We start from the raw sequence: 288,358 nt of genomic DNA, 5'->3' as shown, positions 1-288,358 counted from the left end.
CATAACTCAGTCATAGAAGTGGTAAAATTTGGATCCTTCACCAGTTTCCATATCTGTGGGCCATCAAAAATTCCTGTCTTTAATTTTTCAATACTAAGACATGGAAATTTTTGACAAATATACGTGAAACTTGACTTGTCCACTGTTTTACAAATTGTTTCATTAAACCCAGTTTGAAATGAAGAGGTGGTAGTATGATTTTTTTTTCCTGTCAATTAAGGGCTCATGAATGATTTTGGTTTCTCCTACAGTTATAACTTCTCTTGAAGGACATACAGTTTGCTGCCAGTGCTTTTGTTTTGTACGACTATCCCATAAGCATATGTGATAAGGACACTTAGTATATTCACTTTGCTGCCCAAGAAGAAAGTTTACCATTTTTAAATCGACAGAAACAGGCTACTGATGCTGAGAATAAGCAATTTTTTCTAAGACTAACTTTATATTTTCATACTGTTCTTTAAATTTGTTGAATGACCGATAGGAATCAATGCAAATATATTCCCATTGTGCAGTAATACACATTTTAAGCTCCTTTTAGAACTATCCAAAAAGATCTTCCAGTCTTCTTCTCAATATTCTGGCAAACCCATAATCTGGAGAAGACATGGAATATTGTTGCAATACACAAGATTGTTATCTTAACTATGGCTTGCTCTCTATTTCGATATGACATTATAGTAACATCTGGCTCAAGACAGTGCATTTCTTGAAGTCTGGATGCTAAAAGCTCAGCTCCTCTTTTCGATAAATTCAAGTCACAAATTAAATCGTTTAGTTCCTTTTGAAAAATTTGTTTGGAGTAGAGGAACTTTCTTCAAACTCACTTTCATCTGTGTTGTCACTTGTACAGGATGAAATTAAATTTTCCACATCATCACATTCAACTTCGCACAAACTGAATGATGTACAGGTAAATCTTTGCTATGTGGTATCAGTTGTTTTGCAGAATTCACACTTGGGTATTCCCATTTGCGTTTCTTAAATTGATTCATACCCTTCACATTTACAGCACAAAAATAGCAGTCACTCAAGTGATGTTTTGGCTCATACCACATCATAGGTATGCCAAAATGAAGTCATTTTCACCTTTAGTCCAATTGCGAAGTGATTCCATGCAGGTTTTGCAAACTTTGTAAGACACCCACATTTTTTCTTGCTGGCTTATGTGATGTCCAAAATGAGTCTGATACACTTGTTTTACGAATACAGTTATATTGTTTCTCTCTTTTGCAACACTATATTTGCCACAAATATAACAAAAAATATTAGGGTTCTTAGTACACCGTCTCCAAGAAGAACTAATTTTTATGGCGAAAACATTTTGTTTCATACATTCAGTGCTAACTCCCAACAAAAGCCGAGGACGTACTGATCAAAACAAGCCCAAACGGCGGGAAATTGGTTGTGGTGGGACAGAGAGATGGCCAAACAAAGGAACAGGAGGTGTGCTAACTGTGTCATTCGGTCCTCTTTGTATGCTGGGAGGAGGCATGGCTTTGGTCAAGGCAATATATTAACGTTATATAGTTAATGATCTAACGACCAAACAATGCAAGATGTATTGTTTTATCATTTGAAATATTGAACAGTGGGGTAGATGTATGAACTGGCGATATGGGGCGCCATTATGCTGGGCTGTGTATGAACGGTCAGTGCCACTGACCGTTCAGACAGCAGCCACTATCAATATCGACAGCTGCAGCAGTTGTTGCCCTATCACCACAGCAGGGACAGAACTGTCCTTACTGCAGTAGCTGCCGGCTTCGGGGGCTGCATGCGAGATCTTGTGATGCACGCGAGATCCTGCGCATGCCCATTGGAGCTGGCCAGGAAAGGAGATACAGCGCATCAGCACTAGGCTGTGCACTGTGCTGTGTGCTAGGCAGGTATCACATTTCATTGGTAGTTCTTCCTGCTTCACCTTAGTAATTTGTAGGGATGTGCAGGCTCGGATAGGTTCGAGTTTGCACGTTGAGTTCGGATTTTTCCCTCAAAAAAACGGAACTCAGAAAGAGGCAAAACGTCATCTTACATGGACGAACATCAGCATTCCTGGACTTTTGTCCAGGAATGATGATGTTCGTCCATGTAAGATGACGTTTTGCCTCTTTCTGAGTTCCGTTTTTTTGGAGGGAAAAATCCGAACTCAACGTGCAAACTCGAACCTATCCGTGCCTGCACATCCCTAGTAATTTGACGATGCAGGAAGATTTATAGCAGCATGGTCCGTGCCACTATAATACATCTACCCCAGTGTGTAAGCACTATTTCATTTGTTCTGGGTTTCAAGGGAAATCAGGATGACCATTGCATTGTTTTCACATCGTCTAGTGTGTACTCAGCTTTAGATAGTCATATAGAACTAGAGATTTGCCCAGGCCTCTGTAGTTTTGGTTCTAAATTACTGTTGTTTTATGGTTTTGACAAAACCACTCTCAAGTGTTTTGGTTTGCGTTTTTCTTTTGGATTTGGATCTGGATTTCTTTAAAAATTTATATAAAATATAGCTAACATCATGTAACTTGGACCTGTTTTTGTTCCTATATTATTATTGACTTCAATTACATTCATTTCCAGTAAATTTTGACCACCTCACAGCTCACAATATTTTTTTCACCAATAATAGCCAAAGGCTGCAGCGAGCTGGCTGGCTAAACTAAGCAACAGAGCAGCACCACAAACACATGGCAGTTTAAAAGACTATAAGACATCTATGAAAAACAATAGTAAGTGCAGATCATTTCCAGTTCCTTCTAGCAAACATAGCCAAGAGCCTGTTTGCAATGGATTGCAGGTGGTAGCTAGTGTCTGACAAACAAATATACACAGCGATCGAGATGCCTGCAGTTTTTTACATGCTTCCCACCCACTTCATCCACTTACAACTCTCTCCCCATAAAGTCCATACACTCTCCTGTGTGAAATGTCACCTCAAATCACGAGGAAGGGAACATGCTATGCAAAACACGCAAGATCTGTTTTTTAGATCTGAGATCCGAACTTGGCGTGAAGACCCGAATTCTACTCATAACTCTAAAGCAATCCAAGCCAGGACTGTTTGACTTGGAATCCCAAAGTTCGGATTTGTTTGGTTTTCAGCAAAACCGAACCGCTCTTCTCTGTATAGAACTACATGTTCCGACGAGCCCTAGCAGCCATGGCTTGTCGTTCTACAAATGTCAGCATGTCCAACAAGTGTATTGCTGTCAATTTCCTAATTAGGACCCCTGTACTGAAGTCAGGCATTAATTTTGCAGATGTGAACAATACATACAGATGTGTCCTGCTACATCACTGGTACAAACGCAGCAAATCGTGCTATACATGGCGCGAGGCATGCACCCGTGAATGGATATGTGCACTGTGTTCGCATCTGCTCCTCCATTGCATGGTGCGATCGCAGCAATACACACCATAGCGTACCGTAGCATATGCTGCTGCAGGTAATCTCATGGCACGATGCGTGCGCACGTTTGTAGCGTGATCGGCATAGATGTAGCTGGACACATCTGTACAAGTATTTGATCAAATCTGATCAAATGGATCATGGTGAAGATGGGTGTGGTAAAATAGGTCAACTGCTGTAGGCAGGTGGGACAGTCCCGATTTTGGGAGATTATCCCACAGTATGGTTATTAGTAGGTATTTTCATAAAAAAACTAGGAGTGAAGGACTATTTTTTTTAACACTTACAAAGTAAGTAAAATCTTTTCTTCCACTGGATTTAAAGGGGTGATAATAATATTAATAATAATATTAAAAACAAAATCAGGCGTGTTTTGTATTTAATAAAATTGCACCGTTGAATCCTGCAGTTGAAACAGCTGAATATTAGACGGCTTTGAAAAGTAACACGTATTTCAGAGATCCGAACCCTCCCGTACATAGGTGATACGAGTCAGATCTGAGTCGGCTTGGGTTTTCCCACCTTACTAAGCTCTTAAAACGAGGCAAAACATCATCATCCCGCTGTTGGAGTCTCACGGGTTTTGGATTGTATAAAAGGTCCCGAGATCGCCACCATTTTTCATTCTGTGGGGAGTGAAGAGAGATGGAGCTGTGATTGTGCTGTTGCTGACGCTGTGCATAGGGGCTGGCTATTGTTGTCATTGTCACTCAGGGGCTGGCTGCTTATGTCCATAAGGGGTGGGGCTGGATGCTTATGTCCATAGGGGGCGGGGCTGGCTGTTGTCCATATATAGGGGTTGGCTGGCTGTTGTAATGTCCACTCCATAGGGGCTGGCTGTTGTCCATAGGGGCTGGCTGTTGTCCATATATAGGGCCTGGCTGGCTGTTGTCCTCTCCATAGGGGCTGGCTGTTTTCCTTAGGGGCTGGCTGGCTGTGCTACTGTGATGTCCAGGGGGTGCTCTGTCCATCAGGGGTGCTCTTCACCCCTAGTGTGAAAAAAAACATAATTCTGTGTGTGTGTGCCTTAGCCATACTTATCAGCAACGTAGGTGCACAGGGGTGCTGCCTGTGTCATTTATCAAGGATCTGCTGCCTCGTTCAAGTGTGCTTCCCCCTAGTGTGAAAAAAATAAAGTATATTATTTCTGTGTGTGTGTGTGTGCATGTTAGCCACACTTATCAGCAATGTAGGTGCGCAGGGGTGCTGTACCTCCTGTGTCTCATTTATCAAGGGTCTGCTGCCTCATTCAGGTGTGGAAGGCTGTGCTGGGATCAAGTGTTTGATCCCAGCATCAGCAGAGTTGAAGGGGCAGGCAGAGGGGATGTGTCCTCTGCGGGACACATCCGTTGCCGGCGCTGGAACAGTGATGTCCCTAGCGTCGGTGCAGATGCCGCGGGCACCTGGTGAAGGGACTGCCTGGTCCCTTTCAGCGGTATTGTGGCACCGGGAGAAGCTTGGCTCCAGGCACAAGCTCAGTGGAACTTGGCATCCGGCAGCCAAGAAGCGGCAGGTAGCCGGTGCTGGGACAGAGTACCTGCTCCCAACGCCGGTAAGGCGTTGGACGCGGCGCTCCATGCGGCGGGTGTTTGGCTCTGGCCGCGAGCCAAACCTGGCTAGCGGGCCAGCAGCCAATAGGAGGCGGACGCGATGAGCCAATCATGGCTCGCCACGTCATAGCCCCGCCCACTTGCACCGTCTTGTATTAGATGGCGCCGAGCGGGAAAAGGAAGTTTGGCGGCGGAGAGGGAGGAGAGAAGACCTCCCAAAGAGCGGAAGATTGGCGCGTCGACAGGGGTGGCGGCCGCGGAAGAGGCCAGAAGACGCCGCTGTCAAGAGAGAAGACAGGCGGCGCTGACTGGAAGAAGAAAAGAAGAAGAAAAGAAGAGGCGGCGCCGCTGGCCAGGACGCGGCTGAGGATGAAGAGGACTGCAGGGGGAGTGAAGTAAAAGAGCATCACGAAGTTCCCCCCCCGCAGCCTCTTCCAACGTAGCAGGTAGGCCCTCCGTGAGGCCCACCATATACCCCCCTCCCTAGACCACCAGGGTTGTCAGGCACTAGGCCCATGGGGCATTGTCGGGCACTAGGCCCGCGCGCAAATAGGCAGGTACAAGGCCCAGGGCATTAGGCCCCATTAAAGGATTGGCCATTTATCAGGTGTGAGTGGCCTGGGTACTAGGCCCATGTCACTAAATAATAAAGTAGGCGGGCAGCTGCCCGAGCCACCCAAAATATAAGGTGGTCTGGGCATTAGGCCCAGACCGCTAAGTGAGCCCCACAGATAGGCAGGCAAATAGGCCTGAGCCCCAATAAAGAGTGGTCTGGGCATTAGGCCCAGGCCACTATCAGAGCCCACCGTTAGGCAGGCATCAAGGCCTGAGCTACAATATTGAAAAAGGGGACACTGGGCAGTAGGCCCAAGTCCCTTATGTACCCTGCAGTAGGCAGGCATAAGCCCTGAGCTGCTGGTAAGACCCTGGGCGTTGGGCCCTGGGCCCATTAGGTGTGCCACTCATATAGAAAGGTACCCCCGCATAGATGATTGGAGGTGTGAGCAGTGGTGGAGAGCTGTACAGCTCCCACCAATGAGGTAGTGTTTTCCCCAGTCACTGAGAAGAGGAGCTGGCCAGCTCTGGATAGGTAGGAAGCAGGCATTTAAAAGAGACAGCACAGTGTTTTGCTCTTGTATACTTATAGTCTGTGTTTGGTGTTCCGTGCAGGGTAAAAGTTCAGTTATTGTTATACATGTTGCACTACACACACTGTAGGTTGGGGGCTATGTCGTTTTAGTATGTGTAGTTGCGTGACATAGGTTTAGGCCCTGCACGGCTGTGTTGTGTATCTCCTTACAGGGACCTGTAGGCGAGTGAGCGGACGAAGAGCAGGAGTGGACACGGTATGTACTGTCTCTCCCTGTTTGTTTGTCACTACCTATCCTTCCTTCTTTCTGGGCGGACGGTGAACCTTGCAACCCGGTGCAAGGACGGATCTTCACCTGGTGCGTGAGTACCGATAGATGAAAATTCGGGATCTGAGCTCAAAAGTGCCAATGATGATCTTCACTTAAAACCTGAATTTATCCCTCGGTTCGGTAGGGCGCGTCGGTCGACGTGAGGAAGGACGGTACTCACCTCGTCTCCTTCCCCCTAGGTCATCGTGTCCGTGTTCTATTTGGAAGTTCCAGGACCGTCTGTTCAACACACGGCCTGAAGGTGAGAGGGTGCGATACAAGGTAAGGAACAGACGTACACCTGCATGGCAGCAGGCACTGCACCGCACTACCTCTTACACAGGGGTGCTCACCCCCAGTGTGAAAAAAACAAATAACATTTTTTGTGTGTGTGTGTGTGTGTGTGTGTTAGCCACACCCCCAGTGTGAAAAAAAAATGTGTGTGTGTGTTAGCCACACTTATCAGCAACATAGGTGCACAGGGGTTCTGTGCTGCCGGTGTCTCATTTATCAAGGGGCTGCTGCCTTGTGTGTGCGTGTTAGCCACACCCCCAGTGTGAAAAAAATAAACAACATTTTTTATGTGTGGTTGGTTGTGTGTGTTACCGCAACTTAGCTGCGCTATAATTGCTTGGTGACACTCCAGTAAGACCGCAGTGAGTATGGAGGACAGCCGCATGACAGGACATACCAGCCTTGTAGCTTCTGGCAGCAGTCATGATGACGCTACAAGGCTATCAACATCATCTATGAAGGCCGATGCACAAGGTTAAGTCAAGTAAAAAAATCATCTTTTACCCTGTTGAAGAAAAAACATCTAAAGCTAAGTTAGCTTTAGAGAAACAAAAAATTGTCAATATGCCATTCACTACACGAAGTGGCAAGGTAAGGATAAGGCCTTGGCCTTTATTTATGACTGGTTGTTCTAGTGATGATTGTGTGCTCCGAAACTGTGTGCGCCGAAAAATCACAAATCCCAGAGGAGAGTCCAATTGTGTCCCCGGTTGCCATGTGTGTGTGTCTGTCCTTTCTAATACTGTACTTGAAGAGGATCCTCCTTCCACCATTTGTGTGCCCTCTGCAAATGTGAGGATGAGCAGGACAAGTCAACATGCTGACATAGAAATCAAAGATGCTTCTGTGGAACTGCATGAGGAGGATGAGATGGATATTTATGTAGTTGGCAATAACAACAAGGCTGATGAGGATGTTGATGATGATGAAGATCTTGATGGTGAGGATGTTTGTGTAAAAACTGTAAATCAGGCAACAGTTGTTGCCCATGGTGGGAAAAATCTGGGCAAAGAACCAAAAAATCCACTTCTCATGTGTGGAATAATTTCCACCCAAATCCGGACACCCTTTGCCAAGCCAATTGTAACCATAACTAAGTAACAGTGAGTAGAGGTAAGTACCTTAACCATTTTGGAACCTCCTCCCTCTTACATCACTTGCAGCGTATTCATGAAATTGGAAAGGGTATTTCAAATTCTAAAACTTTGGGGACAAAAAAACTAACAACATTCAGTCTAGTGTCACCTAGCTGCTTCCTTCTATCTGGATCCAAGCACCTGCAATCTCCACCAGCAACACCTGCATCATCATCAACATCCTCATTCATGATCGAAAGTAGTCCTGCATCCAATATAATAAGGACTGACTCATCTCCTATCTGTTGTTCCTCAGAAGGATCCTTGAGTGTTCTGCCTTCAGCTGCTGCTGCTGTTGCTATGAGTGGATCTTCATCCCAGTATGGGACCAGGAAGAAGACTACTTTTAGTAGTTCAACCAAACAATTGACTGTCACACAAACCTTTGCATTTGCGAGCAAGTATGACAGCAAACACCCATTTGCACAGCAGATTACTGACACCATAACAGCTATGCTGGTATTAGATGTGCGTCCAGTATCCACCATTAATGCAGTGAATTTTACACAGTTAAAGGAGGTCCTGTGTCCCCACTACCATGTCCCTTCTAGATTCCACTTCTCTAAAATAGCAATTCCCATTCAGTACAAGGACATTAAAAAAGACCTTATTAATGTCCTCCAAAATACCATTGTGCCCAAAGTCCACTTAACCACAGATATGTGGACAAGTGGGATTATTTTAGGGATAGCCGCCAAAAGTGCAAACAGCAGCAGCATCTAACAAATGCCAGCTCATTCAGAGGCAGGCTACTCTGTGTGTCACCGGTTTCACTAAGAGGCATACCTTGAGAACCTCTTAGAAAAACACAGGGAAATCATTGCAAAATGGCTTACCCCACTTGGACTCTCCTCGGGATTTGTGATTTCTGACAATGCCAGCAATATTGTGTGAGCATTACATGTGGGTGAATTCGAACACATCTCATGTTTTGCTCACACAATTAATTTGGTGGTGCAACATTTTTTTAAAAATGACAGGGGGTGCAGATGCTCTCTGTGGCCCGAAAGATTTCTGGACATTTTCGACATTCAGCAACTGCATGTCGAAGATTGCAGAACTGCCAAATACTGTTGAATTTGCCCTGCCATCAGCAGGAGCAAGAGGTAGTAGCTAGGTGGAATTCTACCTTCTACCCTCTGTATTCTTCAGTGGATGGAGGAGCAGAAAAAGGCCATCCAAGGCTACACTGTGACCTATGACATAGGGAATGGAGTGGGAATGAACCTTAGTCAAGTGCAGTGGAGAATAATTTCCATGCTATGCAAGGTTCTCAAACCCTATGAACTTGCCACATGCGAAGTTAGTTCAGACACTGCCAGCTTGAGTCAGGTCATTCCTCTAATCAGACATTTGCAAAAGCAGCAGGAGAAACTGAAGGAGGAGCTGAAATGGAGTGATTCTGCTAAGTATGTTGGACTTGTAGATCAAGCCCTTCATTCGCTTTGCCAGGATCCAAGGGTCATCAATCTCTTGAAATCAGATCACTATATTTTGGCGACCATACTTGATCCTAGGTTTAAGTCATACCTTGTGTCTTTCTTTCCAATGGACATAAATCGGAAAAGATGCAAAGAGTTGGTGGTGAAAAAATTGTCAGCTCAAGCAGAACGTGACATGGCAGCATCTCCTCCTTCAGTTTCTACAGCTGCCAGGGAAAAAATAAATTTTCCTAAGAGACCCACTTCTGGTGGTGATGCAGATCAGTCAGCAAAATCGAATAACATCTGGTTGGGTCTAAAATAACTGCCTACAATGAGTAACATGTCTACCATGACTTTGGGCCTGATACAGACCCACTCACAAGCGCTATGCGCTCGCAAGCAGGTCGATGGCCGGGCGCAAGCCCCTGAGTGAGTGAGAAATTTACTTGCTCCGGGGGCTCGCTACAAACGGGCGGCTGTTGATGTTGATCGACAGCTCGCCCTGTTTTGTAGGCAGGGCTTTACAAACGGAGGCGTTCCTGAAGGAACACCTGCCGTTTGAGGGTGGCCCTACTAACATCACTCGTGATGTCAGTACTTGAGCTTCCTACTCTATTAGAGCCGGAAGCTCACTGGGGCTTGCGGCAGATGAGACCCTACCACAAGGGTCTCGTCGCAAGCCCGATGGTCGCGACCATCGCGACCATCATGCGGCCACTTGCAAAAGCTGTGGGTGGTCACTCACAGCTTAGCGAGTGGCCAGGAGGCTGGATTTAAAAAAAAAAAGCGGCCGTCCTGTTTGAGAGCGATCGCTCGCTTTTTACGAGCGGCTCTGAATCAGGGCCTTTGGCAAGCGGGTCGATGTTCCCCACTGCGCAAGCGCATGATGGAGGGAGCTCCGTCGTGCGCATGCGCGAGACCCGGGGAGCGACGGGCTTTCCATCGCTCCGGGTCTCGCACCAAAGGGGGCATGCTGTCGATGTTGATTGACAGCACGCCCCCTTTGGTGGGTGTGCCGGGGGCGTGCCTGCCAGATGGAGGCGTTCCCATGGGAACACCTAGCGTCTGAAGCCGGCCCCACTGACTTTAACAGCCACAACTTGCCAAGAGTACCAGCCCTCATAGCTCTGTATTCCGCTACTACTCAGTCCAGAGACTGCATCAACAATTAACTATCAAGTATCAACTATCAATTCTTCAGCCAGTGGCTGCACCAATTATCAAGTATCAACTCTTCTTACTTCAGCCAGTGTCTGCACCAATTATCAAGTATCAACTCTTTTTACTTCAGCCAGTGGCTGCGCCAATTATCAAGGATCAACTTTTCTTACTTCAACCAGTGGCTGCACCAATTATCAAGTATCAACTCTTCTTACTTCAGCCAGTGTCTGCACCAATTATCAAGTATCAACTCTTTTTACTTCAGCCAGTGGCTGCGCCAACTATCAATTCTTCAGCCAGTGGCTGCACCAATTATCAAGTATCAACTCTTTTTACTTCAGCCAGTGGCTGCGCCAACTATCAATTCTTCAGCCAGTGGCTGCACCAATTATCAAGTATCAACTCTTCTTACTTCAGCCAGTGTCTGCACCAATTATCAAGTATCAACTCTTTTTACTTCAGCCAGTGGCTGCGCCAACTATCAATTCTTCAGCCAGTGGCTGCACCAATTATCAAGTATCAACTATTCTTACTTCAGACAGTGGCTGCGCCAACTATCAACTATTAATTCTTACTTCAGCCAGTGGCTGTGCCAACTATCAATTATTCAGCCAGTGGCTGCACCAATTATCAAGTATCAGCTCTCCTTACTTCAGCCAGTGGCTGCACCAATTATCAACTGTGCCAACTATCAATTCTACAGCCAGTGGCTGCACCAATTATCAGATATCAACTCTTCTTACTTCAGACAGTGGCTGCGCTTTCTATCAACTATCAATTCTTACTTCAGCCAGTGGCTGTGCCAACAGTCAATTATTCAGCCAGTGGCTGCACCAATTATCAAGTATGAACTCTTCTTACTTCAGACAGTGGCAGCACCAATTATCAACTATCAATTCTTACTTCAGCCAGTGTCTGCACCAATTATCAAGTATCAACTCTTTTTACTTCAGCCAGTGGCTGTGCCAACTATCAATTCTACAGCCAGTGGCTACATCAATTACTTCAGACAGTGGCTGCACCAATTATCAACTATCAATTCTTACTTCAGCCAGTGTCTGCACCAATAATCAAGTATCAACTCTTCTTACTTCAGCCAGTGGCTACGTTACCTATCAACTATCAATTCTTCAATCCTCAAGGGTCACCCCAACCATCATCTTTGCACAGTCCTAGTGGCTGCACCAATTATCAAGTATCAACTCTTCTTACTTCAGCCAGTGGCTGCTCCAACTATCAACTATCAATTCTTACTTCAGCCAGTGGCTGCGCCAACTATCAATTATTCAGCCAGTGGCTGCACCAATTATCAAGTATCAACTCTTCTTACTTCAGCAGTGGCTGCACCAATTATCAACTATCAATTCTTACTTCAGCCAGTGGCTGCACCAATTATCAATTCTACAGCCAGTGGCTGCACCAATTATCAGATATCAACTCTTCTTACTTCAGACAGTGGCTGCGCTTTCTATCAACTATCAATTCTTACTTCAGCCAGTGGCTGTGCCAACTGTCAATTATTCAGCCTGTGGCTGCACCAATTATCAAGTATCAACTCTTTTTACTTCAGCCAGTGGCTGTGCCAACTATCAATTCTACAGCCAGTGGCTGCACCAATTATCAGATATCAACTCTTCTTACTTCAGACAGTGGCTGCGCTTTCTATCAACTATCAATTCTTACTTCAGCCAGTGGCTGTGCCAACTGTCAATTATTCAGCCTGTGGCTGCACCAATTATCAAGTATCAACTCTTCTTACTTCAGACAGTGGCTGCACCAATTATCAACTATCAATTCTTACTTCAGCCAGTGTCTGCACCAATTATCAAGTATCAATTCTTACTTCAGCCAGTGGCTGCACCAATTATCAAGTATCAGCTCTTCTTTCTTCAGCCAGTGTCTACACCACTTATCAAATATCAACTCTTTTTACTTCAGCCAGTGGCTGTGCCAACTATCAATTCTACAGCCAGTGGCTGCACCAATTATCAGATATCAACTCTTCTTACTTCAGACAGTGGCTGCGCTTTCTATCAACTATCAATTCTTACTTCACCCAGTGGCTGTGCCAACTGTCAATTATTCAGCCAGTGGCTGCACCAATTATCAAGTATCAACTCTTCTTACTTCAGACAGTGGCTGCACCAATTATCAACTATCAATTCTTACTTCAGCCAGTGTCTGCACCAATTATCAAGTATCAACTCTTTTTACTTCAGCCAGTGGCTGTGCCAACTATCAATTCTACAGCCAGTGGCTACATCAATTACTTCAGACAGTGGCTGCACCAATTATCAACTATCAATTCTTACTTCAGCCAGTGTCTGCACCAATAATCAAGTATCAACTCTTCTTACTTCAGCCAGTGGCTACGTTACCTATCAACTATCAATTCTTCAATCCTCAAGGGTCACCCCAACCATCATCTTTGCACAGTCCTAGTGGCTGCACCAATTATCAAGTATCAACTCTTCTTACTTCAGCCAGTGGCTGCTCCAACTATCAACTATCAATTCTTACTTCAGCCAGTGGCTGCGCCAACTATCAATTATTCAGCCAGTGGCTGCACCAATTATCAAGTATCAACTCTTCTTACTTCAGCAGTGGCTGCACCAATTATCAACTATCAATTCTTACTTCAGCCAGTGGCTGCACCAATTATCAAGTATCAGCTCTTCTTTCTTCAGCCAGTGTCTACACCACTTATCAAATATCAACTCTTTTTACTTCAGCCAGTGGCTGTGCCAACTATCAATTCTACAGCCAGTGGCTGCACCAATTATCAGATATCAACTCTTCTTACTTCAGACAGTGGCTGCGCTTTCTATCAACTATCAATTCTTACTTCAGCCAGTGGCTGTGCCAACTGTCAATTATTCAGCCTGTGGCTGCACCAATTATCAAGTATCAACTCTTCTTACTTCAGACAGTGGCTGCACCAATTATCAACTATCAATTCTTACTTCAGCCAGTGTCTGCACCAATTATCAAGTATCAATTCTTACTTCAGCCAGTGGCTGCACCAATTATCAAGTATCAGCTCTTCTTTCTTCAGCCAGTGTCTACACCACTTATCAAATATCAACTCTTTTTACTTCAGCCAGTGGCTGTGCCAACTATCAATTCTACAGCCAGTGGCTGCACCAATTATCAGATATCAACTCTTCTTACTTCAGACAGTGGCTGCGCTTTCTATCAACTATCAATTCTTACTTCACCCAGTGGCTGTGCCAACTGTCAATTATTCAGCCAGTGGCTGCACCAATTATCAAGTATCAACTCTTACTTCAGCCAGTGTCTGCACCAATTATCAAGTATCAACTCTTTTTACTTCAGCCAGTGGCTGTGCCAACTATCAATTCTACAGCCAGTGGCTACATCAATTACTTCAGACAGTGGCTGCACCAATTATCAACTATCAATTCTTACTTCAGCCAGTGTCTGCACCAATAATCAAGTATCAACTCTTCTTACTTCAGCCAGTGGCTACGTTACCTATCATCTATCAATTTTTCAATTCTCAAGGGTCACCCCAACCATCATCTTTGCACAGTCCTTAACTCTATTTATCACTCAGTTTTGAGCCAGCTAGCTGAATGCAACCTTTTGGCCCTTAACTAGGTGAAAAAATCAATATTGTGAGCTGTGAGGTGGTCAAAATTGACTGTAATTGAGTGGAAATAAATGTTATTGAGGTTAATTAATACTGTATGAATAAAAACAGGCCCAATTTATGTGATTTTAGCTGTTTTTATGATTTTTTAAGAAAAAATCCAGTTCCAAAACCATAACTGAAAAACAAAACACTGAGGTGAGATTTTGGCAAAACCAGTAAAGATCCAAAACCAGGGGAGATCCAGATCCAAAACCAAAACCAAAACACGGGGGTCGGCATACATCTCTAGTATCAATGTCATAGAAGCCTGACATACTTATTCTGCAATACTGCTCCTGTCGCATTTAGTGCTGTCATCCAAATGATGAGCGCACTCACTGTAAAGCCGTTAGCTGCTTTGAACATCCCCCATGATTTTACTGGCTAATAAGCTTGGTACATAACAGACAAGAAGGGGATAGGACTAAATACAATAAGGTGCTTAGATCCTTGTCATCAACACCTGAAAGAAGCTCAAAATATCATTTGAAAACTTGTATTAGAGGTAACTATTTGTTCAGAAAATACTAAGAAATACCAAATGTCTTAACAGCTTGGCTACTGTGAAAACTGGTCTACTTGAGTCTATTATTAATTTATTATACCTTAAATATATGGTGCTAATATTTTCTGAAATTACTGTTATTATTATTATTATTATTATTATTATTATTATTATTTATGTGTAAAGCACCAACTTTATTACTGTATATTAATATAGTCTTATACAGAAAATATGTAATATTGAAGTCTATTAGGGATAGTTTGTTTAAAGCTATCTCCTGCTTTAACCTACTGTATTGTTAAATACCCCTGATAGGCTGATACTAATATTAACCTTAGTCATGCGGAATACAAAAAAGAAGAGTTGAGGATGTGCTGGTGAATAAATTACAATTAGACTGTGAACAACAGAAGTAAGTAAATAAGGATTTATTGTACAGTAACATACAAATATATATATATATATATATATATATACAATAAAGAGAAAATAATACTAGATACCATTAAAAATCATACAGTTTAGTTAAACCCATATAAATCTGAGTGATACATATCCATATTGATATAAATTGCTTCTGCATTGCTACAAAAGTACACTGGGTGATCTTTAGCACTGTTTAGGAGACTATGGGGACCCTCAGTGGTATATTTAGTTTAATATCGCAGTGATACTATCAAATAATCTATTGGTATTTAACATTACTTACTTCTCCGGTGAGGTCCAACATTATCTCACTCCTCAGTGGCATCCTCCACACTGTTGCTGGGAGCCAACTGCTGGCAGTAAAAGGGCAGTTGTTGTCATGCGCATGAGCGATGGCCAATCTTGCATGCTCATTACACTTTCACCCGGCAGGGACTCAAACATGTCTGGAAGGCTAAATTTATAGTTGGCAAAAGTGGTACAGTGGCTAATAGCGACAGGGGCACTACTGCTGTGGGCATTGTTTAAGGGGCACTAATACTGTGGGCATTGTATAAGGTGCATTACTACTGTGGGCATTGTGTAAAAGTGGCACTGCTGTGTGTCAAACATGAATAAGAGACACTACTATGTGGTGTAATGTGAATCAAGAATGTGCCACTGTGTGGTGTAATTTGTATCAGGAATAATATTATGTGACCATGCCCCTTTCTTTTGAGACCACGTCCCTTTTTTTCAGCGCGCACCTACAATGCACGCTGTCCCTTTATTGTTATTGCACCGAGGGGGGGTGGTGAGTTCCACCAATTCTCTAGGACCACTTTAAGCACTGGTGTTACTGTACAATAAATAGATGTTTACTTATTTCAGTTGTTCATGGTCCAATTGTAATTTATTCACCAGTGCATCCTCAACCCCTTCTTATTTCTAATAGCTTTGTGGGGTTTACAAATGTTTCCTCTTTAGATGAGATTTACTGCAGGTGAATTAACATATACTATACTAGTAATACATAAATTAATCTGAATTGGTATACAGTACATAGTGCAGGGTCATTTTTTGCTTCTATTAGTCATGCAGAAACAGTCACTTCTGCATGATTTAAGGCAAATATATACTTGATAAATATTTTTAGTCTGTGGGTTGAAACCATTCTACCAATTATAATAATTCAAGATCACACATTAAAAAAGAAAAATATAGGACCATGCTTACTAGAGCTTACGATCTATGATTTTGCCATGGTTGAAAAATGTATGTAAAAATACTACTTATATCCTGACCATTCTAGCCTTTAAAGAGCAATCTGTAATATTGCCAATCAACATATGATAAGAAGATTTGACTGTCTGTTTTCCATTTGCAGCGGCCTCTCTTACACTATTTGCATGTAATGTTGCATTGTTAAACCAAGCTCAAAATCCTCTAAGGTTGAAAAATCCCATCTTTATGATATTGCTTTACTTTCTGACAGTTGGGTCTTAGTGGTGATTTGCCAATCTCCAAAGTCTACAATAAAGGCCTATAGCTGTATTATTATCTCGTGCTCAATATGATTAATTTTCTTCTCTGTTAAAAAAATAAAGTAGAGACGCTCCAGTGGTTCTGTTGCATGGAAGGTGAAAGAGGTTGATTTGAATTAAATGTTGTTTAAATAGCACTCGCTTGGCTTGGTCAAACTTTATTAAATAAAACATTCCACCTAAAATCTCATTTCATTATCTTGCAGCGTTAAATTAGCTTTGCTAAAATAACACATTGAGAAATGGCATAAAATGTCAGGATTGTAAGAACATTAAATGCCTGTGTCACTATATGCTGCAGATTTCTATAAAGCATTAGGATGAATGATATGGAGGAGTTATATAAAGCAAGGAAGAGGATATCATTGGAAATAGTCATATAGAGTAATAGGAGGAATTAGTTGTGTTCTTTTACTTTTAGTTTCTAGACACCCCTTGCTCGTTCCCCATGACATTGCAAATTTCTTTGCCAACCCTACAGTACCTCAGTATGCCCCTTCTGATTTAGATACTAACATCTAAGGTCATATCTAAGCAATGTCTGATGTATGGGCCAATAGCATCATTAAAGCAACGTCCTGAAATCCTATGTTTAATTGCTTGTTTGACTCACACAATGTCATTAAATAGCTTTCCTTGCTAATCTTTACAAGCCGTGGCCATTTGGCAGAAGCCACAAAGGTAGAGCTGTCTTAAGACAAAGCACAGCATATGCTTGGCCCCTGTAAGAGGAAAAAACTGCTGAGAAGATAACAGCTAGAGCAGTGATTCCCAACCTCGGTCCTCAAGGCACACTAACAGTCCTGGTTTTAATGATATCTATGATTGTGCACAAATGGTTTAATCAAAATAACTGAGGCACTAAGTAAGTCACTTGTGCTCAAGTATGGCTATCCCTAAAACCTGGACTGTTAGTGTGTCTTGAGGACCGTGGTTGGGAACCCCTGAGCTAGAGAATGTAACTAGTAAAGATGTACAGTATTTAAAAAGAAAAAACATTTTGTGGAATATTCACCTCATTCCACAGTAGGCATGAAATTTCTCTCATATTGCCAGCGGAAATCGGCCTTATGTGTTACTAGTCCTACCCCAACTACACCACACAGCAGAATGAGTTGGACGTCACCATATCAGCTCCATTCTTAGACATAAATTTGGCAAAGTGCATATTAAATACAGTGCAGAATGGCACGATGGCCTGTTCTGCAGAAAAGTTCAAATTGTGCTAAATGTCGCTGCAGCTTCAGTTATCTCAGTATCTAGAAAACAACTACAGATAGGGTATGGCTTTTCTAACAATGTAAAAAAAATCCCCAAAAATAGAATTAAACTGGGGAACAAAAAAAATAACAATAATTTGTTTTATTTGTGATAACGTAGCTGGTAGTCACGTTTGAGACACATAACACATTCAAATCTCCTCACTAATGCTGGGAGGATACTTGGCAGTGCACTGCTGAGCCTGCTGGGACATCCTCAGACCACAGCCACGCCTCCTCCCAGCATACACAGAGGAGCAACGGAGAGGATGAGTGACACAGTTAGCACACCTCCTGTTCCTTTGTTCTGTCCTCTCTCTGTGTCCCACCACAACCAATTTGCAGCAATTTGGGCTTGTTTTGTTCAGTATGTGCTCGGCTTTTGTTGGGAGTTAGCACTGAATGTGTGAAACAAAATATTTTTGCCATAAAAATGAGTTCTTCTCTGAGACTGTGTACAAACAACCCTAATGTTTTTTGTTATATTTGTGGCAAATATAGTGTTGCAAAAGAAAGAAAAAAATATAACTGTATTCATAAAACAAGCATATCAGGCTTATTTTGGATGTCACATAAACCAGCAAGACAAGATTTGGGTGCCTCACAAAGTTTGTAGAACCTGCATGGAATCACTCCACGATTGCACTAAAGGTGATCGAAAAGAACTTAATTTCAGTATACCTATGATGTGGTGTGAGCCAAAAGATCAATTGAGTGACTGCTATTTTTGTGCTCTAAATTTGAAGGGTATGAATTGATTTAAGAAACGAAAATGAGAATACCCAAGTATGAATTATGCAAAACAACTGATACCACATAGCAAAGATTTACCTGTACCATCATTCAGTTCTTTGTGCGAAGTTGAATTTGATTATGTGGAAATGTTAATTTCATCCAGTGCAAGTGACAACACAGATGAAAGTGAGTTTTAAGAAAGTTCCTCTACTCCAAACAAATTTTTTTCAAAAGGAACTAAACGATTTAATTTGTGACTTGAATTTATCAATAAAAGAAGCTGAGCTTTTAACATCCAGACTTAACAAAAAGCACTGTCTTGAGCCGGATGTTACTATAACGTCTTATCAAAGTAGAGAGCAAGCCATACTGCCATTCTTTAGCCAAGATAACAATCTTGTGTATTGCAACAATATTCCAGAACTTCTCCAGATGATGGGATTACCAGAATATAGAGCAGCAGACTGGCGGCTCTTTTTCTATAGTTCTAGAAGGAGCTTAAAATGTGTATTACTGCACAATAAAACTTAAAGAACAGTATGGAAATATCAAGTTAGTCTTAGAAAAAATTGCTTATGGCCTCCAAGAGAAGTTATAACTGTAGGAGAAGCCAACATCATTCATGAGCCCTTAATTGACAGGAAAAAAATCATACTGCCGCCTCTCCATATCAAACTGGGTTTAATTAAACAATTAGTAAAACCATTGGACAAGTCAGGCGCTTGTTTCACGTATACTTGTCGAACATTTCCATCTCTTAGTATTGAAAATTAAAGGCAGGAATTTTTGACAGCCCACAGATACAGAAACTGTTGAAGGATCCAAATTTTACCACATATATGACTGAAACCGAGTTATGTGTCTGTCATTCCAAATTTTTTAGGCAATAACAAGCCAGACAACTATCATGTATTAGTCCACAACATGCTAAAATTTGCGAGAAAGTAGGTGCCAACATGAGTATTAAAGTACATTTTTTGTACAGCCTTTTAGATCACTTCCCATCCAATCTAGGAAATTTAAGCGAAGAACAGGGTGAACGGTTCAGCCAAGATATTCAGGTAATAGAAGAAAGATGTCAAGGAAGGTGTTGGAGTCTGCAGAGGGACTGCCCGCAACAAGAATACAAAAAAAATCCTACAAAAAATGGTTCTCATAGCTTCCTAACAGTTATGTATGTAATTATCCTGTGTCTTTTTATAACATTTTACGAATCAAATTTAATCAGAATAAAATAAATATCTTTTTAACCAATTTTAACATTGTTTAATTGAATTTTTCATAAATATTAAAGACATATGCATTTCTCAAAAACTAGAGCCAATTGAAAAATATGCATGGCATATTCATGATCAGGAGCACAAAATTAATAACAGTCGACTCTTAAATTCCTGGCAACAGATTGACTGTTCCCCAGTGTAATCATAACAAATTAAAATAAGAACAGATACTTATCAAGATATTTGAAAGATACTTGATAATATATATTGCAGTACATAATATAACAAATGAAATGCATCAGCAACAAAAATAAAATGAAAAACAAATGTATCATTAAAATTGCAAAAGAAGATGAAGAAATAATCTTGTGAGATTTGCTTCTTATGTGACTTGAACTGTTAAAGTATTTCATAAATATTTTTGTATTTTGTTGCTAACCCTAGGCTGAGTTCCAAAAAGGTGAAACTACAATTTTTTTTATTCCATCTATAATCCAGATCCAGTATCAGCTGCTGATCCTCTTGTCTCATTCCATTAGGCTAGTACGTCTCATTATAGTGTCAGAGCTAAACTCAATACATGCTCTGTGTAATGGATATTTTATGGGATCCCTTTGGCTAATGGGGTTCAACTCTTTGATTTAACGAGGCATTATATACCTTAGCAGTAGAAAAATGTGATTAGCCATCTGAAAAGGTCTGAATTGACGAGACCTATGTAGCCTCTCCTTGCAAAAATATAAAAATGAATTTATGGATAAAGTGTTACATCATTACTCTGTCTCAGAAAACCAATATAAATACATATTAAACCTGTAATGGCAATGGTGAAGGACATAAAATAAGGTAGTTTACTGAAATGTAATATTCATGCCGAAAATATATGGAGCATATCTTCCAACTGTCCCAAATAGCAGACTTAAAAGGGGATGATGTTTAAGTGTCCATGTAATTTATTCAATAAAGACCCCTACACACCTTAACTTATTACTGTATTACTCAATTAAATCCATAGTGAAAGGGTTCTATGTAGGATCTTGGAAAAAAATATCCTAGACCTATAGATGATGGAAAATTACCTCCACAAGGCTCCGACACAAATGTTCACTCCCAGACACTGCCATTGGAATGATTTGGAATGCTCTGATTGGTGACAGCCTGTGAACAGCCGGGTCCTGTCTGTGAAAATGCCAGCAATCCCGCTTTTCAAACCCACTGCTTAGTAAATAACTTATGTGTCTTTTATGTGATAAATATTTTTGGTTGCTCTAAATGGAGTTAAGAGATAATGGGTCATCTGTAAAATACAGCAATGGATTTCAGCATAGAACAGTATTAGCTACAAAATTAACAGTATTAAAATTACATTGTATGTGTCCAATTTTGAAACTTTGATGCACTAAAGAAGCATTATACAGTATATATGTACAGAATATATACAAAACTACATTGTGTGTTTGCCTGATAAAATGTAATAAAATATATCTTAGATCCATTTTAATAAACGTAATTTGAAATGTCTCCATTTGAATTTCATGTATTGGTCATTTTAAAATAAATATGGATAGAACACAGTTTAAAAATGTTTCCTCCAAAACTGGCTCAATAACCAATGTATCTATTTTACCTGATATGCAATATTTTCTATTAATGTACAACAATACATTCTGGTGCTATTAAAGGAAAAGAGACCAAGTCAGGGGCAAGCACAAGATTCCCAGAGGTAGGTTAGAAAATACTTAATTTTGGATCAAATCAAAAAGCAAAAATACTTAGGAAAATAAGTAATAATTATTTAAAAACAATAATATAAATGTAATAATATATGTTAAATTAGAAAAGACTCACAAAGTATGTAAAAAAACACATTTTTATTAATCTATTCTGCATAACTCTATCTACAAAATGAATACTAATCTCCCCTCAAATCTAATTTAAATGAAAAAAAATAACAATTTGTTTTATAATTACTCACCCAGTACTCACATCACTGTCAGCAGCCAAGAAACTGCAGAGGATCACAAGTAACTTTCTTTCTGTACTTTTTTTTTCTCTAAAGTCACATAAAATCACCACAGCCAAATCAAGTAAGAACAATACACTAGAGCCAAAACCTAAATAAGAACAAAAATACCAGACATTTTATTGAAGCCAAAGTCCATTAAAATATCGACAGTTTTACACTAAAAGGATGCTTAGAATGCGGGCAAAGGGACTTATGCTGAGTTAGAATTCAACTGTATCCAAGATCGCAAGAGTAAAATTTGTACATTAAAGAAAACACAATTACTTGCATATGCAAAGATATGTGCTGGTCTGCACCGTAGTATATGCACCTGACTTACCTCAGGCAATATAAAATACAAATCCCCCCATTTTCACTGAATGTTGGCTATTTGACCAAGTATCATTAATGGGGTTATGCCCTTTCAGTAGCAAGTGGAGATTCAAGAGAAGTATGTCCAACTCTGAATTGTCCACAAGCATTGTTTCCTGGAGCATGCACAGAACATGTTACACAAACAGACATTAATTCAATTCTGAATTAGGCTCTATATTTGGTATGCACATAAAGCACACTGAGCTATATACATCATATAATGCTATGTGATGGCATATGAGGCAGACATAATTAAGTTGATCAGTATAACAATACTGTACTGTAAGTCCTGTATACATCTGACATAACCAATGAAGTAGCCCTGTAATGTTAGACTAGAGCCTGGTATTCTATCACATATCAAATAATCCCCATATAACTTTATATGACTCCATATAATAAAATGACATACTTTAACCCCATATAGTAATATGCTATCATATAGCCTCACATTTTTCCATATCTCTTCAGATGCTACCATATGATTCCACTTTACTGTGCCATGCCTCTAATATAGATTCACGCACCTTCCATATATTCCCATATGCTACCACAAAACCAATGTCCCAGGTCCACAGGAACTGCCTACTAAATACAGAAATATACCACTATAAAATCAAGCTTAAATTGACCTGTGTTTTTGTTTTACAGGACAAAAAGCTGCGTTATCTACTTAACTTTAATTGTCTGGGCTGCAGGAATAAGCCTAATGTTTGTAAAACATGCATGAAGAACTCAATGCCAAATGTTTTAAATACAATCTGAAAACTTAAATGAGAATTCTTATTTTTTATGAAATAAAGGAAGGATTAATGAGGATGAGGGTGACAGTAAGGGGCTGGGGGAATGATAGAGGATGAGGAAGAGCTGGTAGGTTGAGAAGACATAGGAAGAGTAGGATGTACTCTTTTTGTAAAAAACAAAAAGTACCATTGAAGCAAACATATAAGGAATCTATAGTGCACTTCACAGTTCTTTAACTACAGAATATCCAGCTTTAGAATAGTTGACTGAATGATAGAAAATAGTGCATCAATATTTGGCAACCCGGTCAGTAATGAAATGCCAGAATAGTGAAGTACTTGTGGCATTTATTCCGCTGAGCTCAAAATTACACTCATCCATGAAAACACTATTACTTCTAGTTGAGAAGCTTCCCATTCAATTGGTCAATCATCATGACCTGCTTTTGTGCAGACTAAAATAAAAGCATTAAAAATAGCTGAGGAACAGCCTACTGTGGCTCATATTCGTTATAATAAGCCTTTATAGTATGACTATTAGCATGTAATATGCATATTTTTTGCATAAATATTTCTTCAACTTATTTGTTCCAAAGGGCATGAACTTTGCCAACTCTCCCTCGTGACTTATAAACTAATTAGGGATATCAGTCATATCTATCAGTCATTCTATGCTAATTCCTTTGCAAATCTATTCTGGAAACTAGTAATTTTGAGTCTAGAAACAATACGATGGCTATCAAACCTCAAAAGCACATTACCATTATGGTACAGATTTCTATAAACTATACCTAAATAATGTCCTATCTATAAGATGTCTAAGTAATGCATACTACAATTCTGGCACTGAAATATCACTCACTTGAAGTATGTTGAAGTTATCTGAAACAAATCCAAGAAAATAGTCATTTATTAAATCTCTACTCCCCAATTGTAAATTCCCAATCTGTGTGAGATTAGAATGGGTGGGAGTGTGATATTCATCAGTGGATCAAAACCAACCACTGGGATGCCATCTTCCTCCAGAGAAGTCAAATCACCTTCAGGCCTATCACTATCTGACTTAATATTTGAGGTTTGCACTGTGAGATTGGAGATGCTCTTTAAATCATTCATGGAACAATAAAATCATATCACTTATTATGTTGTATTGTTATTTACTACTGTATGTTTCTGTGATCCACATATTTATCCATAAAGCTTCTACTGAGAAAATTGGTATAGCCTGGATTATCCTGCAAGATAAGAGTCATTATTACATTTATATCTCAAATTCTTATTTATAAGAGAGTTATTTCTGCTTGCTCCCAGGTAAGAAGGTACCAGTAATCTATTGTGCTTGCAGAATGTCAAATCTTGTTATTTGTTCTTAGCTTGGAAAACAGAATCCATTTGGTTGCAAGTAGGGGTGATCAGATCTATCTCTAACTAGGTTCTAAAATAACTGGTTTTCAGTGATTGCTTACAGAAGTGATAGGAAACCTACAGTATTGCCACTATTTACCCCTAGTTGTTGTGTTCTTATCATATGACCAGCCAGTCCTAGAAGCCTCTGCATATGCATTACCAGGCTTTGAAGAAATAAAAAAGTAACCCCCCCCCCCCCTCCAATAAAAGTAGAGAAAAAAATATACAGGTTGCCGATATTACAAAAAGAAAGACGCTAAAGCATGTTTTCCATGATGAATTGCTGCTATCGGAAAGAGGATTGCAAATAGTTTCTCTGCTGAGGTCTATTGCTGGCGGTAACCCTGAGATAGATAAGGAGAAACCCTAAAGGTGGATATACATTAAACGACGTGTGTACCCAGCAATGCGACAGATGACCCCCCTCCGATGGGCCGTACTCACTGGACAATCTGTTGCCCGCCTGCCTGCCCGATATGTTGGCCCCTGCTGCATGGGGTCATCAGCAGCATCGACTGATGATAGGACTGCATGTAGGGAAGATCAGACAATGTAACTGACGAATGCACAGGAGCACGCACTGCACGATATAGTGCATACACACTGCACGATTTTAACGATTTGATGTTCCGATGCATCGGAATCGGCCAATTCATTAACAAAATAGTGTAGTGTGTAGGGGCCTTAACTCTGGCAAAACAATAGTCTTTTCTCCTCTCTGAGAAGCATGATTTTATGGGCGTATTTATAATGGGTGCAGGGTATGCGATGCACATGGGCACCGCTCACTCTGCATCCATCCTTTTTGTTTCATACTTACCTCACCGATGTCCCACAGAGCAGCGCTACTGAAAACACCTGGAAAATGGCCACCATGGCCATTTTCCCTGCGTTTTATGCATGCGCAGTAGGAAATCACAGAGAAATTGGCTGCAGTGCCATTTTCCTGGTGAACTGTGCATGTGCAGTAGACTCCAGGCACACTCTAGTGCCCGGGGTCTACTGCTGCTGTCAGCTTGCTGATGGCAGCTGGGAGGAGAGGAGGGCGCCCCGGACGGGGAGTGAACACGGGCCCCCTCTTCTTTTAATACTCCCCCGCATGAGCTCCTCTTTTCCACAAATGCTGACCTCAGGAATACATGTTAGGAATTTTTTAAATCCCAGTAGCGCTTTTATGATGTGGTTTCATTTTAAAATGCTTACCTTTAAAATACATCTGCATACAGTGTGCAAAGATTGTGCAATAAACTACCCTTCCCATCTTCCAGTGCATACATTACATCATTAATAAGTAGTCCAATCCCCTGTGATTCCAGTGCCAATCCCCTGCAACCTGATTGGGCCAGCTAAGGTTGACTCCCACCTGCATAGTACTAACAGTCACAGAAAACATAAGATTCAATTTGAAATGTATGGTCACAGGCCAGACAGGTCTAATACTGTATAGCAGAGCAACCAAGCTAATTATATTTTTTATAGGCTGTCAGGTAGTGCTGTATTTTATAAATGAAAGCTTGCACATAAATTGTATTGCCAAACAGGTATTGTTATGTGTTGCAGAGGGCTGTATACTGTTAGGGGGCAGGAGTGCCATCAGGGAGGTACAGGGCTGACAGATGTAAGTGGCCCAGGATGATGTGGAAGTTGATGATACAGGTCTGGAAATGCTTCTCATTCATGGACAGCCCTGTGAATGAGAAGTAGGATATCAGACCTGGAGGAGATGTTTTAAGAGGAGGCACAGGGGGTACGGGGTACAACCACTGGACCTCCCTCAATCAGGGGGCCACTGTACCAGGTGAGTGTACTGCCTTTGAAGGGTTGGTTGAATGATTTACTTTTACTGGACCCCGCAATTCCTGATGGCAGCCCTGTTACCAAATGTGTGTGTTTGGACCTAATAGATTTAATGGAAGCAACAAGTTTAAAAGTGGACAGGTCCTAGAGGGCCCCCAATGATTAAGTATCCAACTCGATGCAGTGGATGCTTATCATCAAAGCAATTCAGCATTGCTCCAGTACGGGAACAGCTGCCCCAAAAATCAGCTGTCCCTATGATCAGTAACACTGCTGCTTCTGTAGGAGCGTTACTTACCTCTCCTGTTGCGCATGTGTAACCTGAGGTCACACATGTGCAGGGCTGCTGGTCACGCAGTGAGAAGGCGGCAGAGGGATCCACTCTGATCCCTTTAGAAGAACAGAAATATAGGAAAAGACACAACCTGCGGCACTAGTAAAGTTACATAAAGTAGTAAAACGTCCCTTATTGTTTGAATAAGTAGAATGTCGTCTTGTAGTAATATCGACTTATTTATCCCCTTCTGTGTAGAATTCTGAGTCAACGTCTACTCAGTCATGATACAAGAGGAAACATCAAAGAAAATTAAAAAAGCAATGTGTAGTAAGTTTGGAAACACCAAATTTCTAACATAAAGAGCAGGGGAATTCTGCTCCTTTGATAATATGTAGTATAAGTATCCCATTCACAGTGGGGGATATGTATGTATAAAGGTATCTTTATAGTTCAACAACATTACAAAAATCTTCTTTAGGAGATTAGCGTACCCAACTCATATCTACTGTATAAATATTAGATAAAACACGTAAAGGTTTCTTTTGTTCTTTCCAATACATAAAACCAGCAATTAGGAATATCCCAAACTCACAGCTAAATAGTTGTTGGTAATCTTATAAAGGTATCTTTTAAAGGTAACCTGGTTACGTACCGAAACTCACACTGAATTATAGAAGATTAATCACATAAAGGTATCTTTGTATTAGGGGTGAGCGGGTTCGGATTTCTGAAATCCGAACCCCCCCGAGCCCCCCCGATCCGAGTCCGATCCGAATCAGGCTCGACTTTTCCCGCCTGACTCGGATCTGAAATCGAGGCAAAACGTCATTATCCCGCCTTCCGAGTCTCGCGGGTTTTGGATCCTATATAAGGTACCCGCGTCGGCACCATTTTCTCACTCGGCTGTGGACAGTGAAGAGGGAGGGTGGGAGTTAGGGCTGTGTAGTGTAGTGTAGTGTAGTGTAGTGCTGCTGTTGTCCACTACTTCAAAGTCCATAGGGGCTGGCTGTGTTGTGCTGTGCTGCTGTTGTTAATAGGGGCTGTGTCCACTACTTCAAAGTCCATAGGGGCTGGCTGGACTGTGTTGTGCAGTCAGTTCTCCATAGGGGCTGTGTCCACTCCAAAGTCCTGTGCAGTGTCCCAGTCCTAAAGGGGTGCTGTAGTGTTGTCCAGGGGGTGCTCTGTCCATCAGGGGTGCTCCCCCCAAGTGTTAAAAAAATAATATAGTTTCTGTGTTTGTGAATTGTGTGCGCAGTAGCCGCACGTGCATCAACAAAGTAGTGCCAAGCGTGCGCCTGTGTCATAAGTAAAGGGCCGGCTGGCTTGACCGTTAAGGGTGCTGTAACCCCCAGAAGTACACTCCAGTCCAAACCAAAAAAAAAATTATTTTCTGTGTTTGTGAATTGTGTGCGCAGTAGCCGCACGTGCATCAACAAAGTAGTGCCAAGCGTGCGCCTGTGTCATAAGTAAAGGGCCGGCTGGCTTGACCGTTAAGGGTGCTGTAACCCCCGAAAGTACACTCCAGTCCAAACCAAAAAAAAAATTATTTTCTGTGTTTGTGAATTGTGTGCGCAGTAGCCGCATGTGGATCAACAAAGTAGTGCCAAGCGTGCGCCTGTGTCATAAGTAAAGGGCCGGCTGGCTTGACCGTTAAAGGGTGCTGTAACCCCCAAAGTACACTCCAGTCCAAACCAAAAAAAAAATTATTTTCTGTGTTTGTGAATTGTGTGCGCAGTAGCCGCACGTGCATCAACAAAGTAGTGCCAAGCGTGCGCCTGTGTCATAAGTAAAGGGCCGGCTGGCTTGACCGTTAAAGGGTGCTGTAACCCCCGAAAGTACACTCCAGTCCAAACCAAAAAAAAAATTATTTTCTGTGTTTGTGAATTGTGTGCGCAGTAGCCGCACGTGCATCAACAAAGTAGTGCCAAGCGTGCGCCTGTGTCATAAGTAAAGGGCCGGCTGGCTTGACCGTTAAAGGGTGCTGTAACCCCCGAAAGTACACTCCAGTCCAAACCAAAAAAAAAATTATTTTCTGTGTTTGTGAATTGTGTGCGCAGTAGCCGCACGTGCATCAACAAAGTAGTGCCAAGCGAGCGCCTGTGTCATAAGTAAAGGGCCGGCTGGCTTGACCGTTAAAGGGTGCTGTAACCCCCAAAGTACACTCCAGTCCAAACCAAAAAAAAAATTATTTTCTGTGTTTGTGAATTGTGAGCGCAGTAGCCGCACGTGCATCAACAAAGTAGTGCCAAGTGTGCGCCTGTGTCATAAGTAAAGGGCCGGCTGGCTTGACCGTTAAAGGGTGCTGTAACCCCCGAAAGTACAGTCCAGTCCAAACCAAAAAAAAAATTATTTTCTGTGTTTGTGAATTGTGTGCGCAGTAGCCGCACGTGCATCAACAAAGTAGTGCCAAGCGTGCGCCTGTGTCATAAGTAAAGGGCCGGCTGGCTTGACCGTTAAAGGGTGCTGTAACCCCCGAAAGTACACTCCAGTCCAAACCAAAAAAAAAATTATTTTCTGTGTTTGTGAATTGTGTGCGCAGTAGCCGCACGTGCATCAACAAAGTAGTGCCAAGCGTGCGCCTGTGTCATAAGTAAAGGGCCAGCTGGCTTGACCGTTAAAGGGTTCTGTAACCCCCAAAGTACACTCCAAACCAAAAAAATATATATTTTCTGTGTTTGTGACTTGTGTGCACTGTGGCTGCACGTGCATCAACAAAGGAGCAGCGCCAAGCGTGCGCCAGTGTCCCATAAGTAAAGAGCCAGCTGGCTCATTTCTTAAAGGGTGGTGTAACCCTCAAAGTGCACTACTCTCCAGCAAAAATAAAAAAATATTTTCTGTGTTTGTGTGCGCTTTAGCCGCACGTATATATATCAATATAACATAAATGGAGGACCAAACTTTCTCCGATAAAAATAAAATAGGGAAAGATCAAGAACCACTTCCTCCTAGTGCTGTTGCTGCTGCTGGGAGTTGTTCATCATCCCAGAGAGGAAGTAGGAACATCACTACTTTTACTAAACAATTGACCCTCCAACAGTCCCTAGCGATGAGGATGAAGTACGACAGCAGTCATCCTGAAGCAAAACGTATAACTGAGGCCTTGACTGCTATGATGGTGTTAGACGTGTGTCCGGTATCCGACATTAGTGCAGTGGGATTTAGACAATTGATGGAGGTAGTGTGTCCTCGGTTCCAAATCCCGTCTAGATTCCACCTGCATCCTCAAAGCAGCAGCGACAAGCGTGCGTCTGTCTGTTAAAGGGTGGTGACACCCTCAAAATGTGCTACACAAACAATAAAAATATTCTTCTTCTTTTTTCTGTCTATGTGAATTGTGTGGGCTGTAGCCGCACCTGCATCCTTAAAGCAGCAGCGACAAGCGTGCGTCTGTCTGTTAAAGGGTGGTGACACCCTCAAAGTGTTCTACACAAACAATTAAAATATTGTTCTTTTTTTTTCGGTCTTTGTGAAATGTGTGGGCTGTAGACGCACCTGCATCCTTAAAGCAGCAGCGACAAGCGTGCGTCTGTCTGTTAAAGGGTGGTGTAACTCTCAAAGTGCTCCAAAAAATAAAAAACTATTTTTTTAATGTGTTTGTGACTTGTGTGCGATGTAGCCGCACTTGCATCCTCAAAGCAGCAGCGATAAGCGTGCGTCTGTCTGTTAAAGGGTGGTGACACCCTCAAAGTGTACTACACAAACAATAAAAATATTCTTCTTCTTTTTTCTGTCTTTGTGAATTGTGTGGGCTGTAGCCGCACCTGCATCCTTAAAGCAGCAGCGACAAGCGTGTGTCTGTCTGTTAAAGGGTGGTGACACCCTCAAAGTGTGCTACACAAACAATTAAAATATTGTTCTTTTTTCTGTCTTTGTGAATTGTGTGGGCTGTAGCTGCACCTGCATCCTTAAAGCAGCAGCGACAAGCGTGCGTCTGTCTGTTAAAGGGTGGTGACACCCTCAAAGTGTGCTACACAAACAATTAAAATATTGTTCTTTTTTTTTCGGTCTTTGTGAAATGTGTGGGCTGTAGCCGCACCTGCATCCTTAAAGCAGCAGCGACAAGCGTGCGTCTGTCTGTTAAAGGGTGGTGACACCCTCAAAGTGTGCTACACAAACAATAAAAATATTCTTCTTCTTTTTTCTGTCTATGTGAATTGTGTGGGCTGTAGCCGCACCTGCATCCTTAAAGCAGCAGCGACAAGCGTGCGTCTGTCTGTTAAAGGGTGGTGACACCTCAAAGTGTTCTACACAAACAATAAAAATATTGTTCTTTTTTTTTCGGTCTTTGTGAAATGTGTGTGCTGTAGCCGCACCTGCATCCTTAAAGCAGCAGCGACAAGCGTGCGTCTGTCTGTTAAAGGGTGTTGTAACTATCAAAGTGCTTCAAAAAATAAAAAACTATTTTTTTAATGTGTTTGTGACTTGTGTGCGATGTAGCCGCACTTGCATCCTCAAAGCAGCAGCGACAAGCGTGCGTCTGTCTGTTAAAGGGTGGTGACACCCTCAAAGTGTGCTACACAAACAATTAAAATATTGTTCTTTTTTCTGTCTTTGTGAATTGTGTGGGCTGTAGCTGCACCTGCATCCTTAAAGCAGCAGCGACAAGCGTGCGTCTGTCTGTTAAAGGGTGGTGACACCCTCAAAGTGTGCTACACAAACAATTAAAATATTGTTCTTTTTTTTTCGGTCTTTGTGAAATGTGTGGGCTGTAGCCGCACCTGCATCCTTAAAGCAGCAGCGACAAGCGTGCGTCTGTCTGTTAAAGGGTGCTGACACCCTCAAAGTGTGCTACACAAACAATAAAAATATTCTTCTTCTTTTTTCTGTCTTTGTGAATTGTGTGGGCTGTAGCCGCACTTGCATCCTCAAAGCAGCAGCGACAAGCATGCGTCTGTCTGTTAAAGGGTGGTGTAACCCTCAAAGTGCGCTCCACAAACAATAAAAATATTCTATTTTTTTTTCTGTCTTTGTGAATTGTGTGGGCTGTAGCCGCACTTCAATCCTCAAAGCAGCAGCGACAAGCGTGCGTCTGTCTGTTAAAGGATTACATCGGTGACAGCATCCAAGTAGGCATGTCAGACAGTCCGTACCTGTACTGGCAGGAAAAAGAAGCAATTTGGAGGTCCCTGTACAAACTGGCTCTATTTTACCTGAGTTGCCCCCCTCCAGTGTGTACTCCGAAAGAGTGTTTAGTGCAGCCGGGAACCTTGTCATCGAGAGGCGTAGGAGGTTGCTTCCACAAAATGTGGAGAAGATGATGTTCATAAAATGAATTATCAACTCTTCCAGGGAGACCAGCCTCCAGAACGTACAGAGGGACCTGTGGTTCCAGCAGGGATGAATTAATACTCTGTGAGGATGAGGATGTACACACTGAAGAGGGTGAGGAATCGGTGGATGAGGAGGATGAGGATGACATCTTGCCTCCGTAGAGCCAGTTTGTGCAGGGACAGATAAATTGCCAGCTTGTTTTGTGGGGGCCCAAACGAACCAATCATTTCAGCCACAGTTGTGTGGCAGACCCTGGCGCTGAAATGATTGGTTTGTTAAAGTGTGCATGTCCTGTTTATACAACATAAGGGTGGGTGGGTCTTTTTTTTCTTTGCATTATGTACAGTTTGGGGCCTAGTTTTTCAATGCCATCCTGTCTGCCACTGCAGTTTCACGCCTAGATGGGTCACGTGTTTGTGCCGCCCACTCGTGTCGCTTAGCATAGTCATCAAGCTACCTCGGTGCAACCTTTTGGACATAAAAACACTATTGTGAGGTGTGAGGTATTCAGAATAGACTGGAAATGAGTGGAAATTAAGGTTATTGAGGTTAATAATAGCATAGGAGCAGAAAAACCTACAAATTCTGTGATTTTAGCTGTTTTTATGCTTTTTTTCAAAAAAATACAGATCCAAAACACAAAACCCAGAACCCAAAACACGGAAGGGTGGTTTTGGCAAAACCAATCCAGATCCAAAACACGAAGAAAGATCCAGATCCAAAACCAAAACACTAAAAAAGAAAAGTGGCCGGTGCACACCCCTACTTTGTATAGTAGATATGGGTGCGTACCCCAACTCACACTGTATAGGACAATGGCGCTCCCATAAAGATATCTTTTGGGTAGAATTCAGTCTTTCAACATGGGTTCTTCTAAATAGTATTGCTCCTTTATATTCACAGGTATTCCAGTCCCCAAAAAATATTTTAATAAGAACAATAAGGACTAGTTCACCCCAAAAAACAACAGCACAAAGCCACATTATGTATGCAAAGAAACACCAAAAACTAAATAAAAATATACAAAGAAATTGCAAAAACATGAAAAATAACTTTTCTGTACCAATCAGACCACCTTGTACATACTACATTCACCATTTTGCTACGAAAACCTGCTTCACATAACAGAGAAATTTTCCCATCATAGGATTGTGCATGCAGGGCCGTAAAAAATTCCCCTGAAAGTCTCATCTACTGTTAATTTTGGACCACTCCTTAATTACAGCTTTCCTTTTTCTCTTCTCAAGTACTACTGATTGCAGCCTAATTTAAGCATCCATACATTTTTATATGTACAGGAGGGGTGAGGGGAGGGGAGGGCTGGCGAGCAATGGCGGTAGCAGACACAAATTCTGCAGGGAGTCATTTTTAGAGAAGCCAGGATAGACAACATCCCCTTCTCTAGTAACAGGGGTCTTGAGATGTCTCATCAGCCCTACGTATGTCATCTGGAATGCAGCGAAACACAGACAATAGCTTTTACATTAGGTGTTTGAGTTGAATCTGACCAAACATGGCTGTTATGATCAAGGAAAACCAAGCCCACCAGGTTAGTATCTACAAATCAAGGTTGAAAAATGACATGAGTATTTTGCAAGTATACCTATTTGTGATTTTAGTTGAAACAAATACAGTATGAAACTATAAAAAAAAGTAAGCATCAGAGCAGCAGTACAAAAGCACAGCAGTTTAACAACATATAGGGCATCTATTAAACTTTTGCAACACAGCAGTGGCAGACAGGATGGCAGTTTCATAAACTATAAAATTAAAAATGTCAGACAGCAATGCCCCAAACAGCACATAGTGCAAAGAAAAGAGGTGCAAGATGGAATTGTCCTTGGGCCCTTCCACCCACCTTTATGTTGTATATAGGACATGCACAGTTTAACAAACCAATCACTTCAGTGACAAGGACTGCCAATTGTGGCTAAAGTGATTAGTTTGTTTGGACCCTCACAAAACAAGCTACCAATGGGAAGCTAACATTTTTGGCAATGATCTTTCCATGCATAAACTGGCTTTACAGAGGTAAGATATTGTTGCCATCATCTGATTCCTCACCCTCATAAGTGTGTACATCATTTTCACTAAATATTAATTCATCCTTGCTGGAATCCACCATAACAGCCTAAGGAGCTTCTTTAATTTTTGGATGTACTAGGCGGTATCTTATGGTTCACGTACGGTTGTGTAAGACCTCTAGAGCCAGGGAGAAAATCTTTCACCAATAACAGCCACCCGCTGTTCCCTTAGTGATTTATATACACACCGGTACTTAGGTGGCCGCCTGGATTTATGCCTCCAGCAGTGGAGGCTTACACAACCGGCGAGAGACCGCAGGACTGCTGACTAAGACATAAAGAGGATGGTGATGTGGCAATCCTTCCACAACTGGCTAACTGGAGTGAGGCTGCAGGTTATGGTACTAAAACAGCCGTAATGAACAGGGTACACCAGTAGCAACAGATGATGGGTCTCAGGAATGTCCAGGGACTGTGGTGCAGCTAGATAGTCAGGCAATGAGTGGCACAACAATACTAATTGCTGCAGGGCAGGAGTGACCTGGATTGATATGTAACAGGATTACAGACTGGACTGGACAAGACAAGAATAGACTATGACAAGACTGACAGAAAAACAGACAAGAACTAGATGGACACAACATAATAGATACAAAGTACTAGATGTGGCCTTGAGGCTGTGGTGTGGCTTAGACAGCCGGGATGTGGCTTTGAGAGCCGGGTGATACTTTGCTGAATCGCAGCCTTTGGGCTGAGATGTGGCTCTGATACTTGGCTGAAATCAGCCTGTGGGCTGAGGTGTGGCTGCAACAGCTGAGATGCAGCTTTGGAAGCCGGGTAGTACTTGGCTAGGAAGCAGCCTGCGGGCTGAGGTGTGACCAAGCCAGCTGGGATGCAGGAACCAGATGACTGGAAGGTGAACACAGATGCAGCCAGCACACAGGGTAAAAGCAACTGGATAGAGAGTACAGCAGATTGAACAGCTGAATACTGATACTCAGCTTGACAGTAGATGCAGTATAGAAATGCCACTGAAGATATGCTGACAGGTACAGGACACTGGAACTGTGGAACTTGGGAAGACCAGCAAAAGTTCAGACTTCAGAGACACATGCATACACTGGTTGTCAGACAGTATAACCAGCATGGAGTGAAGGGCTGGCTGAAATTTAACAGAAGCAGGGTCCAATCAGAACCATTTCCTGGAGAGTGCAATTCCTAATCAAAGGCATGAGTGCACTTGCTTTGCACACAGACAGCTAGGTAATTAGTGAACACATTATAAAAAATACGCAGGCAGACATGAATGACAGGCTAGGATCTAAACACCGACAAGACAGGATTTCAAGCTACCTAAAAAAAGCCAGAACAAGGACAGGACATAATGCAGTTTCCCAGTAACAACTATTACTGGAAACTGCCACCAAGATGATTTGCTAACCGCAAATCCTAACATGGTAAAAGTCTTCCTCATGGAATTTGTAGTTAATTTTGATGAACATCATCTTTTCCACATTTTGAGGAAGTAGTCTCCTACACCAATCGCTGATAAGGTTCCCGGCTGTGCTGAAAACTCTTTCTGAGTATATACTGGAGGGTGGGCAGCTCAAGTAAAGCAAAGCCAGTTTGTGCAAGGGTTTCCTTCCAAATTGCCTCTTTTTCCTGCCAGTAGTCAAACAGACAGTCAAAGAGGGATGAAACGCGTTGGATCATGATATATTTGTCCATGTACTTTAAATCTTCAATCCCTGTTTGAAGGGTACTTTATGTCACTTTTTACTTTTCAATAAACAGTGTTTTGTGTTAGATCTGAGTACACAGTCATCAGTATTTATTAGAGGCCCCTCACTTACACTTACACACAGCGATTTCAGACGCAGGAACGTGCAGGACCAGCAGACATCATGGTCAGGTAAGCAATTATTCCTCACCTAAGACACTGCATTCTAGTGTACCTGTCACTCTGATACTGCATTCCTTTCCTGAGGTGGTGAGAGCAGTGAAGGAGGAAGCCACTCATATATCATTCCTGGCTAAAGTCTGTTCATATCCATACAACACCCTGCCTACAGTTTTTGCATACCTGTAACATTTTACTGTAAGTAATTGTGTATCCATAACACCATGCCAACAGTTTTTGCCAACCTGGGTCAATCATCATCTTCTGTTGAACATTATCCATACTGTGGTTAATTCATCTGGATATATATATATATATATATATATATACACCACTTACTTACACAGCTAAACCAGCGAACTTCCTCATATTACTGAATTTTTCTGTCCTAGGGGACTCCAGTCCTGAACACCCAGTCTCAAGTTTTTGCCCACCCAATGTCAAGAATATATTCACATCCTTATCTGTGATTCCGTATACGGGCATTAACATTTAATCAGATCTTGGGCATTAATTGAACATACTTTATTACTGTTACTATTGATTATACGTATTTCAATACCACAGAGCGCTTTATCTAATTACTTTTATACTGTCATAGGAAGTGGGGATACTTCCAGAGAGAGCTGCTAGTGGGGAGACACATTTACCCCTTCTATGAGCGCCCACTGCCCTTGCTTGTCTCCAAACGGACAGTCTGACATGCCTATTTGGATGCTCTCATTAAAATGGAGTCACGGTAGAGGTCTCATTAATAGTAGGCAATTCTTTTAGACCCAGCCAGATGTCAAAACCTGACTTATCTGCATCACCAGTGGGTCTTTTGGGAAAGTTTTTTTTTTTCTGGCAGCTGCACTTACTGGAGAAACTGAAGGAGGAACCATCGCTGCATCACATGCCACTTACAATGACAATTTGCTTACCAACAGCTCTTTGCATGTCTTCAGATCTGTGTCCATTGGGAAGAAACACATGACGTTTGACTTAAACCTAGGATCGAGCACTGTCACTAAAATGTATTGCTCTTATTGGAACATCCTGACAACCATTGGGTCCTGGCGAAGTGAATAAAGGATTTGATCTACAAGTCCAACATGCTTAGCAGAATCACTTCATTTCAGCTCCTTCAGTTTCTCAAGCTGCTTTTACATCAATATAATGAGGGGAATTATCTGACTCAAGCTGACAGTGTCTGAACTCACTTCATAGGTGATTACTTTGAAGGGTTTCAGCACTCTGCACAACATGGAAAGTATTTTCCACTGAGCTTGAGTAAGGTACAGTCCCCCTCCTTTTCCTATGTCATACTTCATTGTGTAGCTTTGGATGGCTTTTTGCTGTTCCTCCATCTTCTCAAGCATATAAAGGGTGGAGTTCCATCTGGTAAACTACCTCTTGCTTCAGCTGGTGACAGGGCAAATTCAACATTTCTTGCAGGTGCTGCAATCTTCTACAGTACATGTACCTGCTTAATGGTGAAAATGTTCCAAAATTTTGCGGGCCATGGAGAGCATTTCCTGCATGGCCCTGTCATTTTTTTTTATTTTGCACCACCAAGTTAATAGTGTGAGCATAATATGGGACATGTTGGAATTCTTCAACCTGTAATGCTCTCACAACATTGGTGGTCACCTCTACCTATCACTCTCTACTTGTCACCCACTGCCTATCCCCTCTCCCTTTCACACATTGCCTGTCACCTCTCCCTTTCAACTACTGCTTCTCCATGTCACCTCTCACCCTCTCTCCTGTCACCCACTGCCTGTTATCCTGTTATCTCTCCCTGTCACTCACTGCTTATCCCTGTCTCCCTCTCCTTGACACCTTCTTGCCTCTGTTTGTCTACCTCTTGCCTCTCCCTGTCACCCTTTACCTCTCTCTGTCACCCACTGCACTTTGAACTTGGACTAGGGTGGAGTAGGGGGGCACAAAGCAAATTTTTGCACCTGGACCCACCACTCACAATTACCACCACTGACTTGTCCACATATATGTGATTAAGTGGACAGTGGGTACAACAGCATTTTGGAGGACACTAATTAAGTTTTTTTTAATGTCTCTGTACAGGCTGGAAATTGCTTTTCTAGTGAAGTGGAACCTAGATGGGATTTGGTAGTGGGAACAGAGGACCTCAATTAACTGTCTAAAATGGATATTGGATGCACATCTAATACCAGCATAGATGTAATTGCAGTCAGTGAACCACTGTGCAACTAGGTGACTGTTGTCATACTTGCTCCCCCTTACAAGGGATTGTTTAACAGTGAATTGTTTTATAGAACTACTACTAGTAGTAGTCTTCCTGGTCCCCTTCTGGAATGAAGATCCACTCCCAGCAGCAACAGCAGCAGGCATAGCGCTCAAGGATTCTTCTGAGGAATCCAGGATAGGGGAGGACTGAGTTAGCCTTATCAAATTGGATGTAGGACTACCTCTGATCATAATTGAGGATATTGTTGATGAAGTTGTTGGTGGTGAAGATTCCAGTTTCTTGAATCTAGCAGAGAGAAGGAAACTAGCTGATGCTTTACTGCTTGTTGTTACTTTTTTATCCAAAGTTTCTGAATTTTGCAAACACTTTTGATGGATGCACTGTAGATGATGTAACAGGGAGAAGGTTCCTAGATGGTTAAGGTCCCTATCTCTACTTACTCTTGTATGACAATGGGTACAGATGGCTTGACAATTGTTGTCCAGATTTACTGTAGGTTGAAATTATTCCACACATAAGAAGTGGATTTTTTGTCTTATGCCAAGGCATGACAATGGGCTTTTTCTTATCATGGGCAAAAACTGTTTCCACTGGTGCCTGATTTACACAAACAACATCCTTATCAACAACATGCTCATCATCAGCATCCTCATCATCAACATCCATATTACATCAGCTACACAAATATCCTCCTCATCCTGGTGCACTTCCACTGAAGCATCCTCAATTTCTATGTCAGCATGTTGACTTGTGCTGCTCATCCCCACATTTGCAGAGGATGCACAAGTGGTGGAAGGAGGCTCATCTTCGAGTACAGTATTGGAAAGGTCAGGCTCACACATGGCACCCAGCAACACACTTAGGACCCCATTCAGACCCGGTCGCAAGCGCTGCGCACTCGCAACCGGGTCGATGTATTGGTCATGCATATGCACAGTGGCCGCACTGCGCGTGCACAAGCCCCGAAGTGAGAGAGAAACTCTGTTGCTCCCAGAGCTCACTACAAAAGGGTGAGCTGTTGATCGACAGCTCGGCCTGTTTTGTAGGCAGGGCGGGGGTGGTGGTTTCACAAATGGAGGCGTTCGTTAAGGAACGCCTACCATTTTGTGGGTGGCCGCACTGACATCAGCAGTGATGTCAGTGGGGAGCTTCCTGCTTTATCAGAGCAAGAAGCTCCCTGGGGCTTGTGGTTGCCAACACCCAACCTTAGGGTCTCGTCGCAAGCCCCGATGGTCGCGATGGTCTTGACCATAGCGACCATCAACCTAGTCAGTCGCTAAGCTGTGGGTGGTAACCCACAGCTTAGCTAGCGACCAGGAGGCTGCACTAGAAAAAGCAAGCGGCCACCCTCATTCAGAGCAAGCAGTCACTTCTTGTGACTGCCTCTGAATGAGGGCCTTAGACTCTCCTCAGGGATTTGTGACATTTCTGAGTGCATAGTTGGTTTCTGTGCCTTAAGAATTTTCATTTTTTTAAACATCTATTGGGAGAAAGGCTTACGTCATCATAAGAGACAGAACCACTAGTCATAAATAGCCTTTGTCTGGTGAAAGGCACATTGCCAATTTTATGTCTTTTTGCAGCTAACTTTCCCTTTGGTGTTTTTTTCTTTACCACTGTAAAAGATTAGTTCTTTGATATTAGATGCCCTGGGGTAAATTTACTAAGAAACAAGTTTGGTTGTGTTTGGTTGTGTTTGCAAACTCATGCAAGTTTAGCCTTCTTTTCAAACTCGCAAATTTACTAAGACCAAACAGGTGCGAGTTTGGAAGTGAGTTTTCTCTTCTCACTGTTAAAACTTCTGTGAGTTTGCAAACTCAACTAAACTCATTATTGACCAAACTAGGAAGTACTTTACATGGAAAAGATGAAACTCGCAAATTTACTAAGAATCGAGTTTACAATCTCGGGTGAGTTTGTAGCAAACTCACTGTTAAATTGAAGTTTTAAACACTCACCTCCTGAGCTGCGAGTTTGGCAGAAACATACATAGATCAGTGTGACTTGTGTATGTTTCTGGCTGAATACCTAATTTTTTTATACACAATCAGCCTTCGCATATTTCATTGATATGTGCAGGCTTCGAGTAAGTAATCTCATCTAAACTCTCAACTAAACTCTCATCTAAACTCACATCTAAACTCTCATCTAAACTCACATCAAAACTCGCAATTTTGGGGAAAAAAACTCACTTTGCTTCATCATCGGAAAACTCACTTTCAGCTAAACTCACTTCTTAGTAAATTTGTGAGTTTTAAAAGGGAAAACTCTCCCGAGTTTTGGTGAAGCAAAGTGAGTTTAAACACAACCAAACTCAATTCTTAGTAAATTTACCCCCCTGACTTAAGCCCTGTATGCCCTTGGGCATCGGCTTTAGCAGATGATGTAGATGGACTAGTATCGTCATTACTGGTGGCACTGGCAGCAGCTCCCGCACTAGTATGTGGTTCCTGCTCTAGTCTCAACTGATCGTTTTCCATATCAACAAACATGTATAAAGTGGGGTACAGCACACTCGTCAATTTGTACCAATTTTAATTATTGCACTGTGGTATCAATGACCTACAGTGTCACAATAGTTTTTATGAATAAGAATAAGACACTGCGCTACCACTGACAGTGTCACAAGACTTTTTGAGTAAAACACTGCACTACCACTTACAGTGTCACTAGATTTTTTATGAATAAGAAAATAATTACACACTGCACTAGCACTTACAGTGTCACAAGAGTTTTTATGAGTAAAACACTGCATTATCACTTACAGTGTCACAAGATTTTCTATGAAAGAAAAGAATGGCGCACTGTGCTACCATTTACAGTGTCACAAGATTTTTTATGAGTAAAATGCTGCGCTACCACTTACAGTGTCACACAATTTTTTTATGAATAAGAAAAAAATAAAACACTGCGCTACCACTTACAGTGTCACAAGATGTTTTATGAATAAGACAATAATAACACACTGCACTACCACTTACAGTGTCACAAGATGTTTTATGAATAAGACATTAATAACACACTGCACTAGCACCTACAGTGTCACAAGATTTTTTATGAGTAAAACACTGTGCTACCACTTACAGTGTCACAAGATTTTCTATGAATAAGAAAAGAATATCACACTGCGCTACCACTTACAGTGTCACAAGATTTTTTATGAATAAGAATAATACACTGCAATACGGAATCAGTATGAATGATGGCTGGACGTCAGCCAGGCGGTTCAAATCCTGATGCCTTCAGCCCAATGGGTGAAAATCCCAACAGTGCATGTAAGTATACTATCCCTACCCCTCTCCCCCCTAACCCTAACCTTCCTTTAGGAGTGCCTAACCCTAACTTCCCCCCATTGTGTCTAACCCTAACCTCCCCCCATTAGTGCCTGAACCTAACCCCCCTCCCCACACACTAAACCTAACCCTCCAGGGGGGTGCTTAACCCTAACCTCCCCCCTAGTGCCAAAACTTAACCCTCCCTTCCCCTAGCCTAACCCTAACCTTCACTGGGGGGGTGGCTAACCCTAAATCCCCCGCGAGAACCCTAACCCCCCCATCCCCGGCTATGTGTATACTCAACCACGGCAGAGGCTGTTTGGTCCGGTGACCTCTCAACTATGTTAAATCCCTTGCCTTGATTACAGTGTCATCCCCATGCTAAGACTTATAGGGGTAAATTTATCAAAGGTCGATTTGCTGGTCAAATTGAAGAGTGATTTAGCTCTTCTCAAACCGACTCAAATCGAATTTTGAAAAACCAGTGATTTTGCTAGATTTACTATAGCTCGATTTGTTTTGCGATTTGCAAAACAAATTCAATTTGAGTTGGTTTTGAACAGTGATTTGCTGTTCGATTTGACATGTTCATGTACAAATCGAACGGCAAATCACACTTCAAACCGAACTGCAAATCCCTGACACCATAGAACTGATTCATGCTTTCACTTTCAGCATGAGCAGTTCGTTCTCACACAGATACATGCAGACATCAGTGAGATGCCTGCATGTATCTGACTGTAAAAAGTAAATAAAGAGTTAAAACTTTGAGGTGACAAAAAAAATGACGTGAGGTACCCCCCCAAAACAGAACCAGCACCGGACTGTTCAAACCCAGTTCTGGTTGACTAAGTACAGGGAAAAAAATTGTACAACCAGCACTGGGCTATGGGATCCAGGGCTGGTTCTGGAATTACAGGGAAAAATTTGCGTAGGGTCTCCCTGTAATTCACAAAACCAGCCCTGGACACTTTCTAATGGGGGACTGATGCCACAGCCAGGGGAGCCCTATAACTTGCCCCCCCAGTCACAGTATCAGCCCTGACCACTAGTCAGCCCGGGCGAGGGATCCCTGGGGAGTTGGAGACCCCTCCAATAAAGGGGTCTCCCTCTCCAGGGCACCCCTAGCCTAGGCTGAAAGCCCGGGGCTATCCCCGCCACCCCTGGGCGGTGGGTGGCGGGTTAGTGTAGTGTAAAAATAGAAGAATAAAAACATTGGACCTCATTCAGAGCCACTCACAAAATGTGAGCACTGTCTCTGAATGAGGGCGCCATATCTAAAAAATAATCCGGCCCCGCTAGGCTGTGGGTTACCACCCACAGCCTTAACGAGCGGCCAGGATGACGGTTGCGATGGTCAAGACCATCGCAACCATTGGGGCTTGCGATGAGACCCTTGAGGTAGGGTCTCATCTGCCGCAAGCCCCAGAGAGCTTTCGGCTCTCCTAGCCTGGGCTGAAAGCCCGGAGCTATCCTCACCCACCCCTTGGCGGTGGGTGGTGGGTTGATTGTGTTAGTGTAGAAATAGAGGAATAAAACATTGTCTTTACAGTAGAACTTCAGGTCCCAGCAAGCCTCCCCTGCATGCTGGTACTTAGAGAACCACAAGTACCAGCATGCATGCCTAGGCTAGGGGTGCGCTGGAGAGAGAGACCCCTCTATTGGAGGGGTGTCCAACTCCCCAGGGACCCCTGGCCTGGGCTGACTAGTGGTCAGGGCTGATGCTGCAGCTGTGGCATCAGTCCCCCGTTAGAAAGTGTCCAGGGCTGTTTCTGTGAATTACAGGGAGAACCTATGCAAATTTTTCCCTGTAATTCCAGAACTAGCACTGATTCCCATAGCCCAGTGCTGGTTGTACTAAGTACAGGGAGACCATACGCAATTATTTCCCTGTATTTAGTCAACCAGAACTGGGTTTGAACAGTCCGGGGCTGGTTCTATTTTGGGGGGTGACCTCACATAATTTTTTTTTACATTTAACTCTTTATTTGCTGTTTACAGCCAGATACATGCAGGCATCTCACTGATGTCTGCATGTATCTGTGTTAATCCGACCTGCTCATGCTCAAATCGAAAGCATGAAGCAAGTCTATTCATTTGGTGATTTGAAGTTCGATTTGAAGTCCGATTTTGAGGTCGATTTCAAATCGAAAGATAGGAAATAAGGATTTTGGGTCTAATTCAGACCCGCTCGCAAGCGCTATGCGCTCGCAAGAAGGTCGATGGTTGTGCATTGCGCATGCGCGGCGTGCGCAAGCCCCATAACGAGTGAGAAATTCACTCGCTTGCTACGGGGCTTGCGCACACCGCGCATGCACAATGCACAACCATCGACCCACTAGCGAGCGGGTCTGAATGAGACCCAAAATCCTTATTTACTATCATTCGATTTGAAATTTACCTCAAAATCGGACTTCAAATCGAACTTCAAATCACCAAATGAATACACTTGCTTCATGCTTTTGATTTGAGTATGAGCAAATTCACTCGCTCCGGGCTCGCTACAAATGGGGCTGCTGTCGATGTTGATCGACAGCTCACCCTGTTTTGTAGGCGGGGTGGTGGGGTGGCTGGACAAACAGAGGCGTTCCTGAAGGAACATCTGCCATTTGTGGGCGGCCCTACTGACATCACCAGTGATGTCAGTAGTGAGCTTCCGTCTCTATTAGAGCCGGAAGCTCACTGCAGCTTGCGGAAGACAAGACCCTACCACAAGGGTCTCATCGCGACCATCACCTGGCCGCTCGCAAAAGTTGTGGGTGGTCACCCACAGCTTAGCAAGCGGCCAGGAGCTGGCTTTTAAAAAAAAAACATCTGCCCTCATTCAGAGCGAGTGCGAGCGGCTCTGAATGAGGTCCATTTTGTGTTGGGCTATGTAATAGTACTGATGTTTTCAGATGTTCGGTTTGAGGTCGATTTGTCACAAATTTGTTTTGAAATTCGATTTTTCATTCGATTTGGCCTTTAGTAAATACCTAAAAGCAAAATCGAATACAAATCGAATGAAAATCGCACCTCAAGTCACTCAAAATGCCAAATCGACCTTTAGTAAATTTACCCCATAGTGTCACAATATGTGGATGATAAACTGCGGTCTGGCCGGCAGTGTCACCGAACAATAATAGTGTAGCTAGCACACACAAAAAAAAAATTAAAAAAATATATATTTTTTTAATTTTTGTGGAATGCTAATTTTATTTAACTCTCATTTTTTTTACACTGTGGAAGAGCACCCCTGGACGAGGCAGCTGCTCCTTGATGAACAACACAGCACCCCTTTATGGACAACAAAGCACCTCTGTGGAGTACAGACGGACCACCTGCAAAATCACAAATACGTGGATGATTAACTGCAGCCTGGCCGGCAGTGTCACCGAACAATAATTTATTTTACACTGGGGAAGAGCACCTCTGGGCGAGGCAGCAGCCTCTTGATGAACAACACAGCACCCCTTTATGGACAACAAAGCTCCCCTGCGGAGTGCGGATGGACCACATGGAGAGTCACAAATACAGTATGTGGATGATAAACTGTGGTCTGGCCGGCAGTGTCACCGAACAATAATAGTGTAGCTAGCACACATGAAAATGTTTAATTTTTTGTGGAATGATAATTATTAATTTTAACTTTTTTTTTTTTTACACTGGGGAAGAGCACCCCTGGATTGAGGGAGCACCCCTGGATGACACAGCTCCCCTTTATGAACTGTAGCCCCAGCCCTTTGATTGACAGGACAACAGTGACACAGCAGAACCCCCCACTTTATATACTGCAGCCTCAGCCCGACAACACTGCATCCTTGAACAACTACAACACTGCACCCTTGAACAACAGTGCACGTCTGTTCTGTACACTCTCCACAGCCAGAGTGAAAACGGTGCCAATCACCGGGACCTTTATAGAATCCGAAACCCGTGAGAATCCAACAGCGGGAGCATGACATTTTGCCTCGTTTTCGGATCCGAGTCAGGCAGGAAAACTCAAGCCAGATTTGGATTCGACTTGGAATTGCAATGTTCGGGTGGGTCTGGTTCTCGGAGAGCTCATATCTAGTTTTCAATGCCTTTTGAATAGATTTCATGTGGTAAACACAATTAATACTGTGGGCATCCTGCAATTTGCATGCAATGCATCCTGCCACTCTTCGCATGCATGCGAGCACTAATTACGCTAGTATGCATGAAGGAAAATGCAAAGGACAGAGCTGTCCTTTGCGAGTGAGGGACTTCCGGGTCTACGACTCAGAAGTGCCTCTGGCTTCTTTCTGCACATGCCATGGGGGCGCTGGGAGGAATCCAATTGGATCCCTCTCAGGGAGGCTTATTAAATAGAAGCCCATAGGCCTCTATTGGGCAATGTCATCTGAAGATGGCATTGCCCACTGCATCAAAGACTCACAATGTATCGCATTCCGGAGCATTATGCATATGAGAAACGTGGTCAGACCCCCGGAAATGGCATCTTCAGGGTCTTTATCGCATTTCTGACATTTGTGAATCCTGCCCTGTATGACACACAAGGCCAATGCAGGCAAAAGGGTGCAAGAAAATATCAAGGAAAAGTCGCTTATTTTCTGCACACATATAGAGCTGAAACAATCTGGAGATACATCCACCTCCAGGTTAGCAGCATATGTGCCTTGTTTATGACAAATCATCATTAGTGTGTACAGTATTTGCTCCTGTCCTGTAGGATGTCCTGTAATAGGTGCAAAATAAATGCTTCCTAGTAAGATTGTATGGCAGTTTCTGCTCGTCTGCATGAGCTGCATTTGCACAAACCTTTACTGTACTCAGGTAATGTTCTAAGTAGGGAAGCCAATCCCGCCTCATTATTTCAATTCTGGGATTTCCAGGATTGCCAGTATTGAGTTTAGTAATGAAAATATTATTATTAAAATAAAGCTTTCATGGCCAGCCCATGTTATTTTATTCCTGTTGTGGGGGGCTTTGTGGGCCTGTGCTTTTGACTCAAAAAATATATCCAGGCCATGGGGAAAGGGGAGCAGACCAGGGAGGGATGGTCACTGAGAGAAAATAAAATATAATAAAACAGCACATTTCACCCACATGGTGCACAGGAGCTCATTCAGACACGATCGCAAGATGCATACGCTCGCTTCCAGCGTATGCAAATTGTGCTAAGTGACGGCATGGCATGAGATCGCACGGCAAGGCATTAGCATACCCACTATGTCTTGGCGTGTGATCACTTTGTGTATGTAGACTCCACCAGCTTGTCTTAAGACACCCACTAGCGCACGTCATCTCCAGGAAGTGCTTGAAAACATTGGTACCTCGAGCACCATCAGATGCGACTGCAGCGCTTAAGGTTGCCTTTACCCTGCCACAAGCACAGCGATCACTTCAGAGGGAAATCCCACCAAGTGACGTGTACTATGATGCCTCTGAAATGGCATTGAGAACCTCCACTCCCCCATTTCCAGTGGTCAGCCCCTGTCACCACCCATAAACAGCCTCTCTTGTCAATCACTCTACTGGTCAGTCTATATGCAGCAAGCAAATGCATCCCGATCTCTCACAATGGTTTATGCATGCGCAGATAGCGACTATCAGCCAGCTACGAGCGTTCGCATCATAGCGAACGGGTCTGAATCAGCCCCTCAGATCAGTAATGAGAGGGACACTCAGCAGTACAGTATGAGTAGCAGAGAGCAATACCTCAGCTCTGCCCCTGGAGCTAACAGGCACAGGAACCCAGACAGGAAAAGGATCACATAGATTCTACATTAAAAAGAGAAGTCAGACAAGTGGCACCATTCCCCCATAAAATACACCCCATCCAGGAGTAGCAATCCAGCAAACATCCCATCTGTATCCCCATCACACAGTGGCTCTGCTGGTGTACTTACCTGCCGGGAGCTGCCATTGACAGGCCAGCCTAGGCTGCATCTCGCCTTGATCAAGGGGTTCACTTTGGCCGTAGGAGCTTCCACAAACTCCCTGCATTCTAGCACTGGTCCTCTTCACCTCCGCAGGCGGTGCGCGGGCAGACGTATCTGCGGAGTGAGCGGGCTGGATTGGGGCTGCACAGCATTACCTCTGATGTCATGCCTACTCAGCCACACATCCTGAGCCTGCCATCCACACTGCCTGCCCACCTGGCAGCATGCTCTGACAGCACTGCCCGGCTAAATTTATCATGCAGCAGCCGCTGCACAATTCAATCAGGGCTGCTGCCCCAATTCAATCCTGTCAATCCCAGGATTGGAAGTGCCAATCCCGGGATTCAAATCCAGGCATTTTTGGCCTCAAATCCCGGAATCCTGACGATCCTGGGATTTACCTCACTATTTATAAGGACCCTTCTCATCCCTGTGCCGCCCCTTCAGGTGCAGGCTGGTGTAAGTGGCAGAGTTGTGCAAGTCTCCATAGGCTCATATTTATGAAAAAAATCAAACTTCATCTGTAGGTATGGAACCTAAACCTTAAATAGGTCATTACAGTAAGGGATCATAAGGACTGTCTTTTGTGTCCTTTGTACATTTACATGTTTTATTAGTGTACATTGACTTCTCTTTATATTTAAATGTGCTTTCCCTAATGAAATATGCCTGGATGGTGCAAAGGGAATGCTATTAACTAGTAGAGATGAGCGATTCGTTTTTTCAGAAAACCAAACACACCTGAACTTAGGGTTTCCGAAACGATTCAAGTCCCTGTTCGGAATCACTTTGAGGTTCTGAGTAGAACAGAGTCCTGATTCTTGCAATACGGAGCTCAGATCTAAGAACCGCATCTTGCGTGTTTTGGATTGCATTTATGTTCCTCCCTCATGATTTCAGGTATTGTGAAGAGGTCAAATTGACTGGAAATTAATGTTATTGATTTCTCTGTCTGAGTATGTTGTCCTGTGTGAGCAGCTGTGTGTCAGCGACATGCTCACATCTGGCTAGCCAGCCCCCTTGTTACATCCCAGGAGCGCCCCACTAAAATCCACACTTCTTGCATACAAATTTGTTTTGCATCTCAGTGCGGTAACAATCGGGAACCATGTGCAGTACATAAAACATCGGCCAATTGCACTCATATCGGCATAGCGTGCATAGGGCCTTAAAGCTCATTTAGATTTCATACTGAAGCATGAAATTTCCTTCTTGCATTCTTTGGACATTTATAATAACTAGGGGTGTGCACCGGCCTCTTTTCGTGTTTTGTGTTTTGGTTTTGGATCTGGATCTTTCTTCGTGTTTTGGATCTGGATTGGTTTTGCCAAAACCACCCTTCCGTGTTTTGGGTTCTGGGTTTTGTGTTTTGGATCTGTATTTTTTTTAAAAAAAGCATAAAAACAGCTAAAATCACAGAATTTGTAGGTTTTTCTGCTCCTATGCTATTATTAACCTCAATAACCTTAATTTCCACTCATTTCCAGTCTATTCTGAACACCTCACACCTCACAATAGTGTTTTTATGTCCAAAACGTTGCACCGAGGTAGCTGGATGACTATGCTAAGCGACACGAGTGGGCGGCACAAACACGTGACCCATCTAGGCGTGAAACTGCAGTGGCAGACAGGATGGCAGTTTGAAAAACTAGGCCCCAAACTGTACATAATGCAAAGAAAAAAAAGAGGTGCAAGATGGAATTGTCCTTGGGCCCTCCCACCCACCCTTATGTTGTATAAACAGGACATGCACACTTTAACAAACCAATCATTTCAGCACCAGGGTCTGCCACACAACTGTGGCTGAAATGATTGGTTCGTTTGGGCCCCCACAAAACAAGCTGGCAATTAATGTGTCCCTGCACAAACTGGCTCTATGGAGGCAAGATGTCATCCTCATCCTCCTCATCCACCGATTCCTCACCCTCTTCAGTGTGTACATCCTCATCCTCACAAAGTATTAACTCGTCCCCACTTGAATCCACCACCACAGGTCCCTCTGTACCTTCTGGAGGCTGGTCTCCCTGGAAGAGCTGATAATTCATTTTGATGAACATCATCTTCTCCACATTCTGTGGAAGCAACCTCCTACGCCTTTCGCTGACAAGGTTCCCGGCTGCACTAAACACTCTTTCGGAGTACAGACTGGAGGGGGGGCAACTCAGGTAAAATAGAGCCAGTTTGTACAGGGGCCTCCAAATTGCCTCTTTTTCCTGCCAGTACAGGTATGGACTGTCTGCCATGCCTACTTGGATGCTGTCACCGATGTAATCCTCCACCATTCTGTCAATGGTGACAGTATCATATGCAGTGACAGTAGACATGTCAGAAATTGTTGCCAGGTCCTTCAGTCCGGACCAGATGTCCAAACTTGGTCCTGCCTGCCCTGCATCACCGCCAGCGGGTTGCTTAGGATACCTAAGTTTTTTCCTGGCAGCCCCAGTTGCAGGAGAAAAATGAAGAAGGAGCCGTTGACGTGTCACGTTCCGCTTCAGCTGACAGTGTGTTCACCAGCAGGTCTTTGCACCTCTGCAGGCTTGTGTCGGCCGGAAAGAGAGACACCACATAGGCTTTAAACCTAGGATCGAGCACGGTGGCCAAAACGTAGTGGTCTGATTTCAACAGATTGACCACCCTGGAATCCTGGCAAAGCGAATGAAGGGCTTCATCCACAAGTCCCACATGCCGAGCGGAATCGCTCCGTCTTAGCTCCTCCTTCACTTTCTCCAGCTGCTTCTGCAAAAGCCTGATGAGGGGAATGACCTGACTCAAGCTGGCAGTGTCTGAACTGACTTCACGTGTGGCAAGTTCGAAGGGCTGGAGAACCTTGCACAACATGGAAATCATTCTCCACTGCGCTTGAGTCAGGTGCATACCCCCTCCTTTGCCTATGTCATAGGTGGATGTATAGGCTTGTATGGCCTTTTGCTGCTCCTCCATCCTCTGAAGCATATAGAGGGTTGAGTTCCACCGCGTCACAACCTCTTGCTTCAGGTGATGGCGGGGCAGGTTCAAGAGTGTTTGCTGGCGCTCCAGTCTTCGGCACGCAGTCGCTGAATGGCGAAAGTGGCCAGAAATTTTTCGGGCAACCCAAAGCGTCTCCTGCACGCCCCTGTCGCTTTTCAGAAAATTCTGCACCACCAAGTTTATTGTGTGAGCAAAACATGGGACGTGCTGGAATTTGCCCAGATGTAATGCCCGCACAATATTGGTGGCGTTGTCAGATATCACAAATCCCCAGGAGAGTCTAAGTGGGGTAAGCCACTGGGCGATGATTTCCCTCAGTTTCTCTAAGAGGTTGTCGGCGGTGTGCCTCTTACTGAAACCGGTGATACACAGCGTAGCCTGCCTTGTAACGAGCTGGCATTTCTGAGATGCTGCTACTGGTGACGCTGCTGCTGTTGCTGCGTAAGGTGATACATCTACCCAGTGGGCTGTCACAGTCATATAGTCCTTAGTCTGCCCTGTTCCACTTGTCCACATGTCCGTGGTTAAGTGGACATTGTGTACAACGGCATTTTTCAGGACACTGAGGACACTTTTTCTGACGTTTCTGTACAGTCTCAGTATCGCCTGCCTAGTGAAGTGGAATCTAGACGGGATTTGGAACCGGGGACACACTACCTCCATCAATTGTCTAAATCCCACTGCACTAATGGCGGATACCGGACGCACGTCTAACACCAACATAGCAGTCAAGGCCTCAGTTATACGTTTTGCTTCAGGATGACTGCTGTCGTACTTCATCCTCCTCGCTAAGGACTGTTGGAGGGTCAATTGTTTAGTAAAAGTAGTGGTGTTCCTACTTCCTCTCTGGGATGATGAACGACTCCCAGCAGCAGCAACAGCAGCAGCGGCAGCAGTAGGCGTAGCAATGCAGGATCCTCCGGAGGAATCCCGGATAGGAGAGTCAGTCATGCCAGTGACATGGCCTGCAGGACTACTTCCGATCCTAACTAAGGAGGAAATTGACGAGGAGGGAGTTGACGGTGTGGTTTGCAGGCGCTTGGATACAACAGGACAACGGGATTTAGGTGTCCCTGGACTGCTTACGGTCTTAGCCAAAGTTTCTGAACTTGACAGTAACTTTTTATGAACGCGCTGCAGGTGCCGTATAAGGGAGGATGTTCCTAGGTGGTTGACGTCCCTACCCCTACTTATTTCACCTTTACATATGGTACATATGGCAAGACAGTTGTTGTCCGGATTTGGATAGAAATATTGCCAGACCAAAGAGGTGGAATGTTTGGTCTTCTGCCCAGGCATGACCGTGATGGGCTTTTTCATCCCACGGACAACAACTGTCTCCCCCGGAGCCTGATTTAAACAAACCACATCACCATCAGAATCCTCCTCGCCAACTTCCTCCTCAGCGCCAGCTACACCAGTATCCTCATCCTGTTGTACTTCAACAGTGACATCTTCAATTTGCATATCAGCAAGTGGACTGTGGGTGCTCCTTTCAGCACTTGCAGGGGGCGTGCAAATGGTGGAAAGAGCCACCTCTTCCCGTCCAGTGCTGGGAAGGTCAGGCATCGCAACCACCACCACACTTGGACTCTCCTTGGGGATTTGTGATATCTTCTTAGAAAGCACAGTTCTTCGCTGTGCTTTTGCCAGCTTAACTCTTTTGATTTTTTTAGTGGGAGGAGGGCTTCCATCGTCATGTGAAGCTGAACCACTAGTCATGAACATACTAGGGATCGACCTTAGCCGTTCCTTGCCACTCCGTGTCGTAAATGGCATATTGGCAAGTTTACGTTTCTCTTCAGCTGATTTAAATGTCTTTTTCAAGGTCATTTTCCTGAACTTTGCCATTTGGGATTGTATGTGCCCTCTACTATGACATTGGGCATCGGCCTTGGCAGACGACGTTGATGGCATGTTATCATCTATGTCATGACTAGTGGCAGCAGCTTCAGCACTAGGAGGAAGTGGTTCTTGATCTTTCTCTATTTTATTTTTATCGGAGAAAGTTTGGTCCTCCATTTATGTTATATCGATTTAATATATACGTGCGGCTAAACACAGAAAATAATTTTTTTTGGGGTTTGGACTGGAGTGTACTTTGTGGGTTACAGCACCCTTTAACGGTCAAGCCAGCCGGCCCTTTACTTATGACACAGGCGCACGCTTGGCACTACTTTGTTGATGCACGTGCGGCTACTGCGCACACAATTCACAAACACAGAAAATAATTTTTTTTTGGTTTGGACTGGAGTGTACTTTCGGGGGTTACAGCACCCTTTAACGGTCAAGCCAGCCGGCCCTTTACTTATGACACAGGCGCACGCTTGGCACTACTTTGTTGATGCACGTGCGGCTACTGCGCACACAATTCACAAACACAGAAAATAATTTTTTTTTTGGTTTGGACTGGAGTGTACTTTCGGGGGTTACAGCACCCTTAACGGTCAAGCCAGCCGGCCCTTTACTTATGACACAGGCGCACGCTTGGCACTACTTTGTTGATGCACGTGCGGCTACTGCGCACACAATTCACAAACACAGAAAATTATTTTTTTTTGGTTTGGACTGGAGTGTACTTTCGGGGGTTACAGCACCCTTAACGGTCAAGCCAGCCGGCCCTTTACTTATGACACAGGCGCACGCTTGGCACTACTTTGTTGATGCACATGCGGCTACTGCGCACACAATTCACAAACACAGAAAATAATTTTTTTTTGGTTTGGACTGGAGTGTACTTTCGGGGGTTACAGCACCCTTTAACGGTCAAGCCAGCCGGCCCTTTACTTATGACACAGGCGCACGCTTGGCACTACTTTGTTGATGCACGTGCGGCTACTGCGCACACAATTCACAAACACAGAAAATAATTTTTTTTTTGGTTTGGACTGGAGTGTACTTTCGGGGGTTACAGCACCCTTAACGGTCAAGCCAGCCGGCCCTTTACTTATGACACAGGTGCACGCTTGGCACTACTTTGTTGATGCACGTGCGGCTACTGCGCACACAATTCACAAACACAGAAAATAATTTTTTTTTTGGTTTGGACTGGAGTGTACTTTCGGGGGTTACAGCACCCTTAACGGTCAAGCCAGCCGGCCCTTTACTTATGACACAGGCGCACGCTTGGCACTACTTTGTTGATGCACGTGCGGCTACTGCGCACACAATTCACAAACACAGAAAATAATTTTTTTTTGGTTTGGACTGGAGTGTACTTTCGGGGGTTACAGCACCCTTAACGGTCAAGCCAGCCGGCCCTTTACTTATGACACAGGCGCACGCTTAGCACTACTTTGTTGATGCACGTGCGGCTACTGCGCACACAATTCACAAACACAGAAAATAATTTTTTTTTTGGTTTGGACTGGAGTGTACTTTCGGGGGTTACAGCACCCTTAACGGTCAAGCCAGCCGGCCCTTTACTTATGACACAGGCGCACGCTTGGCACTACTTTGTTGATGCACGTGCGGCTACTGCGCACACAATTCACAAACACAGAAAATAATTTTTTTTTGGTTTGGACTGGAGTGTACTTTCGGGGGTTACAGCACCCTTTAACGGTCAAGCCAGCCGGCCCTTTACTTATGACACAGGCGCACGCTTGGCACTACTTTGTTGATGCACGTGCGGCTACTGCGCACACAATTCACAAACACAGAAAATAATTTTTTTTTTGGTTTGGACTGGAGTGTACTTTGTGGGTTACAGCACCCTTAACGGTCAAGCCAGCCGGCCCTTTACTTATGACACAGGCGCACGCTTGGCACTACTGTGTTGATGCACGTGCGGCTACTGCGCACACAATTCACAAACACAGAAAATAATTTTTTTTTTGGTTTGGACTGGAGTGTACTTTCGGGGGTTACAGCACCCTTAACGGTCAAGCCAGCCGGCCCTTTACTTATGACACAGGCGCACGCTTGGCACTACTTTGTTGATGCACGTGCGGCTACTGCGCACACAATTCACAAACACAGAAAATAATTTTTTTTTTGGTTTGGACTGGAGTGTACTTTCGGGGGTTACAGCACCCTTAACGGTCAAGCCAGCCGGCCCTTTACTTATGACACAGGCGCACGCTTGGCACTACTTTGTTGATGCACGTGCGGCTACTGCGCACACAATTCACAAACACAGAAAATAATTTTTTTTTGGTTTGGACTGGAGTGTACTTTCGGGGGTTACAGCACCCTTTAACGGTCAAGCCAGCCGGCCCTTTACTTATGACACAGGCGCACGCTTGGCACTACTTTGTTGATGCACGTGCGGCTACTGCGCACACAATTCACAAACACAGAAAATATATTATATTTTTAGCACTTGGGGGGAGCACCCCTGATGGACAGAGCACCCCCTGGACAACACTACAGCACCTCTTTAGGACTGGGACACTGCACAGGACTTTGGAGTGGACACAGCCCCTATGGAGAACTGACTGCACAACACAGTCCAGCCAGCCCCTATGGACTTTGAAGTAGTGGACACAGCCCCTATTAACAACAGCAGCACAGCACAACACAGCCAGCCCCTATGGACTTTGAAGTAGTGGACAACAGCAGCACTACACTACACTACACTACACAGCCCTAACTCCCACCCTCCCTCTTCACTGTCCACAGCCGAGTGAGAAAATGGCGCCGACGTGGGTACCTTATATAGGATCCAAAACCCGCGAGACTCGGAAGGCGGGAAGATGACGTTTTGCCTCGATTTCAGAATCCGAGTCAGGCGGGAAAAGTCGAGCCTGACTCGGATCGGACTCGGATCGGGGGGGCTCGGGGGGGTTCGGATTTCAGAAATCCGAACCCGCTCACCCCTAATAATAACAGGCCGTACCATAGACTGAATGTCAAGCCTCAAACTGGAAACCTAATTCATATGTATTAGGTGAGGAGTTAAGCCATCAACTGCAGAATGTTATGGATGGGTTACCAGTTGTCACACATTATAATTAATTACCAGAGGAAATTCTCCAGAGAATAGCCTAAACCACTGTGATATTTCAGATTCTTATCTCTGTAACAGTATTTCTGAGATATAGTTCCCTAAGGTTAATTACTCTAAGACTGCTGAAGATAACTTACTTTATCCTAACTATGCCACACTGCCACCAGAGGTGGACATAACAATTTTATGACTTGAGACCTTAACTAAAATGGTTCCCGTGTTATTCCTTACACAATCCAATATAACAATTTATTTTCATTTGGATTTGCAATATAACATTCTATGTGAAAACCAATTTTGCACTTGTCTCAGTGGATAGGTTTCAAGTTCTCAAATATTCAACTCTCAATGAAAGGCTGATGCATGTACTAAATGCAGGCAAAACAGAAGACGCATTATACACAGTTTGCAGAACTGAGAGTATATAGAGATGCATCCAGCTCTGCAAGAGTAGCAAATGCACCAATTCTGCACCAGGAAAAAAATGTAGTATAAGTGCCAGGTTTACTATATACAAGAATAAAAGAGTAGCATGTGTGTCTGGCTTACACCAGGAGAAAAACATAGTATAAGTGCCAGGTTTACTGTATGCAAGAATAAAAGAGTAGCATGTGTGTCTGGCTTACACCAGGAGAAAAACATAGTATAAGTGCCAGGTTTACTGTATGCAAGAATAAAAGAGTAGCATGTGTGTCTGGCTTATACCAGGAGAAGTAACATGAGAGAGTTTCTTGTAAATGCTAAAGTTACAGTACACAATGTGTACTCAATATAGTACTGAAGAATCATAAACTGTATATAGAATTGTCTGTGTTGAGACAGTAATATTAATAAATGCTAAATTCACATTTACCATGCAAAATACAATTACATATTAGGGGTGAGCGGGTTCGGATTTCTGAAATCCGAACCCCCCCGAGCCCCCCCGATCCGAGTCCGATCCGAGTCAGGCTCGACTTTTCCCGCCTGACTCGGATTCTGAAATCGAGGCAAAACGTCATCTTCCCGCCTTCCGAGTCTCGCGGGTTTTGGATCCTATATAAGGTACCCACGTCGGCGCCATTTTCTCACTCGGCTGTGGACAGTGAAGAGGGAGGGTGGGAGTTAGGGCTGTGTAGTGTAGTGTAGTGTAGTGCTGCTGTTGTCCACTACTTCAAAGTCCATAGGGGCTGGCTGTGTTGTGCTGTGCTGCTGTTGTTAATAGGGGCTGTGCCCACTACTTCAAAGTCCATAGGGGCTGGCTGGACTGTGTTGTGCAGTCAGTTCTCCATAGGGGCTGTGTCCACTCCAAAGTCCTGTGCAGTGTCCCAGTCCTAAAGAGGTGCTGTAGTGTTGTCCAGGGGGTGCTCTGTCCATCAGGGGTGCTCCCCCCAAGTGCTAAAAAAATAATATATTTTCTGTGTTTGTGAATTGTGTGCGCAGTAGCCGCACGTGCATCAACAAAGTAGTGCCAAGCGTGCGCCTGTGTCATAAGTAAAGGGCCGGCTGGCTTGACCGTTAAGGGTGCTGTAACCCCCGAAAGTACACTCCAGTCCAAACCAAAAAAAAAATTATTTTCTATGTTTGTGAATTGTGAGCGCAGTAGCCGCACGTGCATCAACAAAGTAGTGCCAAGCGTGCGCCTGTGTCATAAGTAAAGGGCCAGCTGGCTTGACCGTTAAGGGTGCTGTAACCCCTGAAAGTACACTCCAGTCCAAACCAAAAAAAAAAATTATTTTCAGTGTTTGTGAATTGTGTGCGCAGTAGCCGCACGTGCATCAACAAAGTAGTGCCAAGCGTGCGCCTGTGTCATAAGTAAAGGGCCGGCTGGCTTGACCGTTAAGGGTGCTCTAACCCCCGAAAGTACACTCCAGTCCAAACCAAAAAAAAAATTATTTTCTGTGTTTGTGAATTGTGTGCGCAGTAGCCGCACGTGCATCAACAAAGTAGTGCCAAGCGTGCGCCTGTGTCATAAGTAAAGGGCCAGCTGGCTTGACCGTTAAAGGGTGCTGTAACACCCAAAGTACACTCCAGTCCAAACCAAAAAAAAATTTATTTTCTGTGTTTGTGAATTGTGTGCGCAGTAGCCGCACGTGCATCAACAAAGTAGTGCCAAGCGTGCGCCTGTGTCATAAGTAAAGGGCCGGCTGGCTTGACCGTTAAAGGGTGCTGTAACCTCCGAAAGTACACTCCAGTCCAAACCAAAAAAAAAATTATTTTCTGTGTTTGTGAATTGTGTGCGCAGTAGCCGCACGTGCATCAACAAAGTAGTGCCAAGCGTGCGCCTGTGTCATAAGTAAAGGGCCGGCTGGCTTGACCGTTAAAGGGTGCTGTAACCCCCAAAGTACACTCCAGTCCAAACCGAAAAAAAATTATTTTCTGTGTTTGTGAATTGTGTGCGCAGTAGCCGCACGTGCATCAACAAAGTAGTGCCAAGTGTGCGCCTGTGTCATAAGTAAAGGGCCGGCTGGCTTGACCGTTAAAGGGTGCTGTAACCCCCGAAAGTACACTCCAGTCCAAACCAAAAAAAAAATTATTTTCTGTGTTTGTGAATTGTGTGCGCAGTAGCCGCACGTGCATCAACAAAGTAGTGCCAAGCGTGCGCCTGTGTCATAAGTAAAGGGCCGGCTGGCTTGACCGTTAAAGGGTTCTGTAACCCCCAAAGTACACTCCAAACCAAAAAAATATATATTTTCTGTGTTTGTGACTTGTGTGCACTGTGGCTGCACGTGCATCAATAAAGGAGCAGCGCCAAGCGTGCGCCTGTGTCCCATAAGTAAAGAGCCAGCTGGCTCATTTCTTAAAGGGTGGTGTAACCCACAAAGTGCACTACTCTCCAGCAAAAATAAAAAAATATTTTCTGTGTTTGTGTGCGCTTTAGCCGCACGTATATATATCAATATAACATAAATGGAGGACCAAACTTTCTCTGATAAAAATAAAATAGGGAAAGATCAAGAACCACTTCCTACTAGTGCTGTTGCTGCTGCTGGGAGTTGTTCATCATCCCAGAGAGGAAGTAGGAACATCACTACTTTTACTAAACAATTGACCCTCCAACAGTCCCTAGCGATGAGGATGAAGTACGACAGCAGTCATCCTGAAGCAAAACGTATAACTGAGGCCTTGACTGCTATGTTGGTGTTAGACGTGCGTCCGGTATCCGACATTAGTGCAGTGGGATTTAGACAATTGATGGAGGTAGTGTGTCCTCGGTTCCAAATCCCGTCTAGATTCCACCTGCATCCTCAAAGCAGCAGCGACAAGCGTGCGTCTGTCTGTTAAAGGGTGGTGACACCCTCAAAGTGTGCTACACAAACAATTAAAATATTGTTCTTTTTTTTCTGTCTTTGTGAAATGTGTGGGCTGTAGCCGCACCTGCATCCTTAAAGCAGCAGCGACAAGCGTGCGTCTGTCTGTTAAAGGGTGGTGACACCCTCAAAGTGTGCTACACAAACAATTAAAATATTGTTCTTTTTTTTTCTGTCTTTGTGAATTGTGTGGGCTGTAGCCGCACTTGCATCCTCAAAGCAGCAGCGACAAGCGTGCGTCTGTCTGTTAAAGGGTGTTGTAACTCTCAAAGTGCTCCAAAAAATCAAAAAAAATTTTTTAATGTGTTTGTGACTTGTGTGCGATGTAGCCACACTTGCATCCTCAAAGCAGCAGCGACAAGCGTGCGTCTGTCTGTTAAAGGGTGGTGACACCCTCAAAGTGTGCTACACAAACAATAAAAATATTCTTCTTCTTTTTTCTGTCTTTGTGAATTGTGTGGGCTGTAGCCGCACCTGCATCCTTAAAGCAGCAGCGACAAGCGTGCGTCTGTCTGTTAAAGGGTGGTGACACCCTCAAAGTGTGCTACACAAACAATTAAAATATTGTTCTTTTTTCTGTCTTTGTGAATTGTGTGGGCTGTAGCCGCACCTGCATCCTTAAAGCAGCTGCGACAAGCGTGCGTCTGTCTGTTAAAGGGTGGTGACACCCTCAAAGTGTGCTACACAAACAATTAAAATATTGTTCTTTTTTTTTCGGTCTTTGTGAAATGTGTGGGCTGTATCCGCACCTGCATCCTTAAAGCAGCAGCGACAAGCGTGCGTCTGTCTGTTAAAGGGTGGTGACACCCTCAAAGTGTGCTACACAAACAATAAAAATATTCTTCTTCTTTTATCTGTCTATGTGAATTGTGTGGGCTGTAGCCGCACCTGCATCCTTAAAGCAGCAGCGACAAGCGTGCGTCTGTCTGTTAAAGGGTGGTGACACCCTCAAAGTGTTCTACACAAACAATTAAAATATTGTTCTTTTTTTCGGTCTTTGTGAAATGTGTGGGCTGTAGCCGCACCTGCATCCTTAAAGCAGCAGCGACAAGCGTGCGTCTGTCTGTTAAAGGGTGGTGTAACTCTCAAAGTGCTCCAAAAAATAAAAAACTATTTTTTTTATGTGTTTGTGACTTGTGTGCGATGTAGCCGCACTTGCATCCTCAAAGCAGCAACGACAAGCGTGCGTCTGTCTGTTAAAGGGTGGTGACACCCTCAAAGTGTGCTACACAAACAATAAAAATATTCTTCTTTTTTCTGTCTTTGTGAATTGTGTGGGCTATAGCCGCACCTGCATCCTTAAAGCAGCAGCGACAAGCGTGCGTCTGTCTGTTAAAGGGTGGTGACACCCTCAAAGTGTGCTACACAAACAATTAAAATATTGTTCTTTTTTTTTCGGTCTTTGTGAAATGTGTGGGCTGTAGCTGCACCTGCATCCTTAAAGCAGCAGTGACAAGCGTGCGTCTGTCTGTTAAAGGGTGGTGACACCCTCAAAGTGTGCTACACAAAGAATAAAAATATTCTTCTTCTTTTTTCTGTCTTTGTGAATTGTGTGGGCTGTAGCCGCACTTGCATCCTCAAAGCAGCAGCGACAAGCGTGCGTCTGTCTGTTAGAGGGTGGTGTAACCCTCAAAGTGTGCTCCACAAACAATAAAAATATTCTTTTTTTTTTTCTGTCTTTGTGAATTGTGTGGGCTGTAGCCGCACTTGAATCCTCAAAGCAGCAGCGACAAGCGTGCGTCTGTCTGTTAAAGGATTACATCGGTGAAAGCATCCAAGTAGGCATGTCAGACAGTCCGTACCTGTACTGGCAGGAAAAAGAAGCAATTTGGAGGTCCCTGTACAAACTGGCTCTATTTTACCTGAGTGTACTCCGAAAGAGTGTTTAGTGCAGCCGGGAACCTTGTTAGCGAAAGGCGTAGGAGGTTGCTTCCACAAAATGTGGAGAAGATGATGTTCATAAAATGAATGATCAACTCTTCCAGGGAGACCAGCCTCCAGAACGTACAGAGGGACCTGTGGTTCCAGCAGGGACGAATTAATACTCTGTGAGGATGAGGATGTACATAACACTGAAGAGGGTGAGGAATCTGTGGATGAGGAGGATGAGGACGACTTCTTGCCTCCGTAGAGCCAGTTTGTGCAGGGACAGATTAATTGCCAGCTTGTTTTGTGGGGGCCCAAACGAACCAATCATTTCAGCCACAGTTGTGTGGCAGTCCCTGGCGCTGAAATGATTGGTTTGTTAAAGTGTGCATGTCCTGTTTATACAACATAAGGGTGGGTGGGAGGGCCCAAGGACAATTCCATCTTGCACCTCTTTTTTTTCTTTGCATTATGTACAGTTTGGGGCCTAGTTTTTCAATGCCATCCTGTCTGCCACTGCAGTTTCACGCCTAGATGGGTCACGTGTTTGTGCCGCCCACTCGTGTCGCTTAGCATAGTCATCCAGCTACCTCGGTGCAACCTTTTGGACATAAAAACACTATTGTGAGGTGTGAGGTATTCAGAATAGACTGGAAATGAGTGGAAATTAAGGTTATTGAGGTTAATAATAGCATAGGAGCAGAAAAACCTACAAATTCTGTGATTTTAGCTGTTTTTATGCTTTTTTTCAAAAAAATACAGATCCAAAACACAAAACCCAGAACCCAAAACACGGAAGGGTGGTTTTGGCAAAACCAATCCAGATCCAAAACACGAAGAAAGATCCAGATCCAAAACCAAAGCACAAAACACGAAAAGTGGCCGGTGCACACCCCTATTACATATAGATACAGATACAAAGATAGGCATTAATTAAGGGGGTGATTCAGCTCCGGAAGCAGAGAGAGGCAATAGCAGCTGCTAACATAGTTACAGCTGCGATAACACTAATATGGTAATGCAGCAGGAGGCGCCATGCCTACTGCATGCATTACTTATCCAAGCTGCGTACTTGGATGCAGCATCAGATCATCTACGCTACCATCGTATGACTGAGTGACCACGGAGTCGTGCAAGCTGGCCACCGCAGATGAGTAAAAGAAATCCTGGCCTCTTCACACCCCCCCCCCCCCCCTCAACAGCAGCGACACTCATCTATTTTGAGAAACAGAGGCCAATGCCGCACCCAGAAATGACAGCAGACTGTCAATCACTGGCAGTCTGCTGCCGAGCTGCATGTGTGATCGCTGACCCGTTCTGCACATGCAGGTTCTGTGCATGTGCAGATTCCAGAACATCAGGAGTTTGCAATCAGCAGTGCACTGCTGAATCAGGCCCTAAGTTCAATTAAACCACCCATTGTGTTCTGGATAGATAGAAGTGTTCCTTCTTTCCTTTCTTTCATGTTAAAACCAGCATGTCAGAGTTTGCAGTATGTGTTTGATCCATATTATACATGAAGAGTTCCTGTTTGATTATACTTTCTACTCTCCAACATAGCGTATCTACTAACACATTGTTTTACTTTTAATGTTTCTTTGAATTGCCTTTCCTGATGCTGAACAAAGGTAAATATCAAATAAATAAAGCAACTAAGTTGCAGCAGCCTCAATGATAAAAGTATCAGTGGAAGGGAACAAAATGCCTTCAGGCAATCAGAAGTGACTGATAATCATATTCATCTGTACAATATGAACGATGGAGGCTGCCAGTGCTGGGGCCAAAGCAGGGGTTAAAGTGGGCCGGAACTGGGTGGAACTGCGTTCCGTCAGTGGCCAACCCACCTTACCCGGCCAGTCATCCCGCGCCACAGGAAGGCTCCATTTGCCGGGTGCCTGTTGAGATTTTGATACCAGCGGGCACCTGGCTCCTTCTCCACAGTGGTAGCTGGAGGCTGGAGTTCACTCCTGAGCTCCAGCTTCTGGCTCCTGCAGTAAGCACTATGGGAGAAACATGATGACATCTATCCCATAGTTCCGAGGAGCAGTTGGACTGGACAGCAGTGGACGGACGAGCAGGGTTTAAGGTAAGTATTGTGTTTGTATTTTTTTTTTTTTATGTAAGGGGCACTACTACTGGGGGCACTACTACAGGGGGCATTACTACTGGGGGCACTACTACAAGGGGCATTACTACTGGGGGCACTACTACAGTGGACATTACTACTGGGGGCACTACTACTGGGGACACTACTATAGGGGGCATTACCACTGGGGGCATTACTACTGGGGAACAACTACTGGGGGCATTGCATAGGGGCACTGCATAAGGGACACCACTACTGGGGGCACTGCATAAGGGGCACCAGTACAGTGGGCTCTGCATAAAGGTCACTACTGCTGTGGGCATTATGTATAAGTGGCATGACTGCTGTGGGCATTGTATAAGGGGCACTACTACTGTGGGCATTATGTGTATTGCCATTAAGTGTATTAGGGGCACTACTACTGTGGGCATTGTGATAAGTAGCATTAATGTTGGCATTGTGTAAAATGGGCACTACTGTGTGTCATAACATGAATAACGGACACTACTACAGTATGTGGTGTAATGTGAATCAGGGGCACTATGTGCGGTGTAATGTGAATAAGATTGTGCTACTGTGTGGCGTAATTTGAATTGGGGATACTATAGTGTGACCACCCCCTTTTGTTTGAGACCACGCCCGTATTTTTGAGGCGCGCGCCTACAACTGTCCCTTTATTGAAGAAGCACCGAGGATGGGGACGGGGGAGTTCCACCATGTATCTAGGACCACTTTAAGCACTGGACCAGAGAATGTTTCCAGTGCCTGCCCGTCAGAGGAGGATCTGCGCCCACAATTTGTGGCAGTTTGAATTTAGGGCCTGATTCAGATCCGTTCCTTAGGCTGCATTCGCACAGAGCCTGCCGATGCAATCTGCGCATGCGTACAAGATGCAGTGCACGTGTGTAATGTAGTCTCAGCGATCGGGACGCTTTCACACCCAGTACACAGACGACCCGCAAGCATGAGTGACAAGACGATGCATTTGTGGGTGGTAACAGGGGGTGGTCGATGGTAACGGGGGTTTGGTGGTGCAAGCGCAGGCGTGTCTGTGCTTCTGGATGCCATTTCAGGGGCGTGCATAATTAAGGCGCAGCGTAAGCATACACCTCACATGGCTGATTTAAACACAGCAACACTCGCAGTGCTTGCGGTAGGGTATGGTCAGCCACAAGTGATGCATCTGGGTTCGATGTTACTCAATGTTACCAATTGTTTAATACACTTCCTGGAGATGATGTATGTTACTAAGGGAAAGTGGGCGTCTTGTGTCAAGCTGGTGGGCGTCTAAATACATACTGTGATTGCACAGCTAGACATAGTGGGCATGCTAATGTCTTGCTAGCGATCACGGAATTTGCATAGTCAGGCTACTGGCGGCTGCGTTGCGAACGCATCCTAGCGAATGAGTCTGAATCAGACCCTTAGTTCCACCCATAAGCTAATCACAGCTTTTGGTGAACAAGCCAAATAGAGCTAGCTGCAGTGGGTCAATCATTGCTCTCCACAGCATAACACTAGTCTCTCACATTGAATTATGTTAGCCAACATCAGTGGGGCAGAAGCAGTTCGTCAGTGAAGAGGGAGTAGTGAGGAACTCCCAAGATAGAAGAAAAGAAGACCCACTGGAAAGAAGAGCCAATCAGCCAGGAAAAAGACAGAAGAAAGAAGCAAGAAGATGCCAGGTCAAGCAAGAAGACTTCTAGACACTTAAATCCCATGGCAAGGGGGTTCTTGTGCAAAAGAGTAAGCACTTGCTTCCTTGCTTTCTAAGTAAACCTAAGAGTCAAAAAGTATGCAGGAGTCAAAATACTGTAGTGCAGAGAGTCAAGACAGGTTTTGGTGTTTGGTGAACTGAGGAGTGAATTTAAACCACTAAGCCACCAGGGATATGGCCACAGTTAGGGCATTAGGCTCTGTCCTCTCTGTGACTGTTATGGCCATTCAGGCAAAAGACCGATGGCACCAGTGTAGAACCCTTGTTAGTGGGGCACCTAATTCAGGCATTAGGTACAGGGAGCAGTAGCTCCCTATTCTCTGGTAGTAGTGTCAGGTGCTGGGCCCATGGCATAGTTCAGTAGCTGGCATTAGGTAGTGATAAGGGCCCCTGGTATACATAGGGCAGGAGATGTCCAATAAAATTAGGTGTTGCAATTCCATGTAGCAGCTCACAGTGCCATGGATAAAATAAGCCCTGTGTATTCTGTAGCCCCCACTAAGACTGCATGAGTGTATGTATGGGTATTGCACGCTCAAGACCTCTTATTGAATATAACCCCTTTCGCACAGTGCACACCTATCATTCAGGTTCAGCCCTATCACCCATTAAAGGTAGGCTCTCAGTGCAATTCCTATTGATTGGAATTGTTTGTATTTCCTCTGCCATTCCATCTGCATTGTAGTGCATGCTATTATTACTGTAAATAGTTAGTAACTGTTCTATACAGGTTGAGGTGTTAAGTGCATTCACATTGTCTCATGGTGTTTGTGTATACACTGAATTAGTTATCTTGTAGAGGTCCTGTATGTTGAGGTTAATAAGATTTTGTGGGTGGCACACTGTAGGCTGAATACTAGTATAGTTTGTGTGGGTGAGCTGTCTCTTTGATTTAGGTGCTGGATTTGTAGTGGGTAGATTCAGGCGACCACAGAAGACTAAAGTGCTTCAAAACAAAACAGGATTTTATTCCAGCAGAAAGGTACAGCCAATGCAATAATTTCTTACACAATAGTATAAACAGCAAACTCGGGAACAGAGCAATGTAGCTTTTAAAGAACATTGCAACAAGGGAATTCAGGGTATGCAGCATCCGGTACACAGAGGGGTGGCGGGGTGGTAAAGTTGCTCATCCTCCTATATCTCCCCCTGACTCACCCACACAATCAGGTTTTTATACTGTACCTTATCTCCTCATATGTAATTGAAGAAAGGGTTTGGTTCTTCCTTGAGCCACAGATGGTTAACCCTTTCTTCAAATATGAGAAATTTCAACCCTGCCACAGATTGCAAAGGAAAGTACAAGCAAGGACAGACTCAGGGCATTACCCACAGGCTGAGTGACTGACAAATGTCACCTCGGCATAAGAGCACAAATAAGTGCAGTTGGGTGTCTGAGGTGTTTGTGCAAGTGATGAAATTCGCCCATTCTGGCAAATGAGTTCTCATGTCATCCCTGTCTTACCATCATGTGTATGTCAGGTCTTAACATCTATCTCTTTACAGAAAGTCATCCCACCAGTGTTCCATGGGGTAGAGTAATGGTGCATACAGATGGGACTATCGACAATGATAACGATATCATTGTTCGATCTCCCGGGTGTGCTGGACGATCGATATCCATCAGCCAGCACACCGCCAACTCACCAGCGATTATAGGGATCCTCGATCAACAATCGCGAGTCCCTACAGTAACCTTGTCGATATCGACCATACGTTCCCGTGCATCGCAGGTCATTGGGCACCGAAAAATGCATGATATGAACGATAATGATATGATCGATATCGTTGTCATTCATATCATCCATTTTAATCGTACCATGTGTACGCACCTTAAGGCAAGTGTACAACTGTACCTTCACCTCTTTACACATTAGAGTGTATTTTGCATCAGGGGTCACCAGAGGACACCCAAGATGGTGCAGTAAAAGTCTGATTTCAGAGTACACAGAGACAGACATGTGTGATAAGTAAAATTTTGAAGACATAAATGATAGCAACCTGGATCCCAGGCTATTATCAGGGCAGTATGCCAGTCACAAACTGGAAAATGATGATAAAGACCAAGAACAACAGGGTTAATAGCATTGGGTATAACAAAATAGGAAATACAAGCTTGGTTCAATAAGTAAGGTAACAAGACCTCTCATGTGTGTATATCCTCTATTTCATTCTAATTTCCCACCAGTCCAGAGCAGGTAGACTACTGCTTCCCCTCACAGCAGTTAGACTGCGCCTCTTATCAGTCATACTGTCCCAACATCAGTTTTAAGTTAGCAGGGCTGACGGAAACATTGTCAAACACTGAGTAGTGTGATCAGATTTCTGCATCTAAAGGGCACATCAGCAGCTGAATGTCACTGCAAACTGGTCGAGGTTACTGTGATATCATCATGTCACAGAAACAGGTTTGGGTTTGGTGCACTGCCAAACAGCAGGACAGACATTCAAGATAAGCAGTGATCCAGCCAGCCAAGTACATCCACCACAGATGACAATTTTTGCCACATTGAAGTTCTGATTCAGGAGGATAGACGCATTCCAGATAGTGATATTGCTGATGAACTGTACATATCAGTGGGTACTGTGTACAACATTGTTCATGAGCAACTGGGGTACAGGAAAAAATGTTCACACTGGATACCAAAGTAACTCACAAAAGTTCACAAAACCAAAAGGATGGGATTGTCTCTTGTGCACTTGGTGCAGTACCATGAGAAGGGAGTGCAATTCCTGCAGCGTAAATGGGTGCATCATGTGACACCGGAGAAGAATCCATTACATGAAAACATGTATCATCCCCACCTTCAAAGAAATTCAAAATAACTTAATCAGCAAAATAAAGTCTTGGGACCACAAGGGCATGCTTCTTGATTTCTTCACCAAGGGGGATACTGTGAATGCTTTCCTCTATTGTGACACATTGCACTGGTCGCAGAAGGGCAATTCCTCAAAAATGACCTGGGTTACTGCAAACAGTCTTTGTGCTGTTGCAAGATAATGCAAGGTCATACTCACCCAACCACATGCGTGAGTTGTTACGGCGCTACCATTGTGAAATACTGGACCATTATCCCTACAGCCTCACCTGACACTGAGTGATTTCCATCTCTGTGGACCATTGAAGAAGCACCTGGGTGGAAGGCAGTTTGCAACCAACGTTGAAGTTCAGCAAGCTGTCATGTCCTACTGTAGCTTCAGGCGCTTGACACTGATTTCTTCTATGACAGGATAGATTCCATGGTGTACTGTTGGAACAAATACTTAGACAAGTATGGGTACTATGTGGAAATATAATCTGTATCAAAGCCATACTATTGATTATACATATATGTACGAGTTGAATACATTTATGCAATGAGAGTTATTGTCACCTTATTTTTTGAATGACCCTCGTAGATACCTTGTGTAACTCCAACTTACAATACAGTATAAGAGTATAGTGCCCTCAAAAATATTGTGACATTAATGGCCATAATATACAGTAAATTAACTAGTACATATCCTGGATTGGAATATGAAGCTTAAAAACCAAGGACAAGGTCAGACAACCCCAGACAGAAATTAACTACTAAACGTCATTCTTTCACTGAAGCTTAGAAGCCAAAGTTTAGAATTGGACTGTTTATTGAATTAGGGCCTGTGATCCCGGATGCAGATGCAAAATGCTGGAGGCAGCAGAGGATACCCAAATGACCTCATTAAGAATCTTCTAGAATGCATCAGAGCAATTTTGCAGGAGGTCATTCTTCTTCCACAAACATGAAGACAAAGCTAAGGCAAATTGCTGATAGAGTAAGAGACAGAGGAATGCATGGCCAGGGCATAGTGTCACAGAGTAATACAAATGTGTCCTCATACACTGAGCATTTTTACGCCATATAGCGCGAGATGTTGGCGTGGCTAAGATGCTGCAAGATATGTAGCGTACCATGTTTTCTTTCAATTTTGCATCTTAGTTGCATCGCAGATACATTGAAAAGCAGCTCACAGGGTACCAGAGACACTAGGCTGTGACTTTATCCACACAGGAATTGGATTTACTCTCATAAAAAGTTGCAGATAAAGCACAACCGAACTTGGTGTTGGGAAAACCAGCGGCTGCTCACATCAGAGCCCCTTTTACACTGATTTGGACTAACACAAACACAGATGTAGAAATGTTGCAAACCCCAGTGGCCAATGTATGCAAGCAGTGCAGTTGTGTCACTTCTAGTTGTTGTATCTATGTGAATAAGATGCACATTTTGAGTGAAAAAAAAAGATCTGTGCAGTTGAGTCACATGGACCCTGGATTCTAATTGACATCCTAGTATTCACCAGGGACCTCCCGCAAGGAGGTTGCAAAGCATGCTGGGCTTTACACTGAATGTTAGTGCTACTTTTAATTTTCAGCTCTAACACATTGAGAAATGCTTCATCAATATAGCCCTTGTAGAGAGATAATGTGGAGAAGTTGAGCACAGCAACCATTCAGCTTCTAACTGTTATTTCATAGACTGTAATAGATAAATGGCAGTGAGCAGCTGATTATTTGCTTTGGGGAACTTCTCCACTCTATCTTTCTCAAAGGCTTGATACATCTCCCTTTATGTGTTTAAAGAGCAGCAAGGACTTTTTCCAGGCAGTGCAGACTTCATTAAATATCAATGATAAAAGGATACTCAGAATCTGGATGAGGGAAGAATGGGAGCGGATACAAATTCCTTTTTAAGAGAGGCAATGATTGCATGGTGGAAGAACAGCTCTTTTTATTCAAAGCTGTAATAGAAGCCATCAAGTCTGAGAGGTCACAAATAAATCTTCTGTAAAAGTTGGTAGTAGATTCAATTCTACTACTTTGGCTGGTTCATGGAAAAAAAAAACCTTTGCCGAAATGAAATTTCCTGATATGGTCAACATGGGAACTTCAAATTTACAAACACTGGGCCTGATTCATTACAGATCACAGCTGCGATTGTGGCTGCAATTACACACACAGTCTTACTGCGATGATGTGCCAATTCGTTGCGATCTCTATGCCATCACAGTACAACATAAGAACGCCCACCTTACCTTACACACCTCCGTAGTGTTTAGCAAGATTGCAAACCCATTGGTAACATCGCGTACAATCAGAGCCTCACGCACACTTGCACAAGCTCTGACCTTACTCAGGAATTGCTAACTTCATTGCACACACTGAGTACTCGAGCTGCGTATTGAATCGCAGTGCATAATTTATGCACGCCCCTGCAATGGCATTCAAATGCCCTGGCACGCTTGCGTTTCACTGTCCACCCCCCAGCCACCTCCCACAAATGGCACTTCCTGTCTATCACTCTGTAATGGGTCTACATAGTCTTTGCGATCGCAGGCCCAATCGCAGTGGCCAGTTTGTGCATGCACACTGCTATAAATACGCATGCGCAGAATGCAACAATTGCCCGATTGTGTGTGTAATCACAGTTGCGATCCTTGCTGAATCAGACCCACTGTACTAATGTTCGCTAAAGATTGTAATTGTGTTGACCCTATAAATGTAAACATGATGGTAAAGCTATCTGGCAGTGGTTAAGTTGAATGTTCATCTTCATATTCAACCACACTGCTCCAACATTACTCTCCATTGCAACTTTGATGGGATGTATGGTTACTCTGCAACCACATTGCAATTGCAATGTTAATTGGCCAAAATCACATCAGATCGCATATGTCTTCCATCAGTCGGCAGCTAGGACACACTATAGGGTAAATGTAATAGCCTACAGACTGCAGGCACCAGCCAGTTCTGTGCGAGACTACCCGATGTTTTAAAGTAGCAGTCATTTAAAAGACAAAATCAACCTGATGTTGCCTTCTAAGTGACAGCTACTTTAAAACATTGGGCAGTCTTGCACGGAACTGGCTGATGCCTGTAGTCCGCAGTTTATTACATTCACCCCCAAGACTCTTTTCCACTTACCTGTAATTGTAGCATAATTCTTGCCTTGGACTTTATGTATTAGCTACAATAACACTTGCATCAATTAGATTTTCTTTTGCCAACTATCTTAGTATTAGCATTCATTCTGATAACTTCTATACACACTCATAAAAGGCTGATTCTGAGTCAGATGAAGGGGTATCTATGTGTGCATCTTGTCACACGTCTGAGACTTTATGAAAATACTGTTACACAGCTGTTACGGATCCCAAGGCTGCTCCATGTAAACCCCCTAGAACCCAGGCTAACGAGGTCTTCTGCCACTAACAGCCACCCACTGTTCCCTTAGCACTAGAAGAGTTCACCTGGGAACCAGAAAATTGCATGAGATACTGGAAAAGAGTACAAAAGTCAGTGGAGCAGCCTGGGAGCCACTGGTGGTGCAACTTGGAGAATAGATGGAGTGACTTGAAAGTCGGTGGTGCGGCTTTGAGAGCCAAAGGTGCAGCTTTGAGCACTGATGGTGTGGCTTTGAGCACTGATGCTGTGGCTTGGGTCAATGGTGTGGCTTAGGCGCTCAGAGCCAGCAGTACAATTTGGAGAGTTGATGGAGTGGCTCGAGAGCCGTGGTGAGGCTTAGAGAGCCGATGGTACTGCTTTGAGTGCTTATGTTGTTGTTTCAAGCGCCAATGGTGCGGTTTTGAGCCAATGGTGTGACTCAGAGCCGGTAGTAGAATTTGGAGTTGATGGAGTGGCTTGAGAGCCGGTGATGCAACTTTTAGAGCCAATGGTGTGACTTTGTGAGTCGATGGTGCGGCTAAGAGCCAGTGGTTCAATTTGGAGAATTGATGGATTAGCTTGAGAGCCAGTGATGTGGCTTTGAGAGCCAGAAGCAACTTAGAGACTGACGGAGAGGCTAGAGAGCCGGTGAAGCAGCTAGGGAGCCAGGAGCATCTTGGAGGCTAATGGAGCAGCTAGAGAGCCGGTGGAGCAGCAAGGGAGCTGGTAGCACCTTGGAGGCTGATGGAGCAGCTAGAGAGCCGGTAGAGCGGCTAGGGAGCCAGTAGCAACTTGGAGGCTGATGGAGTGGCTAGAGAGCCAGATAAACAGTATTCACAAGAACCAGGATAAACAATAATGCTAACCATGCAGCAGAGCCAAGAGATTCACGAGGAATGCTATAGTCGGCGAAGCGGCAATAGGTCGGCATGCACAAATAGGAGCAGGAACCAATCATGCCATGTTGTGGGTAGCACATGCCATCCTGAGGCATCTGGATCACCTAGCAACCAATGGAACAACACCAGGAACAATACTTCCAGAAGGAGGAACATTGCTGGATAGGAACAATTCGTGACAATGACTTGTAACAGTACCCCCCCTTGATGTGGGGTTGAAGAACCCCAGAACCCGGTTTGTCAGGAAAATCTTTGAAGAAAAGTATCTTCAGTCTAGGAGCATGTAGATCAGTCTCCAGGACCCAGGCCCATTCCTCCAGGCCATAGCCCCTCCAGTGCACCAAAAACTGCAAACCACCCCTGGAAAACTTAGACTCAAGATCTTCTTGATGACAAATTTGCACTGACCATGGACAACACTCAAAGCAGGTCTGGATGGAAATTTAGGCTTGAATTTAGCAGAGCTGAAGACCGGTTTGAATAAAGAACAGTGAGAGGTGTTGTTGATGAGGAGAGACTTAGGTAATTGAAGCTTGAAAGCTACAGGATTCACCTGAACAATGATGCGAAAAGGGCCAATAAATCTCGGGCCTAATTTATGAGTAGGTTGGTGAAGTTTGATGTTTTTTGTAGAGAGCCAAACCAAATCGCCCTTCTTGAATACACACCTCCTATGCTTATCAGCTGACTTCTTGGAGCGGAGAGAGACTTTCCGATGGTTTTGATGAACCTGGCTTCAAATGCGACGGAGCCGAGAAACAGGAGGTGAATCAGACAAACTGGAGAGACAGGAATCAAAAGAATTCACACTGGGATGTAGAACAATGGCACAAAAGAAAGGAGAAACAGAAGATGCAGCATGACACAAATTGTTAAATTCAAATTCTGCAAGAGGCAGATGAGAAACCCAGTTGTTATGACATTTGGAAATATTATAGCGTAATTATTGCTCCAGAGACTGGTTGACGCACTCCATTTGTCCATTGGACTGGGGATGATATCCTGAAGAGAGGCTGAGGCGAATGCCTAAAGAGGAACAGAAGACTCTCCAGAACTGTGCAACAAATTGTGTTCCTCGATCCGACACAATATCCATAGGTAAACCATGTAAACAAAAGATATGCTGGAGGAACAAACCAGAGAGTTCCTTGGCAGAGGGTAATTTGGTCAAAGGAATAAAATGTGCCATTTTGCTATAATGGTCCACCACAGTCCAGATAACAGAGCATCGAGCAGAAACTGGGAGATCTATGACAAAGTCCATGGCTATGTGAGTCCAGGATCTCTTAAGTATAGAAAGAGGAAGCAAGAGACCTGAATGAGCTGTTCGAGGTGTCTTATTACGGGCACAGACCTCAAAAGCCAGGACAATCTCACGGACATCTTTGGACAGAGAAGGCCACCACACTGAGCGGGAGAGTAGCTCCCAAGTCTTACTAATGCCGGGATGACCAAAAGCTCATTGAGAGTGGAAATCCAATAAGACTGAGGTTTGTCTAGACGTGTTTCCAACTGACAGGCCCGAATGAGCTCAGCCAAATTCCGGGTGATAGCAAAGTGAATGTGAGAATTAGGAATAATAGGTTCATTGGAGACAGTGGTCTGCTGAACAAGTACAAAGCGTCTGAAGAGAGCATCAGCCTTAATGTTTTTTTGACCCAGTATGAAAAGAAATGATAAAATTGAGATGGGTATAAAACAACACCTAACGTGTCTGCCTGGAATTCAACCTTTTAGCAGATTGAATGTAAGATAAGTTCTTATGGTCAGTAAGAACAGTGACTTGATGCTTGGCCCCCTCCAGCCAGTGCCTCCAGTCCTCAAAGGCCCATTTAATAGCAAGTAACTCCCCATTACCCACATCATAATTGTGTTCTGCAGTGGTGAACTTCCGGGAGATTAAAGTACTTGAGTGCAACTTATTGTCTGCAGAATCCCTCTGGGACAAAATGGCTCCAGCTCCTATCTCAGAGGTGTCAACTTCAAGGATAAATGGGAGATCCGGATTAGGATGGCAGAGAACCGGAGCCTGTGTAAATACGGCCTTAAGATCCTCAAATGGTTGGACAGCCTTGGGTGTCCAATTGAAGTTGTTAGCTCCTTTTTTGGTCAGTTCCACAATGGGGGCCAAAATAGCAGAGAAGGACTTGATGAACCTTCGGTAGTAATTAGATAAACCGAGGAAGCACTGAATAGCTTTAAAGGTAGATGGTTGGATTCACTCCAGTATCAATTTGACCTTATTTGGGTCCATAGAAAACCCTGGGGAGGATATGATATAGCCTAGGAAAGCAATTTGAGTGTCGTCAAAATCCCACTTTTCCAGTTCATTGAAGAGATGGTTTTCCTGCAGCTTCTGAAGAACTAGATGCACATATTGATGAAGTTGACTCACAGACTGTGAGTAAATGAGGATGTCATGTAGGTATACAACCACAAAGATTCCCAAGAATTCATGAAGGACATCATTGATCAGGTCTTGAAAGACCGCAGGGGCATTAGCTAAGCCGAATGGCATGACTAAATACTCTTCCACTTGTCACCATTCCTAATTTGGGTCAGATTGTAGGCTCCCCGAAGGTCAATCTTAGAAAAGATTGTGGCTTGACACAATTGATCAAAAAGGACTGAAATGAGAGGTAATGGGTAGGAGTTTTTGAAGGTGATATTGTTGAGACCCCTGTTATCCATGCAAGGACGGAGGGGACCAATCTTCTTCTCAACAAAGAAAAATCCAGCCCCGAGCAGAGATTTAGAGGGGCGAATGAATCCTTTAGCCAATGCATCCTCGATATATCCCTCCATGGTTTTATTTTCAGGCACCGACAAAGAATATAACCAACCTTTAGGTGACTTGGCACCAGGAACTAAATTGATGGCACAGTCATATGGGCGATGAGGAGGAAGGGCATCAGCCATTTGTATTGAGAAGACATTGGAGTAGTCCTGGTGTTGGTTCGGTATGGCTGAAAGAGTTTCATCAATTGCTGGCTGAGCCATCTGAACAGGTAAAGCAAGACAACTAGATTGGCATGCATGACTTTATCAGTTTGTGAACCTCTGGCCTAATGTATGACAACATGAGAACTGTCGACCTAACATACAGATGTGCCCAGCTAGTTTGTTGTTCAAGGCATGCCATTCAGGGCTCTGAGTCGTGCCATGGAACGTTACATGATGGCTGGACTTATGGCATACTCTGGTATTCTTCAACTAAGGATAAGCTATGGCATGTAATACAGCGCTTAATCGCTGGGTGGCTAGTGCTCCACTGTTGTAATTGTACTGAATACCATACTGTTAAATTGGATGGATATCACATTCACGCACTGTACAGTATTTGCATGTTCGCACAACCAATATTTTTAATATCACATACATACAGTAAGCTCTTAGAATGGGACGCAAATCAGTACACATACTGTACATAACTGTACAGTAGTGAAGTTACCCGAGTTGTTGTCATGGTGTAACTGATACTGTAGATTAATGAGATGCACGCACAGCTTTCACTGAGATGGGATGAATTATTCTCTAATGGTGGGGTACTGTGTATATATGTACTAGTACTGTATAATATTTGGAAAGGAAGACAATTTTTTCTATTATTAAAAACAGCAGCAGGTGGGTGGAGTGCACAAGGATGAGCCCACTACAGTATGTGCGGTTATTCATATACTGTAGCTGGCTTGTGGGCTAGTGGTTAGGTGATCACTTTGTAACAATGCTGGTCCCGGGTTCGAGTCCAGGAAAAGAATAAATTTTTTTTGGCACTGTCGGCCCTGGACACTATAGTGAAACTACTGTAGTACTGTTGTTGTTTAAAAGGCTGTTTATAAGTAAGGCATTACAAACTGATTGTGCATTTAAAAAGTACAAACTTGCATCAATGTCTGTGCTGTGGTGGCTGTCAGCTCTGAGGGGTTACAATGGGATTTCTGGTGCATGCCCAGTGGAGGGGTTACAATGGGATATGTGGTGCATGCCCAGTGGAGCCAAACCATATGTCATGTAGCGCTATGCCATGGCACATGGGAGATCATTGCACTACGCATGCCCAGTTGTCTGTATTACTAATGTACAGTATGCGGTTGAATTTTCACACTTGTGCCACTCTCTGTGCTGTCCCAGCCTCGGACACTACTGTATAGTAATTTCATGGCTTCAGAAACTGCTAGTGAGCTCTGTTTGAGAGAGTTTCTGTATTACAAATTGACTATGCATTTAAAACGCAAACTTGCATCAGTGTATATGCTGTCCCAGACTTGGACACAATAGTGATTTCATGACTTCAGAAACTCTTAGTGAGTGGGCTCTGTTTGAGAGAGAAATAAGTCTCTGTATTACAAACTGACTGTGCATTTAAAGTGCAAAATTGTGTCAATTTCTGCACTGTCCCAGCCATGGACACTATAGTGATTTTTCCTGACCAGTAACTGGTAATGGGCTCTGTTTGAGAGAGAGGTCTCTGCATTACAAACTGACTGTGTGTTTAAACCACAAACTTGCATCAATATCAGCACAGTTGGTGCTGTGTTGGATCAGTTTTTTATTGTATTCACTTGTAGAGTCTTTCTTTAACACTTTATAGGTTGTACCATCAGAAAGTCTCATAGCTTCTTCTTCTTCTTCATATTTTCCTTATTGTGGATTACCACCCCACCTCCCTTGTTGGTAGGCTTGATGACTATGAACAAGGAACAGCCATGGGAACATCCTTCGCACTAAGCTACACCAACCTCTTCATAGCTTGATAGGAGGAGGAAAATATTTGGCACAGTAACCAAGAATCATAAGTTGGAATCATTACATCGATGACCTCTTCTTTATTTGGAATGGCCCAATCACAGAACTACAGTAGAAGAAAATTTTGGATACATGAACAATAACTCGCTTAACTTGGAATTTACCTCAACACACAGTTCAGAAATGGTAATCTTTCTAGACTTGTAGATATATGTCAAAAACAACAGCCTTCAAACAAGAACACACATTAAGAAAGTTAATGGAAACACAATGCTGGCATATAACAGCAATCATCACAAACAATGGCTCAACAATATTCCGGGAGGACAGTTCCATAGGGTTAGGAGGAACTGCACAGAGGATGACACCTTCCAAAAACAAAGTGAAGAGATGAAGCAAAAATTCCTCCAAAAGGGATACACAGAACCTTTTCTACAAAAACAAATTGACAAGACATCAAACATGAATAGAGACGAATTAATCCAGCACAAAACAAAAGAAGAAACAAAGACAAACCCTCAGACAACTTTTATCACCCAATACAATGGAAATTATAAAGAAATTGAAAAAATTTTAAACACACATTGGCATATATTACTACTTGACGAGTATTTAAAGAAACAGATTCCACCAAAACCAAAGATCGTTTACAAAAAAGCGAAAAACTTGAAACAACATTTAACGAAAAGTTTCATACCAATATCATCACAAAAAGTAAAAGAACAAACAAAAGGCTTCCACTACTGCTACAACTGCCCCAGTTGCAAAAATCAAGACACCAAAAAACCAGTACAAACGTTTAAATCCCAACAAACAGGGAAAAGCTACACAATAAAGGAACACATAACCTGTGACACAGAAGGAGCCATTTATCTATTATAGTGCCCATGCAGGACACAATATGTGGGCCAGACAAAAATGGAGATAAGAACACGAGTGGCCGAACATGTATACAACATCAAAAAAGGGCTAAGGACACACAGCCTGTCAGCCCACTTTTCAGAGAAACACAACAAAAATTCCCAAGGACTAAGCTTTATGGGCATCCAGAAATCAACCAGTCACTGGAGAAGATCTAGTATCCACACTAAAAAGAAAAGAGACTAAATGGATCTATGAACTACAAACTCTATAACCTCTAGGACTCAATATTGATATTGAACTCAAGCCATTTTTATAAATACCTATGTAAACACTCTTCCCAGTCCCATGTCCCTCCTTTCACTTTTATTTTAATTATTTCTTTTTATTTATATTTTTATATTTTTTATTTATATTTATTCTTATTTTATTTACTTATTCTGTTCAAGTTATTCTATTCATTACTTAATATTATTATTCTTTCTTACCATATATGTTTTACAATCTCCCTTTTTATTTTTTAATTGACTTTTGAAGCATATATATATATTTTTATTGAGGAACATGTGCTTACTGCTTCTTCCTGACAACTTCCAGAAATGAACTTCTGTATTTTCAATAAAGTTTTTACCCTATTTAAAGAGCAATAATAAACCCAACAGACATCCTTGTCAAAGCACCTATGTGGTGTGAAATGCGTTGGTAAAGAGCAGGACCAGATGCGAGGACACTAGCTGGAGCTAGCAGGATATGAGCACCATCCATCGGCGGGTGTCTGACGTCATCAAGAGGCGACGCACAAAATGCCTCCACAGACTGCCAGGAACTACTGCAATAGGAGACGGTGAACACAGCCCCAAGTAGGGTACGATTAGGGACCCCTACCAAGCGGAATGTTTCCTGAGCCCCGAGCTCTATTCCACACTTTTTCCTAAAAAGGCTACAAACATTAAAACGCACTAATACAGTGACGTTTGTTTATAACATATGCTTCAACTTCTTTCATTCTTTATTGATTTCACACATTCTATTTATTTCTATATTTTTATTTATTTTTAGTCTTATTTCTACTTTTATTTTTATTTTTTTATTTTAGTTTTATTTTCCTTCCATTTTTTTCTTTGTATTCTTTTTATTTGTATTTTTATTGTTTATTCGACCCTTCCTATCCCTTCAACAACTTATCCCTTACCCCTTACCCTCCCACAGTGCTCAAAAACATTCCACATACTTAATATTATATTGAATTGAGCTGCTCCGTAACACATGAGTGCAGCACTACTATCTTTCCTACATAGATAGTCATAATATCGACAAAGCCAATGTGGACAGTGACATGTTGAACATGACCTGCCGACATGGTAGTAATGTGATTTAAAGCATTTTAACCACGTCGGCTTTTAGAACTGTAAACATGATTGCCATCATGTTTAAAGTTCTGAAGCCAACACAGTTACAATGCTTTATATGACATAACTTGCCGTATTCGAGCAGCTGCTGTCCACATTGTCATTATTGATCTTATGAGTATTGACAATATACTACATTCCTTCCAGACTATGGAAGGTACAATATATCTTGTATTAACATGTAACTTTAAACGAGTATTGGCACCTTTCCTCATAGAATAAAAGCACTGGTCTTAACTGTATTTATACATTATAGTCCATACATTGTTCTCATCACAGCCTGTTCTATGAGGTTACTGCATTATTTGTTTGTTATCGATATTATGTTGTTTTCTAGATTGATTCTGAGTCAGACACAAAGTGGCTATAATTGCTAGAAGTTGCGGCAGACAGATTAACTACCTTATGCAAATACGAGTATCTTTACAGCTAATGCAAGCATCCATACGGCTATCAGCGGGAAGCCGTCTGCTGATTTTCTGCCCACAGCCGCAACCGTTATCAGTACTTTTGGTCAGGAACATGCTTCTGTCTGCACACCCATCATAATAGCACACAACTTTAGTTACACACCCTTGAAACTCCACATGATGGATCTCTTGTGTGCAACCACAACATTTATGCCCAGGGCTGCCATCAGGGGGGACGGCCGGGGCTCCAGTACCTGGCCCGGAGAGAGGGGGGGCCAGGGGCTGTGGCAGTGGTGCGGCCGGCATTCAGGTAGAAATAGCATTGGCAGCACTTCAAATAGGTTAGCAGCCACAAGCCAATCAGAGCTCGCGGAACGGCAGCCAATCAGGAGCGCCCACTCCTGATTGGCTGCTGGTCCGCAAGCTGTGGATTGACTTGCAGCCGGCACCCCTCTCTCTCCGGCAGGGCCGGTGCTTCAATTAGGCAGCTGCCTAAGGGCACCGGCACCTGTAGGGTGGCCTGCAGAGGCTATGTCAGTCTTGCCTCTCCTGGTGAAAATGTCCTTACCCCAGCGACTGCACTTGTCCACACTGTGATGGCACCCAGCACCTGTTTACACCCGACCCCAGAGAAAGCTAGAAAAATAAAACAGTCTTACTGTCTCACACAGTGAGCTGCGGTGGATTCGGGGTCTGCAGCAGCTGGGCCTGGCACCGGTGACATCACTATGTTACCGGCCGGCCCACTGCGGCTCCGCCTCCAATGCCCTCAAGACAAGCTCTGCAGATGCTGGGCCTTGCGCGCGCCCCTCCTCTCATCCAGTGCTCCCCTGCCCTGACCCCTGAACCATGGCACAGACCTGTTCCTTGAGGACATCACCCAGCGGTAAGTAGGCTGGAGAAAATACAAGTCAAGAAGGTGCCATCTGTAACTAGAAGTGTATATGTATATGTGTATATATATATATATATATATATAATTATATATACACATATATGTGTGTGTATAAATATATGTATGTATATCCATATGTGTATATAATATATATGTATAATATATTTATACATATATAATATATAAATATGTGTTCTATCTATTTATATCTCTATATGTGTGTGTATAAATATATATATATTATATATATATATGTATATATGTCTATCCAGATGTGTGTGTGTATATGTATGTATGTATGTATATCCACATGTGTATAAATATATGTATACATAGCCATATGTGTATATAATATATATGTATAATATATTTATACATATATAATATATAAATATGTGTTTTATCTATTTATATCTCTATGTGTGTGTGTATAAATATATATATATATATATATATATATATATATATATGTATATCCAGATGTGTGTGTATATATGAATGTATGTATGTATGTATGTATATCCACATGTGTATATAAATATATGTATGCATAGCCATATGTGTATATAATATATAATTATGTGTGTTCTATCTATTTATATATCTATATGGGTCTGATACAGAGGTGGACAGTAATGCATTACTGTGATTTTATGCTAATGCTGTAGGCAATGGCTGCCTACTTAGACGCCCACCAGCTGCGGCTCTAATCTGCCAATCGGACATTGGCCGCACCATTGCATATAAGAGCAACCATATTGTTGCCCAGAATGTCTGACGGTAATATGGCCACTGGTGTCAGTGGAACTGCGTTGACAAAGTCTCTGACTCGTCCACTGATGACAGTCTCTCCGCAAGTCACCACCCAGGAATGCCTACGAGAGTTGCATGCATTCACCTCTGAATCAGGACCTGTCTCCTGTCTGTCTGTCCATCTCCTGTGCGTCCATTTCAGGTCCGTCCATCTCCTATCCGTCCGTCCATCTATCTATCCTATGTCTCCTGACTACACTACAGCCTCCCTGCGTGTACCCGCAAATATCATGCAAAGTGTTGTTTACACATTATTTTGGAGGGGGTGTTTCATTAATTGACAGTGGTGGTTGTAATTCTAAGACACTTTCACCTGATGGGCTAAAAAGTGTGTATTGGGGGGGAGCAGGCAGAACTTTTACCTACGGTGCCGAGAAACCTTGCACCGGCCCTGTTCTCCGGATGTTATGTTATGGAGGAGGAAGGGTGATGCTTTATTTTATTTATGGTACGTCAGTGTTTTACATCATTACATGCAGTAATTCATCTGGTATGTTGGATTAGCCCTGATTAGATTACATGTTGCTATTAAGGAATGTATACGGCGGTGGTAAACTGAATGCTCTCTATCCCTGTAATTTGTGATAATCAGTGCAGCAGTTGAAGGTTTGAGAATAATATTCAGGTTGCAGCTTGTGATTGTCTCCCCTGCAAGCATGCAGCTACTGGCCTCTCCTTGCATAGTTCACGTGTGGAGTTTATTTTTAACAAATGGTGTCCTTTAGGAGAGATCTCTGGAGACCAAGGAGAGATCTCTGGAGACTGAGGGGAGACCTGAGGAAGGGGAGTCTCTCCCCGAAATGTTGAGTAAAGTACATAGTGAGTTGCTCCTGAGAAGGGCAACTGTGCAAGTAATAATGCTTTCCCTATATATTTTGTTGAGATTCTGATTTTCTGTGTGGATTTACAGCAGTTGACGTGTTATAATAATAACTACCCCCACAGCCCAAATCTTTACACTTGTTTATGCCCCACCCCCAAAGTAGCTCCAACCACATTATCCAGAGCTCCACCCACCTCTGACCCACATCCCAGGTGGGAGGGGGGTGGGCCCTGACTATTTTGTCAATACCGGGCCCCATAATTTCTGATGGCGGCCCTGTTTATGCCCATAAACACCCATTTTACATAAGGAGAGATCCGACCAGCAACCATCTGACTCAGTATCACCCAGAGATATGCAAAAATGTGTAAATTCGCTTCTGCACAGTCACACTTTACTAAAGCTATTTGCAGCAGTATACAGAGCAGCATCTGACTCAGAATCAGGTACTAAATGTTGATATATTTCTTTGATTACTACAAGGTGTGTGCTTTCCACTGGTGAGGTGATATTTTAATTTTAGCGCTGCATAATCTTCTTTTGCTACCTACTGTATCAGCATCAACAGGGCACTCACAATCAGCCAATAACAAGCATCTTCATAGTATTTCAAGTTCAACCTGCACTCAAGCAGCTGTTTTGTAGGGTATACGCTCAATATACCAACAGCGGGGATTCTGGCAGTCAGAATGCCTACACTGGAATGCCGAAATGTATTGGAATACTAGCACCGACATCCCGACCGCTGGAATACTGAAGGTAAGTAGCAAGGTTGGGGGGAGGGTTAGGAGTTAGGCACTAGGGGGAGGATTAGGGATTGGCACTAAGTGAGGAGAGCTAGGGTTAGGCACTGGGGAGGGAGGGTTAGGTTTAGGCACTGGGGGGAGGTTAGGTTTAGGTATCAGGGAGGGAGGGTTAGAGTAGGGTTAGGGGTTAGGTTAGGTATACTTACCTCGAGCCATCGAGATGGTAACCTACTGTAGTCGGGATGCCGGTGTCAGGATTCTGACCGCCAGGATCCCAAATGCTGGCATCCTGTACCCAACCCGTTTTGTAGGCATGCACAAAGAGATTTTTGGCATTTTACGCTGTGAAAACTGGCATAGGTCTCATCCTGCATCAGCCAGTATATAAACGTTTGCTGGACTCTTGTCATTTATGCTACATCAGAGTAGCAGGATGTGGTTAGATTGATCATTCCATAAATATGTCTGTTTTCATAAGAAAAACAGTACAGTTGCTTCCTTTGTACAGTATAATATGAGAGTATGGGGACTGGCAAGATTAATTCACTGTCTGACAGAAAATCTGTCAAGAATATTCTTGCACTGTAAGATCCAGTAATGGCCATCAAAAGAATCAGCATTGCTACACGTTGGGCAGCTGATTTGCTGAACCGTGTTGCATTTGGTACAAAAAGGTCTAGTAATGGCACAGCAGTGGGGTGATAAAATCAGAATTGTATTTTTAAACTGGAACATTACTGGAGTGTCCATAAATTTGTTTTGCCTGTCTTAGACAATAGATACAGTCAAGGATATATATTGAGAGGTGTAATAATGCTTAAAATTGCAACAATTTAAAAAGGTAATAAAACAAATCATGTTTCTAGAGAAAGGGCAGTAGATCAATGATCGCTCGATGGAATAAGCTCTTAGCTGAAGAGTTTTACAGAAAGTAGTTAAATACTGTATAACCAGAATTGGACAAACATGCTTATTGTAAGGATTTAAAGTGGAAGTAAGATTATTATTTAGCACAGTGGTTCCCAAACTGGTCGCAGTGGTGATGCCACAGGACACTTGCAGGGGTGCCACAGGTTGATGATCCAGGACCAAATCAAATTATTTATGGTTAAAGTGATTTATAAAATATGTAGATAAACAGAAGCACAACCCATAATTGAGCCTAAGGATGACAGGAAAGCACAAGTTACTTAATTTTTTTTTTCTGAATTTTTTTAAACAAACTTTTGGCCTAGCACTAGGGGTGCCATGAAAATAAAAATGCTGATACTATAGGGTGCCGTGATTCAAGAAAGTTTGGGAACCACTGACTTAGCAGATCACTTTATAGAGATGGAACTTATTTGCTGAATGACATTTACCAAAGACATTAAATATCATCTCTTTGCTAACCTTTTGGAATGCATGTAAAAGCATTTAAATGCAAACGGATAGAAACTATTGCTGCATGTCAACATTTTGACCATGTCTATATTTTCACGTTGACCTAATGCCAGAGGTGTTTTAAGAGAGAGCAGGGCCCATGTGCAGACTCAGTGTGGGCCCCCTCCTCTCTGGTAGTGCAGCAGATTCTGGCTTTGCGCCAGAATCTTCTGCACATGCACGGGACTCCAGGAAAATGGTGCCTGCGCCCTATTCCTGGGGACATCTCTACTGTGCATGCCCAAGTCACCGCAAAAAAAGTCCACCACCATTTTCCTTGTGATTTTTGCAACACTTTGGAGTATGCGGAGAGGTAAATATAACTATATATGGCTGCAGGGTGTGCATTGGGGACTCTCCTGGACCCAAGGGCCCATGTGCACCCATGATAGCTACGCCATTGCCAAATGCAGAGGTTCTCAAACATGGTCTTCAAGGCATCCCAACAGTTCAGGTTTTAGAGATATACATGGTTGAGCACAGGTGGTTAAATCAAATTGACTGAGGCACTAAAACCCCCATTTATCAACGAGTTTTATCATTCACAATGAGTGATAAAACCTGTTGCATATGATAAATGATGGTCAGGCCAAAGAGCTCCCAACTGTCATTTTTCAAAGAGATGACAGTTGGGAGCTGATTAGCTGGAGCAATGAGTTTTATCCCTCATATGTTCTCTCTCATGTTATTTTGCCTAATGTAATTTTGCCACATTAACGATGTATTTTTCATTTCACATTCTCCTGCCTTGCCCCAATATATTATTTTCTTTTTAAATCATTTTTTTACAGTCCCTTGCTTTTCTCTTCTCAGTATTACACATGCCCTTCCTGTTCCAACATCGTCCTTTCCCATATTCATATTTCTGATCACACAATCTTCAAATCCCCTGTTCACATTTCTTTTGCTCTCTCTCAAACACTTTCAATGAATGGAGAACAGAAGCCATCAAATGGAAGAATACCTGACAAGAGAACTGTATATAAGCCAGCAAGAGTCTTGTTATTAGAAGCCTGGAGCAAAAAGTCATTAAGTTTCAGCTGGTTTAGTTCCCCAGAGGAACATTTGCTGGTAACGTCCGAACACTCTCAGTAAGTGTCCCCGTATCTCCAGCTCTGGGGAAGACTGGCAAATGCTAAGCAATTACGCAGATGTACTTCCACAGGCAAAGCGATGTGCACTGGGAAGGGAAGTTAGGCAGCAGAAAGAGATGAATGGTTATGTGGGGAAAAAAAGATTTTGAGTAATTAATGAATGAAATATGTATAAAGCTAGAACAAAGTGAGAGTAGAATGAATTGTAGAAAAAGGCCGGAAGTAATTAGGCATGAAATTTTAAGGCAGTGTAGTGAGTGAGATATTAATGAGAAGGAATTATGAAAGTGAATGATTAATGTATAAAATATACATAATGGGTAATCAGAGATGTATGGCAGCAGGAATAAAGGGCTACTAACAACATGAATGAATAGAATATATAAGCTGTAAGAGGAATAAATAACCTGGAAACTGGTATAATGGCCCAAGCTCATGATAAAACACAAATTCATGCAAAGATATATTTTTTAAAAGACACTACAAACCTATGAAGGAGATGTAATTACCATCCCAGCGGTTCGGATGCCGGCACTCAAAATATCGGTGCCGGAATCCCAACAGCAGTTGGAATCCCGGTGCCAGAATCCAGTATTAGTTTAGGGGGATGGTTAGAATTTAGGTTTATAGTTAGACACTAGGGGGTAAATTTACTAAGATTCGTGTTGGTCCCAATTTGACCCGTTTTTCAACTAGGATAGGATCGATCAAAAACAAAAACGGACGTTTTTTTCACTTACAAAATTCGGGAATTTACCAAGCTCCCGGTTTTGACAGGATCGTTTTGATTGATGGTGTATTTGGTCGATCCTGTCGTTTTGAAGTTCCGATTCCTGATTTCTCTCCCAAACAAGCAGGCTGCACATATCAGTGAAATATATGCAGACTGTTTTTTTATTTTTTTATTTTAAGGGATAATTTTATTGGAAAAATTGACGTGAGGTCCCCCCCCAAAAGGATAACCAGCCCTGGACTTGCCATCCAGTCCTGGTTCTTTAAATTACATGGAACAAAATGAGTAGGGTTCCACCATAATTTGAGAACCAGCACCGGGCTGCAGGGCCAGTCCTGGTTTTAATTATAGGGGCAAAAAAATTGTGTAGGGGTCCCCCTATAATTACAACCAGCGCCGGACCCGTTCTAGCAGGGGGCTGATGCCACAGCTGGAGTCCTTTCACTGGGCCGCCCTGACCACAGCATCAGTCCTGACCGTCCGACTTTTGCAAAATGAATAATGGTAAATTCCCAATTTAGGCAGAAATAAGTGAAAAGTACTTCCGAATTGAGCCGATGGTGATATCATTTCTATTGTTCAAAACGTCCGAATTTGAGTCATTAAACCACCTGATTTCAACCTGAAAAATGAACAAATCACCCAACTTTAATGATAGTAAATTCCTGAATTGCACAAAAAGTGATATTATCACCCGAGAATGCAAATCGGGACCAACATGATTATTAGTAAATTTACCCCTATGGGAGGGTTAGGGTTAGGCTGCTGGGGGAGGATTAGACTGCATGGAGTTAGGGTTAGGCTGCGGGAAAGATGGGTTAGAGGAGGGTTAGGACACTTACTCAAATAGGTCGGGATTCTGACTGTCAGGATGCCGCTGTCGGAATTCTGACACCCAGTATTCCAAACGCCGTGATCCCTTACCCAATGCCTATGAAGATTTGTGGAACATGTGCCATTTTGGTATTCCAACCACTCATCTCAACTGTGGTTATTGTACATGTCATCAGTTTGCAGCTGCTGATAAAGTTACATAGAAAAGAAGGTAGCCAGGAGGAGTGCTCATCCAGACTGCTAGAAGGTGCTTCCTTATTTCCGTTCCTCCATGCTGAAAGCAGCATGTTAAATTTGCAACATGTGTTTGTTCCTGCTTAGTACAAAAATAAAGATATCCTGTTTGGTTACAGTTTCTGCTGATTCTATGTAGCATAACTACTAACAGGTTATGGTCCTAGGACTGCAGAAATAAAAGTTCTAAAAGTCAGAACCTCAGTGAAAGAAAATGCAGAGCCCAGAAGAAATGGCTTTTATTGGCAGATCCTATGATGGTAATACACTAGGTGTCAGCGGTGTGTGATGGGGGTTAGCCCACACAACAGATTACTTACCAAAGATTGGTTTACAAACAGATAGAAAGCAGATGCAGAATAACACAGGGATAATGCAATATGCAGCAGGTACATGATGTAATATATCCAGTTGCAGCCAGGAGCATATAGGGACATTGTATTGCGCCTTTGTGCACACACACACAGTGGTGGCAGCTGGATGTATATATTATATAGCAGAGGAAACTGGTATTTAGGGTTCTTTGTATAGTCTCTGTTATTGGTGACACTCAGGGGCACATCCTTCATCATAAGATGCTGGAGAGAAGAAAATGATCAGAGAACTGCACATGTGCATTAGCACACTTGATAGGTTGTAGGTTGCACCACCGATGGCCTGGGTCCTAGTGCCTGGGCTTAAGAGAGAGGCAGTGTGGCGGTTGTTCTCCAAAAGCTTCAACCAAATTCACAGTGATTAGTCTGACTAACCAGAGCTATCAGACATGGAAATTCAAAATAAAAATGCTGCTCATAAGAGAAGGTTTATGGAAATGGATACAAGAGACTAAGCCTGAGCCAATTTAATCGCAAGAGAGAAAGTGCAAATAAGCATGACACAGCATTGAGAATTCAGGACTGTGGGACTGATTCAGAGGTGGGCACAAATCCCATCACTGCTGCATCATTGTATGCATTGGAATTAAGAAGATATGCTAATGCCACAGCCACTGTTTTTTGTACAGTGACACTTACCACTGACATCTCAAATCGCGGTGGATTTGAGATGCCAGTGGTAAGTGTCACTGTACAAAAAACAGTGTACAAAGATGCAGCACTAGTCACGCATCTATGGTTGCTCAGAATTTCCATTGGAACTAAAATGCTGGGACCAGTACCATTTCCTGCAAGGACATAGTCACTGGCTCCGACACACCCCTTAACAAATCTTGACATGCCTGCATTTTAGTTGCTACCACCATTATCTTTCATGAATGCTTACTACCTGTCAATCATTCTGCATCTAAATCCATGTTATGACCACCATTTAAATTAGGGATGTGCAGGCTCGGTTCTACTCGGTTCCGTTCGTTTTTTTTTCCTGAATCTTATTGGGTTTCAGCTGTCACGAGTTTTGGATAGCCAATTAGATTCGGTTAAAAAAACCGAACGGAACCGAGTAAAACCGAGCCTGCACATCCCTAATTTAAATCCATTGTGACATATTTGCACTGCAACTCAGATGCATGCACAGTAGAAAAAACATCAGCATTGTGTCAACCTCTAAATCAGGCCTTGTATTAGCACTAGTCATAGTGGCAAGACACAAGCCATTCTGAAAAGATGCAATTTCCAGCTGCCTCTGCAACTGCTGAAGAGGTCAGGAACATGTCGCATGACCAGTGTCAGGTGGACCGACATATGACAGTTGGAGGCAATTGGCAGTTGGTCAGGGGAGAGCTGAGGTAACTATCCTGGAGAGAGCAGAGCTGAGAAGAGGCAGACTGAGGAGAGCTCTGTCTAGAGGTACCTGAGGAGGAGGATCTGTGTCCAGATGATGCTCTTGTCATGGTGTTTGGTAGTGCTGTCCCAGGGAAAAAGTGACAGCAGGACCAAAGATGGTACCAGCAGTAGTGACAGACTGTGGCAGGAACCATTGGGATAGACCAGTGATTCCCAACCTCGGTCCTCAAGGCACACTAACAGTCCTGGTTTTAGTTATATCCATGATTGTACATAGATGGTTAAATCAAAATAACTGAGGTGCTAATTAAGTCACTTGTATTGCTATCCCTAAAACCTGGACTGTTAGTGTGCCTTGAGGACCATGGTTGGGAACCCCTGGGATAGACTGTGCATCAATGCAGCACAGCATAGCACAGCTGTGAGCAGGGCCATCACTTCCCAATACCCCTTGTAGCCAGACCAGTAGTGGTTAGCCTAGCAATGGATCAGCAAGAGCTCTGTGGTAATGAAAACACACTCTAGGTAGCTCCACTACCCTGCTAGCAGTCTGCTTGCTCACTTACAACAGCCTTGACACCCATTAAGTAAGTAGCAGAGGAGAAGGTGCGACGCATAAAGTGTAGCCCTGGTACCAGCTCCGCTGTGTTGATACCGTTTGAACAGCATCAATATTAGAGAGATTTGATTGCACAGACCAGATTGCCCATACCTCCCATTTCAATATAAAATAATTTTGTCACACAGAAACAGTTTGCGGTTCCAACACACACAAAGGTACTATATTGTAAAAAGGGTATAATCAACCTTAATCTGTACAATGCAGCTATATACAGGATAAAGACAAAGATACAATTACCAATATTTTGCCATGCGGTCTGGATCCTAGACTAACAGCTGTCCATCAGGATTGCTGTGTGTTTCTTTAGGGTCAGGCAGGGAAAAAGGAAGCAAAGAAAAGGGCTTGGGATCCAGACTGCATAGGAATTTATAGGTGTACAATTACCTTTGAACATAAGCTGAATACTCAGAGGGGTTCCCTATTGGCCCTTTATTACTGAGTCACATTGGTTGTTGCTATTCATTGGTTAGTAGATGGTTGACGTCACTGGAGGTTGAACTGTGTTAGAAAATCCCTTTGTCCTAACATTTGGCATGCAACTCTACAGGGGATGTGTACAGTGATTTTTACAGTAAAAAATATAATTCTTGGCAGGTCTTCATAACTCGATAGTGATCCCTTCCATATTCATTCTGTTGGTTTCATATTCCTGTTGAGACAGAGGGAAATCGGTAGATACTACTCATGACCCATTTATCTTATTCCTAATCCCAGATATCATATAACTGCTATTTAACATGTAACATTCACTGTATACCTTTAAAACACATAGCATTGTGCGTATCTCAGTCAGTTTAGGGTTAAATGGGATATAAGTTTATTGTAAGGAAAGGCTGCTGTCCGTCGGGGTAAGGTTTCCGACAATAATACTTAAAAGCTGGCTATGTCACTGAAACGCAAAACAGTATTTAAACAGTATTGCTGTACTAACTTTGTTAAGTGTTTATGTAATGTAAAATGGCGCTTAACCGTTGTGAGCACAGAAGCATGGCTCGCCATTCACAATATGGCGAGTTGCGGGGGCATGGGATGCATGTGCATGTATAGCGAGCATGTGCAATTGCGCGTGCGCAAGTGCGTGCGCGAATGTGGCGGGAGCGTGTGTTCGCTTAACATGGTCGTGGATGATCAAATCGTCCAATGGATGTCGCGTTGCGATTCGTGCGCAATTATGCTATCGCATCCAATTTATATGGTTTCGACAGCTGTACATCACAATTAGCTAAGCCAGTGGTTCTCAAACTCAGTCCTCAGGACTCCACACAGTTCACATTTTCAAGGTCACCTTGCAGGTGCACAGGTGTATTCATTACTCAACAACAAATTTTATAAGAGTCACAGGTGGAGTTAATTATTTCACTTGTGATTCTGTGAGGAGACCTGGAAAACATGCACTGTTTGGGGTGCTGGGGACCGAGTTTGAGAACCTGTGGACTAAAGGCTCTTACACACTTAATGATATGCTCCATGAGCGATATCATTAAGTGTTATCCTTTGAACTACCAGGCTCAATGTCGGGGACAACATTGAGCATACACACTGAATGATATCATTAACGATGTCGTTCAGTGATGTCATCCTGTCACATCCCCGAACTTGCAGAATATGATGATATCAGGTGATGGAAGATATTGTTAACGATTCACGGGAGAGCACATCGCTAACGATATTGTGCATACACATGGCACGATATTGAACGCTATGAACGATAACGATATCATTATCGTCCATATCGTTCACTTCATCGTCTAGTGTGTTTGAGTATTAAGCAGCTGACAAAGACGGACCTCCGCGGTTTCATCAATAACGCAGTAAAGGAAGGAAATAAAGCTTGTTACTCCCTAATATTAACTATAGGACAACAGCCTCATTTACTACAGCCATCCTAAGTTTGAACCCTGCTGTACTATTATAGAAAGTGACAGTAATCCTTCATAGAAACAAAACCTCAGCTTCTTTACTATTACTGCAGTCAGTCAGCTACCCAGTGAGGAGTCACTGCAAATAATTAAATAATTATAAGAGGAACCTGTGCACCGACGTGGTTAACCCAGACTTTTGCCCTTGAAAGATTGCTAACGCGAATTGGGTTTTAGGGCCTGATTCATTACCGATCGCAATTGCGATTACACAAGCAATCGGCCGATCATAGTATTCTGTGCACGCGTATGCATTGCAGTGTGCAAGTACATCACTGTGATCAGGACTGAGACTGCACTGACTACGCAGACCCATTGCAGAGTGATTGACAGGAAGTACCATTTGGGAATGGTTATGGGAGGGTGTTATGGGGGGGTGGTCGGCGAAACACGCGTATGCCTGTGCATTTGAACGCCATTGCCGGGGTGTGCATAAATTAGGCACTGCAATGCCATACGTAGCTTGGGCTTTCACTGCGTGCAATGAGGTTAGCAATTTCTGAGTAAGGTCTGACCTTGTGCAAGTGTGCATGAGGCTCCGATTGTACTCTATGTTACCTATGGTTTCACAGTCTTGCTATACATTATGAATGTGTGTAAGGTAAAGTAGGCATCCTTATGTTAGGCAGTGTGTGGTATTATGATCGCAGACATTAGCATATCTTTGCAGTGAGACTGCATGCGTAATCACAATTGCAATCACAATAGCGATCCTTACTGAATAAATCCCTTATATTATTTTTTATTATTATTATTATCCTTTACAGGTATTTATATAGCGCCACAAAGGTTACACAGCACCTCAAAAAGTGCATAAACAAATGAGCAAACTCAGAAACAATGACATACAGTACAAAACAATGTAGGTCAAGGATATAGTTTATATACATTACTGCAATAGCAGTCATAACACACAAAAATAAGTAACAGGGTGTCAGCTACCAATTATTAGGTGCCCTTGTGGGGAGTTTGGAGTAGATGATCGTATGAGTGAGCGAAGGAGAAGCACATGAGGGAAGAGGGCCCTGCTCATTAGAGCATACATTCTAAAGGGGAGGGGCAGACAGACAGGGGTGACACAGATGGGGTAGAGGAAGAAGCATGGAGCAGCAGGTTAGGATTAGAGCTGGAAGGCTTTGATGAAGTAGTGAGTTTTGAGAGCCTGTTTGAAGATTTGTAGAGAGGTGGAGAGTCTGATAGGGAGAGGGAGAGAGTTCCAGAGGTAGGGAGCAGCATGGGCAAAATCTTGAAGGTGGGAGTTGGAGGAAGTAATCAGTTGGCACGAAAGAGATGGCCTGCATTTATTGAGCGAAGTGGGTGGGCAGGCGTGTGAAGTGAGATGAGTTCAGAGATGTAAATGGGAGAGGATTGAGTGAGGGCTTTGTAAGTGAGTGTAAGAACCTTGAATTGGGTTATGAAGGGGAAAGGGAGCCAGTGTAGTGCTTGCAGGAGAGGGGAGGCAGATGTAGAACGTCTGGAGAGACAAATGAGTCGAGCAGCAGCATTGAGGACAGATTGGAGTGGAGAGAGGTTGGAGTCAGGGAGGCCAGATAAAAGGAGCTTACAATAGTCCAATCTGGAGATGACCAGTAAGTGTATGAGGGCCTTAGTTGCCTCCAGGGTGAGAAAGGGTCTGATCCTGGAAATATGTTTAAGATGGAAGCTGCAGGACTGTGAGAGGTACTGAATGTGTGGTTTGAAGGAGAGGGAGGAGTAAAGGATAACTCCAAGACAGTGCACTTGGGTGCTAGAGGAGATAGTTGAGTAGGAGTAGTTACTGCAGTATAAGAGGAATTGGGATATCTTAGCTGTAGTTTACAATAGATAGTATAATAGTGGCAATTCTGTTGTTAATTTATGTTGAAAATACAAGTTATTGCCTTTTGTGATAAATGCATTCTGTGAAATAGAGAGTTTAAAGGTAAATTTTACTAAAATTAGAAAGTTGCATAGAATTGCAAGCCAGTTAAAGTAAACTGTGAATTAGATATACTAGTGAAATGTTAAGTTATATGTCATATTGGTGAGGTCCAGAAAGGAAGCCTACTTTGTGAAGCCTGTGAAGCTTTGTTCATGTAAAATAAAACCATTTGCTGTTACTGTATGTTTTGTGCGATTAATGTGTTGGTACAGGAGACATCTATAAGTTAACATATGATAATATCACCATAGTAATGGTCAGCACTAAGGGCCTGATTCAACACTGATCACAACAGCGTACAGGATCGGCTGAAGTGCGCATGTGTGAGTTAGCATTATGATTGCACTGCAATCAACTATGCAGATAAAAAGCCATCACAGACCGAGGGACGGGATGTCAGCATTTGGGGGTGGTGACAGGGGAGTGGTCAGAGAAACGCAGGCATGCCTGTCCATTTGAACACCTTTGCATGGGCGTACATAAATTAGTCACTGCGATGGCATACGCTGCTTGTGTACTGACTGCAATTTCTGAGTAAGGTCAGACCTGTTGTAATTGTGCATAAGGGGCCGATGTTACTCGATGTTCCTGATGTATATGCAGGAATGCAAGGTATTACCAATGTGAGATAACAGTAGTGGGCATCTCTATGCTGGATGTGCAACGGCTTTGCATTTACATTCATTAGCATATTTTTGCAGCAGACCTGTGTGCATCATTGCAGCTGCAATCGCAATAGCGATCTGTAGTAAATAATGCCCTAAGTTCACTATATACGCCAATAATAGAGTTCTACTGCGCTTAGGGCTCTATTTACTACAATCCGCATATTGAATGCAGATTGTAGTGTGATATTATCGACTGAATTCGCATTGCGAATTCAGGTAATATCACAGGGATTTACTACAAATCCCTTGCAGGGACAGAGCTTGCGATAAAGCTCTGTCCCTGCGAATCCCCTCCGCACACTAGTCACGGTATTTTTGCAAAAAATACTGTGACAAAGTGCCCGCGCATGCGGCGACCGGCTGCCGCTGCTACCCCCTGGCGCTAAGCCCCACCCCCGGCACTAAGCCCTGCCCCCCAGAATGTGGCCCCCCCAAACCCCCTCCCTTAATTACACTTACCTGCATGATCCGGGCCTCCGGTGATGTCTTCCATGCATCCGCATTGCACATTCAAAGTTAACAGGGGCCTGTTATGCAGTAAAAAGGGGAAGGTAGCAGGGGAAACCTTGCTTCTCTGAAGTAAGGGGGTCATTCAGACCCGCTCGTGAATGCAGGATGCTCGCAAGCGGGTCGATGTTCCCCCACTGCGCATGCGCACGATGGAGAGAGCTCCGTCGTGCGCATGCGCGAGACCCGGATAGCGACGGGCTCACCATCGCTCTGGGTCTCGCACCAAAGGGGGCGTGCTGTCGATGTTGATTGACAGCACGCCCCCTTTGGTGGGCGTGCCGGGGGCGTGCCTGCCAGATGGAGGCGTTCCCATGGGAATGCCTACAGTCTGAAGCCGGCCCCACTGACATCACTAGTGATGTCAGTGGAAGTGATTTTGGCTCTGATAGAGCCAAAATCACTCCAGGGCTTGCGGCAGCGAGACCCTACCGCAGGGTCTGCGTCGCAAGCCCGATGGTCACGATGGTCAAGACCATCGCGACCATCATCATGGACGCTCGCATATGCTGTGGGTGGTCACCCACAGCTATGCGAGCGGCCAGGAGGCCGCTCCATTTTCATGGAGGAGGGCACTGATTCAGAGCGAGCGCTCTGGTCAGAGCGTTCGGCTCTGAATCAGGCCCTAAGTACGGATCTGAAGGATATAAAATAAAATACTTAATAAACTACTCACCTATCACGTTCTGCTACCACAGACCTGTGAAAATCCTAAATACTACAGAATTTAGCTGGTTTGTTACATATGTTTCAGACCACAGTACCGTACAATCCAAAGCATAATGGTGTCACAGAGACGATGAATCAGACACTACAAAATAGGGAGGAGCATGCTTGATGGAGATATGCCAGCAATTTATTGGTAGAAGCAATCGTGACAGCCTGCTATCTTCAAAATCGATTATTAGGAAAAACAATTGAAAAAACAACATATGAACTGTGGAATGGAAAGAATCCTGACCTATAACATATAAAAATATTTGTAAGTAAAACATTTGTTCACATTCCAAAGGAGAAATGCCTAAAGTGGGATGCTCCTACAATGGAAGGAGTGCTTGTAGGCTACAGTGAGTCGCAAAAGGGTTACACAATTCTGCATACATACTGACCAGGTGACAATAAGCAGAAGTGTTGTATTGATGAAAATTCACTGTATCAATCATTTCATGAAACTACATGTAGTTACAAGTAGAACAGCTTGAGGAAGAAGTTCAAAAACCACCACCAGACGAAGAGGAAACTTAAATTAAAGTTACTATGGATGATTCAGTTATTGTTGAAGAGTGAGAATCACATTTGACTTCAACCATTAGAACTACTAGGTGGAACAATATACGCCTAGTACAAAGTGGTTATCTTAACTTGCTCAGACAGCACCACAACCTGAGCCAGAATCCTGGAAGAGATGCAAAAACTGCCTAACAATGAAAATAAAAATGGATTAAAGCTGCTGATGAAGAGATGGACTCTCTCAAACCGCCCCAAACATGGAATCTTACAGAGTTACCTCCATGAAAACATGCAATTGTACTGTATATGGTTTTTAAGACCTAATGTGACTCTGAAGGTAAAGTTCATAGGCTGCTATTCAAATGTTACGCGCACCCCCTGCTTGACGTCTATACGAATAGGCGCCCAATGGAGCAATTCAATTTTATTTCTGTTTAGGCGCTAATTAGTATTTACCGTGGCTAAAAGCACCAGATGTGGCAACTACACTACAAGTCCTGATATTTCAGTAGCTATGTGTCATCTTTGTAGACGTGTGAGTAAACCTTGTCAAAGATATTGGAATGCAATTAAGAGAGTGATGTACAACAGTACCTCAAAACATGCAGGACATGAACCTGATATTGTCAGCAGAAGGTAAACGTGAATTGCAAGGAGATGAAGATGCAGATTGGCCAGGTGGATACAGGATTGAAAGTGACAAGTGGCTTCTTGTTCAAACTTGGGTACAGCCAAATCTCATGGTCCTTTAAAAAGTTTCTTTATCATCAGAAGCCGAGTACAGCAGCCTATAACAGTCAAGTTGTTTGGCTACATCACCTATTACAGGAGAGTCAATAGTTAAACAGACAGTACTGTTTGAGGAAAATCAAGGATGTACAAAACAGTGAACAGATAAACTCTAGTACCAAACATGTTAATGCCTTAAAGTGAAGCATCATCATTACCTTGGTGATCTAGTGGAGCAAGATGTGATTCTGCTTACATATTGTGAGACTGAAAATATGTTGGCAGACGTTAGACAAAGCCAATCCCAAGGCCAAAGTTTGAGGACATTAGATCCAATATGGGACTGGTTTGAAAAGCAGTTATTGAGTGAAGGTGTTATGGGGCCCATCCATCAACGATGGATTGCCGCGATCCCGCAATGCTGCAACCCAGCATCGCGGGATCGCGGAAATCCAACATGTTGGATTTTCCCGATTTGACGATCATGATCAAAAAATGATCGCGATCGGCAAATCGCCGACATTTAACATGGAAAATGTCTGCGATCTGTTGCCGGTGGGAGGTCGGCATTTCCACCCGGAAACGCCAGCACTTCCCATCGCATCGCCGGATCGCAAAATCCGGTCTCTGATGTATGGCCACCTTAAGACATGGGTCATTTTGATATTGCAACCACTGTTCTCAGCTGTGGTAATTATACATGCAAATGTCATCAGTGTTCAGCTGCTGATACAGTTAAATAAAAAAGAATGTTGCTAGGGGGTGTGTTTATCCAGACTCTGATATAGAAGGACTTCCTTCTTTAGTTCCCTCCATGTTGAAAACAACATGTTTAAATTTGCAACATGTGTTTGTTCCCTGTTTATACATAAACAAAGAGTTCCTGTTTGTTTTTACTTTCTGCTGCTCTTAGATAGTCACACTTGCCTACTTTCCCGGAAGGTGCAAGAGGCTCCTGATTTTTCAGCCAGTTTCCCACGCTGCCGGAAGAGTGGCCGGATTTCCCACATCCCACCCACTTCCTTGAGAAGTGGGCAGAGTTAATAGCAATGGGAATTGCAGTCCGTACGGAGGAGATGATCCTTAAATTATGTGATTGTGAAAATTTAGCACTGTCCCCTCCCCAGTGGCATAACTAGAGCAGGGCAAGCAGTGCACGTGCCCTGGGTGCTGTGGAACCGGCGGCGTGGGGCGGCACCGCCGGCCATGGTCCCGACCCATCTTAGTTACCCATTGTAGTGCCGACCACAGTGAGTGCGGTCAGTGCTACACATTTACACAGGACCGGCACTAGGCTTCCCAGTGCCAGTCCTGTGTTGCACAGCCGAGCCCCTTCACTCACCCTGAGTGCTTGCCCAATAGCGCCAGGAGGAGGGTGGGAGGCGGGCAGGCTCAGGCTGTGCTAACACACACATCACCACCGCGCGGCGGCGATGTGTGTGTTAATCAGCAGCCAATGAAAGTCAGACAGACTCTCATTGGCTGCTGCTGCTGCACACACATCTCTGCCAGTGCTGGCAGAGATGTGTGTGTTAAACAGCAGCCAATGAGAGTCAGATAGACTCTCATTGGCTGCTGCAGTGCCCACTGCAAGAGCCGGCTCCCTTCTGGCTCCTGCAGTGGGTAATGGGAGAGACGTCATGACATCATGACGTCTCTCCCATAATGCAGAGCGCGCCAGCCTGGGAGGGCTGACGTGCAGATGTCGCGGGAGCTGGAGCAGGAGCGTGGATGCAGGTAAGTTTTATTTTTATTTTATTTTTTTGCTATGTATTTGGGGGGGGCACCTATACTGGGGGGCAGTAATCGGGGGGACTACTACTGTGGGCAGTACTTGGGGGACCTCTGCTGGGGGCACTAATTGGCGGGACTACTACTGGGGGCAGTAATTGGGGGCCCAACTGGGGGGAACCTCTACTGGGGACACTAATCAGGGGGACTACTACTGGGGCACTCCATCACGGACCACTACTGGGGAGACTACTACTGGGGGCACTATATAAAGAACACTGCATGGGGGACTACTACTGGGGGTACTATATAAAGGGCACTGCATAGGGGGGGAATACTACTGGGGGCACTATATAAAGGGCACTGCATGGGGGACTACTATTGGGGGCACTATATAAAGGGCACTGCATGGGGGGAATACTACTGGGGGCACTATATAAAGGGCACTGCATATAGGGGGACTACTACTGGGGGCACTATATAAGGGGTACTGCATAAGGGGGGTCTACTACTGGGGGCACTATATAATGGGCTTACTACTGGAGGCACAAGAGACACTGAACTGGAGGCACTAAATAGGGAGGATCACTACAAGGGGCACTTGATAGTGGGGACCACTACTTGGGGGCTGCATAAAGGGGATTACTACTGGGGGCACTGTATAAGGGGCACAACTGGGGGCCTGCATAAGGGGCACTGTATAAGGGGAAATAATGGGGAACTGCTGAAGGGAGACCACTACTGGGGGTACTGTACAAGGGGCACTACTGGGGGCCTGCATAAGAGCCACCACCACTGGGGACATTGGATACTAGGGGTACTGTACAAGGGGCACTACTGTGGGCTTGCATAGGAGGTACCACTACTGGGGGCACTGCATAGGGTGGACTGTATAAGGAGCACTACAGGGGTTAAGGTGCATATGGAAAGGAATGTTAAGAGTGACGAGAAAGGGGTATATGTGTCCTGTTGACACACCCCATTTTTAAGTGACCCTGCCCCTTGTGACCACGCCCATTTTTGCCATGCCCACCGAAGGCACGCGCATAAGGGGGGGCATCACTTTATAATTGCCCTGGGTTCCAAATACCCTAGTTACGCCGCTGCCCCTCCCTATGGACCCGTGAACTGCACCATTTTGTCGCGACAGGGCCTAGTGGCGTGAAAGCACTGCCCCCGAAGTAGCCACCGAGCTTCTCCCGGAAAGTATGTATATAGGGCCTGATTCAGAGCCGCTCGTAAGCGGCCGCTCACTCGTAGTCAGTCAATGTTTGGTGTAACAGTGCGCATGTGCGTACGTCTGATTGCGGTCATTTTTCAGTCGATCGTAGACACAGCGAACAGGAAGTGACATGTCAAATGTGATTGACAGAATTGTCAGTTTTGGAGTGGTGACGGGGGTGGAGATGGAAAAACGCAAGCGTGTCGAGGCGTTTTTTGGGCGTACATAAATGATCTTATGCGAGCGCCAAATGTGAATGGAACAAGTGATACGTCACTGTCTCATCCAATTTCCATTAAGACTGCTCGCTCAGCTTGTGGTCTGGTATAGTCTACCACAATGACGATGGTCTCTTCGTACTTCCCCGGGCTCATCGATGGTGTAGCGATTTATCAATTGAGTCCACAAAAACAATCATCTTTTAACTGCAAAACTGCTTGTAAGGTGTTTAGCAAATAGACCTTTTTTAGTAGCTAAAATTGAACGCAGGTGAACTACTCAGCTGCTAATTTCTGGGTCATACAATCAATTAGCTAACAAATATTTTTTCTTTTGGGGCTTTTAAAGTATTTGTAAGTGTTTCTTTTTTAGGGAAACAATATTGTACGCATGTTTATTTTTTTTCTTATTTTTTTGGAGGACAAGAAACCAATCGTCCTTTTGTTTTTTGCTAAGTGTTAATTCAAACTCATAAATTGTTTTTAACCCTTGTTTTGTTTAAAAAAATTAAATGTTTCTATTTCCGTTGTATTGTTTATAAGTTTGTTTGAGGGATTACCTTTTATCCCGTTTTGGAATAAATCAACAATAGAATTTTGCAGATTTTTATCATAATTTTATTAAATTTGTGTCCATTTTTTTTTTTTGTTTTATTTTTTTTTTGCCATAAACATATTTTTAATAAGGTAAAAAAATGTAAAAATGATTTGGGCCATACACACACAAAATAAGTGGCATTTGAACTTTAAAAAAAACAAAAAAAACAATTCACAAGAAAGGAGAGGGAGGTTGTTGTCATGAAGGAATAAGGGGCAAACACAGAGATGGATTGTGGGGTAATTAGCCAGTGCTGTCATCGCCTTTTAGGCCTTTTGGCCGGGGGTTGGAGGGAGCCGGAACGGGCCCGGGAGCTCCTTCGGCTGGCCTGGCCAGAGGCAGATGTTGTTGCCTCTGCACTAGGCTTAGGGCTAGGCACATTTTGAGGGATGGGTGTTGTTGTGCCAGAGGTGGAGGGTCCTGATGTTCCGGCAGGAAGGGAGGCCGGCTCCAACATGTGCTGGCGAATGAGCTGCTCCAGGGCATTTGCAATTCTTACGTTTGCCCCAGTATTTTCCGCCAGGGCATTTGCAATTCTCACGTTGGCCGCAGTATTTTCCTCCAGGGCGTCCGCAACCTGTACCAGATTGGCATCCATCCTCTGCAGAATCTCAGTGTGCTGATCCGTTTTAACATTGAGATCAGTGAGGAGGGCCACTGCCTGCGAGGGGGAATGCCCTGGACTGTCTGCCACAGGGTCCCCAGCCGGATCTACTGCTTCCTCCCCTGCAGAGCCAGAAGAAATTCTGCAGCCAAAGCTCACCTCTGGAGCAGACTCATCCATCTGTGTCTCTGTGAGAAAAAAGAGAAAAGATTAAAATTCAAATCGAGATATTTTACAAAACACATTTCTGAGTTGTTAACATTACAACATTTACCTGGGGCAACATGAGGAGCCGCAAAGTCTGGCATGTCGGTATCCATGTTCGACACGCCAAACACCTCCTCATCCTGCACACATCCCTGGGCCAGCTCCTCCAAATCCGTGAGCTCAAGTGACACAGGGGTGGGACCCCCACCTGTTCCCACTGCATGCCTAGCCCTATCAGCCATTTTTTGTTTAAGCCGATATTTGAAGTCGCTCCATCTGTTGGTTAAAAAGTTGGCATTATTCCTGCAGTATTTGGACCTGTAACCATTTTTTAGTCAAATGTAGTTTTTACATACCGGCGTTTGACCTCCCGGGTTGAACGTTCAAACTCACCCACCCCATTGACAGCACTGGCTATGTCGTCCCACAGTTTCCATCTCTGGGTTGCACCCATATTCCTTGGTGCCTGTGCCAGGTTGTCATTGCACATTTGCACCAAAACCTCCATCTCCTTCCTTGTGAATTGTGGCTGACTTTTTTTTTGGCCCTAGTTTGCCTACTAGGCCCAGCAGCCTCTTCCATGGCATCCTCCACACCTTTTTTTTAAATGGTTGAAAATTTTTTAAAATTAAATGTTTCAAAATGTAATGTTAAACATAAGCATTTTCACATAATTTTTAAAATAATTACATGGCGCCTCTTGGCTAGTACTTTGCTGCTCTGTACTCATTGTCTTTTCTCAATGTAGCAGACCGATTTTGGCCTTCAGTGACGTTTTTATACATGCGTCAGCATTATTCGGCCACATCATTCCTTGTGCGCTCCTATTGTCCGTCCTTAATTTGTGCGGGAAAATAAAGCCTATTTATGGCTTGGTGTGACTCCATTTGAGGTGGCATTTTTGGATTGTTGGAGGTTTTTCGGTGTAGTGGTTTGTTCGTGGTTTGTTGGTTTGTGAAGGAGTAGTTTGTATTTTTGAGAAGGAGCATTTTTTTATTACTTTGTTTGTTTACGTTAGTTTTTTTGCGTTTCTTTTTGCTATTTTTATTTATATTTTTGAGTAAGTATTTCAATAATTCCCCTGAATATTTCTTATTAAATTGTTTTCAACTTTTTTATTTATTTTTTTTTATTTTTTTTAACAGTTATTTTAACAGTGACCAAGTGACCTTTTCTAACTTTGGGATATTTCTCTGTTTTTGGTAAGTGTTTTTGGTTTTATTAATTAACAAATTAGATGTGTTGTTCTTAGCATATGTTTCGCTAAGTAATGTGTGTTTTTTCTGTGTAAAATCATGTCTTAACTCTAAATGTAGCATACTATTTTGCGAACTAATGTGTGTTTTTTCTGTGTAAAATCATGTCTTAACTCTAAATGTAGCGTACTATTTGGCGAACTAATGTGTGCTCCCTTCTCTAAATTTTCGACAACGATATTTGGCTTAATTCCTAGTTTATGAAATTAATCATAAAAATATTTTCTACTTTTGAAATTTAGGTTGATTTTCACATGACACGACCCAGGCCTGTAAGAATCTTTGGTTTTCTTTGAAAAGATAAGTATATTTTTCTTAACACATTTGTCTAAAACAATAACTACCCGACTTAACATTTCAGGTTGATGTTGGTTGTATTATATTGGCCATGGTTCCAGAACCCGACCAACATCAACTTCGTCCCAGGTATAGGCCTCGTAGGCGTACAAGGCCCCAGATATATAGAACACGTGTCACCCTTTTTACAAATGCCAGATGATGAGGTGTTAAGGCGTTACCGTCTTCCGCCACATATCATCATAGACGCTCTCTCATTAATAGAGAGTGATCTTGAACGGCAAATTGACAGTCCTACAGCAATACCACCACTTACGCAATTAATGTCGGTGTTACATTTTTGTGCCTCAGGATCCTTTCAAACCACCGTGGGAATAGAGGCAGGAATATCCCAATCCTCCTTTTCAAGGCTCCTGAGGGCAGTGATGGATGTACTTTTTAAACACCTCCATAATTTTATTAAAATGCCATTGAATATGGGTTCCCTTAATGTGGTGAAGTCTAATTTTTACCAAATTGCTGGCTTCCCACACATCATAGGGGTTGTGGATGGCACTCACATACCACTTCAGCCTCCAGCAAGTCTGGAGGCAATATTTAGGAACTGCAAGCACTTTCATTCGATGAATGTAATGGTGGTATGGCGATGCCTCCCTCCAGATCCTATCCCAGAATGCCAAATTCCCCAGCAGTGCACATGATTCCTTCATCATCCGGCAATCAGGGATTTGGCACAAATTAAACAACCTACAAGCTGGTGATGCATGGCTTCTGGGTAAGTTGACACCTTCTGTTGAAACCAATGCAAAGCTTGGTACCCAATGGTCCTGATGTTGCTTTTTATATTTTCACAGGAGACAGTGGCTACCCTTGCACGCCCTGGCTGCTCACTCCTTATTTGTTTCCCACACCAGGGCCACAAAGTCAGTATAATTCCACACTTACAGCCACCAGGCAGGTGGTGGAGCGCTGTATCGGCCTTTTAAAAGGCCGATTCAGATGCCTCCACCGCTCTGGTGGCGACCTCATGTATTTGCCGGCTAAGGTTTTGAAAATTGTGGTCCTGTGTGGGATATTTCACAACATCACCATAAGGAGTGGTGTCCCAATGCAGCCAGAGGATGCCTTGCCTGAGGACGGCCCCCCCGACATTGGTTGGAGGTCAGTATGTGGGGGGGGCCATACGCGATGAAGTTGTTGCAAGATTTTTTAGGTAATTATTTTCACAAATTAATTTAATTGACACAATGTAGACATGTAATATTTTAATGTACACTTTCAATTTTTTTTTTTTTTTTATTCCCTAAAATTACCATAAAAATCCATGCATACTACCTGATCAACACAAATGACTTTATGTGGACACATTGGATATAACTTCGGGAACAATGATTTCTTCTCCTCATTTGTGGATTCATGTTGGCATGCTACTTCTTAAAACATTTCCTGATTTTTTTGGGGGGTGGTTTTGGTGTTGTTTGGACTTTTGTGTGTGTTTTCAATGTGTGAATTTATTGTGTCAATTCACTTGGTGTTTATTATTTGTGTGCATTAATTTTTTTTTTAACGTTACCCAACCATTTCCATCGTAAATTACAACCAAGTGTAACCTGTTCAAAAAAATGCTAAGTTGCTTAATGCCTAATACTGTAATTTCTTAATTTGTAAACTTTAGTACCCTGCTTTGTTGCTAAAAACAAACACCAAAGGTATTATGGTGAATCAGTATGTTTTCAATTCTAGGCCTAAGCAGGTAGCTTTAATTTTTACATTACCCCCCAAAAAAATATTCGATTTTTTAGGTTAATTCTACAAACCTATTGGTATTGTTATGTGTTTAATGTGCAAGCTTACATACTTACTTGAGCTTTCTACAAACAAATTTACATTACTTAAAAACTCAGGGACAAATAGTAGACTTATGTAAGGTTCAACAATCTAAGATTTACAGACAAGGAATGAGACTTAAATAATTCAAAATAAACTTTATTTTTTGGAAAATTATTTTTGGTCATGTCAAAAAATTAGTGGCGCAGGATCGCCAAAAGATGGTCCAATGCCACCAGCATGGCAATTACATGGCCCCGTAGATCCAGTAATCCGGCAGCAATTGCCTCGTTATGCCTCTGGTCCTCTGTGGGTTTAAAAAATGTGCGGATTACTAAAATGACACCTTCATTTAGATTTTAAAAACCAACAAAAAATTCAGACTATACCAAAAAAAACCATCACTTACCAAAACATGTCCAAAACAAAAGGAATGCAAAAAGAAAAGATTTAAAACAAATAAGGGCCCAAAAAGAAGAAAAAAAATCCCCCAAAAAAAATAAAATAAGCAAAACTACGACATTTGATGGTAGCGTAAACAAGAAAGACACAAGTGTGAGTGTTTGGACATGTGTCATATGTGTAAGGGGAAAACATCCTTGACATTGTTTCACAAAGATATATTTAAAAAACATTTGAACTACTTTACTATTTTGAACTGCACAGGCAAAAGGACAACATCAACCAAAATAAAAAAAAAACATAAAAAAAACCCATAGTTTAAAATGTAAACATACCGGGCATACTGCTGACTGGGCCTGGAGCCCCGAATTCCTCCTCATCAGAGGTGGGCCAGTGGCTCAGGGAAGGAGGAGGGGTAATGTGGGATGAAGTGGAGGGTGAGGAAAAGAGAGGGGGCTTTGAGGGGAGGGGGAAGTTGGAGGGATATTAATGTGAGGAGAGGGAGGGGACTGACGGTCGGCAAGGTCTGGGGTGGAGGGGGAATTTGGGGAAGAGTGGGCAGAGGATGTTTGGGTGGGAGTCGGGGATAGGGGACGAGACACACGTCTGCGATGTGTGAGTCTCCGCTCTGCCCCTAAATGATGGAGAAAAACATTTTTAATTACAAATTTCCTTTTTTGGGGGGGATTTTATCCAAAAAATTAAAAATAAAAACAGGGCTACACTGTAAACAGGCACATGCAGGTATGTCCAAAATAAACAAACAGGCCTATACTGTAAACATGCACACGCAGGTATGTCCAAAATAAACAAACAGGCCTATACTGTAAACATGCACACGCAGGTATGTCCAAAATAAACAAACAGGCCTATACTGTAAACATGCACATGCAGGTATGTCCAAAATAAACAAACAGGCCTATACTGTAAACATGCACACGCAGGTATGAGAAAAAAAAAACCAATCTAAACATACACAGAAACACTTACTTTGCACTATCTGGAGGACTCAAAAGGGCCAGCAGGCGTGGGGATCTGCGCCTCAGATCTGACCACCTGCGTTCCAGCTGGCCGACATTTCTGTGATAGCCGAGGGAACGCAGGCGGCGGCGCACCTCCGCATAGGCCATCCGCTTGTGGAGGTTGGTGATGGGGGGCGGATGGTCAGTTATTCGCTGGTCCATCACCTCAGTGAGGACCAGTCGCTCACGCCGACGACAAGCGGAGGCTCTCATGAGGGCAATGATTTTTTTTACACAAAACAGTTTTAATAAAGGTCCTAGAAAAAATTTGATTGGCTAATGTACTTCGTAAATTAACAGGAACAATTTTATTGGTTATTGTATGAGTCATGTGACCTACACCCTCACAAATATAATGTGAGTTATGATAGGCTTGATGCAGTGACATGCGTAAGCTAATTTAAATCTAAAAATAAAAGTATTAAAATCTGCCTATAAAAAAAAACGCAAAACAATAGTAGCATTCAAACAAACTATTAATTTCGAAAAACCATCCTCTTGGTCAAACCGTACGTATTCTGCGGAAGAAATGACACACACTAACAAGAATAAAGTTTATTGACATTGAAAAAAAAAACAGGATTGCAAACATGTGAATAACAATTAAGGTAATTAATATAGTGATCGCCAGTAATCGATCCAAGTATGTTTGCAAAATGAAATAGCAGGCAATCGAAAACTGACAGGGCCACTTCCGGAATTGACTTGTGCGAACGCTCAATGCAACCAAAGAGGAGACGGACGCTCGCTATTTTGAACGCTCGCTAGCTAGAGGAAGGGTTGGGAGAATATGGGGCGGAAGGTTAACTACGAGCGAACATATGAGCAAGCGCTTAAATTAAAATTTTTCCGCTCGTACGGTGGACGAGCGAACGGCCACTTGCGTCCGGGTCTGAATCAGGCCCATAGTGTATCTGTTAACAAGATTGAAACATGGATTAAATAGTTATAATCCATACAATACACAGTAACCTAGGTACAGTAAGAATATTATAAACATAATAAAACAATTACAGACTCTTCTTATGTATTGTCTAACAGGCTGGTTTCTAGTATTTACATTTGCATTAAAGTATAAAGCATAGCAAAAGCAGCTCTGTTAACAGGAAAATGTAAATGGTTCTTGGAGAGATATTGGACAACTGGTCTGATGCCATCAGCAGCAAATACAGCTCGAGAAACAGCAGTGAAGTCAAGGGATTGCTGCAGTTCCTGAAAGCAACATCTGCAGAGACAAGACGATCAGTAAACAAACATTCCAGAAACACAATGCCTTTTGCCTGTCTGACTTGGGTGGTAGCAAAATGCAAAGACCGGTCATTTCTTATTTATTCATCAGACAATTTAGCTTAAAATAATAGCTGGAAGGAGTGTGATAGATTAAAAAAAGACTGCATAAGGCTGGAGCAGCAGAATACAGCACACGGCTCAGTGTGCTCAAATTATTTCTTACCATTTTTTTTTATTTGCTCTGATTTCAAGCTTAAAGGGCTCTTTATCAACCCCTTTTTCCTAAAAATCACGTGGACATGGCCTGCGATTGATTAAACATTATCTATAAAGTACTGAGTAATGCACTCAATAAATGTACAGCCATGGCCAAAAGTTTTGAGAATGACACAAGTATTGGATTTCAGAAAGTTTGCTGCTTCAGTGTTTTTAGACCTTTTTGTCAGATGTTACTAAGGTATACTGAAGTAAAATTACAAGCATTTCATAAGTGTCAAAAGCTTTTATTGACACATTAAGTTTAGGCAAACGAGTATTTGCAGTGTTGACCCTTTTTTTTCCAAGACATCTGCAATTCGCCCTGGCATGCTGTCAATCAACTTCTTGGCCACATATTGACTGAGGCCGCCCATTCTTGCCTAATCAATGCTTGGATTTTGTCAGAATTTGTGGGTTTTTGTTTGTCCACCCACCTCTTGAGGAATGACCACAAGTTCTCAATGGGGTTAAGGTCTGGGGAGTTTCCTGGCCATGGTCCCAAAATTTTGATGTTTTATTCCCAGAGCCACTTTTACCTTATTACAAGGTGCTCCATCACGCTGGAAAAGGAATTGTTCGTCATCAAACTGTTCTTGGATGGTTGGGAGAAGTTGCTCTTGGAGGATGTTTTGGTACCATTCTTTATTCATGGCTTTGTTCTTAGGCAAAATTGTGAGTGAGCACACTCCCTTGTCTGAAAAGCAACCTCACACATGAATGGTCTCATTATGCTATACTGTTGACAAGACACAGGACTGATGGTAGGTCTCAGCTTTCCTTCTCTGGACAAGCATTTTTCCAGATGCCTCAAATGATCTGATAGGGGATTCATCAGAGAAAATAACTTTACACCAGTCCTCAGCAGTCCAATCCCTATACCTTTTGCAGAATATCAGTCTGTCCCTGATGCTTTTCCTGGAGAGAAGTGGCTTCTTTGCTGTCCTTCTTGACACCAGGCCATCCTCCAAAAATCTTCACCTCACTGTGCATGAAGATGCTCTCACATCTGACTGCTGCCATGCCTGAGCAAGCTCTGCATTGGTGGAGCCCCGATCCTGCAGCTGAATCAACTTTAGGAGACATTCCTGGAGCTTGCTGGACGTTCTTGGATGCCCTAAAAGCCTTCTTCACAACTATTGAACCTGTCTCCTGAAGTTCTTGAAGATCCGATAAATGGTTGATTTAGATGCAATCTTACTAGTAGCAATATCCTTGCCTGTGAAACCCTTTTTGTGCAAAGCAATGATGACTGCACGTGTTTCCTTGCAGGTAACCATGGTTAACAGAGGAAGAACAATGATGTCAAGCTCCACCCTCCTTTTAAAACTTTCAGTCTGTTATTCTAACTCAATCAGCATGACAGAGTGATCTCCAGCCTTGTCCTTGTCAACACTCTCATCTGAGATAACGAGAGAATCACTGACATGATGTCAGCTGGACCTTTTGTGGCAGGGCTGAAATGCAGTGTAAATGTTGTTTTTGGGATTAAGTTTATTGTCATGGGACAGAGTGACTTTGCAATTAATTGCAATTCATCTGATCAATCTTCATGACATTCTGGAGTATATGCAAATTGCCATCATAAAAACTGAAGCAGCAGACTTTATGAAAACCAATACTTGTGTCAGTCTCAAAACTTTTGGCCATGGCTGTAGGTTAATAATAATAATAATATAAAGGGGCCTATTCATCATAACTAAATATTTTCTGAAGGTAATTAACTTTAGAACGCGCATGGAGTTCTACCTAATTACTGGAGGAATTCATTATTCCTCCTCTCCTTAAGTATCTATTCCGAAAAGCTGTCATTCTTGCAATGACAGCTTTTTGGGAAATATAAACTTTTCCCTGCCTATACCTACCTAATCGCAGCTGTAATCAGTGCTGTGCATGCACTGTTCTGTTCACAAAAGTAACGCATGCGCAGCACAGATTACAGCGGCGAAAATTCTGTGTCCACTCCCCCTCTCTCCCCCTTCACTTACCTGGCTGGCTGTAGCCTCCAACCCCAACCTCCCGCCCGACCCTGGTCTGCAGCAGACAGCACGGCCAGGCAGAGGAAGCTGAAGATAAACTTTGTTTTGTTTAAGGACCTGCCTAGCTGAAAGCAGGTAAGTATATTCTGCTGTACGCCACCTCAGAGTGGCATATAGTAACACCATCAAATTCTGAAAATACATATACCTTTTGAAATTGCTGAATAGGATAATTTCCATAACCCTAAACTAGTGTAGGGATCAGTATGAAATACCGCCGGAGGACCCTGACAGGTAAGTATTTTATAACTAACCTTACCCGGCAGAGCCCGGCAGCAGAAGCCCAACAGCGCTGGTAATCCCGATCGTGGTAAGGTAAGTATCTATTAATCTAACCTAGCCCCCCTAACCCTCCTTAGGGGTGCCTAACCCTAACCTCCCTCCTGTGCCTAACCCGAATCCTCCCTCTAAGTGCCTAACCCTAACCCACCCATCCCCACTGCCTAAACCTAAGTCCCCCGGGGGGGCCTAACCCTAAGTCCCCCCTGGGTGCCCTAAACCTAACCCTCCCCCCCACGGCTGTCCACTCGCGGCACCCGGCATCCGCTCGATCGGGATGCCGGGTACCGGTCTCCCGGCATCGGGAAAATGAGCAGCGTCTAGATATAGATGCCGGTCATTTATCCCATGGCGGGATAAAGCAGTCGGGAAGCCGGCTGCCGGGATTCCTGATTGTATACCTTTAAAAGACCATCTTTTTGTTTTCCATTTTTACTTATGTGGCAGAAAAGAAGTAATCCAGGGCTACAATTCTAGCATGGTCTGGTTGTTACGAATCTGTCTAGTTTGCACCTTTTGCCTGTAGACTTACCCCTGCCAACTGTCTCCATGGACTTGTATGTGCTCTGATCATGCTGGCTGCAGCACTTCTCCCTGCATTCCTTCCACAGTGATTATTTCACCTGGGTCCGTACCTGTTATTGAACACTGCTAGCCCTGATTGGAATCACAGGTGTAGTTCTGACTCAGTGCTGCAGAGATTAATACTCCCTCTGCATGTTGTGCCTTCCACCACTCAGAATGCTACTGCCAGACCACCTGTCCATATCCACCAATTACAGCCAGACCCAGGGTATATATATCCTCCCCTGATAGCATTCTGGGCCTGAACATCCCGTTACTTCCGTGGTGTATGGTTCGTGCTGTTTCTGTATCCAAGTGTATCCCTAAAGCCTGCTACAGCAACCCCTGGTGCAATCCAGAAAATCTGCTACAGCAACCCCTGGTGCAATCCAGAAAAGCTGCTACAGCAACCACTGGTGCAATCCAGAAAACTAGCTACAGCAAACCCCGGTGCATCTAGAAAACCTGCTACAGCAATACCTGTCAATCCTGACTTCCTGCTAGCATCAGCTAATAGTGAGTTCCTGTGCTCCTGACCTTAGTCCTGTGCTCTGCTAGCCCTACTCCTGGTTGGTCCCTGGCACCCTGCAAACCTGCATCGTGCTTCCTGCTGTGGATCAACTCCTGCTCCTTCTACCTACCCACTCCCTCCCTGAACCTAAATCCCAAACCTACCCATTCCTTCCTGAACCTGTAATTCCCAATTATCCAATCCAGCCTGCACCTGAGTTCCAACCTTTGTCACAGCATTTCCGGATCACCCTGTTTAACCCTCGTCTCAGCATTACCTGATTTCCCTTCAGCCATTGTCACGTTATTCCAGTCCAGAATCAAGTTCCTGTCATATCAGTTCTATCCACGTTGTTCCAGTCCAGAGTCAAGTTTCAAGTTTATCAGTTCAAGCCACATAGTTCCAGTCCAGAGTCAAGTTACTAGTTCATCAGTTCAACTCAGCGAGTCTTGCTGCCGGTCCCAGTCTGGTTCCTCCTAGTTCCTGTCATTTATCATCAAAGGCAGTTTTCACTGCTACACAAATCTTGCAAATAGAGCTATCTACATCATTTGTGGTTTCAGTCATGCCGGTCTCCGTTGAATCCCGATCACCACCTGAGACAGGTAACTCGCAGACACCATTTGTGACACTGGTAAAGTGGATCGGCTGGAACCGCGAATGCGGACCGGGCTGGGACTGGGAATGCTAACTGGATGGTAACCAGGAATGCTGACCAGACAGGAACCGGGAATACTGACCGGGCTGGGACAGACACCTACTAAAGCATTTGCATTTTTGCAAGTTTAAAATTGGATAACTGCCTGTGTACCTTTATTTAAATTAAAGTGTATTGGTTTTAAAACATTTAATAAAAGTTATGTGTGTAATATGTGTGTTTTTTTCCTGTGTGTATCATTAATATATACTCTTAAACTATACTACAGTAAGTTAACATATAATAATTGCACATGATATATATATATATATATATATATATATATATATATATGTATAAACTGGATTTATTAATGTTTTAAAAAAAAAAAAATCTACATTTTAATTCAAAACACTCTTCATCCTCTCCAGGACTCTTGTTTGAGCCCCAAATAATTGCTTAGGAGGTTCAACTCCCTCCTGGGCACATCTTGCCAATCAGGTCTCTGAAGTTCTGCATCTGAAATTGAAAATAAATAAAGAATATCAGCATATTTCTGATACTTTATGTTAAAATGCAAACAATATCATAAAATGGGATGCAGCCTGGAACCCGACGGTCTAAATGCCAACCGCCAGCTTCCAGACTGCTTTATCCTGACTAGGGATGAATGACAGGCATCTAAATCTAGACGCCTGTCAGTTCCCCGACGTCTGGTGACCGGCAACCGGCATCCCGATCGAGCAGATGCCTGGCGCCACAGCGGACAACTGCAGGGGAGGGGGTTAGGTTTAGGGCTCCTGGGGGGGACTTAGGGTTAGGCACCCCCCCGGGAGGTTAGGGTTAGGCTAGGGGGAGGGAGGGTTTTACGTTAGGCACCCCCGGGGGGGTCTTAGGGTTAGGCACCACCCCGAGGGACTTAGGCTTAGGCAGCGGGGAAGGGGGGGTTAGGTTTAGGAACTTAGAGGGGGGGTTAGGGTTAGGCACAGGGGAGGAGGTTAGGGTTAGGCAACCCTAAGGGAGGGTTAGGGTTAGGGGGGTTAGGTTAGGTTAGACAATGCTTACCTTTAGGATGATCGGGATTTCCTCCTTTGTCAGGCAGCCACTGTCGGGAATACATATCACACCCCATAAACTATAAACTTATGCACAAGATTATAAAAATAATACATAAAAAAAAATCACAGTGTAATGCTGGAGACACACCTGATAATATTTTGTCCAATCTTGCAGATTGGACAACATATTGTCAGTACTGGCCAGTGTGTACTGGCTATGTTGCTGATGATACAAGTTTACGAACGTTATCATCGACATTGCCCATTGGACCTACATGCAACGTGCATGCTTGAAACTTGTTACATTTGACAAATGGTGCAGAAGCACATACATGACACTTAGTAGCTGATTAGCTGGAGTACCATCCTCAAACACCACAAGTATCCACACTCTTTGTGAATGTTTGAAACTTGGTGATATATTAGGCCCTTACAAGTAAATTATGATTTTACTATAGACTAAGGGCCTTATTCAGAGATGTTCATCCGAGAATACGTTGTAACATACGTTATGAAATATGTTATAACATACTGTCAATTGTGCCACTTTCTATGGATAGTGAACTGAGTTCTTGGTAACCCTCAAGTCTCTTGCTGCAGTTGCATATGATCGATCAGAGAAGGAGACACAAGACACCAGTGTTTGTGACCAAAAGTATCTCTTTCTGGCTTTAATGTTACAATGGTTCATATATTTATACCTTTCAAGTTGCTAGACAAAACATCTGTTCAGAATATACGTTAAACTTTCAACCATTCACAAAAAGGTCTGGTTTTCACCAATGGCAGTAAAACTGTCATCCTGTGATGAGCTGGAAGGAAACTTAAGCTAAAGTATTTGGCTAACCCTTTTCTGTCCTTATATGTACACATGCTTCTATGTGCTCTTACGTGTCACATTCTGCAAGTCTAAAGACAAGACAGACTCTGTTTTGAACAAGATGGCTTTTATACTTTCACATTTCCCTCCTTTTTATTATTGTTATTATTATTATTATTATTATTATTATTATTATTATTATTTATTTATATGGTGCCACAAGTGTTCTGCAGCGCCTTGCAGGACATGGATAATAAACATAGCTATATATTAGTGACCTTTACACCCACATAAGCAGCCAAGTGTTAGTTTCCCTAGTGGTGAGTAAAGGATAAATGAAAATACAGTAGAAAGAAGCACAAGAGGGTAGATGGCCCTGCTCAAAAGAGCTTACATTCTAAAAGGGAGGGGGCAGACAAACAGAAGTGACACAGATGGGGTAGGCAGGGAGGTAGGAAGATGTAGCAGCAAGTTAGGATGAGAGCTGGAAAGCTTTAATGAATTAGTGGGTCTTAAGAGCTTGTTTGAATGATTGTAGAGAGGTGCAGAGTCTGATGGGGAGAGGTAGGGAGTTCCACAGGTGGGGAGCAGCACAGGTAAAATCTTGGAGGTAGGAGGAAGTAATGAATTGGCATGAAAGGCTGCGTGTATTATGTGAACAAAGAGGGTGGACAGAAGAGTGAAGGAGATGAGATCAGAGATATAAATGGGAGAGGAATCAGTGAGGGCTTTGTAAGTGAGTGTGAGAACCTTGAATTGGATTCTGAAGCGGAAGCGGAGCCAGTGGAGGGCTTGAAGTACAGGGGAGGCAGATGTAGAGTGTTTGGAGAGGAAAATTAGCTAAGCAGCAGCATTGAGGACAGACTGGAGAGTAGAGAGATGGGAATTGTGGAGGCCAGATAGGAGGAAGCTACAGCATTCCAATCTGGAGATGACCAGTGAATGTATGAGGGTTTTGGTTGCATCCTGGGTGAGAAAAGGTCTGATATTGGAAATATTCCTGAGATGGAAATGAAAGGACTGTGAGAGGTACTGAATTTGTGGTTTCAAGGAGTGGGAAGAGTCCAGGATGACACCAAGACAACGCACTTTGGAACTAGATGAGATAGTTATGCCATCTATTGATAAAGAAATAGTGGGAAATGAGGTTATGTGGGAGGGAGGGAAGACAATCAGCTCAGTCTTATTAAGTTTGAGAAATTGCTGGGACATCCAGGAAGAAATGGCAGAGAGACAGTTGGAGATATGAGTCAGTAGAGAGGGGAAAAGATCAGGTGAGGAAAGGTAGATCTGAGTATCATTAGCATAGAGATGATAATGGAGGTCAAAAGAGCTGATGAGTTTACCTAGAGAGGACGTATAGAAATAGAAAGGAGAGGTCCAAGAACAGAACCTTGGGGAACACTTACTGTAAGAGGCTGTGTGGGGGAGGAGGAGTCGTGAGAGGAAAGAAAGAAAGAATGTCAGAGAGGTAGGAGGATAGCCAGTGTCATGTAGACCAAGGGAGTGAATGATATGCAGCAGGAGAGGGTGTCAAAAGCAGCAGAGAGGTCAAGGAGAATGAGTAGGGAGTAGCGGTCCTTGGATTTGGCAGCAAGGAGGTCATTGCTGACTTTCGTGAGGGCAGTTTCAGTGGAGTGGAGAGAATGGAAGCCACACTGAAAAGGGTCAAGGAGGGAGTGGGAGGATAGAAATGTGGTGAGGCAGTTGTAAACAATGCGCTCAAGGAGATTGGAGGCAAAAAATTGAGGAGAGAGATGGGATGGTAGTTAGAGAGAATGTTAGGATCAAGAGTAGTTTTTTTAAGAATGGGGAGACAAGGGCATGCTTGAATGCAGAAGGGACAGTGCCAGAAGAGAGGGAGATATTAAGGAGGTGGGCAAGATGGTAGCAGGCAGAAGGAGAGAGGTAGAGGATGAGGTGAGAGGGGATGGGGTCGAGGGGGGAGGTGAAAGGGGAGGAGGACTGTATGAGGGCCATTGCTTCCTCTCCAGATACAGGGGAGAAGGATGTCAAAGTCGGTAAAGTGGATGGGGAGGGCTGATCCTGGAAAGGAGGAGGTGGAGAGCTGGGGGACTGGTTGGATATGATGTCCTGATGTATGGAATCAAGTTTAGATGTAAAATAGTTAGCAAAGTCAGTGGCAGAGAGCAAAGAGGGGAGATGAGGAGGGGGTGGGAAGAGGAGGGAGTCGAAGGTGGAAAAGAGATGCTGGGGATTTGAGGACAGGGAGGAGATGAGATTCTTGAAATATGCCTGTTTAGAGAGGGAAAAGGCAGCACTGTAGTATGACAGCAGAAATTTGAAATGGAGAAAATCAGCCTGAGAGTGTGATCTTCTCCACTGTCGCTTGGCGACTCGTGAACATTTTTGCAGGTATCTGGTGCATTTGGAATGCCAGGGTTGAGGTGTGGATTTGCATCAGTGAGTAATGATTGCCGGAGCAACAGAATCAAGAGCAGAAGTAAAGGCATTGTATAGGGAAGCAGCTTGTTCACGGCATGAGAAAGAGATGATAGGGGAGAGAAATGAGTCAAGTAGGGAAAAAAGTAAGGCAGTGTTGATAGCTTCAATGTTATGCTTAGTGATGGTGGCTTTCAGAGGTAGAGGAGGGGATGGGGAGAGGGAAAGGTTAAAGGAGAGGTGATAGTCAGAGAGGGGAAATGGGGATTTAGAGTAGACAGAAATATCACAATGGTGAGTGAATACCAGATCAAGCAAATGCCCACTCACATGGGAGGGTGAGGAGGTCCATTTTGAGAGGTCAAATTAAGAAGTGAGTGTGAGGAGTTTGGAGTTAGAGGATTCTGTGGGTATTTCAATTGGAATATTGAAGTCACCTAGAATAATAGAGGGAAAGTCTGTGGAGAGAAAGTGAGTGAGCCAGGAAGCAAAGTTGTCAAGGAACTTGGAGGGAGGGCCAGGGGGACTGTAAATGACAGCTACTCGGAGGTGTACTGGTTGGAAGAGGTGTATAGCATGAACTTCAAATGTGAAGAATGTAAGGGATAGTTCTTATGGTATGAGTTGGTATGAGTAATCATGGGATAGAAGGTCCAACACCACCCCATGGCAACCCCCAGGCAGGGTGTGTGGGAGAAGGTGAGGCCCCCATAGGATAGAGCTGCAGGAGAAGTGGCGTCAGAGGGTAAAATCCAGGTTTTAGTAATGGCAAGGAGATTCATGGAGTTGGAGATGACTAGATCATGGGTGGGGGCCAGTTTGTTACAGACTGACCTGGCATTCCAGAGGGCACAGGATAGAGTGACAGAGTTGATAGGAGAAATGTGAATGAGATTATCAGGGTTGCTATAGCATGGAGTTGAGATAACTTTGATATGAATAGAGTGTAGAGATCATGCGGGCTTGTGATCTAGGAGGGGAACCAGTAGGAGGTGGGCAGGGAGGAAGATTAAGGAGATGTGGATGGAGGTGGGGTGAAGTGATAGGGAGAGAAGTGATGGAGAAGAGATTAGCAGTGGTGTAGTCGGATCCTGGGGGGTATAAGAGAAGGAAAAAGGAGTAATGGGAGAAGAGGGGGAGGGAGGCAGAGAGAGAAGGGGAGATAGGAGGAGGTGGAGGAGACCAGGGGAAAAGGATAGCAGTGGAATCGGGGCAGAACAAAATATTAGGTAGAAACTGAGTGAAGAGAGGAGTTAAAGACAACATGGTCATGGTGAGGATGAGGTATATTGGGGAAGTAAACTTTGAAAGTATGAATGAAGAAAGAACATAAAAGAATGTGCAGATTTCCAGAAATGTAAGTAAAAGTACAGCTTGAAAAAAAATAAGTAAAGTAAAAGTGGAGATTTAATGAAAGCAGAAATTTTATATTAGAGTAGACAATGGTAGTAGCTAGATGTTGTAAGACTGGGAAAAAGAACTAAGGTAAAAACACATTATTTGAGAGGTAAACTGACATTAACAGTATTCACTAAGATTATCTGTTAAGCACAGAGGTTTTTTATTCAAATCTTACATACTATTGTCTGTCTAGCTTACCTAGCCATGGCCCACCCCCAACATATCCGGTCCCTACTACACACAACAATTTTATCCCTCCTAACGAGGTAGTTGCATGGGTCAGTGTCCATTCAAGACCACATAGGTGATGAGTCCCTCAATCCCTACAGTTCTGTGGCTTCTTTTTCATCCATATTCTTGTAAAACTTTTCTATAATTGCCACACATTGTTCGCACAAGTTTCTGCCAAGCAATGGTTCCATTGTCTTGCAGATTACACAGAAGTTCTGGGTGTGTTCATGTACCAGGACCAAATCTGTCTCTGATTTTTCTTTGGATGCTTTAAACCTAGAACAACAATCAAGTGTAAATATTTTCCTTATTAGCCATATACCTATCCTGACAATCAGGTAAATGATTACATGCAATGTCAATCCTTTTGCTATTGAAATGAGGATACCAAAAAGCCAAAAATCCATCCTCCTGTCCCCTTGACCCAATTTGCCGGGTTCAACCATGCACACCATCCATTACTATCAAGATCATACTCTGGATCATTATGCGTCTTCCTAAACTGCTCTTTCAATTCCTTGACTATCTCCAAGTGTGCATACTGTATATCGGGTCAGAGAAATTATCAGCTACATAATTACAGCAAGCAGGTCCCACTATCTGACACATGCCCCTTGTGAAGCTGTTAGATAGTCCAGAACCAGCTGATGCTGTCTGAGAATCCTGGTATGATACCTTGAGGTCTCAACCACTATCTTTAATACATCCAATACTTCATCTGTAACTTTATCAAATAGTCTGGCTAATGCTTCTATATTGTGAGCATTCTGTACACTACGTCCGGATATTGATAAAGCTAGGCCCATTTTCTTATACCATGGGATATATAGTAAATCATGGGCATGAGTTTTACTTTTTACAAGATCCTTCCTTACTTGATGATTGGCTAGGCTGTTTGTTATGTCTATGGTTTCTGCTATCCATGAGGCTGTGCTTAGTCTTGCTAAGGTACAACTGGCTAACCCTCCCCAAGGTAGAAATTTATATGCCTTAAGACCACCCTTCTGGCAGTCTAAGCTGCCCATCTTTGATTATTTATTCAGCTTACTGTACCATAACATCTTTGTGGTATTTTTTACAGGCCAACCCTCTATCATGGATAATGTACTTTGGTCTTCCGAAGTGCATCGTGTATAATTTTGGGTAATATCCCAAACACCAGAATGATTGTGATATTGTACCCATCTAGTATTGCTAGCATTATACATTATTAGTTGTTGATGTATCTGTACCCCACCATTATTGTGAATTAGTTGTATAGTGTAGAAGGTAACATTTACTTTAAAGTGAATAGTCCTAGTTGTAGGTTTGTATTTTTAGACCCTTCATTCTTAACATTAACACAGTCACTACAGTAAAATTTTTGGATAGCATGATCACAACTGTCGCATACTGCTTTCCAAAAGGGGAGTTGAGTCCACCCAGCCACAAACAGTTGTACTGCTGAGTTTTTAAATGACTCATTTGTCAATTTTATTGGCCTAGTACAGGTATCTACATTTCTGCTTAATTCATCCCAACTTACTGGGGTTGCCACATATGGCATGGTTTTCGCTGAGATTGTGCTATGTGTGCAAATCCAACAGATAGTGAGGTTAATACCTTGCATCATTAGATTGATGCATTTGCAAGAACTTGTTGTCCATTATTTAATTAAGATGTTCATGCAATTCCCTTTTAACTCAAGATTGATTAGTTCCATTTGTTTATCAATACCACAAAGTTCATTGCCAAAATAAGTACAATAACCAAAGCAAAGCATAGAATACATCCCCACAGGCCCCTGTCGGGCCTGGGGCCCTAAAGAATATATTAATTTTACTCCAACTCCCCTTGTGTGAAGATCTTGCAGTGTGATGCGTGTATCCATGTGTTTTTCTCTGCCACCTTCACCGCTGTAGTGGTCAGGAGAACATGGTAAGGACCCTTGTATCTGGGTTCAAGGATCTTCCTAAGAAGTCTTTTGATGACTACCCAGTCTCCAGGCTGTAGCTTATGAGAACTACAGTCTGCATTGGGATCTGAAATAGATGAAAACACCTGATGGTGGATTTGAGTTAGCTATTTCTGCAACTGTGTCATATAACCAGTCAGATCACCATGTAAATGTTGTAACTGCTGAGGGAAGTAACAACCCAGCTTGTTTGGACTACCAAATAGTATATCATATGGTGTCAGCTTAGTCTTTTTTTCAATGGGGTATTTCTTACAGAATGTTGAGCAATTGGAAGGCATTCTACCCAAGTTTTACTTGTTTCTGCCATTCATTTTTGTAACTTAAGTTTTAGGGTGCCATTTAATTTTTCCACCCACCCAGAACATTGGAGTTGGTATGGCACGTGGAGGACAGAGACTATCCCTAGGTCACTCATTATGAGTTGTGCAATTTCACCTGAAAAAGGAGTTCCTCTGTCATGTTCTATTGTGTCTGGTACCCCATATCTGCAAATGACTTCTTGGATTAGCTTTTTTGCTACTATTTTGGCATTTGCTGCCCTAGAGGCCCAAGCTTAGGCCAGTGACTATAGAGTTGGGTTGCCTCGAGGACAAACTGTTGACATATCCAGAGCAGGGAGGCAGAGTTGGATGAAATCTATTTGGATTCTCTGACAAGGAAAAAATGTCTGTGGGGTGCTTTGAAGTGGTACCTTGACAGCTTTGCCAGAGTTATGAAGTGCACTTACTACGCACCCGGATACAAAGGCTTGTGCAGCCTGGCCAAACCCTGGAGCATACCAATGTTTATTAACAGTGTTGATAATGGTGTCTCTAGACTGTCAAAGCTGGATAATTGGCTGAGACAAGATCAGTTTAAAATTGAAGCGTGCGTGACGCCATCTTGCGAATGGCAGTTAGACTCCATTTTAGAAACAAGAATCTGCAAGACGCCATTTTACGACCAGCGTCACTTTAAGCTACAACTCACGAGCTAAGAACAGATGGCAATGTTTTTTATAATCTAAATAGAATAGACAATGCATCAGAAACTGTGAGTGATTTACATACAAATTGGGAATCCCTGTTGGCAATTGTAATATAATCCAGGCATTGATCTACACAATTGGATTTGTCTGAATCCAAACAGGTTTTAGTTTCATACCCAGACAGGATGCTTTAGTTTCACAGCTGGAAGTCACATTTGCATTGCAGTATGAAACTGTGAGTGAGGAATGATATGTGTGTGTGTGTATGTATATATATATATATATATATATATATGTTAAGTCCATCATAGATGGAATCTCATGCATAAACACCGCACATTACGCACAATTGAGCTGCTAACATGACGCCCAGTAGCGAATGCACAATTATTAGCATCATGCGATTGCATCTTTCACCATTTTACATACACATATTATGCTTAAGACCCCGAATGAAAATACCATTTAGTAGCTAAATGCGCACGCATCTGTCCCCAGTTAACTAGCGTCTTCATATCAAACCCCGTACACTCACACATTACATATTCACTTACAAGGTTCCATTAGCTTTAAGATATAAGATTTAAGTTTATTCAGTTAATATAAACACTGTGAAATAAAGATATTTGATAACTAAGGTTTTAAACATGCTAAACAAGTCGTGTTTGGTTTTGTACAGATGCGTACTCTTTTTACAGTATTCCGATGTTATCGGTGGGGAGGTCGCATCATGCATTCTCGAGTTATGGATCGCAGAGGCTACAAGCAACAAAATCTATATATTTCATGAACAACTGTTAGGATGTTGCAGGGGGTGGGAAGGGAAAGACACCCAGCTGTTAGAGGCAGGGAGAGTCTATTTGAACCAGCCTGTTAAATGCTTTGTAACAGATGCTTCTCCCCTGGGAACCAATGACATCAGCAGCAAACTTCTCTATTGTCCTGTCTATTCTGGTTGGGTATAAATATGTGTGCTCCAACACTGGGTCTTTAGTCTTCTTGCTGAATTCTGACTGAGGGGTTTCTTGCTGATGCCTAACATCTGGTACCAGAAGCGCTGCATATGTATACTGTACTTGGGTCTGTATAATTCCTTTTACGCCTAAATTGTGTCTGGATCAATTGCGTGTAACTGTCTGAACTTTTACTTGAATAACACTTGTGCTTTGGAACCACAGATTCCAGGTCTAAGTCTTTATTTACTGTATGACTGCGTACGCAAATTAGCGTCATCCTTAGAGGTTTATAGGAAGGATTTTAGAAGGTACAGGCAGGGGTATATAGAGGTTCTTTTTAATATCATCAAGTCACATGCACCTTTTCATGCAGGATTTGTGCCATCACTGGGTAGAGGCTCCTAGGCAGGCAGGTGAGTCCTTTACAAGACCATTCTTCTTCTATACACACAGCTCCTTGTTTCTGCCAGGCTCAACTCAACTCAACTGGAGAGGCCTGTTTTTGGAACTGTAAGAGAATTCTTCAATTGTCAAATATTGTTCAAGTCGCAGTATTTGCATATAGCCTGCATGTATAACTTGGGTTACAGGAATAAATCAAAGGAGCAAGTCATTCTCAGTCCTGTGAATCTCCATTTAAAGAAATGCAAAGTAACGGTAAATAATACTAAGTTATGTTACTATTATAATGACGCTTATATGATAAGATGCTATGACCGTTACTTTGCTATGACCATTACTAGAAATGCCCTTAACTGTTTCAGTGTCTGGGGTATTTTTACATCTAGTTTAATCTGTTTTCTATCTTCCAGGATATGCTTATCCTGGTGGGTTATACAATGGCCTAGGAATTATACCTTGGGCTGGGCAACCTGTATTTTGTCTCTTGACACCATACATTGTATTTCATGTAGGAATTTCAATAATGACACTGTCTCGTCTATGCACATTGATTCACCATTGGTACATAACAACAAATCATCTACTTAATGGATGAGTACTGTTTCTGGGACTGCTGGTACCCATCCTGTTAATACCAGTGTCATAGCCTCTGAGAAGGCACTAGGTGAAGTGCTCCTCCTTGTAGTAATCTTGTCCACGTGTATTGTTGATTTTGGTGAGTGAAGGCTAACATTAATTGACTTTCTTCTTTCAGAGGGACTGAGAATTAAGTGTTAGCCAGATCTATGACTGTAAAGTGTATAGCAGAGGGAGGGATCTGATTTAGCAGCGTATGTAGATTTTGCACAATAGGACTGTCAATTACCATACACTTGTTAACCTCCCTAAGATCATGAATCATCCTGTAGTATACTGGTTCATTGTCCTTAGATCTTTTCCTAATCGGATATAGTGGAGTATTCCATGGGGATCTGCAGGGTTTTAACACTCCTGCTAGTATATACTGTTGCATCTGTATTTCTATTGCCTGTGTCTGGATTTTGTTAAGGGGATACTGTTTCATTTTCACAGGCATTGCTGTAGGTTTAATTTTTATTGTTACTGGATCTACTGATAGGAGCCCTACATCCATTTTTGTCTTTGCCCAGACCCCTGATGGTAGCCTTGCCTCTATTACAGACAATGAGGGGTGCTCCTTTTGTTCAGTGGGTAAACATGTCATTAGGGCTAGTACAGTGTCATATGCCATAGTTTGTAACAATCCCCATTTCTGTACACTATGGTAGCTTCCAGAGCTGCCAGTAGGTCAGCTCCTAATAAATTGACTGGTGAATCTTTTAGGATTAGAAATTGGGTTATTAGCATTGTTCCTGATTCTAATTGAATCTATACAGGCTTGGTTTTAGGGAGTTTGGTGACTTGGCCCCCCTCTCCCACTACATTAGTGGTTTCTGTCCCTATCAAGTGTTTATCCAATGAAGTGTCCCTTAGGATGCTTGCAGCGGCCCCGGAGTCTACTGAGCACTTTATTTCCTTGTTTCCTAATTGAATTGGGTCCACAATTTGAGGTCCTACTGAGGCTGTATTTATTAAGGAGCAAATTAGACTCTGGGGGCCTGTTTCCTATAGCTGGTTAAGATCCCCCAAAATGCCTTCGGTCTGGGTTTTTTTTTAATTTGAGACAGTTTCTCTTAATGTGTCCATGCTCCATGCAATTGAAACAAAGCCCTTTTTTCATGCATTCTTATGATCTTTTAGATTGTTGACCACTAGGTCTGCCCAGTGGTTTGGGTGGTCTATAGCCCTGTTCCTTGTTACTCTTCTGGTTTGAATTAGGGTAAGAAAATACATGAGCTTGGGCATGGCATCTTTCTTTCTATCATACTTTTCTTGCCTTTCCTTGGCATTATCTTCTATAAACCTATGTATTTTGACTAGGTAAGTCTGAGGCATGGAGGAATATTCAGGACTACAGACTTTTAGCTGTTGCATTAATTCAGGATTCATTCCTGCAAACAAGGGTAATTTCAGAATCTTTATGTGACCAGGGTCTTGTGTATTAAAACTCTGGTCTGTCTTAAGGAGTTGCTCATAATATTCCTTCACAGATTGACCCTTAGTCTGGTTCTCTTCCATAGTGGGCATGTTAACAGCCTCTCTCTGGGCCCAACGCTCTGCAACTAGTTACCAATTGGGTCCCACTTTCTGCTGTTGTCTTACCTACTATGTCTGGTGGATTAAAATCACCATTCCCATTTCCTGCTCTAGTCTGAGCTATTTCATTTGCTACATGTACTTCTGATGCTGTTTCAGTGAGATCATGCATATCTAACCATGTGGCATTATGAACGCTTCTAATCCTTTCCATTTACATGTGGAAACCCATAGGATTGTTTCTGGGTTCTGGTAAATCTTTTATGAACCCCATTACTTCCACAGGGGTTCAAGGCTTATAGGAGAAGGTGGTATGTAGTACATTACCAGCATTTTCTCTTGACTGTGAGACTGGAAATATTGGTCTGGTTTAATAAGTTGGTGGGGCTATAGCCCCTTTAGGTTCTTCAGAGAAAGAGTCTTTTCTATTACTTCTCAGAACCTTACAAGTGGTACATTGTTTATCTTGCCAATAGTGGCAGACTCCACAGTCACATCTCCAAGTAGGTTTAGCTGGATTTCTGATGTGATACAGTATTTGTTCTGGGGTCAATGGGTTTCTGGGTCTTAGGTTATCAATCAGTCCTATCCCACAGGTTGGACATTGATTAGACTACGGGCCTGATAATTTTTGCATATTGTGTCCCCTGGGATGTTACAAAATCCTCAAGCAAGACATGACCAATTTGGATATCTTTGTTGATATAATGCCTTCTAGGTTGTGTGGGCCTATTTGGAGTTGTTCTGTTGACCCCTGGTGGGTCAATTAATGACAAATGTTCCATATGCATTTCAAGTGTGTCATCTGAACTGTCTGTTCCTAATGTATCTACAGTACTTAATCTTCTATACCCTGTTTCCTTATTTGTGATCTATGTTTTCTTCTTAAATCAGATAGTTTTTAGAATCAAACCAGTGTTCCTCACCTAATCTTGCCTTTTTGAACACCTTCACAAAACTGTTGCCCTTTGTATTGCTATATAGTTTCTTTATTACCTGTAGGACAGTACCCTAAGGCACTGACTTATTGTCAGTATTTCCCATTGTTTGAACTGTCCCTTGTCTAACAAAGTTTGTGGTCAAAGTCCCTTATGATCTATGTTTGTGGACCCTACTGGTCCCTAACTATCCTGACTATATGTCTAATCTATGGACTTCCTTATTGTGAAGGGTCTACTGGCTGATTGGTACTGTTAACTGCATGATGTCTGCCTCTAAATTGACTGGTTACTGTTTTCCAGGGTTTACCTCTCTGTTCTTCTGATAACCAGAAGTTACAACATACAGTTCTAAAAAATTTCTGGTCCCTCTTGCCAATACTCAGTGGGTGTTGACTGCAGATCTAATGGACTTTCTTCAGGTTATTCTATATCATAAACAAACCACTCAGGTGGACTTAACAGACCTGCCAAATCTGTAGGATATACAGGTACTAATGTAACACTAACTACAAAATCTTGACAGGTGAAATACATTACATAGACTTACAAGACAAACAAGAATTATTCCCTGATCCTCAGGCACCTCATATGTGTCACCTGTAGGAACTGCAGGGAATCTGGCCCAAATCACTGCCTGGTTTTATACAACAGGACTTCTCACACCTGATAAGATGACATTCTGTATGTTCCCATCTCAGTGACCATGGGGTCCCAGTAATGTGTGGTATACACCACCTACAAGGCCAGGGTTGTCTTTGATCTCAGAGAGGCAAACAAGGATGTATACAATTCTTATGCAGACAGGTGTTCATACGGACAAGTCTTCAAACATTCAACAATCATTCACTGAACATATAACAACAAATGAGACAGATTGGTTAGTACATTTTAGAAAAATAAAGAAAAAGAACCTTGAGGGTGACCAACAGATATCAAAGACTAGCTACAGGACAGAATGCTACATGTGGTGAAGATAGAGAAGCCAGAACAGAGTAGAATACTACTCACCCGGGTTATTGTCCTGGTGTCTCTCCTCTCAGAACACGCCTTGATGTCCATCTAGTGGTCAGTTCTTATGGGTATCTGGTGAAAGCTCCAGGTTGTCATTTGTGCCATTTCCTAAGGATAGAGAACTGAAGTCTTGGTAACCCTCAAGCCTCTTGCTACAGCTGCATACGATCGATTGGAGAAGGAGACACAGGACACCAGTGTTTGTGACCACAAGTATCTCTTTCTGGCTTTAATGTTACAATGGTTCATATATTTATACCTTACAAGTTGCTAGGAAAAACATCTATTCAGGATATACATTAAACTTTCAACCATTCACAAAAAGATCTGCTTTTCATCAATGGCAGTAAAACTGTCATCCTGTGATGAGCTGGCAGGAAACTTAAGCTAAAGTTTTTGAATAACCCTTTTCTGTCCTTATATGTACATAAACTTCGATGTGCTCTTACATGTCACATTCTGCAAGTCTAAAGACAAGATGCTGTAGATTCTGTTTTGAACAAGATGGCTTTTATACTTTCACAATATGTTAAGCACATGTGCAGAATGGGTCCTGCAGTCTCCCTTGAAGACCAACCAACCTGCAGCATGATTGATAAGCCACATCATAGGGGCCTGCTTGGGCCACATTCATGGAAATGGAGGTGTAATGCCTCTATTTTTCAGGAGGCAAGAGGCCAAGGTCTGCGTCACTGGAGACAGATTCCTGGCACCTTGCATGACCAGGCTGCTGGAAAAATTAGCTACCGCAGCTTGGGCACATGTAAAATAATACCAAAAGAATATTGAGATTGTTCCAATGGTGATACCAGGCTTCAACCTCGGTTGCAGCAATTGGATCACGCAGATGCAGCAAGGCGGTGTCTGACACCTCCTTCTGCATTTGCATCTGAGATGGATGGATTTGCACAGCTACTTGTGTGTGGCTGTACAAATCCATCCTTCTCTGAATTAGGCCCTAAGATAGACCTGATAAGTGTCCATCTTCACCATACATTTTACAATTTAAGTGCTGCAAATACAAACATTACTTGTACATGTGAGGTAAATTATGACCATTTTATCATGCACCTTCAGCCACATTTTCACCCTCAGTATCATCCACCGCAGCCTGTGAAGTTCTACTTCCACGACCAAGGGCGATGAGCCTGAGGAAGAAGGTTGGCCAAGGGAGAGAGAGTGGGCAGGGGTAGGAGGTTGGGCAGTGGATACAGAGTGGGCAAGGGAGAGAGGGAGTGGGCAGGTGAGGAGGGAGAGATTTCAAGGGAGGGGGAGATGGGCACTGCTGATCTCCTCTGCCGCCTTTGCCCAAGTGCTTGCTGCTGTCCTAGGAAATAAAGAATAACAAAAAATAATTATAATTTCTGAAACATCATCGGACATATTAAAAATTTAAAAAAGGTGTTTTTACATATATATATATATATATATATATATATACACACACACACACACATCTATACATATATATACATATGTATTTTTTTTGTGTGTGTATATATATATATATATATATATATACAGACAGGTGCATAAATATTGGGAAATTGACCGAATTTTCATATTTTGGCCTCTGTTCACCACCACAATGGCTTTGAAATGAAACAAACAAGATGTGCTTTAACTGCAGACTTTCAGATTTAATTTGAGGGTAATTACATCCAAATCAGGTGAACGGTGTAGGAATTACAACGGTTTCTATATGTGCCTCCCACTATATATATATATATATATATATATATATATATATATATAAAAGTATACAAGGAAGATCGGCACTCAGAGTAATCACAAAAAGCAAGAAGTGTATTGTAAACGATCTACAGCCGTTTCTGGGCCGAAGCCCCGTCTTCAGGACCACAATACAAATAGAAACAAGTACAAAAGACAACAACATGAACCCCCCTTAAATGTACCTTCTCATCAGGCCGTGCTCGTCTCCAGCCAACAGTCCGGATCCACCCGCCGGAAGAACGCGACCCGCCCACTTCCGGAGACTGCAGCCGACATCGCCATGGAAACCGCAGTATGCGTTCAACAGGCTAGAGAGCTTGCATTCCACCGTCATGAGCCGGCCACGCCCCCCGGCGGCAGCACCCCAAAACAAAGCAGGAGCACGCACTAGCTGATGTAGGTACACCACAGACCCCAAAGATTTAATACCTGTAAACAACAAAACAAACAACAAATTAAAAACAGAGTATAGAGATACATCCCACTAAAAGGTCACAACAATCACAATGCCATTTGTATAACTCCCACACAATCCCACTGCTACAGTACACAGAAAAAATATGTGCTCAAAATCACTAAATAAAAAATCACTGTCACATAAGGCTATTCCAATTAATCTTTTCATTTAATCCATTTGGGGCAATGGTGTTCAATCTTATGCCTGTGCATTTCTATGAATGAGCAGCATCTAGGAGATCTGAGTGACAAATGATGTGTCTGCCTTAGGAGCATGGTTTTATAGCCAATTGTTGATTGCATACTGGTTGAATGCGGATGTACCGTACACATACCATATACGCATGGCACAGATGGATGTGGGACTTCGGCAAACATGGAGGAAGATAGTCTTTGAGACATACAAGAATTTCTAAAAGGATTTGTAAGTGACTTGCCAAATAAAGATCTGCCCTTTGACACACTTGCAGATGTTGATGGTGATCCTGTTGCTGTTGCCTCACCAATGTTCCTCCTCCTGCTCCTCCTCACACATCACCTCCACATGGGTCCGCATATTAGTAAGAGGGAAAACAAGGTCCTGATGATACTGGATCCGAACCTCTATATACCCCTGCCTGTACCTTCTAAAATCCTACCTATAAACCTCTAAGGATGACGCCAATTTGTGTACGCAGTCATACAGTAAATAAAAGACTCCAGACTTGGAACGTGTGGTTCCGAAGCACAAAGTATTATTCAAGTAAAAAGTACAGTCAGTTACACGCTATTGATCCAGACACAATTAGACGCAAAGGAATTATACAGACCCAAGTACAGTATACATATGCAGCGCATTCTGGTCAAGATGTTAGGCATCAGCAAGAAACCCCGTCGTCATTCAGCATTCAGCAAGAAGACTAAAAACCCAGTGCTTGAGCACACATATTTATATCCCCCCAGAATAGACGGGACAATACAGAAGTTTGTTGCTGATGCTATTGGTTCCCATGGGGGAAGCATCTGTTACAGAGCGTTTAACAGGCTGGTTCAAATAGACTCAACCCAGCCTCCAACAACTGGGAGTCTCTGCCCTCCCGCCCCATGCAACATCCAAACAGTTGTTCATATAATATACATTTTGTTGCTTGAAGTCTCTGCGGTCCATAAGTTGAGAATGCATGATGCGATCTCCACACCGATAATACCGGAATTCTGTTGAAAGAGTACGCATCAATACGAAACCAAACACGGCTTTCTTAGCATGTATAAAACCTTAGTTATCAAATATCTTTATTCCACAGCATTTATACTAACTGAGCCAACTTAAATCTTATACCTTAAATCTTATTAAACCTTTTATGTGGATATGTAATGTGTGAGTATACAGGGTTTGATATAAAGATGCTAGTTAACTGGGGACAGATGTGTGCGCATTTAGCTAATAAAACAGTGTTTTCATACAAGGTCTTATGCATTCGCTAATATGCAATTAGTTACCAGCGCAATTGTGTGTATTAATGTGTGTATGAGAAATGGTGCACTTAAATCTCACTTACTAAGTGAACACCTAGCAGTGTGGATTGCTGAGCATTATAGTTCCACATGCTCCCTATCTCAGCAGCCCCCACCTTTCCCAGGCTCAAAAGAAAAGCTCTTTATTCTCTCAGACTCTTGTGTGAATGCAAATGTGTTACCCCAAGTTGTGAAGCTGGGGCCATCCTGTCTGGGTGTGGGGCTAAAACCTGTTTAGGATTCAGACAAATCCAATTGTGTAGATCAATGCCTGGATTATATTACAATTGCCACAACTATACTTGTCTGCATACAGGGATTCCCAATTTGTATGTAAAAACACTCATTGTCTATTCTATTTACTTTTTCTCAGGAAGCTGTTCTTCCAGTTGCCCTTGGTAGATTATCAAAAACATTGCCATCTGTACTTAGCTTGTGAGTTGTAACTTAAAATGGCGCTGGTCGCAAAATGGCGTCTTGTAAATTCTTGTTTCTAAAATGGAGTCTAGCTGCCATTCGCAAGATGGTGTCGTGCACGCTTCAATTTTAAACTGATCTTGTCTCAGCCAATAATCCAGTTTCAACAGTCCTTATAGAGGAGGTGATATCCAGATTTCATAGTGGGACCAAGGTATGGCCTAAAGATCATGTAAGGATCTTGACAACAAAGTGAGTTCTATGAGCTCCAGTTATAATACCACAACATATCTGCGAAGACGGTAAGATTTCCAAAAACACTCAATAATAACATTTAAATGTTAGAAAGAACAACAAAGTAAATACATTTAAACAATAGTGTGTTAGCTGATAATATTTTTAGGACCTGTGTACAGTCTAATTGTCTAATATGCATATTGCTTTTGTTGTAAACAATAAATGTGTGTAAAATCTTTTCAAGTGCTAAACAAAAAAGAAGTCAAATCATTATTTTTTTAACTTTTTTTATTCTCATATATTGTATTTAGATGGAGTGACCTTCACAGCAGACTTAGGAGCAAACTAAAATCCCAGATCAAGCACAAAAAAGGGCCAGGTGGTTCCCTCTCTCGGATCTTGGAATTGACCCCACAAATTGTGGGGACCTTAGAACTGAGGTTTTTGGCAAATGTCCACTTACAATATCCAGTGGTGCGTGCCACTGATGCCCCACATGCTCATGTCTGGTACTGTATTTTTAAAATCTATCTATTTTTACCTTAAAAATTGTAACCATGTTTATTTCTTTTTTTAGGAGACAACCACCCTCAAAGGCTGCAGTCGTATGGGGTGGAGGCACAACCTCCACTATCAGTGTCACCCAGATCCATCACTGCCACCCTTGTTGAAGTCATCAATGGGCTTAGGGTGGCAGTGAAGAGACAGACTGCAGCCATTAAGTCAATGCATGACCAGCATGCTGGAGAGAACTTCACCAAGATCTGAAAGAGATAAAAGAAAGACTACCTGGCCCAAGTGCAAGCTCCGAAAAGGTGGACCTGTGCCATGCCCAGCCAGGAACCAGCTCTGGGTAGGGTATACGATGGTCCCCCCAGATCCGGGATAAGTCAGGTCCTGAGTCTACTGCGAAGCATCATTGCACAGAATAAACTTTTTGGGCAATTTCAATCCAGATCATCCCATGATCTATTAGAACTTTGGCCTACTATGAAATCTGGACATTATTGCCTCTTTGATGCACCGCCCTTTTACTAATACCTGGCACTGGTATCTTGACATCATACAGTATGTTGGGTCTGTTGAAGTTCTGGCAGTCACAATTGTAGGTGGTTATTGTGTTGGAGGAAGTGAAGTAGGACCTTTTGGTGCAGCAGCAGCACAATCACACATCTGCAAGTGTGTTACCCCTACAAATCCTTCAGGAAATTCTTGTGTGTCAAAATGCTCCAATATATATTTTTTCTTTTCTTTTTTAAAATTAATGATATTTTTGTATGGAAAAACAATGTAATAAAATACATAAAATAAAAAATTTGGCACACACACTCAGATATGTCTGTGATTGTTATTTTCAAAAAACATCATTCTACTTAGTTTGTCCTATTATATATGCATGACATTTAATAGTGACAAATTCTCTAGTGTTTTAATCAAGGTTTTGTCTGGCGTACTACATTATAAGAACCTACATTATAACCAAAAAATAGCCCTACATTCCAAGTAATCATACTTTGACAAAGAAAAAGAAAGTATCCGTCTAAAGTGAAAAAAAAACATTTTGTAACAAAATTCAAAATATAGTATTATTACTGACATGTGCTAAAAACTTGCACTGAAATACAGGACAGTTTTGTTGAAACAATTATGTAAAAGTCTACAAAATAGAAGTGTCCATGCGTCCATACCTGTGTAGCATAACTTGCTTGGCAGTAATCTGTGCACCTGTCTTCCACTATGCTTACAATCACTGTGATAGATAGCACCTGCTATTATTCCCATCTCAAGCTCTTTCCTCTGGTGCCCTTTCAGCTGTGCATGCGCATCGGTACTGTTGAGTAACATCGGACCCTCACACACATTTACAGCAGGCCTGACTTCACTCAGAAATTGCTAACATCGTAGCACTCAGTGAGTGCTCAGGTTGCGTAGGCAAAGGCAGTATCTAATTTATGCACACCCATGAAATGGCATTGAAACAGTCTGGCCCACCTGTGTTTCTCCGACCACTCCCATGTCACCACCCCCAAAGCTCACATCCCATCCCTCCATCTGCGATGAATTTCTTTCTGAGTGCATGATCGCAGGGTGCTGGCAAAGCTAACACATGCATGCACACTGTGAATCAAATTCATGCGCAGGTGTTGTAGCAAAAAAGACATGCAGAGGTACCGGTTTTCCCCTGCTTGTGGCTCCTGAAGCTTAACCAGTGGAGGTATGTCCTTCTTGGAGGGTCAGAAATCTGGGTGGCACGGGGTAGGCCAATGCGTTTCGAGATGCTTGCTGGTGTCTTCCTCAAGGCTGGTACCAGCAATCTACAACACCTGCAGCTCCTTTCTACAGTTGGCGGTAGGAACTTACATTTCACCTTGCACATATTACATTAAATATTGAATACCATGCACTGACTTTTAGTTCTGGAGAACTGAACCCACACTTGTGGGCTTTTGCTATTATGTATGTGTTAACCATTTGGTTATGTTTTTTATGTTATTTATGTGTTAACCATTTGGTTATGTTTTTACTCTCATTGTTTTTGATATCTCCTACTGTATCTCATTCATTTGACACAGCCACCTGTCTTGTTGTTTGCACCATCTTGCTACAGGTGTCTATACCGTATTTGTATGTACCTACATTAAATACCTTGTTTATATATTTCTCTTATTTTCCTCAGTTTCATATGGTTTACTGGGTAGCGCCACTATATGTATGACACCCTTTTGCTTTGTCTATCACCATTTATACTATCTGCACAGTGTGTTGCATTTGGTGGGCATGTCTTTTTTGTTTAAAAAAATGATATTTGTTTTGTGATAAAAACTTCATGCTGTGATACTGTGTCTGTGCTATATAACAGTCAAGAAATGGTCAGTAGGTCACTACGGGTCCGATTTCCACCAGCGTTGACACCGGCGCGTGCTCTCCCCTATGTATGTAGTGAAAGTGCTTCTCTAGTCAAAAGTGTGCCGCCAGGTGTCTATTCTCCACCCGTGCTGACAACGGCGTGTGCTCCCTCCCTCCCTCTGGAAAAAGGATGTACTACTGAGCATCTAGCATAAGCGGTGATAAGGAGGTGCATCACAAGTTTTTGGATGCCCGCTGTTTTGGGTTGTGCTGCACCCTAATATATAAATATGTACACAATAGTTGGCCTTCAGTTTAATAATATTTATACCTGAATTCAAAGTGGAATAAATAAAAAACTGTTGGTAAAGACTTTTATGTGTGGAGAGGCGTTAACTTTTAAGTAGCAATGGAACTGTGCAAAATAGCAACAAATTAACAGCTACTGACACGTTTTACAGTTCAATAGATACAAAGTAACTTGCACAGATATACAGACGAGTGTGGTTCTTAATATTAAAAAGCACAGCAGTGTGCTTTGAGCCGGAAAGTATCAACAAATGTTTAATTGTCCATAAATTGCACTGAGATATATACAGCAGGGTATTTATTTATAAAAGAGGATAACTGTGTGCTATTAGCAAATGCTTGATTAATTATGAACTGCACATGATTATAGATTTTTTAAACACATGCAATATATTAATGTGTATACAAGCAAATATATTAATATATATATATTTTTTTTATTTTTAAAAATACACTTTTAGTCAAATATTGTAATTTTTATAATAATAATTTGATACTAAAAGTTTACCTGTATGTGGACAGTACTTCTTGTTTTAATTTTTCTTTGTATAGAATTTTTTGGAGGATCAGCACCTCTTTCAAGATTAGCAGCAGTCCACATATAGTAGGAATTAATATTGAGAGGAAGAATCTTCCAGTCTATAAGCTCCCCATTTTTCTTTTGTATTTTTCCTCAGATGAAACCTTGAGCAATAGGCCTACTACTCCTGCTGCTGAGCGTGGATCTTCATCACAGAAGGGGAAACGTAGACTACTACTAGTAGTAGTTTTAAAAAAAACAATTGACTGTTAAATAATCCTTTGATAGAGGAAACAAGTATGACATCTGTCACCCAGTTGCACAGCGGATCACTGACGCCATAACAGCTATGCTAATAATAGATCTGCATCCTAAACTTGCCATTAATGCAGTGGATCTTAGACAGTTAATTGAGGCCCTGTGTCTCCGCTAACAATTCCCATTATTCCACTTCACTAGAAAAGCAATTATCCACCTGTACATGGACTTTAAAAAAACTTAATTAGTGGCCTCCAAAATGCTGTTGTACCCACTGTCCACTGTCCACTTAACCACAGATATGTGGACAAGCGAAACTGGGCAAACTAAAGATTATATGACTGTTACAGCCCACTGGGTTGGTGCATTGCCTTCAGCAGCATCTAACAAATGCCAGCTTATTCAGACGCAGGCTACACCAGATACACTAAGAAGCATACCGGTGTCAACCTCTTAGCAAAACTCAGGGAAGTCTATGAAAAATGGTTTACCCCTTTTGGAGTCTCCTCGGGATTTGTGATTTCTTACAATGCCACAAATACTGTGAGAGCATTACAGCTGGGTGATTTTAAACATGTCCCTCCCATGTTTTGCTCACACAATCAATTTGGCCTATATTGGTGAAAACTAGTGAAAATAACATTGTGAGTTGTGAGGTGGTCAAAATAGAATGAAAATTACTGGAAGTTAATATTATTGAGATTAATAATACTGTAGGAACAAAATCAAGCCCAAATTATGTTATTTTAGCTGATTTTACCAATTTTTTTAAAAATACAGATCCAAAACCAAAACACGCAAGGGAGGTTTGGGCAAAACCTGACGACGAATTAAAACAAAAACCAAAACATGGGGGTTGGCACACATCTCTAGTATATGTATATTCTTTTGGGTTGCATATAATGCTATGTCTATATATTGTACAGTATATTGTGTTTATTTCAATTATTGGCTACATTATATCAACTATTCACTAGGTCTTTGTGATTTTACTTAATATGTTTAATGTGTTTTATTAAGAACTGAATGTTTTTGCTAGTTAAAGAAAGTTTCTATAGCTATCCATAGTTGTGTTTTATTTTGCAGTTGGAATTATAATACTTATATTTCAGTGCTGCATACTTTTTTTTTTCTGCACAATCTTCCCTGGGAGTAAATAGCTCATCTTGCAGCTGCAGAAATCATTTTATTTCCAATTGTGTTTTTCCTTATATATTAGTTCAGTACTGAGCACCATAAGGGAAATATAGTTTTCCTGTTTTTATTTTGCTTCTGATATGTATTTATCCTCAGTCTTATGCTCCTGTTAACAAAACCAGGTTTGCATTAATAAACTCCAGCTGGTGCTTGTTCCTTTCTTCTGTATATATTACAGAACTTTCTTTTACACTTTTCTAGTACATCTTGTGTCTCAAATCTGGTTCCAGCCACCAGTATCTAGACCTGATTCAATACCAATCGCAACTGCAATTATGCACGCAATTGGATGATTGTTTCGTTCTGCGCATGCATATACATCGCACTGCGCATGTGTGAACTGGCCACTGCAATCGGGACTGCGATCACAGTGACTACGTAGACCCATGGCAGAGTGATTGACAGGAAGTGCCGTTTGTGGGAGGTGACAAGGGGGTCAGGCAAATGCAGGCGTGTCAGGGTGTTTGAATGCAGTTGCAGGGGTGTGCATAAATTAGTCACTGCGATGCCATATGCAGCCTGAGCACTCATAGTGTGCAATGAAGTTAGCAATTCCTGAGTAAGGTCAGAGTTTGTGCAAGTGTGTGTGATTGTACCAATGGTTTTGCAGTCTTGCTAAAGATTACGAATATGTGTAAGGTAAAGTGAGTGTCCTTATGTTATGCTGCGACGGCAGAGTGATCGCAATGGATTAGCATACTATTGCAGTGAGACTGTGTGCGTAATCGCTATTGCAATCGCAGTTGCCACCGGTAGTGAATCAGGCTCTCTGTCAGGGTTATTTTGTGCTAGTACATTTTTAGCCCTACCTTTAGTCAGGCTTCAAAGTCCAAAGGGTAAAAGTACTAATATAAAGCAGCACTGATTTTAAAAGATATATACAGAATTTTCCTTGTAACATCAGTGGTATTTTATATTTCGGAGTTCAATCAGCCGAGAAGCAGAGGCTTGCTGCCTCTTAGTATATTTACCCCAAGTCCATGTCTGACTCCAGCTTCTGTCTGGTTTCCAGTCAGCCCTATTTGTGCTGTGTATTTTTCTTTCCTGCCTTTGCTCCTGTACTTTATTATCAGAGCGCACTTGCTCCAGCCTATACTTGGTGCAATTGATACGCTTGGAAACAGGTGTATTTATGCATCTGCCCACTCAGCATAGCCCTCATTTCAACATGCCCTCTCTGAAATGTATCTACATGAGAACGCCCCTTTACAGCCCAGTTATGAACATTGAGTTGCAAGTGCTATATGCATACCTCCCAACCGTCTCCATTTTTACAGGACTGTCCCACTCTTCAAGCACTGTCCTGCAGGGGGGAAAGGTTGGGAGGTCACCCTCTCACCAGCTGCTTGCAGAGTAGAGCAGTGGTGAATGGATGTCAGATGAATGCAGATGGAATCCAAACACTGCAACGAGATGCTAGGGCAGCCCCCAGTGTGACAAACAGCATAAAGATTGGTCCCCAACATGACATGCAATGGGCACAAACCCTATTTCATTTTTGGGCCAAAGGCTCACAATGGCCAGCTATGTGATTGAAATGCTTGTGATAACGCATTACTCTTACTTGCGCACGTTTTGACCTGAAGCATGCAGAGTGAGAAAACACGCAAGATACACTACGTACACAAGTGTTTGTTGCATTAAACCTTCAGTCCTTCAGCTGCTGTACTGCATCTCTGATCTTATCCTGCTGTTATACCTGTCTCTAGTTGCTGTTAACCTCACAATCATTCAATTCTCTACTCCATATCCTGCTATCCTCACAAGGCCACATCTTATGCTCTGCAGAGCAGAACAAGTGTTTCAGAGCAATAACTGACCCTTATTGCTCTAGATATTATATTGAGGCATTCGAGCATGACTCAGCTGCCATAGCAATAACATAATGTTAAACTGTGGAGATAAGACTTTTTTTATCAATGCTTTTTATCAATGCTTATCATATAGGCCCCAAAAGGTTTGAGATCAAGTAAATAAATGTACTATTAAACTATTTACTATAATAGTATTATTTACTATTAAACTTGCTCATTGCCTTTATCACATGGCTCTATTTAAAAAGAATTGTCCATAAGTACTGTAGTGGTAATTACCATATGTCTTTGTGTGACAATAAATTTACAAGTTATGTAGTAATTCAAAAATAAATACTTACTGTCTGGTGTCTTCTGATGTGCTGGAGGATCCAGTCCCCACCAGACAATGTTGAGTGTGACAGCGGGTGTGGGGACAGCGGCAGCGGATTGCCACCGGGCAATGGTGACGGGCCTGAAATGGCAAGGTTTCAGGCCCTGCCAATCATGGCATTGCATTTCAAAGGAGGCACTGTTAGCGAACCAATTAGGGTTTGCCACTGCAGAAATCCATGATGGCCACGGCGAGCCACATAATCGCCCCGCCCCCTTGCCCTGGATTATACTAGCCAGAGCAAAGTGCCGTAGCTCAGTCCATCAGCAGGGAAGAAGCAGAGAAGAGGTTTTGAAGATGGAAGCAAGAAAAAGAAGATGCTGGAAATCCTGGTGGGCGGCGACCATTACCAAGAGCTATAAACAGGCCGCCACCCACCAGGTAAAGACAAAATAGTCAAAGCCCTGGTGCAGCAGTGTGCAACATGATACAGATGCAACAGGCCACTGCTCACCAGGTGAAGGTAGACGAAGGCTGCAGAAGCCCTGGGCTTGCAAATGATCCTGCACCCCAGGTCATGAGTACCAGAAGCCCTGAGGGTGTCAGTCCTCAGATGAAGCCCGTAGAGGCCCAGAGTCAGGACAGGCCCATTGTTGGACCAGGCCTGGTTCAGTGGAAGACTGCAGACTCTCAGAGAAATCTGCCTTTTGTATGGTGCTAGCAGAGCCAGTTTTTACCGGTGGGGCAGTCACCAGGTGCACCTCACACAGGGGTCATCACCAAGATGGTGCAGCACCCGGAACCCAAGTCCCCATTTGCCGGTGATGCCTGTTCCAGGCAGCATCGCAGATGTGACATAATATGTGATGCTGCAACACCACTACAAGTGTGGACTGGAAGAGCTGGCTGCCGAGGCACTGCACTGCAGATCATAAGGACAGAAGAGAGCACTGGAGGCAGAGCAGACCCAGAGGACTGGAGGAGCACAGCTCAAGATGAAAGGATGGCCTGAGGTAGCTGAACAATGGATAGAAAACATAGACATAGCAGGAGAGGGTAGTTGGGAGCACACAGAGACTGGGGTGGGGGGCAGGGAACAAAACAAAATCTGAAGATGGCATGTAGAGGCAGGATCTTTTTGGTAGGGGCCCCTACAAGTTAGTTTCTCTGGAGCCTCCACTATCCTTAATCTGGCACTGAGTGCTGGTGGTATTTGCGGGTCTTGTCAGCCCCAATTGTCACTGTGAGCCATAACCCCACACTTTCAGGTCTTTGCCGCCAGGGCTTTCACAGCAATGACATCTGCTGTGATACAATACAAGCAAGAAACCAGCTCCTCCCTTTTCTTCTCAGCTTCAATGGAAGACAGAAACAATGGCTCTGATTCAGAGCCGCTCATTAACAGCAGTACGCTCGTTGCGTTCCGATGTTGAGAAAGCGCGCATGCGTCGGTGTAACACTGCGCATGTGCGTATGGCATATTGCGAGCTTTTTTTGTCTCGTTCGTCAAATAGCGTACAGGAAGTGACATGTCAAATGTGATTGACAGAACAGGGCGTTTTTGGGCGTTGACGGGGGTGGAGATGGAAAAACGCAGGCGTGGCGATGCGTTTTTGGGGCGTACATACATTATCAGAATTTTACGTCAAATGTGTTCGTACCAACTCATACGTCACTGGATGATCCTCTTTCCGTTCAAAATGCTCGCACAGCTTAGAGTCTGGATTACTCGACCACATTGGCGATGGCCTTCTCCTCCGTCCCGGCACTCCACGATGTTGCATCGATTAATCACGGCTTGTCAGAAAAACAATTAGTGTTGTATTGAAAACCGGCTTGGAATGTGTTTTGAAATCAGTTTTTTGGGTTAGCACAAAACCGTACGCAGGTGGAAATCATAGCTGCTAATGTCAGGATTACACAATCAATTAGCGTACATTTGTGGGTGTTTTGTTTTGGGTTGATATTTGGTTTTTGGGCTATTGTAACAATAATGTCATCATGTTTGTGTGTTTTTTTCCATTTTGCTTTTGCCTGGAGAATTTGCATCCTTATGTAAATTTTAAAACGTTCCTTAAAGAGCCCTTTTTTTTTTCGGTTAAATTTTGGGGGAGTTCGCTTTTGCCTTGTGGGCCAGGATTAAATGTAAACCATTTCTACAATAATGTCACAATACAATGTCGAACATTTTTTAAAAATTTATTGGAAAATAAAAACATTTTACTGCACATTTTTGGCCCAAACATTTTTTGCAGTGTTCTTCCCAAAAACATTTTTAATTGTGCAAACATAAAAGGTATGGAAACTTAAAGCTAAAAATTAAAAACAATTCACAAGAAAGGAGAGGGAAGTTTTGGCCAGAAAGGAATATGGGGCAAGCACAGAAGGAGTGTGGGAAAAGTAGCCAGTGCTGTCAACGTTTTTTCCCCCATTTGGCAGGGGGAGGGAGGGCACCAGACCGGGTCCGGGATGTCATCGGGCTGGCCTGTCCAGAGGCAGATGTTGTGGCCTCTGGACTAGGCACAGGGCTAGGCACATTTGGAGGATTGGCTGATGTTGTGCCAGAGGTGGAGGATCCTGATGTTCCGGCAGGAAGGGAGGTCGGCTCCACCATGTGCTGGCAAACGAGCTGCTCCAGGGCATTGGCGATGCGGATGTTGGCCCTGGTATTTTCCGCCAGGGCCTGACCAATGGTCACGTTGGCCGCAGCATTTTGCTCCAGGGCCTCAGCCACCCGTACCAGACTGGCGTCCATCCTCTGCAGAATCTCCGTATGGAAATCCGATTTAAAATTGAGTTCTGTGAGGAGGGACACTGCCTGCGGGGGGGATTGCCCTGGACTGGCTTCTGCAGGGTCCTCAGCCGGATGTACTGGTTCCTCCCCTGCAGAGCCAGCAGAAATTCGGCGGCCAAGGCTCCCCTCTGGAGCAGACTCATCCGCCTGTGTCTCTGTTGGAAAAATGAGAAAAGAGTCACATTAGAATCTACATATTGGCACAATAACATTTCAGAGTTGGTTACATCACAATATTTACCTGGGACAACATGAGGAGCCGCAAAGTCTGGCATGTCCGTATCCATGTTGGACACGCCAAACACCTCCACAGCCTGCACACACCCCTGTGCCAGCTCTTCTAAATCATTCAACTCCAATGACACAGGGGTGGGTCCCCCACCTGTACCCCTTGCATGCCTAGCCCTGTCTGCCAGTTTTTGCTTCAGGCGATATTTGAAGTCGGCCCATCTGTGGGTGAAATTGGAACCATTATCCTTTTGTTTTAAATTGGTTTTGGTTTTAGGGGGGTCAAGTTTTTACTTACCGCCGTTTGACATCCCGGGCTAGATGGACATAATCACCCACCATATTGACAGCACTGGCTACCTCCTCCCACATTCTCCACTTCTGGCTTGCACTCATATTCCTGTCTGCCTGTGGCAGGATGTCCACACACTTCTGTACCAAAACCTCCATCTCCTTTCTTGTGAATTGTGGCTGCCTTTTCTTTTTGCCAGCTTTGGCCGGAATACTGGGCCCAGCAGCCTCTTCCATGTCATCCTCCTCACCTATTTGTTTAAATGTTGAGAATTTAAGCTTCACAACTTGCACTATATTATGTTTCAAATTAATCATTGTTTTGAAATGCCTGAAATACTTACCGGCAGACTGTTGGCCATTGTTTCCTGGGTCTGTAGCCATGTCTTATCTCCAAACAAGAAATACACCAGAACGTTTTTTTTGGCTCGTGACGTATTTATACATGCGTCCTTATTTTTCGGCACATCATTGATTGTGCATTCCTATGATCCCTCCTTAATTTGTGCGGGAAACTAAACACTATTTATGGCTTGGGGCGTCTCGAGTCGAGGTGGCGGTTGTTGGTTGTTGGAGGTTACGTTGGTCGGAGTGGATTGTTGGCGGGTTTTGGATTTGGCGTTGTTGGGAGTTGTTTTTGGTTTGTCTTTTTCTTTAATTTTTTTCCGTTCGCTTTTTTTCTGGTGGTTTTTTTTTTTGGCGTGTATTTATTTGGTAAGTTTTTGGCCGTCTAACTTTTGTTCAATTTGTGTCTCCTTCTTTTCGTGAATTTTGGCTCGTTAATGTTTCCAATTTTCGCCTTTGTTAGGTTTCTTTTGGCTCTGCCCCAATGACCTTTTGATCCGAAGACTTATGTATTCTCTATTGGTAAGTTTTTTTTTTCACTTGTTTATTAAATGTTCATGTTTGTATTTACGCAACTTTGTTTGACCTTACACTTTTAACCTTTGGTTTTGTTAGTCATAAATGTATGAAATAATTCGTGTTTTTATATCTGCGTATTTTTGGAATTGTATTTGCGAACTAATTAGCGCATTTTTTTCTGTTTCTATTGTGACTTGTATTTGCAAACTAATTAGCGCATTTTTATCTGTTTCTATTGTGACTTGTATTTGCGAGCTAATTAGCGCATTTTTATCTGTTTCTATTGTGACTTGTATTTGCAAACTAATTAGCGCATTTTTATCTGTTTCTATTGTGACTTGTATTTGCAAACTAATTAGCGCATTTTTATCTGTTTCTATTGTGACTTGTACTTGCGAACTAATTAGCGCATTTTTATCTGTTTCTATTGTGACTTGTATTTGCGAACTAATTAGCGCATTTTTATTTGTTTCTATTGTGACTTGTATTTGCGAACTAATTAGCGCATTTTTATCTGTTTCTATTGTGACTTGTATTTGCGAACTAATTAGCGCATTTTTAAATGCTTATTTAGACCCGTTACATTGGTTGTGTTTTCCCTTTAGCATTTGTTTAATACATTTGGGCCCAAATTGAGGTAGTCTGCGCACTGTCGTTTTGCTCTTTGCCCAAATGTGTGTTTCTCCCCTTTTATGTTTTGTCTTGCACCCAAATTAGATTCCTAAATGCCCACATTTAAATTGTTGCATTTTTAAATTGTGATTATTTATAGGTTTGGCCAATCATGACAATACCCCGGCATGTAAGCATCATTGGATTGTATCATCAAGCTAAGTAAAATTTCTTTTTTTTGGGGGGAAAAAGCCTTACATTCAAATCTTGCCATTTCAGGTTGATCTTGGTCGGATTGTTCTGGCCATGCTACCAGAAGCCGACCAACCTCAATCTTGTCCCAGGCATAGGCATCGTAGGCGTGCAAGGCCCCAGATATATCGAACACATGTCACCCTTTTTGGAATGCCCGATGATGAGGTGTTAAGACGCTACCGTCTTCCGCCCAAAATCATCATAGACACTCTCTCATTAATAGAGAGTGATCTTGAGCGGCAAATTGACAGTCCTACAGCAATACCACCACTTACGCATTTTATGGCAGTGTTACATTTCTGTGCCTCAGGATCGTTTCAAACAACGGTGGGAATAGTGGCGGGAATTTCCCAATCCTCCTTTTCCCGGATCCAGAGGGCAGTGATGGAGGCACTTTTCAAGCACCTCCATCATTTTATTAAAATGCCTTTGGATATGGGTGCCCTTAGTATGGCCAAGGCCAATTTTTACCAAATAGCTGGCTTCCCACACATCATGGTGGTTGTGGATGGTACTCACATACCACTTCAGCCTCCAGCACGGCTTGAGGCCATATTTCGCAACCGTAAACACTATCACTCCCTGAATGTAATGGTGGTATGTGATGCCTCCCTCCAGATCCTGTCACTGAATGCAAAATTACCCGGAAGTGCACATGACTCATTCATCATCCGGCAATCAGGGATATGGCACAAATTAAACAACCTACAAGCTGGTGATGCGTGGCTTCTGGGTAAGTGGAGACCTTTAGTACATAATGTTAAGCTTGATACACAGTGATCCTGATGTTGTCCCTTCTTTTTCACAGGAGACAGTGGCTACCCTTGCACGCCCTGGCTGCTCACTCCTTATTTGGCTCCCACACCAGGGCCACAAAGTAATTTTAATGCCGCACTTACAGCCACCAGGCAAGTGGTGGAGCGCTGTATCGGCCTTTTAAAAGGCCGATTCAGATGCCTCCACCGCTCTGGTGGCGAGCTCATGTATTTGCCGGATATGGTTTCAAAAATTGTGGTCCTGTGTGGGATATTTCACAACATCACCATAAGGAGTGGTGTCCCAATGCAGCCAGAGGATGCCTTACCTGAGGATGGCCCCCACGAGGTTGGTCAGAGGTCAGTATGTGGGGGGGCCATACGCGATGATGTGGTGGCCAGATATTTTAGGTAATTATTGGCAACACAACAGTGTTTAGACACAATGTGGTAAGGATTTTTGGAGAACATCTAATTATTTTCTTTTTTTTTCACCATCTTCTGTTTGATTTCATAATCTTTGGGACTCCAACGATGACTACTTCCTGCTACCCTAAAAAATCCTTCATGGGGACACATTGGAAATATATTCTGGAACCCATATTGCAACGCAACATTTGTGGAATCATGTTGGCATGGTCCTTCATCAACCAGTTCTTGATTTTTCTTAATTTTTTTCAAATGTTGTTTTATGGGTTGTATTTTTGTTTATCACTGTGTGTATTGTTTGTGAGTGAACACTTTGTTATTTTAGTTATGTTGTGAATAAATGTTTTGAGAGTGTAATTTTGGTCATTTTATTGCCCATTACAAGCAAGTGTAACCAGGTTCACCCACGTTAAAATTTAATAAGGGGTAATCCTGTAATGACATAAGTTGAGCTAAATTTAAAGATGTTTTCTGGGTCAAAACCAACACCAAAAGGAATCCTGTACAATCAGTTGGCTTTGTAATCTCGGCCTAAGCAGGTTGCCCCCCAAATTGGAACCTGGAAAATGTAGTAATATATAAATTGTCAATCACAAAAAAAGGCCAATCAGATTGTTACTGTTAGGTGTTTCTTGTGCCTGTTTTCCTACAAAATACAACACACAATCTTAGTGACAATAATTGCAAATACTTGCTGGAAGAGTCTACTTATGTCAGTGTAAACAATCTCAGATTTGGAGACAAGGAATGAGACAGAACGTTAAGATTAATTTTTTGGTGTAGAAAACTATTTTAAAATGTAAAAAAAAAATTAGGGACGCAGGATGACCGACATATGGTCAAGGACCACCAGCAGCCCGATGACGTAGGCACACATCCGTTCGACACATCCGGCTAAGTCCGCCATACACCTCTGTTCCTCTGTGGGTTAGAAAAGTGTGGGGCTTAATACATAAATAATGAAACCACATTAAAAAACAAGCCAAACAAAGCTAACCAAAAATGACAATATTGTGACCAAAAGCAGAATTACCCCAAAAATACCAAGGCCCCAAAAATGGACCCCCCAAAAATTACAAGAAAAAAAATCAGATTCTGACAGGTGTGATATGTGTATGGGGAAATCAGCAGTAAAAGGTAAAGACAAACAGAAATCTACACCAAATTCTCACAAACCACACAAAAAAAGGCACAGACACAGGATTACATACAACCAGTTTTAAAAAAAAACTAAAATAAAAAAAAAACATACCGTTCAAAATAACGCCCGCTCCAGAAGCCACTCCCTCGTCCTCCTCGGAGGTGCCTACATTCCCCAACGAGATTGGCGGGGTGATTTGGGATTCAGGGGAGGGGGTAGTTACGAGAGGGGTGGTTGGAGGAGAGGGGGAATTGGGATGGAGGGGAAGGAGCCCCAAAACATCCTCAACAGGGTCTGTGCAGGCTGGGGAGGAGGGGGAAATACGGGAATTTTGGGGTGTTGATGTTTGGCTTGGGGTTGGGGAGAGGGGCCGAGAGCGGCGTCTTTGACGCCGATGATGCCGTAGTCTTCACTCTGCCCCTAAAAGATGGGAAACAAATTGTGGTTATTTTCAACCCAGACCTAGTTAAACACTAATTTTTGACAACACAAATATGTAAACATGGCCATGCACATATGAGTACAATGAATAAATAGGCCATACATGAAAACATGGCCATGCACATATGAGTACAATGAATAAATAGGCCATACATGAAAACATGGCCATGCAGATATAAGTACAATGAATAAATAGGCCATACATGAAAACATGGCCATGCACATATGAGTACAATGAATAAATAGGCCATACATGAAAACATGGCCATGCACATATGAGTACAATGAATAAATAGGCCATACATGAAAACATGGCCATGCACATATGAGTACAATGAATAAATAGGCCATACATGAAAACATGGCCATGCACATATGAGTACAATGAATAAATAGGCCATACATGAAAACATGGCCATGCAGATATGAATACAAAGATAAACATGAAAACCACAGTCACAAAAACGTACTTTCCGCGATCTGCATGCGAAAGCATGCCAGCAACCGGGGCGTCCGCCGTTGCAGGTCGGACCACCTGCGCTCCAGCTGGCTGATCTGGCGGCGTGAGCCGCAGGAACACAGGCGGCCACGTACCTCCGCATATGCGGAACGCTTTTCTCTATTGGTGATGGGGGGAGGCTTGCTGGTGATCCGCCTGTCCATGACCTCGGTTAACACCAGCAGCTTGCGCCTGGTGAATGCCGAGGCTCTCATGATGGCAATGGTGTATTTTCTAAAAATCATTTTTAATAAAGACCCGAAAATAAATTTGATTGGCTAATGTATTTGGGTAATTAACAGGACCAATTCTATTGGTTAGTGTATGAGTCATGTGTTCGACAGGGCCACAAATCTCTTGAGAGTTATGATAGGCTTGATGCAGTGACATGCGTAAGCAAATTTAAATAAAGAAATGAACCCAGGAAAATATGCGTGTTTAAAAAAAAATAAAACAAATGTTTAATTGGCTCAAACATGTATTTTGACAAAGAAAAGCGAATGTTTAAGCCGTACGTATTCTGCGGGTAAACACAAACACGGACAAGAGTAAAGTTTATTGCATTGTCAAAAAAAAAAAAAAAAACAATTAAGCTAATTGATATATTGATTGGCATGATACGATTGAGGGAGGTAGGCAGAATAAAGGAGCAGGTAATCGGAATCTGACAGAGCCACTTCCGGTTTGTACTTGTGCGTGCGTTCCCTTCATGCCACATTGGGGATGTACGCTCGCTATTTGGCACGCTCGTTAGTTAGAGGAGGGGTCGGTAGAGTTTGGGGAGGATGTTTAGATGCGTTCGAAAATACGAGCGAGTGCTTGAATTTACATATGTGTGTACGTACGCCGAACATACGAACGGCCACTTGCGTCCGGGTCTGAATGAGGGCCAATATGTGAACTGAGCGTCCCATTTAACAACAAGACATGACCACTTTCGAACTGGAGAAAGGGGTTATGTCCTCCATACTGCTGTGTGTCACTGCATCACTTACGCCATCGATAGACGACGAGAACAATGCGGACCCCATTGCCAGCAGCAACTTTTCTGGCTTTAGCAAAAAAGTTCCAGGCATTGACAATTCCCCACTAGGTAAAAGTGTAATGCACATGGCCATCGCGCATACTCATGACACAAAAGTACATCACTGACAGCATTGGACTGCCAGCAACAGGAGGCTGCCAAGGAGGGGACATCTCTGCACCTCGCTGGAGTGGCAAGTAATGTTAAATACTGGCATATTCATTAATATCATGCAGGGGCATTTCAAGAGAGGAGGGGACCCATCTGCAGTCTCTGTCCGGGGCCCGCTCCTCTCTCTCTGATGGTCGACTGCGCACTGAGCACATTGCCACACCGCTAGACTCTGGGCACTAGAGTGTGCCCAGAGTCCACAGTGCAGGTCTCTGGGAAAATGGCGCTGTGGCCATTTTCCCGGTGTTTTCCCTACTGCGCATGAGCAAGACGCCAGGAAAATGTCAGCGGCGGCCATTTTCCAGGCGATTTTGATAGCACTGATACCAACGCCAACATGGGACTCCAGCAGCGGAGAGGTAAGTATTAAACATATGGGTGCAGGGTGGACACTAGGCCACAGGTTCATTTCTGTGGGCCCTATTAGGAATTAATGCCTTATTGTCTCTGTAACTGTAACCATTGTGCTGTACTTGCATGATTATGTTGGTTGTCAAAGATTGTGCATTGCGTTATAGATGTACTGATGAGGAGCATAGGAGTAGCATTGTGTTAAGGTATGCACTACACCCAGTTGGTATTAGGGGGGTTGGCTATAGATAAGGACTTGGATTTCAAACAAGTACTGTAGCCAAGCTGTGGCTGGGGGCTACACACACTTTGGATTAGTGGCAATTGTCTTTTGTTAATTTACAGATACCAAGATCAGGACTATTTGTCCATCAAAATGACAAGAGTACATATTGTGAGCATCATTTGTGTCTGTGTGTTATCCCCATCCCCCTTCCCTTCGAGCACTTCCATTCAGGTTGCACCCTGGTGCATGGAACTAAGGTGTAACCAAGTCTGAGGCAAGAAGTGCCTAAGATGACCATTCACTGAGCCCAGTGGTTGTCATCTCATCATAGTGCGTTTTCCTTTCTTTGGGAGGTCCAGAACAAGGTCTAAGTCTGTGTGGCCGACATGCATTCCAGGACAGCTGACTAGAAGGGCATTGGCGGCCTGGAGTAAGAGCGAGTGGCATGAAGTATTTACACCTGAACCACAGCAGGATACACTCCATAACCGTCCCTCACACACGCATGGAGACAGACTCTCTATACACGATGTTCCACTATATTGAGGGGGCAGGCAGCCTCATTTAATTGGCTCCCATTTGTACAAGAGAAATGTGCACCTTCAATGAAATCGCCCTGTATTTAAAACACACATTTCTCAACATGCAATGCACGGGACTCAAACTCTCAACATCATACACCACAGTCAGACACCTAGCACATGAAGCTATTTGCTCCTGCATAGGACACTTAGTAATTCTAACTATACAAAGCTATTTGTAATGGTCTGTTTAAACCATTGTTGTAAATCTGTGCATCCAAATGTGCAAGTACTGAGGCGCCCACTGTCAGTGTCTGTGCTTGCACTAAGCCACCTCCCAGTAACCCCTTTGTAATGCTCATCACTTTTCCAAGACATTTTTTATACTGTCCATTTCAATTGCAACAACAACTTTGTGCGTACACTCTGTAATTCATGCACCTTAGGAGTTTTAGATATTATTGCGCATGCACAATAGCAAAAACACTACATGAACACTGGTATCAGTGGCAGAACTAGAGAGTGGTAGGCCCAGGTACAAGAATATGGTTTGAGCCCCCTATGCAGTGCCCCAGTAGTTGTCCCCCTATTCAGTGCCCCCAGTAGTGCCCATATACAGTGCCCCCATTAGTGGTCCCCCTATGCAGTGCCCCCAGTAGTGCCCCTTATACAGTGCCCCAGAAGTGATCCCCCATACGCAGTGCCCCCAATAGTAGTCCTCCTATGCATTGCTCCCAGTAGTAGCCCCCCCTCTGCAGTGTCCCTAGTAGTAGTCCCCCCTATGCATTACCTCCATTAGTAGTCCCCCCTATGCATTGCCCCCAGTACTAATCTCCCCTATACAGTGCCCTAGTAGTGGCCAACCCCTCTATACAGTGCCCCCAGTAGCGGACCTCCCCATACAGTGCCCCTAGTAGTGGCCCCCCTATATAGTGTCCCAAGTAGTGACCACCCCCCTATACAGTGCCCCAAGTAGCGTCCCCCCTATGCAGTGCCAGTGTCAGTGCCCATGCCCTTTACACACTCACACAAAAAAAACACAACTTATCTGAATCTCAGCTCCTGCCACGACCGCCGCTGTCCACTCCTCTGGGCCCGCTTTGCATTATGGGAGAGACGTCATGATGTCTCTCCCATCACTCGCTGCGGTGGGCAGCCAGAAGGCGGAGCTCATGAGTGGGCTCCAGCCAGCTCCCTCCATGGACTCAGCAGCCAATGAGAGTCTGTCTGACTCTCATTGGCCGCTACAACAAACACGCAGCCGCCCCTGGCGGCGGTGTATTTGTCACTGTGTAGAGCGGACCGCTCTCACTGCGGTCTGCACTGCACTTAAATACTGTGTGGCCTGGGGGACACTGGCAGCGGGTGCAGCAGCGCTGTTGGATGCAAGCGGTTATGAGCCCCCGCACCACAGTGGGCCCCGGTGCAAGCCATCGTCTGCACCGCCACTAGTTCTGCCACTGATTGGCTTTGCCTGTGGTTCTGAATCAGGCCCTTGGTCTTCAAATCCCTTGCTGGGAGTGTTGTTAAGTAGCTAGTTTGCTTCAAACAACTATAAACATCGGAAATCTTTGGTGCTCCTGAATTGTTTAGGGCTAAGCAATGTTTTATGTTTTATGACCAATGTTAAAATCATCAGTAGCCAACTACCAATGTTCTCTTTCGATGTCTAATCCCTATTCGTGGGTTTCTGGGAAGGGGCTGGGGCCAATATGCGGCAATTCTTTTAATTGCATAATGTTGGTTCTGCCCCACATATATACATAGATACAGAACTCACCCCTTCCCTTCAAATTCTGCATTTTTCCCTGGCATAAATGCACAATTAACTTATACACTTCTCTCCAAATTGAACATTTGTGTGGTATACAGGTGCCCAGGATCTCTGACAAGTACAGCATGACGCCATCCTGACGACATTCTGTGATGGCATTATGTTTTCTTCTAATACTGCAGTAAGCAAAGTTTTCTGCAGTTTACTGAATTGGTGGCTTGTCGCTTCCCCCATAATTGTGTATGGGGAAGTAAACTTAGATTAACATTGGTAGAAAATAGAAGAAATCTTAGATTTCTCTTTGGTATCTGCTACATCCAGGGTGGGGAACCTTTTTTCTGCCGAGGGCCATTTTGATATATATATAACATTATTTGCGGGCCTGGTGCAGGCCATGCCCCCTCCGCGTTATGTCACATGGGGATGGGGCCACAATCACCAGTGATTACAGCAATGCCCGGAGCATTTTGAGGATGCTCTGGGGAGCTGTAAGGTCAGCGCTGTGACCGTCTGAAGCATCCTAAGGATGCTCTAGGTGGCACTGCTGCATAGATTCTGGCTGCAGGGTGCCATTCTAGGAACCCTGCTAGCCAGTTGAGGTTAGCAGAAAAAAGCTCTGAGGGCCAGACCAAACAATTCCGAGGGCCTTATATGGCCCCCGGGCCTGAGGTTCCCCATCCCTGTGCTACATGAATACCACAAAGCCTGAAAAAAGCCTTTTTTTATCACTGGTAAAGGACTTTTTACAGCTATTTAAATAGAACTCATGGTAAGTAGTGACTAAAATAGTGGTAAATGCTGTTATACTCCAGTGCAAGAAAATATACTTTTTGTTTGCTATTTTCCCTGATTTTACTGTAGTTATGTTAATAATTAAAATATAGGACCTGTCTGGGGAAATCAGGTTGGCTTCAATTTATTTGGAACTGAAATAATAATTTTCTCCAACCAACAGTTAGCATTCAGAGGTAGATGAGTCAGCTGGGACAGTCATTATTATTACTTATAACAATTTATCTTGAATGTGGAGAAATTAAAGATTCGATTAGTTGAAAGACATCTGCATTGTTGCTAGATTAACCTCTTCAGTGGCAAATGCAGGATTTCTAGAGGGGGGTTTCCAAATGCTTGATTTTAGAGGGAGTGTGGCCAGTCCATGAAGAGGGCATAACTAGCACTTATCCAGCTTTAATATGTTACATACAAAGTATATTGTGTTGCATAATTCCAGCATATACAGGACCAGTGATCACAGTAAGCCATTAGATACGGCAGTAGGCCATCCTGTCTGAGCAGAATTGTCTTTTTTTTCAGATGTGGGCACCATTCCTGAGCATTGGAGTAAGGGCCTGATTCAGAGCCGGACGCTCTGACAAAGCGCTTGCTCTGAATCAGGGCCATCCTTCTTGATTTTTACAGCGGCCTCCTGGCCGCTCGTATAGCTGTGGGTGACCACCCACAGCTATAGCGAGCGGCCAGGAAGATGGTCGCGATGGTCAAGACCATCGCGACCATCGGGCTTGCGACGAGACCCTTGTGGTAGGGTCTCGTTACCGCAAGCCCTAGAGTGCTTTTGGCTCAAACAGAGCCGAAAGCACTCCCACTGACATCACTTGTGATGTCAGTGGGGCCGGCCCCAGACGTTAGGCGTTCCCATGGGAACGCCTCCATCTGGGCAGCCACACCCCCGGCATGCCCACCACAGGGGGGGTGCTGTCACTCAGCATTGACAGCACGCCCCCTTTGGTACGAGACCCGGATCGACGGTTTGCCCTTCGCTATCCGGGTCTCGCGCATGCGCACGATGGAGCCGGCTCCGTCGTGTGCATGCGCACTGGGCCAACATCGACCCGCTTGCGAGCGCTCAGCGCTCACGAGCGGGTCTGAATCAGGCCCTAAGTCCGGGTGTCTGAGGGAGCAGCAGAATAACTTAGCACTGCCCTGGACATATATGTACATATCGGTCTCTTTATGTACTGCATAGTGTATTATACAGTATTAATTATTAACCCTATTGATGCTATATAGCAGTGCACCCCTAACAGTGCATGTTTTCCACATCTCCAAGTTGATGCACAGGTATATTTATTACTGGCTGACACATTTTAAAAGATCCACAGTTACTGCTAATGATTTCATTTGTGATACTGAAAAGAAAATGCAGCACTAGTAACATTCTATTATATTACTATTTCTATTGTGGTCATGGTGTGTGCTGGGGAGGGCGGTTTCCAGGCAGACAGAAACCCCCCTGCCTATTATCCTCCCATCCCCCTCGCCCCCCGGGAATAACATATAGCAGACAGCTGGAATGATCTAATAAATATTATCCTCCCATCCCCCCACCCGGAGGATATTTATTAGATCATTCCAGCTGTCTGCTATATGTTATTCCTGGGTGTTGGGGGGATGAGAGAATAATATTTATTAGATCATGCCAGCTGTCTGCTATATGATATTCCCGGGGGGTGGGGGGGATGGGAAGACTCCTCCCATCCCCCCCCAGAATAACATGCAGCAGACAGCTGACATAATCTAATAAATATTATCCTCCCCCCACCTAAAATACATGGAGTATGGTATTATTAATACATATTGTCCCACATAGCTGCTCCCCCCCCCCTTATCCATACAGCAGTCGAAGGGCATCATGAGAAATATTACTCCCAACCCCCGCCGCCCCGTCGCCCACAAGATCCCCAGAGCAGCCACTCCCCCAGCAGTACTGTGAGTCATGATCACTGGCTTAAACAATAAATAAATATCCCGACGCCCAGCCACCTATGTCTTGTGGCTGACACTCAGCTGAGCTCCGGAACAACTCCACAGTCAAGCGCGCCACAGTTGTGACAGTGCGGCATGAGGCGCTGAGTCATTCTCCGATCACTGTGTGCCCGGCCTGGGAACTGACTGGGAGGAGCCTGCGTGCTGCAGCTCCCCCTATAGCCAGCCCAGGCAGTGTCAGTCTTGGCAGAAAAAAAAAATAATCTTTTGTTCAGCGCTGCTCGCCGGGTCAAACAGGGGGGGTTTCTAGGTACTCAGAAACCCCCCCTGCGTGCGTGGGTGCTCTTAGAGGGTTTAACTTCTGTCATCTTTTCCTCTTTGTTCTCTCCTCTTGTGAAGGGTATGAGAGCCTTGCCCATCTCTGGCACGAGTCCTTAGTACAATAATCCTATATCTCCAGCCGTATGATACAAGATATATGTGCCATAGAGATCTATTCTACCCAGTGTCTTAGTTGCCACTCCGGCACTGTAGTCAGATTAGTGGGTCGTTGTATTATATTTTTGTTTGTTTCTGACGACAATGTGGAGAAGTATATTAGTATATTCTATATCACTGCTGATTTTCTTATCCATGCATAGTGGCATATTTACCAATGTTATATTGTGAATCCCCACAGATTATTAAAAGAAAGTATCCCCTTGATGTAATATAGAGGGTCCACATCATATATCTCAGATATCTATAACGGTTCCTCCATTTACAACAGCATTCCTTCTATCACTACAAAATTTACCTGGAGAGGGATCTGTATCATCCCTCCCAATAAGCATAAGAGAAAATGAGATCCAATTAATAAAAAATACACAGAATATTAAAACAGTAGTGTATGCGAAGGGATAACCCTTGTTGGTGATTAGAAAGGCAAAATTAAGAAAGAAATAGCAAATAGCCGTTTGTGAAAAAACACACACAATTTAAAATGCTGTTCACCATGAACGAGTCCTAATCAATATCTCAATGTATATGTGGTAGTTGGAGGCATCCTCTTTTCCACCTGGGAGAGTAGTATTTATTAATTAAACCCCTGTATCCTGATAGATGTAAAAATCAGTGCCTGTTTGCTTACGTGTCAGGAATCTGCTTTTCCCCATCTTATTGTGTATAGGATGAGAAATGAGAGTCCCTGGCAATGGCACAGTGAAAACAGTACGGCTGCTCCTACTATTAGTATCTGGACACTCTGAGTGATGCATGAGGCAGTGCAGAGAATCAGGTGACAGGCAACTAGTGAGAGAGCAGTGAGAAAGATAAGTAAAGGTTACCTGTAGCTGGTTCTACCATAGGAATCTATTTGAGGTGTGGGGGTTAAGAGTGCGCATTGAGGTATACCCGGCAAGCTGGCCGGCACGCGTTTCACCGCTGGAGTAGTGCAGATCATGTTATAGATTCCTACCCTATGTTGGCAGTATTTTGAATGATCAGAATTGCTTCCAAACTTGTCTATTGTCAAATTGTAAAAGTCTGGTATTTGAGTCTGATGGCTAAATAACTGCAAATCAACAATTTGGCCCTCCATGAGGGGCTCAATCAGTGTAGTTAGCAATTACAAGCATACAAAATATCCATCATGTCTGATGAAAATCCAGTTGATCATTACTGCAGAAGATTATTATTTCATTAAAAGGACCTTTGGCTCTACCCAAAGATCATTGACAAATGGCAAAATGGCAGCCTTACAGTGTAAATTAATTATTACTTCATGGGCATATACCAGTACAACTTAACACTTCAAAATGCCAGATGTGCAGTTATCCTCAGTCCGAAGGAGGAGCTGGACAAATTGGGTCCTGCAGAATGTGGAAAATTAGGAATTCTGCCATCAGAAATTATGGTGCCCAGTACAGATGAAACAGCCAGGCCCCCTTCACTCTGCTTCACTGGCCTCCGAACTGGTGGATGCAGAGGTGTAGCATGGAGCCTTGGTGCCCAAAGCAAGCAAATACTATGACCACCCCCACAGTACTAACATGTTCCTTATGCCCCTCAGACTTCTCCACATTCCATCAGACACACATACACTCATTTGCATAAACATAGACAAAGTGGTGCAATGGTTAGCATTACTGCCTCAGAGCACTGAGGTCTTGGGTTTGATTCCCACCATCTCCCTAACTGTGTGGAGTTTGTATATTATGTGGGGTTCCTCCGGGTGCTCCGGTTACCTCCCACAATCCAAACATATACTGGTAGGTTAACTGCCCCCACCCTCCAATAAAAATAACCTCATTGTGTATGTGTATGCATGTGGAAGGCAATATATTGTAAGCTCCACTGGGGCAGGGACTGATGTGAATGCTAAATACTCTCTGTAAAGTGCTGTGGAATATGTGTGTGCTATATAAATAACTGGTAATAAATACATTTTTTTTACACTGTTCAGTTGCTGGATAATTAGAATCAGGTGAGACAATGAGAATTTAAATCACCTCACATATTCCCAACCAGTCAGACTGAGATCATGTCAATGTCTACCTTTAAAGTATGTTTTCTCAATTCCACTGTTTGAGTACTGTACCCTAATTGATGATGGTTAAAGGATTAGCTTAATTAATCACAGTTAAATTGATCTAATATTTCCATGGACAGAGATCCGTAAGACCTGAGCTATTGAGAGTGTTTGAGGATTCATGTTCCTCAAAAAATTGTCAAACAATCTGTGCAGTGTGGCAGGGAGCATTATCCTAGTCCATAATGATGTTTAGGTAAGTGTTGTGTCAAATTAACATCCAGATGAATGACTAAACCCAAGGTTTCTGTCACACTTGAGGATTTGGCTGTACCCAGATAGGGTTGGTGCCAGGAACTGGTCTGGAGGCTACGTGGAAGCTAGGTGGCTTTATTAGGTTCCTTTGCATGGAGTAGAAGGAACTGGTACTGCATAGTGGTAACTGAATGCACAGGAAAGCTACTAGATGCTAATGGCACTGTAGGTAGACTAGAACTCAAGGATACTGTAGCTAATAGGTGGTCAGGCTTAGTAGAGGTGACCAGGCAGGGACCAGTATTCCAGGCCAGAATAGGTTTGGTAGAGTGGACACGGTTGGAACTGGAAATGCGGACCAGGCTGGAACCATGAATGCTGACAGGGGTAGGACTGGTAATGCTGACTGGTGCTGGAATTGGGATTGCAGACCGGGCTGGGACTGGTAATGCTGACTATTGCCTAAACCAGTAGTAGGGACTGGATTGGTAGCAACAGGGCTGATAGGACTGGAATCAGATAACTGGACAGCAGAAACCTGAGAACTGGACTGGAATCAGATGACTGAACCGGACTGGAATCGGATAACTGGACTGAAGTGGAAACGTGACTGAACCGGACTGGATAAATGGACCTGACTGAAACCGGATGACAGAACCAGACTGGAGCTGAATACCTGGACTGGCATATAACCAGATGACTGAACCAGACTGGAACTGGATAACTGGACCGTACTTGAACCAAACAATTGGCCTGGACTGTAACCAAATGACTGAACCAGATAATGCAGTCAGCTGGGCCTGGAATGCATTCTGATTGACTGACAGTGAACAGGTGACAGAGGCCAACATGGTGGATTGGCCTGGACTGTAACCAGATGACTGAACCAGATAATGCAGTCAGCTGAGCCTGGAATGCATTCTGATTGGCTAATAGTGAACAGGTGACAGAGGCCAACATGGTGGTGCCAATTCGATTAATGCACTCTGGGAGATCTATGGCCTGTGGCATCTGCCGATCTCAGGGACAGCAGGAAGAGACAGCAAAGGGGCAAGTAACAGGACCTGAGACTCCGGTGTATGACAATTTCCCAGCAGAGTATTGTCCATCATTACACTCTCTCAACTGACTTGTTTTCATACTACAATGCATCCTGATGCCATCTCTTCCCTTGGTAAATAACATACATATACCCTGCTATCCATATAATACAAGAGGAAATGTGACAAATTGGACCAGGTGACCTTATTCCATTGATCCAATGTCCATTTACACTGCTCGCAATTTGTAGGCACTTCCGATGGTGGACAGAGGTTAGTATGGGCTTTGCAGTCACATATACAGTAGGGTTTGGTGCACTGTGTGTCATCATCATCATCATCATCATCTGTCAATTTTCCATGATTTGTTCCACTGCACCCCTTTTTTAACCTCTCAAAGATATATGTTGTGGTTTTACCTCCTTAAACTACTGTTGGTAGGTAGTAGGTACTGACCTTAAACACCTCGCAAGCCTTGCTGTGACCCAGTCATCTGGCCAGAATGATTTGGCCCTTAACAAAGTGACTCCGGTCTTCACACCTGCCCATATTTTCTTCATTCCATGCATCGACTACGAGTGCCCAATATCAGCTTTCCTTCTAATATATCACTGGCCATGCTGTTGTTACTAGATAGTCAACCTCGTTCACTTATGGGAGTGGTCATAGTGTGTGTGTGTGTGTTTGTGATATAGATAGGTAGTGGCTTGCAAATGTATTCACTGAAAATGAGAGATAGAGGGAGACATGATGTGGACATATATAAATATATGCCCTTGATGAATTGGCATAATGCTTGCCATAGATGGAACACTTTCAGTACTTCAAAGTCTTATCAGAAATCTGACAGTGGTGTTGTGAATCCGATGAGGAGGACATAGAGATATTACAATCCTTATGGTGCGTACACACGGTATGACAAAAATGCACGATATGAACGATAATGATATCGATCATATGGTAATCGTTCATATGGTGCATTTTTTGGTGCCTTCCAACGACCTGCGATGCACAGGCACGTATGGACGATAATGATATCGTCCATCGCCCGTGCATGCAGGCCAACCTGGTCGATATCGCCCAGGTTAAATAGGGACCTGCGATCTCACTGGCCCATAGTTGGTGGGTTGGTGGTGTGCTGGATGATCGATATCGATCATCCAGCACACCCGGGAGATCGTTCAGCGATATCGTTATCACTGACGATCGTCCCGTGTGTATGCACCATTACTTTCAAGCAGATTGGGAAGGCTATTTCCATGTTATAATTCTGATAAGCTGATACCAAGTTGTTTTATTGTACGTATGTTACTTAGTTATTTGATAAATGTTGACATTAAACATACTATACCAGAGGTTCCCAAACTCGGTCCTCAAGGCACCCTAACAGACCAGGTTTCAAGGCTATGCATGCTTGAGCACAGGTGACTTAATTAGTACCTCAGTCAATTTGATTTAACCACCTGGACTCAACCATGGATATCTCTAAAACCTGAACTGTTGGGTGCCTTGTGGACCTTGTTTGGGAACCGCTGTACTACACTGAATGCCAATAAATACAGTACTTATTTTTTTTCTATCTTATTTTGGTAATTAGAGTATGGTGATGTGTCAGTGAGAATAACAAATGCATATAGGTTAGACACGGGTATATGGGTCCAGTGGCAAACGCAGGATTTGTAGAGGGGGGTTTCCAAAGGCTTAATTTTATAACCTAGCACTGCCCTGGACATACAGTATATATACATTTTGGTCTCTATAGCAGTGCATCTCTAACAGTGCATGTTTTCCAGATCTTCTAGTTGGTGCAAATGTTATTTATTACTGGCTGATACATGTTAAAAGATCCACAGGTGGTGCCAATTATTTCATTTGTGATACTGAGAAGAACACGCACTAGTAACAATCTATTCTATTACTATTTCTATTGTGGTCATGGTGTGGGCTGGGGAGGGGGGTTTCCAGGCAGATGGAAACCCCCCCTGCGTTTGCCTATGGGATCATTGCTGATAACGATTTTTATGTTTATTTACGTCATAGAACATATTAAAAGTACACTGTAAATACAATTTGTAACTATTATAAATGGAACATATGGGTATCTCTACCCTAATTAGCTGTACGTAGTGTAAACTTATAGGAAAAATAAAAGCTGCACAAGTACAAAACAACATTTAAAATGAGATCTTTTGCTCACTCTATCCCATCCAGCTGGCATACAGTATTTATAATTCTTCACTAATTGATAGTTAGTCTGTCACATTAACCTCTACACACTTTGAACACCCCACATAGAAAATATTTTTTACCAGCTGTAAGAAGCAAATCATATTCATGCAGTGTCTGTTTTTTGTCGTAATAAGCTTTGCATCTCTAAATACTTCTGAATTTATTCCAGACAGAGATAAAGAGGAGCATTCATTAGTACTGCCACTTGTGCCAGTGTTGGAATGTCATAGTGTTTGTGACAGCTAATTACTGGGATATCGGTGTGAAGAAGAGCACAATCAATCTTCCCCTCTCTCATGTGGGTGGTGGGAAAAACATCCACTGGTTCACTCTCCAAATTCCCCAACCCGCCATCTTCTCAATGTCATAACAAGCGTGCAGGAAGCAATGGCTCTTCAATATTCATTACGGGGTCGCATCACTGTGATGCTGATACTGCAGAACTTCCGCATGGCAATAGGAATGTAAGGGTTAGATGCAGTACAAGAATGCAATTTCAGATTTTTATTTTTGTGTAAGAAAGAGAGTAATGTCAACATTATCCATGATTTTCTTTAATTATATGGATTAAATATCATTCTGAGAACATTGTTTATATCATACCTGGTGACTTGCATGAACATTATTTTGGACTGAGCTAGTTCCTCAGGGTAAAATAATTGAATTAGCCAATTAGAACATACTGTATGACTTTAGTGAGAAACCAAACTGCCCACTTCATCCAATAATTCTAGTTTTCACTGAGATTGCAAATATTAGTACTACTACAAAATGTAACACAAGAGTATACAGATGCTGATATAATTTAGATTTCAGAGGTTTTCCATATCAAACTGTACCTTGTACAAATGTGTCCTCCTCATACACCTTTTTGTGCTATATGGCGTGAGCCGCTTGGTGTGACACCACGCCACAGATAGCTAGTTTCATACTTTTGCACTTTAGCATCTGTTTTGCACCGCAGCCGCATGCTGACAGACAGGGCCGTAACAGGGCTTTGCTGCACCCTGTGCCAGACAAGCTTCCATGAGAGCATGACGTTATGCGGAGGGGACGGGGTCGGGAGACTCGATAATTACAGCTCTGACTGGAGAATTCTCATGATTCTACAGGGGGCTGTAAGAGCTACAGGGTGCCTGTCTGGGGCGGCACCCTCCAGCTAGAATCGCTAGACGCTCCAGATAGGCACCATGCAGCTCTTACAGCCAAATGGTTAGCAATGGTGCTTCCCACAAGGCACTATGCTATGTGTGTTGGCACAGCCCGCACACCCCTAGTTACGGTACAACCGACAAACTTGTAGTGCACTGTGGGCTTAGGGCCTGACTCAGAGGTGCACGCTATTTGTGTGCGCTCGCTCTGAATCAGGGCGTCCCTATTATTTTTTTGACCGGCCTCCAGGCCGCTCACACAGCTGTGGGCGACCATCGGGCTTGCGAGGAGACCCTGTGGTAGGGTCTCAGGTCTCGCAAGCCCGAGTGGACTTCCTGCTCTAATAGAGCAGGTAGTCCGCCCACAAATGGCAGGCCTCTGTCTGGGAATGCCTCTGTTTGTGAAGCCACCCCGCCTACAAAACGGGGCGAGCTGTCGATCAACATCGTCAGCCGCCCCGTCTTGTAGCAAGCCCCGGAGCGAGTGATTTCGCTATGCGCTCGCGAGCGGGTCTGAATCAGGCACTTTTCTTGTAATTGTGGCAGTGTAAGTTTGCATGATGCTGCTGGTGTGGCAGGATGCATGGCATAGCACAGTCATATCAGTGCCTTTTACTCTCAGATTAGCACCTCTTTTACACAGCTATGGCATGCAAATCCACTTGTACCTTATCCTTCTATTGCAGTGCAAAAATGACACAAATTGAGTAGACTATTGAGAAAAAAAGATGCATTTGTGGCTTAGTTACGTTTTCATGGTGCGCCAGACCGGGCTATTTGCCATGATATGAGGATAAGTGTACAGTATTTAGGGCCTGATTTAGACCCGTTTGCTATCTGCGTGTGCTCGCTAGATGCGTATGAACATTTTTTAAAGTGATGCCATGGGAAGCGATCGCTCGCCAAGGCATAAGCACGCCCAACATGTCTTAGCGAGCGGCCACTTTGTGTGAGCGTACGCCCAATCATACAGGCAGAGCCGCCCACTAGCACACATCATCTCCAGGAAGTGTCATAAAACATTGGTACATCGAGCACCATCGGATGTGAACGCAGTGCTTGCGGTTGCTTTACCCTACCGCAAGCATTGTGAGGAAATCAGTGTAAAAAAAATGGCAAGTGACATGTGCTATGACGCTGCCTGTTAATTATGCACACCTCTGAAACAGCATTGAAACACTCAGGCACGCCTGCGTTCGCATCTCCAACTCTATTAGTGTCGTGCCCCTGTTACCACCCACAAACAGCCTCTCCTGTCACTCTTTCCCCTGGGCTGCCTTTGCTGGGCGAGCGAGAGGGTTGTGAACGCAGTGTGGAGTTTGCGCACGTGCAGTGTACACATGCTAATACGCAGAACATCGGGCCGCTTGCAATCGCACAGCGCGAACGTGCGGTTCTGAATCAGGCCCTTAGACACATCTGTATATTGTACGTAGAATTTATGACTGTTCTTTATTTTAAATGTGTTTTCCATCCAAACTATGGGCCTGACTCAGATCCGCACGCAATGCCGTTATTTACACAGTTTGAGCGATTGTTAGCCATTGCGCACGTGCAGTAATTGTTTTGCGATCACGCACACACAGAGGATTCACTTGCAAAGTGAGTGATAGGTAGTCGGCATTTAGGGGAGATAACGGTAGGTGCGGCGGCGTATCTATAATGGGTGCAGGGTGTGCGGTGCACACAGGCCCCCGGGTCCAGGTGGGGCCCGCACCACACACCCTGCATCCATATTATCTAAATCATACCTCTCCGAAGTCCCTTGTCGGGTGTCTCAGCGCTGCTCAAAATGCCGGAAAATGTCCACGGCGCCATTTCCCCGGCAATCTGCGTATACGCAGTAGACTCTAGTGCCCAGAGTCTACTGATGCTGTGGTGGCCAGCCAGCCGTGTCAGTCGGCTGCCGGCCACCAGTGTGAGATGGGGGGCCCCGTATGGGGACTGCACATGGGCTCCCTCCTCTCTTAAGACGCCCCTGGGTAGGTGGCTAGAGAAACGCAGATGTTTTGGTTGCCTTTAAGCATTGTTTTCTGGGTGTGCATAAATTATCCGCTGCGACCTTGGTAGCAGCAGGAGAGCCCTCTGCGTGTCTGGAGACCTATTATGTCTGCAACAGCTTAAGGGGTCTATTTACTAAGCAGTGTTAGGAGACAGAGTGAAAAGTGATAAGAAAGTGATAAGGTGCCAGCCAATCAGCTCCCAACTGTCATCTCACAGGCTGTGTTTGAAAAATGACAGTTGGGAGCTGATTGGCTGGCACCTTATCACTTTCTTATCACTTTTCACTCTGTCTCCTAACACTGCTTAGTAAATAGACCCACAAGACTTTCTTAGAATGATGGAGGTCGCCTGATCTGCATTTGATGTTTCCAGTTTTTTGCGTGAGCGGCAGATGTAAGATACTTTCAGTGGGCATCTCTAAGCATTGGATGGCATTAACATATTTTTGAAATTGCAATCCGTGAGAGATCGTAGCAGTGATGGTATTTGCATGTGGATCTGAAATTGGCCTTATATGGGGTCTATTCAATTAGGAGCAAGTTCGGTTCTGTGAGCCGTTTTCACAGCGATTTGCATTTGAAATTCAATTCCGAACTTGCATTGCATTTTAACAACAAATTCATATTTTGTGTGCACCTGAGCTGGTGAAAAGGTAGGCAACATAGAACAGAACCTTTGGATGGCTGATCATGCACTTTAAATAGTATAATTTGGCCAATAAAAACAAGTAAGTTAAGGTGAATTACTCTAAAAAACCTCAGTAATGGAATAAAGATGTTGGACATGCACAGTATATAGGGGTATTGTATTCATGGGAGAGGCTATTTAGAACTTGCAGAAGGGAGCTTAAAGTGTTTTTTTCCAACTTTTTAAAACTATGGGACTGATTCAGAGCCGCTCGTAAGCGGCCGCTCGTTCTCTCCGAGCGATGTTTGCCCAACTGCGCATGCGTACGGATCGTTATACGCATGCGCGAACCAGTCAGTGCGGTCGAAATTCATGTGCTCGCAAAATAGCGAATGCCTGATAATTTGAGTGACAGAATGAGGCGTATGTGGGTGGTAACAGGGGAAGGTGCTTAAAAACGGGGAGTGGAGATCCGAACGCAGGCGTGCTTAAAGGTCAAAATGGGCGTTTTATGGGTGTGCATAATTAAAACAGCAGCGTCATTGACCACGTCACTGGGTTATTTTATAGCCAGAACTGCTCGCAAGCATGTGGTAGCAAAAACCAACCACAAGAATAGCGAGCAGTTCATACGCTGGTCGATGTACTCGATTAATCTAATAAATAGCGGACATGACGTAGGATGCGAGCTGCCAGGGGGCGTATTTTTAAAAAAAACGAATGTAAGTTTTGTTCGCTCGTTCAGACATAGAGGCGTGAACAGACCGCAAAGAGCGAACGGTTCATTTGAATAGTCACCCCCTTTTCCTGAATGACCGTCCGCAAATTGCATCCGGCTCTGAATCAGGCCCTATATTTGCCATCCTGTGCCGGCCCCGCATCCTAAACCCGTGATGTCATGAGGTCACATCTAAGGACGCTCCGGGGCAACTTCACAGGCTGCAGCGTGGCTCTGCAGTAATGCTAGTGGCTGCAGGTGCCATTCCAGGCACCCTGCAAGCCACAAGCAGATGCCGTGGAGTAGCAATAGTGCCATCCACAGGGCACTGCACTCTGTGCAGCTGCACCACTCGCACACCCCTAGTTACGGCCTTTCTTGTATAAAAACACAGAAAAATCCCTTTACAGAAATTTTCTGTACCACAAAATATTTACTATAATTTGCTGAATAACATTTATTGCATAGAATTTTTCCATCATTAATAAAAAAAAAATACAGCACTTTCCCTAATAGCCTTCCACATGGTCCTGCTATCTTAGCGCCTGATTCAGCAAGGCACGCTATTCTGCTTATACGCACGCAAGTGCTTTGCTAATTTCAGCGGTGCTATTTAAATGTTTGCATTCGCCATGCAGATGCAGCCTGATATTAGGACGCCCACTTCCCCTTACTCACATCTGTACACTTGCCCAACATAGCAAAACAATTGGTAACATTGAGTAACATCAGACCCAGACGCAGAGTTAAGGAAGCCCAGAGCTCACTCAGGAATTGCTAACCTATGCGCACGCTATGAGTACTCAGGAGGCGTCTGGTATCTCAGTGGGTAATTTATGCACGCCCATGCAACGGCATTGAAATGCACAGGCATGCCTACGTTTGCTCAGCCACCTCCTATCAAAACCCACAAATGACACCTCTTGTCAATCACTCTGTCACTTGTCTGCGTAGCCTCTGCGTTCTCAGGACCTGATTCAGACCCGCTTGCGAGCGCATAGCGTTCGCAAGTGGGTCGATGTTTGGCCCCTGCGCATGCGCCGCCTCTGGCGTATGCATGCGCGAGCCCCAGTGAGCGACGGCAGCTCCTTCACTCCGGGACTCACTACAAGACGGGTGGCTGTCGATGTTGATTGGCAGCTCACCCCCTTTTTGTAGGCGGCGAGGGGGGGTGGCTGCACAAACGCAGGCGTTGCCTTAGGAATGCCTGCCATTTGTGTGCGGCACTACGGACATCACTCGTGATGGCAGTAGTGGACTTTCTGCTCTATTAGAGTAGGAAGTCCACTCGGGCTTGCAGGAGCCGAGACCCTCCTGCAGGGTCTCGCCCCAAGCCTGATGGTCGCGATAATCGCGACCATCACCAGGCCGCTCGCACAACCTGTTAGTGGTCACCCACAGCTGTGCGAGTGGCCTGGAGGCCAGAAAAAAAAAAAAGAACGTCCTGATTCAGAGTGAGCGCACGCAAACAGCGTGCGCCTCTGAATCGGGCCCTCAGTTCTGACCAAAGCATCTGGTTCACGCTTGCACACTGTGTTGCATACGCATGCAAAGTGAGAATTAATCAACCATTTGAGTGCGTATACTCAACTGCATCCCTTGCTGAATCAGGCCCTTAGTTGCCACTTCTTGATCTCCCTACATTTTTATGCACTTGTGCCAGGTCCCTTTTCTAGAAATGTCCGACAAGCTTGTCTCGAGTGCCGCGAATCATCATTTATAATAGAATTGCACATTTTGTGGGTACTCACATTGCTGTTATGTATGTGATTTTTGTGATGCGAGTTTGCTTTTGTAAATGCACATCTAATTGAATTGACCCTTATGTGTAGCAATGAAGTTAGAGGGGAGGCTATATACGAAAAATGTATACAGTATATATACTTATGCTTCACACTATTTTGCAACATCACATTTCCTCTTTAACAGAGTGAGTCTTTATAAGAGAGAGACTGTGGACCTCATTCCTCGCACGGTCGTACGGGAAAAGGGGCCGGATATTCAAATGATTCCCTCGCAAGTTGCGTCCCTAAGTTCGGATCGGTAGCTGGCCGACCAAGGAGAGGAAGCGGTCGGAATTATAAAAAATACGCCCCCTTCTCGTACGCATTGCACGTCATCTCCGGGCATATAAGGATTAATCGAGACCATCGGGAACCATCGGAACTGGTCGTAGAGCTTAAGGTTGACCATACCCTCTCTTAAGCTCTATGATCATGTCAGTGTAAAAACCTCCCATGTCACATGTGCCATGAAGCTACTTTGTTAATTATGCACTCCCATAAACCGTATGCACTCTCATAAAACGCCGTTCGCATAATTAGGCACGCCAGCGTTCGGATCTCCACTCCCCCGTTTTCAAGCACCTTCCCCTGTTACCACCCACAAATGCCTCATTCTGTCACTCAAACTACCGACCTGGCTGTGTTCAAGGAGAGAGAAATTTCTGATCGTAGCAGCTAGTTTGCGCACACGCATTGCGAACTTTACGCATGCGCAGTATAGCGAACATCGGTGGCGTACGGCCATGCGGCCGCAACGACCGACTCTGAATGAGGTCCTGTGTGCTTGCTATGTAAATGCGCCTTCATACTGTAGTAACTAGGGGTGTGCACCGGCCACTTTTCGTGTTTTGTGTTTTGGTTTTGGATCTGGATCTTTCTTCGTGTTTTGGATCTGGATTGGTTTTGCCAAAACCACCCTTCCGTGTTTTGGGTTCTGGGTTTTGTGTTTTGGATCTGTATTTTTTTTTTAAAAAGCATAAAAACAGCTAAAATCACAGAATTTGTTGGTTTCTCTGCTCCTATGCTATTATTAACCTCAATAACCTTAATTTCCACTCATTTCCAGTCTATTCTGAACACCTCACACCTCACAATAGTGTTTTCATGTCCAAAAGGTTGCACCGAGGTAGCTGGATGACTATGCTAAGCGACACGAGTGGGCGGCACAAAAACGTGACCCATCTAGGAGTGACACTGCAGTGGCAGACAGGATGGCAGTTAGAAAAACTAGGCCCCAAACTGTACATAATGCAAAGAAAAAAAAGAAGTGCAAGATGGAATTGTCCTTGGGCCCTCCCACCCACCCTTATGTTGTATAAACAGGACATGCACACTTTAACAAATCAATCATTTCAGCGCCAGGGTCTGCCACACAACTGTGGCTGAAATGATTGGTTCGTTTGGGCCCCCACAAAACAAGCTGGCAATTAATGTGTCCCTGCACAAACTGGCTCTACGGAGGCAAGATGTCATCCTCATCCTCCTCATCCACCGATTCCTCACCCTCTTCAGTGTGTACATCCTCATCCTCACAAAGTATTAACTCGTCCCCACTTGAATCCACCACCACAGGTCCCTCTGTACCTTCTGGAGGCTGGTCTCCCTGGAAGAGCTGATAATTCATTTTGATGAACATCATCTTCTCCACATTCTGTGGAAGCAACCTCCTACGCCTTTCGCTGACAAGGTTCCCGGCTGCACTAAACACTCTTTCGGAGTACACACTGGAGGGGGGGCAACTCAGGTAAAATAGAGCCAGCTTGTACAGGGGCCTCCAAATTGCCTCTTTTTCCTGCCAGTACAGGTATGGACTGTCTGACATGCCTACTTGGATGCTGTCACCGATGTAATCCTCCACCATTCTGTCAATGGTGACAGTATCATATGCAGTGACAGTAGACATGTCAGAAATTGTTGCCAGGTCCTTCAGTCCGGACCAGATGTCCAAACTTGGTCCTGCCTGCCCTGCATCACCGCCAGCGGGTTGCTTAGGATACCTAAGTTTTTTCCTGGCAGCCCCAGTTGCGGGAGAAAATGAAGAAGGAGCCGTTGACGTGTCACGTTCCGCTTCAGCTGACAGTGTGTTCACCAGCAGGTCTTTGCACCTCTGCAGGCTTGTGTCGGCCGGAAAGAGAGACACCACATAGGCTTTAAACCTAGGATCAAGCACGGTGGCCAAAATGTAGTGGTCTGATTTCAACAGATTGACCACCATGGAATCCTGGCAAAGCGAATGAAGGGCTTCATCCACAAGTCCCACATGCCGAGCGGAATCGCTCCGTCTTAGCTCCTCCTTCACTTTCTCCAGCTGCTTCTGCAAAAGCCTGATGAGGGGAATGACCTGACTCAAGCTGGCTGTGTCTGAACTGACTTCACGTGTGGCAAGTTCGAAGGGCTGGAGAACCTTGCACAACACGGAAATCATTCTCCACTGCGCTTGAGTCAGGTGCATACCCCCTCCTTTGCCTATGTCATAGGTGGATGTATAGGCTTGTATGGCCTTTTGCTGCTCCTCCATCCTCTGAAGCATATAGAGGGTTGAGTTCCACCGCGTCACAACCTCTTGCTTCAGGTGATGGCGGGGCAGGTTCAAGAGTGTTTGCTGGCGCTCCAGTCTTCGGCACGCAGTCGCTGAATGGCGAAAGTGGCCAGAAATTTTTCGGGCCACCCAAAGCGTCTCCTGCACGCCCCTGTCGCTTTTCAGAAAATTCTGCACCACCAAGTTTATTGTGTGAGCAAAACATGGGACGTGCTGGAATTTGCCCAGATGTAATGCCCGCACAATATTGGTGGCGTTGTCAGATATCACAAATCCCCAGGAGAGTCTAAGTGGGGTAAGCCACTGGGCGATGATTTCCCTCAGTTTCTCTAAGAGGTTGTCGGCGGTGTGCCTCTTACTGAAACCGGTGATACACAGCGTAGCCTGCCTTGTAACGAGCTGGCGTTTCTGAGATGCTGCTACTGGTGACGCTGCTGCTGTTGCTGCGTAAGGTGATACATCTACCCAGTGGGCTGTCACAGTCATATAGTCCTTAGTCTGCCCTGTTCCACTTGTCCACATGTCCGTGGTTAAGTGGACATTGTGTACAACGGCATTTTTCAGGACACTGAGGACACTTTTTCTGACGTTTCTGTACAGTCTCGGTATCGCCTGCCTAGTAAAGTGGAATCTAGATGGGATTTGGAACCGGGGACACACTACCTCCATCAATTGTCTAAATCCCACTGCACTAATGGCGGATACCGGACGCACGTCTAACACCAACATAGCAGTCAAGGCCTCAGTTATACGTTTTGCTTCAGGATGACTGCTGTCGTACTTCATCCTCCTCGCTAAGGACTGTTGGAGGGTCAATTGTTTAGTAAAAGTAGTGGTGTTCCTACTTCCTCTCTGGGATGATGAACGACTCCCAGCAGCAGCAACAGCAGCAGCGGCAGCAGTAGGCGTAGCAATGCAGGATCCTCCAGAGGAATCCCGGATAGGAGAGTCAGTCATGCCAGTGACATGGCCTGCAGGACTACTTCCGATCCTGACTAAGGAGGAAATTGACGAGGAGGGAGTTGATGGTGTGGTTTGCAGGCGCTTGGATACAACAGGACAACGGGATTTAGGTGTCCCTGGACTGCTTACGGTCTTAGCCAAAGTTTCTGAACTTGACAGTAACTTTTTATGAACGCGCTGCAGGTGCCGTATAAGGGAGGATGTTCCTAGGTGGTTGACGTCCCTACCCCTACTTATTTCACCTTTACATATGGTACATATGGCAAGACAGTTGTTGTCCGGATTTGGATAGAAATATTGCCAGACCAAAGAGGTGGAATGTTTGGTCTTCTGCCCAGGCATGACCGTGATGGGCTTTTTCATCCCACGGACAACAACTGTCTCCCCCGGAGCCTGATTTAAACAAACCACATCACCATCAGAATCCTCCTCGCCAACTTCCTCCTCAGCGCCAGCTACACCAGTATCCTCATCCTGTTGTACTTCAACAGTGACATCTTCAATTTGCATATCAGCAAGTGGACTGTGGGTGCTCCTTTCAGCACTTGCAGGGGGCGTGCAAATGGTGGAAAGAGCCACCTCTTCCCGTCCAGTGCTGGGAAGGTCAGGCATCGCAACCACCACCACACTTGGACTCTCCTTGGGGATTTGTGATATCTTCTTAGAAAGCACAGTTCTTCGCTGTGCTTTTGCCAGCTTAACTCTTTTGATTTTTTTAGTGGGAGGAGGGCTTCCATCGTCATGTGAAGCTGAACCACTAGTCATGAACATACTAGGGATCGACCTTAGCCGTTCCTTGCCACTCCGTATCGTAAATGGCATATTGGCAAGTTTACGTTTCTCTTCAGCTGATTTAAATGTCTTTTTCAAGGTCATTTTCCTGAACTTTGCCATTTGGGATTGTATGTGCCCTCTACTATGACATTGGGCATCGGCCTTGGCAGACGACGTTGATGGCATGTTATTGTCTATGTCATGACTAGTGGCAGCAGCTTCAGCACTAGGAGGAAGTGGTTCTTGATCTTTCTCTATTTTATTTTTATCGGAGAAAGTTTGGTCCTCCATTTATGTTATATCGATTTGATATATACGTGCGGCTAAACACAGAAAATAATTTTTTTTTTGGTTTGGACTGGAGTGTACTTTGTGGATTACAGCACCCTTTAACGGTCAAGCCAGCCGGCCCTTTACTTATGACACAGGCGCACTCTTGGCACTACTTTGTTGATGCACGTGCGGCTACTGCGCACACAATTCACAAACACAGAAAATAATTTTTTTTTGGTTTGGACTGGAGTGTACTTTCGGGGGTTAAAGCACCCTTAACGGTCAAGCCAGCCGGCCCTTTACTTATGACACAGGCGCACGCTTGGCACTACTTTGTTGATGCACGTGCGGCTACTGCGCACACAATTCACAAACACAGAAAATAATTTTTTTTTGGTTTGGACTGGAGTGTACTTTCGGGGGTTACAGCACCCTTTAACGGTCAAGCCAGCCGGCCCTTTACTTATGACACAGGCGCACGCTTGGCACTACTTTGTTGATGCACGTGCGGCTACTGCGCACACAATTCACAAACACAGAAAATAATTTTTTTTTGGTTTGGACTGGAGTGTACTTTCGGGGGTTACAGCACCCTTTAACGGTCAAGCCAGCCGGCCCTTTACTTATGACACAGGCGCACGCTTGGCACTACTTTGTTGATGCACGTGCGGCTACTGCGCACACAATTCACAAACACAGAAAATAATTTTTTTTTGGTTTGGACTGGAGTGTACTTTCGGGGGTTACAGCACCCTTTAACGGTCAAGCCAGCCGGCCCTTTACTTATGACACAGGCGCACGCTTGGCACTACTTTGTTGATGCACGTGCGGCTACTGCGCACACAATTCACAAACACAGAAAATAATTTTTTTTTGGTTTGGACTGGAGTGTACTTTCGGGGGTTACAGCACCCTTTAACGGTCAAGCCAGCCGGCCCTTTACTTATGACACAGGCGCACGCTTGGCACTACTTTGTTGATGCACGTGCGGCTACTGCGCACACAATTCACAAACACAGAAAATAATTTTTTTTTTGGTTTGGACTGGAGTGTACTTTGGGGGTTACAGCACCCTTTAACGGTCAAGCCAGCCGGCCCTTTACTTATGACACAGGCGCACGCTTGGCACTACTTTGTTGATGCACGTGCGGCTACTGCGCACACAATTCACAAACACTGAAAATAATTTTTTTTTTGGTTTGGACTGGAGTGTACTTTCGGGGGTTACAGCACCCTTAACGGTCAAGCCAGCCGGCCCTTTACTTATGACACAGGTGCACGCTTGGCACTACTTTGTTGATGCACGTGCGGCTACTGCGCACACAATTCACAAACACAGAAAATAATTTTTTTTTTGGTTTGGACTGGAGTGTACTTTCGGGGGTTACAGCACCCTTAACGGTCAAGCCAGCCGGCCCTTTACTTATGACACAGGCGCACGCTTGGCACTACTTTGTTGATGCACGTGCGGCTACTGCGCACACAATTCACAAACACAGAAAATAATTTTTTTTTGGTTTGGACTGGAGTGTACTTTCGGGGGTTACAGCACCCTTTAACGGTCAAGCCAGCCGGCCCTTTACTTATGACACAGGCGCACGCTTGGCACTACTTTGTTGATGCACGTGCGGCTACTGCGCACACAATTCACAAACACAGAAAATATATTATTTTTTTAGCACTTGGGGGGAGCACCCCTGATGGACAGAGCACCCCCTGGACAACACTACAGCACTCCTTTAGGACTGGGACACTGCACAGGACTTTGGAGTGGACACAGCCCCTATGGAGAACTGACTGCACAACACAGTCCAGCCAGCCCCTATGGACTTTGAAGTAGTGGACACAGCCCCTATTAACAACAGCAGCACAGCACAACACAGCCAGCCCCTATGGACTTTGAAGTAGTGGACAACAGCAGCACTACACTACACTACACTACACAGCCCTAACTCCCACCCTCCCTTTTCACTGTCCACAGCCGAGTGAGAAAATGGCGCCGACGCGGGTACCTTATATAGGATCCAAAACCCGCGAGACTCGGAAGGCGGGATGATGACGTTTTGCCTCGATTTCAGATCCGAGTCAGGCGGGAAAAGTCGAGCCTGACTCGGATCGGACTCGGATCGGGGGGGCTCGGCGGGGTTCGGATTTCAGAAATCCGAACCCGCTCTCCCCTAGTAGTAACCAGACAAAATTCAAACTCACTTGCTGTATGTCCCAGCTTTAAAGTTTCTATTAATGACGGTTTCAGTTTGCTATGCAGGACAGGCAGGAGCTAAGTAGAATCCTTGTTGAGATTCTATGCAGGCATTAGCCATGATACTCCAGGGTGCTGTAACTATTTTAAATAGAGTGGATTTAAACCACACTAAAAATAGCTCACATTGCTCAATTCAGTAATCAGTCCTTACAGTTTCTGGAAAATCTCAGCTGGGCAGCTCCATAATAATCTCAGCACAATAGTATCTAATGTAAGGCTAGAAGTGACATCCAGCTCCTAATGGGTTGGACGTCTCTCTTCTAATCAGGCGCTTGCTAGCACTTCATCAGATTCCTCCTTCCTCTGGTACCTAGAAGTGGTTATGTGCATTGACAGCAGAGGTAACTACAAGTGATAGGGCCATACTGAATTTAACAAATGTTGTGTGTTCTAGTTAAGGGAATTCCCCAACATTAATGTGAGCAAGGGCAGCATAATATTTTAAATATTATCTGTAAATCCGCACATACTGTAGCATATGGGAGTTGAGGTTCATTTTATCTGTATTTCCCACACATATACTGTAGTTCTAATCTCTTCAGCATAATACTGTAATAGTACAACAGTAGTGCCTTAGCACTCTTGTATGATTGTATAATTCATTACTCACTATTAGTGGCATCCTACAGTAGATATAAAAAAAGGTTAAATAGAGCTGGCAATAGGGACAGTACCACTAAGACCATCTATAGATGATGTAAGTATTTCTTACATCAGTAAGTTAAGCTTATGCTGCTATGCTCCACCCCTTTCCAAGAGACCCCACCCCCTTTTTTGGGAACGTGCAAGCCAGGACCCGCTTCCAAAAGCTTCAAAGTTGGGCGGTATGCTCAAATACCCACAGTAGCGAAAGAGATAGCTCCTATACAGTTGATGAACTAATCATTACAACCTACAATTAAGTAAAAATAATTAGAGGTTTCGGTAGTATTTTTAGTAACAATTATGCTATCCCTATTATGTCCTACATCACCCATATAGATTGTTAGCCTGTGCGTGCAGTAACCTTTCCTCTTTGTCTATTCTACATAATTATGTTAATTCCACTCTGTAATCAGTGGCAGACTGGAGTATGAAGGGCCCACAGGGGAAAGCAATAGGGGTGTGGTCAATCACTGGAAGGAGTGTGGTCAACTATAATGGGAAAAAAGTATTGGTATAATTTTATTGGAGGAGTCAGGAAGGTAGTGGTAAGCATGGAGGAGTCAGAGAAGTAGTGGTGAGCCATCCAGTAACCCTTGCAATACTGGTCAGTTCTGGATAAATGAGACCACTACACATGTATTAACATTATGCCACACTGTAGTGCCCCACACATTATGCCGCAATGTAGTGCACCTACATTATACCACACTGTAGTGCACCCACATTAAACCACACTGTAGTGCCCACATATTATTCCACACTGCAGTGCCCCCACATTATGCCACACTATAGTGCCCACACATTATACCACACTGTAGTATCCACACATTATGCCACACTGTAGTGCCCCCACATTATGCCATACTGTAGAGCCACACACATTATACCAGACTGTAGTTCCCACATATTATACCACACTATAGTGCCCACACATTATGCTACCTACAGCGCCCACATATTATGCTACACTGTAATGCCTACACATTATGCCACCTGCAGCACCCACACATTAAGCCACAATGTAGTTCCCATACATTATGCCACACGGTCATGCCCACACATTATACTACACTCTAGTGCCCACATATTATATAATTATAGTGCCCACACATTGTGCTACCTGTAGTGCCCCCACAATATGCTACACTGTAGTGCCCACACATGCCACCTGCAGTCCCCACATATTATGCCACCTGTAGTGCCCACACATTAAGCCACCTGCAGTGCCCACACATTATGCTACACTAGCGCCAACACATTATGCCACCTGTAGTGCCTTCACATTATGCCACACTGTTTTGCCCACACATTATGCCACTTGTAGTACCCAGGCCTGCCATTAGAAATTGTGGGGCCCGGGACTGACAAAATAGGCAGGGCCACTGGGCCCTCCACCCCCCTTCCCCTGCTACCGCATGAGTCATGACTTACCTTATAGCCTTGAAGAATGAGCCTTCCTTCTGCCATTCTCCTCCAGGTTTGTCTGGCGCTGCTCATCACACGCCGCGGCTCCTCTGACATCTTCCCTCCAGCGGCGTGTCATGATGTCATGCGCACCGACTCCAAAGGAAAATAAAATTTGTATTGAACACGGGCATACGCAGGATTTTCAGGTGGGGGGGTGTTATATACACACACATATGCACACATATATAATATATACAGGGTATAGCATATATATATATATATATATAATATATATATATATATGTGTACATACATACATACATATATACATATAGCAAGTGAACGGAGGCTCTCCAAAATAATGCAACAAAGCTAGGCAAATAGTTTCAACGTTTCGACATTTTATTATCTCGTCTTCAGGATGTATCCTGAAGACGAGATAATAAAATGTCGAAACGTTGAAACTATTTGCCTAGCTTTGTTGCATTATTTTGGAGTGCCTCCGTTCACTTGCTGCATTTGGATCTCTTGCTGGGATACCTTGGAGGGCACCCGTGAAGTTTATCTGAATGGTGTTTGGAGTGCTGCCCGTCTGGTGATATATATATTAGGGGTGTGCACCGGCCACTTTTCGTGTTTTGTGTTTTGGTTTTGGATCTGGATCTTTCTTCGTGTTTTGGATCTGGATTGGTTTTGCCAAAACCACCCTTCCGTGTTTTGGGTTCTGGGTTTTGTGTATGGATCTGTATTTTTTTTTAAAAAAGCATAAAAACAGCTAAAATCACAGAATTTGTGGGGTTTTCTGCTCCTATGCTATTATTAACCTCAATAACCTTAATTTCCACTCATTTCCAGTCTATTCTGAACACCTCACACCTCACAATAGTGTTTTTATGTCCAAAAGGTTGCACCGAGGTAGCTGGATGACTATGCTAAGAGATACGAGTGGGCGGCACAAACACGTGGTCCATCTAGGAGTGGCACTGCAGTGGCAGACAGGATGGCAGTTTGAAAAACTAGGCCCCAAACTATACATAATGCAAAGAAAAAAAAGAGGTGCAAGATGGAATTGTCCTTGGGCCCTCCTACCCAACCTTATGTTGTATAAACAGGACATGCACACTTTAACAAACCAAACATTTCAGCGCCAGGGTCTGCCACACGACTGTGGCTGAAATGATTGGTTCGTTTGGGCCCCCACAAAACAAGCTGGCAATTAATCTGTCCCTGCACAAACTGGCTCTACGGAGGCAAGATGTCGTCCTCATCCTCCTCATCCACCGATTCCTCACCCTCTTCAGTGTTGTGTACATCCTCATCCTCACAGAGTATTAATTCGTCCCCGCTTTAAACCACAACCACAGGTCCCTCTGTACGTTCTGGAGGCTGGTCTCCCTGGAAGAGTTGATAATTCATTTTATGAACATCATCTTCTCCACATTTTGTGGAAGCAACCTCCTACGCCTTTCGCTGACAAGGTTCCCGGCTGCACTAAACACTCTTTCGGAGTACACACTGGAGGGGGGGCAACTCAGGTAAAATAGAGCCAGTTTGTACAGGGACCTCCAAATTGCTTCTTTTTCCTGCCAGTACAGGTACGGACTGTCTGACATGCCTACTTGGATGCTGTCACCGATGTAATCCTTTAACAGACAGACGCACGCTTGTCGCTGCTGCTTTGAGGATGCAAGTGCGGCTACAGCCCACACAATTCACAAAGACAGAAAAAAGAAGAATATTTTTATTGTTTGTGTAGCACACTTTGAGGGTGTCACCACCCTTTAACAGACAGACGCACGCTTGTCGCTGCTGCTTTGAGGATGCAAGTGCGGCTACAGCCCACACAATTCACAAAGACAGAAAAAAGAAGAAGAATATTTTTATTGTTTGTGTAGCACACTTTGAGGGTGTCACCACCCTTTAACAGACAGACGCACGCTTGTCGCTGCTGCTTTGAGGATGCAAGTGCGGCTACATCGCACACAAGTCACAAACACATTAAAAAAATAGTTTTTTATTTTTTGGAGCACTTTGAGAGTTACACCACCCTTTAACAGACAGACGCACGCTTGTCGCTGCTGCTTTGAGGATGCAAGTGCGGCTACAGCCCACACAATTCACAAAGACAGAAAAAAAAGAACAATATTTTTATTGTTTGTGTAGCACACTTTGAGGGTGTCACCACCCTTTAACAGACAGACGCACGCTTGTCGCTGCTGCTTTGAGGACAGTATCATATGCAGTGACAGTAGACTTGTCAGAAATTGTTGGCACGTCCTTCAGTCCGGACCAGATGTCCAAACCAGCCCTTGACTTATGACACAGGTGCATGCTTGGCGCTGCTACTATGTTGATGCACGTGCGGCTACATCGCACACAAGTCACAAACACATTAAAAAAATAGTTTTTTAATTTTTTGGAGCACTTTGAGGGTTACACCACCCTTTAACAGACAGACGCACGCTTGTCGCTGCTGCTTTGAGGATGCAAGTGCGGCTACAGCCCACACAATTCACAAAGACAGAAAAAAGAAGAAGAATATTTTTATTGTTTGTGTAGCACACTTTGAGGGTGTCACCACCCTTTAACAGACAGACGCACGCTTGTCGCTGCTGCTTTGAGGATGCAAGTGCGGCTACAGCCCACACAATTTACAAAGACAGAAAAAAGAAGAATATTTTTATTGTTTGTGTAGCACACTTTGAGGGTGTCACCACCCTTTAACAGACAGACGCACGCTTGTCGCTGCTGCTTTGAGGATGCAAGTGCGGCTACAGCCCACACAATTCACAAAGACAGAAAAAAAAAGAACAATATTTTTATTGTTTGTGTAGCACACTTTGAGGGTGTCACCACCCTTTAACAGACAGACGCATGCTTGTCGCTGCTGCTTTAAGGATGCAGGTGCGGCTACAGCCCACACATTTCACAAAGACAGAAAAAAAAAGAAGAATATTTTTATTGTTTGTGGAGCGCACTTTGAGGGTTACACCACCCTTTAACAGACAGACGCACGCTTGTCGCTGCTGCTTTGAGGATGCAAGTGCGGCTACAGCCCACACAATTCACAAAGACAGAAAAAAGAAGAAGAATATTTTTATTGTTTGTGGAGCGCACTTTGAGGGTTACACCATCCTTTAACAGACAGATGCACGCTTGTCGCTGCTGCTTTGAGGATGCAGGTGGAATCTAGACAGGATTTGGAACCGGGGACACACTACCTCCATCAATTGTCTAAATCCCACTGCACTAATGACGGATACCGGACGCACGTCTAACACCAACATAGCAGTCAAGGCCTCAGTTATACGTTTTGCTTCAGGATGACTGCTGTCGTACTTCATCCTCATCGCTAGGGACTGTTGGAGGGTCAATTGTTTAGTAAAAGTAGTGATGTTCCTACTTCCACTCTGGGATGATGAACAACTCCCAGCAGCAGCAATAGCACTAGGAGGAAGTGGTTCTTGATCTTTCCCTATTTTATTTTTATCGGAGAAAGTTTGGTCCTCCATTTATGTTATATTGATATATATACGTGCGGCTAAAGCGCACACAAACACAGAAAATATTTTTTTATTTTTGCTGGAGAGTAGTGCACTTTGTGGGTTACACCACCCTTTAAGAAATGAGCCAGCCGGCTCTTTACTTATGGGACACAGGCGCACGCTTGGCACTGCTCCTTTGTTGATGCACGTGCAGCCACAGTGCACACAAGTCACAAACACAGAAAATATATTTTTTTTGGTTTGGAGTGTACTTTGGGGGTTACAGCACCCTTTAACGGTCAAGCCAGCCGGCCATTTACTTATGACACAGGCGCACGCTTGGCACTACTTTGTTGATGCACGTGCGGCTACTGCGCACACAATTCACAAACACAGAAAATAATTTTTTTTTCGGTTTGGACTGGAGTGTACTTTGGGGGTTACAGCACCCTTTAACGGTCAAGCCAGCCGGCCCTTTACTTATGACACAGGCGCACGCTTGGCACTACTTTGTTGATGCACGTGCGGCTACTGCGCACACAATTCACAAACACAGAAAATAATTTTTTTTTTGGTTTGGACTGGAGTGTACTTTGGGGGTTCCAGCACCCTTTAATGGTCTAGCCAGCCGGCCCTTTACTTATGACACAGGCGCACGCTTGGCACTATTTTGTTGATGCACGTGCGGCTACTGCGCACACAATTCACAAACACAGAAAATATATATTTTTTTGGTTTGGACTGGAGTGTACTTTGGGGGTTACAGCACCCTTTAACGGTCAAGCCAGCCGGCCCTTTACTTATGACACAGGCGCACGCTTGGCACTACTTTGTTGATGCACGTGCGGCTACTGCGCACACAATTCACAAACACAGAAAATATATTTTTTTTTGGTTTGGACTGGAGTGTACTTTGGGGGTTACAGCACCCTTTAATGGTCAAGCCAGCCGGCCCATTACTTATGACACAGGCGCACGCTTGGCACTACTTTGTTGATGCACGTGCGGCTACTGCGCACCCGATTCACAAACACAGAAAATATATTTATTTTTGGTTTGGACTGGAGTGTACTTTGGGGGTTACAGCACCCTTTAACGGTCAAGCCAGCCGGCCCTTTACTTATGACACAGGCGCACGCTTGGCACTACTTTGTTGATGTACGTGCGGCTACTGCGCACACAATTCACAAACACAGAAAATATATTTTTTTTTGGTTTGGACTGGAGTGTACTTTGGGGGTTACAGCACCCTTTAACGGTCAAGCCAGCTGGCCCTTTACTTATGACACAGGCGCACGCTTGGCACTACTTTGTTGATGCACGTGCGGCTACTGCGCACACAATTCACAAACACTGAAAATAATTTTTTTTTTGGTTTGGACTGGAGTGTAGTTTGGGGGTTACAGCACCCTTTAACGGTCAAGCCAGCCGGCCCTTTACTTATGACACAGGCGCACACTTGGCACTCCTTTGTTGATGCACGTGCGGCTACTGCGCACACAATTCACAAACACAGAAAATAATTTTTTTTTTGGTTTGGACTGGAGTGTACTTTCGGGGGTTACAGCACCCTTTAACGGTCAAGCCAGCCGGCCCTTTACTTATGACACAGGCGCACGCTTGGCACTACTTTGTTGATGCTCGTGCGGCTACTGCGCACACAATTCACATAGACAGAAAAAAAAAGAAGAATATTTTTATTGTTTGTGGAGCGCACTTTGAGGGTTACACCACCCTTTAACAGACAGACGCACGCTTGTCGCTGCTGCTTTGAGGATGCAAGTGCGGCTACAGCCCACACAATTCACAAAGACAGAAAAAAGAAGAAGAATATTTTTATTGTTTGTGGAGCGCACTTTGAGGGTTACACCATCCTTTAACAGACAGATGCACGCTTGTCGCTGCTGCTTTGAGGATGCAGGTGGAATCTAGACGGGATTTGGAACCGGGGACACACTACCTCCATCAATTGTCTAAATCCCACTGCACTAATGACGGATACCGGACGCACGTCTAACACCAACATAGCAGTCAAGGCCTCAGTTATACGTTTTGCTTCAGGATGACTGCTGTCGTACTTCATCCTCATCGCTAGGGACTGTTGGAGGGTCAATTGTTTAGTAAAAGTAGTGATGTTCCTACTTCCACTCTGGGATGATGAACAACTCCCAGCAGCAGCAATAGCACTAGGAGGAAGTGGTTCTTGATCTTTCCCTATTTTATTTTTATCGGAGAAAGTTTGGTCCTCCATTTATGTTATATTGATATATATACGTGCGGCTAAAGCGCACACAAACACAGAAAATATTTTTTTATTTTTGCTGGAGAGTAGTGCACTTTGTGGGTTACACCACCCTTTAAGAAATGAGCCAGCCGGCTCTTTACTTATGGGACACAGGCGCACGCTTGGCACTGCTCCTTTGTTGAAGCACGTGCAGCCACAGTGCACACAAGTCACAAACACAGAAAATATATATTTTTTGGTTTGGAGTGTACTTTGGGGGTTACAGCACCCTTTAACGGTCAAGCCAGCTGGCCATTTACTTATGACACAGGCGCACGCTTGGCACTACTTTGTTGATGCACGTGCGGCTACTGCGCACACAATTCACAAACACAGAAAATAATTTTTTTTTCGGTTTGGACTGGAGTGTACTTTGGGGGTTACAGCACCCTTTAACGGTCAAGCCAGCCGGCCCTTTACTTATGACACAGGCGCACGCTTGGCACTACTTTGTTGATGCACGTGCGGCTACTGCGCACACAATTCACAAACACAGAAAATAATTTTTTTTTTGGTTTGGACTGGAGTGTACTTTGGGGGTTCCAGCACCCTTTAATGGTCTAGCCAGCCGGCCCTTTACTTATGACACAGGCGCACGCTTGGCACTATTTTGTTGATGCACGTGCGGCTACTGCGCACACAATTCACAAACACAGAAAATATATATTTTTTTGGTTTGGACTGGAGTGTACTTTGGGGGTTACAGCACCCTTTAACGGTCAAGCCAGCCGGCCCTTTACTTATGACACAGGCGCACGCTTGGCACTACTTTGTTGATGCACATGCGGCTACTGCGCACACAATTCACAAACACAGAAAATAATTTTTTTTTTGGTTTGGACTGGAGTGTACTTTGGGGGTTACAGCACCCTTTAATGGTCAAGCCAGCCGGCCCATTACTTATGACACAGGCGCACGCTTGGCACTACTTTGTTGATGCACGTGCGGCTACTGCGCACCCGATTCACAAACACAGAAAATATATTTTTTTTTGGTTTGGACTGGAGTGTACTTTGGGGGTTACAGCACCCTTTAACAGTCAAGCCAGCCGGCCCTTTACTTATGACACAGGCGCACGCTTGGCACTACTTTGTTGATGTACGTGCGGCTACTGCGCACACAATTCACAAACACAGAAAATATATATTTTTTTGGTTTGGACTGGAGTGTACTTTGGGGGTTACAGCACCCTTTAACGGTCAAGCCAGCCGGCCCTTTACTTATGACACAGGCGCACGCTTGGCACTACTTTGTTGATGCACGTGCGGCTACTGCGCACACAATTCACAAACACTGAAAATAATTTTTTTTTTGGTTTGGACTGGAGTGTAGATTGGGGGTTACAGCACCCTTTAACGGTCAAGCCAGCCGGCCCTTTACTTATGACACAGGCGCACACTTGGCACTCCTTTGTTGATGCACGTGCGGCTACTGCGCACACAATTCACAAACACAGAAAATAATTTTTTTTTTGGTTTGGACTGGAGTGTACTTTGGGGGTTAGAGCACCCTTTAACTGTCAAGCCAGCCGGCCCTTTACTTATGACACAGGTGCACGCTTGGCACTACTTTGTTGATGCACGTGCGGCTACTGCGCACACAATTCACAAACACAGAAAATATATATTTTTTGGTTTGGAGTGTACTTTGGGGGTTACAGCACCCTTTAACGGTCAAGCCAGCTGGCCCTTTACTTATGACACAGGCGCACGCTTGGCAATACTTTGTTGATGCACGTGCGGCTACTGCGCACACAATTCACAAACACAGAAAATAATTTTTTTTTTGGTTTGGACTGGAGTGTACTTTGGGGGTTACAGCACCCTTTAACTGTCAAGCCAGCCGGCCCTTTACTTATGACACAGGCGCACGCTTGGCACTACTTTGTTGATGCAAGTGCGGCTACTGCGCACACAATTCACAAACACAGAAAATAATTTTTTTTTTGGTTTGGACTGGAGTGTACTTTCGGGGGTTACAGCACCCTTTAACGGTCAAGCCAGCTGGCCCTTTACTTATGACACAGGCACACGCTTGGCACTACTTTGTTGATGCACGTGCGGCTACTGCGCACACAATTCACAAACACAGAAAATATATATTTTTTTGGTTTGGACTGGAGTGTACTTTGGGGGTTACAGCACCCTTTAATGGTCAAGCCAGCCGGCCCTTTACTTATGACACAGGCGCACGCTTGGCACTACTTTGTTGATGCACGTGCGGCTACTGCGCACACAATTCACAAACACAGAAAATATATTTTTTTTTGGTTTGGACTGGAGTGTACTTTGGGGGTTACAGCACCCTTTAATGGTCAAGCCAGCCGGCCCTTTACTTATGACACAGGCGCACGCTTGGCACTACTTTGTTGATGCACGTGCGGCTACTGCGCACACAATTCACAAACACAGAAAATATATATTTTTTTGGTTTGGACTGGAGTGTACTTTGGGGGTTACAGCACCCTTTAATGGTCAAGCCAGCCGGCCCATTACTTATGACACAGGCGCACGCTTGGCACTACTTTGTTGATGCACGTGCGGCTACTGCGCACCCGATTCACAAACACAGAAAATATATATTTTTTTGGTTTGGACTGGAGTGTACTTTGGGGGTTACAGCACCCTTTAACGGTCAAGCCAGCCGGCCCTTTACTTATGACACAGGCGCACGCTTGGCACTACTTTGTTGATGTATGTGCGGCTACTGCGCACACAATTCACAAACACAGAAAATATATTTTTTTTTGGTTTGGACTGGAGTGTACTTTGGGGGTTACAGCACCCTTTAACGGTCAAGCCAGCCGGCCCTTTACTTATGACACAGGCGCACGCTTGGCACTACTTTGTTGATGCACGTGCGGCTACTGCGCACACAATTCACAAACACTGAAAATATTTTTTTTTTTGGTTTGGACTGGAGTGTAGTTTGGGGGTTACAGCACCCTTTAACGGTCAAGCCAGCCGGCCCTTTACTTATGACACAGGCGCACACTTGGCACTCCTTTGTTGATGCACGTGCGGCTACTGCGCACACAATTCACAAACACAGAAAATAATTTTTTTTTTGGTTTGGACTGGAGTGTACTTTGGGGGTTACAGCACCCTTTAATGGTCAAGCCAGCCGGCCCTTTACTTATGACACAGGTGCACGCTTGGCACTACTTTGTTGATGCACGTGCGGCTACTGCGCACACAATTCACAAACACAGAAAATATATATTTTTTGGTTTGGAGTGTACTTTGGGGGTTACAGCACCCTTTAACGGTCAAGCCAGCTGGCCCTTTACTTATGACACAGGCGCACGCTTGGCACTACTTTGTTGATGCACGTGCGGCTACTGCGCACACAATTCACAAACACAGAAAATAAATTTTTTTTTGGTTTGGACTGGAGTGTACTTTGGGGGTTAGAGCACCCTTTAACTGTCAAGCCAGCCGGCCCTTTACTTATGACACAGGCGCACGCTTGGCACTACTTTGTTGATGCAAGTGCGGCTACTGCGCACACAATTCACAAACACAGAAAATAATTTTTTTTTTGGTTTGGACTGGAGTGTACTTTCGGGGGTTACAGCACCCTTTAACGGTCAAGCCAGCCGGCCCTTTACTTATGACACAGGCGCACGCTTGGCACTACTTTGTTGATGCACGTGCGGCTACTGTGCACGCAATTCACAAACACAGAAAATATAAAAAAATTTTAGCACTTGTGGGGAGCACCCCTGATGGATAGAGCACCCCTGGACAACACTACAGCACCCCTTTAGGACTGGGACACTGCACAGGACTTTGGAGTGGACACAGCCCCTCTGGAGAACTGACTGCACAACACAGTCCAGCCAGCCGCTATGGACTTTGAAGTAGTGGACACAGCCCCTATTAACAACAGCAGCACAGCACAACACAGCCAGCCCCTATGGACTTTGAAGTAGTGGACAACAGCAGCACTACACTACACAACACTACACAGCCCAGCCAGCCCTAACTCCCACCCTCCCTCTTCACTGTCCACAGCTGAGTGAGAAAATGGCACCGACGCGGGTACCTTATATAGGATCCAAAACCCGCGAGACTCGGAAGGCGGGATGATGACGTTTTGCCTCGATTTCAGATCCGAGTCAGGCGGGAAAAGTCGAGCCTGACTCGGATCGGACTCGGATCGGGGGGGCTCGGGGGACTTCGGATTCCAGAAATCCGAACCCGCTCACCCCTAATATATATATATATATATATAGTTCATTCCTATAGTGTGGTGTAGCAACCACACACAAAAAGGAAAAGGCGTCACTCCTGGAATTTGTGAAAAATATTATATTGAAGTCATCAAATATACAAATAGTCTGGTCGACATTTCAAGGTCTTACGACCTTTTCACAGTCCTGATGAAATGGTCGTGACCTTGACACGTCGACCAGACTATTTGTATATTTGATGACTTCAATATAATATTTTTCACAAAGTCCAGGAGTGCCGCCTTTTCCTTTTTCTGTTTGGTTGCTACACCACACCATAGGAATGAACTTTATATACGCTGCAGGAAGGCACCTGGTGGTATTCTCTTCTTCCTGAGTGCCGAGCGACAAGTTGCATATATATTTATATACACACATATTATACAGTTTATAGCAAACATGTATATATTATATATAACACACATATACACATTAACACATACATGTACATATATACACACTAACACATGCATACACATATACACTCTTACACATATATACTAGGGGTGAGCGGGTTCGGATTTCTGAAATCCGAACCCCCCCGAGCCCCCCCGATCCGAGTCCGATCCGAGTCAGGCTCGACTTTTCCCACCTGACTCGGATCTGAAATCGAGGCAAAACGTTATCATCCTGCCTTCCGAGTCTCGCGGGTTTTGGATCCTATATAAGGTACCCGCGTCGGCACCATTTTCTCACTCGGCTGTGGACAGTGAAGAGGGAGGGTGGGAGTTAGGGGTGTGTAGTGTAGTGTAGTGTAGTGCTGCTGTTGTCCACTACTTCAAAGTCCATAGGGGCTGGCTGTGTTGTGCTGTGCTGCTGTTGTTAATAGGGGTTGTGTCCACTACTTCAAAGTCCATAGGGGCTGGCTGGACTGTGTTGTGCAGTCAGTTCTCCATAGGGGCTGTGTCCACTCCAAAGTCCTGTGCAGTGTCCCAGTCCTAAAGGGGTGCTGTAGTGTTGTCCAGGGGGTGCTCTGTCCATCAGGGGTGCTCCCCCCAAGTGCTAAAAAAATAATATATTTTCTGTGTTTGTGAATTGTGTGCGCAGTAGCCGCACGTGCATCAACAAAGTAGTGCCAAGCGTGCGCCTGTGTCATAAGTAAAGGGCCGGCTGGCTTGACCGTTAAAGGGTGCTGTAACCCCCGAAAGTACACTCCAGTCCAAACCAAAAAAAAAATTATTTTCTGTGTTTGTGAATTGTGTGCGCAGTAGCCGCACTTGCATCAACAAAGTAGTGCCAAGCGTGCGCCTGTGTCATAAGTAAAGGGCCGGCTGGCTTGACCGTTAAAGGGTGCTGTAACCCCCAAAGTACACTCCAGTCCAAACCAAAAAAAAAATAATTTTCTGTGTTTGTGAATTGTGTGCGCAGTAGCCGCACGTGCATCAACAAAGTAGTGCCAAGCGTGCGCCTGTGTCATAAGTAAAGGGCCGGCTGGCTTGACCATTAAAGGGTGCTGTAACCCCCGAAAGTACACTCCAGTCCAAACCAAAAAAAAAATTATTTTCTGTGTTTAAGAATTGTGTGCGCAGTAGCCGCACGTGCAACAAACTAAGTAGTGCCAAGCGTGCGCCTGTGTCATAAGTAAAGGGCCGGCTGGCTTGACCGTTAAAGGGTGCTGTAACCCCCGAAAGTACACTCCAGTCCAAACCAAAAAAAAAATAATTTTCTGTGTTTGTGAATTGTGTGCGCAGTAGCAGCACGTGCATCAACAAAGTAGTGCCAAGCTTGCGCCTGTGTCATAAGTAAAGGGCCGGCTGGCTTTACCGTTTAAGGGTGCTGTAACCCCTGAAAGTACACTCCAGTCCAAACCAAATAAAAAATTATTTTCTGTGTTTGTGAATTGTGTGCGCAGTAGCCGCACGTGCATCAACAAAGTAGTGCCAAGCGTGCGCCTGTGTCATAAGTAAAGGGCCGGCTGGCTTGACCGTTAAAGGGTGCTGTAACCCCCGAAAGTACACTCCAGTCCATACCAAAAAAAAAATTATTTTCTGTGTTTGTGAATTGTGTGCGCAGTAGCCGCACGTGCATCACCAAAGTAGTGCCAAGCGTGCGCCTGTGTCATAAGTAAAGGGCCGGCTGGCTTGACCGTTAAAGGGTGCTGTAACCCCCGAAAGTACACTCCAGTCCAAACCAAAAAAAAATTATTTTCTGTGTTTGTGAATTGTGTGCGCAGTAGCCGCACGTGCATCAACAAAGTAGTGCCAAGCGTGCGCCTGTGTCATAAGTAAAGGGCCGGCTGGCTTGACCGTTAAAGGGTGCTGTAACCCCTGAAAGTACACTCCAGTCCAAACCAAAAAAAAAATTATTTTCTGTGTTTGTGAATTGTGTGCGCAGTAGCCGCACGTGCATCAACAAAGTATTGCCAAGCGTGCGCCTGTGTCATAAGTAAAGGGCCGGCTGGCTTGACTGTTAAAGGGTGCTGTAACCCCCGAAAGTACACTCCAGTCCAAACGAAAAAAAAAATTATTTTCTGTGTTTGTGAATTGTGTGCGCAGTAGCCGCACGTGCATCAACAAAGTAGTGCCAAGCGTGCGCCTGTGTCATAAGTAAAGGGCCGGCTGGCTTGACCGTTAAAGGGTGCTGTATCCCCAGAAAGTACACTCCAGTCCAAACCAAAAAAAAAATTATTTTCTGTGTTTGTGAATTGTGTGCGCAGTAGCCGCTCGTGCATCAACAAAGTAGTGCCAAGCGTGCGCCTGTGTCATAAGTAAAGGGCCGGCTGGCTTGACCGTTAAAGGGTGCTGTAACCCCCGAAAGTACACTCCAGTCCAAACGAAAAAAATATATATATTCTGTGTTTGTGAATTGTGTGCGCAGTAGCCGCACGTGCATCAACAAAGTATTGCCAAGCGTGCGCCTGTGTCATAAGTAAAGGGCCAGCTGGCTTGACAGTTAAAGGGTGCTGTAACCCCTGAAAGTACACTCCAGTCCAAACCAAAAAAAAAATTATTTTCTGTGTTTGTGAATTGTGTGCGCAGTAGCCGCACGTGCATCAACAAAGTAGTGCCAAGCGTGCGCCTGTGTCATAAGTAAAGGGCCGGCTGGCTTGACCGTTAAAGGGTGCTGTAACCCCCGAAAGTACACTCCAGTCCAAACCAAAAAAAAAATTATTTTCTGTGTTTGTGAATTGTGTGCGCAGTAGCCGCACGTGCATCAACAAAGTAGTGCCAAGCGTGCGCCTGTGTCATAAGTAAAGGGCCGGCTGGCTTGACCGTTAAAGGGTGCTGTAACCCCTGAAAGTACACTCCAGTCCAAACCAAAAAAAAAAATATTTTCTGTGTTTGTGAATTGTGTGCGCAGTAGCCGCACGTGCATCAACAAAGTAGTGCCAAGCGTGCGCCTGTGTCATAAGTAAAGGGCCGGCTGGCTTGACCGTTAAAGGGTGCTGTAACCCCTGAAAGTACACTCCAGTCCAAACCAAAAAAAAAATAATTTTCTGTGTTTGTGAATTGTGTGCGCAGTAGCCGCACGTGCATCAACAAAGGAGCAGCGCCAAGCGTGCGCCTGTGTCCCATAAGTAAAGAGCCGGCTGGCTCATTTCTTAAAGGCTGGTGTAACCCACAAAGTGCACTACACTCCAGCAAAAATAAAAAAATATTTTCTGTGTTTAGCCGCACATATATATCAAAGCGATATAACATAAATGGAGGACCAAACTTTCTCCGATAAAAATAAAATAGAGAAAGATCAAGAACCACTTCCTCCTAGTGCTGAAGCTGCTGCCACTAGTCATGACATAGACGATAACATGCCATCAACGTCGTCTGCCAAGGCCGATGCCCAATGTCATAGTAGAGGGCACATACAATCCCAAATGACAAAGTTCAGGAAAATGACCTTGATAAAAACATTTAAATCATCTGAAGAGAAACGTAAACTTGCCAATATGCCATTTACGACACGGAGTGGCAAGGAACGGCTAAGGTCGATCCCTAGTATGTTCATGACTAGTGGTTCAGCTTCACATGACGATGGAAGCCCTCCTCCCACTAAAAAAATCAAAAGAGTTAAGCTGGCAAAAGCACAGCGAAGAACTGTGCTTTCTAAGAAGATATCACAAATCCCCAAGGAGAGTCCAAGTGTGGTGGTGGTTGCGATGCCTGACCTTCCCAGCACTGGACGGGAAGAGGTGGCTCTTTCCACCATTTGCACGCCCCCTGCAAGTGCTGAAAGGAGCACCCACAGTCCACTTGCTGATATGCAAATTGAAGATGTCACTGTTGAAGTACAACAGGATGAGGATACTGGTGTAGCTGGCGCTGAGGAGGAAGTTGGCGAGGAGGATTCTGATGGTGATGTGGTTTGTTTAAATCAGGCTCCGGGGGAGACAGTTGTTGTCCGTGGGATGAAAAAGCCCATCACGGTCATGCCTGGGCAGAAGACCAAACATTCCACCTCTTTGGTCTGGCAATATTTCTATCCAAATCCGGACAACAACTGTCTTGCCATATGTACCATATGTAAAGGTGAAATAAGTAGGGGTAGGGACGTCAACCACCTAGGAACATCCTCCCTTATACGGCACCTGCAGCGCGTTCATAAAAAGTTACTGTCAAGTTCAGAAACTTTGGCTAAGACCGTAAGCAGTCCAGGGACACCTAAATCCCGTTGTCCTGTTGTATCCAAGCGCCTGCAAACCACACCGTCAACTCCCTCCTCATCAATTTCCTCCTTAGTCAGGATCGGAAGTAGTCCTGCAGGCCATGTCACTGGCATGACGGACTCTCCTATCCAGGATTCCTCCGGAGGATCCTGCATTGCTACGCCTACTGCTGCCGCTGCTGCTGTTGCTGCTGCTGGGAGTCGTTCATCATCCCAGAGAGGAAGTAGGAACACCACTACTTTTACTAAACAAATGACGCTCCAACAGTCCTTAGCGAGGAGGATGAAGTACGACAGCAGTCATCCTGAAGCAAAACGTATAACTGAGGCCTTGACTGCTATGTTGGTGTTAGACGTGCGTCCGGTATCCGCCATTAGTGCAGTGGGATTTAGACAATTGATGGAGGTAGTGTGTCCCCAGTTCCAAATCCCGTCTAGATTCCACTTCACTAGGCAGGCGATACCGAGACTGTACAGAAACGTCAGAAAAAGTGTCCTCAGTGTCCTGAAAAATGCCGTTGTACACAATGTCCACTTAACCATGGACATGTGGACAAGTGGAACAGGGCAGACTAAGGACTATATGACTGTGACAGCCCACTGGGTAGATGTATCACCTTACGCAGCAACAGCAGCAGCGTCACCAGTAGCAGCATCTCAGAAACGCCAGCTCGTTACAAGGCAGGCTACGCTGTGTATCACCGGTTTCAGTAAGAGGCACACCGCCGACAACCTCTTAGAGAAACTGAGGGAAATCATCGCCCAGTGGCTTACCCCACTTAGACTCTCCTGGGGATTTGTGATATCTGACAACGCCACCAATATTGTGCGGGCATTAGATCTGGGCAAATTCCAGCACGTCCCATGTTTTGCTCACACAATAAACTTGGTGGTGCAGAATTTTCTGAAAAGCGACAGGGGCGTGCAGGAGACGCTTTGGGGGCCCGAAAAATTTCTGGCCACTTTCGCCATTCAGCGACTGCGTGCCGAAGACTGGAGCACCAGCAAACACTCTTGAACCTGCTCCGCCATCACCTGAAGCAAGAGGTTGTGACACTGTAGAACTCAACCCTCTATATGCTTCAGAGGATGGAGGAGCAGCAAAAGGCCATACATGCCTATACATCCACCTATGACATAGGCAAAGGAGGGGGTATGCACCTGACTCAAGCGCAGTGGAGAATGATTTCCGTGTTGTGCAAGGTTCTCCAGCCCTTCGAACTTGCCACACGTGAAGTCAGTTCAGACACTGCCAGCTTGAGTCAGGTCATTCCCGTCATCATCTTTTGCAGAAGCAGCTGAAGAAAGTGAAGGAGGAGCTAAGACGGAGCGATTCCGCTCAGCATGTGGGACTTGTGGATGAAGCCCTTCATTCGCTTTGCCAGGATTCCAGGGTGGTCAATCTGTTGAAATCAGACCACTACATTTTGCCCACCGTGCTCGATCCTAGGTTTAAAGCCTATGTGGTGTCTCTCTTTCCGGCCGACACAAGCCTGCAGAGGTGCAAAGACCTGCTGGTGAACACACTGTCAGCTGAAGTGGAACGTGACACATCAACGGCTCCATCTTCATTTTCTCCCGCAACTGGGGCTGCCAGGAAAAAACTTAGGTATCCTAAGCAACCCGCTGGCGGTGATGCAGGGCAGGCAGGACCAAGTTTGGACATCTGGTCCGGACTGAAGGACCTGGCAACAATTTCTGACATGTCTACTGTCACTGCATATGATACTGTCACCATTGACAGAATGGTGGAGGATTACATCGGTGACAGCATCCAAGTAGGCATGTCAGACAGTCCATACCTGTACTGGCAGGAAAAAGAGGCAATTTGGAGGCCCCTGTACAAACTGGCTCAATTTTACCTGAGTTGCCCCCCCTCCAGTGTGTACTCCGAAAGAGTGTTTAGTGCAGCCGGGAACCTTGTCAGCGAAAGGTGTAGGAGGTTGCTTCCACAGAATGTGGAGAAGATGATGTTCATCAAAATGAATTATCAGCTCTTCCAGGGAGACCAGCCTCCAGAAGGTACAGAGGGACCTGTGGTGGTGGATTCAAGTGGGGACGAGTTAATACTTTGTGAGGATGAGGATGTACACACTGAAGAGGGTGAGGAATCGGTGGATGAGGAGGATGAGGATGACATCTTGCCTCCGTAGAGCCAGTTTGTGCAGGGACACATTAATTGCCAGCTTGTTTTGTGGGGGCCCAAACGAACCAATCATTTCAGCCACAGTTGTGTGGCAGACCCTGGCGCTGAAATGATTGGTTTGTTATAGTGTGCATGTCCTGTTTATACAACATAAGGTTGGGTGGGAGGGCCCAAGGACAATTCCATCTTGCACCTCTTTTTTTTCTTTGCATTATGTATAGTTTGGGGCCTAGTTTTTCAAACTGCCATCCTGTCTGCCACTGCAGTGCCACTCCTAGATGGACCACGTGTTTGTGCCGCCCACTCGTATCTCTTAGCATAGTCATCCAGCTACCTCGGTGCAACCTTTTGGACATAAAAACACTATTGTGAGGTGTGAGGTGTTCAGAATAGACTGGAAATGAGTGGAAATTAAGGTTATTGAGGTTAATAATAGCATAGGAGCAGAAAAACCTACAAATTCTGTGATTTTAGCTGTTTTTATGCTTTTTTTCAAAAAAATACAGATCCAAAACACAAAACCCAGAACCCAAAACACGGAAGGGTGGTTTTGGCAAAACCAATCCAGATCCAAAACACGAAGAAGATCCAGATCCAAAACCAAAACACAAAACACGAAAAGTGGCCGGTGCACACCCCTAATATATACACACACAGTATGTACACTCTAACACATACATACACATATATACACACTAACACATGCATACACATATGCACTCTTACACACATACACTAACATACATACACAAAGCATATACACTATAACACATACATATATAATACACATATATACACACTAACATATATATATATATATATATATATATATACACACTAACATACATACACATATATACACTGTAACACAAACATACACATATATACATACTAACATACATATATATATATACACACTAACATATATACACTGTAACACATACAGACACATACATACACATGCTAAAACACAGTACATACTTATTATTACTTACATTTTGATGCAACAGGAGGTTGCTAATGATAGCAGGCACCTCACATCATTAGCCCCGCCCCCTCCACAATGCCGCGATTCGCGGGTGTATGGGGGGCGGAGCTTGTCACCTTGGCTCCGCCCCCATTGCAGTCACAGGCTGTAGAGGGGAATCTGGCCGGCCAATGGGAAGGGGAAGGGGAAGTGTGAGCTGTACACCGGGGGTAGGATCGGGCATGGGCCCCCTTCCATACTGCAAGGGTCCGGGCCCGGGACTCTAGTCCCGGCAGTCCCCCCCTGATGGCGGCCCTGGTAGTACCCACACATTATGCTACACTAGTGCCCACACATTATGCCACCTGTAGTGCCCACACACTATGCTACACTGTAGTGCCCACATAATGTACTTAGCAGAAGCCACAGCAGCCCCAGGCAGCCACAGAGCAGTAGTCACAGTAGTTCACACTTCACAGCAGCAGTCACAGCCTCAGAGGAGCATGTGATGAGCTCCTCCAATCAGAGCTCAGCACATGCTCCTCTGACCCCTCTGCAGTGACTACTGGGATTTCTTACCCAGTAGTGCACTGAAGTGTTGAGTCTGACTGCACGGTGCCCCAGCCCCCAGTCCTCTGCATGTAGCTGCCAGCTGGGTCAGTCACATTCTTGATGACTGTCCAGAAACCAGCTGCACACACTTCCAGCAACACGAATAGTGCTGTAAACCACGCCTTCCAGCAATAGAAGGTGTGGCTACAAGCCAGTGGGGCCCACCGGGATTTCCCCAATTCCCCAGGGGCCCAGCCTGAACCTGTCTGTAATTATGTATTTATCTGAAATTGTCATCTTGTTTATTTTATTTACTTGTGTAACTTATTGTCAGTTGTATTCCCCTTGTTGGGCACTACAGAACCCTTGTGGTGCCTTATAAATAAATTATAATAGTTATACTGTACATTAAATGGGATATAATTGGGAATATCAGAAAAGTAAGAGGATTTTAGGATTACTGTCAGATGGTGTCAGAAAGCTGCAGCCAAGGTTAATAAAATCATGTAAGGCATAACGAAAAGTATAGATTTACAAGAAGCAAGCATAGTTTTCCTATGGGGGCTATTTGGTTGCAACCGATAGCCGCAAAGTAGTATTGCAGCTGTTGGCATGTAGGTCACCATTATCACCAAATATCCCTTGTCCACGATAGAGGTGCACAGAACCATTAGCAATGTTGAGATCCTAAATTCTATTGTGATGTGCATATGGAGACATACATTGTTAAGAAATTAACACAGTCCTATAAGTTACTCTCTAAGGGGCCTATTCATCAAAACATAATTATCAAACATAGTTTAGGAGGCATTCATCATGCCTCCTGTTCTAAACTATCACCTCCAAAAAACTGCTGTTTCTACTAAGCAGTTTTTCAGAAGTGTGACATTTTTCACTGCCTGTCTTCAAGCTGCGCATGTGCAGCTTAAAGACAGGCTGCAGACTTCACTGACCCCTCCCTCCCCGCAGGTGTACGACCCCCCCTCTTCATCTCGTGTGTCCGACCCCACAAGCTGGAGTCCGCCCCCCCTGTGGGTGTTCGACGCCCCCTCCCCTTCCTCCCCACGCGTGTCCGCCCCCCCCGCAGGTGTTTGGCCCCCCCTCCTTATCCTTAGCCCGGCTCATCTGTCTTCTTTCGGTGAGCCGGGCCACATGTCTGAAGCTCAGCTCTGGGGTTCTGCAGATACAGCAGGGAGGGATCTGAATAGATTCCTCTTCTGTGGCTGCCATGTTAATCTTCACAGGCTGCCGTGTAAACAGCAGCCTGTGAAGGTTATTGGGGGCTGAACGCCACCTGAAAGTGGCGTTCAGTACCACCATCAAGTTCCAAAAAAAATGCTTTTTCAGAACTTGATGAATAGCCCCGACACTTACTTTTCACAAAAGTATGTGAAAATATTAATTTTCACATTTTTTGTGAAAAATAAGTGATGATGAATAGGCCCCTAAGAATTATAATGATTTTGGGTTACAGAGAGGTGGTGTCAAATATTCTGGACGGGTTTAAAAATAGACTTCAATGTCTTACTGACATTGAGTTGTATGAATAGTTATAACCACAAAACTATAATTACAAAACTATATAGTTGGCATGATCATTCCAGGGAACTAATATGATTGCCAAATAGAGAAAGAAATTATATTTTCTTTATCCATTGAAGTAAAATTACAGCTATTTTTCTTGAGGTTTTGTTGGATATTCGGAGTTACAATTTAGAAATGTTTTGATGTAATGTTTGATTGGCATCTTTTTTCAACTTAATTATGTAACTAAAATAACGATAAATGAATTGTAGCTAAACTGTAGTCGGTATGTATGGCCAGGGCAGCAGTCAGGGATGTGTGATTGGTGCTGCCACCCAGGCCACAGGCTGAGGGGGAGGCACCGATGCTGCCAGGGGGCAGTGGCACCTGTCTCGTGGTTGAAGAGGCCTGCAGAGGAGAGGCGCTCGGCGGGTCACTCGAACGTGCCCACTGCCCAGCTGCCAGCTCCTGGTTTCCACCTCTGTGAAATCATGATGTCACATGTTCAGAGGAGCTGGGAGAAGGGGCCTGCTACAGGATACCTCTGTGTATAGTCCGCATTTGGTATGCTTTACCGCTGGCCACATGGCCGGCGGTTCAAATCTCGGCAACACCAGCCCATCAGAGGAGGAAATCCTGATCGTCCTAAAGGTAAGTATAAACTAATCTAATTCTGCCCCCTAACCCTAACCCTCCTTTAGGGTGCCTTACCCAAACCACCCCCACGATGTGCCTAACCCTAATCCCCCCTCTAAGTGCCTAAACCAAACCCCCCATTACCCGCCGCCTAAACCTAAGTCCCCCGGGGGGGGTGTCTAACCCTAACCTCCCACCGGGGCTGCCTAACCCTAACCCTCCCTCCCCCTAGCCTAACCCTAACCTCCCAAGCGTATGCCTAACCCTAAGTCCCCCTCAGGAGCCCATAACTTAACCCACACCCCCGCGTGGCTGTCCATGGCTGGCGCCCGGCATCTCTTCAATCGGGATGCCGGGCGCCAGTCTCCCGGCATAGGCAAAATGACAGGCATCGAGGCCTGTCATTTAACCCTCTCAGGGATTCAGTAGTCGGGAAGCCAGCTGTCGGCATTGTGTCAGCCGGCTTCCTGAACGTATACCATATAGTCCATATACAGCAAGAAGTCTAGTGTTCCCAAAAGGAGCTGGGAATATTCTGTGCACGACAAAATTTTACCAGTCTGAACATGATGGTACTGTCCTTGTTTATAAGCAATGTGGGAAATATTTTACACAGTGGTGTGATGTCAATCCTGTATTGCAAAGTAATCTATCTTAGGTTGTATGGGTGATTAAAAAGTGCTGGCTACCCTATAAGTTATATTACATTTTAATATATTTTATGGGTTTTTTTCTGTCTGTAATAAGTTCTAAAATTGAGAAAATGTGTTTTCCTGGATTCATATTGATTTCATGAACAACCACTGCTATTGGATGACACAGACGTCAACAAGTAATATAAATAAGGCAATGATGTTCAGATTTTCATAGTTCTTTTCTTTTACACTCTTTCAGTTTATTATATTCATAGAATTTAAGCACAAACCTGAAAATACAACTGAAACTATTTGACAAACTGAGGCATTTGACAAACGCCATGCAATGCCCACAGAATAGAATATGTTTGCACTAATGGAGATTTATATAAACACTTCCACTAAAGCTAAAAGTATATTTTAAGTGAACAGTGGGCCTGATTCAGAGCCGGACGCTATTTGCGCTCGCTCGTTCAGAAAAAGGGGCCGGCTATTTAAATTGAGCGCTCGCTCTTTGCGGTCTGTTGACGCCTCTATGTCTGAGCGAGCGAACGAAATATGCGCTCGCTATTTTGTAAAGATGCCCCCTGGCCGCTCGCATCCTACGTCATCTCCGCTATTTATTAGATTAATCGAGTACATCGAAAGGCGTGTGAACTGCTTGCAGTGCTTGGGGTTGGATTTTCCTACCGCAATCATGCGAACAGTTCAGGCTAAGAAACAACCAAGTGACGTGGCCGATGACGCTGCTTTGTTAATTATGCACACCCTTAAAATGCCCATTTTGACCGTTTGGCACACCTGCGTTCGGATCTCCAGTCCCCGTTTTCAAGCACCTTCCCCTGTTACCACCCACAAACGCCTCATTCTGTCACTCAAATTAGCAGGCATTCGCTATTTTGCGAGCACACAATTTCCGACCGCAATGACTGGTTCGCGCATGCGTATTACAACCCATACGCATGCGCAGTTGTGCGAACATCGCTCGGAGCGAACGAGCGGCTCTGAATCAGGCTCAGTGCTCATTGCAGAAAAGAGCAAACCAAAATCTGATCAAATAAAATCTCATACACATTAATAAAAGAATGAATGTAGCAAATCCAATAGCTACAGTACAGTATCATGCATAATGTTCATTAACAATGCAGAGACTATACAGCAGAAATGTTTAAATATTATTTTGTTTTGTTGTTTTGTATTAAGGCCTGTCAAATTGTCTTGTGGTATCAATTTGCCTGATATGTAAAATATTGCTTACAAATAATTCTTCCATATTGTTTATTTTTTCCCTATATTAAATTTTAACTTCATTAATTTATGTAAAAGGAAAATATGTTTTAGCTAATATTGTTTCTAATAAATGGAAGATATTTTTCTTTATACTGTGTGTACTAATAACATTTTCAGCAGTGCTATATGTGTATGTGTTCTGAATACATACTATCAAGCTCCCTTGGACCAATAAATGTCTGCACCTAGCCTTTGATACACTATGAGGTAAATTTACTAAGATTCGTGTTGCTATTCATGTTGATATTGGCCCTCATTCAGACCCGGACGCAAGTGACCGTTCGAACGTTCGGCGAACGTAAAAAAATATTTAAATTCAGGCACACGCTCGTATTTTCGTTCGCATCAAAACATCCTCCCCAAACTCAGGCGACCCCTCCTCTAACTAACGAGCGTGCCAAATAGCGAGCGTACATCCCCGAAGTGGTTTGAAGGGAACGCACGCACTAGTACTACCCGGAAGTTGGACTGTCAGATTTCGATTAACTGCTCGTTTATTCTGCCTACCTCCCTCAATCGTAACATGCCAATCAATATATCAATTAGCTTAATTGTTTTTTTTTTGTTTTTTTTTACACAATGTAATAAACTTTATTTATGTCCGTGTTTGTGTTTACCCGCAGAATACGTACGGCTTAAACATTCGCTTTTAATTGTCAAAATACATGTTAGCCCCTATTAAATATTTGTTCTATTTGTTTTTCTACCCGCATATTTCCTGGAGTTCAATTCTTTATGTAAATTTGCTTACGCATGTCACTGCATCAAGCCTATCATAAGTCTCAACAGATTTCTGGCCCTGTCGAACACATGACTCATACACTAACCAATAGAATTGCTCCTGTTAATTTCCTAAATACATTAGCCAATCATAAAATTTGGGTGCACTTTATCAAAAATGATTTTTAGGAAAAACTCCATTGCCATCATGAGAGCATCCGCATTCACCAGGCGCGAGCTGCTGGTGCTTACGGAGGTGATGGATAGGCGGATCACCAGCCGCCTCCACCCATCACCAACCGCGAGAAGCGATCCGCATATGCGGAGGTTCGGGCCCGCCTGCGCTCCTTCGGCTCACGCCGCCATATCGGGCAGCTGGAGCGCAGGTGGTCGGACCTGCAATGGCGGACGCCCCGCTTGCTGGCATGCTTTCACATGCAGATCGCTGAAAGTAAGTTTAATGGATTGTGGTTTTCATGTTTGTCTTTGTGGCCCTAACTGCATGGCCCTGTTTTCCCTGTATTTCATATTTATTCATTCTCCTCATATCTGCATGGCCCTGTTTTCCCTGTATTTCATATTTATTCATTCTCCTCATATCTGCATGGCCCTGTTTTCCCTGTATTTCATATTTATTCATTCTCCTCATATCTGCATGGCCATGTTTTCCCTGTATTTCATATTTATTAATTCTCATATCTGCATGGCCATGTTTTCCCTGTATTTCATATTTATTCATTCTCCTCATATCTGCATGGCCCTGTTTTCCCTGTATTTCATATTTATTCATTCTCCTCATATCTGCATGGCCATGTTTTCCCTGTATTTCATATTTATTAATTCTCCTCATATCTGCATGGCCATGTTTTCCCTGTATTTCATATTTATTCATTCTCCTCATATCTGCATGGCCATGTTTTCCCTGTAATTCATATTTATTCATTCTCCTCATATCTGCATGGCCATGTTTTCCCTGTATTTCATATTTATTCATTCTCCTCATATCTGCATGGCCATGTTTTCCCTGTATTTCATATTTATTCATTCTCCTCATATCTGTTTTTTTGTGTTTTTTTGGGGTGCATTTGAAATTGTTTTTGGGCACGGATTTGTGTTGAAACTAACCACAATTTGTTTCCCATCTTTTAGGGGCCCAGCGAAGACTACGCCGTCAGCGTCCGGCCAGACGACGATCACGGCCACTCTCCCCAACCCCCAGCCAACACTCCAACTCCAGTCCTTCCCCTATTCCCCACTCCTCCCCAGCCTTCCTACACCCTCAGCCTGATTTTTCTGGCCTCCTTCCCCTCCGTCCCAATTCCCCCCCTCCTCCAACCACCCCTCTTAGAATGACCCCCTCCCCGGAGTCGGTCATTACCCCGCCCCGATCTTTGGGGAATGGACCCACCTCCAAGGAGGACGATGGAGGGCCTTCGTAGCTGGCGTTGGGTCTTCCGGTATGTTTTTCTTTGCGGTGTTTTATCGTCACAAACTGTTTGTATGTAATCATGGGTGTTTCCTTTTTTGGGGTTTTTTTGCAAAACTTTTGGGGTTTTTGGCGAATGCCTTTACCTGTTACTGCTGTTTTCAACATACACATAGCACACCTGTCGGAATTTGTACATAGGCCTTGTATTTTTGCCCTAAACCATTTTAGTTTGATGAGTTTTAATGCTGTTTTTTTATAATGTTTTTTGTGGAGTTTGGTTTTGCTTTTTTTTTTAATGTGGTTTCACTATTGTTGTATTAATCCCCACACTTTTCTCACCCACAGAGGAACAGAGGCGTTGGGCAGAATTATCCGCCTGTGTGGCCCAGATGCACACCAATATCATCGGGGTGCTGGTGGTCCTTGACCGTATGTCGGTCCTCCTTAGGGAGTAGTTTTTTATTTTTGACCCATTATGTTAATAAATTGTTATTTTTGAAGTTACGTTCTGGCTCATTCGTTTTTTCGAAAGCACATATTGTTTACCCTGACATAAGTAGACTGTTCCTGCAAGGATTTCACATTTTTTACACTAAGAGTGTGTGTTGGATTTTTATGTCAAACAGCCACAAGAAACACCTAACAGTAACAATCTGATTTCCCTTTTTTGGTGTAGTCACAATTAGATATTTCTACATTTTACAGGTTCCTAGTTGGCGTGCAAGCTGCTTAGGCCAATCTTACGAAGCAAAATGATTGTACAGGCTTCCTTTTGGTGTTGGTTTGAACCCTGAAAAAAACAACATTTTATCTCAACTGGCGTCAGTACTGGATTACCCCTTAGTCAAAAGTAACGTGTGTGAACCTGGTTACACTTCCTGGTAACGTTACAAAAAATGTACAACATTTCACTCTCAAAACATTTATTATCAACATAAGTGAAAAATCAAAGTGGTCACTCACAAACAAAACACACAGTGATAATCTCAAATACAACACATACCAAAAAAACCACATCACAAAACAAAAAATCAAGAACTGGTTGACGAAGGACCATGCCAACATGATTCCACAAATATGGTGTTGCAATAAGGGTTCCAGAATATATCCCCAAAATGTCCACATACAGGTTTTGTAAGGGTAGCAGGAAGTAGTCATCGTTGGAGTGCCAAAGATTATGTGAAAAAACAGAAGATGTAGAAAATAATTATCCAAAAATTAGATGTTCTCAAACAAAACCAAACACATTAGGTATCAACACTGTTTTTTTAAAAATAATTACCTAAAAAATCTGGCCACCACATCATCGCGTATGGCCCCCCCACATACTGACCTCCGACCAACCTCGGGGGGGCCATCCTCAGGTAAGGCATCCTCTGGCTGCATTGGGACACCACTCCTTATGGCGATGTTGTGAAATATCCCACACAGGACCACAATTTTCGAAACCATATCCGGCAAATACATGAGTTCGCCACCAGTGCGGTGGAGGCATCTGAATCGGCCTTTTAAAAGGCCGATACAGCGCTCCACCACTTGCCTGGTGGCTGTAAGTGTGGAATTATACTCACTTTGTGGCCCTGGTGTGGGAGCCAAATAAGGAGTGAGCAGCCAGGGCGTGCAAGGGTAGCCACTGTCTCCTGTGAAAAAGAATAGTCAACATCAGGCTCACTGTGTATGAAGCTTAACATTGTTATGTACTAAAGGTCTCCACTTACCCAGAAGCCACGCATCACCAGCTTGTAGGTTGGTTAATTTGTGCCATATCCCTGATTGCCGGATGACGAATGAGTCATGTGCACTTCCGGGTAATTTTGCATTCAGGGACAGGATCTGGAGAGAGGCATCACATACCACCATTACATTGAGGGAGTGATAGTGTTTCCGGTTTCTAAATATTGCCTCCAGCCGTGCTGGAGGCTGAAGTGGTATGTGAGTACCATCCACAACCCCTATGATGTGTGGGAAGCCAGCTATTTGGTAAAAATTGGCCTTGGCCACACTAAGGGCACCCATATCCAAAGGCATTTGAATAAAATGATGGAGGTGCTTGAAAAGTGCCTCCATCACTGCCCTCAGGATCCGGGAAAAGGAGGATTGTGAGATGCCCGCCACTATTCCCACCATTGTTTGGAACGATCCTGAGGCACAGAAATGTAACACCGCCATAAATTGCGTAAGTGGTGGAATTGCTGTAGGACTGTCAATTTGCCGCTCAAGATCACTCTCTATTAATGAGAGAGTGTCTATGATGATTTTTGGAGGAAGACGGTATCATCTTAAAACCTCATCATCTGGCTCTCCAAAAAGGGTGACACGTGTTTGAAATATCTGGGGCCTTGCACGCCTACGATGCCTACGCCTGGGACGAGATTGAGGTTGGTCGGCTTCCGGGAGCAGGGCCAGAACAATCCGACCCATATCAACCTGAAATGACAACATTGGAATGTCAGGCTTTTTACCCCACCCATTAAAAATACATGTAACTTAGCTTGAAAATACCATCCATTGATGCTTACATGCCGGGGTATTGTCATGATATGTTGTAACTGCAAATAATCACATGAAAAATATACATCATTTTATGCTGGCCATGTAATTATCACAAATTTAAGCAAGAAAAAACATAAAAGGGGACACACACACATTTGGGCAAAGAGCAAAACGACGTTGCGCACACTACGTCCAATTGAGGCCAAATGTAAGCAACCAATGCTCCCTAAAAAAAAAAACAATTTTAAGGGATGAATAAACATTTCACAAAGCGCAAATTAGTTCGCAAATACAAGTCACAATAGTAAGTAGTAAAAATGCGCTAATTAGTTCGCAAATACAAGTCACAATAGTAAGTAGTAAAAATGCGCTAATTAGTTCACAAATACAAGTCACAATAGTAAGTAGTAAAAATGCGCTAATTAGTTCGCAAATACAAGTCACAATAGTAAGTAGTAAAAATGCGCTAATTAGTTCGCAAATACAAGTCACAATAGTAAGTAGTAAAAATGCGCTAATTAGTTCGCAAATACAAGTCACAATAGTAAGTAGTAAAAATGCGCTAATTAGTTCGCAAATACAAGTTACAACAACGCCGCATAAATAAATAAAACAAAACACAGAGTTCGAATTTGCAAAAACAAACGTTACATGTGGAAGGCCAACCAAAGTTGCGTACAGACAAACAAGAACATTTCCAAAACAGTTTAACAAATGAACTTACCAAGAGATAATATATAAGAATCCGGAACAAAATGTCTTTGGGGCAGAGCCAAAATAAAACCTAAGAGAGATGAAATGACGGGAAAAACTTATTAGAAAAATCGACACTAGAATGAGAGACAAATTGACCCAAAGTTAGACTTCCCCAAACTTACCAAAACTGGAAACGACCAAAAAATTTAAAATGGAAAAAAAATGAACGGAAAACAAAAAAAGAATAAATCCAAACAAAAAACTTCAACAAACGCAATCTCCTACACCAGCCAACAATCAACTCCAACCAACGTAACCTCCAACATTCAATAAACGCCACCTCGATTCGAGACGCCCCAAGCCATAAATAGTGTTTCGTTTCCCGCACAAATTAAGGAAGGATCATAGGAACGCACAATCAATGATGCGGCCGCAAAATAAGGACGCATGTATAAATACGTCACGAGACAAAAACACAATTCTGGTGTATTTCTAGTTTGAATCTCACACATGGCTACAGACCAGGGAAACAATGGACAACAGTCAGGCGGTAAGTATTTCATGCATTTTGACTCAATGATTAATTTGAAACATAATATTGTGCAAGTTGTGAAGTTGACAATTCTCCAAAATAACACACATAGGTGAGGAGGATGACATGGAAGAGGCTGCTGGGCCCAGTATTCCGGGCAAAGCTGCCAAAAAGAAAAGGCAGCCACAATTCACAAGAAAGGAGATGGAGGTTTTGAATCAGAAATGTGTGGACATCCTGCCACAGGCAGACAGGAATATGAGTGCTAGCCAGAAGTGGAGAATGTGGGAAGAGGTAGCCGTGGATGTCAATAGGGTGGGTGATTATGTCCGTCTAGCCCGGGATGTCAAACGGCGGTAAGTAAACACTTGACCACACTAAAACCAAAAACCAAATCCCCCAAAAAATAATGGTTCCAATATCATCCCACAGATGGGCCGACTTCAAATATCGCCTGAAGCAAAAACTGGCGGACAGGGCTAGGCATGCAAGGGGGACAGGTGAGGGTCCCACCCCTGTGTCATTGGAGTTGACTGATTTAGAAGAGCTGGCACAGGGGTGTGTGCAGCCTGTGGAGGTGTTTGGCGTGTCCAACATGGATACGGACATGCCAGACTTTGCGGCTCCTCATGTTGTCCCAGGTAAATGTTGTGATGTCACCAACTGTGAAATGTTATTGTGCCAATATGTAGATTCTAATGTGAGTCTTTTCTCATTTTTCCAACAGAGACACAGGCGGATGAGTCTGCTCCAGAGGGGAGCCTTGGCCGCAGAATTTCTGCTGGCTCTGCAGGGGAGGAACCAGTACATCCGGCTGAGGACCCTGCAGAAGCCAGTCCTGGGCAATCCCCCTCGCAGGCAGTGTCCCTCCTCACAGAACTCAATTTTAAATCGGATTTCCATACGGAGATTCTGCAGAGGATGGACGCCAGTCTGGTACGGGTGGCTGAGGCCCTGGAGCAAAATGCTGCGGCCAACGTGACCATTGGTCAGGCCCTGGCGGAAAATACCAGGGCCAACATCCGCATCGCCACTGCCCTGGAGCAGCTCGTTCGCCAGCACATGGTGGAGCCGACCTCCCTTCCTGCCGGAACATCAGGATCCTCCACCTCTGGCACAACATCAGCCAATCCTCCAAATGTGCCTAGCCCTGTGCCTAGTCCAGAGGCCACAACATCTGCCTCTGGACAGGCCAGCCCGATGACATCCCGGACCCGGTCTGGTGCCCTCCTTCCCCCTGCCAAATGGCCGAAAAAACGGTGACACCATTGGCTACTTTTCCCACACTCCTTCTGTGCTTGCCTCTTATTCCTTTCTGGCCAAAACTTCCCTCTCCTTTCTTGTGAATTGTTTTTAATTTTTGCATTTACGTTTACCCAAAAATTATTGTTTGCACAATTAATAAATATTGTGGAACACTGCCAAAAATGTTTGAGTTCAATATGTGTATTTTTTTTTGGGTGGATACCAATAAATTTACCACAAATGTACGACTTTGTATTCTGACATTATTGTAAAAATGGGTTACATTTAATCCGGGCACACAAGCCAACAACGTTCAAAATAAAAAATTACACATTGAAAAAAAAGGGCTCGTTAAGGAACGTTTAAAACATTACCTAAGGAGGAAAAATCACCTTGCAAACACAAAATGAGGGACCAAACCTAAACATGATGACATTATTGTTACAATAGTCCAAAAACGAACACATTGCGGCCAAAATACACCCCCACAAATGTACGCTAATTGATTGTGTAATCCAGACATTAGCAGCTATGATTTCCACCTGCGTTCGGTTTTGTGCTGTCCAAAAAAACTGCTTCCCAAACACATACCAAGCCGTTTTTCAATCCAACACTAATTGAGTTTCTGACAAGCCGTGATTAATCGATGCAACATCGTGAAGTGCCGGGACGGAGGAGAAGGCCATCGCCACTGTGGTCGAGTTATCCAGCCCCTAAGCTGTGCGAGCATTTTGAAGGGAAAGAGGATCATCCAGTGACGTATGAGTTGGTACGAACACATTTGACGTTCGCATTTGTTAATGTATGTACGCCCAAAAAACGCCTCGCCACGCCTGCGTTTTTCCATCTCCACCCCCGTCAACGCCCAAAAACGGCCTGTTCTGTCAATCACATTTGACATGTCACTTCCTGTACGCTATTTGACGAACGAGCCAAAAAAAACTCGCAATCTGCCGTACGCACATGCGCAGTGTAACACCGACGCATGCGCGGTTACTCAACATCGGAACGCAACGAGCGTACTGCTGTTAACGAACGGGTCTGAATCAGGGCCATTGTTTTTTACCAACACGGAAATTTACTATTGTTAAACTCAGGTGTTTTTTTCATTTAGGGGGGATGAATTCGCCCGTGTTATTCTCACAAAATTGGTTGTCTTTTTAACACTAGAAATGAATACACCATCGACTCAAATCGGAAATACTTTTCATTCACTTCAGCATAACACAGGAACTTACCATTATTCGTTTTGTTCTATTCGGACGTTTTTGCAAGCAAATCGGGGAGTAAATAGAAGTTTCAAATAGACCACCTCCTGAGCTGCGAGTGTCCCTGAAACATACACAGATCAGCTTGATTTGTGTATGTTTCTGCTTGGTAACCTTCTCTAAGTCTAAAGTGTTAATTTCTTTTAAAAAAAATGGTGTAGGGTCCCCCCCAAAAAAGCATAACCAGCCCCGGGCTGCTCAGCCAGTCCTGGTTCCTAAAAATACGGGGACAAAAATTAATAGGGTCTCCCTGTATTTTAGGAACCAGCACCTGGCTGCTAAGTCAATCCTGGTTTTAAAAATAGGGAGAAAAAATTGTGTAGGGGTCCCTCTATATTTAAACACAGCGCCAGGCTCAAATCTGGCTGGGGTATAATGCCACAGCCAGGGGACCCTATCGGTGGGTCACCCCAGCCAAAGCATTATCACCTCAAGCCGGTCAGCCCAAGCTGGGGATCTCAGGGGAGGTGGAGACCCCCCAAGAAGGGGTCCCCACTCTTCTGAACACCCCATGTTTAGTCTGAAGCCCGAGGCTCTTCCCCGCACCCTGGGCTTTGGGTATAGGGGTAATAGTGTGGGGAAATAGTTTGTAACTATTGTATTTTACAGTGGAACTACAGGTGCCAGCATGCCTGCCCTTTGGCACTTGTGGAACTACATGTGCCAGCAGTTGGCCGGCACCTGTACCCCCACTGTAAAATAAATAGTTAAATAACCACAACACTCACACACCATGTATAGTAAAACTTTATTACATACCTACTGTACCTACCCCACTCACACATACTTACCTGTTGCAAGCTGTTCCATTAGTGCACGCAGGGGGGGTACCCAGGAACCCCCCCTGACCAACTATTGTTTTTTTTTTCAGAGACAGAGACAGCCTTGTCTCTGTTTCTGCACAATCAATGGGCCACACTCGGAACTGCCCAGCCGCTGCCTATTCAGCTGTCAGCGCTTCTGCGTCAGGTGGCTTTCATACCACCAGATGCGGAAGCGCTGACAGCTGCACTGACAGTGGCCGGGCAGCGTGCAGCAATCACCAGGGCCGTCATCAGAGACTAGACTGGCAGCCTGGATAGAGAGGGGGACCCGCTTGCCCGGCATTGCCGACCCCCGCACCCACTATTTTTTTTATTTGGAAGGAGAGAGAGACCTGGCGGCCGGCGCGCATGATGTTACGCCACGCCATAGAGCAGAGGACTCGGACCCGCGGCTTTTGACTGAGGAGCTACACAAGCATCAGGTAAGTGTGGGGTTGGCTGTCTGGGGCTGGCAGGCTGGCTATCGGGTTTGGGCTGGCTGTCTGGATAGAGGCTGGCAGTGAGGGGCAGGAGCTGGCTGGCTGGGGTGACTATCTGGTGCAGGGGCAGGGGCTGGCTGGGACTGGTTGCTTGGGGCTGGGGCTGATATATATGTATGTGGAAACCCCCCCCTAAAAATCCTGCATTTGCCCCTGTGTTCTGTCCCCTTGTCTCATAGATTCCAATGGGAGTACCTGGAAGAAAGATCCAAAACTCACCTCCATCCTCGCACTGCTCTCCATAGCATCCCCGTACTTGGCAAAATTAAAAAACGACTGACCCTATCCATGCCAGACATGTGTAAGTACAGCATATGTTGTCACATATACTTACACTATGCAAAATGACAGATGATAATCCTGGGGTATCGGAAGAGGGGGGACACTTTATTGAGGGGTCCCCATCTCCCCTGAGATCCCCAACTTGGGCTGACTGGCTTGGGTTGTGAATTATTTGGCTGGGAAGACCCAGTGATAGGGTCCCCTGGCTGTGGCATTACACCCCGGTCGGTTTGGGTTGGTGTTGGTTTTAAATATAGGGTGACCCCTATGCATTTTTTTAACCCCCTATAAAAAAAACCAGGACAGGCCCTGCAGCCAGGTACTGGTTCCTAAACTATGGGGGAAGCCTGCATGTTTTTTTCCCCGTAATTTAAGGAACCAGGACTGGCTGAGCAGCCCGGGGCTGGTTATGCTTTTTGGGCGGGGACCCGACATCATTTTATTTAAAAATGTAACTCTTAACATGACAGTAAACACACAAGCAGCCAGCACATATTTCACTCATATGTGCAGGCTGCATGTTTATGAGGGAAAGTCGGGCACGCAACTCGGGGCTTCAACACGGACAGGATTGATCAAATACACCATCGAACAACATGATCCTGTCAAAACTGGGTGCTTGGTAAATTTCTAATTTGATTAGTGAAAAAAATGGACATTTTTAAAACGGGTCAAATCGGGAACCACATGAATCTTAGTAAATATACCCCTATGTCTCCTACAATATACATAGACCACTTATATCCTATGTTTTGTGCTATATACTGTATCATGTACACCACCATAATGGAAAGTGGGGATGAATGGCCCTGGGAACTGAAACGGCACTACCACTAGGCTCCTGGCTTAAGGGGTCACTGCAGTGCCCTCTTACCACTGACATTCAGGAACAGCAGCTGCTGCACTTGATATTTGATTAAGGACTGGGAGTGTTACATAGGTTATGATGTCATATTCTGGCTTCACATTCCTCAGAGCACATGCCATCACCCTACTACCACACAAGGTAAGACATCATGGTGATGACACTGTCCCTGATGGAAAGTGGCAGGCACCCAGGGTATAAGTACGGGACCTGCTAGGCAGATGCTATTTATTTCAGTGCCCAGACTGGCCTTGATTGTCTCTGCCCTGCTCCACAGCAATCACCTTATTTTTGTGTCTGGAGAAGAAAAGGGTAAGAGGGCTCCTCCTCATTGATGGACATCTCCAAATGGGCAGATGGTGGCTTTGCAGCATCAGCGATGTTATCAGAGAGCAATTTGGAGGCTGAAATGCATGCAATGTGTGGTGGCTTGCAAATGCCTAAATCTTGTGCCATTTAGGCAAAGTTTTATGGGAAACATTCGGTTTTACTGTGCGGTTTGCATATGTGGAGCCTGGTGAGGTTTACGTTGCCGAACCTGACAAGCAAGGTTCAGTTGTATTAAATGAAAAGAAAGTAAAGGAAACAAAATGTTCCCATTCCTTCCATTCTCTAAGAGTCCAGTGCTCTAGGGGGGAACCTGAAAAAATAGTAGTGTAGATTAGTAGTGTTGAACTATATGTGTAAAGGTAGGGGTGGTATGGCAGAGTGTATGTATTCTCTGAGACAACAAACAGCCCAGTACTTTACCAGTGGGTGGTTTTATTATTAGCAATGTGAATGTACAGCTATGCTCACATGCTCACAGTTATGCATGCACAGATTTGTTGCATAGAGCAGAGTCGAGCATATGGGTCACCAGCTGGTGACCTATGTGACTATTGGTGCAGTATGCAAGTGGTATCAGCTTCTTCAGTTTGTCTAGATAGGCAGTAATGGCAGAGTATCTGAGGAACTTTGTAGAAGACATCTGTCTCCCACTGTGGGGCTTTAACACAGTGACAAGATGGCGCTGCACATGTACAGAACTACAGATGACATCCATCTTGGTAAGGATTTGAAGTTTCCCCGGAGGAACCAACAAGGAGTATACACAGTAGTGCTCTCCAACTTCAAAAATCCCCTCCAGTGGCAAACGCAGAATTTCTAGAGGGGGGTTTCCAAATGCTTGATTTTAGAGTGTGGCCAGTCCATGAAGAGGGCAGAATTAGTACTTATACAGCTTTAATACAATGTGTATTGTGTCATAGTTCCAGCATATACAGGATCATAGTAAGTCATTTGATGCGGCAGTAAGCCATCCTGCCTGAGCTGAATGTTTTTATTTTACATGTGAGCACCATTCCAGAGCATTGGGTCAAGTCCGGGAGCCTGGAGGAGCAGCAGAAGAACCTAGCACTGCCCTGGACATATATGTACATATTGGGCTCTAAAACAGTGCATCCCTAACAGTGTATGTTTTCCAGATCTCCTAGTTGGTGCACAGGTTATTTATAACTGGCTGATACATGTTAAAAGATCCACAGGTGGTGCTAATTATTTCATTTGTGATACTGAAAAGAACATGTAGCATTAGTAAAATTCTATTATATTACTATTTCTACTGTGGTCATGGTATGTGCTGGGGAGGAGGGGTTTCCAGGCGGATTGAAACCCCCCTGCGTTTGCCTATGCCCTCACTACAAACTTCTCCATGTTACACAAACATTTACTTAAAGCTTTCTAGTAGCAATCTGTAAAACAAACGTTAACATATAAGACACGCAAGAAAATATCAACTTTTGAAGTGAGTTTAGTCTTTTCTTGGATTTACAGGGACATCAGAAAGAGTTCGCTTACTGACTGCATGGACCATGTCAACAGTCTTTTTTTTCATGGACTCACGACTGTTGTCACTTTCACGGTTGTTAATGCCTTCAATATTTGTGACATGTATAGGACTTGTACTTGAATTTTCAGAGCATCTTATTTTTTGTGTGTAATGCAATATTTTCAGCATTCAACTGACTTGGCACACATTCTTGGAACTGCATTAGCTTTGCTCTGACTGTGGTTAACTTGGCTATATTTGCTTCCAATGCTACGACTAGAATAATAAAACTCAGGTGTTATGTTTTGTAGCATCACTGTAGCGATTCTGTAGCGATTCCTTTATTATCTACTTGCACTCCTACAGACAATTAGTTGCTGAGAAACAGACATAATTTTGTCAATATAGTCACTCATACTGCTACATTCTCATAACTTAGTATTATACAATACATTTCTCAAATTAATTCTTCTCATTGTTTACATGTCATTTGCTGACACTTCCCCATGATTGATAGTTACTCAACACTCAAACCAATCGTACCCATGGCTATCTCTACATGACCTAGGTTTGAACCGTCACCAAAATCTACTGTTCCTTTCAACAACCTTTCATGCTTTAGTTGCATCTCCATTGCAAACTCCCATGTTGTGTTATTCTCTGAACCATTAAGTTTGGTAAATCCAGTATGGGTGTAGCTACTGGAAACACTCTGTGCTATATTCACTCTGTGTTTACAGGTGTCCAAGATGGCATCTGTGCTGCTGGGGGTTTTAATAGCTTGGGGCCTGTGTAACTGTAACTTGCATTGCATGCCTTGGCCAATAAACTATTGTAATATATGTATGTGTACAGGTGTGGTATGGCAGAGGTTCCTCTGATGAAACCGCCGTGTCATAGGGTGGGGAAATGCTTCAGATGACTTTTGAAACGCAGGTGGAACGCAAAACCGGAAGCCGGAAATCCGAAACCGGAAGTAATGGAGCGCGTATTAGCCAGCGTGCCCTAGCTGTATGACAAACAGTGAGTGGTAAGGAGTGCCGTGATTCAGCAGTAGAGGCCCCTCTGCCTGAGGACACAAGCACCTCTGGACCGCTTGGTGCACACAGCAGACACATTGCACATCAGGTGTCCAGCAATTCTCCTGTTTGGCCAGTATTGCGAAGTTTCCGCCAACTGGTTTTGGGGTAGAGGTCAGAACCATTGCACTGAACTCAATTTTATCTACAAAAGTGGACGGATGGTAATGTAGTAATTTACCAAGCATAAATACCTATATGAATTGCAGTAATAGTACCATTGACCTGCATGCCACAAGCTATTTCATCTATATGCTAACTGACTGTGACTGAGTAATATTACTAACCTGCATACTAACCGGCTGTGAATGGACACCACCACTAACATTCTTCATTACATGCCTGCTAGCTGTGACTAAATATCTATACCTCACGCTTTGCTGCTTACATTCCTGCTAAACCGGTGCCAAATCAATATATATAAAAGTGCATTTCATTCACATGATTGTGAAACAATTTTTTTATTTTTTAATGCATTTTTTGTGTTTTTTTTTATATACTCTGAGCCGGATCCGTGCTTAACGGCTTTAAGCCTGATTAGTTATTCCATCTGTGTTTAATTTAGATTAAATAAAAGGTTTTAATTGTATCTATATACAATAAATTATATATATTTCTCAAAACAACAGCTGTCTATAAGCACTCCCATTGTTTCCACTTGTGAAGTATAAGACTATATGGGTGCAGGGTGTGCAGTGTGGGCCCCCCTAGACCCAGAGGCCCATGTGCCCCACACACCCTGCACCCATTATAGATATGCCCCTGTCTTCAGTGGGTCTGGATAGGCAGTAATGGCAGGGTCATGTCAACCACAAGTGTGCGTGCAGCTCCGATGTTACTCGATGTTACCGATGATTTCGCATACTTGCACATTAGTATGGATTTGAGAAGAGGATAAGGGGGCGGCATTATGTAGTGCTGGGCGTCTGCATCTTGTGCTGCAACGGCAGTGCGAATGCATTCATTAGCATATTTTCGCAGTGGCTGGTTGCGTGTGAACGCAGCATTGCGATTCAAACTGAATCAGGCCCTAAATGTGTTTATTCACCCATATGCAGTGTTGAAAGCATTTCTGCATCTAGACCACCCCTAGCAGTATGCCTTGTTTCATAGCTGCCATCATTATCCATGTGTATTTGCACCAGCAGGGTCAAATTAAGGATTGTGTGTGCCCCAGGGCAGCCAATTTGCAGGGGGCCCATAAAAATAAATTGCTAATATGATATACTGGCAATGTTATTAAAAAGTATAATGTGTAAATACCAGGGATGTACAGTCAGGGAAGGGAGCGGAGGCAGAGCCTCCCCTGTCATAATGATTACAATAATACAAAGAAGATATTTATAACAGATTCTGGCCCAGATTCAGAGCCGGACGCTCTGACAGAGCGCCGCTCTGAATCAGGGCCGTCCCTGCTACTTTTTGGAGCGGCCTCCTGGCCGCTCGCATTGCTGTGGGTGACCACCCACAGCTATAGCGAGTGGCCAAAATGATGGTCACGATGGTCAAGACCATCGCGACCATCGGGCTTGCTACGAGACCCTGCAGTAGAGTCTCGCTGCCGCAAGCCCTGGAGTGCTTTTGGCTCTATCAGAGCCAAAAGTACTCCCACTGATATCACTAGTGATGTCAGTGGGGCCGGTCCTAGATGGTAGGCATTCCCATGGGAACGCCTCCGTCTGGGCAGCCACGACCCCGGCACGCCCACCAAAGGGGGTGTGCTGTCAATCACCATCGACAGCACGCCCCCTTTGGTGCGAGATCCATAACGACGGCTTGGCCGTCATTATTCGGGTCTCGAGCATGCGCACGACGGAGCCACCTCTGTCGTGCGCATGCGCACTTGGGCACCATCGACCCACTTGGGAGCGCTCAGCGCTCGCGAGCGGGTCAGAATCAGGCCCTCTGTGTCATATATATCTGCTTTGCATTATTGTATAGTAAAAATCAGTCGGCGGGGAGTGACAGCGCTGCCTCCTACTGACAATTGAAAAGCAAGGGAAGTGGGGGCGGGGCCATTCCATGGGCTCTATTTTCAATGGACTTTTACAGTGTAAATGCCAACTGAAAATAGAGGGGAAAGCGGCACCTATGCAAATTCCTCATTGACAGGGTCCTGCTTTCAGCCAACATGAAAGCACGCCCCTGTCAATCAGGAAGATGTGATGTGATGAGATCATTTCAGAAATTAATAAAATATGCATCCAGAGTGTGGAAGCTACTGTAAATCTTGAGGTGAGTACCAGCACCTTTGTTTCTGAATACTAGGTGTATATATGCATATGCACAACTCTACATATCCGGCAATTCCAACAACAACACACTCTCAGTGAACGACTATATAAGAATGCCCCCTTACTGCCTACTGAGTTGTAAAGTGGAGATGCACCTCAAATGAATATGAACACTGCATCGCCTCTACTTGAGTACACTTAGGACCTCATTCACGCTGCTGTGTGCTGGGCTGCAAAGGGAGACTGCTTGCTGCTGCAGTTTCCTCTCTCTGCCTGTGAGGGAAAGCAATCAATCCTGATCTCGCCCCCCCCTGGATTTGCGTTGGGCTGAGGGGCTCACCCTTACCACGATTAGGACACACCCCCATAACCCGGACCCTTGCTGGCTGTTTAAGGTCCTGTTTACAGCAGCTGTCTGCACCATGGCTGAGCGGCCAGCACCAGCACACCATCTCCTTCCTCTCATATCCTCCCTCCAACACTAAGCTCACAATAATGTAACCCCCCTTTTTACCACAAAAGGGTCACCAGGTTACTACCACCTTTGTTACTCCTAATGTACCCACCCTTACCCTTTATTGGTGGTGTACGTCCCCATTGTCAGTGCCTCCACCCAGGTTAATTATTTTGAATGTCAAAAGGGCTCACCTGGGAAAACCCAGTGATAGAATATATAGTGTGGTGTATAGATACTGTGTAATCACATACAATACTGTATCATTTCACTTCACATTTACCACCAATGTCTTCTCCTTCCACAGATTCCGCAGTAATGGATCTCCCACCGTAATCACTCCAGGTAAGTAAACACACAGTAGTTAAAAAACATTAAAGTTACTTTTATAAGGAATATAAGTAAAGGATCTTCACTTGTACTTTGCATATAAACTGCTGTTAATATACAGAGGATAAACACAACTCCATGTATTACATCAATACATTGCTTAATATACAAAACCCTTAAACCTAAACAATGTTATAACATGGCCTGATTCAGACCCACTCGCGAGCGGCTGTCCGCTCGCAAGTGGGTCGATGTTCTGCACTGAGCATGCACACGATGGAGGGAGCTCTGTCGTGCGCATGCGCCAGACGCGACGAGCGAAGGAAAGTCCTTCGCTCATTGTGTCTGATCAAAGGGGGCGTGCTGTCGATGTTGAATGACAGCACGCCCCCTTTGGTGGGGGGCGTGCCTCCCTGATGGGGGCGTTCCCACGGGTATGCCTCCCGTCAGAAGCCGGCCCACTGACATCACTAGTGATGTCAGTGGGAGTGATTCTGGCTCTGATAAAGCCAAAATCACTCCGGAGCTTGCGGTTGAAAACCTCAACCGCAGGCTCCGGCTCGCAGTTTTGATGGTCGCGATGGTCAAGACCATCGCGGCCATCAAACTGCACGCTCGTATAGCCTGTGGGTGGTGACCCACAGCTATACGAGCGTCCAGGAGGACGCTCCATTTTCATGGAGGGCGGCCCTCATTCAGAGCGTGCGCTCTGCTCAGAGCGTACGGCTCTGAATGAGGGCCTATATTTATAAATAGTTCCAATCCAGAGTTTATAGTCCCGGTTCAGTTTCTGAACTGTAGATATTGTCTTTGTTAATTATCCTTATGGGGCTTTTCCTCTAGCAAGCCTTCACTTTTCCTTGGTCGTATTATAGACTTTCTCATGCCATAGATTAGTATAACTGGACTCCCCTCCACAATATATCTAGGTCCATATAATGTGCTTATGCTGGTACCTTGGTAAGTATATAAGCCTTGCAATATCAACAAATATAGTCCTGTGGGGTTATTCCATCACAGTCACAATGAACATAACTATTCATGCTCCAAAATAATTATATTTATACAGCAGTCCTGCCAATGCAAAAACCCGAGTTTGGTGCTGTGTGCTGTGGATTATAAGTGTAACTGGCACTATTTTAGATAGTACAGTAGATGCATACACCAACTCTCCCTGACTTATATCTGCCTCAGGCTGCAAATTCTTCCTGTATCTCCTGAGGGAATAGCTTTTTTTCCTAAGTCCCAGTCTCTTATAGATATTGAGTTATCTATCCCTTTTGGTCCCTCCTCTTTGCTGCCTCAGCTTGCTAGTAAGTCGGTTATATGATTAGGCAGAAATTAAGCCTTTGAGTAATGTTTGAAGGGCAGCTGGTGATTATTGTGAGTGTGGTGCTTGTATTTGTACTCACACCCCTGCGGTATAAAGATACAGCCTCCGGGCTGTCCTTTGTGTGGCACCCCACCAACACCCTGTGTTCCTACCCACACTGATGTGCCTCTATAAAAATGTCAAATATTAATGTGACTCCTGCCATTGTCTAATATAGGGAATGATTTAACTGGTTTCATTAAGGTTCAGGGACTATTTGCACTGCCCCCTCAGTGGTGGTGGACGTTAGGGGACCAGTGAGTACTGTAGCAGGCTCAAGGATTTGAACTAGAGAAAAATGGCAATTGGTGTGTGCAGTTGGTGAGGTAGCTGGACAGGAAAAGGGGCTGCGCTGCCTTGATGCTTACCTGAGGGCTGCGGCTATACTCCGGGACAAGCAGCGGAGGTCTCTGAGGTGAGGAACATCCAATGGGACCAAGTTGTGTCATCCGGGGAGGCTCCTGAGTGCAATCAGACTAAGAGGGGTGTGTCGGATGACCCCTAAGGGAGTGCCTCAAGCAGAGCTGCAGAAATATAGAGAGACTGAGCTTGTAAAGGAGCCAGAGGTTGAAAGCTGATACTGGAGGGGTAAGAAAGCTGCTGCAACCTCAACAAATAGACACTCAGTGACATTAGCGCTTATTAACTGGAGGCCTACAGTTGTCCACCGTTACATATGTACAGCAGTCCCTTCAGAGATCAGCGTGGGGTTTATAGACTACATTCATAATAGTAAAATTAACCCCCTGATACCGCATATTGGAGGTTAGGTACAACAGTTACCAGCAGTGTTAGGGCGACACTTCAGTGCCAGCACTTGTAATACTATGAACTAAGGTTGCTAAGCAGAGAAGGAACTGACTGTAATACCAACACCATCACAGCAGGATCATTTACAGAGGATTACAGTATTGCATTAAATACAGACAAGTACTGTAGCTGGAGCAGTTTAAGAACTGTTCTTCATATCCCGGGCAACGAAGGGTGCATCCTATTAACTATTTCAGCGCTGAACTAGCATTGTATGAGACATGTAAAGTGCAGTAGTGTGAGGAAAACATTTTCCTAAAAAGGTGTATAGAAAACTTTGCAATTGTATTCTTGATGTAACCTTGTCCGTTTATCATACTCACGTGAGGTTTTTGTATATATTTTAGAGATGTTAGGGGAATTGCAAAATTAGTCATTTGTTAATTGCCACTAGAGCATACTTACCCATTTATAGTTTGCAGGTTCGAAGTCCAGAGTTCGCTAGTGATCTGCAGGTTCCTGAAAAATAAAATAAACATAAGAAAGGATTCACTATTGCCATCTTTATTGTTATACTATGTTGTCTGATTACATTGTGAATAAACTCATAGTATAGGGTATACTATGAGTTTATTCACAATGTAATCAGACAACATAGTTTAACAATAAAGATGGAAATAGTGAATCCTTTCTTATGTTTATTTTATTTTTCAGGAACCTGCAGATCACTAGCGAACTCTGGACTTCGAACCTGCAAACTATAAATGGGTAAGTATGCTCTAGTGGCAATTAACAAATGACTAATTTTGCAATTCCCCTAACATCTCTAAAATATATACAAAAACCTCACGTGAGTATGATAAACGGACAAGGTTACATCAAGAATACAATTGCAAAGTTTTCTATACACCTTTTTAGGAAAATGTTTTTCTCACACTACTGCACTTTACATGTCTCATACAATGCTAGTTCAGCGCTGAAATAGTTAATAGGATGCACCCTTCGTTGCCCGGGATATGAAGAACAGTTCTTAAACTGCTCCAGCTACAGTACTTGTCTGTATTTAATGCAATACTGTAATCCTCTGTAAATGATCCTGCTGTGATGGTGTTGGTATTACAGTCAGTTCCTTCTCTGCTTAGCAACCTTAGTTCATAGTATTACAAGTGCTGGCACTGAAGTGTCGCCCTAACACTGCTGGTAACTGTTGTACCTAACCTCCAATATGCGGTATCAGGGGGTTAATTTTACTATTATGAATGTAGTCTATAAACCCCACGCTGATCTCTGAAGGGACTGCTGTATATATGTAACGGTGGACAACTGTAGGCCTCCAGTTAATAAGCGCTAATGTCACTGAGTGTCTATTTGTTGAGGTTGCAGCAGCTTTCTTACCCCTCCAGTATCATCTCTTAACCTCCGACTCCTTTACAAGCTCAGTCTCTCTATATTTCTGCAGCTCTGCTTGAGGCACTCCCTTAGGGGTCATCCGACACACCCCTCTTAGGCTGATTGCTCTCAGGAGCCTCCCCAGATGACACAACTTGGTCCAATCGGATGTTCCTCACCTCAGAGACCTCCGCTGCTTGTCCTGGAGTATAGCCGCAGCCCTCAGGTAAGCATCAAGGCAGCGCAGCCCCTTCTCCTGTCCAGCTACCTCACCAACTGCACACACCAACTGCCATTTTTCTCTAGTTCAAATCCTTGAGCTTGCTACAGTACTCACTGGTTCCCTAACGTCCACCACCACTGAGGGGGCAGTGCAAATAGTCCCTGAACCTTAATGAAACCAGTTAAATCATGCCCTATATTAGACAATGGCAGTAGTCACATTAATATTTGACATTTTCATAGAGGCACATCAGTGTGGGTAGGAACACAGGGTGTTGGTGGGGTGCCACATTTGTAGTGGGAGCTGCTGCTTGCTTCAGTCTCTGCAGTCAGCCTGAATTCAGGCTGATTTGCCTGCCCAGGACCCGCCTCTCAGACTTCCTTCACAGGGGGACTCCCGACAGCCACCTCCTGGCCAACTGTAGCCGGCGCCTGCTCCATGACGCCGGCAGTCCCACTGCGACCATTGGCCTGCTGTCTGAGCCAGCCGCCTCCTCTCACCAGGGATCACCCAGATCGGTGTGGGTCCACCTCTTGCGACGCCACCTCTCTGGCATCATCGGCAAGACAGGGTGGGTGCCACTGTCCCACCTTCTTCCCCAGCTCCGGCTGGGCTCCCTCTCCGGCTCTGCCCCCCTGCGCCCAGCAGCTCATAGCTGCTCACTGGCTGCCCGGGTCACAGGAGGGCAGGCACTGGAGGGAGGGATCAGGAGACTGCCCCTCAACTGCTGCTAACAGCTGTTATATGTCCTCCCTCTCACCGGATCCTATTTTCCTGACAGGAACCAATTCACTCCCATCTATATTACTCCGCCTCCTTCTGCAACTATCACCAATGTCTGTGAAATGTATATCTGCAGCATGAAGCACCAAAGTCCACTGACATCATAGATATCTAACATGCACAGGGTACATACATTTCCACATATTTACATCACATCACATCTATCCCTACAGTATATTTAACATTTACCTCATAAATGGCATTTTGCTGTAAATAGATGAATGAAAATATATACCTGTTTCAATTTTTTATATATGAATTATCTCCGTAACCCTAACCAGGGTTACAATAAATTAAAAAATTATAATATAAAAGAAGCTAACTAATTACAGAACTGTCACACACTAACAAATAAATACATAATAAATAATAAAGAAAGTATTTAAATTAAAATAATAAAAGAAACAGTCAATATTATAAGAAGGATAACAATTAAAGCATTCTCAAGACAACAAAAAAGAACAAGACCACTTACATTAATTGCTATTTGAAAATTATTCCTTAAGTAGCTCTTGCTGTAACTCTCCACTCCTATGCTATGTCTCCTCTGGCCTCTATCCAGAACTGGCCTCTATACAGAACGGGCACAGGATAAGGGAGAGGTGTGGCCAAATCTTGGGGGGAGCCACACCCACTCAGAAAAAAAAATAAACAAAAACTACTATGTGTGCCAAGGAAGGGGGCATTCATCCACCTGCACAGCTCTTAGACAAGCCCGGGCCTGAGTAATTAATATCCACCTCGCACTCCTGCCTCTATATAGACCAGGGGTGGGGAACCTTTTTTCTGCCGAGGGCCATTTTGATATATATAACATTACTCGCAGGCCTGATGCAGTCCATGCCCCCTCCGTGTGAAGTCACAAGGGGGACGGGCCACAATCGCCTTTGCATACAGCAATGCCCGGATCATCCTGAGGATGCTCCGGGGAGCTGTAAGGGCAGCAGTGTGACCATCTGAAGCATCCTAAGGATGCTCCAGGTGACACTGTTGCATAGATTCTGGCTGCAGGGTGCCATTCTAGGCACCCTGCTAGCCAGATGAGGTTAGCAGAAAAAAGCTCAGAGGGCCAGACCAAATGATTCCGGGGGCCTTATACAGCCCCCGGGCCTGAGGTTCCCCATCCCTGATCTAGACCAATGAGAAAGCGTTAATCTATTTAAATATGAGAAAATTTCAATCTATTTAACGGTGATCTGAAGTGGCGATCCCGTGTGTTTTAGGAAACATCACACTAAAGTAACATGTTTCAGTAACAGAAGTATTTTGTGGCCTGGTTTGAAAAACTGCAGTTTAGGCCGTTTGAAAAACAACAGCGGTCACCACAGATCCAGCAGACACCCTGTCCCTTGGCTCCACTTGCCGCGGACTCCTTTACTCTGCAGTCGGGATCACTGTCACGGTTTACCTTTCACATGTTCCACCTGGAGATTTATACGCCTGGCAGCGTTCAGCACGGATCCAACAGATACCTATGCTTCCAGCTCCACTTGCTGCATACACGTTTCTTCTGTGAACCGGGGACGCTGCGGAGGTGACAGCCTGCTGGGTCTCCCTCTCACGATCAACTCTGAGCCACTTTCCGACTTTAAGGTATCTTACCCTAACAAGCCATCTATCGGAGAGACCAAGTGAGCTCTTGTCCCTCATCTAACATTACCTATATAATCAATATAAGAAACTCCTTTTGCTCATTAAGGATTTGGAAGTTTGCCAATATTGCATACGGTCTCTATTATATTCACCACAATTAGTGCCTTGGATTATATCCGGATACAGTAACAAGTGGTTACATTCTCCACAGTCCATGCTACATTATATCCACCATTGTTCACTGTGTTTTATCAGGTTCTTTAATATGAATGTAATATCCAATGTCTTTTTAATTTGTTAGGATTTGACCCTTGGCATATATAGCTGCTTATCTCTGGTTGCAATTTTGGTTTTGTTTATTATGTTTTATACTCACTTTAATTAGTGCAGATTGATTATTTTCCAATTTGACTCCTACAGTTCATCATGTATTATTTATTTATTACTTATTTAGTATTCCAATATTAAAAACTATTCTTTTATATATATCCTGTCAGTTGAACTGCGCTTTTTTATTTTTCCTCTTTCCTGACCAAGGTCATTTTGTGAGGTTCAGCACCTCTCTAGAAGCAGCAGTCCTGTGGGATCTTTATTTAGCATTATTCATCATTATTCACTTATCTTTATTTCAATACCCACATTTTTTTGGCGCCCTCCATCTATCTCTCTTTTTTCCCTTATCCAATTTACATGCTTTAAACCCCCTTCCAATTTATGAAATGGATGATAGATCGGCAATAGTAAAAAGTTGATCATGCTTTCATGTGCAATTATCCATTTTCCTTTTCAAGCATCTTGCAGTTGCCATACGGTTATTCTAGGGTTGGGTACGGTACCCCGTCTATCGGGATGCCGACGGTCAGAATACCCACAGCAACATACCAACAGTCAGAATCCCAATGCTCAAAGGTAAGTTGCCTAACCATCACCAATGACCCTCCCCTTAACCCACCTTTCCTGCAGCATAACTCTCCCCCTGCAGCCTAACCCTGACCTTCCACCCCTGCAGCCTAACCCTAACCCTCCCACCACAGCCTAGCCATATGCTTCCCCAAAGTGTCTAATCCTAACCGCTAACCCTCCCCCAACCCACCTTTCCCGCAGCCTAACCCTACCCCCTGCAGCTTAACCTTCCACCACCACAGCCTAATCCTAACCTTCCCTCCGCAGCCTAGCCTAAGCCTCCCCCTAGTGTCTAACCCTAACACTCCCCCCTAACCCACCTTTCCCGCAGCCTAACCCTCCCCCCTAACCCACCTTTCCCACAGCCTAACCCTCCCCCCCTGCAGCTTAACCTTCCACCCCCACAGCCTAACCCTAACCCTCCCCTCTCAGCCTAGCCCAAAGCCTCCCCCTAGTGTCATACCCTAACCCCAAACCCTAAACCTAACCCTCCTTCTAACCCTAATACTTACTATCGAGATGCCAGCAGTCAGCATCTTGCCAATGGTATTCTGAGTGCCGGCATCACGACCGCCGGGAAGACAACTACATCCCGTTATCCTTCTGCCATGTTGAACCTGGTTTTCCCAATAATTCAGGACACTGCTCATCTTATAGAAACATTCCTCTCATGTTAGATCTGCCTAACTTATACAGTATAATAAACACTCTGCTCTTCACGTTTCATAGGATGCAGAAGAATACGGACAGTCTGATGTGTTCTGACTGATTCCAGGCAGAGAGTCAGAAAGGTTATTCAATAATTAATATCCTTTTTTACTTTATAAAGTGCCAGCATATGCAGCACTGTACATTAAAGGGATCATAATACAAGCAAATTACGTACATGACATGAAACAGAAGATATTGATGTGTCTGCCCAAATGAGTTTACAGACTAAAAGGTGTGGGGAACAATTGATACTTTAGGTAAGGTAGTGGAATAACAATTCTAGCTGTTGGTGGGGAAAGTGTGTATGGCTGCTGCAACATAAGTCACCCATAGTTTTATTATTTTACACAACACTCTTAAGCTATAACTTAACTAAATAAATAAGACACAGACAACTGTATAGAATTGGTAAAAGAGGTCACAGCCAAATTTATTATATGAAATTAGAATTAATTAATTAGTCCTGGTGGCGAAAAAGCAGTGCTACCTCGGTCCACAGCTCATAATTAATTGAATGCTTTACCAAAATGGGGTGGAGTTTTCCCCACCCCCTGCGCGAGCTAACCTGGGTAGAACCACCCCCCCTTAACTAGCATAGTGCTGGCCCCTCCCTAGGATGAAGACCTGGTTCTCCCTTAAGGTAGCAACCGACTCGCTTTTCTCAAAGGGGGAATGCTAGCCAAGCTCTGCCGCGCTAACTTGAGCCGCCGAGGAGCACTGCTTTCCGCCAACAACGTGGACAAAATGAATGGACACGTAACGCCACCAAACAAAAAACACAGCCCCTACTAACTATTCCAATGAGGCTAGAATGTCAGATACGAAAAAACCTAAACCTTCCTCAGTGAGGTGCACTCCATCTGGCCTATATAAATGTACCTCCTCATATCGAAGACGAGGGTGCTTGATAGCACGCCCGCCCAAGCCAACCACAAACCGAGAGACTGCAGCATTCAGCTTCCTTCTTACTCTGTCTAGGGCCGCCCCACCTTGTGTACCCCGCCAGAACCTCCTTGGAATCATCTCAGACCAGCAAAGTTTAACTAGTGGCCAACGTTCCGCTACTAATTTCAAATCATGCTTAACGGCAATGGTCAATTCCACTCCTTTACACGTGCCAAGGTCATTACCACCCAAGTGCACGACCAGACAGTCAGGGGTCCCCCACTTACTCTCTGACTGCCATAGCAGGTCCAAAAGGACCTTAAAATGGGCTAAACTGGCCCCATTATGCCTGCTAGCCCGGTAAACAAAAGAATGCCCAACAATCCACACCCGGCAATCTTTCTCCAAAAAACCTGTGACATGGAAGATTTTGAACGACCGCTCTCATGCCCCTGCCACACAAATTCAGACATACTGACATGCAGCTCCTTACCCTTCTCGGAATTTGCAAGAAAAACCTGCCATTCATTCCAAGCTGCGGAGTAAGACCTAAACGTACCTGGAGCGAGTGCCCTCAAAGCGAGTCCCTCCATGCCGGATTTATGATCTGCCAGACAAAATCAGGACAAGGCAAACCATGAATCCTGGCAGCCGGTGCCAATGCCCTAAACCTACCCCACTGGAACCATGACAAGGCATCCGCTATCTCATTCTCCACACCAGGAACGTACCTGGCCTTAAAATCAATGTTTCTCAACAGACAGACAAAAATTAAATGCCTAAGCAGCCTGAGCACTTGGGGGCAGGCCGACCTCTGATTGTTAATGGCTTGGACCACCCCCAAGTTATCGCACCAAAATATTATTCTCCGATTGCTAAACTTTGAAGCCCAGAGCTCCACCGCCACCACAATCGGAAATAGCTCCAACAGGAGTAAATTGCGTTTCAAAACCTCCAAATGCCATGACTCAGGCCAAGCTGCCGCGCACCACTCCCGGCCAAAAAATGCTCCAAAACCTAATGCCCCTGACGCATCTGTGAACAATTGAAGCTCGCGATTGGCTACAGACGAAGCGAGCCAAATGCAAACCCCATTGAACTCTCGTAAAAATCTTAACCATACCTTAATGTCTTCCTTCATATCCGCCGAAAGGCGGACCATGTGGCAAGCCTTTTTGACGCCTGCAGAGGCACGCTCCAGCCTGCTGCAAAAAACCCTACCCATGGGAATGACGCGACAAGCAAAATTTAGCAAGCCTAGCAGCGACTGCAGCTGCTTCAGAGTTATTTTCTTAACTGATGTAAAATGCAGTAACAACTCGCTGATCTTCCGCACCTTTTCACAGGGGAGCCTGCATAAACTCAAATCAGTGTCGATTTCGATACCCAGGTAAGATAAACTAGTAACGGGGCCCTCGTTTTTTTTGCGTGCAATGGGAACGCCCAACGAACTGAAAAGCGCCTTCGCCGAAAAAAGCAGGTCACTACAGACTGCGCTATCGGCCGGCCCTACTAACAGGAAATCGTCAAGATAATGAGTAACGCCCGAATGGCCAGTGCCTGCTTGCAGACACCACTGCAAAAAGGTGCTAAAACACTCAAAAAAGGAACAAGAAATAGAACAGCCCATAGGTAGACACTTATCTATGTAAATGGAATCGCCTATCCGAAAACCCATGTACTTAAATGATTCGGGATGCAAAGGGAGCAACCTGAAGGCCGATTCAACATCGATCTTTGCTAACAAAGCCCCTTTACCAAAATCCCGAACGATACCAAGTGCATCCTCAAATGACTGGTATGTGACACTGCAATCGCCCGGATCTAAAGCGTCATTAACTGACCCTCCTTCCGGGTAAGACAAGTGTTGTATTAACCTGAACTTTCCCTGTTCCTTTTTTGGTACCACGCCCAGCAGGGAAATGCAAAGATTTTCCACAGGCGGTGAGGCAAAAGGGCCACACATGCACCCCAAACTCAGCTCCACCTCTATCTTTTCCGCCACAACCTCTGGAAAATCCCTAGCTGACTTAAGATTTCTTCTAGCTACAACTAAAACTGGACGAACTAGTGGTAACCTAAAACCTTCTTTAAAACCTTGTAGTAGGAAGGCCGCGTTCTCCTTAAGAGGATAACGCCTCAACCAACGCTCTAATATCTCCAACTTAATTAGAGACACCGCTTTATTTAACACCTGTACGCTGATCCCCTTTTCCTGCTGCGGAACCACCGGGGCGATTGCAATCCTTTGCAGTGTGACTTCCCCCACAAAGCATGCACACATGCCGGTAGCGGCAACTGGCCCCTCTGCTACACTGGGCGTTATTGAAAGCGTAGCACTTCCCCTTGCCTCCAGTATTATAACCGGGGCGGGCTGGAAAGGAATGTTTACGTCCCAGCGCAGGCTCGACAGCTTATCGGGCCTGCTGCGTCACCTCCAGCCATACCTCTACGTCCTTGAACCCAAAACTTAAAATCTTTTGGCCATCCTGTTTTTTCCTAAACAGTTAGTCATACTGCCTCTAAACATTATGCCTAGCTGCGACCTGCATATCCTGCACTAAATGCAGGTACTTCAGCACATTCAGACATTCAGCTGGGCGTGTCTCGATATAACATGCAGCAAACACATATATACCAGTCAGCCAATTCTGATAGCTCCTCCTGGCCTCCTCAGCTGCCACTCCCCCCTTTTTTGCTGCGTCTAACGCCTTCTTAGCGTCATGAGTAATGGCGAACATGTCAACATAACGACCCTTACGAATTCGCTCTCTGATTTTTGACCTAACTCCCCTTAATATTGCCGTGTTTGAGCAATGGACCGCATCCCCCGAAGCGTCTGGAGCCGAACTGGCCGCTATACTACCCGTTTTTTGGGACTCTTGCCCTTACCCTTCAACTGCTGCACAAAGTATTTCATGAACTTGCGCGGCCTCTCACCAGAACTGGAGGAGTCTGAAGACTCATCAGAGTGTGATAACTGCGCAATTGAAGGAACTGCAATATTCGTCTCACCTGTTCCAGACGTCGACGGGACCTCGGGCAGATGCTTAGAGGAGGAGGCTTGACTTTCGTTGTGCGGCGCTCTCACCGCGCTTACATCAGTGACGACATCCCTTGACGACGACCCGGATGCTAGTGGCTGACTTAATGTAACCTGCGGGCTCGAGACATTTGCGTTAGCAACGGGAGCCGAAGGAGGACATACAGCAACAGGCGCGGGGGTTGTGCTCCGTGGCGGGGAAGATAATGGGGGCTGCGCAGGAGGAGGAATTGCTGGGGAAGGTGGTAGGGGCGGGGCTAGAGTAGGGGAAGGTGGACACACCACTGGGGTGGATGGTGGGGGCGGGGCTTGTGGAAGGGGGGGTTGACGCACCAGCTGCTGGCTTGCATGCTGCCCAGGATTAAATTGAAACTGCTGGTGCATGGGTGCAAAATTGCCTGGGGCGGAGATGAACTGCTGGGGAAAAAACCCCGGCGCTTGCCCGTATGAGGTGGCATAAAATTGCCGGCTCAGACCCATGAACGGGTTTGGGATTGACTGCTGGTATACACCTTGGCTAAAATAAGGTGAAAACCCAAAGGGAGGGGTGGGGGCGGGGCCAGGCCCATAATTCAAGAACTGCTGCCCCGCATTTGCGCAGGCCGCAGCGGGTGGGAGGGGCGACATTGGAGCCAGCAATCTGGGCCAAGAGCCCCCATAAGGGGTGGATCTATCCTGCTGTGCCAACGGCCTAGGAAAGTGGATGAAAGGGGGCCGGTGCAACAAATCTGCGGGCCCGCTACCTTGGGACCTATGATAGCCCTGCACCCTAGGCGCTGTGGCAAACCCCAAACCTCCAGTCCCTGAGACAGAGAGGGGGGAATCTGAGGAGGTAAAAATCTCCTCAGCATCCAAAATGGCCACCGGAGGCGAGGGGGCGTGGCTGCCGGCCGGGGAGGCCTGGCGCACAGCCCCTAAAGCCACCTGGGTCAAATTAAAGCTGGGGGTCCCTGGTGTACCCGCCTGGCCTGGCGGGTTTATAATATAAAACTCGCCTGCCACTGCAGCCGCAACGGCAGGCGGGAGACAGGGCCCCGCGCGGTCCAAAATGGCCGCCGGGGATAGCCGCGCCTGTGGAGCTGCCGGGGGAGCTGGGCGGGCGATGCCAATGCCCAGCGGAACGATCTGGCGGGGGTGCTGGGAGCGCTCTCCGTACTCCTCGCCAACCAAGCCCGGAGGCCGGATGGCGAAGGGGCGGGTGGGAGAGAAGCCCAGGAGCTCCCCACTGACGCAGCTGCGGTGATGGGGGGGGGGGGAGGGGGCCCACGCGCACTGAGGTCAGGCGCGCACCCCGGGCAAGGGGAGAGGCTGCGGCGACCGATAATGGTCTGGCCGCTTCAGCAAGGCGGCGGGGAGGGGGGGCATTACGGCGGGGACGGGGCATTCTCAGTTAATAATGGGGGGGTAGGATAGAGAAGACAGTAATGAGGAAGAAGGGGGGGGTGGGAAGAGAAGAAAAAAGAGGGTGAAAAGAATAGGAGGAAAGAGACAAAAGCTGTGTGAAAGGGAAAAAAAATATAGATAGTGAAAGCTGAAAATGAATAAAATGCTATACTGGTACTTATCACTCAGATAACAAAGGTACTTGTCACTCTGATCTCAAAAATGGCAAGAGGCAGTTGACTCCTCCTCCAGCCTTAAAATACAGATGTTAAACCCCGCCTCGACGGGGCAGCTAATAGGCTAATCAAATAATGATTGGCAACTGACCTCAACCAATACAAACTATCAACAAAACCAGCTCTAACTAGTACTGTACCAAATAACAAACAGTGTGCTTATATCTTCTCAAGCTTATTCAAGCATTCGAATATTCTATGATCAGCTACCAATACTAAAGTCTCTAATACTAAAGCAGTCATATTGGCAGTTCCAGATGGTGAGGGGAAACACTGGGATGTTGAGAAAACATGTGTATGTCAGATTTTGTTCTGGTCAAATATTTGTTCTATAAGGGCTCTGTCTGGCTGAGAATATCTGGAGACTTCCACCATTCTAAAATACTGTACCTCAGATTTGGATATTCTGAATGTCAACCTTCAGAAAGTCTCCATGGATGTTATGTCAACATGTGAAATGTCAACATTCACAATGTCCACAGTGACATAATGTCAACTTTGTCAGAATGTTGACAGTCAGCATGTTGACATAGCATTTTCATCTGATTTTAGCCTAACCCTTACAGCAGTCTAACATAAACCAAAATCTAACCCTAACCCTAAAAAGAAAGGTCAACATTATTTCTGTCGACATACACAATGTTGACATTTTCCATTATTTTTTTAATTTATATTTCATGGAGATTGTCCCGGTCTGCCAGCTGTGAATCCCATACTCTCTTCCCCTAATCTTCACTTCTTATTGTACAGTAAATTCATCAAATGATTACTGAGAATTGCACAGTACAGTAAGTCCAAAGTTTCTTCCTGTAACTGTTGCAATGTAATCAAGGGCACAACTACAACTTTGTGGGCCCAATAGCAACATTTTGAGAGGGCCCCCACCCCAATGCTTCTATTGAGACACTTTTATCCACAGCAGTTGTTCATTTTTTGTCCCATAAAAGTGCCCTAGTTCAAATTATGCCCAATTGTAGTTTACCCAGTTCACATTATACCCCATTGTAGTGCACCCAGTTCACATTAAGCCACGTTGTAGTGCGCCGAGTTCACATTAAGCCACATTGCAGTTCCATCAGTTCACATTATGCCACACAGTGTCCCCATTTACATTATGACACACAGTGCCCCCAGTTCACATTATGTCACAGTGTCCCCAGTTCACATTGGTGGGGTCCTGCTTACTGCACTCAACAGTGGCGTAACTATAACTTTTGCTCCCCCCTGCCAAAAATGTTTCTGACGCCCCCCATGGCATTTTGGTAAAATCATTACAGGGCCATTTATATGCAATTTGGCTCCCAGTGCAAAAGTTAAAAATGTGCCCCCACCCCCCCTAAACAGTTTACAGTATTTTTTCCTCCTTGTAGTAATGCTCATTACACATTATGGCGCACACTGTAATGCCCTGTACACATTATTCCACACACCATAATGCCCATTAAACATTATGCCACACACTGTAATGCCTATTACTGAAGTGCCACTTACATATTTGCCCCCTGACACCATTTTATGCCCCAAAGTAAGGCTTCTAACTACTTTTAAATTACCTGCTCATTGTCAGGGGTCTTATACAGTGCCCCCAGTAGTGCCCCTTATACAGTTCCTCAAGCAGTGAGTGCCCCAGGTAGTGGTCCCCCTATGCAGTGCCCCTTACATAATGCCCCCAGTAGTAGCCCCCTTTATATAGTGCCCCCAGTCCTAACCCTCCAGCAGTGCCCCCAGTAGTAGTCCTCCCCAGCAGAGCCTCCAGTAGTAGTCCTCCTCCAGCAATGCCCCCAGTAGTAATCCCCCACCTATGCACTGCCCCCAGCAGTAATCCCCACCTATGCAGTGCCCTCAGTTGTAGTCCCACCAGTGCAGTGCCCCCAGTAGCAGTCCCCCCCAGCAATGCCTCCAATAGTAGTCCCCCCCAGAAATGCCTCCAGTAGTAGTCCTACACCAGCAATGCTCCCAGTAGTAGCCCCCCCAGCAATGCCCCCAGTAGTAATCCCCCCAGCAGTGCCCCCAGTAGCAGTCCCTCCCCAGCAGTGCCCCCAGTAGTAGTCCCCTTCAGCAGTGCCCTCAGTAGCCCCCCCCAGGATTGCATCCAGGAGTGCACCCAATAGTAGTGCCCCCAGTAGTAGTCCCCCCAGCAATGCCCCCCAGTAGTAGTCCCCCCCAGTAGTCCAGCAGTGCCCCCAGTTGTAGTCCCCCCCAACAATGCCCACCAGTAGTAGTCCCCCCAGCAGTGTCCCCGCAGTAGTAGTCCCCCTCAGCAGTGCCCCCATTAGTAGTCCCCCCCAGCAGTCCCACTCTGCAGTGCCCCCAGTAGTAGTACCCCAGCAGTGCCCCTAGTAGTAATTCCCCTCTATGCAGTGTCCCCCAGTTGTGGTCCCACCAGTGTGCAGTGCTCCTAGTAGTACCCCCAGCAGTGCCCTTAGTAGTAGTCCCCCCCAGCAGTGCCCTTAGTAGTAGTCCCCCCAGCAGTGCCCATAGTAGTAGTCCTCCCCCCAGCACTGCCCTTAGTAATAGTAGTCCCCCCAGGGCCCTTAGTAGTAGTCCCCCCCAGCAGTGCCCTTAGTAGTTAGTAGTAGTCCTCCCCCCAGCAGTGCCCTTAGTAGTAGTAGTTCCCCCCCGCCCAGTGCCCTTAGTAGTAGTAGTCCCCCACGCCCAGTGCCCTTAGTAGTAGTCCATCCTCCCCCCCAGCAGTGCCCTTAGTGGTAGTCCCCCAGCAGTGCCCCCCCCTGGCAAGACACACACACAAAAAGAAAAGAAAGCTCTGCTTACCTTGATCCCCGGTCCGGCAGCGTCCTCCCAGGCCGGCCCACTCTGCATGATGGGAGAGACGTCATGACGTCTATCCCATCACTCACTGCAGAAACCGGAAGCCCGGCTCCCGCAGTGGGCGCAGCAGCCAATGAGAGTCTGACAGACTCTCATCAGCTGCCAAAACAGACATACAGCTGCCGGCGCCGGCGGCTGTGTGTTTGTTGCTAGCAGTGTAGTGCTGACGTCACACACTACCGCCCTGCCTGGGTGACTAACAGATGCTACAGGTCAGTAGGACCTCTAGCATATGTCTCTTCCTAGGCGGCGGCCATTTTGGGAGGGCTGTTTCTGCAGATTTCATGCGGACGGCTAGTGCGCATGGAATCTGCAGCCACCTCGCCCCACAAGCCTCCGCGCCCCCAAGCCACCGCGGGGGCTGCAGGGGCGGTAGTTACGTCACTGCTCCTCAATGACTAGCCAACCTAGTAGATTTTATTACCTCTCTATACTTTGAAAAAGTCCTTGATGAGAGTGACAAAATGTGTCAGTGAGTGCCTGGATATAAGACGGATGCTATCACAGTCTGGGCAGAACTTTAATTACACTGACTGCAAACCAGTCTGTATGGCTGCTAAAATCCGGAGCTGAAACCAAAAGACATCACAGGAGGATGGAGTGAGTAACACCAGACACACAAAGTGGGTACATCTGGTAATAACTGTGGTAGAGTCACTGTATATAATAAATTGCTGCTTGAAACATATATAAAGACCTTACTTGCATTGTTTGTATTAACCAACTGAACAGTTTAACATATCCTGGACTCCAACATAACTTTTTTAATATTTCCCTTACATTCTAATTGATTTTATACTGTGCATCTTTTATATTCAGTACATGTATCTATTTTGATTGAGAACACTTTCTAATATACATTGTATTTTTATATATTAAATAATGTTACTTGTTAAAAACAAGTCAGTCTGTTTAGTGCACATAAACTAAAGGTAGATACACACCAAACAATATACAGTATCTCCAGATCGACTAATATATCTGTAGTCTGTGCAGAACATATGTTCTGCATACAGACTGCCCGACTCGTCGTGACTGACGTCACAACTGGACAGGGATTTACATATGCCCGCCCAGTTAAGCTGTCAATCACCGCCGGCCCATGCAGCAAGTGTACGGGCAGTCTTCTGATATCTGCAGATATATTGGACATCGGCTGTGCATCACAGCCGACGAGATATGTCTGTGAATTACGCCGTTTACAGACATATCGCTGGTACACACTGGTCGATGCACACACGATATATCGGCCGTTCAATTGAATGGTTGATATGTCGGCCATTGTGTACCCAGCATAAGCCATTATAATATTTTTGTATACATTGATTTTGCACTTCCATATATATATTTTTTATATTGAACTGTCTGTTTCTGGGAAATAAGCAATAGTCCCTTGGCGAGCTGATACAATGATATACTACCTAGCACCTTAGGACAATTTCTGGTTATGCCGCTCCATACTAGACTTTCCTTTAATTACTTTTTCAAACTAGGATAACCCTGCACAGATATGTTTACACCGATAAGTTAGTACATGGCACAGCCACTCTGTTATACTCAGCGAACTCCTTTAGAAATAAAAATCTGCACTTTTTGGCGGTCTCTTTTTGTAGTTCTGTGCATTTTCTTAAGAGTTTAAAGACTGTCACTAACCTTGTGCAGCCTGCAGCTCATTGTATGGAGGGGAGGAGCTGCCGGGCAGTGAGGAAATGTACAATGGTAACTTTAAAAACTTGTGTTTCACAGTGAGTACATATGATCTAGATCAGTGCCGCCGGGACTCCGTGCAGTTTATTTGGCTCACAATCATGATCATGTTATACCAGGCCACGGGGGATGACATCACTGTGTTATATTTCCACCAGCCAATAACAGTTACCAACCTGATCTCTTTATCACTGTTGATAACTCAACAATCCACCCCGCCCCACAAGCTCGCTGTCTTGGTGTCATCCTTGACTCTGAACTGTCCTTTGTTCCCCACATTCAATCTGTCTCAAAATCATGTTACATACATCTAAAAACATACACAAAATTCGACCATATCTCACACAAGACACTGATAAAACTGTAATCCATGCACTCATTTCCCGCATTGACTATTGCAATAGTGTCAGAGTTCAGCCGGGGATCGGCCGTCCCTTACCGTCCTGCCGGCTTCCTCTGACTTCCCGGGCAGTCAAGCGGCTAGCGCGGTGATGTGGGAGGAGCTGAGCATTCGCCCTGTTGCTGTGGTGTTGGGCAGCCCGGTGAGCGGGGATCGCAGTTTCCGTCATGGGCGCCGACATGACACCATTCCCTATGACAGCACTTTCCTTCCCTGGGTGGCCTGGCTGGTCAGCTGATGCTGTGGACCGATCAGCAGGCTTCCAGGGGTATATATCCGGCTCCTGTGCTCCAGATAGTTGCCTGAACAACCATTGTCGCTGCTAGTGTAACTAGTGGAGTCTCGTTCCAGGTTCCTGTGCTTCCAGTGTATTTCTTCCAGAGCTACAGAGCGTTCTCACCGCAGAGCTTTACCATCACAGCCTGTGTGCAAGTTATATCATCCATCTCTCCGCAGTGTTTTACCATCATAGCCTGTGTGCAAGTTATACCAACCATTCTACTGCAGAGCTTTTACCATCACGGCATGTGTGCAAGGTTACCCTCCATCTCACCTCAGTGCTTACCGTCACTGCCGGTATGCCGTACCACTTGCTACCTCGTTACAGGGTCTCCCTGCCTCGGCACGGTACACATTTCATTTGCACCCTAGTGCATGATCTCCTACCAGCAATCCGGTACAGTGTGTGTGCAGACATATTCCGTGGGGGATCCAGCTACTACCACCAGCCTTCTAGTGTATCCCAGCACTCCTCTTCCTAGCACCTCAAGTGCCTTATCTCCAGCCAGGAGTTCTACCTAACTCCCCACATGCCCTCCTCAGGCATTACCCTCAGGCCACGAGTATTTTGATTCTCTTTTCCCTGCGGGGCTTGGTCACCTAGTCAAAGGACCGCGACCTGCTTACAGGGAGCCGCACAAGCCCATATACCGCTTGGAGGGGTCACTGGCGAACACCTCCTTGTGAGATAGACTCCGCACCATTGACTAGGTCTAGCCAACGGCCAAGACTTGTGGATGCAGAGATCATACATCCAGGCCCCTCACCTTTGTCTCTTCCCGCAGCCTCAGGCCTCGGCTTTCAAAGACCCGCCTCCCAGTGTGACAGTTTGTTCAGGCCAATGTAAGCCGCAGGTTTCCAAGGTACTGGGACTCTTCAAGAGTTAACGAGCCGTATGGATAATCAGTAGGCGGCACAGCAACATGTGGCCCAGTACCTGCAGGAATTGTCCGGTCAGCTAATGGCCATACAAAATTCACTGGCATCTATGTCCACTGTCTCACCACCTGTCGCTCCTGCTGGTTCTCCAGTGTTACCTCAAGGGGCTACGCCACAGAAGTCTCGTCTCCACTTGGTCACCCCCAAAACATTGTTGTGGTTTCATAAACCAATGTGAACTCCAGTTTGAGTGTCTCCCCCAGAATTTTCCTACCTCCCGGTCCAAAGTCGCCTATGTAATCTCTTTACTAACCGGGGCTCCCCCCTTTGGGAACAGGCTGATCCATTAGTATCCAGATACGAAGACTTCGTGACAGCCTTCAAATGGATTTTTTGATGAGCCCGGCAGATCGGTTTCTGCCTCTTCCGATTTACTCCGTATCCGCCAAGGTACTCGCTCGGTGGGACAATATGTGGTGCAGTTTCAGACCCTCGCATCAGAACTAAAATGGAACGAGGAAGCACTCAAAGCAGCCTTCCTCCATGGGTTATCCAAATTGATGAAAGACTAGTTGGCATCTAGGGATCTACCTACGTCTTTTTCTGAGACTATTTCCCTCTGCATAAAAATTGATTTACGCCACAGGAAGCGGTGGGGTAATAGAGGTCGTGGAGACCGCCCTCGGGAACGTCCATCCCTAGGAAGTCAGTCCTATTCTTCCACCTCTAGCGGTGAGGAACCTATGCAGATCAACAGGTCCAGACTAACTACGGCTGAACCTAATTGGCGCTTCCAAAACAAATTGTGTCTGTATTGTGCTGCTCCTGAGCATATGTTAAAGAGTTGGCCTCTGCTGGCGGGAAATGCGAGACCCTAGTTGATGTCGGGAGCATTCAATTAGGGGTTATTTTTGAGCACTCCCAGTTAACTGACAGTTTATTGCCTGTATCTCTTTCCTACCAGCTCAGGACAAGGAATGTTAAAGCCCTTGTAGATTCTGGTGCTGCAGGGAATTTTATGTCTAAATCTTTAATTCAAACCCTAGGTATTCCGGAGGTACCTTTACCCAACAAATTACTGCTCTCCAGTGTAGATGGTAAAAACCATGCTAGGTGAATCCATTTCCTTGAAATCCCAGCCCATGACCCTCAGGGTGGGTTGCCTGCACCAAAAGGCCATCAAATTTTTTGTACCCCCTAACTCATCTTACGAGCTAGTCCTGGGTTTACCCTGGTTAAGGAAGCATAGCACTACTTTCGATTGGTCCAATATGCAAATCGTATCATAGGGGACAAACTGTTTCCATAGGTGCTTAACTCAAGTACTTCCTGTACGTACCCACTCTGTGAACCCCAGTACAGGTGCAAGCTCTTCCTTGACAAATCAAAAGATCCTTCTGTCTCTGGTCTACCACAAGTGTATCAAGATTTTTGCAACGTGTTCTGCGAGCAGGCAGCAGAACAACTTCCTCCTCATCGATCTTGTGATTGTGGAATAGAACTTCTCCCGGGAAAGATTCCTCCTCAGGGTCGGACCTATCCTTTGTCAGTTCCAGAAACAGCAGCCAAGGCGACATACATAAAGGAAAACCTAGCCAAGGGATTTATACGGCCTTCCACCTTTCTTTTTTGTAAGTAAGAAAGATGGAGGGCTCCGGCCTTGTATTGATTACTGTGGTCTAAACCAAATTACTGTAAAAAATCGGTATCCCTTGCCTTTGATTCCTGAGCTTTTAGATAAGGTTCGAGGAGCACATTTTTCTCTAAACTAGTCCTTTGTGGGGCATATAATCTGATACTTATTAAAGCTGGGGACGAGTGGAAGACCTCCTTCAATACCAGAGATGGCCACTTTGAATATCTGGTAATGCCATTTGGACTCTGTAATGCACCTGCTATATTCCAAGGCTACGTAAATGAAATTTTTCGAGACATTCTCTACAGCTTTGAGATGACATTCTAATTTTTTCTAAGGATCTCCAAACCCACCGTCAACATGTTTGAGAAGTTTTATCTCATCTTTGGGAACACCACCTTTATGGAAAATTATCCAAGTGCCTCTTTGAGCAAACCTCAGTTACTTTTCTAGGACATATAATTTCTGGGGAGACCATTCGGATGGATCCAGAGAAACTGAAAGCAATTTCTGATTGGCCTTTACTGACATCTTTAAAAGCTACTCAACGTTTGTTAGGATTCTCAAACTACTATAGGCGGTTCATACCGAATTTTTTCACGCTGGTGTCTCCCATTACTGGCCTCACACGGAAGGGCACCAACCCAGCCCATTGGCCGGACTCAGCCTTACAGGCCTTCCAAAAACTGAAAGAAGCATTCTCTACTGCTCTTATCCTTTGTCAACCTCAATTGGATGAACCATTTTCTGTAGAGGTGGATGCCTCCTAAGTGGGAGTAGGTGCAGTATTATCTCAAATTTCCAGTGACAGAAAGAATCATCCCTGTGGGTACTTCTCTCGTAAATTCTCCTCTGCAGAGAAAAATTATGGAATTGGAGATCAAGAACTCCTAGCGATGCGTCTGGCTTTAATGGAATGGCATGAAAGAAAAAAAGTACTCTCTTTTTGCTGGGGCACAGTATCTACCTCTGTAGTATAAAACTTAACTTTTAATGAGAGTATAAATATAAAAAAGGACTAACAAGACTAGACAACAAATAACAGAAATTAAACTAAATATCTCATCGATATATATGAGAAGGTATCAATGACCATCATACCTCATCGATATATATGAGAAAGTATCTATGACCATCATATCTCAGAAAATGGTACACAAGGCGTGGCAGCCTATAGATAACAGTAATCAGGCTATGCCTAATGGCCAATGGTATATGCTGTAAAAGCAAAAAAGTATCCAATTGATATACAGGAGATGGTGTCAATGACCCTCATATCTCAGCTAAGATAGCAGAGGAGTATATAATTAATACACTAGTTGAACATATAAAAAGACAATACATAACAAATGAACAGATAAACTCTGAAGTGAAAACTGGAACATAGATCCGCCGTATCAATACATAATGACCAAAATGAAAGGTGCCATGTGAGTACAATAATTTTCAAGGCACTGTGTAAATATCCAAAATGATTCATTAGGTATAAGTGTGCATATGTATCTCACCATATGTTAGCATCAACACATATAAACATAGAAGATTATAACTGGTATCAAGGTTATGGAATATACTTAAAATTAAACAGTCTGGTATCTCTCACTAAGGATGAAAGAAATGGCAGATAGCTAGGTCTCATATGTATAAACACCACATAAGCATTGTGGACAGGTTTCACCTATAAGCAGTACCTATGCCTTAGTCATATTATTAACAGTAATAGTCCATAGCTATATGAATGGTAAAACCAGTGTTCATGACAGAATAATATATGAGTTGTAATGACACAGTCAAGGTACCACTCACTTAAGGTAAGGGGATAGGTGGCTTCTGTATCCCATGTACACCAGTATTGAATGGGATATGAGCGGACCCACCACATATACCATGAGGGTATGAAGATAGAAAGATGGCAAACATATACTGTCACCCGTGTATGTCCACCTAAAGCCAGGTATATAAATGCTGGTTTACTGGTGGACCACTGGGGAAGTGAGATAATATCCAGAAATGAATAGTAAGTTAAGGTAAAATAACCATCCCTGTCAAAATGGAAAATTAAATCAGCTGATAGAAATAGCCAGTGGTACAAATAGAGTAAAGTAAAAGAACGGAACAGTGCCGGTCTCTGCAATGAGCGCACCTCACCCCACTGATATCATAAGACAGTGCAGTGGGAACAGTAAATGAGGTGGTGCAGTCTGGATGTCCGTTGAATAGGACAGGGAAGATACCTGTGTGTAGAGGTATTCCGGTTTGTTCCTCTGGTTATTGTGGTACTTTCTTCTAAAAAAGTTAACTGAGGGTTAGATGATGAAGGTAGATTATCTTCCTTCATCATCTAACCCTTCCCTCGGTTCCAGAGGACTCAGCTTCCGAGGAACTATATGATGTTTTGTGTTGTCTCCCTTGGTCTCTCCTAACGTTATTCCACTTGAATACTGATCCTGTGGAAAAATCCCGTTTGTCTCTCAATAATTTTCCTTTATTCCTTTCAATGATAATTTGTTCATAGGATAGTAGGTCCCCTTTGTTTTTCTCAAAGCACTTTTGAAAGTTTTTATCTTTTTCCCACTCCTCTAATTTACTTCCTAGTTGTTCTATTTCTCTTTCGACCTCTTCCAGGATTAATAGATCATGTTTATTAAGTATATTCAGTAATTCACCTGAACACTTAAGGAGCGCAGTTTCCCACTCATCTTTTACATTTTTGGTAGCCAAGTCAAAAGTGGGAAACACTTTTGGTCTCAGACCTCTTGGTACTATCTTGTGTTTAACATAATTTTCAATAGTAGTTGCGACCCACTTGACTCATTTGTTTTTGTAACAAAAGATTTAGTTTCCTAAAGTCATCTTCCCAATTGGTGTTATGTGTACGTTCAGAAACCACACCCGGAAAGATGTCGTCTAATTCTTCAGCTGTCCTACGTTTAGATATCAATTCATTTTTAAGGCTAAAAGCCATACTTTAGTAAATAAGGTTTCGTATTGATCCATGCGTCAGGGCAAAGAAATCTGGACTAAGCTAGATAAATAAACTGTATATCTAGGGAAAGGGGTATGGGGAGACCCTAAGCACTGGTACTAAGCACTGGTACCAAAGCACTGTATATATAGAGAGATGAGGCAGAAAACTCCACTACAATTAAAGAAATCAATAAGAGGTATATGTCCCAATGTATTAATGGCCTGTCATCCATTTATCCACTTGCTCTTATTCTTTATATGAGATACTTCATTTAGATAATCTTTAATCTAGTATTCTGGATATACTTATTTAGTTTCCTCTAAGTCCTATCCATGGAGATCAGTTACCATGGAGACGCGGCTATTAGGTGTGTACAGAAAAGAGGCCAGCCCTCCGTGACATCACAGAGTTCACTGACGAAGCCGTAGGTGAAATGCACGTCTGCTGCCTGTTTGCTGGGAGCCCTTGGAGTGCACGTGGGGACTCCCGCTCTCTGGACTCTCCGCCGCCGCATACACACAGGTATCTTCCCTCTCCTATTCAACGGACATCCGGACTGCACCACCTCATTTACTGTTCCCACTGCACTGTCTTATGATATCAGTGGGGTGAGGTGCGCTCATTGCAGAGACCGGCACTGTTCCGTTCTTTTACTTTACTCTATTTGTAGCACTGGCTATTTCTATCAGATGATTTAATTTTCCATTTTGACAGGGATGGTTATTTTACCTTAACTTACTATTCATTTCTGGATATTCTCTCACTTCCCCAGTGGTCCACCAGTAAACCAGCATTTATATACCTGGCTTTAGGTGGACATACACAGGTGACAGTATATGTTTGCCATCTTTCTATCTTCATACCCTCATGGTATATGTGGTGGGTCCACTCATATCCCATTCAGTACTGGTGTACATGGGATACAGAAGTCACCTATCCCCTTACCTTAAGTGAGTGGTACCTTGACTGTGTCATTACAACTCATTCTGTCATGAACACTGGTTTTACCATTCATATAGCTATGGACTATTACTGTTAATAATATGACTAAGGCATAGGTACTGCTTATAGGTGAAACCTGTAAACAATGCTTATGTGGTGTTTATACATATGAGACCTAGCTATCTGCCTTTTCTTTCACCCTTAGTGAGAGATACCAGACTGTTTAATTTTGAGTATATTCCATAACCTTGATACCAGTTATAATCTTCTATGTTTATATGTGTTGATGCTAACTTATGGTGACCTACAGTCAGGTGCATAAATATTGGGACATTGACAGAATTTTCATTTTTGGACTCTATTCACCACCACAATGGCTTTGAAATGAAACAAACAAGATGTGCTTTAACTGCAGACTTTCAGATTAAATTTGAGGGTAATTACATCCAAATCAGGTGAACGGTGTAGGAATTACAACGGTTTCTATATGTGCCCCCCACTTTTTAAGGGGCCAAAAGTAATGGGACAAACTAAACAATCCTAAATCTAACTTTCACTGTTTAATACTTTATTGCAAATCCTTTGCAGGCAATTACAGCCTGAAGTCTGGAACGCATAGACATCGCCAGACGCTGAGTTTCATCCCTGGTGATGCTCTGCCAGGCCTCTACTGCAAATGTCTTCTGTTCCTGCTTGTTCTTGGGGCATTATCCCTTCAGTTTTGTATTCATCAAGTGAAATGCATGCTCAATCGGATTCAGACCAGGGGTATGACTTGGCCATTGCATAACATTCCACTTTTTAGCCTTAAAAAACTCTTTGGTTGCTTTTGCAGTATGCTTCGGGTCATTGTCCATCTGCACTGTGAAGCACCGTCCAATGAGTTCTGAAGCATTTGACTGAATATGAGCATATAATATTGCCATAAACACTTCAGAATGCATTCTGCTGCTTTTGTCAGCAGTCACATCATCAATAAATACAAGGGAACCAGTTCCATTGGCAGCCATTCATGCCTACGCCATGACGCTACCACCACCATGCTTCACTGATGAGGTGGTATGTTTTGGATCATGAGCAGTTCCTTTCCTTCTCCATACTCTTCTCTTCCCATCACTCTGGTACAAGTTGATCTTTGTCTCATCTGTCCATAGGATGTTGTTCCAGAACTGTAATGGCTTATTTAGATGTTGTTTGGCAAACTCTAATCTGGTCTTCCTGTTTTTGTGGCTCACCAATGGTTTACATCTTGTCGTGAGCCCTCTATATTCACTCTTGTGAAGTCTCCTCTTGATTGTTGACTTTGACACATATACACCTACCTCCTGGAGAGTGTTCTTGATTTTGCCAACTGTTGTGAAGGGGTTTTTCTTCACCAGGGAAATAATTCTTCTGTCATCCACCACAGTTGTTTTCCGTGGTCTTCCGGGTCTTTTGGTGTTGCTGAGCTCTCCGGTGCATTCTTTCTTTTTAAGAATGTTCCAAACAGTTGATTTGGCCACACCTAATGTTTTTGCTATCTCTCTGATGGGTTTGTTTTGATTTTTCAGCCTAATGATGGCTTGCTCCACTGATAGTGACAGCTCTTTGGATCTCATATTGAGAGTCGACAGCAACTGATTCCAAATGCAAATGTCACACCTAGAATCAACTCCAGACCTTTTACCTGCTTAATTGATAATGAAATAGTGAGGGAATAGCCCACACCTGTCCATGAAATAGCTTTTGAGTGGATAGTCCCATTACTTTTGGCCCCTTAAAAAGTGGGAGACACATATAGAAACCATTGTAATTCCTACACCGTTCACCTGATTTGGATGTAATTACCCTCAAATTAAATCTGAAAGTCTGCAGTTAAAGCACATCTTGTTTGTTTCATTTCAAAGCTATTGTGGTGGTGAATAGAGGCCAAAATATGAAAATTCTGTCAATGTCCCAATATTTATGCACCTGACTGTACATATGCACACTTATACCTAGTGAATCATTTCGGATATTTACACAGTGCCTTGAAAATTATTGTACTCACATGGCACCTTTCATTTTGGTCATTATGTATTGATATGGTTGATCTATGTTCCAGTTTTCACTTCAGAGCTTATCTGTTCATTTGTTATGTATTGTCTTTTTATATGTTCAACTATTGTATTAATTATATACTCCTCTGCTATCTTAGCTGAGATATGAGGGTCATTGACACCATCTCCTGTATATCAATTGGATACTTTTTTGGTTTTACAGCATATACCATTGGTCACTGATTACTGTTATCTATAGGCTGCCACGTCTTGTGTACCATTTTCTGAGATATGATGGTCATTGATACTTTCTCATATATATCAATGAGATATGATGGTCATTGATACCTTCTCATATATATCGATGAGATATTTAGCTTAATTTCTGTTATTTGTTGTCTAGTCTTGTTAGTCCTTTTTTATGTTTATACACTCATTAAAAGTTAAGTTGTATACTACAGAGGCAGATACTGTGCCCCAGCAAAAAGAGAGTACTTCTCTTTTTTCTTTCATACTACACTTTACTCTCATGGGTGCACCTCCTTTTGCCCTTAATACATTTGGGACATATCCCTCTTATTGATTTCTTTAATTGTAGTGGAGATTTCTGCCTCATTTCTCTATATATACAGTGCTTTGGTACCAGTGTGTCGAAGCTGGATAATTGGCTGAGACAAGATCAGCTTAAAATTAGATCGTAACGACGCCATCTTGTGACTGGCCGCAAGACGCCATCTTGAAAATGAGGTCGCAAGCTGCCATTTTGCGAATGGCCGTCCAGCGCCATTTTAGCTAAACTCACACTTAAGTACATATGGCGATGTTACCATTAGCATCATGTGATTGCATCTTACACCATTTCTCATACACACATAAATACACACAATTGCGCTGCTAACTAGTCGCACATTAGCGAATGCATTAGATCCTGTATGAAAATGCTGTTTATAAGCCTCATACGCACGCATCTGCCCAAAGTTAACTAGCGCCTTTCTATCAAACCCCACATACTTACACATTACATATTTACATACAAGGTTCCATAAGCTTTAAAGTATAAGATTCAAGTTTGTTCATTTATTATAACTGCTATGAAATAAAGATTATTTAGTAGCTCAGGTTTAATACATGATAAGTATGCTGTGCTTGGTATTATACTGATCTGCACCCTCTCCACAGCTTCCCATTATCGTCGGTGGGAAGATTGCAACATGCACTCTCAACTTATGGGCCGCAGAGACTTCAAGCACTGAAATGTACATTATATGACCAACTGTTAGGATTTGCATGAGGCGGGAAACAGAGGCAACCAGCTGTCGGAGGCTGGACTGTGTCTATTTGAATCAACCTGTTAAATGCTCTGTAACAGATGCATCCCCCTTGGAAACCAATGGCATCAGCAACAAGCCTCTCTATTGTGTTGTCTATTTCTGGGGGGGTATAAATATGTGTGCTCTGACCCTGAGTTTCTAGTCTTCTTGCTGAATGCTGATTGACGGAGGTTTCTTGCTGATGCCGGGATCTGGTCCAGAGCGCATGCGTATGTATAACTGTACTTGGGTCTGTATAATTTCTTTGTGCTAAATTGTACTTAGATCATAGCGTGTAACTGATTGTACTTTTACTTGAATAATACTTTGTGCTTTGGAACCACAGGTTCAGGGTCTGGAGTCTTTATTTAATGTACGACTGCGTACGCAAAATAGCGTCATCCTTAGAGGTTTATAGGAAGGATATTAGAAGGTATAGGCAGGAGTGTATAGAGGTTCAAAGTCAGAATCGTTAGTTGGGGGCTCGTAGTGTGAGGTCACTTACCTGCTCACATGATAAAATACGGTTATCGATAGCTCACCAAAGGGTGGATATTGGCCACACGCAGTTTTCCCTGCAGCCACTCGGTGCTGAGAGATCACTATCCGTTATCGTGTGAATCAAGGTATGCTGACTAGAATCCAGGGACAAGAGAGGAAAAAGTTTGTTTTCCTTTGTTGATAGTATTTTACGTTAAAAGTATTGCGCATGCGGCTGAGTCGCACAGTAAAGACGCACTTTTGCGTACACAGCTAAGGGTAAGTCATACGGTTGTGTAGTAGTCGCATTATTCTGTATGCGACTAGTCGCACAATAGTGTATACGTATTTCCGATTGTGCTGCCACGTTTTAAACTAAGCCGTTGAGGTTTACATTTTTCAATTGTTGCCAATAACTGGGTTAACGTGTATTTTTCTGCGCGTGAAAAAAGTGTGTAACTGTGAGTGTTCGTTTAGGACGTAACTCGGGACCTAAATGATAAGGATATCGTTGGATCCTTAAGTGCTAGGTGCAGGAAGGTGGCCTAGTGACTCGGTAGCAGCATACCATTTACTTTTACACAGAGCAGGTGTATGGTTTGTTATTTTTGTTAGGGTTCGGCCCCCAGCATGATTATAGCGTTCAGTAATCAATGTGTGTGATCTGTTAGGCTTATTTGAACACTATAATTGAACCGCATAATCTTGGCTAGATTGTGATTGTGAGCTGGTGGGAGGGTGGACGAAATCAACTGGAACACAAAGGGTACTTTGCTGCCCCCTAGCAGTTGAAACGTAGTCAAAAAGGGATTTTATTGTATGGGAGCATCTTCCTTCAATAGGTGAGTGAAGGCATCTAGAGGTCCTTCATAGGGTTTGGTGGATACACCCTTTTTCAAAGGCGTCCGCAGGTAAGTGAAAGTATCTTGACTGTCTTTCACCAGTTTAAATCTTTATTGAAAAACATAGGAGTTGTTTCAAGATGGGAGCCACGCAAACAATAGAGATGTTAGACAATGATGTGCTGCTAATGGAAGCGCCGCTTGGATCGGCCCATCGTATTATGCATACCAAGTACGGTACTTATGCAATAAGGTATTGTGATGTATGGTTTAAGATAATGATGAAGAGTGCTAGACCGTTTCCCAGAATTGGTAGCTTTGATAAAGATGTATTGAATAATGTCCGGGACCACATCAGTCTGATGCGGTCTCGAGGTAAGAAAGTAAAATATTATGAATGTTATTATGAATGTTTAAAATTATGGCAGCATGAAGGGGATGTGTGGCTTAAAAATGTGCAAGCGACACAAACTAGCGTCGCGAATGCATTGCCAGAAAATACACCCGCAGCGCTGGATTGCATGCGTGCGAGCCGCAAAATAGCGCGCATGTGCGGCAAGGTAGCATTGCGGAAGGTATTGCCAGCAGTTCACGCGCACCACCGCCCCCTTATGTGGACGGGGGTGCAAGTACAGTTATCAAAAAAACACATAAAAATGTAACAAGCAATTTGTACCCTCTCTTAAGCAACCATAAAGAAAATGTTCATGATGGGGATGATGAGCCTATTGTCATGTCTGCCATTTCCCATGCTGTGCAAATGATAGATGCTGCGCCACGACAATCACGAGTGGTGCCGCCATCTCCATCGGTAACAGCAAGGAAAGTGCTAACACCGTCTGCACCCGCAGAGGAAGTTGTTAATACCATACGTAGCAGCAACAGATTAAATGCCCAGCCAGGTAACAAGGTCAAAGGTAGCAGCGCTGCCGGTATGCATCCTATTCGGATGATAACTGTTCCGAATTGAAATGCAGATGCGAACGGTGTAGTGCCCATGAGGGAAGTGGTAATCCATTGTCCTTGGACAAGAGCAGAACTAAGGGCCTGATTCAGAGCCGCTCGTAAGCGGCCGCTCGTTCGTTCTGACCGATGTTCGCACAACTGCGCATGCGTACGGATTTTAATACGCATGCGCGAACCAGTCAGTGCGGCCGAAAATCGTGTGCTCACTAAATAGCGAATGCCTGCTATTTTGAGTGACAGAATGAGGCGTTTGTGGGTGGTAATAGGGGAAGGTGCTTGAAAATGGGGAGTGGAGATCCGAACGCAGGCGTGCCAAAAGGTCAAAACGGGCGTTTTAAGGGTGTGCATAATTAACAAAGCAGCGTCATTGCCCACGTCACTTGGTTGTTTTATAGTTAGAACTGCTCGCATGATTGTGGTAGGAAAAACCAACCACAAGAATAGCGAGCAGTTCATACGCCGTCCGATGTACTCGATTAATCTAATAAATAGCGGACATGACGTATGATGCGAGTGGCCAGGGGACGTTTTTTTCAAAATTACGTTCGCATGTTTCGTTCGCTCGTTCAGACATAGAGGCGTGAACAGACCGCAAAGAGCGAACGGTTCATTTAAATAGCCAGCCCCTTTTTCTGGACGAGCGAGCGCAAATAGCGTCCGGCTCTGAATCAGGCCCTAAATTCCATCATAAATGATTTCCCCGATCCCAAAAAGGAACTAATCAAATGTCAAAGATTTTTGAGGAATTTGGGTAGTTCTCATGAGCCAACTAATAAAGACTGGCGGGTGATGTTAAGGGCTTGTCTACCACGCAATATCGACGTGACAAAATTTATCATGGATTGTGTATTGGATTGTGACGTTCCCTTAACAGACCAAGTAAACCAAGGTAACATTTCCCGCATTGTAACTCAATTGGGTATATATTTTTCAGTAGTAGTTAACTGGAACAAAATTTTCACCATAAAGCAAAAGGAGAGTGAATCTGCAGAAGATTATTGTGACCAGGCTCTGCAGGCTATCACCCAGTACACTGGGTTAGAGGATATTAAAGATAGCACTCACCACAGGGGAATGATAGTCACCATACTCATGGACGGTCTTAAAGAGAACCTAAAGACCCGGGTTCAGACCTCACAGCCTGGCTGGAGGGGAGTCACAATAGATACCCTCATAGAATCTGCCATAGAACATGATAAAAACATCTCAAAGAAGAGAGAGACCTAGAGCGAAATAATGGCTGTCAGTATCCAAGCTCTGGAAGGAATGACAGTAGCATCACAGCCAGCAGACACACTTGCACCCACACACACACTTACACCTGAACAGTTATATGCCCTCGCTAATCCCATGCAACAGCAAACACAGCTCTATCGCAGATACCCTACACAACCACAGGTCCCATACTACCCACAAACTTCATGCCCCCCACAATACCCATATACTCCATATCCATACCCATATCCACCACCTTTCCCCCCTGCTCAAATCTCACAACAACCCATGTCTACATCTGATCCACAAGCATGTTTTAATTGTAAACAAACAGGACATTTAAATAGAAACTGTCCGGTAAAAATGGTAGGACCCCCAAACCAGAGAGAACCTGGATATCCCCATAAAGGATATGCACAGAGACCAGCAAATGTCCAACAGGCACCAGCTCCAATTGTGGCCATTAATGCTCTATTGGAGAATGGTAGCCAACGCTAGGGGTCAGGTCACACCTGTAGTCTACAGATAGTCAGGTCAATGGGAAGTACTAGAGAAGAACCGGTCATGATGGTTGATGTAGCTGGTACTAAATATCCTTCTCTTGTAGACACAGGGGCGACCAGGTCAGTGATAAAATCTCCCGTTAATTTACAGGTGACCAACGAGACAGTGCCAACAATGGGTGTAACAGGTAAAGTGCAACATTATCCTCTAACAAAGTCCACAAAGGTTACTATCGGGCCGTTGCATACCAGGCATTCTTTTCTTCTGGTTGCAGCGGCTCCTACTAACCTGCTGGGTAGAGATCTGTTATGTAAGATGGGATGTGTCTTATACTGCACCCCTGATGGTGTATTTCTAGATATCCCAGAGAGAGTTGCGAACGAGGTGCGGGATATGTTGGACACTCCCCAAAGGATAATGTGTCACTCTACCAGTTTAAATGAAAATCCATCTCAGGTAGATCAAATGTTATCCCAAATTCCAGATTCCCTTTGGACTAAGGATGGACAGGACACTGAATTAATGGCAAACGTAAGTCCCGTAATGGTAAATTTAAAAGGTGGCAGGCAAGCTCCAAAAATTCCCCAGTACCCACTAAAACAGGAGGTAGAATTAGGGATTTTTCCAATAATTGAGCGATTATTGCAACAGGGAATTTTAGTTCGTACTGCTAGTGTAGCCAACAGTTCCATCTTTCCGGTGAAGAAGAGTGGTGGGAGGGGTTATAGGCTGGTACAAGACCTTAGAGGTGTTAATAAGGTAGTACAGAGCCAATTCCCCGTAGTGCCAAATCCAGTTGTCATTCTTATGCAGATCCCACCAAATGCAACCCATTTCACTGTCATTGACCTCTGTTCTGCTCTCTTCTCTGTGCCTCTCCACCCTGACTGTCAGTATTTATTCGCATTCACAGAGGTGTACAATATACATGGACACGGTTTCCCCAAGGTTTCATAGACAGCCCCAGTATCTTCTCCCAGGCCTTGCACGACTGTTTACAATCTTTTCAACCTGCCAATGGATCTGTTCTAATTCAATATGTGGACGATTTATTGCTATGTTCTGATTCGTTTATGTCATGTTTGAATGATACTAAACTTATGTTGCTTCATCTCTCGCATACAGGACACAAGGTTGCTAAGGATAAACTACAGCTGTGCCAATCCACAGTAAAATATTTGGGACACTGCCTAACTCAGGGGTTATGACATCTCACAAATGACAGAAGGGGGCGTGCTGTCAATGGTGATTGACAGCACGCCCCCTATGGTGGGCGTGCCGGGGGCGTGACTGCCCAGACGGAGGCGTTCCTATGGGAACACCTACCATTTGGGGACGGCCCCACTGACATCACTAGTGATGTCAGTGGGAGTGCTTTTGGCTCTGATAGAGCCAAAAGCACTCCAAGGCTTGCAGCAGCGAGACCCTACCGCAGGGTCTCGTCGCAAGCCCGATGGTCACGATGGTCTTGACCATCGCAACCATCATTTTGGCCACTCACTATAGCTGTGGGTGGTCACCCACAGCTATGCGAGTGGCCAGGAGGCCACTCCAAAATGAAGGAGGGACGGCCCTGATTCAGAGCGAGCGCTCTGTCAGAGCGTCTGGCTCTGAATCAGGGCCTTAGTCTCTTCCTCAAAGCCCGATCATGTCTTACACACAGAGGAATCAGAGCAGGCTTTCCTTAATCTTACGGATAGTCTGACAAAAGCACCTGCATTGGGAATACCTGATTATGAAAAACCTTTTGATTTGTATTGTACGGAAGCTGATGGTTGTGCTGCAGGTGTCCTCACACAAAAACATGGTGATGCCAGTAGGACCGTAGCATACTGCAGTGCCCAATTGGACACTGTGGCAAGAGAAGTGTAGCAGCTACTGCTCTATTGGTGAGTAAAAGTGAGGACATTGTATTGGGCCATGATATGATTGTCTACACCAGGGGTCTTCAAACTTGGCCCTCCAGATGCTGTGGAACTACAGATCCCAGCATGCACTGCACATAGTTTTAGCATGCTGTTATATCAAAAAGGTGGCAGTGCATGCTGGGATGTGTAGTTCCACAGCAGCTGGAGGGCCAAGTTTGAAGACCCCTGGTCTACACTCTCCATGCTGTATATGCTCTGCTGAACTATGCCCAAACCAGACAAGCTTCTTCAGCTAGGTTTACCAAATGGGAACTAGCTCTAATTGCACCTGCAAACATCACTGTTAAACATTGCAGCATGCTGAATCCAGCTACGTATTTACCATATGTACAACATGATGTACAAAAGGTGGAAGGAGACGAGTTGCTGGCGGGAGGTGAGTTCAGCGGACATAATGATGCACATGATTGTATGGAATATCTAAATCAGACCTTTACTGCTAGACCTGACATACGTGACACACCTTTAGAGAATGTAGATGTGACTTTTTACAGGGATGGAAGTTGTCATAGGCAAACAGACACAGCTGAGTTATGTACAGGTTATGCTGTTGTAAATGACACAGACATCATAGAAGCTAAACCTTTTGGTCCTCCTCACTCAGCCCAGGTGGCAGAGTTAGTAACACTAACAAGAGCGTGTGAACTGGCAGCAGGCAAGTCTGCTAACATTTACACTGACTCTAGGTATGCGTTCGGGGTGGTGCACGATTTCGGGGCTCTATGGCGTCTGAGAAATTTTATGACAGCAGCAGGCAAACCAATTGCACAGTCCAGACACATAAAACAATTATTAAAAGCAATTCAACTGCCCAAAACAGTGGCATTAATTAAGTGTAAAGCCCATACATGTGAGAATGATCTGGTGTCACAGGGCAACAACAGAGCCGATGAAGCTGCAATATGGGCAGCAGGGTTAAAAATGTTTTCTCCAACTGAACAAATTATGTCTTTTCAAACAGTTGACATGCTGAAATTAATTGAGATGCAAAATTTGTGTTCAATACAGGAAAAGTCCATCTGGAAGTCCAAGGGATGTGGGCAAGAGTCCTCCGGGCTCTGGAGGGATGGACAAGGTAAGCCAGTAGCCCCCAAAGCATACTACCCCAGCCTGGCTGAGGCAGCCCACGGTCTGACTCATTTGGGAAAGCAAGGTATGTTTAAATTGGTGAGGGCATACTGGTGTGCACCAGGTTTTTCTTCCCAAGCAGAAAAGAGAGCAATTTCCTGTCTGACCTGCTTGAGGAAGAACATAGGGAAAGTGATCCCTACCGAACCATCCCACATTCCACCAACTAATCGACCTTTCCAGGTAATACAAATTGATTTCATCCAATTACCACCCTGCAGGAATCTTAAGTATGTATTAGTGTGCACTGACATATTTTCCAACTGGGTTGAGGCCTACTCAGCGGCCACTAATACTGCTGCATTTACTGCCAAGAAAATAGTTCAGGAATTTGTATGCAGGTACGGTATCCCTAAAATCATCGAGTGTGACAGGGGTACTCATTTCACAGGTGATGTTTTTCAAAATATGTGTAAGCTGATGGGTATTAATAGCCGACTTCACACCCCCTACCGACCGCAAGCCAGTGCTAAGGTAGAGAGGATGAACGGGACTATTAAAAATAAGTTAAGTAAAATCATGGCAGAGACTGGACTAGGATGGCCAGAAGCGTTACCATTGGTTCTGCATTGTATAAGGACCACTCCTAGACCCCCTCTAAATCTGTCCCCCTTTGAAATACTGTTCGGTAGACAGCCTCATTTGATTATAAGTCCACAGGAAGACTTGAAGGGTAACAACTAGGTAACTGTAAGGTATCTTATAACAATGAGTAAGCAGTTAAAACAACAGCAGCAGAAACTGAAATTATTGTCCAATTATATGCCTGAAACTAACTGTCATGATGTTGAACCAGGAGAATATGTTATGATCAGAAATTTCTTGCTTTCAGGTTGCTTGACTGATCGGTGGGAAGGTCCGTACCAGGTGCTGCTGACAAGTACTACATCTTTGAAGGTGGCTGAGAGAGATACCTGGGTCCATTCTACTCACTGCAAAAAGGTCAATCAACCGGTGGAGAAACAAGTCAGAGACAAGGCTGATAACGTGGACCTGTCTATCGCGAGCTTGTTCCGGGAGGATTGAAAAGGTCGTAGTGAAATACCTGAACTAAAAGAAATTTGCAGGTCTTTGTTGTGACAATGGACTGGCCTGCTGTGTTCATTTTCATATTTTTTTCCAGAGTTTTCACCATTCTGATTGGTTCAGGGATATCCGGTTTCTGTGACGGGGGACCAATTGAGGAGATGGGAGCTGATGGCAGTGCTGATGGAGTGGAGTCAGGAGGAGTGCAATGCCAATCAGGGGAGTGTCTGACCATTCTTAGTACTGTTATTGTTAAGAGAGCGGTAATTCCGGATACTCGGGGACGGTGTGGAGGTTTATCATCTGAAGATTCCTGTATTTGTGAGCTTTGTGGGTCCCTAGTTGATGAGAACTGTATTCAACGGTGCCAGCCTAAATATAACCCGTACTGGGGTGGGTATCCTTTAGAGGATTATCATAGCATGGTAGGCAAAGTATTACATCAAACTGATTGCTGGGTGTGTTCACATGTGCCACAGGGACAGCATAACGTAGGGTTGGTACCATTTCCGCTGAATATCATGGAAATTTTAGAATTGCATAAAGGGAAAACATTGGCTGGAAAATTCCTCTCATCCAAACCACCTCATTTCAAACTCTATCAATTCCAGGTAGATAGATCACTTTTGTGTTTAAACATAACCAACCCCAATAAACCCGGGAGTTGGGAAGTGACTGGGAATATTCAGACCTTCTCACAGAGAGCTGATAATAAGTCCATAAACCATGATCTGTTACGCTCAATTAAATTTAGTGGGAGACATTTTAGGTACAGGTATACATTGAGTTCCACCAAAGAAACTATTTGTAAGGTACCAGATGGTTATTGTGCTAAAATAATACAACCAGAGACTTGCATGTACCAGATGAAAGACCCTGAGATAGGATTGTTCGCAAGGGAAATGTGTTTAATGATAATGATGCATACTATTCCTTATGTTCTACCCAATAATGTGTATTTTATATGTGGAAGAAAGGCGTATAAGTGGCTCTCCCCGAGTTCCGAAGGTTTGTGTTACCTAGGAAGAGTAGTCCCAGAAGTTATGACCCTCACACATGTTGAAATGCTTGGTATCCATAAAAATATACCATCACCATATCTTCACACGCAGTATGAACACAGAGGCAAACGAAATATGATACCTGGTGACGTGCATAAAGCCACTCAGTTAATTAGTGAGACAACTGGCTTCCAAGTTTTAGTCGCACTGGATCCCACCAGAATCGCTCGGTGTACATAAAATTTTAGATATATTCAGGAACTCGCTAAATTGATAGATAATATCATCGAGATGTATGATGACACATTCAGGTATACAGGGAGAGAATTGCAAGGGAACAAGAAAGAACTGGTGCAACACAGACTAGTTTTAAATTATTTAACTGCTATTACTGGAGGGTATTGCGTAACTTTGGCCACCCAATTTGGAGTAAAGTGTTGCACCTATGTCACCAACGATACCAGCAACCCCAAAGAGTTGATAGACTGGAAGATGGACGAAATTCTGCAGCTAAAATGGGAGTTTTGTAAGAACCATAATGCTTCAGTGGCTGAAGTAGGGGAGAAAATAGAAGGATGGGTCTCATGGTTGAACCCAGTGAAATGGTTCTCAGGCCTAGGGAAATGGGTCCAGGAAGTGATCGCCAGCATATGCAAATTCTTGATCCTTATCCTGATTGTCATCATAATAATTGGCCTATGTGTACGGTGTGTTCCCATTGTGTTGAAGTGTGGAAAATGTAAAAATAGAGTAAAACGAAAGAATGAAATTATGATGGTGGTCAGTAATGGCAATATGAATACTGAGGTAAATATAGAACTGCACTACAACCCTGAACTAGGAAACACCATCATCTAATGTATTATATTTAGATGTGCATAGCATGAATTATTGAAATGTTACTTTTGAAACACCTCAGATAATGTAAAGTCTCAATTTCCCTTCAAGACTGCCCTTATAGGATTGATGCATCCCCACATCACCTCCATGATCTTCCAAGATCCGCGGTGTGCGTATAATAGTAGTCTTATGTCCCCAATCAGAGACACATTATTGAAGGATTAAGAACCACCTTGTGCCATCCCAAAATAACATTAAATAATATATAAATGTAAGCCTAAATTAATTTTTAAAATCAGATTGTGATATGTTGTTCGCTATCAAAGGGTGGACAGTCGAAGCTGGATAATTGGCTGAGACAAGATCAGCTTAAAATTAGATCGTAATGACGCCATCTTGCGATTGGCCGCAAGACGCCATCTTGAAAATCAGGTCGCAAGACGCCATTTTGCGAATGGCCGCCCAGCGCCATTTTAGCTAAACTCACACTTAAGTACATATGGCGATGTTACCATTAGCATCATGCGATTGCATCTTACACCATTTCTCATACACACATAAATACGCACAATTGCGCTGTTAACTAGTTGCACATTAGCTAATGCATAAGATCCTGTATGAAAATGCTGTTTATAAGCCTCATACGCACGCATCTGCCCAAAGTTAACTAGCGCCTTTCTATCAAACCCCACATACTTACACATTACATATTTACATACAAGGTTCCATAAACTTTAAAGTATAAGATTCAAGTTTGTTCATTTATTATAATTGCTGTGAAATAAAGGTCATTTAGTAGCTCAGGTTTAATACATGATAAGTATGCCGTGCTTGGTATTATACTGATCTGCACCCTCTCCACAGCTTCCCAGTATCATCGGTGGGAAGATTGCAACATGCACTCGCAACTTATGGGCCGCAGAGACTTCAAGCACCGAAATGTACATTATATGACCAACTGTTAGGATTTGCATGAGACGGGAAACAGAGGCAACCAGCTGTCGGAGGCTAGATTGTGTCTATTTGAATCAACCTATTAAATGCTCTGTAACAGATGCATCCCCCTTGGGAACCAATGGCATCAGCAACAAGCCTCTCTATTGTGTTGTCTATTTCTGGGGGGGTATAAATATGTGTGTTCTGACCCTGGGTTTCTAGTCTTCTTGCTGAATGCTGATTGACGGAGGTTTCTTGCTGATGGTCCAGAGCGCATGTGTATGTATAACTGTACTGGGTCTGTATAATTTCTTTGCGCTAAATTGTACTTAGATCATACCGTGTAACTGATTGTACTTTTACTTGAATAATACTTTGTACTTTGGAACCACAGGTTCAAGGTCTGGAGTCTTTATTTAATGTACGACTGCGTACGCAAAATAGCGTCATCCTTAGAGGTTTATAGGAAGGATATTGGAAGGTATAGGCAGGAGTGTATAGAGGTTCAAAGTCAGAATCGTTAAGTGCTTAGGGTCTCCCCATACCCTTTTCCCTAGATATACAGTTTAATGGAATGGCGTCATCTATTGGAGGGGGCCAAGTTTCCAGTTACCATTATTACCGACCATAAGAACTTGATTTATCTTCAGATGGCTCACAGCTTAAACGCCAGACAGGCCCGCTGGTCTTTGTTTTTCTCAAGGTTTAATATTAAGCTTCACTTTCGCCCAGGTAATTTGAACAAGAAAGCGGATGCTCTCTCCCGATCTTTTCTATTTGATTCTCAAGAAAAGGATCATCTGCAATCTTGCCCAATCTTGGATCCTACGGTCTTCGCTTCGACTCAAATTTTGACTCCTCCTCCACGGAAAATTTTTGTGACTCCTGAATTACGAAAGAAGTTGGTAACCTGAGCTCATAGCTCTCTATTTGCCAGGCATTCTGGTATTTTCAAAACATACAAGTTTCTTCAGATTTCTTATTGGTGGCCCTCGATGAGAGGAGATGTCCGAGAGTTTATTTTATCCTGTGTGAAATGCTCGCAGCATAAAGCCCATTACCCATTCCAACTGCTCCATGGACCCATATATCTATGGATTTTATCTCTGAACTCCCACACTCCAAAGGACATAACACCATATGGGTAGTAGTAGATCGTTTTTCAAAAATGGCACATTTTATAGCAGCGCTCGTCAAACCAAATTAAAATTTTCCTCAGCTTACCACCCACAAACTATTGGGCAAACTGAAAGAGTCAATCAGTAGCTGGAGACCTTTATAAGACTCTTTGTGTCCACCTCGCAGGACGATTGGCTGGACCTACTACCTTGGGCCGAGTTTTCGCATAATTTTAAGTATCACACCTCCTCCAATTCCACGCATTTTTTTACTGTTTTTGGTAAACACCCCCGGGTTCCAGATTTCCAAAACTTGCCTTCAGTGGAGGTTCCTGCAGTTACTAATTTGGTAGAATCTTTTTCAACCATTTGGAAGAGGATCCATTCCTTGTTTAGACAATCATCTAGGAACTATAAAAGATTCACTGACAGACGATGGGTCACTGTTCCACTGCTGAGAGTTGGAGATAAAGTCTGGGTATCTACCAGGAACATTCGGCTTAAAGTTCCCAGTATGAAGCTGGACCCACGCTTCATTGGTCCTTACCGTATCCACAGAGTAATCAACCCAGTTGCGTATAAATTGGAACTTCCACCTCAATTAAAGATATCTAACACCTTTCATATTTCTCTATTGCGACCTCTGGTGTTAAATCATTTCCAAGCCACCTCTCCCAAGTTACCTCAAGTATGAATCTCACAAGGTACAGAATTTGAAGTAGGGAAGATCCTGGATTCTCGATTCAGATCCAACAATCTCCAATATCTCATTGATTGGAAGGGTTATGGTCCTGAGGAGAGGGCATGGATCAGAGCCACAGATGTTCATGCACCGCCACTAGTTCAAGCCTTCCATATCAAATTTCCTGGTAAGCCTGGTGGGTGTCCGGTGTCCACCCTTAAAGGGGGGGTAGTGTCAGAGTTCAGCCAGGGATCGTCAATCCCTTACCATCCCGCCGGCTTCCTCTGACTTCCCTAGCAGTCGGGCAGGTGGCGCGGTGACGTGGGAGGAGCTGAGCATTCGCCCTGTTGCTGTGGTGTCGGGCGGCCCAGTGAGCAGGGACACCTTTCCCTATAACAGCACTTTCCTTCCCTGGGTGGCCTGGCTGGTCAGCTGATGCTGTGGACCTATCAGCAGGCTTCCAGGGGTATATATCCAGCTCCTGTGCTCCAGGTAGTTGCCTGAACATGCATTGTCACTGCTAGTGTAACTAGTGGAGTCTCGTTCCAGGTTCCTGTGCTTCCAGTGTGTTTCTTCCAGAGCTACAGAGCATTCTCACCGCAGTGCTTTACCATCACAGCCTGTGTGCAAGTTATATCATCCATCTCACCGCAGTGTTTTACCATCACAGCCTGTGTGCAAGTTATTCCAACCATTCTACCCCAGAGCTTTTACCATCACAGCATGTGTGCAAGGTTACCCTCCATCTCACCGCAGTGCTTACCATCACTGCTGGTATGCCGTACCACTTGCTACCTCGTTGCAGGTTCTCCCTGCCTCGGCATGGTACACATTTAATTTGCACCCTAGTGCATGATCTGCTACCGGCAATCCGGTACAGTGTGTGCGCAGACATATTCCGTGGGGGGTCCAGCTACTACCACCAGCCTTCCAGTGTATCCCAGCACTCCTCTTCCTAGCCCCTCAAGTGCCTTATCTCCAGCCAGGAGCTCTACCCAACTCCCCACGTGCCTTTCTCAGGCATTACCCTTGGGCCATGAGTGTTTTGATTCTCTTTTCCCTGCGGGGCTTGGTCACCTAGTCAAAGGACCGCGACCTGCATACAGGGAGCAGCACAAGCCCATATCCCGCTTGGAGGGGTCACTGGTGAACACCTCCTTGTGAGTTAGACTCTGCACCATTGACTAGGTCTAGCCAACGACCAAGACTTGTGGATGCGGAGATCATACATCCAGACCCCTCACCTTCGTCTCTTCCCGCAGCCTCAGGCTTCGGCTTTCAAAGACCCTCCTCCCAGCGTGACAAATAGTCTCCTATCGCCATTACAATCCATTATGTATGCAGCTGCAAGGCTTACCTTCCTTGCCAAACGTTCATCGTCTGCTGACCCGCTCTGTCAGTCCCTCCATTGGTTGCCGGTTTTCTACCATATTCAATACAAAATACTGTTACTTACACATAAGGCCATTAACCAAATCACACCAACATACATCTCTTCACTCATCTCAAAATATCTCCCAACCCGACCTCTCAGCACAAGATCTGCGTCTCTCAACCCCCCTTTTACTTGCTCCCATTCACGGTTACAGGCTTGCAGGTTTCTTCGGGTTGCACCCACTCTATGGAATGCCTTACAAAGCACAATAAGACTTACCTCTAGTCTTCAATCCTTCAAGCGTTCCCTGAAAACTCACCTCTTCAGACAAGCTTATCAGATTCCAGAACCGACCACATAACCTTCATAGCTTCCATGTCTTATTACATCCCCTCTCACAGTCCACACATAACCTCACACACTGTCTTTCTTTCACATACTCCTGACATTTGCCCGACATTCCTGTGTGACTGGATCATGCAGCCCACCAAGAAACTCTGCTTTCTGGCTGGACCAAATTGCAATATATAGCACCTATCCTTGTGTATCAATGCCTATTTCCCTATAGATTGTAAGCTTGCAAGCAGGGCCATCTAACCTCTATGTCTGTCTGTTATTACCCTGTTTTGTTCTATAAATGTTTCCAATTGTAAAGCACAATGGAATATGCTGCGCTATATAAACTGTTAATAAATAAAATAAATAAATACAGTGTTGTTCCAGGAAATGTCTTCAAGTGCTGAGAAGAGGGTTTTTTTGGAAAGCCAAAACTCACAACCCCACCACCACCACATCACTACCAAATGCACGCCTGGGTTGCAACTCTTGACACCTGTTAAAACTAGAGATGTGCGGTTCGATTTTCCAGAAATCCGAATCCATTCGAATTTCGTGAATCTGGGTAAATCAGAGTCACTGTTCAAATCTCCTGAGGAGATCTGGGTAAATCTGGGTCGCAGTTCTGATCTTTTTGCGGTTCGGAATTCAGATTTTAAATCTGGATTGCATAAATTACATGATTTTAGCTGTTTTTAAAACTTATCTTTTTTTTATTTATTTAAAAAATCCAGTTCCAAAACGAAAACACTTGAGGTTGGTTTGTAAAACCATATCCAGATCCAAAACCTTGAAGGAGATACAGGGGCCTATTCATCAACACTAAAATAACGTTTTTAAGAACATTTTCCTTAAATACCATCATTTTAGTATTCATGAAGTATGTTAACACAGGTAATATCACTGATATCTCCTGGTTAAGTCCCCCTGCATTAATTTCCACACTCCCCATACATTAGTATGGGGATATGGAAATTATGGTATTCATCAAATTCTGAAAATTATGTATTTTTCAGAATTTGATGGAGTTACTATCTGCCACTGTAAGGTGGCGAATAGTAGGTGAGACTTACCTGCTTCCAGCTGGTGAGGTCCGCTGGCGTCTTCCTCCGGTGCTCTGGTCTGTCCTCTGGCTCTGGTGGCTGCTCGGATACTGTGTTCTCCGAGCAGAACACAATAAAGTTTAGAAGGAAAAAAAAAGTTTTTTCTATACTGTACTGTGGTCTGCTGGGAGAACATGTGTCAGAGCAGACACTGGAGCCGGAGGCGCTGCAGTGGGCAGGTAAGTGCAAAGTGGGTTTAATACCCTGCTATGGAATCCATTAAAATCCTGTCAGTTATCAGCCTATCTCAGTTATCAGCTACAGACTGATGTTCTAACCTCTCTTAAGTAGACTTCAAACACAGACTTCCATACATATACAGTATTGGAGCCTTAGTTACTGCACCTGCCAGTTACTGTGACTGAGATCATACATCTAGTGAGGAGCTGCCTTCTCCAGGACAGAATGTTAGGAATAGCTCTTGTTGTGAACTATAGATCTGGCACTGTCAGTCTTCATTGCTCAAGCTATATAGATAGGAATAGCTCTTGTTGTGAACTATAGATCTGGCACTGTCAGTCTTCATTGCTCAAGCTATATAGACAATCAATCTAATTTCCCAGGCATAGCGGAAGGACTTAATTCCCCATCAAGCTAAAGACAGTATTACAGAAACTGAAGTGAATCCCTTGAAGTTGGGGTGCGTTAGTTGTACTATTCCACCTAGCTGCAACTATTAGTGACAGTTCCCTCGCTGCTATCAGCATCACCTACCTTCAGACAATAATTTGGCGGTAGTGACCAAGTTATTGTAGACCTGGGTCTGAGAAGCAATAAGGCGGCACTAACATGTGGCAGTTCAGCTTCTAATTTCCAACATGGATACAGTGTGTTATAAAGTGTTGGTTGGATACACCAATAGTGCAGTTATTGTGACAGCAGTGTCGGCAGAGCGGGGTTGCTGACGGTGTCCTCAGTACATGGAATGGCAGTGCTGCAGTGCTGGCAGTGTCCTCATGGAAAGGTACCGGTGTTGTCTGCAGATCGGGGGTGCCAGCGGTGTCATCAGTGCAGGTTTGATGGCTGTGTCGGCAGTGCGGGGGTGCCAGTGGTGTCTTTAGTGCAGGTTGCTGGCGGTGTCCTCAGTACATGGACTGGCAGTGCAGCGGTGCTGGCAGTGTTCTCAGTGAAGGGTACAGGTGGTGTCGGCAGAGTGGGGGTGCCAGCGGTGTCCTCATTGCAGGTTTGCTGACTGTGTTGGCAGTGCAGGGGTGTTCTCAATGCAGGGTGCCGGCGGTGTTGGCAGAGCGGGGGTGTCAGCGGTGTCCTCAGTGCAGGTTTGTTGACTGTGTTGGCAGTGCAGAGGTATTCTCAATGCAGGGTGCCGGCAGTGTTGGCAGAGCGGGGGTGCCAGCAGTGTCCTCAGTGCATGTGTGCTGACAGTGTCGGCAGTGCAGGGGTGCTGGTGGTGTCCTCAGTGTGGGAGTGTCGGCAGTGTCGGCAGTGTGGAGGTTGCTGACGGTGTCCTCAGTATGTGGGGCAGCAGTGCAGGGGTGCAGGGAGTGTCAGCAGCGGTCGTGTTGGCAGCAGGGGATGCTGCCAGTGGGGGTGCCGGCAGTGTCGGCAGCGGGGGGTGCTGGCATTGTCAGGTGGTGGGGGATGACGGGCGCCATCTTCTTTTTTTTTTATTCTGTGTGCATTTTCAAAGGGCTTAACGCTGATTGGCTGAGAGCCGTGACAGACGGCTCTCTCAGCCAATCATTGTTTGCCCCACTCAATACAAAACCTCGCGACCTGACAGCGGGGTCACAAGGTTTTGCCTCGGCTGAGTGATCCGGGGCAGGCAGGGAGATTGGATCACCCCGGATCCCCTAAATTCGGGTGGGTTCAGATCTCTGAGATCCGAACCCGCTCATCTCTAATATATGTCCCTATCTGGCCTACAACGAACACAAAAAGAAACAAAGCAGTGAAGGAGGACCCATTCATTCATACTCAGTAAGGTACGAGTACACCATAACACATTTCTTACACCACCTTACATGTTATTACAGTGGGGGATCATTAGGGTTTAGGAGTCAGCTCTCCCAGCAGCGTTCCGTAGCATGAGCTGGGTGCAGTGGAGACCAATGTAGTAGTAGTACGTTTACAGGGATGCAGTCAGGAAGCCGATGGTCGAAATGCAGACTGCCGGCTTCCCGACTGTCTAACCCAGCAAGGTACTAATGACAGGCATCAAAATCTGGATGCCTGTCATTAGACCTACGCCGGGAGCCCGACGCCCCAACATACCGAATGAAGGTAAGCCGGGTGCCGAGCGCGGACAGCCACGGGGGGAGGGTTAGGTTTTTAGGACTCCGGGGGGAACTTAGGGTTAGGCACCACCCCGGGAGACTTATGGTTAGGATTAGGCACTTAGAGGGGGGTTAGGGTTAGGCACTTGGGGGGGAGGTTAGGGTTAGGCACCCCTAAGGGAGGGTTAGGGTCAGAGGGGGAGTAAGGTTAGCGATACTTACCTTAATTAACGATCGGGATCTTCACCCCTGCCAGGCTGCTGCTGTCGGCAGTATTACATACTGATTCCCGTTTACATATTGGGTCACAACATTTTGCAGATCCCTTTTTCCAAACCGGATAGACTCAGCATGGTAACAGAAGATGTAATCAACTGTGGTGGCAGGTGTAAAAATGTTGTTTATCTTGCCATTATTTATTTTCAAAAGGATTTTTGGCAAAGACCGACAGATACTCGCATTAGCATAAGATAGCAAGCAGGTTTCTTGCTGATATGACAGTAGTGAAGGACAATATACATATGATTGTATAGACCCGTAGATGGATTATGTTGTGTTCTTTTTGGAAATTAAGGCCCTCATTCAGAGCCGTACGCTCTGAGCAGAGCGCACGCTCTGCATGAGGGCCGGGCTCCTTTTTCATGGAGCGTCCTCCTGGACGCTCGTATAGCTGTGGGTCACCACCCACAGGCTATACGAGCGTGCATTTTGATGGCCGCGATGGTCGTGACCATCGCGACCATCGAAATTGCGAGCCGGAGCCTGCGGTTGAGGTTTTCAACCGCAAGCTCCGGAGTGATTTTGGCTCTATCAGAGCCAAAATCACTCCCACTGACATCACTAGTGATGTCAGTGGGCCGGCTTCTGACGGGAGGCGTTCCCATGGGAACGCCCCCGTCAGGGAGGCACGCCCCCGGCACGCCCACCAAAGGGGGCGTGCTGTCAATCAACATTGACAGCACGCCCCCTTTGATCGGACACAACGAGCGAAGGAAAGTCCTTCGCTCGTCGTGTCTGGCGCATGCGCACGACGGAGCTCCCTCCGTCGTGCGCATGCTCAGTGCAGACCATCGACCCACTTGCGAGCGTACAGCCGCTCGCGAGTGGGTCTGAATCAGGCCCTAAGTTAGTAATTGTCCTATTTGATACAAAGGGACTGAATGTGATGACACCCATAGCCACTCAGCTAAATTAGTTAGCCCAGTATGTTTACGCTTAAGAAACAGAGTGATAATGAGAAATGATAATTCTGACCCTTCTGCTGCCAGTATGTATGCTTGCTAGTGATGTCTCTAGATACATTATTTCCACATTTCACTGTGAGCGAATAAGAAAGCAGCTAACTCACAGTGATGGTTGTCAGATTTATTACAAATAAGTCATTGCATATGGGGCTACAAATAAGACAACTTATAAATTGATCTCTACTGTTCTATGGGCCTGATTCTTTAAGGATTGCAACGGCCGATTGTTGCATTTTATGTATGCGCATGCATCGCAGTGCGTGTGCGCGAACTAGCCACTGTGATCGGGACTGCAGAAACTACGCAGACCCATCGCACAGTGATTGACAGGCAATGCAGTTTCTTGGTTGTGATGGGGGGGGGGTTGGTCAGGGAAACGCAGGTGTGCCAGTGCGTTTGAATGCTGTTGCAGCGGCGTACATAAATTATCCACTGTGATGCCATACATAGCTCAAGTACTCACTGTGTGATGAGATTAGCAATTTCTGAGTAAGGTCAGATCTTGTGCAAGTGTGCGTGAGGCTCCGATTGTACTCAATGTTACCGATGGTTTCGCAGTCTTGCTAAACATTACGGATGTGTGTAAGGTAAGGTGGGCGTCTCTACGTAGTGCTGTGACAGCATAGTGATCACAATGGATTAGCATATCATCGCAGTCAGACTGCGTGCGTAATCGCAACCATGATCCATGGTGAATCAGGCCCTATATTACCTTCATTAATAAATGATTAATGGTTATGGCCTGACTGGTCAAATTAGTGCTAGTTTTGCTCACTAACCAATCATTTCTGCACCTAGTGTACATGCAGTTGACTCTTTGCCCAGAGGTATATGTGACCATTCCCCTGTCAGCTTATCTTTCAGAACATCTCTGTCCCAGGGAGTTCACTTTTGGAAACTCAATCTATATTGGCTTAATATGATGGGGGTTGTTTCTGAACTCATTGCTGCCTGGGAGGCCTTTCTTTCTGATAACACACGTGGAACACAGTGAAAGCAGATCTTAGAGGATCATTTATTTAAAGGGTAGTGAAGATTAAACAATTTAATAGGAAGAGGGAAGTCCGGCTAGAGTAGTTGGTGTCTCAGTATTTGCTCTCCTGTACTGTCTCTGATCGGACGTTATGGCTTTCCACTCAGCAAATATAGGCCCTCATTCAGAGCCGTACGCTCTGAGCAGAATGAGGGCCGACCTCCATAATTATGGAGCGTCCTCCTGAGCGCTCGTATAGCTGTGGGTCACCAACCACAGCCTATACGAGCGTGCAGTTTGATGGCCGCGATGGTCTTGACCATCGCGACCATCGCCACTGCGAGCCGGAGCCTGCGGTTGAGTTTTTCAACCGCAAGGCCCGGAGTGATTTTTGCTCTATCAGAGCCAAAATCACTCCCACTGACATCACTAGTGATGTCAGTGGGCCGGCTTCTGACGGTAGGCGTTCCCTTGGGAACGCCCCCGTTAGGGAGGCACGCTCCCGGCACGCCCACCAAAGGGGGCGTGCTGTCAATCAACATCGACATCACACCCCCTTTGATCAGACACAACGAGCGAAGGTAAGTCCTTCGCTCGTCGCATCTGGCGCATGCGCACGACGGAGCTCCCGCCGTCGTGCGCATGCGCAGTGCACAACATCGACCCACTAGCGAGCGGACAGCCGCTTGCGAGTAGGTCTGAATCAGGCCCATAGTTGTATTATCTCTATGACAAATTCAAATGCAGGTAGTTGTTTTCTAAGCAAATGTAATACTCGCAGGCAGAAGTGGGTTGTAGCTTTTAAGCCTTCTTAGCTAAGCAAGATTCTGCCAGTAGAGCAGTACCAGCCATTTTAGATTCTCAGCATGTTCAACGTCTTCCTAGGAAGAATTAAGCATTATTATTCCTCCTTGTATGACTGTAGGGTCTCCTACTCCATCTCCCAGCTTTGAAATTACTTATCTATGGTTACTTTGCCTGGTTTGTCAGTTGTTCTCTAGAGGCTATAGATTTTCTGGATGCCCCATTAACTAAAGAGGAATTAAAATGGCCTCTCACATCTTTTCCTGCCTCTAAGGCTCCTGGTTGTTATGGGATTCCTGTGCAGGTATACAAGAAATTCAAACATTTTTTTAATGGGTTCTTGGGCTCAGGCATGTGACACTAGGTTCCCTTGCTGTGCTGTATACAGTTGTACGTTTCCCCGGCCACACGAGTTCCGGTTCATTGATACACTACAGCTGAAATATCTCCTAGCTTTTCTCTTGTATCTGTGGACCTGTAGCCATGAGGAGTGAGTTGTAATTTGTTAAGGGAGAAACAACTGGGCCTAAGAATCCTTCAATTCAGGAACTCCACCTTTGGGAAGCCGGTAGAAGAACAAAATTAATCAATCTCAGCTGGGTGTGTAGTGTATTCAATTTCCCATTAGATGTAATGTAACTTGAATAAAAAACAGGAATCCACAGTGGCATTTGATCTGACCTTTGCAGAGCTCATCAGTTAGTGGTCTCAAGGCTTTGCATCATTGTACTGTGTGCCAGGAGAGGTCCTGAAGAATAGTGTCCTCTTAAAGTCGACTTTGACAAACTGCCAGACCTTGTGCATTATCATCTTTTTTTGAGAGAAATAGTAGAGTCTGTAAATTATGTCACAAGGTCTGTCTGTGGGGAGGCTTCTAGGCTGAAGGGCCCTGTGAAAGACTATCGTATCATTTAGATCATTGCCCAGGATTTCATTGAAGATCTTTGTCAGGGTGTCGACCAGTCCAGTTTGGAGAATATCTTTAGGAAGACCTCTGATGTGGATGTTATTATGCCTGCTTTGTTGCTCATAGTGTGACATTCAGGCTTCTAAATTGCACCTTGGAAAGTTGCGTGATGGCTTTACTGTGGCATACCATGGCGTTCTACAATGTAAGAGAATCCACGGCATGCAACACACCGCTTAATGGCTGGGTGGCGAGTGCTCCACTGATGAAATTTACACTACTGAATACCATACTGTAGAAGTGGATGGAAATCCCTGACAAGTGGTCCAATCACGTTCAGGACTCTACTGCAGTGTATTTTCATGTTCGTACAAAGGAAGGAAGACACATTTTTATTATTATTATCATTATTATTATTTTATGCCTACCTCACTGTCGGGTTTCAGACACATCCATAGGTGTTGGGGTTCAGGGACTCAAATGCTGTTTCAGTTTTCAATAAGACCTCATGACTTTCTGGGCCTGATTGAGAGCTGGACGTTCTTTCAGAGCGCTCGCTCTGAATCAGTGCCCTCCCTCTCTTTTTTTAGAGCGGCCTCCTGGCCGCTCGCATAGCTGTGGGTGACCACCCACAGCTATAGCGAGCGGCCAAAAAGATGGTCGCGATGGTCTTGACCATCGCGACCATCAGGCTTGCGACGAGACCCTTGTGGTAGGGTCTCATTGCCGCAAGCCCTGGAGTGCTTTTGGCTCTATCAGAATGAAAGCACTCCCACTGACATCACTTGTGATGAAGGGGGCGTGCTGTCACTCACCATCGACAACACGCCCCCTTTGTAGCGAGACCCCACACAGTCAGCCATCAATCATAAGTATAAAAATTGTATTTCTATTTACCTCATAAAATTAAGCATTTTTTTTATTTTACATATTTATGGAGACATTGGGTCTGAGAGTATAAGGGTGTACACCTCCTCTCTTCTCATAATAGGCCCTTGGTCATTTTCAGCTCCAGGCCCATGTGGCCCTCAATCCAGCCCTGCCCATAGCGATGGCTTGCCTGTCACTATCCGGGTCTCGCGCATGCGCATGAGGGAGCCGCCTCAGTCCTGCGCATGCGCACTGGGCTAACATCGACCCGCTTGCAAGCGCTAAGTCTGAATTAGGCCCTCTGTTCAATAATGTTGCGGTACTTTATCGAAAGGCACTATATAGCTGCACAACTCCCCCGCACCCTGCAATGACACAGCCATACAGTTATAGGGTGCAGGTGCAGGTGCATGAATCGGGTTTCAGGTGCACCCACAGCATCAGGGGCTCAGACGGGTCAGATGCGCACACAGCTTTCAATGAGATGGAATAATTTAATGTTCACTAATGGTGGGGTACTGTATTAAAGGCAATACATTGCTCCACAACACCCTGCAGTGACACACCCATACAGTTATGGAGTGCAGGCACTCGTGTCGGGTTTCAGACGCACCCTCAGCATCAGGGGCTGAGACAGGTCAGACGTATGCACAATGTATTGGGGTGCAGGGTCTTTCAGAGGTCTCAGGTGCACCCACAGCATTCAATACGATGGGATGGATTAATATTCACATACTTTTGTGGCGGCACGCATGCTTCGCATCCAACTAACACTTTTCACCATCTATGCATATGGTATACAAGGTTTCAGTGAGAAATCTATAGGATAAGTTTAGAGGAGCTTTTAACTTATACCTACAATTATTTCTTCACATTATATAAGTGATTTTAAAATATTTGCTCAGTTGTCCTTTACATGTACATCCTGGATTGGATGTACTTGCATTCTGGTCATTGGTGCACTGTGACACCAGTTTGACGCAGAATGTAGGTCTTTCTCTGCCATAGTATGTATGTAATCTGTGTTTTTATTTTTTTATTATTATTTTTTTAGTAAAGAATCAATAATTAGTTTTGATACTGTTATTTAAATCTTAATTAATGTTTGATATTATTATCTGTACATAGTATATTCAACGTTCATATATATTTTTGTATACTTATTTTTTATATTATTTCATTAAAATTATGTGTGTATTTTTTTTTTATTTATACATATATATTTTTTATTTTTATTTTTATTTTTAATCTTTTCCGATTGTGTTTGTATTTTAATACACACATTTTTGTTTTATTGATTTGAGTTAATAGATCCAATTTGTTTTGTTTTATTACTGAGATATGTTTTTTTGATTATATACAAGAAATAAGGAAAAAGTTTTCATCTATATTCAACAAGATAAAGACACTTTGTAATGAAAAGGCTGTTACACAGTGTTGCTAGTAAATTAATGAGTAACAGATGCAATGTCCACCTGCAACAATTTAGCATTTCCACCTGGAGAGATAAATACGGATGTCCTGGTATGGGAGCAATACCTCTGAGGAAATGGCCAGATTACCAGTGCCGAGAAACGCGTTAGCTGCTCCCATCTATACTCACTTTTTCCTGCTCAAAGGTCCCACTGACCACGGCTAAGAAGCTTGCCCCAAGAAGCGGTTACTACACCAACCAGCGGCTTTTCTCTACATATGCCCTGTTCAATTCTTACTGATTTCGGCTCCACATGCCGCGGCTAACTAAGAGATGACCCCAGACTGCTAATAACAGCTTAGCGAGACGTCGCTAGCTGTAAGAGCGGCACACTTACCAGCCGCTCGGTGTCACAGAGCCGCACCGCTTAACCACACTACGAGACTCCGCAATCAGCTGCTCTCCTTGCCGAGGCTTATGAGCAGAGACTTCACCCAGATCCTTTGCTACCGAATACCCACATTATTAACTGCATCGAACGGGTAAGCCTCTGGAAATATCCAGCACATTCACTTGGCTTTATTTTTATAACATTATTTGGCTATTTGGATTCTGGACTATTACTTAGATTATTTTTTCTTCAATATCTCCGCTGCATACAGCACTTTTGTATCCATCTTGAGGACTTATTACTTTATTCATTATTTAATATTTGTTTTTTTATCTGTGATGATATTCTTTTTCCATAAGGACAACATGTGTATTTATTTTTTATTTCTATCCGTTATTTATGTACAGAATTCTTTTTGATTTATATTTGTGCATTTGTATTATTAAATGTGTATTTATCTATTTACAACATTCCATTAGATTCATTCTATGATATATTGTTAGCGCTCCCACACCTGTGTTTTGTTTTTTTCTTGCAAGCGCTAAGTCTGAATTAGGCCCTCTGTTCAATAATGTTGCGGTACTTTATCGAAAGGCACTATATAGCTGCACAACTCCCCCGCACCCTGCAATGACACAGCCATACAGTTATAGGGTGCAGGTGCATGAATCGGGTTTCAGGTGCACCCACAGCATCAGGGGCTCAGACGGGTCAGATGCGCACACAGCTTTCAATGAGATGGAATAATTTAATGTTCACTAATGGTGGGGTACTGTATTAAAGGCAATACATTGCTCCACAACACCCTGCAGTGACACACCCATACAGTTATGGAGTGCAGGCACTCGTGTCGGGTTTCAGACGCACCCTCAGCATCAGGGGCTGAGACAGGTCAGACGTATGCACAACGTGTTGGGGTGCAGGGTCTTTCAGAGGTCTCAGGTGCACCAACAGCATTCAATACGATGGGATGGATTAATATTCACATACTTTTGGTACTGGTGTGGATTAACAGATACAGTAGACAGTCAATAGGTTGACTGGGACTATAGGTCGATAAACTAAAAGTTGACATGTAAAATAATCATGTGTCAACCATTTATGTGTCGACCTTTTGACCAAACCCTAAACCTAAAAAAAGAATAAGCAAGTATCGAACATTTTTGTGTCAACCTTTTGACCAAACCCTATCCCCCCAAAAAAAATGTCTTCAGACTGAGCTGAAATAATGTCCATTAGTTTACAAAAGAGATGAACAGATGTCACCTGACATTCCACCAAGGTCATAGGACGGACAGCTGAAACAGATTCTGTTTAACAGTCGCCATTTCCTGTCTGATGGTGTCCTATATATCTTATTTAGTTGACGACATCTTAATGTAGGTCAAAATTTCCTTAATCTTACTATGGACATTATAAGAGTGTTGGTGGCAGGGCTATCTATCGGAAGTGCGCTCCGATGAGGATGAGAGTCCACGGCATCAGGGTCTTGGTCTTGTCTAGAGGAGATAGGCTGGAGAAAGGGTCTCATATCTAGTTAAGAAGAATATTATCTTGGATGGGAATGGTCTTTTTTGTGGATGGATTTCTGATCTTTGCCAATTATAGAAGAGGTGGAACAAGGTCAGGTTAAGAGATCCCAGGTTAGTTAGGTATATAAGGAAAAGTGATATGCATAAAGGGCAGTCATTGAGCACAGACCCCCATTGACAAGAAATTAAGCAACCATTATGAATCAATCTGCAGCAGCTTCACAGGGTGAAATGCATTAGGTGGAAGCAGTCACCTTAGCCCCAACCCCAGCCATCAGAGAGCAGCTCCACAGTAGAATAAATTGGTGAGTAGTGGAAGTGGCAGACAGAATAAGGACCAAAGAGCAGAGTGAAGTTGAAGTTCAGGGCCTTATTTGCACATCATAGAACAGAGGAACTAGTAAGTGTTGAAAATTTGGGTAAACAAGGACCTCTGGTGGCCACTCAGGGCAACTGCAGGGCAGGAGATGTCAGAATGTGGATAATGTTGTATAGTCTGACTCTAGTGTGTCTCAGAAATAGAGCAGGAAAGTCAATTAAATAAGTGGGGTGCTGTTACTCATGGTGAGAAGCAGTTGTGGAGATGTGTGGCAGGCTCTAGTCTAACAACTGCAGACCAGATCCAGGGAGACTTTGAAGATGCAGTATGATGAAGTGGAGGTGGAAGGTAAAATAGCTGCTGCAGAAAGGAGCTGCCAGATCCACAGAGTACAGGGGTCTGAGACACAGCAACTCAGCAGGCCACAGGATGATGGGGCTGGAGATTGTATTGCAGTGGGCCATGTACACTGCCGCAGGAGTCCCAGTTACACCATTGTCATTGCCAAAGGTCCTAGATGCCAGGAAGACAGAGCAGTGTGGCCCATCAGGGAGAGAGGACACCAGTCAAGGTTGGCAGAGTTTCCAGAATAACAGTAGAGTGCCCAGAGCCACCACCATACATATATAAAAGCCGGGCAGTCCCGCAGTGGAGCAGCCTGGTGGATGGATGGCAGATGCCCACTATGTGAGGTCCCAGCTCCATGAGGTCAGCAGGCCAGGTACTGTGATGGGCTTGCCAGTAGATGTGAACATCTGTGAAGGGCCCCCAGGGGTGCAGTAGCAGGTCGCTGTTGGCAAACTGGGTCCTCATAGATGCTGCTAAGACAGTAATGCAGAAGGTGGGGTGTTGGAGCTGCAGAGTTCAGAGTCCTACCAAAATGGAGCTCAAGCCACACTCCCCACCTTTCCAGTTTTAACTAAATCTAAGGCCTCTGGGAAATTGACCATTTCTAATCCCCATTTATATTAGATGGCTTCTCAACTTGCTCATCTCATAGACTGGGTATTGTATCGTGTGGACTCGACCTTGACAGGCTTTCTGGCTGGGCAGAGCTGGTTCCTGCTAACTGTTGTTACTGGTTTTGTTCTCTAAAGGTGTATCCATGGGACTGGCTCATTTATTAAGTCAAGTACAGTACTTCTGGTTTGGTGCTTTGCTCATAATTTTAATGGAAGGCTTGTATAGATCCTGTGGTTTAACGAGTCCTACTCATAGTTGGGCATGCTTAATTCCAACAGTATTTGAGTTTTATACAATGTGTACTCTGTAGGACAGGTCTGTTCTGATGGTGTTTTAAAATCCTTTGCACAATTGCATGAGGATATTGGCCTCCCTCACATTGTTTTTTACAGATACCTGCAAGTTCGCCATTCTGTGCACTCCGAGCTTGGTGTCGCCCCCTTTTAGGTTTCTCATTCTCTAGTAAAGTCACTGCTCCATCTACTTCGTTCTTGGAAACAGGTTTATTTCCTGTATAATGATCTCAACACTCACTTTCAGCCTGATACTCATGCTCTATTAAAATTAAAGGGCCTGATTCAGAGCCGGACGCAATTTGCGGATGGTCGTTCAGGAAAAGGGGGTGGCTATTCAAATGAACCGTTCGCTCTTTGCGGTCTGTTCACGCCTCTATGTCTGAACGAGCGAACAAAACTTGCAGTCGTTTTTTGGATAACTACGCCCCCTGGCCGCTCGCATCCTACGTCATGTCCGCTATTTATTAGATTAATCGAGTACATCAACCAGCGTATGAACTGCTCGCTATTCTTGTGGTTGGTTTTTCCTACCACAATCTTGCGAGCAGTTCTGACTATAAAAATAACCCAGTGACGTGGTCAATGACGCTGCTGTATTAATTATGCACACCCATAAAACGTCCGTTTTGACCTTTAAGCACGCCTGCGTTCGGATCTCCACTCCCTGTTTACAAGCTCCTTCCCCTGTTACCACCCACATACACCTCCTTCTGTCACTCATATTAGCAGGCAATCGCTATTTAGCGAACAAACGATTTTCGGCCGCACTGACTGGTTCGCGCATGAGTATTATGATCCGTACGCATGCGCAGTTGGGCAAACATCGCTCTGAATGAACGAGCGGCCGCTTACGAGCGGCTCTGAATCAGGCCCAAAGTCCGAGGCAGATTTGGGTACTTCCTCTTTTTGATGAACAGTGAGGGCAGGTGCTTGCTTTTACTAAGGAAACTATTCCATGAGTGAGATAGCAGGTTCACTATTCCTTGAGTGAGATAGCAGGTTCACTATTATGTATTACATAGAGAATCTTGTACCCCTCTTTCCTTATTTAAAATAGGTTAAATCCTATATGTTGTTCCCCTGAAGTTGGCTTCTGGCATCTTGTGTGAATGCTCTGGTGTTTTTGAATTTTATAATCATGTCTGGGCTAATGTTAGGCTGACTGCCCCTTCACTTCCCCCCTTGGACCCTAAAATTAATTTGTTTGCTCTTGACCTGGATGAAACACACAATAAAGTTATTTGCAAATATGTTCTATCGTTTCTACCCTTGCCAAGGTTATAGTAGCCAGAATATAGTTCACCCAGGATAACCCTGACATTTTTAAGTGGAGAGCCCTTGTTTACGTGGTGTCCAACCATAAGCGGTAACCGGTATACAAGTAGGAATACTCTAAATATTCAAAATATCATTAGGTTTGGTATAGAATAGATTGTGCAAGCCCCAGTTCAGTGTTCCAGTGGAGTCTATCACTGGCTAGTACAGCCTCACATGCTTTGTTCTCTTCATTGTTAAATATAATTTCTATATACACGTAAAGGTTTTTTGTGATCTTAACTGTTCCATGTGCCTTTAATGTTACTCTCATATACAAATTATTGCTCTCTTTGCCTATATGTTTTAAACCGACTGCTTTTTTCACTGATTTATTTATTTTTGTATTACTTATACTTTTATTGCTTAAGTCATTTTAAAAACTCCAATAAAAATTATAATATTTAAAAAAAAAAAAAAGACAGGCACAACACAATATTCTAAAATAGTGAAATCCACCATTGGTACATTGGAGCATGCTAGATAGTAGATCAATTATTTTTTACATTTTACAATAGGTAAACAAACTGTACTAAAAAGAAAATACTGCTAATTGTAAAAACAACATATTAGCAAAAGTGTACGTGACAATATTTCTGTAAAATTGTTTCCTACACTAACTATATAAAATTAATGAAATAACAGTAAATCTGGCAGTTCATCACCCTTGATGAGTGAGCTGGATGGCTTGTAATATATTACACATGACACATTTTAGGTGATTATTTTGCTAACCACAAAAGAAAGTAATATGCACAATATTTCACACATGAAAAGCCAACATAAAGTACAGAATCAGTAATAACCTGTTTGATACACAGTGCTATGAGCTTCTCACCAATTATACATAATACAAAGTCTCACCATTAATCGGGTAACAAAAATAAAATATATTTGTGAAACCATCATTAAAATAGAGACTTGAGCATTAATAAAATGTTAATTAAGCTGTGTGACCCTGTGATTTAGTTGGCGGCGGTGGTCATAGAAGAGTTAATGAAAACCTGTTTATTTTCTAAGCTGAGGAAGATTGGCAGAAAAAAATGACATTTTACAGATAAGAAAAAACAAGTATAATTTGCATATGTATTACTGCAGAAACCGCCTCTCACAGCAAGGGCTACGAGTCATGTGGTATACAGACACGATTTACCCAGAGAAAATGAAAAAGGTTTTATTGAGAGCACGGAGGCGTCACCTTTTAAATCTGACTTGAAATTACAAGTTATTGGGCCGTGAAGGAATGGTTTTCATATGCTCAGATGCTTTTGCACACCCGGCACATCTGTGTCATTTACTTCCAAAATCAAAGGCGCTCATTCAATTTAATTCAGCGATTGAGATTATTACTAATGCCAGCTAGTTAATTTGTCTGCTGTCTACTCTTTTACTGCCATCTGCTGGTCATCAATCCATGCCAATTTATTTATGAAGGCAGTGCACATTGAAGCGTAGGCCAGGGGGGACTGATCATCATCTCCCCATGCTGCAGCTGATTTCTGCACACAGAGATCAGCATATTTGTGCTCGGAGGCCTCCTCACACTTTTACTTTAGGCGAATGTGCCCCGGAGTGCTGATTGCACTGCATGCTGGGGCTCAATCCCAAGAGTGATGAAAGCGGTCGCAGACAGAGGCTGGCTGGCAACTTTTAGCCTGGGGGGCAAATGCATGCAAGCAGCCCTGGCAGAGGGTTAGCGTGTAGCCAGGGTGCCCAAAGGACATGCGTGCTACGGCGCCCCCCCCCCCCCTCAAGTGTTCCAGGGATGAGGCGGGTCCATATGGGATTAATGTAAAGTAAAAATAAAGATTAGGAACAGCCCCGTCGTGGTGCCCATATGCAGTGCCCCCCTGTGCCCCAGGAGAAGATCCCCTTATGCAGGCCTCCAGTAGTGCCCCCAGTAGTGATCCCCCTATGCAGTGCCCCTTATACAGTGCCCCCAGTAGTGGTCCCCCCTGTGCAGTGCCCCTTGTGACCCCAGTAGTAAGCCCCTTAAATAGTGCCCCCATTAGTGGTACCCCTATGCAGTGCTCCTTATATAGTGCCCCCAGTACCAGTCCACACCCCATGCAGTGCCCCCAATAGTGGTAACCCTTATGCAGTGCCCCTTAAATAGTGGCCCCAGTTGTAGTCTCCCCCCTATGCAGTACCCCCAGTATTGCCCTTTTCATAGAGCCCCCAGCAGTGGTCCCTCGATGCAGTGCCCCCAGTGGTAGTCCCCTCCTCCCTATGTAGTGCCCCTAGTAGTAGTCCCCTACCCCCTATGCAGTGCCCCTAGTAGTTGTCCCCTCCCCTTGTAGTGCCCCTAGTAGTAGTAGTCCCCCCTTGTAATAATAGTCCCCCCCTTGAAGTGCCCCCAGTTATAATCCCCAGTAGTGGTCCCCCCTTGTAGTGCCCCCCCTGTAGTGCCCCCAGTAGTGATCTCCCCTTTGTAGTACCCCCAGTAGCGGTCTCCCTCTTGTAGTGCCCCCAGTAGTAGTCCCTCCCTCTTGAAGTGCCCCCAGTCCAGTAGTGGTTCCCCCTTTGAAGTGCCACCAGTAGTCCCCCCCTTGTAGTGCCCCCAGTAGTAGTAGTCCCCCCCTTGTATTGCCCCCATTAGTAGTAGCCCCCCCCTTGCAGCGCCTCCAGTAGTGATTCCCCCCTTGTGGTGCCCCCAGTAGTGGTCTCCCCCTTGTAGTGCCAGCCTCCCCCCCAGTAGACACACGTAGTAAAAAAAAAAACACTTACCTGAATCCCCGCTCCCGCCGTCGCCATCCTCTCCTCCGTCTGTCCTTCCCAGGCATTATGGGAGAGACGTCATATGATGTCATGACGCCTCTCCCATTTGCCCACTGCGGGAGCCGGAAGATGGAGCGGCTCCTGCAGTGGGTGCAGCAGCAGCTAATGAGAGTCTGACAGACTCTCATTAGCTGCTGCTTACAACAAACACACAGCTGCCGAAGCCGGCGGCTGTGTGTTTGTCACTTGTGTAGCGCTGACCGAACTCCGGCGGTCAGCGCTACACACGCGGTGCAGTCTGTGTCACAGTGACACAGACTGCCCGCGGCCCACATGACGCTGCGGCCCGGGGGGCACATGGCACCCTGCCCCCCGGCCCAGCCCACCACTGGTCGCACACAACCGCATCACTCACAGGGGGCATAAGCAGGAGAAGAAAATCCTTTCTACACATGTACAGAATGGATTTTCTCCATTACACAAGGGGCACACAGTAGGACAGCACTAACGCATAAGATGCAAGCTGGTCATGTAACGGACTCTTGGCTGCAGTTGCATGTCATGCGTTAGTGCCAGGCAACTGGTTAAAGAACATTAAACCTTTGACATTAACACAGAGGTTGTAGCCTACTCTCACAACTACTTTAATACTCTATTACCTTTTTATAACCAGTTCCACACCTGTTTATTTTGTAAAAACTTATATATGACTTTTTAAAACCAGCATATATTAAATTAACCCCCCTTATCAGCCAATACGGAATTATTCTTAGTTTCTATGACATTAATATGCTCACAATTGTGGGATTAATAATATTATATTACATTACTGTGGTACTCTTTTATTTAATAAGTATCTGCACACCTATCCAGAGTGTTGGAGCTACTATAAATCCTGTAACTTTAGGAGCAGGAAGCATGACGCATCCCATTTTTAATGCAATGCATCCCGCCACTCATCGCAAACATAACAGCATTTAAAATATCACAAAGAACAGCTCTCCCAGTAAAAGCTGTCCTTTGTGATAGAATGACTTCTGGGTTTAGGACCCAGGAGTCCTTCTACGCATGCGCCGAGTGACACACGCACTGGGAAGGATCTCAGGAGAAGTGCGAATAGAAGACAATAAGATTTGATTGGGTAACGGCATCGCATTCCGGAGCTTGGTGCATATGTGGTAAGCGGCCAAACCTCTGAAAAGATCATTTTCTGAGGTTTGACTGCAAGAACTGCTTTGCTGTTTCCTGCCTTATGTGAGTACTGGTTCTTTCATAGATTAAAAGTACTGCATAATACAAAATTTGACATGTGTATGTAAATTTGTTTACATTTATTTTATTACTATTGCCATGTGGGTGAGAGAGCCGTACTGCATGAGCAGTCTGACGGGAGGCTCTACAGCTTTATGGGTGATGAATCAGCCACAGGCCCTCTAAAGCAGTGCAGTGGTTTTGGGCTTATAGGAGAAGCAGGAGGAGGTTTACCTTAAGTGTCTCATTCCTGTGAGAAACCGCTGACACTGCTTAAGGACCTGTCCTGCACTGAGGAGACAGCCACCTGAGACCCTACTGACAGTCAAGATATTGGTAGGGGGCTAATATTAAGAGCTGTCTTCATTGACAATAATAGTCCCTTTCTCACAGCAGGACTGAGGTAAGGATGAGCTCAAAAGCTTCCTTGAGGAGCGTAACAGTATCAGAGCCTAAACTAATGCATTTCACTGGCTCATGATGTAAACACCTCACCTTAGAGTTCACTCCGATACACAAAAAGAAGCCAATAAGTATTTGCTGATGAATACATAAAGATAGTACTGCAGCAGGTGCAGTGATAAGATCACTTTGTTTTGGGAAAAGGCAGTGTAGCATGCCCTAAAGCATTCCTCATAAACTACATGTTTAGATGTATCATAAAGAATTATCTAGGTTCAAGCGCTCTTTCAAAAGGTAAAGCCAAATCTCAAATCAATGAGAGAGAGATAACATATAATCACAATACCTGGTTAAGATATAATAGTAAACAAAAACCAGGCACTTCAATTAAGAAAAAAACGTCAAAAATATAGTTACGTATTTCAGTGAGGTCCTTCCTCTTATGAATGCAGTTCAATCCAGTCCATAAAAGTCCCTTATGATGATAATATTCATATAAACAGTATGTTCAATCCTGGTTCCTTTTGATGTACACTGTTCCAACACTATATGTAACCCGGTGTTCACCGTCTCTCCATACAGGAGTCATAAAAGACAAAAGGGGAACCGAATATAGTGTAAAACAGTACAAATGTATTTATAAACAATCACAGGTAATAAAAAAAGGCTGCATACCATTTGTGACCTTTTTTGAAAGGCACAGTATACAACATATAGGGGTATATTTACAATAGCTCCCCCCTATTGAGCTGTACCTTCTTAGATCAAGTCAGAATGGTAACACCTCCACTAAGATACACCAACTCATTTCAACCTAACTCAGGTCTTTTTCAAGGTCTACCTGTGTGTTGAGGAACCAGGTATTTATAGATAAAACCATTATCCCTGCCTACTTCCTGTATTAGTGGGCGGGACTTAATCCTATATCACAAAAAATGGCACTAAAATAACTATTTGGATCACAGTCTAACTACTACATGATTCGGACCTATATTGCAGTCTAGAAAGGTCCAAGGAAACCAAGGTAAGCCTCTTATAAAATGAACAAACCTATTATTTCGAGAGCAGTGCATTCCACCTTGTGGAATGCTTGATGTCACTCCCACTGTCAGGTGGAAGTGACCCGTTGCTCTCTCCCACCTGTATCTAAGAGCACGTAACATCACTTCCCCCTGTAAGCAGGAAGCGACATGCCCTTGGGAGCTGACTCTATCTTATGCGTTCCATGACCTGGGATGCATACCCGGATATAGCGCCTAGACTTGTGACAAAGCCAACTGGAAACATATAACCTTTATATTGGTTCCACTTCAATGTAAACAAATAATGTTAGGTATAGTTTACAACAAAGGGTCATGGGGTCAGTCTTTTACATACTGAGCATATCATGCATATTAGCATAAATCATTATAAAATGCATATTTAAATATAGAGTGCATATGATACCTAAAATAGATGTTGCTCTAAAAGTGCATACAATAAATCACAGTCTTATATATCTTATGAAATATAAATGTATCAATCTAAAAAGCCGATAAAAATCAAGTATATAAAGAATTAAAAATTCAATTAATATACCATAAAAATGTATGCATTATAAAATTCGAGAATGAAAAAAAAAAAAAATATATATATATATATATATATATACAGTGTGTATATATATATATATATATATATATACTGTATATATATAGAAATATACTGTATATATATATATATATATATATCAATGATATAAAGGAAAAGGAGCCTTTAATATATTAATATGACACACTAAACACTTATCGTGGTCTGACTAACATTTTATAGAAAACATTTTAATTCAAAGTCCATTTCATAAATACACTTCATTTTGGCTTTGGCCAAAAAAGGTTTGGTCTCTTTTGTGCGCCAATTACCATATATTTTTTAATCCCTGTAATGCTTCTAATACCTTTTACTGAGCATTGATGTTTTTCTACAAAGTGGTGGGATAAAGAGTGATTTGTGACCCCTTTATTTATATTTCTCAAATGTTTGGGCCACCTTTCTCTTAGTTTCTAGATGTCTTTCCGATATATTGGCTACCACATGAACACTCGGTTAAATAAACACAATTTGTGCTATTACATGTCATGAAATCATACATTTTATAGGTTTGTTTTGTTGTGTGTGAAGTATATTCTTCAATTATCATCGCTTGGTTAGTGTGTTATCTACACACACCACTCGAGCCACAGCGATGAAAGCCTCTTGTCTTTATTCTCCTTATTTTCTTCTCTGGTCTTGCACTTTTCACCAACTTATTTTTCACATTTGGTGCCTCCCTATAAGTAAATCTAGGATTTGGAGGTAACATTTCTCGAAGAATTGGATCCTGTTTTAATAAATACCAGTTCTTTCTGATAATGTGCTCTACTGTTTTATATTGGTTGTTATATGTAGTTATAAATGGGATCAAGGGTTTTTCACCATTAAGTTTTATCCTTATATAACAGAAGGTCTTCTTGTGGGATATCTCGCATTTCTACTATGGTCGTATTGATTTCTGTTTCTTTATACCCTTTATTAATACATTTTTAATTTAAAGTCATAACTTGTTCATTGAACACCTCCTTTTTTGTGCAATTCCTTACAGATTCTTTGAATTTGTCCCTTTGGTATGTTTGTTAACCACCTTGGATGATGGTGGCTACTCATATCTATATAGAAATTACTAAACTCATTTTTCTTTATAAATCAGGAGATCTAAAAAGCTAATTTCTAGTTGATGAATATTATTTGTTAAAAAAAATTTAAAATAATTTTTATGAAAGATTTCACAGAGAATATCCAAATCTTTTTTACTGTCTTCCCAAATAAAAAATATATCATTATTTTTTCTGAAGGCATGATCAACAGCTTTAATTCCTAAGGGGTGTTTGATGATACTATATAAGGATTAAACATCTGCTGTTACTAAAAAATGTTGATCAAATATTTTAACTTCTTTTAAATGTTTAATTGTGTCTATGGTATCTTTTACAATGTATAATTTAACTTTTACCACTTCAGGCTGCAAATAGTGTTTAATAAAATGTGATAGGTTTGATGAAATGGAATCTGTTCCTGTTATTATAGGATGTCCAGCGGGGTTTGTGGAATCCATATGTACTTTTGGTAAAATATACATCACTGGAAGTACCGGGTGTTCCTTAATTAGATATTTATTTTCTTGCATTATTATAGTTCTATGTTCTTCATATTTGTTCAAAAGGGTAATGAAACTTTTTTCTATTCATTCTGTGGGGTTTGCTTTTAGGAGGCAATAAGTTGATCTACTGTATAATTTAACTGTCATAGGATTTCTTGATTGTATGTATCAGTATCCATTGTGACAATTCCCCTCCTTATCAGCTAATACTAACTTACTATTAAGTTTAATAGTAATATTCTGATTCTTTTCCAGACTTATTAATGCTTCTTTTTCTTCTTTAGTTATATTGTATTGTGGATTCCATTTCATTTCAATATTATCTACATCTGCACACACTAATTAATTAAAACTTTCCAGAAAACACCCCCTACTAAAAGTAGGGTTGAAAGTAGATTTCGGTTTGAAGATTTTCTTATCATCGTTTTCTATTTTTGAACCTGCAAAATTATTTTTAAGGGACAGATTTCTAACAAATTTCTGAATATCTACATAAGTATTGAATTTATTCAGATTGTTATTGGTACAAATTTTAAACCCTTATTAAGAATTCTTTTTTCATTCTCTTTAAGCTCATATGTACTGATATTAAATACTTTTGTAGAGTTTTCATCTTTCTCTATTTTTCATCCAATATCCCTGGTATTTTCCAATTATTTTCCATTTGTTGGTTATTTTTATCTCCACCTGTTTTTTCTCCAGCTTTTCTCCAAAAAAAAATCACTATATGGTAGATCAAATTTATTGGAGGTGGAAACTCTATAACGTGGGGAGTATAGATCTTTTGTAGAATCCGCATAGCTATGTGTATATGAGTTTGAATCTCTCATTCTATTTCTTCTCAGGTCCCTTCTTTCCCTTAGACAACAAATAATATAAAAAGGAACTGTGCTATATCAATCACAACAGAAAAATGTAAGAAAAATATATATTCAGTCTGTAAAGGCATAAGCAGAAATAATTTGCATAAAATGTAAATGATTAATATAAAAAGCAGAGGGAATATAGTAAAAATATATAAACAAATCTTTCCTGAATGGAAGAATGATGAATCCCAATAATATAGAGCGATCCAAAAATCAACCCTCCAAAAATAAATAAAGTAAATATTCCATGTGCACTGCAAGGAAAGAAGAATATTCAATTGATACAATTGTATCCGGTCAGGAACATAGACTTAAAATGTGAAACAATGTCTCCATCAAAGTGCAGTTAGCAATAATCACAGATGTTCCATAGAAAGAACCACTTGTAGATGGTAGTGACAAACTGTTTAACACTGCAGTGTGTAGGGTTGAAAATTATGAACTATAGAGAAGTTAACAACATATAGCTTCTTATACGTGCTATAAGCTGTGATTGAATGTCACAGATATTAATAATAGTGAATAGCTTACCACTTGGAGTTGGTGTAATAATAACAACACTGAAGCTGTCCAGAAATGTTCAGCATGAAATTGCTAATCTGTGCTGTATGCTGGTGGCTCCGTTCACAAAGATTAATGAGACCGACATCTCTACCCAGCCCGGAGGGGTGCTTGTCAGCTGCAGAGGACAGTCAATTGGACCGTAACTTCTCCAGTGATAATTGGAACTAAACTGCATATGAGTGGCTCCTGCACTGGTGAACTCCCGAGTCCACGGTGGATGTTCAAGTGCAATAGTCGGGTGGTGTGTCCGTAAAGATGGATAAAGGTGGTTAGCCGCAGTCTTCCTGAGTGGGTCCCTGCAATCCTTGGAATATTCAATAAGAAAAATGGAGGATCAAGCAGTCTGCTAACGCGTTTCTTTACTCCAGGTAATTTTCTCTGATGAACTGGTTACAATTGTGTAGCAGAGAAGCTCCTGCTGGCCAGTATTTATACTCTTAGTTTGTAGAAGTGGCTTACCCAATCAAGACAAACCAACTTTTGGAGAACCACCTACTTAGCTTATTCGCCAATAGCAACAAGAAACACGCACGTTTAAAACAGAAGGTGTGAGGACCTGCGCACACTCCTCATGTGGGAATGTTCAGGGCAAAGCACTAAGAGGAAGCAGGACAACCTTTCTGTTGTGTGCTTCCCCAAATGTTTTCTGGCTTGTAGTGTAGGACTGTAGGTGTCTATAGTAGGGAAGAGTTTCACTTACGGACACCATATTCACACATGTGCAACTGGAGGGAACACTCTCCAGGAGTCCTAGTGTGCAGAAATCATACTGGATCCCCTTAATTGGAGCTCACTGGTGTACTGCACTCCACCTGCAAGAAGCACAGCAGCGAACATCCACAATGCAATACCCTAACTGAAAGGAAATATTTCACCCACTCTAGCCAACAACAAGTGCAAAGATTCTGATAACAATAGATATAAAACAAAATCATAGTGTGATAGCACTAGGTAGAAATTACCTATGATGTCTTTGTCTCTAGCATCACCACACTCTATTTTGTGTTATATCTAAATAAAAAATGGGAGCATCACCCATATACGGATAGGTTGCTAAGCAGCATACTTCTCTATATGCTTAACAATTCGATCACAATATTGGCATAATACTTCACAATACAGGCACAATTAATACAATGCAGACTAAGGCTATCAAAGACCAATGTACAAAAGGAAATCTACTAACATCCCACATTTATTGGTGGCCTGACTGCTTTAAACCTAGTTGTGGGGTGATCAGGAAAGTTTTCTGTGCCTTATGTGCACAGTAAGCCTAACAGTAAGCCTTTACTGGAACTAAATTTGAGCTTTTAGACCCAATAGTATGGGAAAAATAGATTTCATATATATAAAATGATACAGTTTAAAAATAGATTTTGTCTCATTTTAAAATAAATGAAATTGAAAGCATTAATATGTAAAAAAAATTGTTGATTGTGTTATATATATATATATATATATTTTTTTTTTTTTTTTTTTTTTATTCTGTTGCTTTGTTTTTGCCATCCTGAGATAGAGATAACAGAACAGGTACTGCGGCTTCCAAATGCAATGACACCTTACAGTCGGCAGGGTTAATTCTTTGTTGTATTGGTGAAGTGAAAACGAGCCTCCATGTTGGCGAAAACACCTGCTACTGAAATGGGGCTTTTTGCACTTTTATAACTTGTCCAACTCCTATAATACTGTACACCAAATTTTATTCTGCTCCCAGGATACATTACTAGCCATTAAGTTTTATTTGAAGTAACGATCACCTAACAGTAATCTTAGTGCCACCCGTTCCTGAATGTGACCTCCTGATTTTGAATTCTCCAGACAATGCTGTTTGAATCATTCAAAATGTAATTGAAACAGTATATTTAGACACATTAACTTATATGTTGATCACTGGAGGCTCACTACTGCAGCACTCTAATCAATGAATCCATTTAACTAGGCAAATTAAAAAAATTTTTGCATTCCCCTCTAGTGACTTAAGGGGAAGGAGGGCATCTCACAAGGGAGGAGGTTAATGAAGGGATAAAGGTATTAGTTCTTTTCTAAAGGCCAATAGAAGATAATGTGGCCACACTTTCAACATCATACAAATTAATGTTAGTAACATGAAATTGGTGAGGAATTGCTTCTGGGCAAGTGCACGTACAGTATTTAATCATATTCATTATAATCACCTTGTTCTTCATATACTGTATTGTTACCTAAGTTTGTCATTTGCATTATCACCTTGTTCATTGTACTGTATACATCATAGCCACCTTAGCTTATCATTATAATGACCTTGTTCTTCATATACTGTATTGTTACCTAAGTTTGTCATTTGCATTATCACCTTGTTCATTGTACTGTATACATCATAGCCACCTTAGCTTATCATTATAATGACCTTGATTCTCATATACTTAACTGTCACCTAATCATGTCATAAGCATTATTGTCAACTAAGCTTGTCATATGCTTTATTATCACACAAGGCTGTTGTGTTATTATGATGCATTATTTCCTTCATGATGATATATTTGCTGAGCTTTGTTATAATATTGTTTGGAGTATTTAAAATACCCACCACTATAAATATTCAAAGAAATGTCAACCTATGTGGTATTTTATATTTAAAGCTTTCAAACACTTATTGCAAACATTACATAGTCTAAAACCCTTTGTTGTTGATCTTTTACTATTATTTTTCCTCTGGTGATGTTTCTCTACTGGGTAAACAATGATAGCTATGTTATTGTTTATTTGGCTTTGGGACAAAATTCTTCTCCCTTAAAAAAGTAGGAAATTGCATTTGAACCTACTTGGTCATTCATTGTGTCTGGGGAAAAAGAAACTTCCTGCTTTGCCACTCTGTCATGGCATATGAGTGAAGAGGATGGGGGAACCATCATCGTGCATCCAGCTGTGATTACACCTTGAACCTTACATGTGTCAGTACCCATACTAAAGTGACAAGTACACTGACAATAAGGGAATTAGTCGATTATTCTTTGGGTGTTACAGTACTAACATCTTTGATTAGTTACATAAACTCCAACAGAGTGTATGTAACAGTATTGCAGTACAAGAGCATAAGAAGGACGTTCTCTCTCCTGGTAGGTTTGCATCCTCTGGAACTCATACTTGGTTGGACAGAATTTGTGTCTGAAGAGCAAAATCTGCACTAGAAAAAAAGCAGATTTTGCTCAGTGTGCAGAGCTGCCCATATACATAAGATGCATCCAGTTTGGGGAGCACACAGTATATACCTGTTTTTCTTCTGGAGACAAGAAACGTATATGTGCCTAGTTCTTAGTGGAAGTTTTCAAGAATAGAGTACACAATTTAAACAATATACTGTAGTATATGACTGGATTGTGTTAGTAATATTTAATACATTCGTAAAGACAAAATTATGTTCAAACCAATTTACACAATTATCACCTATAAAATATCAAATGGGAATAAGTGTTATTGCGGTGGACAAATTTCTAATATAACTGATAATGTGAATAGATAGGAGAGATTCATATGCATTCAGCCAATCAGAAGTGGTTGCTGATCATCATCATCATCAACAACAGTTTGTACATTTTGCACAAGGGATCAAGCATCCACAAGTGATCTTTCTCCCTACAAGCCCATATGCATCTTTCTTGCAGCCATCTTACTGTAATACAGAATGCACCTTTGGGCACCTGTTACAAGTCGCGGTCACGACTTGTCTCCCTCTAGCAGTTTTCCTTCTCATGACACTGTTGTTCCGGTTCCATCAGTTGCTAGGTGATCTGCATGCCACAGGAGGTCACGTGTTATCCACAGAACGGCGTGAATGGTTCCTCCTCCTATCTGTGCATGCTGGCCTTTTGTCGCCTCGCTGACTATTGCGTTCCTGTAGGTTCTATCAGCTCAGCTGCATGGTCAGCATTCTGTATCTCCTTCTGTATGCTGGTTCTCCAGCTCCCTAGCTGCACCAGCAGCTTCTGTGCTGCCACCGGCTCACCAGCCTCTCCATCGGCTCCCTAGCCACAACAGCAGCTTCCATGCTGCCATCAGCTCACCAGCCACTACATCACCATCCCAGCCACGCCAGCAGCTTCCGTGCTGCCACCGGTTCACCATCCACTACATCAGTTTCCCAGCCACACCAGCAGCTTCCATGCTACCACCATCTCCCAAGCCACTCCATCAGCTTCCCAGCCACACCAGCATCTCCCGTGTTGCCATCAGCTCTCAAAGCCACATCGCAAGTACACAAACTTGTATACTGGCTCTCAAGCTGTACCATCATCTCTCGAAGCCACATCGCAAGCACACAAACTTGTGTACCAGCTTTCAGGCCACACCATCGGCTCTCAAAGCCACATCACAAGTACACAAACTTGTGTACCGGCTCTCAAGTTGCACCATCGGCTCTCAAAGCCGCGTCTCAAGTACACCCACTTGTGTACCGGCTCCCTAGTCAAACCATCAGCTCTCAAAGCTGCATCACAAGTACTCCAACTTGAGTACCAGCTCTCAAGCCACATAATCAGCTCTCAAAGCCACATCTCAAGTACACCCACTTGTGTAACGGCTCCATAGCCACACCATCGGCTCTCAAAGCCACATCTATAGAACACCCACTTGTGTACCGGCCCCTTAGCCACACCATAGGCTCTGAAGGCCATATCTCGAATACACCAACTTCTACTACCAGATTAAAGCCGTACCATCAGCACCTTAGCCGCACTATTGCCTCTCAAAACCGCACCATCAACTCACTTACTTCTTCTATCGGCTTCTGCCGCACCACCGGTTCCAAAGCTGCATCATCAGCTCTCACCATCAAAACACATAGTACATTCATGTGAACTGCTACTACCCCAAGTATTAAGACCAGGAGACCACCTAAGTACCAGTGAACATTCATAGGTCTAAGGGAACAACAGGTGTCTGTTAGGGGCGGAAGACTTTGCTAGCCTGGGTTCTAGGGGGTTCACACGGAATGAGCTTTAGGATAATAACAGCACCTCACAATAAGAAGGAAAAAAGCATATCTAACCAGGTTCAGAAACTTATCAATAAAGCATACTCATGGAAAAGTTAGATGACAGCTCCATATATTGCTGCATCTGGTACACGGATACTACTTTAAGCACGTCTTCATGCGTATGCATCTCACCACCCCACTGTTTTTTCTGTCCTCTAGTGCAGCCGTCATCCTAAGTATCAGCACTTACATTTACACTTTGCTAAAGCAAGCCATCTGTCTGAAATAGGCTTCCCCTCGGCATATACATGACTTAGAAAAAGATGCAAATTTGGCTACACATCGATGACACTACCTCAAGATAGTTCTCTTCCATACATCAGCCCAATTGCCACCCTTTTGACACCCAGAATGATCCATTTCACTTATGGAGAAAAATGGGCAAGATCCCCCAGAATCACCTGGAGATAAGCAGAGATGCATATGTTCATCACAGCGCATGTACAGTTTTCTAAAATACACTAGATGCAGCCACATTTTGAGGCTGTATACGACTCGGAAGCAGACCCATGGTGAGGTTAGAAATACAAGATTTATTGACTTTATAAACAGAAGATACCATATCTTCATTATTAAGTGCATGCAAGGCCAATACACAAGTGCCTAAACTAAGATTTGGCAGCTAGGGCCCTGCAGATGCCAGGATACATCAATTAGTTCTGCAAGAAAGATGCTTTTACCATGAGAACAAGAAGGGTATTTATTTTTATTGTGAGGTGGAAACCTGTGTCATTTATTACCACATGAGGCAAATTTATTAACAGAATGTAACAATTAATTGGATGTGTTCCTTAAAAGAAATGGTATCTGCAGCTGTAATTATCAGGTGATTGTTACAGGGAAATAAATCTAGTTACATTTATAGGGTGAAGGAGATTTCTCTCCCCTGACGGGCCAACATTTATCGCCTGTCTAAACACTTCCAGTATTGATTGACACTGGCAGTTGTGTTGTGCTCAGATTGTCACAAATTGTGATCATTTGAGTCTAACACAGGCTGTTGGCTGTCACAATGATAATGTGTATGGACATTTTATGTAAAGCAGGTTTCTACTATACCTACCAAAGTCTGCAAAATAAGACAAGGGGGTGCTTGATTTTAGCAGTTTAATGCAATTAAAAAAACAAAAGCAAAAATCACGGTAAGCAGATTGGAACAATACTCTGGTTTCTGTGTCTACATAATTAAATGTTGCCCTGTGCAGCTGGTACCTCAGCATACTTGTGTGGGGGAGGGGGGTGTTAATTGCATTGGTACTTCTTTCTCAATTTCTAAAACACAGTGTTCTTCATTCTGAGTTGACCCTATGCACAGATACGGATGGAGCTTGCAGATTTCAGCATAATAAGCAAAATACAGAAATCAGTAACTGTGCAGGCACTGGATAAGAACTACACTGATGGAGATCACTTATGGATTGATCTGTCTGTTGACTGACCACACTTTCCATAAATGGGCAACTCTGAGCAGTAACCAATCATTTGCAAGGAACAGCAACATTTTGTGGGAGTGTCGTGGGCAGTTAATTTAAGTTTCATGCATTATTGTAGCATTCGGATGGAAATAGGAAGTCTGTTTCTGATGGATCTTTTATACCCAGCATGGGGCTGGTATAGGTCATAAACACTAATGACGGCAGTTGCGTCAGCAGATGGGCGGGGTAGGCTTCCACTTTCAGTTGCACAGATTTTCTGAACACTTTTTGCGGATTGTTGTATTTGCATATGAAATTAAGTAGAATACTATGGTGTATGGAAAAGCGATTGCACACACGTGTACTCATAATCAACTATGAGTATTAACTTTACTCTCTGGGACAACCAAAGATGAGGTAGCTACAGTATTGGAAGTCTATGCAGCAACTGTGATAATGAGATGAGGAAAATTAGTCTCTTGTCAATGAAATCAAAATTTGTTTCTAAATAAATTATTTTATTATGATGGGACTGAATCCCAATAATTATAATTATGATAATTATTCATACTGTTGCCATCACTATTCACATTCATTGTAGAGGAGCATAATGGTGATAAACGTGTGGATGCTTAGAATTAATATCATTTTGATTCAGGGCAAAAACACCCAGTAAAATTACAGTAATATATGCTGCCTCTCAAACACACACAAACTTGGCAAAGCCCATAATGAAAAGTGGTGCAAAGTGTAATTGTCCTTGGGCCCTCTCACCCACCCTTATGTTGTATATTAAAAAGGACATGCACAGTTTAACAAACCAAGCATTTCAGCGGCAGGGACTGCACATGTTTGTGACAGAAGTGCTTGGTTTGTTTGGTCCCCAACAAAAAAAACATATTGGTGGCTTGGTTAAACAAGGGTATAAATGGACTCATGGTGATTAACAAAGTTAATCATCCTCAAAGTTCAAGATGTCATCATCCTCATCATCACCATCATCTCTGGTACTAATATTATTACACAATGTTAGCACATTAACACTGGAATCCATGTTACAGTCTCTGTTTGTAATTGATGGCAAAAGTATTTCTCATGGAATTTTTTGTTAATTTTGCTGAACATTAGTTCATCAACTTTTTTCAACTTTTATTATTTTGGGGTGCAGCTGACAGGATCGCAACACCACATTAGTACAGTAATATACGCTGCCTTAAAAACGCACAGTCTCCCCTTGAAATATCTACATTGAATTAAATCACTTGAAATTTATCTTTAAACCACAAAAGAAATTATTTTATTTCTATTTACTTTTATTATTTTGGGTGTAGCTACCAGGGCCGCAATATCCAGTAAGTACATTAATAAATGTTGCCTCTCAAAAACATACAGTCTTCACTTCAAATATCTTAAACTCACAGTCTCCCCTTGAAATATCTAAATTGAATTAAAAGACTTCAGTATTTATTTTTACACCAGAAAAAAAATCCTTTTTTGGGATGCAGTCAATATCCCGGCACATGGATTCCGGCACTTAGAATACCAGCACTGGAATCCTGACCCCTGTCAGAATCCTGGCGCTGTCACCCTGAAGGAAAGTAGCAGGGTTAGGGGGTGGGTTAGCAATAGGGGTTAGGTTTAGGCACTAGGGGGTGGGTTAGCAATAGGGGTTAGGTTTAGGCACTAGGGGGAGGGTTAGGGTTGGTCACTAAGGAAGGAAGGTTAGGTTTAGGGTGTGGGCAGGGGGAGGTTAGGTTTAGGCATTGGGGAGAGAGGGTTAGAGGTGGGGATAGGGGAAGGGTTAGGATACCTACCAACAGTTGTCATTATTGTAACCCTGTTGGGATGCCGGTGTCGGGATTTTGACAGCCATGATCCCAATCGCATCCCGTACCCAACCCATATATTGTACAGTATAGAGATAGCCTTTTGAAGAACAATTGTAAGTGCAATTTTCTTTGCTTAACAGAAGCAGCCTGTATTGCTGATTGTTTGCTAATGTCTGACCCTCACAAACATACAGATTGATGATGCCTTCTTTTAATATACTGAAAACTGCAGTATAGGTGATAGAGATACCTTTGTGAAAAACAATGGTAAGTGCAGCATCACTTCTTCCACCCACTCCAACCTCCTATAACTCTCTGTAATTGTGTAAGGGAGACAGTTAAAACACAACTACAGCCCACAACCCTCTCCATGCACTCTCTTGTGTATAATGGCACATGAAACCATGAGGTAGGGATTTATATGCAATCCAAAATATCCAGGAAAATTATGTTTTTCCTGATTTTGAGAGCCAAACTTGGTGGGAGAACCTGAGCCGGGACTCGGATCGGTAGCCTATAAGGGAAGATAGCACTATTCCTGAAGATGGCAGCCTGCATACACCTACCCCACCTAACAGAGTACAGCCACCCAGTGATAGCAAATGAGCATCCAACACACCAGACTCGGTAATCTTGAACCACGGTCTGGCGTGTGCTAGTTTCACTCTTTGAATTATTCAGCTTTCTCTAAGAATTGCTGTTATCTAAGGGGTAAATTTACTAAAGTGAGAGTTTTTAGAAGTGGAGGTGTTGCCCATAGCAACCAATCAGATTCTAGCTTTTATCTTCTAGAAGGTACCAGTTAAATGTTAAGTAGAATCTGATTGGTTGCTATGGCCAAAATCACCTTTTCTAAAAATGCTCACTTTAGTAAATTTACCCCTAAGTTTAGCTCCTCAGGCCCAGTTGTTTTAAAATGCAAATATCAACATAGAAATACATTATTTGCATACAAATGACATCAGTAATTACACCTGACACAATATTAATACCACACGCATACACACTTTACAGAAACTGTATAAAACATTAGATCCATAACACCATAAAGTATAGAGAGCATCCTAGTGAGCACCATACACAAAGCCTCCAGTGGCTGCCATACAGTAAAAACAGCATCGCAGTGACCAGCATACGATACAGATCATTTTTTTGTGATTGTCATACAATGCAAAGCATATTTTTATGACAACCACACAATATACAGAGTATTTTTGAGACCACCACACATGACATAAAGCAGTTTTGAGACCATAATACAATACAAAGAGCACAGCTGAGACCACAATACAATACAGAGAGCATTTTTCTTACTGCCATACAACACAGAGAGCATTTTTTTGACAGCCACAGTAATCATCCCCTTATCACCAATTAACCTCACCTCAATAATCAGTAACTATTTCAGCATTAAAAAACATATTAGGCAGCCTCTGGGCAGCTCTGCACTGGCATCTATCTCTGGCAGGCTTAGCAGGCACACCTGTGCTGCTCTTTTCCTTCCATTGGTTCCACTTAGTGAAGTGGAAATCTCTGCAATGACCAACCTACCACCTCTATGACCACTCTCCACCTTCTTTCTCTGGTCTGTCTGGCACCAAACTCCCCATATTTAACAGGCTCTGATCCCTTCTACTCCACTCCTGTTGGGATGTGCAGTCTCCAACAGCCAAGGCAAAGTTGGACCACTCCTAGCTGGTGGCTCCTGTTCAGCTGTGACTTTACTCTAAGGACCAAGAGTCCCTATAAAGGTGAAGGCTTGGTCTGGTGGTTAATATGTTAAATAAACTTTAATTTACTTGTTAACAAAAATGTTAGGAATGTAATTTTATTATTTAATGACTCTTATTAACAAAGAATCATGGTGTCTAAAATGGCCAGGTTTAGATTAGAAAACATGGCCACTATGGAAAATGATATTTTTTTTTATTTTGGCTAGAATATTACCAAATATAAAATTATCTGAAGATTTTGACTTTAACTACTAGCATGCCAAAAAAAACACATTCCATCTATACATCTAACCACCAATGGTTTCAGGTTGAAAATTCTAAATGTATCCAATGTGTTACATTCACAAAGTCACAAACCACCTGCAGATTTCCTCAAATCACATGGAGTTTACAACAAGCCATTGGTTTCATCCCAAAACTCATTTGTGATTCAAACATGCCATTTTACTGTTTGGATTTGAATTGGCTTTCAAAACAAGCAGGATTGTGACCTCACAACATTTATAAATACATACCTCCCAACACTGGGGAGAAAGGGGTTGGGGAAACCTGGGTGAGTCCTTGTGATATGCAAGACCACACCCCCAATTATGCACATTTTCTGGGGGCTTGCCCAGTGCTTTGAGTGCTGCTGGGTACAAAGCAGATGATGCGAGCATGCATGCATCAGCCATTCACTGCTGCTCTGCCATGAAAAGTGGTGGTGACAGAGAGTCCCCCACACTATGGCCCATAGTTGGGACAGCGGGACAGTGTCCAAAAACTGGGACTGTCCCTGAAATCTTTAATTTAAGTAAGAGAGTATTGACCTTAGAATAAATGAAAGTTATCTAGAAGGGGCTTGAATTTGCCCACAGTAACAAGATTGATCCATTTGATTTATATATCAATATTCAAAAATATGTCAGGGAACTGACAGTAAAAAAATTCTTCCTTAGCAAGGATAAGAATGAGGACATGGATGTAGAGATTGAGGTCCCCCACAAATCAACATTGAAAATTAAGTCCAAATTCACACATGTTAAAGGAAGCTAGATTGATTGCTTCAGTAAACTG

This window comes from Taudactylus pleione, unplaced genomic scaffold (genome assembly GCF_031769625.1).
Source record: "Taudactylus pleione unplaced genomic scaffold, aTauple2 ptg000546l, whole genome shotgun sequence".
Taxonomy (NCBI): Eukaryota; Metazoa; Chordata; class Amphibia; order Anura; family Myobatrachidae; genus Taudactylus; species Taudactylus pleione.
The sequence above is the reverse complement of the archived record's forward strand: the minus strand, read 5'-3'. Positions refer to the sequence as shown.